Source organism: Schistocerca cancellata, chromosome 1 (genome assembly GCF_023864275.1).
Source record: "Schistocerca cancellata isolate TAMUIC-IGC-003103 chromosome 1, iqSchCanc2.1, whole genome shotgun sequence".
Classification (NCBI taxonomy): domain Eukaryota; kingdom Metazoa; phylum Arthropoda; class Insecta; order Orthoptera; family Acrididae; genus Schistocerca; species Schistocerca cancellata.
Window position 1 is genome coordinate 259988160 of NC_064626.1, and position 288358 is coordinate 260276517.

Here is a 288358-nt window from a genome sequence, read left to right on the forward strand (position 1 = left end):
CTTAACAACAGAACATACATCACTATACATATGGCCAAACGCTAGCAATTACAGTACTTTTTTAATAATTACACCTATTCAAGAATTTCTCCGTGGTATAGAAGGAGTTGCGAATGAGAAACACCTGTAGTCTACATTTAGAAAACTTCTACTGTCTGTCAGACATTTTATTTACATGGATAGATTTTCAAAGAGTTTTATAGCTGCATGTTTCACCGCTTTCTGTGCCAAAATTAGATTAATTACAGGGCAATTGGGACAATTTTTCCTTCCACTGTTGCACTTATGAATATCTCTATTACCCTGTACCTTGGAGGGATTTTCAACAACAAATTTTGTAAGTGAAAAAATGCATTGCGAGGCTATGCTTAATATTCCCAGATGCTTAAGGAGGTACCTGCAGCATGCACCTATGTGGAATCAACACATAATTCTAATTACGTTCTTTTGTGTCGTTAATACTGTTATCTAAGCGAAGAAGTACCCCAGGATACTTTTCCACAAGGCAATAATTAAATGAAAATAAACAAAATATGTTAACTTATTGGCTTTTATACCCTCGAAGATGTCAATAATTCGTATGGCCTAAGTAGTTGTACGTAAAAGTTTAGCAGGTCTATTATGCGATTTCTCCACCTTCACTCTTCATCAATATGCACACCTAACAAAGTAATTTTTTAAGGTGTTTATTTTTCTTGTTGGTATAGTAAGTTAATATTTCTGAGAGTACAATATTAAATGAACTACATTTTATCAAAGTTTAAAACTAGCCCATTTGTGCATAAGCATTCAGTTACTTTTACAACCATCATTTACTATCTTGTCTGTTGGTGCTTCTTTTCTCAGCTTCACATCAATGCTCATGTCATCTGCAAACAGGAGCAAATAAATTATGAGATCATTAACATAAAGCAAGAACAGTAGAAGCAGAGTAATCGAATCCTGTGGGACTCCCTTTAAAATGTCTCTCCATGCAAATGATGTGGCGTACCTCTTTGTATTGCTCGAATGACCTAGGGTAACTGTCTGCATTCCGTTTCTTAAATAACTAAATCAGACGTTTGATGAACTATGTAGTTTAAAAACATTTATCTTTTTAATATACGATTGTGATACACATGATGAAATGCCTTTGGTAAGTCACAGAAGACCCCAACTGGTGATGCTTTGTCATTCAAAGAATTTGTTATGTGCTCAGTATATGTACAGACAGCTGACTGAGTAGACTGGCCCTTTTTAATTCCAAACTGTGATTGGCAAAGTATCCTACTACTATACAAACAGTCTTCTCAAAAATTTTAGAAAATGGTATAAGAAATGACATCTGTCACACCATCCTTCTTAAAGAGAGGCCTAGCAGTGGCAGATTTTAATCCTTCTGGGAAAACACTCTGAATTAATGATGTATTACAAAAATCAATAAGAACATTTCATTTAATAGCGCCAACACTTTTCAGTACCTCCTTTGAGATATTATCCATCCCATATAAACGTTTATTTTTTTAGTGTCATGATGATATACTTTATTTCAGATGGCAACATGAGGGTAATTTTTAAGTCATTAAATGTCCTCTGTATTGCTCCTTCAGTATACTGTTTTGCTTTCTCTTCTGGACTATGCGCAAAAATTTTCTCACCTATTTTTAAAAAGTAGTTATCGAAAATATCTGCTACACATGAACTGTATTTAACAATGCTGCCATTCTCTTTAAAAGAAGTATAGTCACCTTCTAAAGTTTCACGTTCCCTATCTCACTTTCAACACTATAACATATTTATTTTTTGCCTGATTTGTCAGTTTTAGACAATATTTGCGCACTCTTGGTTTTTTGTACAACTTTTTTCAGTAGCCTTTATTCCTTGTGAAAGTACTTCGATACCTGTAGTATTCCAAGATTTCTGTAATGAACTGTCATTATTACATTTCATTATCTTTTTAAGTGAACTACTTTCAAAAGTGGTTACGATCTTAGCATAAGCCCTATTGTAAAATTGACATATTTTAGCTTCTCAAAAATTTTCAGTACTTTTGTCCTTAATCAGCCTCATTGTATTCTTAGAGAGATTTTGAACTCTATATAAAGCTAAGTTATATAATATGACTATTGAGTGCATCGTGATCTGACAATACGTTTGCTACCGAGTGGGCATATTTCTCTTTGTGTTCTGCTTGTTGAATAAGTACACTCTCTGGAAGGATACTACCTTCTTGAGCTTCTCCGGTATGATGAATTCTGCCTGATAACAAATTATAAGTGGCTAAAAGCACCTTTAGGGCACTTTTACTGATAAAGTCTTTGGTTTAATTTTAGTAGATATTGCTTGAAAATTGTTCCTGGTGAGAGGTTGGGTGGATGTCAGATAAACTCAAGAAAATTTCACCATTGAATATTTTTGTGGAGGAATTTGAAATGGAAAGAAATTGAATTTAGTACTTTTTCTGGATTAGGGATCTTGATAATAACTCAAGATATCTTTTTTTCAAATGTTGTGTGAACAGATGGTGTTTTTTCTTAAGTTAATTTGTAAACGAATGACTGTTTCATTTTACTAGTGTTACTCGTTTTCCTTGAGACTTCAGAGATGTAGTTCACGAACCAAACAGTTGTCTCAGAGTTATCAAAATTCCTACCATTCTATTTTATATTGTTTTCTCAGTATGCTTGTAAGTTTTAGGTGAACAAATCATTACCAGTAGCTACACCAAATATTTATTCAAACAAACCAGTTTATAAGCCTCGCATCTTCATATCATGGCACTCATTATTTTATAACCAAAGAAATTGCTTGCAGTATGAATTTTCACTCTGGAGCTGAGTGTCCACTGATTTGTAACTCCCATAGCAGAGTAAATCTGTAGTGCATTTGCCCACCAAAGGCACTGGTTCAATGTCCACCGACTAAGCTGTCCAAGCACGACTCATTGCCCTTCCTCACAGTCCCACTTTCGCCAGTATGTTTCTCCTATTTTTCAAAGTTCGAAAAGTACGAGGGAATTTCTTACGGAACTAGGGCTGTAAGGGTGGGTATTGATTATTGTCTGGACTGCTTAGGCGGTAGAGAATTTTCCCGCGAAAGGCAAATGTTCCGAGCACGAGTCCTGGTTCGGCATACAGATTTAAACTCCCAGTAGCTTTCAAAGATACTTTTATCTGAACTGTATGTGGCCCACGTGATTATGAACGGTATATGGCGCAAATAGCCATCTGTGATATCATATACCTACTGATATGAGTCCTCAAGACCAAATTCTGCAAATTCTTCAAATAAAGTGATAGTTGCCAAATGTTCCAGATATGGATTTTTAAGACTGTAAAGCTTATGATTCACTGATTGCTCCCACATGAATTATATTAACCTGTTAGTAATTATTACCTTTCTTTTACACAAGAGGACAAACATTCAGATACGATCATAAAGGAGAATTTCATAGTAGTCACTTTCATAAATAGGCCTGGCAGCTGTTCGGAAACGATCGCCACAGAATTCCCAGGCCACAGCAACTGGCTCTACGCTTTGGAGCGGAAATAACAAGTTGCCAAGACTTAAACTAGATCCGACTCAGCCTCGAACACGGAAGTCAGTCAGCTTCATTCGTAGTTACTAAGCATCCCAATTGATTAGGACACTAAGAAAAACGGGCAGGAGATTCAAAACAAATAAAACAGATCAAAGTTTAACAACGAGATATATTCTACTGGAAATCATACGCACGTAGTCGATGGAAGCCTTCACAGGCACAAAAGAAAAGCTGTTAACCAATAAGACTGAAACTACATCGTGACTATTAACTTTCTGAAGAGAGTTGAACCCACGAGACAGCGAACGTGGTGACAAGGCAGGATGGTAGCGATGATTCCTTACCACATAGCAAACGATGTCATCTCACGGAAACAGTAAGTGCCGAGTACAAACGTTGACGCCTGTACACAAGCAACGTTACTGTCTCAGACCCAATGTAATGAAGATGCGAACTGCTATCTGATTCAAGATGGTAAGTGCCATGTGCGTAGCACGTTCACACTGTAGTTTTCTTGCTGCTACCGTTGAAGAGAAGTTTCCAAACTGGGGCTGAGCGGCTGCGCTCAGAAGTTGTACGACCGCAGAATGACCTGGTTCTGCTGAACTGTCGACATCCAAAACAGCGTTAGTGCCAAACTGTGGGAGGGACTGTGGCCAACGGCTACCTTCTTGAACTTAGAAAACCGACAACATGTTCTCTTAATAGAGGTTCCACAGCCATCCTTGCGTCTAAACGTCAAAACGTGGTCGTCTTTCTACCATTGTACCTCCTGAAGAAGGAACAAGAAGAGGAAGGAGAGCCTTTTCAACCTTTTTTTTTTAATGTAATATTTGCCGACATCTTGACTAGGTCCTTTCAATGTGATCACATCTGAAATCAGACTGAATGATACTGTTCCTCAATATGTCAGGAATCCTTCTATACTGACGAAAAAACAGAAGACCAAAATAAAATAATGTCAAGTAACGATATTTCTGTAATACATTTGTATAGTAACATATTTAAATGATTAACATAGCAAGATCTTAAGTGCGAGCTAAGCCCTCACAAATGTGAAATGCTGGTGCATTAATAACCGGTGTAATCGCCAGAGTGTTGAATGCAAGCATGCAAACGTGCATCCTTTGTGTTGTACATGTGTCGGATGTCAGTTTGTGGGATGTAGCTCTATGTCTGTTACACTTGGTAGGTGAATATAGGACGGCTAATGCCGTTTGTGTGTGATCCTAGATTTGTGGGATGACGTCCTAAACGTGCTCGATTAGAGACAGATCTGGTGATCGAACAGGCCAGGGCAACATGTCGACACTCCATAGAGCGTGTTGTGATTCAACTTCGGTATGTGGGCTAGTATTATCCACCTGGAAAACATCCTCTGGAATGCTGTTCGTGAATGGTAGCTCAACAGGTTGAATCACCAGACTGACATACAATTTTGCAGTCAGGGTGCGTTGAATAATCACTAACGTTCTCCTGCTTTCATACAGAATCGCACCCCAAACCATACCTCCAGGTGTAGGTCCAATGTGTCTAGCACGCAGTTAGGATGATTGCGGGTCCTCAAACGGCCTCCTTCCATCCAACACACGGCCGTCACTGGCACCGGCGCAGAATCAGTTTTCGTCACAAAACACAAAAGAACTGTAACCTGTCCTCCTATGAGCTCTCGCTTGACACCACTGAAGTCGCAATTGGCGGTGGTTTAGAGTTAGCGGAATGCCCGCTGCAGTGGGTCTGGCTCGGAGCTGTCCTTGAAGTAATCGATTTGTAACAGTTCGTTGAATCACTGTGACCCAACTGCTGCTGAAATTGCTGCTGCAGATGCAGTACGATGCGCCAAAGCCACACGCCGGATATGATGGTCTCCCCTCTTGGTACTGCCACGTGGACGTCCTGAGCCCGTTCTTCTTGCGACCACCGTTACCAGAAACCATGTACAGAGGCCACATTCCTATTAAGTCTTTCTGCAATACCGCATCCAGCTCCTCGCAGGCCTTTTACACGACCTTGTTCAAACTCAGTGACGTGATGATAATGGCGTCTTTGTCGCCTTAAAGGGAATCTTGACTAGCAGCAACTGACCACGTCGAATCTCAACTGACGCTCACAATAGTTACAGCGTGTATTGAAACGAAATCTGATTTGCATCCTCACAGTCTCGCTACTAACACCCCTCTTATGCTACCGCCGCGACATTTGAACAGACGTCGTCTTTCAGATGTACAAACATGGCTAGCAAATTTAGTTTACGTCGCAAAACTCCTTCTTGGTATTACTACTTTCTTCCGTCATTGTGTTACAGTCTCTCTTCTCTCTGAATTTTTAATAAGGGATTAATTTGCATCTGAATTTTAGGGCACTTGAAAATTAAATTGATAACCTGCAACCTCAAAATACAGTTTGACAGAGGAAAAGAATCACAAGGAAGGGTGGGTCCACAATTCTTGGAGCATTTGTCCTTTGAATTATGACATTTATTTGCAGCTCACGTGATAGTACGAAATAAAATTCAGTAATCACCAAATATCTATGCACATAAGAGGCTGTTAAATGAAAATTGGTCTTTTTAAATTTTAACCATACACTGACACGACTAATCTTTCAGTTCTTGTTACCTCAGGGAATCAATGCCAGCAAAAAATAAAAAGAAGTCATAAAGAAACCTCTCTTAAGCAATAAATAAGTAAAGAATCACAATTATTAAGTGAAGAACTGGTAATTTTTAAAAAATACTCAAGCATAACATACCAGACAAATTTTTTTGTGTCCTTAGAACGGATACAGTGACAAATTACGCTACAGCAAAGAATAGTGAGTGATAGTTAAGAAAACAGAAATCTAAGGAGATGGCAATCGAACGGAAATTATCTTAACATTTTCCTCAGCACACCAGGTATGTACGGAAATGTTTGAACAGGCAAAGAAACTACCTCAGTATTTATTTACAATATCATTCACATATAGGTCCTTAGGTAGAATGCTAAGAAGTTAAAGCAAATTCATCAGAGCCTTAAGAAGAGAAGACAAAACTTAACGAAGCTGTCAAGATAAACAGTTCCACTATGGCAATAGTGGAGAAGCCTCAAACACAGGCAGGAGAAACGTGCAGGGCCACAACAGCAACAGGTCCTCAAGGCCGGCTGCCGCCGGTAAGTCGGGCTCGTGCTTCGTGAACCTAAGAGGCAATGCAAACAAACACCTCATGGGTGAGATCTGGGCTACAAAAATACAAATTACATGAACAACAATGGCCATCACCTTAAGAGATCATGGCTATAAGCCCAAAAAATCCATCATAAAGTAAGGTAGCAACTATTACATTCCAAAACCTGCCTAAACAGATCTTAAGTCACTAGCAAGGGAGTATAATAATTAACGTCTGTCCTAGCAAGTTATCTAACCTTCTCATTAAAATTGCAAGGCCAGATGTCTACTTAATTCAAACAGATAGATGATTAAGCCTATCGCTCCAAAGGAATGCTTAGTGACTAGGCATAACAAACAGTGTTTCCTTGTATGAGCCCTCAGGCTTGACAACCACCTAGAACTTAGTTTCAAAACACACATTAGTACATGGAATACCTTTCAAAATAATTAAAAGGTAAAAATTATAAGCTTTACAAAACGCAAAAAAATCTCAAACTCAGTGAACAGGAATTACGCCACACGGATCATGACCAAGTTAATAAAACTGAGAAAAGAACTTCACTAAACACTAAAGCTCAAACAGCGAATTGCTATACACACGAGGCGAAAGTTAAGTTTTACTAGTAAACCACCGAATTTGGAAGTGCTGCACGGCTCATGGCCTTGGTAATCCACAGCGCAGTCACTAATTTACACCCAAACTTTCCACCAATGACATAAATGCCAATGTACAACACAGTTGCGGCCAAGACTAATCACAATGAATTAGAATGTTCAGTGATCCACAAGGTACCAACAGCAGAGTCACAGATATGGGGGCGCGAGCAATACTGACCGCAAAATTTTCCAGCAGTGATCCTTGCATACGTGGAAACGATGAGGGCATAGCTGCTAGGTCCAGATCCGCACAGCATGGATACAAGGGGATGTGAAAATTCACTTTAGGGCGTAAGAGGGCACCGTCGATACAGCAGTGTGGCTGCCACTACCCGAAGGACTGACAAGTCGACCTCGGCACAAACAGAACTAACGGCCAGAAGAACCTTTGCGCTCGAAAACCCACGCGTGATACCCTTGCTCCGCGCCCCTCCTTCCAGTTCTCTCCTCACAACCCGCCGCCGGCCTATTTCAAACTCTCTGAACCAGCGATCATATACGAAAACTGCGAGTTAAATTCGCGCTGCCTATCGGGGCTCCAGTGAAAGAAGCCAGCGGGAAGACAGAGATAAAATGAAATGTAGCCGTCACGGCTCAAGCCCAACAATAAATTCGCCAGCACGTCGTTCATTAGGAATCATCCGTGCTATTAACTGATGATTAATTATTCGGAGAGTCTTATTTTGTTAGTAACCTCTCGTCAACGCGCATAAACGTATCCCGACACGTCGCGAGCCTGACTTCTGTCGTTGTGTCCACCTACAGACCGAAACTGTATGGTCTCAGTCAAGAAAGAAGCACTTTGCTTTGTTAATTTTAAATTAACAACAGCCTCAGTTGCAATGTTTACCTAGATTTACTTAGGTTTCAGTTGCAATAACCCAACCTTCTTCAGAATAAAAGGAACTACGATTCGTCCATAATGGACAACGTCAAAAACTAAAAACTATAATTAAGTAACACATTGTCATATTGCATTTCAGTTTTTGACGTTGTCCATTATGCACAAATCGTAGTTCCTTTTGTTCTGAAGAAGATTGGGTTATCCCAACTGCAACCTGGGTAAATCTAGGTAAACATTGCAACTGAGGCTGTTGTTAATTTAAAATATATATTTATACAGTTGCCGACAGGACCGTGAAATGTTGAAAATATTAAAACTTTGCTTTGTAATGTCAATTAATGTCATGACACGAGTTGATTCCGCTATCATTTTTTCTGTTTACTGAATCGTTATGCTTTACATTTTTCTCACGTCAAGTTAGCTGCTAACGAAAGATCCATGGAGAGCAGACTAACTGAAGTGGCTCTCAGCGAGATGGTTTGGACGGTTTGCTCGTCAAATGTCTGCCTTGTATCAGTCTGATGCCCCTCTCCTCCCCTTGCCAGCCAGTGCTGGCTATAAGAACTTCGTCCACTATACAAGTCTACTGCCTCAAGCTTTGGCAACGGCCTTGCAGTAGTGGATACACCGGTTCCCGTGAGATCAATGAAGCTAAGCGCTGTCGGGCGTGGTCGACAGTTGGATTGGTGACCATCCAGGCCGCCATGCGCTGTTGCCATTTTTCGGGTCTGCACTCAGCTTCGTGATGACAGTTGAGGAGCTACTCGACCGAACAGTAGCGGCTTCGGTCGATAATACCATTTTACGACCGCGAGAGCGGTGTGCTGACCCCACGCTCCTCCTATCTGCATCTCTCCACCGAGGATGACACGGCGGTCGGATGGTCCCGGTAGGCCACTCGTGGCCTGAAGATGGAGTACTGCCTCAAGCTTTAGCGCTACCACCACAAAGGGTGCACCTCGGCTCTGGTGTCTGTGAATATGGGTATTTCGAGTACGGCTTCCGTAACCTGGACGAGAGCACCTAAAGGTGCCTCGAAATTAAATTACCGTTTCAGAGCGTCAACTTCAAGAGTACTATAACATTTCCACAAAGTATTAATTTCTTATTTTTTAATGCTCTATCCAGAGAAATCTGTGTAGTTAAGCAGTACTATGACAATCTACTCGTATTCTGGGGGACGCAGTTTCAAACTCCTGTCCGGCAGCCATAGCTTTTTCATGTTTCCTTCATATCACTGAAACGAATGCTGGAGTAATGCCTTTCAGAATTACGATCTTTAGTGATCTTCTTGCTCACTGGAAACTATACCGTAATCTTTCCTGTTCTTCCTACTTTTGAACGTTTTATGGAAATTTAAATACGCCAAATGGTAAGCAGGCTGTTTAGGTTTTTATGTTGGTAACGCCACGTAGCGCTCTGTATGAAAATCACTGTGTGTGCTGCGTGCAATCTGTGGCTGGTTGGCATTGTTGGAATATTCGTTATTGTAGTGTTGGGCTGTTGGATGTGAGCAGCGCTTAGCGTTGTGCAGTTGGAGGTGAGCCGCCAGCGGTGGTGGATATGGGGAGAGAGGTGGCAGAATTTTGAGAGCGGACGATCTGGACGTGTGTCCATCAGAAAGACTAAATATGTAATACTGGATATCATGAACTGATATATAAATGATGACTTTTGAACATTATTAAGGTAAATACGTTGCGTTGTTCGTTCTCTATCAAATGGTCCAGTGAAACTGTCAGAAAAAAAGTCTGTACCTTGCAAAAGATGGGGTAGAAGATTTTATTTTTTTGACTCGTTCATATTGTTGGAAAGGTTAGAAAACGAAGTTTTGCCAACAAAATTACTCTTGGGAAAACTTTCTACAATCAAAAAACTTCGAAAATTTTTCAGTTTTTTCAAAATATCTCAGTTTCATTTGCTCCTATCGCTTTGACGTCTGTTTTCCTTTTTAAAGAGCACAAAATTCTCTACAAATTTGATTGTTACCATTTTTTTCTACTCCCAGTATCTAAGGCGCTACAGCACGTCAAAAAATGCCATTTTTTTCAAATTTGGAGCAAAGTGGCAAATTACCTCATTTTTGAACACTGTTATTTCAGATTCTATTTGTGTAGTATAAACATATTACTCATCATGTTATTCATTGGAATTTACTAACTCACTCTGCTGCAGGGCCAGGACAAACAGCATCATATTCAATAACTACGAATACATTCACGTCGCATTGCGTGAAGTTTATTTGTGTTACAATATTTAATACGATTGCATGCAGGTGCCGTACATTTCCTACAGTTGATTGACGTTAATGATCAGTTATAAGAAAAAGTAAGTAGGAATTGTTCTTTAGTGGACAAAAACATATTTATTCTTTGGCCTTCGTTCCAGTGGAAGATGTGAAGTCAGGTGGACCGAGTAAATTTTTTGTCATTGATGGAGGGTACCTTATCCACAAAGTGACTTGGACTCGAAATGTTTGCTTCAAGTCAATAGCCCAAAGCTATGTTTCTTACCTGCAACGTCATTCTGGATCTCAATTTGCTATTGCATTTAATGGGTATCCATGTGAGGGAGACAAATGTAGCACAAAGAGTGCTGAGAGGATTCGTAGGTCCAAAAAACATTCTTCGGTTGACGTTGTGGTTGAATCAGAGATGGTGAACCAAGTCCCTCAGGACAAGTTCTTGTACAACGAACGAAACAAGATGCGTTTGATCACACTTCTTAAAAAGGAATTTCTGGAGTGTAGCATTGAATTGCTCCAGGCACAAGAAGATGCTGACGTTATGATTGTAACATCTGCCATTTCAAGAACCAAAGATTTTGGAAGTGTTGTCATTGTAGGAGAAGATGGCTTCAAATGGCTCTGAGCACTATGGGACTTAACATCTATGGTCATCAGTCCCCTAGAACTTAGAACTACTTAAACCTAACTAACCTAAGGACAGCACACAACACCCAGCCATCACGAGGCAGAGAAAATCCCTGACCCCGCCGGGAATCAAACCCGGGAACCCGGGCGTTGGAAGCGAGAACGCTACCGCACGACCACGAGATGCGGGCATAGGAGAAGATGTTGACCTGCTTGTGCTCATAACCGGTTTGGAGCAAGGCATTGAAAACTTATTTTTCTTAAAGCCAGGAAGAAGAAATGCAGAAGACAAGTGGTTTTCCACTGCAGCTTACAAGTTTGACAGTGAATATATTCTGTTCACTTACGCCTTTAGCGGATGTGATACAACGTCCGCTTTTTTTCGTCAAGGAAAAATTAAGTGCTGCAGTATTGTTGCGAAAAATGAACACCTAACCTCAGCCCTTTGCACGTTCAATAAACCACATGCTACCCGTATAGAAATAATAACAGCAGGAGAACAGGTTACTATTGCATTATATAGTGGAGGTGTCAGCAGTTCCCACACACTAGTCCATTTGCCGTATCAGCTATTCGTCAAGTCTGCCACAAAAAGCAAACTGAATCTTGCACGGTTGCAACCCACACAAGATGCTGCACATCATTCGTTGCGGACTTACCAACAAGTCCAAAGTTGGATGGGAAACTGGAAACCTCCTGAGAAATGGGGCTGGAATCACAGTGACCACGGTCAAATACCCGTTACAATGAGCCAAGATCCAGCACCTGAAGCACTTCTTCATATTGTTTCATGCCCATGCAAGCTGAACTGTGGCGGAGCGTGCTCCTGCAGAAAAGCGGGTTTGAAATGTTCTTCAGTTTGTAAGAAATGTATTGGGGTCAACTTTGAAAACGTGTCAAAATTTTTATATGAAGACAGTGAAGAAGATGTTATGGAGGATGTTGAGGAAACCGCTGACGAAATCAACGAACATGCTGAGGCTGACTCACTGTTTAAAGAAGAGGTCAATCTGGGATCAACTCTATGTACAGACCCTGAATCCATAACTCAAGGTATTTCTGGTGACACTGAGGAACCTGGCCCATCAAAACGTTGGAAGTGATGCTCGTATCTGTCTCAAGTGCGCTAAAGTGCGATATTACAAGTATTGCACACCCAGAACTGTCAACATTTATTAGTAACTGACAATGATTTTAATTATAATAACGCTACTTATTTTTAATGTCAACTGCGTGGCTTTTATACACAAAAATACTTACCTACCTAATTAGGTTGCCTATTGCAGCTAATAATAGTTCAGTTTCCTGAGACAAATTGTTTTGTATGTGTGTGTGTGTGTGTGTGTGTGTGTGTGTGTGTGTGTGTGTGTGTGTGTGTATGAGTGTGTGTGTCTGTCTTAGTGAGGTTTTTTATACATTTATAGTTTTACAAATACCAGGGCAGAGGTGCCCCATAGTGAACTTGAGGTAGTGATGTAAGAATCACAATAGTTGGGTGCCCAGCAATACTCATGTTGCATACAGAGAAATTGAATACCTGAAAGTGAGGTGGTAAATTCCAACATATAACATGATGTATAATGTATTTACACTACACAAACAGAAACAGAAAAAATAGTGTTCAAAAATAAGGTATCTTGCCACTATGCTCAAAATTTTAAAAATTGGTATTTTTTTGGGCGCTGTAGCGCCTTAGATATTGGGAGGAGAAAAAAATGGCAAGAATCAAATTTGTAGAGAATTTTTTGCTCTTTAAAAAAGAAAATAGACGTTAAAGCGATAGGAGCAAATGAAACTGAGATATTTTGAAAAAACTGGAAAAAGGCCGAAATTTTCCAAGTTTTTTGACTGCAGAAAGTTTTCCCAAGCGAAATTTTGTTGGCAAAACTCGGTTTTCTAATCTTTCCAACCATATGAACGAGTTGAAAAAATAAACTCTTCTACCCCACCTTTTGCAAGGTATATCTACAATTTGACTGGACTAAAAATCTTTCATTTGCTAACTATGCCTATCAGTAGTTACTGCCTTCAGTAGTTAGAATCTTTCATTTAGCTGGCAATATTGGGGCTCGCTGTATTGCAGTAGTTCGAGTAACGAAGGGCCATTCTTTTGTAGGGATTATTGAAAGTCAGATTGCGTTGCGCTATATATATATATATTGTGTGTCAGTTTAGTGTTGATCAGAATAAGTAAAGAGAGCAATGTCTGAGTACGTTCAGTTTTGGTCAGCTGTTTGAAAACCAAATAACGTAAGAGGATTATCAGCACAGTAATTTATAATTTTCTTAGGGGTCTGTTACAAAATACCTTCTTCACTGTTACGCTGCGTCGTGAATGTCATTGCGTTTTAGACCGCATGTTATTTCTACGCTTTATTCATGATGTCTCATCGTACTCGAGCCACATTAGTTTGTTTTTCTTTTTTGTTTATGGTTGTGACGTATCATTGTTGAAAGAGAGGGTGTGACTCTGTATGAAGGAGCGTAAAATTATGATTCTTATTTATATGCGCAATGATAGAAATAAATCGCAGTATTAAGTCGACTCTCCTTAGAACTGACTGTCCACTTGTTTGCTACGTACCCACTACTAATTTCAGGAATGCGCGCTCCATTTGTAGTATTAGTTTAGAAGCCTGCTTCAGAAGCTTTAAGGGCTCTGTCGCTCCTGCGTAATTTAGCCATTTAACAAATTAAACCAGTTCCTGGAAACAGCAGCATCTCTGTCGAATGTGAAAGAGAAGGCAAGTTCGCTATTCACATTACTAAGTGGTGAATCCATACGACGCAAGCTGTAATACGAGTAATTTAGAGCCAACTGAAATGGAAGGGTGGAAGTCTTTTTTTTTTTTTAAGAATCCATACAAAATACAAATCGCTGACGAATAAATTTCGTTCAGCAGACATTTTTAGATATAGTTCGTTATGACGGCAACAAACTTCTTGGCGTGTGCTGCGGATTCATAGAAGCTGTTATTTCCAGTAATCGGAGAGAGTTGTGGCATTTTTGGAAGAGCCTGTCAGCTTGAAAAGTTAAAAATTCGTTCAGTTCGATATCTTCACTGGGGTAGTGGAAAATCGCAAAATGGGTTTTTTATCCCACAGGCATTTTTATTGACAAAAGCATTTATTTTTGAGAGTGGCGATTTCCTGGAACTTCTGCATTTGTACTGACAATTTCTTCGTTCTTCTTTTACAAGAAATGGTCACTGTACACCCACATCATTCAATGAAATGTATATAAAACAGGCACCTGAGGATACATGGTAATGCTACAGCGTTGGCAAATAGTTATCACTGTATAATAAAAACGCTAGCCAAAGGAAGACGTATAAGAAAAATCGGCAGCGAAAACACTTCTGTGCGTAATAAATGTACCGCATCTGCCGAAAATAAATGTTTCGCAACCTATGATACACTACAACCCAACGAATCATTTAATGTGCAACAGAGGATTGTATAGGTAAAAAAAAAACGCAGTGAAAATGCGAACACATTTCGCCTCATTATCTAAATGTATGAATGATTTCCTCGATCCGAGAATTCCGGTACTGAAATTTCATCGCTACACATGAGGGAAATAAATGTGTACTGGGTAAAGTTCAAAGAGCAAATCGCTGATTTCTTTCAAATCTCTTATTTCTTTGATGGTTTTGCACACATTTCAGTATCTGAAAAGAGTCCCAATTACTTTCCTTCGCATCCCGTTGGGTTGCAATTACGTCCGAGTGGACTTGCTTATTTGGTCAGGGAAAGAGCCCTCCTTTCCGTCTGTCTGTTAATATAGGCGTGTTCATTCGATACCAGTGTCTCGAACCAAGGAAATATGAAATCGTAGGGAGCTAGGAGGTGGTGAGCCAAGATGTGGGGCGCCGGCCGCGGTGGTCTCGCGGTTCTAGGCGCGCCGTCCGGAACCGCGCGACTGCTACGGTCGCAGGTTCGAATCCTGCCTCGGGCATGAATATGTGTGATGTCCTTAGGTTAGTTAGGTTTAAGTAGTTCTAAGTTCTAGGGGACTGATGACCACAGCTGTTAAGTCCCATAGTGCTCAGAGCCATTTGAACCATTTTGAAGATGTTGGGCACTAATAAAAACCATGTTATTTTTTAACAAATTAGTTTAAATATTGAAAAACTCAGAGTGTGGAAACAACTCTAACCTTTTCTTTTACAGTATAACACGTCCGCAATGGATGACAGGAAATAACAATTTTGACGAGAATAAATTTGAGCTCCAGCCCAAGACAAATTGTTAAACTCACAGTTAAATATCTTTACATATTTAAATAAGTTCTTCTGCCAATTAAACGCGTTAAACTCAATGATGTTGAATAAACTTGAAAACAAAAAATCTCCAGTGTTTAATAGTTGCTCTTCGTAGAACACAAAATACAAGCTTTAAAAAACTTAATTTACAGACGTACCACGCAAGCTCTACTTACAAAGTGAAGGTCCCAGTTGCATCGTGGTCGCAACGAACCACATCTCTCTTCTAGAACATACGCCACAACCTCCACATAACCACTTATAGCTTCAAGGCTCTTACAGTACAGTAAGTAGATAAATACCTGTAACACGTCAACAAGAACAGGTAACATACACCTAAAATAAAAGAACCCAGCCTAACTTCTACAGCGGAAAGCACTTAAAATTTGCAGTTAGTCCTTAAACTATTACACAACCGTCACAGCTGTATGAGCCACCAAACTTTGAAGTATTTTGCTTGAAACCATTTTCTAATGGCTCGGAAAATTTACAGGCCAGAGATAAAGTAATACTCATTAACTGTACCATAGGCGGCCGCTGTGGCCGAGCGGTTCTAGGCGCTTAAGTCTGGAACCGCGCTGCTGCAACGGTCGCAGGTTCGAATCCTACCTCGGGCATGGATGTGTTTGATGTCCTTAGGTTAGTTAGGTTTAAGTAGTTCTAAGTCTAGGGGACTGATGACCTCAGATGTTAAGTCCCATAGTGCTCAGAACCATTTGAACCATTTTGAACTGTACCATAGTAGCAACGGCGCTCACCCATCACTCTGGTCAAAATTACACAACAACTTTTGGTAGATGGCGACACTTCCTTATGTGCAAGGCTGTGGAATACGTATTACTTGATGTTACACTTTATTCTAAATAGATTGCGCTGCACTGTCAGTGAAATGTCAACAAACCGCAGCGCAACAGATAGCAAGCCAAGACATATAGACTGGTAGGCTCCCTACAACTAAGCGCATAACTTCTTCAAAGAAATTCCTGGAGAGTCAGCTGTTAGTAAACTGGTCCATTATCATAGTAAGAACCACTGCGTGACCGAGTGCAAGTTCAAAAACACGGCCAAGCTGCCGTGCCGTTCTCGCAACGGCTCCTCCCAAGGCACACCACTGTAGAGATGAATCCGTCTACTTTGCCCTTGGATGGTGAACCTTCCCGAAGAAATCAAACCTCCTCACGGCGGACAGAGCCCTGTTCCTTATTGGAGGCTATCATCTGCTCTCCACGCTGCAGCGCCCTCTCCTGCCGTCGGCTAAACACAGGTGAGCATTCTTGCCGAGAACACTACGCTCATTGCTTGCAGACCAAAGCACTACTGCTTGTTACAGCTCTAAGAGCACTGTCGTCAGAGATCTCTGTTAGCCCATGCACGTCTCTATATCCACCCATGTTTTGCCTGCCCCCTTGCGAAAATCACCTACGATACCACCAACCGACCAAGAACAAAGATCATTTTACTTGTGATCGAAAAATCGCGGGCAGCAACTCATTTCTGACCTCTTTAAAGAGAACATTGGCAGCGAGAGATTGGGGCGAGGGGAGGGGCGCTTTAGGACAAAATGTACAAGGCAACCGGCAGCCTCACACCATTCTGCTTCCCCGGAACTAACTTAAGCTGGCTCAGGTGAACTTTTATCTCCTAAATATTCGCGCGATCCTGAATCATATAACTCACCGGAGATGACTGCTTAATATCCTCTTAAGGCTGTAGAAAGCAGCGTAGCATTTTTCTAGTTATCTTCTTTGCCCCTTACTTTGAGTGTAGAAGACTTTTAAGTAAACCTCATCCCCTATTTTCAAGTTAACGGGACGGCTGCCCTTTTTGTACTAGTAGGTTAATCTCCGATGCGCCAAGCGAATGTTGTTTCTTGCGGCTTCCCAATTCCCCCAAATAATTTCGGGATTAGTATTTTCTGGTAAAGGATCATTTCTGGACCATAAATTGAATAATGGAGAGGTAACCAGAAATGTGGACATTAATTTGATGGATGTTATACCATGATTCTCAAGCACCACCGTATTAAGGGAAAAATTAATCCAATCGAGTATCTCAACCCACACGATTTGTGAGCTCCCATTACATATAATGTGGACTGATTTTAAATTCCTGTTTACCCTCCATCCTCCCTCCCTCCCAGAAAACGATTGCTGGGGATGGTACAGTACGTTGGTGACATCAGAAATTATTCTATTGAAGCAACTGCCTGAAACGAATGCTGGAGCACTGTCGCTAACAAGGATCTTCGGCGCCCCAATTATTGCAAATATCTTCCATAGATATTTGACAGTCATACCGAACGTTTTGCGCCTAGTCACAATCAGCCATACAAACCATGCGAAAGCGTCCATTATGAGACAGCAGTTACCTTGCTTAGAGCTGGTTAGGTAGCCTAAGTAATTTATGAACATTTAAGAATATACTCGCAAATTGCGATTACAATTCCGCATCAGCTATAACATATTTCAGAACGAATAAAAATCTGTGGACTTGAACTCTGATATCCCATTCGTTCGGGAGGTCTCCTTAACCACTAAGATTATGCGAGCACTCTAGCAGCAGCGACCTAAATCTCCATTTGTATCCACAAATATATGCAGTTCTCCCTGCCTACACACTGCTTCAGAACACCGTCGATCACACATTCGCAGCAATGTTCACTGCTACTACTGAAATGGCATGGAACTAAGTGGTAAAGTGGTAAGACGCTTGAGCTCTAATAAAAACCGTAATACTTAAAAACTGTTTATTTAAATGTTAAAAAAACTCAGAGTTTGGTAACAGCCATAACCTTTTCTTTTACAATACAACACGTTCACAGTGGACGATAGGGGGAAAGAATATTGATGATCAGAATTAATTTAATTATAAACAGTTCTAACCAAAAGCAGTTATCAAACTTCTATTAAAAAACATCGAAGTACTTAAATAAGTTCTTCTACCACTGAATCTTGTAACACTCAAAAACGATGCAAGAACTTGAAAACAAGAAATCTCCAATGTTTACAGGATTTTCTTTAAAGGAAACAAAATACAAAGCTTACAATTATAATTTCCAGAACCCGTGAACATATGGGCTCTGCTGTACAATGTGAAGGTCCCAGCTGCAACATTGTCGCAACAAACCACCTCTCTTTACTCGAGTGTAGGCGCACGACCAACCCGTGCGGTTTGAGGCGCTGTGTCACGGATTGCACGGCGCCTCCCGCCAGAGGTTCGAGTCCTCCCTCGGGCATGGGCGAGTGTGTTGTTCTTAGCATAGGTTAGTTTAAGTATTGGGTAAGTCTAGGGACCGATGACCTCAGCGGTCTGGTCCCTTAAGAATTCACACACACACACGTTAGAGTGTGCGTCATGGCAGCTGACACTTTCAGAGCTTTCACAGTACAACAAATAAGCTACCTGTAACACATTAAATATACACGTCCAGTCACATCTGTGAGACCACCGCCTCTGTTCGACGTGAACGTGCAATAACCATTCTGAGGCGGACGGTGACAGCACTATTAGTGGAGGGATGAAAAAAGAAAACAGTCGTTGTTGGTTAATGCAGCAATGGAGCGATTTATCTGACGTCCACAAGGGCATGATCATTGACTTTTGGGCCAACACTGTCTCCTCAACTACCGTTCAGCATACATTGCTGAGTATGATCCTCCGCAGCAGGTACCTGATTAATGCATTGATGCTTACTACTGTTCATGGCGACGGCGGTTACAATTTGCACGCCAATACCGCAAATGTACGTTCACTGAATGGCGACAGGAGGCCGGAGGAGGGAGCGTTATGATCTGAGAAATGTTTTCGTGGCATTCCCTGGTGATAATGTCATTTGGAGCCACCGCGGTTCAACACAAGTACGCATCTGTCTTTGGGGAACATGTGCTTCCCATGCAGCTTGTTTTTCCTCGACACGATGGCATCTACAAAAAGGGTAATGTAGCTTGTCGTACTGATCGCAGGGTATGTGTGTGCTTCGATAGCACCAAGTTGACTTAACTGTACTCCCTCTATCACCAAACCCACGGATTCCCAGACATATCTCAAAGAAGGGACTCCACACACATACGAATGTAATATTTCTGTAGGCTGGAATGCCAAACACGATTCCTTCAGTGTGGGTGTACATCAGGTTTCCTTTCTTCTTGCGAGAAACTTGGACGTGCTGGGACGATGGGTACATGGACAGGGACGCCGCAATTGCGTATTTGGTCAGTTGGGGAGCGTGTCAGGATGGCCGAGCGGCTAAGACAGTCGTTCTAGAAAAGCAGAGCATCCGAATTTGAGTCCCGGTCCACCACAAATTTTCAGCTCGCATAACTGATTAACTTCAGTGCCCAAATGCGATCGCCGTCGGGGAAATTTTCCTGGATATGAACACTGGAATCGGCCGGCCGTTGTGGCAAAGCGGTTCTAGGCGCTTCATTCTGGAACCCCGTCACCGCTACAGTCGCAGGTTTGAGTTCTGCCTCTGGCATGGATGTGTGTGATGTCCTTAGGTTAGTTAGGTTTAAGTAGTTCTAAGATGTAGACTGATGAGCTCAGATGTTAAGTCCCATAGTGCTCAGAGCCATCTGAACCATTTGAATACTGGAATCAGGAATGTCGAAAGTGAATTTCATGCACTTACCGGACAGGAATATTTGTGCAGGAGCCCGATGTGAGTGTGAAAGAACATATATCGTAGTGCAGCAAAGACCGATAAGATTATGTAGCTACAATTAGAGATAACATTTTCAAAGTTGTTTCTCGATTAGTTTGATCACGATCCAAATGCGAAGTTTCATGTGAATACGTAGCACCAGAAGCTTTCTTCGTCGGTGCCAGTCCGCCTCTGACATATCTGTTATATCGATCAGTGTGAGTAATTTTACTATCAAAGTAGAATAATCATTCACTTCTTCTACTGTGCTTTGACAGCTGTAACTTGTAACTAGTTACTATTATGATTCTTTCACTTATTCATACTTATTTCTTTGTGTTTTGTTTATAGTTACCACAAAGGTATTTAATTTATATTTCATTTGATATTTGGTACGATTTATATTTGATCTGATTTAGGCAGTAGACCAGGACGTGTTCGATCTTAGCGCTTGATATCTGTTGACGTTCTACTTTCAGTCGTCTTCAGGAAACAGAAATTCACCCCGTCTCCACTGTATAAACAGATGTGGAGAGACCAGTAAAGTAAAAAATACATTCCATGAAGCGTGTTCCGGCGAAAAAGAGACAAGCCTCATCAAATCACGGAGGAACTCAGATGTATTCTTACAATGCATGAGACGACAAAATATGTGGAGCCCCAATGCATCCTGACAAACGACGTCACGCAGAAATGTTTTGAGCAACCAAAAGAACTAATGGAAGCAGCTACACGTGCTATGTATTCAGTGTAGACAGCATTAAAAAGAAGTCCTATTTTCGTGTCGATCTTCATTAACAGAGCATACTGGTATGTACAGAATTTACTTCATCATTCACATTTCGTTCGTGACAGGCACCGTACACCACATTTCTAGAGGTGCGCTAAAGCCGCTTGTGTGCTGCCTTTGAGTTTATCGACTGAGTGAAACTTGTCGCATTGTGAGGATCCAATTCAAGATCAGCAAACAGTAAAGCACTTAGACGCTACAACAAATAGTTCCGCAGCCAATCCAATAGCTTGCTTACTTGTTTGTCGGTCCTCGTACATAAAAAAACCTGAAAGAGTATAACACCTACACTATGTGAGTGGAAGTAGTATTCCGTGACTAGCGACCTGGAAAAGATAGTAGAGGATCAATCAGTAAGAGGGCAGTCTGCATCGTTGCCAGTTATCCGAATACATGTTCATGAACCATCGGCATATCTCCTTTGACACGTGCCAATATCACACTTCTCCCTGTCCTTCCCACCCTTTCCCATCTTTCCAATCACCTCCCTCCCTACATTGTTCTTTGCCAGTTGAGTGGCGGAAAACACAGGAAGTGGAGGGGAAGTCCAAATAATGGTAGATACTCCAGATCTCCTGTGATATGTGTTAAGGTCAATTGTCTGGCTTAAAAGTGTCAGGAAGAACAAATTATGGTATAACTTTCCTGCCATTTATGTCAGATAAGCTTGATAATGGCCTTTAACCGAAACTAGTAGCGAATTGTGCAAAATGAATGACAGCTGAATGAATCACCATGAATTTTAACAAAAACAAGAAAGTTGGGTGGGTTGGGAGAGTGGGGTAAGTGAATTTTATCCCCCACCTCCATCCCCTATTGTCTCTTTCTCTCTCTCTCTCCCTCTCTCTCTCTCTCTCTCTCTCTCTCTCTCTCTCTCTCTTCACCAAATGTATGAGTCTCAAAACTTACGCTCTGTTCGCCTTAGTGGAAGGTTCGGTATCATGAAGTGCCATCAAAGATCAGCCACTACCCCCAGACAGAGTAACATGGCTGTCCATAAGTATTAATCCATTCCCTATCTCATTTTATGTATGTGTTCATACATTCACGAATAGTTACGATTTTTCCATTTTTTTCCAACAGCGTGGCAGTCCTCTGATGCAGATATGTTGCTGTAGGACATACACTTGCTCTCTGTATCATCGTTCATCGAACCGCGGCAGCTCGCAGATGGGTTACTATGATTTATCGAATCAGCCATTAGAGATTCTGGCGTCTGCATAGCATCCCACAGTAGAACTACCTGAAATATGGGTTCACGAGATGCAGTCATCCACGCGTTTTGAATCTGCCGAGCCATAGCTAAGTGGTTTCAGTCTACTGTTGTTCGCCATTACACATAGTTTAACTTCCAATGGATCGAAACGTGTAAATATAGCCACATAAGCAGATACAGACTGTTATGCAGTCATAGAGATCGAGAAAGTTCAACATGTTGTTAAAACGCATTAGACATTGAAACTTCCTGGCAGATTAAAACTGTGTGCCGGACCGAGACTCGAACTCGGGACCTTTGCCTTTCGCGGGCAAGTGCTCTACCATCTGAACTACCCAAGCACGACTCACGCCCTGTCCTCACAGCTTCATTCTGCCAGTACCTCGTCTCCTACCTTCCAAACTTGACAGAAGCTCTCCTGAAAACCTTTGCAGAATTAGCACACCTGAAAGAAGGGATATTGCGGAGACATGGCTTAACCACAGCCTGGGGTATGCTAGTTCTGCAAGGTTCGCCGGAGAGGTTCTATAAAGTTTGGAAGGTAGGAGACGAGGTACTGGCAGAGTGAAGCTGTGAGGACGGGGCGTGAGTAGTGCTTGGGTTGCTCAGATGGTAGGGCACTTGCCCGCGAAAGGCGAAGGTCCAGAGTCCGAGTCTCGGTCGGGCACACAGTTTTAATCTGCCAGGAGTTTCATATCAGCACACACCCCGCTGCAGAGTGAAAATCTCATTCTGGAAACATTCCCCAGGCTGTGGCTAAGCCATCTCTCTACAATATCCTTTCATTCAGAAGTGCTAGTTCTGCAAGGTTCGCAGGTTATTGTAATTTATCGCTGTTTTTTGGCCATTTGTCGAAAGTGATTTGGGGAAAATGAATACCAGTTTTCTTCCAGTACTCCAAACAGCCATTCTTCAACTACTTTTACACACAGACAACCTCTGTTTAACATTTTCAACAGAGCAATAATTAACAAATACACCCTTCCGTAGTGCGAATGCCCCTCTCCCAGATGTCCACTTAAGTTCTTATGCTTACATAAATGTAATTGTAAACCACTATAACAGTGGTTAACAACCTGGAGGTAATTAATTATCCCTGAGAGGTAAAATGTAATATTCTGAGGAATAAAAACGAAAGGGTTCGATTGTATTTCGATCATGACAGTAAATTATTTTTAAAAGATCAGCAGTATTATCACTATTTCGTAAGACAGTAATATTCACTACAAAAGTTACCAATGTCCGCTTAAAACATAAACATCTCACTGATCGCTACTTGTTGAACATTAATGGGGCAGTTAGTTCGTGCACAAAGCCTTGCACCGGCAACACTTTCGCAGTTATGGACGGCTATATTGGGAGCATGGCTCAGTATTTCCGCAGGGGACTTCCAACAACTTGTTGAGCCCATGCCTCGTCGAGTTGTCCCACTGTGCCGGGAGAATGGAGATACGACATGATATTAGGCGGTACTCCATGATTTTTGTCACCTCTATGTAATTACTTGGGTCATAACGTGACCCTTTCTTATTGACTTCTGTTATGTAGCATATTGTTCCTTTCAATATCACATCTCGTTTACTGTTGTTTCAGACAGCTTTCTTAGCGTGCGCAACAGAATCGGTGTTCCGAACCTCACCAACTGTGTCTATATTAACCAATATTTTGATGCCTTCTATCTTGCAGCTCCTCACAGTCTGCTATAGAACTTTTATATGTAGAGGTCATAAGTCCTTCTGTTCCATCCTCAACTGACATCTAAGTGAAAGTTCAGGTCGATATTTATGAAATATGTCCTTAAAATCGTCCATTGCATATTATTATGATGTAACTTGCCACTAGTTGGCACTTGCATTAGCTTGATTGTTCTCCACGCCTGAGCATTGCGAGCCCCAACCATCATTCATTCCACATATTCACATCTTTCTTTCCATACCTTGTTTTCCTTTTCAACTCTTCTCTTTTTACTCTCTATTTAAAATCCGATATGTATATCTACTTTGTTATTCACATTTATAAGCTTCTTTTTTAGTTTCAGTCATCTACTATCGCTACATCTCACGAAACTAGTTTCTTCTTTTCATTCTTTATTCATTGGTTCATCGATGGGCTTCTTTGTATGTTCTTATTTCTCTTCTACTGATTTCTCTCCACTTTACAATATCTTTGACAGTTGCTGTTGGTAAAGGACATTTCCCTCAGCGTATCCAAGCTACACCTCATGATCTCAGGCTAGCCAGCGTCCTCTTGTGTCTGCTCCTACTCCTGAACGTATAGAGGATGCAATTTTGCATTCCACCGGATGATGGTCAGTTGCACGATGTGCCCTCTTTTAACTCTGACAGCCAGAATTTTTAAATTGGCCTTTTGCCTCTACTTTGATAATCAACATCTCGCCTGTCGTATGGTTATACTATGTCAATTTATGCATATCTTTGTGAGCAAATAATATAGTATCCACTATCAATTCCTGTTTCTCTAACAAATCCACCAACCTATTCTCATTCCTGACATCCTCCCATCACATCCCGATAGCCTGAAAATTCCTCTCTTTCCCTGTTCTGTTATTAAAAGCTCCTGCCAATACCATTTCATGGCCACTTGTAACATCTTCTACAGTCTCTTCGTTTACTTTAATATTCTCTTTGAAATTCTGAAGGTAGCAGAGGTAAAATACAGGGCTATTTACAGCTCGTACAAAAATAGAACGCACTGAAAGAGTCGAAGGGCATCAAGGGGAAGCAGTGGTCGAGAAGGGAGGGAGACAGATTTGTATCCTATCCCCAATGTTACTCAATCTGTAAATTGAGCTGGTGGCAAAGGAAGATAAATTTGGAGTAGGGAGAAAAGTAAAAACTCTGAGATTTGCCAATGACATCGTAATTTTGTCACGGACAGTAAAGGACTTGGAAAAGTCGTGGAATAGAATGGAGAGCGTTTTCGAAGGAGGATATGAGATGAACATCAACAAAAACAAAACAAGTGTAATGGAATGTAGTGCACATATATGAGGGAAAATTAGTTGAGGAAACGAGACACTGAAATAAGTACGTGAGTTTTGCTATTTGGGTAGCAAAATAACTGATGATGGTCGAAGCAGATAACATACAAAATGTAGACTGACTATGGAAAAAAGTCATTTCAAAAGAAGAGAAATTTGTTAACATTGAATATAGATTTAAGTATGACGACGTCTTTCCTGTGGGTATTTGCCTGGCAGTGAAACATGGACGACAATCAGCTTTGACAAGAAGACAATAGAGGCTTTTGAAATGTGATGCCACAGGAGAATTCTGAATATTTAATGGGTAGAACGTATAACTAGCGAGGACGTACTGAACAGAATTCTGGGGGCAAGAAATTGGTGGCACACTTGACTGAAAGAAGGGATTGGCCGATAGGATACATTCTAAGACATCAAGGGTTCAGCAATTTAGTGCTGCAGGGAAGTGTGGTGGGGGGTAGAAATTGTAGAAGGAGACCAAGAGATGAGTATAGTGAGCAGATTCAGAAGGATGTAGGTTGCAGGATAGAGTAACTTGGAGAGCTGCATCAAACCAGTCTTCGGGCTGAAGACTACAATAAACAATTTCTCTGATTTATTTTTCTCGAAGGTGGTAGCCTCTAGTTGCAGATGCATATGTACCCGTGACCTAACCGGTACCATTCTAGTTGAGTAAAGACACACATTCCCACCCTGACAGTACCTGGTAGTAACAACAAATCCGACAATATCCGTAAGCCTACAGCTAAAACAACGAAATATAGGATGTTGAGTAAGGGAAACATCGATTGTCAGAATGTGGGTGGAAATGACTGAACAAAATCTCATCCTCTTCATTTACAGGCTCAGTAGCCAGACCTGTAATAATCGTAATGCTGTGTGAAATTCTGTAAGTATCTTTTTTTTTTTTTTTTTTTTTTTTTTTTTTTTTTTTTTTTTTTTGTCATCAGTCTACTGACTGGTTTGATGCGGCCCGCCACGAATTCCTTTCCTGTGCTAACCTCTTCATCTCAGAGTAGCACTTGCAACCTACGTCCTCAATTATTTGCTTGACGTATTCCAATCTCTGTCTTCCTCTACAGTTTTTGCCCTCTACAGCTCCCTCTAGTACCATGGAAGTCATTCCCTCATGTCTTAACACTGGACTCGCATTCGGAAGCACGACGGTTCAATCCCGCGTCCGGCCATCCTGATTTAGGTTTTCCGTGATTTCCCTAAATCACTCCAGGCAAATGCCGGGATGGTTCCTCTGAAAGGGCACGGCCGACTTCCTTCCCCATCCTTCCCTAATCCGATGAGACCGATGACCACGCTGTCTGGTCTCCTTCCCCAAACCAACCAACCAACGCCATGTCTTAGCAGATGTCCTATCATCATGTCCCTTCTCCTTATCAGTGTTTTCCACATTTTCCTTTCCTCTCCGATTCTGCGTAGAACCTCCTCATTCCTTACCTTATCAGTCCACCTAATTTTCAACATTCGTCTATAGCACCACATCTCAAATGCTTCGATTCTCTTCTGTTCCGGTTTTCCCACAGCCCATGTTTCACTACCATATAATGCTGTACTCCAGACGTACATCCTCAAAAATTTCTTCCTCAGATTAAGGCCGGTATTTGATATTAGTAGACTTCTCTTGGCCAGACATGCCTTTTTTGCCATAGCGAGTCTGCTTTTGATGTCCTCCTTGCTCCGTCCGTCATTGGTTATTTTACTGCCTAGGTAGCAGAATTCCTTAACTTCACTGACTTCGTGACCATCAATCCTGATCTTAAGTTTCTCGCTGTTCTCATTTCTACTACTTCTCATTACCTTCGTCTTTCTCCGATTTACTCTCAAACCATACTGTGTACTCATTAGACTGTTCATTCCGTTCAGCAGATCATTTAATTCTTCTTCACTTTCACTCAGGATAGCAATCTCATCAGCGAATCGTATCATTGATATCCTATGTATCTATGGCACATTAAAAGCGTGGGTGACCACAAGTAGCATTTGCAGAGAGGACAGAACCCCGTGCTGTTCAGCTGAGCACCTCTCAGACGAACTAACAATAAAAAGGTAATAGACTCTCTCCCTCAGATCCACCATGGTTCGGCATAAGAAATTGTAAAATTGCTTGCGCTTATAACGAATATCGAAATGTGGAAGGTCTACCCACGTGACGATAGGCTGGAGGAGAGCCGTGGATCTTTCCACACAGCAATTTCCACGAACAGCCGAGCGGACCCCTTAGTTTCGCGGTTTCTCAGAAGCTCCCTTGGGACCGCTTTCTAAAGAGCTGGGCTGCGAACAGCGAACGCGGCTCAGAACTTCTCTGAAAAGCGTATTATCCAAAGCAGGTAGCCGGCTAAGTCGCCTAACCAGACAACACTTGGCTCTCTGCGGCGTCGGACGGACAGGGAGAGAAACGGGCTGCAGTGGAATTTCCCTACGTTTGCCGGGAAATTTGCCAGGGCGGGGCTACGCAGCAACGCCACCAGTGTTTTTATCACGGAACTGCCGCCCTGCATTCCTCACCTCGCTCTGTAGCTGAATTCTAGAGAAAAACTTGTTGTCCAGCCTTCTGCACGGAAACCAACGCTATTCAACTCTCCCGCATCACACATTTTCCTTTGAGTGCTACTAATATAGGCTATTAGAGTGAATTCATTGTTTCTAAAAAATGACTGAGCTACACCTACATCAACCAAACACAGTGTATTCACATCACATACCTAGCCAGATTTCCAACCGTCTTTCGGGTGGCAGGAAGTAACACGTTCTCTTTAATGGAGAGAAGTAACGTGCTGAATGTTCCACCAAATTATAATCGGACTATAACTGTAAACGTTCTTCCATAACCACTTAACGGATAGTACACTGCGCAATTTCAGACTTTTTGCTAATGACATGTGCATGCGTGTCAAACATTGAGTACAAACTGTAAATTTGTGCTCTCTAGTAGCCAGGAACAGAGAGTGCGACTACTTCTTAACTTTGAGAAATATAAACCGCAACGTCGATTTTAGGTGAGGCAGGTTTCGGCCTGAGGGTTGTGCAGGCGGGGGTCTCAGCTTAACAGCTATTTTACTTGAGATCAACAGAACGAAAATACATTTTCGCCAACACAATATTTCTATAGTCTTTAAGTATGGCTCCACACAACGAATGCAAAAAGTCTTCCATTAGATAAAAGACGAAATCCTACCTTCGCCTCAGTATACATAACCGCGAAACGACATTACCATCTTGCAATGCCTAGCGCTAGGCCATAACCAATCATCACATCTGAGACAACTTCAGCAATAAAACATAAGATGGAAAAACAAATTTTAGACTAACACAACCTGACTAGATCTCCCTTGTCAGTAACACAGAGAAGTATTTCAGACATCAGTCTCGGAAAGGCATTTGCCAAGAGAGTTATATGATTCCCTGTAGAAACAAAATTTTTAATTCCCCAGTAATGCTCAGAAAATGATTGTGAAATGCTTCAAATGTATCTGATTATCAGACATACCATATTTTTACTACGAACTGACTTCACATGGTCGACCTTATGCTCATGACCAGACACTTCCTTCACAACTGACCACATGGTTACAATTTTATCCTGTGAATTAGGTATTCTATTTGTGTAACATATACTCTTTGCCTTCGTAATAACATTTTTAACCACCTTACAATACTGTTTGTAATGGGCTACTGTAGCTTGATTGCGACTGCTTCTGAAATTTTGATGTAATTCCTGCTTTGTTCTACATTATATCCTTATCCCACTAGTCAGCCACCCAGGCTGCCTTATACTGTTGGTATTCCGTTTAGAACGTTCTAATGGGGAGCAAGTCTCAAAGAGCATGACAAATCTGTTAAGGAAAACGTTGTATTTGTCATCTACGTTATTGACGCCATAAACACCATGCCACTCTTTTTCCTTAACGAGGTTTAAAAAATCTATTGCTGTTGGATTAGCTTTCCTGCGTAGTTCGTAATTATATGTGACATTTGTTTGAGTACTTAAGTCTTTTAGTGTTAAAATCTGTGCCTCATGGTCTGAAAGGCCATTCAACCTTTCACTAACAGAATGCCCATCTTGTAATGAAGAATGAAAAAAAAAAATTGTCTGTGTCTGTGCTACTGTTCCCCTGCACCCTATCTGGGAAAAACACAGTCTGCCTCAGATCATATGGACATCTACCAATATCCTTTTTCTTGCACAGTCATATACAAAATTAATACCGAACTCACCACATGTAACTAATTTTTGGTACTTCCTATAAAGTGAACCAAAAATCCTCTACAGCTTGAGGAGAAATGCTCTGAAGTAAGAGTTAGCTGACCTATAAACAACAATAATTAGAAGTTTAGTTTCACTAAATTCAACTGCCCTTGCATATCAGTCAAATATTTGTTCTGTGCAGTGCCATGATACGTCTATGGACTCAAATGGAATCCTATTTTTTACGTACATGGTCACTCCCCCACTCCGCAAGGATCTCCTTGAAAACCAACCAGCTAATCTGTATTCTGGCAAAGGAAGCTTCTGAATTGTCAAATAATTCAAATGGTGCTCCGATATACCAATAATTTCAGAGTCAACATCTATAAGCAGTCCACTAACTTTATCTCAAATACCTCCTATATTTTGATGAAAAATACTAATTCCTTCTCTACTTGGAAACCTGACGTCCTCTAAAGGTGATTCCTTAGTTATAGGGACTCAGCTCACTTCAGTCTAAAAAAGGTGCAGCTCTAACACCAACTACTACAGGAATTTTTCCGTGAGTGATCCCACCACCACCCACTACACTGTCACGTATAAGCTTTGCCTGCCTCCTCTTCCCATACCTATTGAGGTGGAGGCCATACCTAGTGAAACCCGATCAACCGATAGACTCAACTGACATGACTGCAATGTGAACCATGCCCTCCAGCCACATCTTAACACGCTTAACAGCCACATTAAGATGAAACCAATGATGACGCCGAAACAGCTGCACGAAATGCACATTAGTGCCACCAGTTTCAGTAGCTACCTTTATCAGGTCACCATCTACGTCATATTCCCCGCCCTGTCAAGACTATTCTCTGCTCCACCCACTGTAACAATCTGATCCTCCTTTGCACAATTCCTACATAAGTCCTCTTGCTGTCAGTCATCTGAGCCAATCCTGCACGAGGCTCCACAATGCTGGTGACCTGGTACTAATTCCTCAACACTTCCTGCAACTGCAACCCCTCTACCATGCGACTACCTAGCAGCAGAACCTTCTTTCTGTTAGACTTTCTGACTGACTTGGCCTACTAACTGTTGAGGACTGCTGCATGTTTCAAGTACAACTGTCTGAATATCTCCTCCTCCTAGCTCCCTTCTTGCCATCCGCCAGTTCCCATTCCCCAGCATCCTTCACCCTCCTCATCCTATCTATTTCCTCCTTTGCGTATTGTAACTGCACCTGAAGGGCACAGATCTTACCCTCCTGCTCCTCTATCAACTTATTTCTACTACAGTTTTTGCATTGTCAGGAGAGACTGTCGCTAGAATGCCCACTGGCTTTCCCACTGCATTCCCCCCAATAAAAATTCTTTGAACAAATCCCACACCGTAGTCCACTACTCACAAACTTACGACAGAGCCCACACTTCTCACTCACGGTAAAATTTTACAGTTAATGAAAAAAAATTAAACGTTTAAGTTACCTAAGTTCAATTACACTAGTAGAACTATTTACAGAACTAACAATAATAGTTAAGAAATTCTCTCTTTCACGTTTACGTGCATCAGTCTTTCCAGCAATGCCTGTCGAGACAGACTTATTTATCCAGAACAAAGGGGACCTATTTTTGTGTACAGGAATGACGTATCCTCTGCCGAACAACGATATGCTGATCATGATGGTAAATATGATGTACTACGTATTTGGCATAAGAGTAGGCGAAGCTACAAAAACTCTATTAAAACAGAATAAATTGATCCGCAAGGAGCTCTCATCAGGCAAAGAACAGTACAACAAAAAAGAGAACAAAAATCAACAAATGAAAATATGTCACTTGAAGTGAAAGAGGAGACACTAGGTTGGCAGTACACTCGTAAAAATAGAATATTTTGTAGTTCCCAATCGAAGATCACTAATCAAGATGTAGCAAAAGGAAATTAACAATGTTTTTGGATTTTAAAATAAAGGAGGTAGGAGCTCCTGTCTGCGTTTCAGTATTGAACTTTCGATACAAAAAGTTTGAAGGAAGTAGCACAGGAATTTTATGTAACATATAAATGATAGAGCCAGCAATCAGTCGTCCTTTGCAGGTTTCATATGAAAATCCAGATTTCGGCTAGTGCTAGGTGCATTCGTAACGGAAGGTAACCTGAATTTTATACAACGTCTGTCAGTATATTTCATGTTGCTCATAGCATATTCGAGGAACAACGAGACTCAGTGGCTGGATGCACTGTAAGACGCTTTAGAGGGTTATTAAGTAAGGGAGACATGATAATGCATTGGATAGTTGTTATACGAAATTAACGTGCCATAAAAGTACATTGGAAAACAAGGACATTCAAAATCTGCTTAGGAAATAATAATCAGGGCAACGGGGCAAGATGACTACTCCCTCAGTTTAAGTTCGCACCTCTAGTTTACACCACCATACGGATACTACAAACGCCTTACAACTAGCGAAGTACCAAAAAAATCGCATAATGAAACCGCTGTGGCCAGTTCTGTGTGCGTTAGATAACTTCCGCGTGCGTTACTGACGTATTATAATTTTAAACGCATTCAATGTAAGTTCTTGTAGAATAACTAGTAAGGCTATTCTTTGCTGTACGTGACTACCTTAAACAACATGCGTTTCACAGTCACTATTTATTCATTTCTTAAACTTGTTAATCCTGAACCAAATATCAAACATTTTCAATATAGCAGACTAAAGCAAACTGGCTGAGGCCCGTTTATGACCAAATCATCTTTTGTGTACTGCTTATTTCTAAGCATCTGCCGTCGTTAATTTAGTTAATGAGCTCAGTTAATGAGTTCAAATAATCTGAGATCGAGCTGTATGATACCGTGTTTAATGAGCACGATGTTGCTTCAGCTAAAGCCATAGATATTGTTACGGACCATACCAAAACTGCGAAAGGTCCTGTTTAGGCTTCAGCATCTGCAGAATAACCTACAGAAGCCGGAAAGTAATCTCTTGGTGAATATCAAGCTGAGCATAATTGAAATCAGCAGTTGCAAAATCCACTGCTCCCAATACAACAAAAATTTGTCGAAGTATATTCGATTTTAAACAACACTCTGAAGAAAGATGATGAGGGAAATAACAGAAAAATCACAATATGAAAAGTGAAACTGTTGTAATAAGCGCATCTATAAAACCGAAGCTGACTGATAAAGAAGCACACAAGGTGGAGCAAAAACATTTAAAACAAAAAAGAAAGTCTTCCAAAGAAAATTCTGTACAGTGCCTGCATGTGATGAGATCTAATGAGTTTCACGTTAACTATTTGGATAGAGTCTTACAGATGCCGCACAACGTGGAATGACCATGAAGGAGGAAAATTTCTCGTCTATTTTTGTTAATGAAAGACACTAATGTAGAGACATATTAATCTGCATCACAATGATTCTTTCATTAAACGCTACGCTATAAGAAAAACCTCAATGTCTATTTAAGGATTGTACTGTTATGTATTTCCTGAGAAGAAAAAAGGGTTCAAATTCTATTAGTTATGTTGAGCTGTATCTCCAATGTGGGTTAGAATGACGCTGCCGCACTACCTTTTGAAACTGACTTAATTATTGCAATACTATTAAAATAAAACTTTATACCACTAGGTACAATACAATTAAAAGCTATTCTATTAATTCAAACAAAGAAAAGCAAGTTATCTGCAAACAAGATGTTAAAAAATTATAAATCCTTAATCAAAGGACTGTGTATATCTATGTTGGTGCAAAGGAGAAGTAGGTCAGTAGTACATTACAGATAGGTCTCTTGCCTTTAGTTTTCCCTCACCTGCATTTCTTGGTGTTACCTGACATGTTATCAGTTTCGAAGCCAGATAACTTCATCTTCAAGTACATTTATAGGACGTGTGATCAGTTGTGCTGTCGCATACAAAACCTGTATCTCGAGCTCCATGTACTAAATATTCAGCCATTTGGAACGATAGGCTTACTCCAGGGGCGCTGAGGAACATTATCACTCCTCTATTAAGGAATGGCGCCGTGGTCTTTCGACAGTTCCTCAATCTACAGACAAAGTCACGGCTTACATTGGTTTTATGAACACAGAGAACCGAAAAAAATGTGTACATCATCTATTTCGCGTTGTTTGGTAGTGATACTGCTGGGAATTCAAGTTAGTTTCTGCTCTGTGTGCTGGCAAATGTCGACAACCACAGAAATAAATGAAGTACTCTATTTCGATAGGTGTTTCTCCGCCCTAATTTATAAAAGCCAACGCCAACACACCTCAAATTAGTACTATAGCCAACACATCAGCATTTCGGTGTCTTCACACTAACGGCTACTGTTTGAAGCCCCATAGTGACTAGAGAATTCCTGTGATAGCTTTCATCGGTGAATTCGTGATTTCACTGCGTCAATGACCAGTTTGCATTCTGACTAATTTAGTATTTTCTGTTTCTTGGTTCTGTATTTAACCTAAGGATCTAGTGTTCATATGAAGTGGTATCCAAAAGACTACGAAATTGGTGTTCTACATCTACATCTACATTTATACTCCGCAAGCCACCCAACGGTGTGTGGCGGAGGGCACTTTACGTGCCACTGACATTACCTCCCTTTCCTGTTCCAGTCGCGTATGGTTCGCCGGAAGAACGACTGTCTGAAAGCCTCCGTGCGCGCTCTAATCTCTCTAATTTTACATTCGTGATCTCCTCGGGAGGTATAAGTAGGGGGAAGCAATATATTCGATACCTCATCCATAAACGCACCCTCTCGAAACCTGGCGAGCAAGCTACACCGCGATGCAGAGCGCCTCTCTTGCAGACTCTGCCATTTGAGTTTGTTAAACATCTCCGTAACGCTATCACGGTTACCAAATAACCCTCTGACGAAACGCGCCGCTCTTCTTTGGATCTTCTCTATCTCCTCCGTCAACCCGATCTGGTACGGATCTCACACTGATGCGCAATACTCAAGTATAGGTCGAACGAGTGTTTTGTAAGCCACCTCCTTTGTTGATGGACTACATTTTCTAAGGACTCTCCCAATGAATCTCAACCTGGTACCCGCCTTACCAACAATTAATTTTGTATGATCATTCCACTTCAAATCGTTCGGCACGCATACTCCCAGATATTTTACAGAAGTAACTGCTACCAGTGTTTGTTCTGCTATCATATAATCATACAATAAAGGATCCTTCTTTCTATGTATTCGCAATACATTACATTTGTCTATGTTAAGGGTCAGTTGCCACTCCCTGCACTAAGTGCCTATCCGCTGCAGATCTTCCTGCATTTCGCTACAATTTTCTAATGCTGCAACTTCTCTGTATATTACAGCATCATCCGCGAAAAGCCGCATGGAACTTCCGACACTATCTACTAGGTCATTTATATATATTGTGAAAAGCAATGGTCCCATAACACTCCCCTGTGGCACGCCAGAGGTTACTTTAAAGTCTGTAGACGTCTCTCCATTGATAACAACATACTGTGTTCTGTTTGCTAAAAACTCTTCAATCCGGCCACACAGCTGGTCTGATATTCCGTAGGCTCTTACTTTGTTTATCAGACGACAGTGCGGAACTGTATCGAACGCCTTCCGGAAGTCAAGGAAAATAGCATCTACCTGGGAGCCTGTATCTAATATTTTCTGGGTCTCATGACAAATAAAGCGAGTTGCGTCTCACACGATCGCTGTTTCCGAAATCCATGTTGATTCCTACATAGTAGATTCTGGGTTTCCAAAAACGACATGATACTCGAGCAAAAAACATGTTCTAAAATTCTACAACAGATCGACGTCAGAGATATAGGTCTATAGTTTTACGCATCTGCTCGACGACCCTTCTTGAAGACTGGGACTACCTGTGCTCTTTTCCAATCATTTAGAACCTTCCGTTCCTCTAGAGACTTGCGGTACACGGCTGTTAGAAGGGGGGCAAGTTCTTTCGCGTACTCTGTGTAGAATCGAACTGGTATCCCGTCAGGTCCAGTGGACTTTCCTCTGTTGAGTGATTCCAGTTGCTTTTCTATTCGTTGGACACTTATTCTGATCTAAAAGCACACGGACAATGGCTATTTGACTCCCCATACATCTTTCTTGGATCTATCTATCAACTGGCTCCAAGCTGGTTAGTTACAGGTGAGCACGTTCCAGTTGCCCTGTTTTCTGCGAGTTTGTGATTTTGTGATGGCTAGCCGGCGAAACGGAATCCGACGTCTAAAATGAAACAGACAGAAAGAACAAAATGGTGAAGCAGGAACTGCTAGAGGAAAATGTAAGTCTATTATGGCATGTGCAACTAGAGGAAAGGTAGAAACCACCTACAGGGAAATAAAGGAGGCCATTGAAGAAAAGCGAAGCAGCTGTATAAATATGAAGTGCTCAGACGGAATATCAGTAGTAAGCAAAAAAGGGAAATTGAAAGTTGGAAGGAATATAAAGAGGAGCTACACAAGGGAAATGATAAGAGAAGATAAATGAAATTAGAGATATGATACAACAAGAAGAATTTGACAGAGAACTGAAAAACCCAGAAAAATAATAGGAAAAAATAATCATAAGGAAATAATAGTTAAAGATAATAGATAAAGAAAGAACAATATATTCTAATCTCAACAAAACTATCAATAAATGATTGCCTTTTGAAGAAAAACGTAAATTCGAGCACAATAAACTAATAGAGAATTAAAAATAGAAAATACAAACATTAGTTTTAATAATTTAAAAAATGGTCTTGTAAACCCGAAATAACGCTCCTGGAGCATACGGCATTCCCGCAGAACTATCGACATCTCTGCAAGAGGTAGCTATGACAAAACTATTCCACTTGGCGTACAAAATGTGTAAGACAGCATAATTTAAGAAGAATATAATAATCCGAATTCCAAAGAAAGCAGGTCCTGATAGATGTTAATGTTACCGAACTATCAGTTTAATAAGCCATCGCTGCAAAATACTCATACGAATTATTAGGAGGAGAGTAGAAAAACTGGTAGAAGCCGACCTTGTGGAATATCAGTTTGGTTTCCAGTGAATATAGGAACACGCGAGGCGATACTGGCCCTATAACTTATCTTGAAAGAGAGGTCAAAGAAGGGCAAACCTACGTTTAAACCATTCGTATGCTTACAGAAATCTTTCGACAACGTCGATTGGAACACATCCTTTCAAATTCCGAAGGCAGCAGAGGTAAAATACGAGGGGCGAAAGGTTTTATCTACCATTGACACAGAAACCAAAAGGCAGTTATAGAAGTCAAAGGGCAGGAAATGGAAGAATTGTTTGAGAAGTGACTGAGGAAGTATTGTAGCCTAGCCTGGATGTTATTCAGTATGTAAGTTGAGCAGACAGAAAAAGGAGTCAGAGAAAACTTTGGGATTTTGGTTATTAAAATAATTTACGTTGGCCGAAGTTGAGAGGATATATAATGTAGACTGGCAACGCCAACAAAAGCGTTTCTGAAGAAGAAAAATATGTTCACATCGAGTATAAATTTAAGTTTCAGACAGTGTTTAAAGGTATTTCTCTTGAAAGTAGCTTTGTAAGGAAGTGGAACATGGGCGACAAGAAGGGAATAGAGGTCTTTGAAATGTCGTGCTACAGAAGAACGCTAAAGATTAGATAGGCAAGGCCCGAAACTACTGAGGAAGTACTAAATACAACTGGGAAGAAAAGAAATTTGTGGCTTAACTTGATTAAAGGAAGGGACTGGTTGGTAGGAAACATTCTGAAATATTAAGGATTCATCAGTGGACGGAAGTGTGTGTGAAAGGGGGGAGGGAGGGCTAAAAATTGTAAAGGGACATTAAGAGACGAATGCAATAGGAAGGTTCAAATGATTACAGGTTGCAGTAGCTCTTCAAAAATAAAAAGGGTTGCGCAGTAGAATAACTCGGAGAGGTGTATCAGACCAGTCTTCGGACTGAATGCTGGGAAAACCACTGTATAAACGCACAAAACATTGCAACAAAATTTTGAAGACAATACTAGTCGTCAGAAACAGTTTTAATACAGGTATAAGCGTTTCAAAAACAGACGAACGTAACTGATGATGATGAAAATAAAAGACCTGATTCTACATTATCATAGGAAGACCATCTTTACAACCATTTGACAATTTTACTTGCTCACTACAGGTGTGATATGTATGACAATGTTGCTTCTCCAGTACACTCCACACTACATTCTTCGAAATGTGTATTTCATGGGCAGGGTGATAGCTGTTTATTGATAAATGTTCTCCCCTACAATCTGGCACTGTCACATAAAATGTCAGAAAGCGACCAGTTCTTCCTCGAATACTCTGACAAAGAATCTGTGGCTTGTACAACCACTGAGTGACTTTTCTTTTTTTCTCTAATGACTCAAAATTGGGATAGGAGGCGAGAAATCAAGTGACTCAGAGCCGACCCGCAGAGTGTTTTACCTACTAAAACCATTCCTGCAAGTTCGTACAACAAGAGTACTGATCCATCTTTGACAACATGTCATGAAGCATAGACAACAGTGAACTTCATCGTTGACACATCGCAGATGACTTGGTACTGTCTTTTTGGTTTTTTTCGAGAGTGCGTAAAACCAACTACACCTTGCTCAGCGATATCTAAGTCTTCGTCATTTTCGGCCATTTTCCGCTGGCTGCTCTGCTCTGTAAAAACATGGTCCTAAGCAAGTTGATTCAATGTAGTAAAGCGAACCACTTGTGGGAGTATATTGACCTAGCGTTCTACCACGGTATTCACCTGGTGTTGTCGTCCGCCTGCCGAGACGATTACCGAAACCAGAAGGCACCTCGGCATGCGACATGAGTAACTTTTGCAGCCACAACACCACAAAAGATATGCTCTGGGGTGTATAAATACTGGTCGTATGGCAGGGCTGGTCCTTGGTCGAATCCGTGAATCATCGAATAGTCAACTGTCGTCGTCATGGCCTCCGCCGCGAGTCGCCGCCGCTGTGCCGTCATTCTGACAGGAGTGCCTACCAAGCGGTCCAGCCGCCCGCTGATGGACTGAGGGACTAATTGAGGTCCTCTTGGCCGTGAGCCGCTGAGTGCCTTGCCGTCGCCAGCTACAGGCTGGACGGGTTCCGGCAACCGCGCTAGTAGTCGGGAGCATGAGCATCTGGCGCAGCGCCGCTGGGCAATGTCCACTACACAAGCTCACTCCCCACACAGGCTATGTTGAGCGTAGCATCTATTACCGTATTTAGAAAACACACGTCTCCACCGACTGTGTCCGCGAAATCGATACCTGACCACATCACAGAACGCTGACGCAGTGTGTCAATGTCAGGTTGCATCACCAGGCAAGGGCCCACACTTGTGATTGCACTTTGCTTGTTGGGACAATGAACTTTTCTTGTGTGCAGTCTGCAGCCACCTTACTCCTTCGATGGGATATTTGTAGCGCTCAGCATATCTGGCATCATGAAGTCACAATGGGGACAGGTCAAACGTCCCCGACGGTTGTTTATTAGGTCCTATACTCTTTTCATTGTGTGCAAATGATGCGACATCAGTATTGTCCCACTACAAATACCACATGGACGCTCATGACGTCCAGTTGTATCTAAGTGTTAAACCAACACACGTGAAGGCAGCTATCAAAAATCTCAGTACTGACATGTGTGCACGATCAAAATGGAGACAGGGTAGAGGGTTAAAGTTCAACCCATACCAACCTCAAGGAGTACTGGGTTATCATTCTACGTTCATTACCCTGAATTATCAGGGATCTCTTGACTTGAAAAAGAAATTTGTACAAACGCTTATCCTTCCAATTATTGTTTAAGCAAGGCCTGTCTCAGGAAAGATCACAAAGTCTGGAACTAGTTATGAATGCCTGTGTTCGCCATGTATTGAGGTGACGAAATTCATGGCATAGGGATACGCACATATACAGATAGCGGTAGCATCGTGTAGACAAGGTATAAAAGGGCAGTGCAGTGGTGGAGCTGTCGTTTGTACTTAGGTAACTCAGGTCGAAAGGTTTCTGCATGACGGGAATTAACAGACTTTGAAAGCGGAATGGTAGTACGATCTAGATGCATGGGACATTCTGTTCCAAAAACCGTTAGGGAATTCAGTATTCCCAGATCCACAGTGTCAAGAGTGTGCCGAGAATACAAGATTACAGGCGTTACCTCTCACCATGGACAACGCAGTGGCCAAAAAACTTCACTTAAAGACTGAGAGCAGTAGCGTTTCCGTCGAGTTTTCAGTGCTGACAGACAAGCCACATTGCGTGAAATAACTGTAGAAATCATTGTGAGAAGTTTTACAAATTTATCCGTAAGGACAGTGGGGAAAAATTTGGCGTTAGTAGCCTATGGCAGCGAGTGCCTTTGATAACAGCACGACGTCGCCTGCAGCGCCTGTCCTGGGCGACCGGATCGGTTGGATCCTAGACGATGAGAAGACCGTGGCCTGGTCAGGTGACATCCAATTTCATGATGAAGGTGTGACACAGCTCCCACGAAGTCATGGGCCCAAGTTGTCAACAAGACACTGTGGAAGCTGGTGGTGGCTCCATAACGGTGTGGGCTGTCCGTATGGATCTGAATGGATCCTCTGACCAAACTGAATCTGATCATAAAGTAGAAATGGTTATGTTCGACTATTTTGATACCATTTGCATCCGCTCATAGACTTCATGTTCGCAAACAACGGTGCAATTTTTGTGGATGACAACGCGTCGTATCATAGGGCCACATTTGCATTGGTTTGAAGAACATTCTGGACAGTTCGAGTGAATGATTTGACCAACCAGATCGCCTGACATGAACCCTATCGAACATTTAGGGACATAATTGGGAGGTCAGTTCGTGCACAAAATCCTGCACCCGCAACACATGCATATGCGCAATTATAATCTGCATGGAACTTTTAACGACTTGTTGAGTGCATGCCACGTCGAGTTGCTACACTACTCTGGGCAAAAAGATGTCCGACACGATACGAGAAGGCGTCCCATGACATTTGTCACCTGAATATATCGTGATGTACGACACTTTGGTCATGTTTCATCATCATTTCTACAGATATTGTAGGTGCGTCCAGACAGGCGCAGAGATTTCCATGCAATCTGTCTTCTCCTGCTTTATCAACGGACACTGTACCACACATCTCTCCTCCGCCTTAACGTTCTTGGCTGAACAACAGAACAGAAATAACCATTCCCATCAAAGCAAAATCCTTGCTATCGCACTTCATCGCGCAGCCACTTTCTCAGAGTCCTTCTCTGCAGCGGTGCTATATTAGAGAACTGAATAATATCTCCAGCTTCAGAAGACAATGATATACCTAGTAAAGCAATAAAAATGATTACCACTGTCCCCGTAGGCACTTGTTACTCTTCTTCATCCTTCTTTCCAACGATATCTTCCTCATTTTTCGCTGTTCTTCGCTGGTAAAATCTCCTCAAATTTCCTTACGCCAGAGCTCGCTATATCAGCAAACATCTATTTTCTACATCTATATTTTTTTGTATCTGCCCCTATCATTAGTGCTATTATTGCCATTATTATTATTATTATTATTATTATTATTTTATTATTATATTATTATCACTACTAGTCGCAGCAGCAGCAGCAGTACAGGTACTGCCATTATTAACTTTATTAGTACAGTCAGTATTATTTACATACATTATCACTAAAACACTCAAATCATCTTAGTACTGTTTTTTTACATTAAAACTGTTATTTCTTAGGTAACTACGATGTACAAGAGCTACTGTATATGTGAAACCTGTTCCGATGTAGGACAGGGCCCTAATCAGATATGGTTAAACAAATACGTAAAACCCGCCGAACACACAATGCCCATTTGTGAAAGCTGAACGCTATCCTGAAAAGTAGAATGACGGCTGTTCCACTCCTCCACAGTCGTCATTGCACTCCCAGTTTGAAACAGCTCCTTTGTTACAGGATACATCCAGTATCTGTCTATGGGTGATTGTGCGGCTAATGAAGTCATCTGTATTAGACTGACTCAGCTTCAATATAGCCGCCGCTGCATCGGCGACCTTAGTAGCGTTCAGAATGTGCAAGCTGATAAAAACTCATCGATGACTGATTTTCACTTTTCCTCCTATCAACTCTTCGACCAACAGGAACTCCACTCCACTTACGATTCCCAGCTCTTCAAAGAGAAATGGTCCCACTTTGTTCTTTGTTTTTAGACTTATTTGATCACACCCTCAGAAGCTGCAACATCTAAGTAGTGCGTCATATGATGGAGTATTATTATCGTACATTTCCACTTACTCATCGTGGAGTGTTGCAGCGTTGTCCCTCTTTAAATGCAAAAGTTACTGCACCATACTCCACTTTATCAACAGGCTACAGAATTTTGTGTTGGTTCCACTGTAAGTTCGCACTACGTCTCTATTTACATTTGGAGCAGGACTGAAATCATTTATCTGCAAACACATAAAATATTAATTAACTGACCTGATCTCCTAGAGCTCTATAAATACATGCCGTGCTTTATTTTTTGAAGCTGCTTCACTCCATGCTTCCAACATGCTAACATCTCACGATATTTTTGCGTAGGCTTCCGCGGCTAGAGTCAGTCGACATAAAAGTTTTCTGGGTATGATATCGCGTCATATTGTATAAATCTACTGCTGGAGAAAAACCAACGTTTCGGCCAAGGTTGCAGCGGCCCTCTTCTGGGTCTACAGGTGCGTTCTAGTTATGCTTATATTTTGTTATTACTCTTCACTACGTATGCCATTACGTCATAATTTTAAAAAGATAGTTCATTTCATCGGTCACTTAGGGAAGAAGGAGAGGGAACTTTATTTTAATAGGTTACTACGGTGGAGGGAGAGCGCAACCTCTGTTGTTACTCGCTCCTGTATTATGTGCCGTGATGGAGGTCACCGGTGAATATGATGTTGGCTCCTGTTTACCAAGTGATGGACGTCGGCCAACCTATTACAATGAAGTTCTCTCTCCTTATTTCTTAAGTGGCCAATGAAGTGAACTACATTTTTAAATTTATGAGTTAATGGCATACTCAGTGAACAGTAATAACAAAATATAAGAGATACTGCATAGCTATAACGCACCAGTAGACCCAGAAGAAGCCGCTGCAACCGTGGCCGAAACGTTGGTTTTCCCCAGCAGTAGTTTTATGTAATATAACGCGGTACCATGCCCAGAAAATTTTATGTCGATATCACGATATGTGAAACGTCCCCTTAGAACAAATTTACACGACTGTGCTTAAACTGACACAATATTTTTAGCGCAACGCAATCTGACTTTCAATAATCCCTACAAAACAATGGCCCTGACTAACTTTAACCTATACCTTCCACAAATCACTTACCTCACAAAAATCTTCGTTACTCGAACTACTGCAATACAGCGAGCGCCACTACTGCCAGCTAAATAAAGGATTCAAACTACAGAAGGCACTAACTACTGATAGGGATAGTTAGCAAATGAAAGATATTAATAGAGAACAAACAATGTATTTACCTTAATAGTCATAATATATATAGCAGTTCATGACAAATTACAAAACTCCGCCATCTCTCTCCCCACATCCACCACTGCTGGCGGCTCACCTCCAACTGCGCAACGCTACGCGCTGTTCACATCCAGCTGCCGCTGCCTAACACTACAATGGCAGACAACAATGCAAACGAGCCACAGACTGCACACAGCACAGCCAGTGATTTTCATATAGAGCGCTACGTAACGTTGCCAATAAGAAAACATAAACAGCCTACTTACATAAAGAAAACATAAACAGCCTACTTACATAGCCCCCATGCTCCCCACAAAAAATTTTACAAGTTGGTTTGGGCAGTGGCCAATACAAATTTGAAAAAATTTTTCATAATTACAATAACAAAGATATCAAATGCACACACTTATTGATACAATGTTGGTCAAAGGCTAAAATTTTCTCACAGTCCATAAAGACAGTCCTTATCATTTATCACAGTAATATTACAGTGTTTTTTTTCTCAAAGTCTGAGTAGTAAAAGAGAATGCACACAGAAGTAGTGGATTTCCATGCAGTCTTGAAGAAGTAGTGTTGTCCTTCCAACTGAAAGACAGTGCTGACTCTTGACATGCAGACAGGTAATGGGCCACAACAGAGCAAACCCACAGCAGAGTCAGTCTAAGTTTTGAAGAATATTGGTAGGTAGGTCATCAAAGAGTAGACCCACTGTAGTCCCGGTAGAGATTACGGTATTGGTGGGCCACCAGAGGTGCAGACCCACTGCAGTCCTTGTACAAATAATGATATTGGTGAGTCATCACAGGTGCAGACCCACTGTAGTCCTTGTAGAGACGGCCAGCAGCCATCTGTTGCGACTGTGCAGGTGCACAATCACCATTGAAGAGTCTTGCAGATAATATAGCAAGTCCATAACCACCACTTGTGCACTCACAAAGTTTTTAGAATTGTCCTTAGAACCAGCAATGCTGTTATCCAGTCCCTTGCTGAATTATTAACACACATGTAAACACTAAGAGTCCCTACTTCTCACATATTGTCCATATACTATGACCAACAGAAACGTGTGCAGTGAAATGTAACGTACAAGTTACTTAATTAGATGAACTGGTGTCAATTACAATTTTATAACATAAAAATACAATAACAAAGGTACAAAATACATCATTAAAGAACATAACAATACAGATAACGTTTGTAGTAATAGGGGCTTTACAAAAGAATAGAAATAAACATATACATCAGTGTTACAGGAATTATGACATAAGTAGATACATAAACGATCAGAATAACTTTTGAAACATCAACTTTACACATGAGCATTAAAACAAAACAGAATAAATAACGTCTAAACATCTTTACAAAGAAAATACCATATTATTAATGCAAAGTGTATTTGAGGATAACAGTATTCCCCATCATAGTGAATGTAGCTGAGTATTAGAAAAATTCTACAACGTAAGTCTTATCAGATAAACATATAAAGACAGGAAGAACATAAATACACACGGGTACCCAAACACATAGTGGGATAACACAAAAGGAAAGGACAGGGTTCATTTTCAGTGTAACATTTGGTACTGCAGTCCAACCCAAAACTTCATTCCATATTTCGTTCGTCTTATTTCAACCTTTGCTTCCACCAAAAAAATCCTATCTAAGCATGCTTTCTGTATTTATATGTTCACATATTTCTTACCTCATTATTTATTTTCCATTATCTTACCTCATCATTAATTTCCAAGAAAATCCTACCTATACCTGCTTTCTGTACTTCTTTCGTATAAATTCTCAATGCATTTCTTCCAATTCATTGTAACTCATTCTCTTATATAGACTACCCCTCTTAAGCTAACTTAAATCTACTGAGCTCAGATGCTAAACTAAGGGACGGGGCAATGCAGCAGCACAAAACAATTAACGCAAACAGCAATGACAAAAAAAATGCAAATTGGCAAAGCAATTGCAATATTACAACTAATATAAGGCACTGCGCAGCAAACAAGAAAAATAAATTAGTAGTAAACTGGCTTAACAGCGTAATACAAAGTCAAATTCAGTAACATTATGCTTGGCAAACAGCAGCAGCAAATGAAAAACATTACACTAAAGGCAACAATGCAGACAAGGGAAATGTATATTCACATCTTAATGTCTATGTAATTAAAGTGGTGCACCACAAATTATTCTAAAAAAAATTACCAAGTACTTGAAAAGAAAATTGTAGATGCAGTTACTGTTATTAGTCCCTTCTTATTGTTCCTTCCATTCCAAGAGCTCCTTTTTCGAAGAATGTGGATCAGAAAATAATTATTTAATAAATCTGTTGACAGAAAGTGTTCACATTAGCAGATGCATTTAAGTTTATTTTATAAAACCAATGCTGCAACACAGCTGGAAAACAGGTATCAAATGAAATAAGCAATTACGCAAACCAAAGCATAAAAAACATCATTCAATAGCTATGTGGCATTTCGTAAGTCAGTAGCTCTCAACTCTCGTAGAAAGACACTTGTCATAATCAGGTGTGCCGATGTACGAATATTTCCCATCAATTCATAAGCATTTCAGTAATTAGCACAAAGTACGAGTAATCATATGTTTTCAAGTAACGAGCGTGTCGTATTAGCGATGCTTTCTACAAAGGAATGTCAATAGCGAGGTTAATGGCCTCTTTTTTTTCTCCACCTAATGGTTTTCTTTTGTCAGACGACTACCTCTCAGCTGGGCGCCCAAAACGCATTACACCAAGGTCACTTACCGTTCTTACTGCAATATTTACGACAGCAGTTTCTGCTACAGTGGCAGTCTCATATAAAAATATTTCACAGGTCGAGAATTTGCGTTGCAAATGTGTAGAAACAAAATCTTATGAATATAATAGTGTCCAAAAAATTTTCGCCGGCATTATGATACATTCACGCATATACACACACATTTCATAACTCTTAAAGTACGATTCATGGTTTCCAACATCCTTTTTCACAAGTCAAGAGTCCCTAACTTCTATTCATTATTCATATACATATAAACACGTAATCACATTCCTCATATATGGTAGCATCATCTTATTGACATAAACATACCTCAACAGCATAATACACATCGTCGTCGTAAAAATAACATCATAACACCTCAGTCAAATCTCAAAAAAGTCGTAGCTTTCTGCAATAATTTCAAACCATAAAAAATATTCTCTGCTCATTTCAATAGTGTCATCTGCCTCAAACGTACTTTAAAATCATGCTCCCTTACCAAATACATCATTCAAAGCTCTCATAGTATCACAATGGTTCCGAAAAAATATGAACAGTTCACACAGTACAGACAAAACACAATTTAATAAGTGTGAAGTTATCCAATGGTGTAATTACGTAAACATGTGTCACTGACGTAGTAAAAAAATTGATCAAGCAAATGCGGATGAGTTCTGAGGGGCTGTATGGGTTTGAAAGATACTGATTCTTATGCAACATGTCTTCAAAATATTTCATAAGACTGGAAAATTCAGATTGTTCGAAACGTTTCATCATTATGATGCTATGTTTTACTCGGTCTTGTGTAGCTTGAGACCAATATGCTGAGAGGAAGGCATGATAAAATTCTCCTTCACTGTGACAATCGTGAATGACCGATCACATTCTTACAGCTGGTTCATTCTCCAAGTAGCCACACATAAATTCTAATCTGTGCTCCAATGACCAGTTGGGAGGAAAACAATGAGAGAATTGATGGAGCCACGCTTGTGGATGAATGTCGTTGACAGAATTCTTAAACGTTTTGAATTTACGTGTAGTAATGAACAGCTTATAGTCAAAATCAACGTGTCGGCGAGTAGCATATCGGTCATTGTTACGTCGTGTCGGCGGTTCCATCTCAAAATTCGGTGTACCTTGCCAATTCCTTTCATAATTATCGAAATGCCCTGTGTTATTATTTTGTGGCTTTTCCGTATTTCTAAGTTCCTCTTCCCGTGTTGGAGCGCGAGTGTCCTCTGAAATACGTTATTCTTGTATTACCTGTGTCAGCTGATCTTGTACTTCCCGGATTTCTCTTTGGTGTTGCTTATTAATTTGATCCAGATTTTGTTTCAGTTTCCTAATTTGTTCGCACTCTTCTGTGTCATTAAAGACTACCGGTTTTGTGTCATTCAGATTATCATCTACCTTCTCAGATAAGTTAGTGACCTGATCCGAAAGTTCGGCTACTTTCTCTGATAATGAACTAATTTCTTCCATGTGTCTTTCTGAACCAATTTTCAGAGTATCTACTGTGTCCTTTAAGTTTTCCTGAGTTTTTGCAAGTTGCGTAACCGAATTGGTAGATGCAACTAAGTCCATTCTAGCTTGCAAGGTCTCATGATTTTCATGAACAATAGTTTGCAGTTCTTTTATGGCTGCTTTGTGATTCTGTAATGCATTTTCATGACGCGAAAAAATAGGTTGGAAATGCTCACAAATTTGTGTTTTTACGTCATTACAGACTTTTTGACATTTCGATTCAATGTTATGTAACTCAGTAGTTAAATCATCCCGTGTTTGTTCAAGCGTGGTGTCTAACTTTTGAAGCTTTTGCTGTGTTTGTCTCTGATTTTGTTCCATTGTGTGTAACTGTTGCTGTGTTTGTTTCTGGTGTTGTTCCATTGTGTCTAACTTTTGAAGATTTTGTTCCATTGTGTCTAACTGTTGCTGTGTTTGTTTCTGATTTTGTTCCATTTTTTGCATTAATTGCAATAATAATGTATTAGTGTCTGGAATCTGTTTCTCTATGCTTTTTGGCAGTGCGTTTTCACCGACAGCATTCACATTTTGACAAGCAGAAAATGTGTCTTGACTCATTTGAGAAAAGGGTGAGGACGCAAAACCTGAATCTACAGTATTTGCAAGATTGTGTCCTGTCATTTCGGATTCCTGAGGCGAGCTGTTGCCGACCGATCGATCGATAATGCTTCCCTGTTCACTAATTGTTTCACTGCCTACGCCATTGTTTGCCGCCCGCTCCATTTCCCTATGTACAATTACCAAATTACTACTTTGAACATTAGTTAATTCATTACTCGGTGGCGCTAACACACTGCTTTCGTCTTCACTGTCATTTCTCAGTTTTTTGGAGCCTAGTGTTACGTTTTTCACACGCCATTATTGTCACAATATTTCACACGACAACACAGAAAAACACAATTTGAAGAGCAAAAATAGGGGAACACATTAACATAGCACTGAAAATAATATCTAGATAATTGCAAGCGTAGCTGCGAAATACTTGGTGCAAATCTACATGCATGCCACAACTGTTTTACTGTACAACAATGGAAGGCTGCAACTACAAAGGAAATTCTCTCTATAATTACGCGCTAGCAATAAACAAAAGCTACACTAAATAAACAAACTACAAGAAAAAAATCAGAAGATTCCAATGAAGTATCCTAGGCTAAGGGTCGACATATGAAACGTCCACTTAGAACAATTTATACACGACTGTGCTTAAACTGACACACAATATTTTTAGCGCAACGCAATCTGACTTTCAATAATCCCTACAAAACAATGGCCCTGACTAACTTTAACCTATACCTTTCACAAATCACTTACCTCACAAAAATCTTCGTTACTCGAACTACTGCAATACAGCGAGCGCCACTACTGCCAGCTAAATAAAGGATTCAAACTACAGAAGGCACTAACTACTGATAGGGATAGTTAGCAAATGAAAGATATTAATAGAGAACAAACAATGTATTTACCTTAATAGTCATAATATATATAGCAGTTCATGACAAATTACAAAACTCCGCCATCTCTCTCCCCACATCCACCACTGCTGGCGGCTCACCTCCAACTGCGCAACGCTACGCGCTGTTCACATCCAGCTGCCGCTGCCTAACACTACAATGGCAGACAACAATGCAAACTAGCCACAGACTGCACACAGCACAGCCAGTGATTTTCATATAGAGCGCTACGTAACGTTGCTAATAAGAAAACATAAACAGCCTACTTACATAAAGAAAACATAAACAGCCTACTTACATATGTTCCATTTTAGTTGATGCTGAACTTCTTTTATCACCAGTAGTCGACGCCCTCTTACGTCGCGGTTATGTACGGATGCTGGACATAGCGGCATGGTCCTATGTTGCAGGATATCCCACTGCACGTGACGATGCTGACCTTCCTGCTGATGGCCACGGACCGCTACCGGCTGGTGCTGTACCCCTACAAACCACGCATCCCTGTCTGCATCTGCGCGCTGGGAACCTGGATGCTGGCCATCTGCATCGTGGTTCCATACCCCTTCTACATCACGTATCTCGATCTGGAGGTAAGTGACATGTATGTAAAAGGCGTCACAGGAAAGGAGCTACCTGCAGAACTACCTCACTCGCAACACACAGTAATGAGTTCTCCCTCTCTCTCTCTCTTTCTCTCTCTCTCTCTCTCTTTCCTAGCATTTATTCCCTGAATCGGAATCAGCTGTTCTTTTAACTTTGTGCCATTCCTGTTTCCCCATTCGGCATTTACCTTACGGAGGGAAGTTTTGTACACTGTCTCCCTATGCATCATAGAAACTTCGAAGCTTCTTTCAATATTGCAACTGTGCGCCAGACCAGAACTCGAGCTAGGGACCAGTGTCCTTTGCTCTACCAGCTGAACTATCCTAACACCTGAGCACAGTTCGCGACTCACCCCCATGGTATTTGTGTGCCAGTCCCATCCAGCCTTTGCTTCGAGGGCAGTTCGTCAATTTCGTTTCGATACTTCGGTCTGTAGAGCACTTCCCTGCCAATGGCAAAAGTCCCAGGCTCGATTCTCGCTCCAGAACACAGTTTTATTCTGCCAGGAAGTTTAAGATCAGCACACATTCCGCTCCAGACCATAAATTCATTCCGAGTATCGCGTCTTGTTCCTGTGTCGTGGACAGAGCTGTTTGTGCAGTAACTGCCAATATTTATTTTTGATGTAAGCAACTGTTTAACCGACATACTCATGATGCAATTAATATCCCCAGTGTTTTCAATAGATCTCAACTCAGGTACAGTTTCTGGTTGTTATGCTTATGCCCCTTTTCTACAGTTTGAAAACTGTGTTCATATTTCAGTATATATGTGAATAGCATATAATTAACTGATACTGCCTGTTAAACACTGATAACATGCAAGCGACACTCTGTTTGTAAGGTTGTTTGTGTGTACATCCGCTTTAACGGACAATCGGTATTCCTTCCTAGAAATTTTACATTTATTACACTGTCTGTAGAGCTACCATTTCTGTTTCATTTGTTAGTATCGTTTTCTCTCTTCAAACTGAAATTCATTGTATCTGTATTCTTTATGTTGTATGTGACTTTAATGCGTACTGACCAATTGTAAACTTCCCTGAGAGTTTGATTTGTTATCTCTGCAAGAAATTCTCTTGTTTTCTTCAGTGACTATAGTACTGTTTTCATCATTTCATCAGCAACGAGAATTTTCCCTGTGAGTAACAGTAGTGGGAAAGTGATTGATATATATTAGGAACAGTATTGCGCCCAAAATACCACCCCTAATGACTTCCTATATTTACTAAAATTTTAAACCCTTTTTTTCCCCTCATCAGTCTCCTGACTGATTTGATGCGGCCTGCCACGAATTCCTCCCCTGTGCTAATCTCTTCATATCAGGTCCGCAGCTCGTGGTCTCGTGGTCACGTTCTCGCTTTCCGAGCACGGAGTCCCGGGTTCGATTCCCGGCGGAGTCAGAGATTTTCACCTACCTCGAGACGACTGGGCGTTTGTGTTGTCCTCATCATTTCGTCATCATTCATGAAAGTGGCGAGTTTGGACTGAGCAAAGGTTGAGAATTTGTACGGGCGCTGATAACCGCGCAGTTGGGCTCCCCACAAACCAAACATCATCATCATCATCATCATCGTCATCTTGCACTTGCAACCTACGTCCTCAGTTATTTGCTGGATGTATTCCAATATCTGTATTCCTCTACAGTTTACGCCCTCTATAGCTCCATCTAGTAACATAGAAGTCATTCCCTCATGTCTTAATAGATGTCCTATCATCCTGTCCCTCCTCCTTATGTTTTCCACATCTTCCTTTCCTCTCCGATTCTGCACAGAACTTCTCATTCCTTACTTTACCAGTCCACCTAATTTTCAACATTCGTCTGTATCACAATACCTCAAATGATTTAATTCTCTTCTGTTCAGATTTTCCCAAAGTCGGTATTTCACTACCATACAATGCTGTACTCCAGATGTACGTTCTCAGAAATTTCTTCCTCAAATTAAGTCCGATATTTGATGTTAGTACACTTCTCTTGGCTATGAATGCCCTTTTTGCCATTGCTAGTCTGCTTTTGATATTGTCCTTGCTCCGTTCGTCATTGGTTATTTTACTGGCTAGCTAGCACAATTCCTTCATCTACTTCATTACCGTCAACCCTGATGTTAAGTTTCTCACTGTTCTCATTTCTACTACTTCTCATTACTTTCTTCTTTCTTCGATTTACTCTCAATCCATACTCTGTACTCATTAGACTGTTCATTCCCTTCAGCAGATCACTTAATTCTTCTTCACATTCACTCAGGATAGCAACGTCATCAGCAAATCGTATCATTGATATCCTTTCACCAATTCTAATTCCACTCCTGAACCTGCCTTTTATTTTCATCATTGCTTCCTCGATGTACAGATTGAACAGTAGGGACAAAAGTTTACATCCTTGTCTTACGCCCTTTTTAATACGAGCACTTCGTTTTTGGTCGTCCACTCTTATTATTCCCTCTTGGCTGTTGTACATATTGTATATGACCCGTCTCTCCCTATAGCTTACCCCTACTTTTTTCAGAATTTCTGACATCTTGCAACTTTTTACATTGTCGAACGCTTTTTCCACGTCGACAAATCCTATGAACGTATTTTGATTTTTCTTTAGTGTTGCTTCCATTATTAACTGCAACGTCAGAATTGCCTCTCTCGTGCCTTTACCTTTCCTAAAGCCAAATTGATCGTCCTCTAGCACATCCTCAATTTTCTTTTCCATTCTTCTGTATATTATTCTTGTAAGCAACTTGGATGCATGAGCTGTTAACCTGATTGTGCGATAATTCTCGCACTTGTCAGCTCTTGCCGTCTATGGAATTGTGGTATGTCGCCACACACACACACACATTCTACACACAACGTGAATAGTGGTCTTGTTGCCACTTTCCCCATTTATTATTCTAATACTTTGAAACGTCCCCTTAGAAAATGTATTGAATTACTGTGCTGGTAAACCCCTTACGTTATTTGATTTTCAAACAGCTGAGCAGAACTGAACGTACTCAGTCATTTCGCTCTTTACTTATTCTGATCAACACTAAACTGACACACAATATTTTTGGCGCAATGCAATCTGACTTTCAAAAATTCCCTACAAAAGAATGGCCCTGACTAACAATAACCTATACCTTTCATGAATCACTTACCTCACAAAAATCTTTGTTACTCAAACTACTGCAACACAGCGAGCACCACTACTGCCAGCTAAATAAAAGATTCTAACTACTGAAGGGACTAACTGCTGATAGGCTTAGTTAGCAAATAAAAGAATCTGACAAAGAACAAACAATGTATTTACCTTAATAGTGTTCAAAAGTCATTATATATATATATATATATATATATATATATATATATATATATATATATATATATATATATATATATATCAGTTCATGACATCCAGTCTTACAAATTTACTGTCTCTGATGGACAAACGTCCAGATCATCTGCTCTCAAAACTCCGCCATCTCTCTCCCCACATCCACCACTGCTGGCGGCTCACCTCCAACTGCGCAACGCTATGCGCTGTTCACATCCAACTGCCCAACACTACAATGGCGAATATTCCAACAATGCCAACCAGCCACAGACTGCACACAGCACAGCGAGTGGTTTTCATAGCTAGGTGAGGTTGCCAACATAAAAAACTAAACAGCCTACTTACATAGCCCCCATGTTCCCCACAAAAAAATTTTCAAATTGTTTTGGGCAGTGGCCAATACCAATTTGAAAATTTCTTTCATAGTTACAATAACAAACAAATCAAATGCACACACTTATTGATACAATGTTGGTCAAAAGCTAAAATTTTCTCACAGTCCATAAAGACAGTCCTGACATTCATCACGGTATTAATTACAATTTTATGCACAAAGTCTGAGCAGTAAAAGAAAATGCGCATGGAAGTAGTGGATTTCCACGCAGTCTTGAAGAAGTAGTGTTGTCCTTCCCACAGAAAGATAATGCTGACTCTTGACATGCAGACAGGTAATGGTCCACAAAAGAGCAAACCCACAGCAGAGTCAGTCTAAGTTGTAGAATATTGGTAGGTAAGTCACCGCAGAGCACACCCACTGTAGTCCATGTAGAGATTATGGTATTGTTGGGCCACCAGAGGTGCAGACCCACTGCAGTCCTTGTATAAATAATGATGTTGGTGGGCCATCAAAGGTGCAGAACTACTTCAGTCCTTCTAGAGACGGCCAGCAGCCATCTGTTGCGACTGTGCAGGTGCACAATCACCATCGAAGAGTCTTGCGGACAATATAGCAACTCCATAAATCACCACTTGTGCACTCACAAACTTTTTGGTGTGTCCGTAGAACCAGCAATGCTGTTAACCAGTCCCTTGCTGAATTATCAACACACGTGCAAATGCTAACACTCCTCTTTTTTCTCGCATATTCTGCATGTACTATGATGAACAAAAACGTCTGCAGTGAAATGTAACTTAGTTTGATGAACTGGTGTCAATTACAATTTTATAACATGAGAATACAATCACAAAGTTACAGAAAACATCATTAAAAACGTAATAATACAGATTAAATTTGTAGTAATATGGGCTGTACAAAAAAATAGAAATAAACATGTACATCAGTGTTACAGGAATTATGACATAAATAAATAAAATAATGAGAATAGTTTTCGAAACATTAATTTCACACATGAGCATTGAAACAGAACAGAATAAATAATGTCTAAACATCTTTACAAAGTAAATAACACATTATTAGAAAAATTCTACAACATAACTCTTATCAGATAAATACATAAAGACAGGAAGAACACAAATACACAAGGGTACACAAAAACATAGTGGAATAACACAAAAGGAAAGGACAGGGTTTGTTTTCAGTGTAACATTTGGTTCTTCAGTCCAACACAAAACTTCATTCCATAGATCTTTCCTCTTATTTCAACATTTGTTTCCACCAAAAAAATCCTATCCAAGCATGCTTTCTGTATTCTATTCAGATCCTCTGTCAAAATAGTTATTCTCCTCTGTACACTACTTTTTTGGCCAAACCATTTTCTTACAGCTTCTCAATGCATTTCTTCCAATTCATCACAGTTAGTTTCTTATATAGTCTACCCCCTCTTAAGGTAATTTAAATTTGCTGAGCTCAGATATATATACTAAGGGACGAGGCAATGCAGCAGCACAAAACAATTAACACAAACAACAATGACAAAAAAATGGAAATTGGAAAAGCAAGCAGCAGTATATCTAAATTAGCAAAGAAAATGCAACATTACAACTAATATGAGCCAATGTGCAGCAACAAGAAAAATAAATCAGTAGTAAAACTGGCTTAACAGAGTAATACAAATTGACATTCAGTAGCACTATGCCTGGCAAACAGCAGCAGCAAATGCAATAACTTATACCTAAATATGGCATAGCTCAAGCAGAAAAAATAGTACACTAAAGACAACACTGCAGATAAGGGAAACGTCTGTTCACATCTTAGTGTCTATGTCATTAAAGTGGTGTACCACAACAAGTTATTCTACCAAAAACATTACCAAGTAGTTGAAAAGAAAATTATGTATGCAGTTACTGTTATTAATCCCTTCTTAATGTTCTTTCTTTTCCAAGTGCTCCTTTTTTGTAGAATGTGGATCATAAAATTATTATTTAATAGATCTGTTGACAGAAAGTGTTCACATTAGCAAATGAATTTAATTTTATTTTATAAAACCAATGCTGCAACACACCTGGAAAACAGATATCAAATGAAATAAGCAACTATGTAAAGCAAACCATAAAAACATCATTCAGTAGCCATGTGGCAGCTCATGAATCAATAGAAATTCTCTCAACTCTCGTAGAAAGGCACTTGTCATAATCAGGTATGCAGATGTACAGATGTAAGAATATTTCCCATCAATTTATAAGCATTTCAGCAAGTAGCACAAAGTACGATATGTTTCCAAGTAATGAGCGTGTCGTATTTGAGATGCTTTCTACAAAGGAATGTCAACAGTGAGGTTAATGGTCTCTTTTTTCCTCCACCTAATGGCTTTTTCTCCAGGCAGGTGGCACAGCTGGGCGCCCACGACGCATTACGTGAAGGCCACTTAACTTTCTTACCGCAATATTTACGACAGCAGTGACAGTCTCATATAAAAAAAATTCACAGGTTGAGAATTTACGTTACAAATGTGTAGAAACAAAATCCTATAAATATAACAGTGTCCAAAAAATTTTCGCTGGCATTGTGATACATTCACGCATGTACACACATTTCATAACTCTTAAAGTACGATTCTTGGTTTCCAACATCCTTTTTCACAAATCAGAGTCGCTAACCACTACTCATTATTCCTTACTTTATTACACTTCTTCAATATTTCATCATAATAAATATGTAGCATAATCAAATTCCTCATATATCAATAGCTTATTGGCCATAAACATACCTCAACAGCATAATACACATCGTCGTTGTAATAATATCATAACACCTCAGTCAAATCTCAAAATCGTCGTAGCTTCCTCCAATAATTTCCAAACCAAAAAAATTTCTCTGCTCGTTTCAGTAGTGTCATCTACCTCAAACGTACATTAAAAATCATGATCCCATACCAAATACATCGTTCAAAGCTCTCATAGTATCATAATGCTTCCGAAAAAATATTAACAGTTCACAAAGTACAGACGAAATACAATTTCGTAAGTATGAAGTTATCCAACTGTGTAATTACGTAAACATCTGTCACTGACGTAGTAAAAAAAAATGTTTCTCTCTCTCAGTTAAATGATCAGATAGCTGTGTAATTTATGTGTTAGAGAAATATGGTATCGATGTGTAAAGTTGTATAAGCAAATACCATATTAGTTAGGGCTCCTAGCGCTCGCTACACTATTAGCTCACAAAGTAGGCGTGTACCCCCTGAGGATTAATGTAATTATACCCTCAGGTGTTACAGATTATAGCAATCGAATGAAATGTATCACGGAAAACCTTTGTAATTCAAAAACATTTAAAATAAATGTTTTAAGTACAAAATTAATCACTCAAATACGTGTCTAGCGCTAAATGTGCGTCTTGCTGTAAGATAATTCTGTGGAAGTGTCGTAATTATCGTCCTCCGAAAGCTAAGTTCTGCAGAAGTCAATGTACTTACCTCATCATAAACAAAAGTGAAATGCTATGCGTATAGATATCGTAGTTATTACGTACATTACCGTGATCAAGAAAGTACTATACTGTAACGTATTGTTGTGCTACGAAAAAGGCTGTCTCATTCTAGCTATACCACAAAAGTTACTACTAAAACATGTTTTACTTTCCAGAAGAATTCAAAAAAACTGTGTAGATATAAAACAGATACAGCACAAAAGGTACAATGTAAATTGTGTCACACATTAGTAGCGTCGTGATATAACCTTGTAGCTGTCAAAGAAACCAAATACTAAGTCATCTTTAATCTCACAGAAAGTACTTCAAATAAAGAATGTCTTTTCAAGTAAACCAAAATGTTGCACTAAAATCTCATTAGCAGTATGTGATCTAAGTATGTAAGCCTTATAGTCGTTACGTAATCGTGCAACTAACAAGCAAGAATGTACACACACAGTAACACTGTGTCCTCTATTCACTATAACAATGCATTTGTAATTACTTGTCTAAATAAGTTCCCTAGGTTCTAGACTGGATAGTTAACTTTAGAACATAGTCGCTTGTTAATAGTTTCTAAGTGTGGCAGAGAGTACTAGTAATGTGAAGTGAAAAATTTTATAGCAAAGACTAAATTAAAAACAGATTATCTCTCAATAAACGGTTTTACATGTGAAATGTAGTGCGATCCTTTACTCTTCCTAGTATGCAGAGTTTCAATTTCAACGCAATTATCATGTGGTATAAGTCGGATTCTGTAAGGTCCATTGTAAATCAGAAAGAATTTGTGACTCAAGTGTTTCTTCTTATGTGACAATGAATGAGCTTTAATGAGAACTTTCTGACCAATATATAATTTCTTTGCATTTGCTTTACCGTGTACTTTTTTCCTTTTGTCTGCTGCAGATTTTATATTTTTAATAGCCAAATCAATTATGTCTTTGTATCGAAGTTTACATGTATTCGGAAAGGGTACAATCTCTCTGATTCTGTTCGGTGGTTCTTCATTCTTCAGTACAAGAATAGATGGTAAAGCAGTGGAGTCATGAGGCATTTCATTCAGTACATTTTGAAATAAGTGTAAATATCTCTCCCAATACTGATGCTTTCTGTGAGAATAAAGTCTGCAAAGCTTATTGATTTCTTTCATAATCCATTCAGTCGGGTTACCGTGTGGTGAGTACAATGAAATAAAAATAGGTCTGATTTTATGATTCCGAAGCATGCGTGACCAAACAGCAGACCAGAATTGTGGTCCGTTATGTGAAATGACTTTACTAACGTGTCCAACTTCACGTAAGAAATTTTTAACAAAGGCGTTGGATACAGACCGTCCAGTGGCTTATATAACGGTGTGAAAGAAACAAATTTTGAAGTAAGTTCAACAGCGACTAGAACGTACGAAAATCCATCCAATGTTCTGACAAGGGGTCCCAAGAGATCAACAGCAGCAATTTTTTTTTAATTTAGAAGGAATGATTGGAAACAACGGAGAACGATGTCAGATGGTTGATGGTTTAGCTTTTTGACAAAGCTTAGAAATAGACAAGACTCTTCGAATTTTTTCCATATTGTTAAAATAACAAGTTGTCCGAAGAATATGATAACATTTTCTTGGACCAAAATGTGTGTAGCTGAAATGAATGTACCAAATGAGCTTATTAACAAAACCGTCAGGAATGCAAAGTACCCATAGCTTGTCATGAACATTGCAGCGCTTGAAGAGTATGTTGTTTCTAACCAGATAATAATGCCGAATCTGTGTGTGTGTCTTTTCATGCCATTTACTTTTGATGTCTTTCCAAATTTTCTGTTTATAGTCTTCCATAAATTAGGCGTGTTACTTAATTGTAAATGTGAAAAAGTAATATCTTATTTCAGACTGTCGCCTTCCATCTAGATAGATTAATTTACAGCCTCCTCAAGCAGAATATTAACAAAGTATGTTGCTAATACCACATAACTCGAAATTAATTTTTAAAAGTTAACAATATGTTATATAAAACCAGTTTGCTATAAATGGTTTTCCATACTAACATATATCTTCCATAAAATTTCGGGCGCGCAGCCGCATAACTTCCACTTCCTCTAATATATCGTGTATACCGTCCAGCCATCTTCAGAGTGAGCCGAGGTGACTGACGCTCCAGCACTTGCTCCGTCCTTGTAAACCAGCGGAGCGCTCAACTGCGCGTACAGCCACAGATATAAAAGGCGCCAAAGACGTTGACCGGCGGCAATGACGTACAACATGAGCATGAAATTGGATCTATGGCTGCACGATCGATCCACACGGTGATATCGATCTATCACTGCAAGCTGCACCGTTGCGGTGTCTTCCTGAGTTTATTAGTGAAAGTGCCGGATTCCATTATTTGTCCCAGCTGAAACCGCTGTCTCTATTAATTGAATTCGTCGCCAACGGAATTTCAGTTGCTTCTTTCAGCACCGAGGCCCAGAATAATGAAGACGAGGCTAAAATTTCGACGTTATTATACTCTGCTACCGCCAGTTTATTAGGTCGGAAGAGCTGGAAGTACCTACAGTGTTTTATGCATCTCTCATACACTGTGGGTGTTGTCTGTCCACATCGATATCACCATGTCCATCTACAGTGCACCCACACACCTAATTTCAGGCATATGTTGTACCGTTTTGCAACCATCAACGTCTCTGGTGCCTCGTGTATCTGTGGCCGCATGCGCAATGGCGCGGTCCACAGGTTTAAAAAGACGGTGCAAGAGTTGGAGCGTCAGTCACCTCGACTCACTCTGAAGACGGCTGGAAGGTATACAGCAGAAAGAAGACAATGTGAAATTTATACGACTGCAAGCCCGAAATTGCGCCGCGAAAATATGAAGATGCACAACATACATCTTGTTACATTCAATAGCTTCGAAGCTTCTGTGTCATGGCAGGATCCAGAGGACATGGTGAGTGAACGGATAAATGAATGGATGAAGAAAAGACTGAAAGAGAGAAAATCGTTTAATTATTTCACGTCATTCATAACAACTCATCAAAACAATATTTTAGCCAAGATCGTCACAACATATGGTTTAGTCACTTGACCATATATCAATATACTCTTTATCGACCAGTTTCATTCATCAAATGGATCATCATTAGATACATGTGTCACAATGAATTAGACACCAATACCTATACAGGAATCGATATATATACACTAGCTGAAAAAAATGATCCATCCAGAACACACAGTCGAATGTCAGTAACTCTGTATACATACATACCATCATAGCGCACGTAAATTATTAGATGTACTTTTGTCTTTGACATGTAATATAGCCACAAGAATCCATTAGTGTTGCTCTTGTTTAATATTGTTATCAGCCATGGTAAGAATGTATATCAGGTGTGCGAACAGTGCCAGATGTTGAGTGACCACTCATGTGAGAATGTCATCTGCACCTGACAGTTTGAAAGAGACCTCATTGTTGGTCTTCATTGGGCTGATTGGTCGAATCGTGCATTATCCAGAGTTTCTGGGAACATTTATGTAATATTAGTCTGATGTTAGATTGTTTGAGAATGCATACTGGACAAATAGAAAAATGTATAACAGTGCTGTACATCAAAAATGTCGTAACCACTTTACATCCTCATCTGCCATCCAGGAGCAAGTAATTCACTCCCATCGGTTGGACACAAGCAGCAGCTGCACTAGGAAATTACGTCTCACGTGGAGGCTGCCATTAGCACCGCAACACAAAAGGCTTTGTTTTGCGCTGCCGCTCCTGAATACCATGGAATGCTGATGAATGGCGTCGCACTGTGTTCAGCGATGAACTGCAGTACTGACCAATGTCGGTGAGTTTGGTGGCGACCTGGAAGTTGCTCCCATTCTTCCAGCGGTATTACTCTTGGCATCACAGTGTGGGCTCTGTCGATTATGACATCATGTCCGGCTGATAGTATTGAAGGATCTCTTTTGGCACAACGGTACCTCAAGGACATCCTAAACCCTCATGAGTTACCTCATGGCGCTTGTCCACTCATGGTGCTGTCTTTATGAACTGTTTGTGTGGTGTTGAAGTACTTCTATGGCCAGTAAAATCCTAAGATCTGTCCCCAGTACAACATGCATGAAACCAACTGGGACATCAACACCATACTAGTGCCAGAATCCTATACATCAAAAATCATTGTGCATAAAATGGATTTATGACAATCTTCCCAACTGAATCAGTGTGTGCTTCCAGGACAGAGGTGGTACAATGTCATATTGATGAGTGGTTTCATATGGTCAATCTCTGAATCACTGAAATAACGTAACTCCAGCTCTTTTCTTTCTCAGATAGTGTACATTGTGAAAACGAATATATATATATATATATATATATATATATATATATATATATATATATATATATATATATATGTGTGTGTGTGTGTGTGTGTGTGTGTGTGTGTGTGTGTGTGTGTGTGTGTGTGTGTGTGTGTGTATGTATGTATGTTCCACGCCTTCATAACCACACAATCGATTTCACCCAAACATGGTAAGCACATCAGTTTTGTCTAGAACGATGCACTGTAGGGTTAAGAACCACCTACCTACAATCGTGATGGTACTGGAGATGAAAATGGTTTGATATAGGGATGGACGGGAAGGAGGGGAAGAGATGGGCAAAGGGATGGGGACAGAGGAAGTGGACAACAATATGGGTGGTGATATGGACAGAGAGGTTAGGAGATGAGCAGAGAGATGGACAGAGAAAAGAGGTAAGAGAAAATGGTCAGAGAGTGGGGAAGTGATGGGCAGAGAAGAGGAGAAAATAGAAAAGGGGAGGGGGAGATGTAGGAGACAAGATGGATATCGATAATGGGAATATCCCTCGCACCATGACCCATTGACTTTGCCATTGGTGGGGAGGCCTGCATGCTCAGTGATACAGTTAGCCATACTGTAGGTGCAACCACAATGGATAAGTATCTGTTGAGACGCCAGACAAACATGTGGTTCCTGAAGAGGAGCAGCAGTCTTTTCAGTAGCTGCAAGAGCAACAGTCTGGATGACTAACTGATCTGGCCTTGTAACATCAATCAAAACGGCCTTGCTGTGCTGGTACTGCAAATGGCTGAAAGCTAGTGGAAACTACAGCTGTAATTATTTCCGACTGCACGCGGCTTTACTGCATGATGGCGTCCTGTTGGGTAAAATATTCTGGAGGTAAAATAGTACCCCATTCGTATCCCTGGGCGGGGCTACTCAGGAGGATCCCTGGGCGTTGACTACTCAGGAGGACGTTGTTATCAGGAGAAACAAAACTGGCTTTCTACAGATGAGTGCGTGGGATGTCAGATCCCTTAATCGGGCAGGTAGGTTAGAAAATTTAAAAAGGGAAATGGTTAGGTTAAAGTGAGATATCGTGACAAATGGTGAAGTTCGATGGCACCAGGAATGCGTCTCCTGGTTAGATGAATACAGGGTTATGAATACAAAATCAAATAGAGGTAATGCCGGAGTAGGTTTAATAATGAATAAAAAGAAGAAACGGGGATAGCGTAGTGAACCCAATATTGTAGCGAAGATAAACACGAAGCCCACGCCTACCACAGTAGTATAAGTTTATATGCCAAATAGCTCCGCAGATGATGAAGAGATAGAAGAAATGTATGATGCAATTAAAGAAATTATTCGTATAGTTAAGGGAGACGAAGATATGATAGTTATGGGGGACTGGAATTCGATAGTAGGAGAAGGCAGAGAACGAAAAGTAGTAGGTGAATATGAACTGGGGGTAAGGAATGAAAGATGAAGCCACCTGGTAGAATTATGCACAGAGCATAACTTTATCATAGCTAACATTTGGTTTAAGAATCACGAAATAAGGTTGTATACGTGGGAGAGGCGTGGAGGCACTGGTAGGTTTCAGACAGAGTATGTAATGGTAAGACAGAGATTTAGGAAACAGGTTTTAAATTCGAAGGCATTTCCAGGAGCGGGTGTTATCAACTGTAGATTAAAACTGGAGAAACTGCAAAAAGGGAGGGATTCAAGTAAATGAGAGCAAGAACCAGAGTTTGTAGAAAGTTTCAAAACGACCATTAGCGAACAGTCGACAAGAACAGCAGAAAGAAATACAGTAGAAGAAGAAATGGTAGCTTTGACAGATGAAATAATGAAAGCAGTATAGGATCAAGCAGGTAAAAAGACGATGGTTAGTAGAAATCCTTGAGTAACAGAAGAGATACTGAATTTAATTGATGAAAGAATAAAATATAAAAAATTCAGTAAATGAAACAGAAAAAAGGAATACAAACGTCTAAAAAATGAGATCGACAGGAAGTGCAAAATGGCTAAGCAAAGTTGGTTAGAGGACAAATTTAAGGATGTAGAAGCATATATCACGAGGGGTAAGATAGATACTACCTACAGGAAAATTAAAGAGACCTTTGGTGAAAAGAAAACCACCTCTATGAATATCAAGAGCTCAGATGGAAAACCAGTCCTAAACAAAGAAGAAAAAGCAGAAAGGTGGAAGGAGTACATAGAGGGTGTATAGAAGGATGATGTACTTCAGGGCAATATTATGAAAATGGTAGAGGACGTAGATGAAGATGAAGCGGGAGACACGATACTGCATGAAGAATTTGGCAGATCACTGAAAGACCTAAGTCGAAACGCGAAGTGATTTCAGCCGTTCCCCAAGGTATTGTTATAGGCCCTTTGCTGTTCCTTATCTATATAAACGATTTAGGAGACAATCTGAGCAGTCGTCTTCAGTTGTTTGCAGATGACGCTGTCGTTTATCAACTAATAAAGTCATCAGAAAATCAAAACAAACTGCAAAACGATTTAGAAAAAAATATGTGAATGGTGCGAAAGGTGGCAGTTGACCCTACATAACGAAAAGTGTGAGGTCATCCACATGAGTGCGAAAAGGAACTCGTTAAACTTTGGTTACACAATAAATCAGTCTAATCTAAAAGCCATAAATTCAAATAAATACCTAGGTATTACAATTACGAACAACTTAAATTGGAAATAACAAATAGAAAATGTTGTGGGGAAGGCTAACCAAAGGCTGCGTTTTATTGGCAGGACACTTAGAAAATGTAACAGTCGTAGTAAGGAGACTGCCTACACTACGCTTATCCGTCCTCTTTTAGAATACTGCTGAGCGGTGTGGCATCCTCACCAGATAGGACTGACAGAGGTTCATAACTTTCTCAACAGCATGGCGGCGAGCTGGTATGACATGGGCATACAAAAACTGCCACAGCGTCTACCAAAATGCATCGACAGAAATAGTGATTATGTCAAAAAATAGCTAAATGTTCAAGCTGTAAACTGATGTAAACCATTGTAGAAATAAACAGGTCTATGTACTTATAAAAAAATAGATCTTACTTTTGGAATTACCCTCATAAACGTCAAAAGCACTGCATATCTTCCTCTCAGCTTCGTTGTGAATTGCAGACTTAATAACTCAGAGCATATGACACAGTGGATGTCGGAAGTGCATTTGAGCAGTGTTGTGAGAGAATCAGATTTTCGTTGAACCCTGACGTTTTTTCCCCTCTGACTCGGGTAAGAGGATTATCGCCAGCCGCCAGCGGTGTTCTGTAGCAGCGTAAATCTCATCACCTCCAGCCCAGTGGAGGACCTCTGCCCTAGACGAACACGTCCGTGAGTGCGAGCGGCAGCGGCAGCTGCGAAATTAAATGGGCCCTCCACGGGATTCCGCCCCCAGCAAGCGTGAAATCAGCATCAAAGTGCAAAAGCTGTCGTCAGTGGCAAGACTTCAGAGATGCATGTCGGGGGCAGCACGACTTTAATTTGCACCAGACAACCGATGTAAAAGTTGTTTGTTAGGTAATTGATTTGACTACGTTTTCTCAGGAAACTAATCTGATAACATAACAAACTGAAATTTGATATTATGTTGCTTGCACCGCAAAACTTTGTTAATTTTTAATAATACAAATGGTAATTTTACTCACTGTGTCAAAAATTAATTTTAACTGCTTGCAATATTAAAAAACAAATGTAATAAATAAGATTTGACAAAAGAAAGTGTTAATTACCAAGTTCAGTAGTTGTATTAGCTTGAAACTAAGCCTTTGGTTATTCTTATCATTTAAACACTGACCTACAGAATTTTCCCTGACAAGGACAGCTCAAACTTAACCTATTCATTTGTTACCAACAATATGCAAGCCCCACGCAATCTGACTGCTATACAGTGACTTCCAATAAGTAACACAAAAGAATGGCCCTGCATTGCAAGAAATAATAACAATAGCCCATTCTTTTTCGTAAGTCACTCACCCCACACAAAATCTTCATAACACAAACTACAGCAATTACAGCAAGTAGCAATAACAGCCAGCTAAATAAAAGGAGTCTAACTACTATAGATTCTAACTTCTAGTAGGCATATGGTTAGCAACAGAAAGATTTTGTTGAAGAGTAAATAATGTATTTTGAAAATTTTACCTTGTTCATGTGACATCCAGTTCTAAAAATTATAAAGTTGTCAATTATTGCCCGCATCTCGTGGTCGTGCGGTAGCGTTCTCGCTTCCCACGCCCGGGTTCCCGGGTTCGATTCCCGGCGGGGTAGGGGATTTTCTCTGCCTCGTGATGGGTGGGTGTTGTGTGCTGTCCTTAGGTTAGTTAGGTTTAAGTAGTTCTAAGTTCTAGGGGACTTATGACCATAGCAGTTGAGTCCCATAGTGCTCAGAGCCATTTGAGCCATTTTTTGTCAATTATTCCACTGCCCAAACGTTACCAATCAAACATACACCTCGTTGCCTCTCACTTTACAATGCGTGTCCAACCAACAGAGAGACTCCACTATCCTCTGAAATAAGTAATTCTTGTATCACCTGTACCAACTGAACTTGTACTGTCAGTATTTCTCTTTTGTGTTGCGTATTAATTTGTTTCTGATATTTTTTAAATTTCCTAATTTCCTCGTACTCCTCCGTGTCAGCAAAGGCTACCGGTCTTGTATCATTCAAATCATCATTTACCTTCGGAGATAAATTTGTTAACTGACCCGAAAGTTCGGATACTTTTTCCGTTAATATTCTGATTTCCTCCGTGTGTTTTTCTGAGCCAAGTTTTACAGTGTCCATTTGTGTCGTAATCGTATCTACTGTGTCCTTTAAGTTTCCCTGATTTTTTACAAGTTGAGCAACCGCATCGGCAGACATAACAGAGTCAATTTTAGCGTGCAAGGTGTCGTGATTTTCGTGTACAATAATCTATAGTTCTTTTATTGCTGCTTCATAATTCTGTAATGTCTGTTCAAGTTGCGAGAAAATGTTCACAAATTTGTGTTTTTACGTCTTCAAAAATGTTTTGATATTTTGCTTCGATGTAGTGTATGTCAGTGGTTAAATCTTCACGTGTTTGTTCAAGTGTTTGTTTAATTTCGTCAATTAAGTCAAACTTTTGAAGTTGTGGTTGTGTTTGTTTGTCTGTTTGATTAAATTCTTTAATTAATTGCTGTAATAATGCATTAGTGATTGAAAGATGTTCCTTTGTGTTTTTCATCAGAGCGTTTGCACCGGCAATATTCGTATTTTGAAAAGCAGATAGTGTGACTTGAGCTAATTGAGAAAAATGTATTGATGCAAAACAATGACGGATCCAGGATTTTGTTTTGGGAGAGGCTTGATCCAAGTGAGCGTAGGTTTGCTCAAGGTAAACATTAATATACTAAAAATTGCAAATTTTATTTTGCTCATTTAACGCATAGCGAGTCTCCTCAGATGACGCTTTGCAAATTCTTCAGTGACTTCGACAGGTTGTAGGCTTCCCTGATATATCTCGCTGAATATACATGGCAGCCAAACCATTCAACCTGTCATCCGTCATTGTCGTACGAAAGTACGACTTTTATCAGTTTAAGCGAAGAGAAGCTACGTTCCAGACCAGATGTAGATACTGGTAATGTAGCGAGAGTTTGTAAAAGAATTTTTATATTATGGAAAAATTCATTTGTCTCTTGATGTGCCTCTTCTGCTGTTTTGGGGGGGGGGGGATGTTTCCTGTGTCTCCAGAGTTCCTCCCAAAGAGATATTTCTCCCGATAACGGGAGGGGATGAAGCAAGTCGCTGCTGTAAACACCTGCAGCTGCCACTAAAAAGTTCAGATTTTCTATTTTTACGATGGCACTTGGTAAAAGGGTGAACAGGTCGAGAATTGAAGAGTGCTGTGCTATCGAAAAGCGACTCCTCAACTGCCCCTACACAAAATCGATGAAAGGAATGAATACAATCAATCTGAAACAAAACACGACATTACATTATTCTGGAACTCGAAAGAACAGATAAGAAAGAAATGCTGCATCAAGCAAAAAGCGTGCGTATGTATTAAAGGTTTATTTTACCTGTAGTATTCCTTACCATCATGTGCTTCCAGCAAAGGTTGAAATCTAATGCAACAGCCTGAAGTTGCCGTGAAAGCGAAACGGTAATTTTAAAAACAGCGGCGGTTACCATCAAAGTTAAGACAAAGCCATATCATTGACTAGATGCCAGAAGACTTGCACTTTCCAATGACGGAGAAGTTATGTCCATTTCTTCAAGGAACTGTACGATAGAGTCAAAGAGCTCTTCGAATTGAAGGAGTCCACCATGCCTTTCAAGCCAGCGTGTATCACTAAGAATTTGTAACTTAACTCTTTTCACATCTGGGTGTTTTTCAAGAACAGCTCGCTTGATAAGTTCCAACCTTTTTTCTGACTCGCGCGTAAAATTGGTGACACGACTTACAACTCCCATCATATTGCATATACTAGGCAAACTGCAGGCCCTCACGATAGCTAGGTTCAGTTTATGTGTTGCAAGATCCATACAAGCCGCTAGCGGTTGGAGCTGCTTTTTTCGGGATTTTACGCCACTGAACTGTCCAGACATGCTGGCACCTCCGTCATAACCTACTTGTAGGCCGACTTGATTTAATTCTTGAACGATTTGATCGCTTAATGTAGCACCAGTCATGTCAGTTGCAGATAGAAAGCATATGAAGTCTTCGTGTATTGTGCTACATACCTGACACATGCACTGAGTTGTTCTGTACCAGTGGCATCAGTTGTTTCGTCACCAAATACAGCATAATACACTCCTGGAAATGGAAAAAAGAACACATTGACACCGGTGTGTCAGACCCACCATACTTGCTCCGGACACTGCGAGAGGGCTGTACAAGCAATGATCACACGCACGGCACAGCGGACACACCAGGAACCGCGGTGTTGGCCGTCGAATGGCGCTAGCTGCGCAGCATTTGTGCACCGCCGCCGTCAGTGTCAGCCAGTTTGCCGTGGCATACGGAGCTCCATCGCAGTCTTTAACACTGGTAGCATGCCGCGACAGCGTGGACGTGAACCGTATGTGCAGTTGACGGACTTTGAGCGAGGGCGTATAGTGGGCATGCGGGAGGCCGGGTGGACGTACCGCCGAATTGCTCAACACGTGGGGCGTGAGGTCTCCACAGTACATCGATGTTGTCGCCAGTGGTCGGCGGAAGGTGCACGTGCCCGTCGACCTGGGACCGGACCGCAGCGACGCACGGATGCACGCCAAGACCGTAGGATCCTACGCAGTGCCGTAGGGGACCGCATCGCCACTTCCCAGCAAATTAGGGACACTGTTGCTCCTGAGGTATCGGCGAGGACCATTCGCAACCGTCTCCATGAAGCTGGGCTACGGTCCCGCACACCGTTAGGCCGTCTTCCGCTCACGCCCCAACATCGTGCAGCCCGCCTCCAGTGGTGTCGCGACAGGCGTGAATGGAGGGACGAATGGAGACGTGTCGTCTTCAGCGATGAGAGTCGCTTCTGCCTTGGTGCCAATGATGGTCGTATGCGTGTTTGGCGCCGTGCAGGTGAGCGCCACAATCAGGACTGCATACGACCGAGGCACACAGGGCCAACACCCGGCATCATGGTGTGGGGAGCGATCTCCTACACTGGCCGTACACCACTGGTGATCGTCGAGGGGACACTGAATAGTGCACGGTACATCCAAACCGTCATCGAACCCATCGTTCTACCATTCCTGGACTGGCAAGGGAACTTGCTGTTCCAACAGGACAATGCACGTCCGCATGTATCCCGTGCCACCCAACGTGCTCTAGAAGGTGTAAGTCAACTATCCTGGCCAGCAAGATCTCCGGATCTGTCCCCCATTGAGCATGTTTGGGACTGGATGAAGCGTCGTCTCACACGGTCTGCACGTCCAGCACGAACGCTGGTCCAACTGAGGCGCCAGGTGGAAATGGCATGGCAAGCCGTTCCACAGGACTACATCCAGCATCTCTACGATCGTCTCCATGGGAGAATAGCAGCCTGCATTGCTGCGAAAGGTGGATATACACTGTACTAGTGTCGACATTGTGCATGCTCTGTTGCCTGTGTCTATGTGCCTGTGGTTCTGTCAGTGTGATCATGTGATGTATCTGACCCCAGGAATGTGTCAATAAAGTTTCCCCTTCCTGGGACAATGAATTCACGGTGTTCTTATTTCAATTTCCAGGAGTGTATTTTGCTTCTTTGACTTTGTCGAGTACCTTTTTTCTAATGACAGAATGGCAACTATCAATTGGCTGATTCTGAGTTATTTTGCTCAGATATGTAGCACTGTTTGGCGGTGTCTCTAAATGTTTTTGGAGAGACGAAACACCTGAGTCAATGTGAAAGTTTTAAGTTGCTCTAAATTTTCCTTGACTGATTTCATCACTCAGTGTACCATCACCTCGGTGGCCTCTTAAAGGTATGTTTTCTCGACCACATAATATGATCGTCTTTACTATATGAATCAGCAGCTCTCTGGTTGATTTAATCATTTCCAGTTTCTCAATTTCGATTAAATTATTTACAGCTTTTTCGGGGTTTTCATATGAACTTTTGAAATGTGTGGTTTTTAAAGCTGCCATTTTGTGATAATCTGTAGCAGAATGGTTTCTGAATATTTCTAGTGCTTTTTTTTATATTTGCAATGTGGGCGAGTGACTCAAGATCTTAGAGCCACAGAATGCTTGTCCTCAATATCTGGACGACAAAATAGTACGCAAGACAAACAGTATTCACCGTTCTGTTGTTGGCAATAGACTAGCCAAGCGTATTCCTTCAGCCAATCAGAACGGAACTTTCTTTTTTGTCCACACTCTGTCCACTCCGGGTATTCATAATTACGAGGTTGTTCTGAATACTTTTCCTGCCACATAAGAAATATCAAAAAGATTTTCAGCGCAAGTAGTCAATGTACTAGTCACTCCCAATGACACTGGTTCCGGTTCTGTAACAACAGCAAACAAAAACTACAACTTGTATGCGAATCAGAGAATCATACAGAAGCAAATCAACAAGTTACCAACAACTAAAATAACTCTTCGGAACTATATTACAGGATTATTTAAATTAAGTGTTCAAAATAAAACTCATGAATATGAAGCTTTTCTTTTAGTATGGGACAAACTTGAAATCAGCTAATCCCTGTAAAAGTTACATCCAGGGTAACCTACTCGAGCAAAATGTATGAAACAGCTGATTTTTCGCGATTTTGGAGTTGGTCCCACAGTAAAAGCTGTTCTTATTGATGAGTACTTTAATCAGTTAAAAGATTATTTGCCGATTTTAGATAGATAACGCTGTTTAAAGGTATAAAATTCACGGCAACACCGGCATGCGCGCAAAGAAAGCTAGTTTAAAAAGAATTCGAAACTGAACAAACCCGATGACTGATATTACATTACGTCATTTACGCTAGATATTACTTCACGCTGTCCCTTGTAGAGGAGGCAGAGAGGATCGAATGCTCAGAGCAATTTTGTTGCCAACAGTGAAATGAAATTTCCCGCTAAAAGACCTTATTCAAAACCACTATAAAACACTACATTTTTTATCGTTCCTTTCACAAAACCATTAGATTGTTATTTTTTAAGCACTAAGTATGTTGAGTAACCAAAAGTACGAGCAATTCAATTTATCCCTTTGTTTGAAGCTAGAACAATATTATGAAATGTGGCACAGCGAACTTACCTAAGAAAAAATGAAGAGGTTATCGACGTCTTTCTCGACAGAAGGTTAAACACCAGAGGCAAAGGTAGTAGCAGATAAAATATGTTCAGATGCTTTACATGTCGTTAACAGTTCCGATCAGGTCTCGTGAAATTGAATGAAACCGCAAACGGCTGTAAATTGATGGTATATTAAAACGATCGGTTTCGCTGCGTTAAAGCAACATCTTCAGGCGTAAGTGGTGTCACATTAATTAGCACTTGGAGACATCCCAACGTTCGTAGTCAGAGAAGCCAACCCCATGAAGAGGGGGAGTGCCCAACGAATAAAACTCGGCGAAACATTGGGGCGAATAGTGCAGGGTATGCGGCAACTGTAGTCTGTAGTAGTAAGGGTAAAACATTAGTGGACTCTCTGACTACGAACGTTGGGAGCATCTCCATGTGCTAATTTATGTGACACCACTTACACCCGAATACCAGTCGGGTCGATAAACCATCAGTTAACAGCTGTCTGCGGTTTCATTCAGTTTCGAGTCACAATGAATTTCAACAGCTGTGGCTGCCCATGTTAACAACGTGAGTCAGCACTTCTGTTGGCAGTTCATCATTGTGACAACATTGTTTCTTCCTTCAGATTCCTGCTCGGATCGAGAAATGCGAATTCATCATTTCGGATTTCATTTTATTTCTCGCTTTAGTTTTAATAATGTTTAACTGGCGAAAAAGTCTTTCCACTTCCGCACTCGACCATGGTAACATTAGTCGTGACAGCGCAAAAGTTGTCAATTCGTGAAATGTACTGACGTCATTTGCATCTCTGTGTTGAAGCACTTCACACCAGAAATTAATAGCGCCTGTTTCGGACCATTTGACTAGAGCTGAATTTTGTCATTGAAAATCAGTTTTTATTATTGTGTCAGGATCATTATTACACGATTCAAGGAGAGGGATCATGACATGGAGAGCTCTGGATACTGAAAGAAGTGAAATTCTCCTCAAAATTTCATTGTTGCGTGAAAGTCGTAACAACAACTGAATTATTAAATGGTGCACAAACTGGATGCATCTCAGACGTAGGACATGTTCTTGTTCTGTCAGAGTACAAACGAAAAAATTCAGCCTGTACATGAAGATATGTGACGCCTCGATATTCGTAACTGCCGACGTACGCAGTGGATGTGCTGAGGCTTTTTTTGTCTCTCTCCATCTCTCTCATCCACAATTACGTCGAACCGCCTCACAGGTGATGAGACAACTTCAGGCTCCATGGTTCCAAGCAGCAATACAGGGTGTACATAAAATCCGGGAACACTTTCAATTATTTATTGCACAAAAACCAAACATTCTGCAGATATCACACACACATATGTCTTTTTGAAGAGAAACCCTGAAAGTTTCTTTTCATCTATATCGAAACAGCGTAGTTTGGTAATTTGCCGGTAGTCAGCGTTAGTCGCAAACATGGAGAGTTCAGATGCGGAGCGAGCGTTCTGTGTGTCGGAGCTCGACAAAAACAAGTGTGCTGCAGCTGTTCAGCGGATGTTTAGAACCAAGTACGGTAAAAAGCCACCAACAAGGAGGGCAATTTAACACTGGAATAACAAATTTGTTACGACGGGTTGCTTGTGCCCGGCAAAGAGAAGAATACGTCCCAATGTGAGTGAAGTGAATGTGGAGCGCGTGTGAGAGACATTCATAATGAGTCCAAAGAAATCGGTGACAGTGTTGAAACTCCTGCGACAGAAGCTGTCTATGAAACCATTCAAATTGGAGCTAGTGCAGATGCTCAATGACAATGACAAAGACAAGCGTTTTGAATTTTGTTCGCAGTTGCAACAATTGAATGAGGATGGGGATGGCATAGTTGATCGCTTAATTTTTAGCGACGAAGCCACTTTTCACACCAAGGGGAAAGTGAACAGGCGTAATTGTCGAATCTGGGGTACAAAGCATCCACACGAATGCATTGAATTTGAGCGTGATTCCCCAAAAATCGAGCTGTTTTGCGCCATGGATCCTCAACCGAGAAACCTAGTGCAGATGGCCACGGCACTGGTTTCGGCATGGCTCCACGTCCCTGTCGCTTCCTTCCAGAACCTCACTGACTCTCTTCCTCGACATCTCGCAGCGGTCCACGCTGTAAAAGATGGGTATTCAGGCTGTGACATTAATGTGGACTGTGTATATCAGCATACTCTGAAAGGAATCTTATTGGTAGCAGTTCTTGATTCAAATTCTGGAATATTTATTTCGTCTCGTTTGGTTAAGGAATTTTGGAAAACTGTATTTAGTAACTCCTTTAGTGGCACTGTCATCGGTAACATTCCCTTCGCTACTGCGTAGTGAAGGTATTGTCACTCGCTACTGATCTGCTTCACATACTACCAGAACTTCTTTGGATTTTCTGCCAGATTTAGAGATAGAGTTTCATTGTGGACATTATTAAAAGCATCTCACATTGAATTTCGCGCTGTAAAACTGTACTATTCTTGTGGATTTTGTGTTCTTTAAAATTTCCCACGGTTTTTCGCTCTCTCTCCAACAGTGTTCTCACCTTTTTTTTCGTACCATGGGCGGTTAGTTTCGTCTATTATTGATTTATTTGGTGCAAATATTGTCGCAGAAGAAACTAAGTAGCACAGTCACCATGGTGTAGTGGTTATGATATTAAACTGTGGCATGGAAGGTCGTGAATTCAAAGCTCATCTAAACAGCATAATTTTAATTTCTATATTCGGTTCGAGTACATTCTAGAAGTATCCACAAATGTCAAGAATCATTGTACTGGAATGTTCTGTAACTGTATACATACAGTATGTGTTCTGGCCGGAGGCAGTTCTCTCCCTGTCCTTGTTTGTGCAAGTGCTGAATAAACCTTCGTTAAGTGAAGTTAGTGTTCGTCATTCATCTAATTACACCTTCTTCTACGTGACAATATCTCTATTAATGTCACTGCTATTTCTTTGGATCTAAGCCACACACACTTTCATAGGTAATTCGGAAGGGATGGAGGCTGTCTCTTAGGAAAGCGTCAAGCAAATTTGTATTTGCTTTTTTAAAGAAACATATTTTGCGTTTGGTTTTGGTGTTCTGATGTTCAGTCTTGCGACAACGACTTTGAGGTCACTAATTCCTTTATCCGTCATAACGCTCCCTATTTGCTAGCGGTTATTTGTTGCTAAGAGATCGAGTATGTTTTCGCAACCATTTACACTCCGAGTGGGCCCATCAACTAATTGTTCAAGGTAGTTTTCTGAGAAAACATTCAGTCATATTTTGTCCCTACCACCGATTTCAAACATGTAATCTCGCCAAGATATCGAGAGTAGATTGATGTCACCATCACGTATAATTGTATGAGTGGGATACCTACTTGAAGTCTTCTTTGAATTTTTCACCAGCTCTATCAACTGAGTCAAGATGTCGATAAGCGGAACCAATTATTAATTTATTCCGATTTTCCAGTATAAACTCTACCCACACTAATCCACAGGAAATAACTACTTCAATTTCGCTACAAGATATACCAGTTCTGAGAGCAACAAACACGGCAGTCTATTTAATGAACGAAATTGATGTTTAATCTTTAATTCTGAAAGTTACTGGAAATTGCTGTTCAAAGTTAAGTGGTACTTCAGCTCTCTGAATGACAATGACAATGAAAAATATTAACAAAGTTAATAACTTGAATTCAAAGCTGTTTCCAGTAATAGTTCGCGATGACTGAGCTTTGCTGGGCTGCATAAAGTCAGCCCTCACTTAACTGGTGCCGTCGGTGTGTCGTCATCATTCGTGTGTTGATCCATAATCCGAGCGCGTCGAGCGATTACCGTCGTCGTGCTAATCCTCTTGACCGTAGCCGCCTGTTCGTGGACGCAGCAGGAACGCGTAATGTTTGTAGAGTCCTCTCACTGAGCGTATTTGCAGCTGGCAACGTAGAGAAACAACGTCTCATTTAGTAAATACATGACGTACCCCGATGTCATAACGTTTGTTAGCCGTTTATAGCCACACTTTCGAATTTTCTGTTTCCCATTCGATGAAGACTAGGAACATTTCAGGCTACCATAGTCCACAATAACAAAGTGTATTGTAATTTGGCCGGCCGTAGTGGCCAATCGGTTCTAGGCGCTACAGTCTGGAACCGCACGACCGCTGCGGTCGCAGGTTCGAATCCTGCCTCGGGCATGGATATGTGTGATGTCCTTAGGTTAGTTAGGTTTAAGTAGTTCTAAGTTCTAGGCGACTGATGACCTCAGAAGTTGAGTCCCACAGTCCTCAGAGCCTTTTTTTGTATTGTAATTTGATTTTACAATCCGGCATATGTGCTAAAAGGACTATAATGTTCACAATAGTTACCGTACGCTCACAGTACACATGCGAAGATCGGCGTGTCGTACATTCTAGATCAATGTTCCGAATATCAGTTCTCGAGAAGGTACATTAACGCATTTCTAGCTCAATTTGACACTCCGCAGTACATTACTCATTCCGTGCAATTATTGCAGAATACTGCACACACATAGCATACACGCGGCTTGGCAATGTGCACATTCCAGTTCTAAGATTAATGTTGTAGATGTTATTTAGCCATTAAAAGCAATGTGACATGATTGGTTATTAGTTTCTTTGACCACCGAAATCAATATGCGTATCACAAATAAAACAGTTCTTTAATGTTGTCCAAGGACACAGCACTTCCGCAATCACGCGGCACGACCACCACTACTCGCTCTCCAGTTTCTTTGCTGGTATTTCCCTATCGGCGTATGGAAGGATTTCTACAGCTCAACACACTCCACTCCACCGAATATAAAGATTTACAATTTTACATGGAACTCCGACTTCATGTTTCATGTCCATGAACAATAATTTTAAACAACGTGTTAATAAACGTACAGACGCACAACAGCACAAAAAACTAGTTATTCCATGCTTAATAACTCCAGGACGTAAACAGAAAAAGTACACAAAGAAACAAAGTTACAAAATATAAACTGTAATAGGTCTTCCGTCAAACCAAAAACAGAAAGTACAGTATACACTGGATGTCCATAATTAAAGTTCCGGTTTCAAAATGCTGTAGAAGTGATAATGACGTAACATTTGAATACTGTATTGTTGGCGCGGGAGGAAATTTCATGGAACAAAAAAAATTTGACCTTTAGATGGTGCTGTAAGCGTCAGAAAATGCACATCAACGGAAGTGCGGTACACCTCTGATCCTCAATTTGCTTCCGAGACGGCCAACATGGCTTTATCCACGAAAGACGGCGCGCTATAGGTACATCTCTTTTACAAGATCGGTGACTGTGCGCCAGTACCCCTACAGAAGTTCGGAGTCTAAGAACAAGGACATTGGTCCAATGCCTGCTAACGGTCTGGATAAAAGATTTCAGAAGTAGAAAAATAGGTTCTCTTCAAGTACATTGTGGCAGGGAGAGGAAAACAGTGAATCCGAAGTCTGTGGAAGACGTGACCACAGGAATAGAGCGATGGTGTACAAACATGCAATGCATGGGGAACTGCCCGAACATTGGACATAGGTGCTAGCATAAGATCCTACGAAATATCATGCATTGCTATCCACACAAAATCAGCTATGTTCCGGAGCCGTTTCCTACTGAACTGCCAGCAAGACAAACGTTCGCTATGGAATTTCTTGTTCGCAAGCAAGTTGACAATGAATGGCCATGGAACATTCTGTGGACAGACGGAGCCCATTTTCATCTTGAAAGGCGTGTCAATGGGAATAATTGTAGAATAGGTGCAACGGAAAATCCATACCACATCAAACGGTACTACTTCATTTTGCAAAAGTGACTTTGTGGTGCAGGTTGACGCATTATTTAAAGTAGGGCCCTATTTTTATTAGGACACGAGTTCTGCGGGTATGTTACCTGCACCGTCACTGATAAACGCTATGAGAGCCTTTTGCGCACCAGCGTCATCCCAACCTTTCAACAATGTGGATTTTGGGGTAGGGTCATTGTTATGCAAGTTGGCATTTCTCAGCACATTGCACAACCAATGAAGCGGCTGCCGCAGAAGCATTTCATAACTGCTCAAATTTTCAGCCGACATTTCCTACATCTTGGGCGTCCATGCCTTCATCCATAGGCCTTCTATCTGTAGGGTTGTCTCAAAGATGTTGAGTTCAGTGTTCCAGTTATGAACGGTGTTGGATTGAATGCCTGCACTGCGGAACACATTCAGAATGTGACACCCCACGCCCCTAGACATTGAGATCTGTTGCGGAACACGCTATTTTTCGATTTCAACTTGTGGTGGACGGTTGACAGCACACCGAACGTGTTTAGCGCCAGTCTCACGACAGTTATAAACTGACCTTATTTTTCCCTTTAAACGGTTTTGGCCCAGGATAATTATAAACCGATGTAACTTTGCTTTTTATGAGGTTTCTTACGAGGAACATTCGTTGTGGTACGACCTTGTCTTCGTGGATGGCCTTAGCTAACTAACAGTTAGCTGAAGTTACGCAGTCATGCAAATTGAACAGTGTGGGTGGTTTGTGTACAACTCAATCTATATTCGTCGTATTGCGACAGTCGTCATTTGTAGCTGACCCTTTTTACGTTAAGACCCTTACAGCGTCATCTATTGGTAAAACTGAAGTTAAAAATTTTTCCTTGTTCCACAACGTCGCCCCCCCCCCCCCCCCCCCCCCCCCCGTGTCAATAACATGCTGGTCAAATCTGACATCATTCTGAGCAGTGATTCTCTTTCTACAGCGCCTTGAAACTGGAACTTTAATTTTGGACGCCCGAAATATATAAGGTGTCCAAAATTATATACAGCGTTAATCACCTAAAACTAAATGCTATTGATGTGCAGTTTTCAGAGAGTGGATCGGTAGTGAGGGGCTCGATTATTGGCGAATAAATAGGCTGTAATAGTGATTTTTAAAAAATGGAACCATGCCTATTGACATCAACAGGCCAAAAGCAGGGTAAATTAGAATGTCGGTGGTTTTTGTTGCAGAATTTTAGTGAGGGTCTTTTCGAGATACCGTATTTTGAAAATCTTCCACGCCGACACTTGTCTGTGCCATTCAACTTGCGTAGTTGCTAGCTACGATGCTTTTATATTTGCTTATAGTGGCATGATGCTCCTTGAGTGCACTTCGAATTGCTAGTCAGTTAGTGTGTGACAGTCCAAGCAGTAGGTCATGAGTAGACGATGCGGTTCACCAACGCAGAAAAAGCCGGCATGTTGATGGTGTATGGAGAGTAAAGGAAAAATGCAGTTCGTTCTTGTACGATGTATGCAGCAAGATATGCCAACAGACGTCAACCATCAAGGCAATTATTTATCACCCTTTTAAACCATTTGTTCTATTTAAAAAAGTGTATGTTTGCACAAAAATACACTTTCTAAATAGGATTACAGTCTGTCTATTAGCTAACAATAAGAGCCCCTCACCACCAACCCACTCTGTGAAAACCGCATATCAATAGTGTGGTGTCACCGCCAGACACCACACTTGCTAGGTGGTAGCTTTTAAATCGGCCGCGGTCCTCTAGTATACGACGGACCCGCGTGTCGCCACTGTCAGTAATTGCAGACCGAGCGCCACCACACGGCAGGTCTAGAGAGACGTACTAGACTCGCCCCAGTTGTACAGCCGACGTTGCTAGCCATGGTTCACTGAGAATTACGCTCTCATTTGCCGAGACGAAGTTAGCACAGCCTTCAGCTACATTTGCTACGACCTAGCAAGGCGCCGTATTCAAGTGATATTGAGATTCTATTAATGTATCATCAAGAGCGATGTTCTACAAATGTGGATTAAAGTTAAGTATTCCAGAAGCTACGTACTTTTCTTTATAGCATTCATTACGTATCCTGTTTCAGACCTCACGCCAGCCTGCGTGAGTTTAAGCGCGTGCCTTTCGGCTTCCTCGCATTGTGTCTAGGCTGTCTTGTCTAGACACAACAAATAGACTTTCCATTTCCGCCAAATTTGCGGAGCAAATTGTAGATTATTCGCCCTGCATATATACGTACTAGATGACAAACACGTCATATCCCGGGTATTTATTTTGCCAGTTTTGTATTGGCAACGAGAACAAAAGATTAACTGTGTCTGTAGTGAAATACCGAAAAAAATCATTTCTATCTATTCGTGAAAACACCTTTGAAACTATGAAACAGTCGTACAAACAAATATCCATTATGTGCAGATGGCTAAGTATGGTGTCCAAATTGAGACACGTGATACCAGACCGTTTCGGACGTTGGGCACAGCTGTTTGGCTGTCTACAACGAGATTTCGTAAACGTATCTATGGAGACGCCTCTAAGTAGGCCTATATACGGTTGTTTTCGCCTACAACCGTTAGCGCTTCGCAGTTCAAAGCTGCTGAAAGCGCTGCCAGATGTCAAGTATTTTCTTACGTTGACTCAACTGTAGCAGTGTCTTAGTAGTAAAGAAGCAGTTTATTAAAACTGCATATATGATGCGGTATTTTTTCACGTATCTCAGTGTTTATGACACCATATCTCTTGAACTATGTGTGTACGACGATATATTTGTGAAGGTACATTCAGTGGCATATGTGGATACTGTCAGCGAATAGAGGTAGTAGTAAAGAAGTAATAAATTTAAACGGGATGCACGATGCGGCAGTTTCTCGCCCGTCTCAGTGTTTATGACGTCAATCTCCTGTTCTATGTGGCATACAACGATATAATTTTGAAGGCACATTCGGCGGTGTATACGGATACTATCTGCAAAATTTGTTGCGACTGGAATTAGTAGAAAAGAAGTAATAAATTTAAATATCATGCACAATGCGGCAGTTTTGCACGCACTCCAGTGTTTATGATGTCATATCGCCTTTACTATGTGTGGCACCACGACAAACATTTGTAGGTGGATTTAGTGTCATATGTGGATACTGTGTGCAAAATATATTGCGAATACTGTTACTCGCACAGAAGTAATATATTTAAACGTCATGCTGCAGTTTTTCAAGCATGTCGTCGTTTATCACGTCAGATATCCTGAATTATGGTTCTTAACTCCAAATCCATTATTGCTGGGCAATAAGGGATATGTGAAGTCTGGTTGAAATCGGTCGAATAGTTTCGGAGGCTACATACACACACACACACACACACACACACACACACACACACACACACACACACTGACAGAAAAGAAAAAATAATTAATACAGAGTAATGAAATTTCGGGAATACGATTATCCAGGTAACATATTTAAGTGATTAATATTCCAAGATCATAAGTTAATGTAAGCATGAGATAATTCATTGCAAATGTGAAATGCTGGTTCATTAATAAACAGCGAATCGCCAGAATGTTTAACACAAGCATACTAACACATATGCCTGTGATGTGCAGGTGCCGCATGTCAGTTTGTGAGCTGGTGCTCTATGCCTGTAGCGCTTGGTCGGTCAATACAGGGACGGTTAATGATGTTTGTGAATGATGCTGGAGTTGTCCTCTAAAGATGTCCCATATATGCTTGATTAAAGACGGATCTAGAGATCGAACAGTCCAAGGCCAATGCAACATGTCGACACTCTGTGGAGCGGTATGTGGGCTATCGTTATCCTGTTGGAAAACACCCCCTGGAATGCTGTTCATGAATGACAGCAGAACAGATCTAATCGACAGGTTGACGTATAGATTTGCAGTCATAGTGCGTGGTATGACCACGAGGAGGCTCCTGCTGTTATACGCAGCCGGCCGGTGTGGCCGAGCGATTCTAGGCGCTACAGTCTGCAACCGCGCGGTCGCAGGTTCGAATCCTGCCTCTGGCATGGATGCGTGTGATGTCTTAGGTTAGTTAGGTTTAAGTAGTTCTAAGTTCTAGGGGACTGATGACCTCAGAAGTCACGTCCCATAGTGCTCAGAGCCATTTGAACCATTTTGAAGTTGGTACAACGCTACGACAATACTACTACTTTCTTTCAGCCGTTCGCAATACCAGCACTACGGTGGCTAATGATACAAGACCAAGTCAGCCAATGATTCAGACTTTAGCTACCGCAATTAGGAAAAAAACTGCTACCCTTTGTCTGGCGTTTCCACAAAAACCATTTCCTTATCGTTAAAACTGTAGTATCGCTAACTGTATCGTTAAAGCACCGTGCTGTGGCAATGTCCATGGTCCTTGGTTTACACGGAGATGATTTCACACGGCTTTAAGTCGGAAATGTCGTTTACGTCACTATGGCAGGAAACCCGGGAACGATAAAAGAAAGCAAACGCCTTCCGTTTATGAAGAATTGCATTACAGAACGGTCAAGCAAGTTGTCTAAACAAGAGACTGAAAGCGGAGTCTTCCGTAAGAGTAACTGTATTAATGGTATATAAAACACTATTCTAACACACTAATAAGTTATCCAAGATGATCACATTGTCAACCTAATACATCTTTAATACGTTTTGAGCAACGCTATATCAGAAAATGTACGACTAAATATAGACGTCGTCCACTGAGTGAATAATTGTAACCCATTGATGATAATGATACTTTGGCAGAATGGAAGCTCTGAGAACAACCATAGCGTTGTAAGCTTCAATTTTTCCAGCAGTTTTAGTTCCAGTGTAGGTCATATATTATTGAACGGATCTTATCTATACCTTACTTATGCATAGCAGCACGTACAATTACTACTGAAAGAAGAAGATGACTAATTTCTGCATTCCCGAAGAAGTGTCCTCTCTTTTAAAGTAAGTGTTTGATAAAGTAGTGCGACTGAAATCACGCTAAGACTCGAATCAGTTTCTCACAGTTTTATGGAAAGTGGGAAGATATCTCTCTTATGGGCTAGAAGTGACATGAAAAACAGTGCTAACCATCTATTTTGTTGTCACCATTCCCCCATGAGACAATGAATAACGGAACTTCACAGGTAACATTATAAGAAAATTCAATTGGTGGCAGCATAATTCTGTCATAGTGGAAGTTAAAAGGTACAACGAAGAACTACAACAACTAGGTCCTACTCTGTTAACTACATTCCCAGTTTCTTGCTACAGACAACGTCTCTGTCCTCACAGAATACATGTGAGTTTAACGATTTGATGCTTCATTACATGAATAACAATTATGACAGTTAAAAGCTTATCCAGTTAGTAGCTTATCCAGTAAGTAGCTTATCCAGTAAGTAGAGATTAAGTCAGTATCCGCCAGACAAAATATTTTTGTTCTTAGCGCAGGTGGTACCTGTTCGATGGCATATTAAAACAAATTTGTTCATCAGTCCCAGTAACCTTATTTCAAAAAAGGCACAGAGAAAATATCTTTCACAGTGATTGCAAGAAATAAACTTCGAAGCTTATGTTAGTTACGAGAATGTAGTCAACAGCATCATCACGCAAATTTGATATTGCTCAAGATGATTGCAAAAGAAATATAAACTTAGTTCGCCCCTGCCTTCGTCGTAAGCTTTTGATTTTATGAATTACAGAGTGCAGCAATCAGTCGCCCTTTTTTAGATTTTATTACGCATATCCAGATTTCGGCTAGTAGCTAACCATTCTCAGTGCACTATTTTCTATTCTCAATGCATGTAAGCCCCTGTTGTTCGGGCGTCAGTCACAGTTCTTTGAGTACTCAAGCCTTCTGGGCAGTAGTTAAGAGACCGACCCGCACATTGGATTGCAGGCACCGGCGATGCTGATATTTTGCAGACGAGTCTCCGAAGCAGGTTTACGACACAGATCGCAGGCTAGAAGGCATGGCCTAGCGGTCACTGTATATAAACGTGAAGTAATCAGAGCAGTACAGAGCACCGTCGTGCTGTGAAGAACCCATATATTGCAGTTAGAACAGCGCACGTGTGTAGAAGCCGAAGAGGGCTGAGGAAAGTTGACGTTGTAATTATCAAAGAGCACTCCTCTTGCCCTATCCAGAGGAACTACGTCAGAGGCGTAGGGAAAAGACGTATAAAGAAGTGATCCTGGAGGCTCAAAGAGGGAGTCGTGTCGCCATAGTATACGCGTCTAGAAGCGGAGAGAATGACGATTGTTTAAGCTGCAGGCCGACCACGACGACCTTTTGGCGACGAAAATCGTCGGCCAACCGGCCCGCTGACTCTAGCTCCAACCTCTGCTGCACGGACATGTCTTTGTTGTGGCGGGGCGCGTCGCACCTTACAGCTACATCGGCGCGAGGAGCGAGAGGGCTTCGTGCCTGCGCTCTCTGTGTGGCATCTTCCGACGGACTGCAAGCTGCCGTCCGCGGAAGCAGGGCTGGGGAGCGAACTCGGGACATCCCGGGTGCCGAGCTGCCTGCGGGCACTGAACGAGCTGACGGCCGGAGCTGCTGAGGCTCACTGCAACGACGGTTGTCGGCTGCTTTCCTTCGGCGCTCTACGTGGGGTACACGGGTCGCGCTTGAGGGAGCAGTGAGCCGCTTTCCGCTCGACGGGCAGAGTTAACGCACGCGGCGGCCACTTACCCGTGGCACGACGATCGCTACGTCCGCAAGACTGGGCAACCTGTCGCCAACCCTGCAGATTCCAGCATTCGCATTGGTGCTAAGGCACACACGCTGCGCGGCGCCATCGCCGAGTTCAGCATAAGGCCCGCAGCGTATCCTCGATGTAATGAAGTCAGTGACACACTTGAGTGTGTTCCTCTGCATGCATCGGTGTGAGTCACCCTTCTCTCCCAAATCACACCTCCCGTTCGTACAGACATATTACGACCCCTGAGCTCAGCGGTTTGTGGCACTACACTGACAAGAACCAGAAATACCAATACCAAAAGATAATTAACGTACAGTACTAAAACTTAGCGAATACATCTGTCTGGGTAACACATTTAAGTGATTAACATTTGAGAATCACAAGTTAATGTTAAGCCCGAGAAATGCCACTGCAGATGTAAAATGATGGTACATTAATAACGGGTGTTACCGCCAGAATGGTGATTGCAATCACCAAATAGTACATGCATTGTGTTGTACAAGTGCCGGACGTCAGTGTGGGATGGAGTAGTGCCTGTTGCACTTTGTCTGTCAGTACAGGATCAGTTAATGCTGTTTGCGATTGATACAGTAGATGTCCGATGATATCCCGTATGTGCTCGACTGGAGATTGATCTGGTAGTCACCCAGGCCAAGTCAAAATCTTGGCAATCTGTAAGGCGTGTTGAGTAACAACAGCGGAATGTGGGCGAGTTACCTTGTTGGGAAACACCGCCTGTTATGCTGTTCATGAATGGCGGCTCAACAGATCGAATCACCAGGCTGACGTATAGATTTGCAGTCAGGGTGCGCGGGATAACGACGAGAGTGCTCCGACTGTCGTACGGAAACCACCCCAGACCAAGTGTAGGTCTAGTGTGTCTTGCACACAGGCGGGTTGGTCGCAGGCCCTCAACTGGCCTAACAAACGCGCGGTTATCACTGGCACCGGGGCAGAACTAACTTGGGGCAGAACTAACTTGCGTCAGAAAATACAACAGACCACCGCCCTGCCCACCAATCAGTTCTCGTCTAAAACCACTGAAGTCGCATATGGCGGTGGTTTGGGTAAGGCGATTACACGCTACAGGGTGTCTGGATTTGGCCTGTCCTTGAGTTGCAACACTTCGTTCTATCTCTGTGGTGCCAGTTGCTGCTCAAATTGCTGCGGCGGCACAGCCATATGCTGAACACGATGCCACGTTGCCGTCCCGAGCCCGGTCTCTGTGCGACCGTACATTTTCGTGAGCATTGCTGCCCAGTACAGTCGTACCTAGCCACCAGCAAGGTTGAACCACCTGAGGATGTCGGACAGTTGCTCCGACGAAATATTTTGACATTTGCACAATGTGATCCGGCGGCAATTCCGTGAAGACTATTTACTACTTAAATGTGATTTCAAGTGGATGCATTTAAAAAGAAAAACGCACGGTAGAAGGAACAAATTTTGTAAAAAAAACACAGACCAGTTCCCCACGCTCTCAGTCGCTAGAGAAATCGCCGTGTTTGAAGAATTCATTGTGCCATTAAAGAATTACAAGGATAGTTTTTAACATTTTTGAGGCCACTGCCAACCTCTCGTCCGTTTTCGAACTTGTATCGAGACCGTTTGCAGTTTCAATTGAAAGCACCCTGTGTATATGCAGTTGTAACTGTCTGAGCTGCAGTGCAATCGCCGGCCGGCGTGGCCAAGCTGTTCTAGGCGCTTCAGTCCGGAACCGCGCGACCGCTACAGTCGCAGGTTTGAATCCTGCCTCGGGCATGGATGTGTGTGATGTCCTTAGGTTAGTTAGATTTAAGTAGTTCTAAGTCTAGGGGACTGATCACCGCAGATGTTAAGTCCCATAGTACTCAGAGGCATTTGAACCATTTTTTTTTTTTTTGCAGTGCAATCCCCGTTTTAAAGATAAATCATTTTTAAATTAAAACTGTCCAGGACATCTACATCGTTTTTCCCAGGGAAATTTTCCATGTTGCAACGTATTTCGGTCATATTACATGTGTGAAAGGTTATTTTTCGATTATGAAATTAAATAATTCGCCATTACATTGGAACCTGAGTGCGAAAATCTGTAAAACTGCCTCATGCTGTCTGTATGCCGACAGTCTGTACCAGATAAAAATTATATCTTCATTGAGCCCAAAATAATTAAGTGATACCGAAAATTTGTTCCATTTGTGGTCTGTGCTGTTGAGCAATATGAAACCAAGTCATATGCAGTACGATTGTGTTGCCATTTAAATACGGCGCGTTCGCCGTTTACGCCTCTCCTCCCTCTTGGATTGGATTGGATTGTTTGGGGGGAAGAGACCAAACAGTAAGGTCTTTGGTCTCATCGGATTAGGGAAGAACGGGGAAGGAAGTCGGCCGTGCTCTTTCAAAGGAACCATCCCGCCATTTGCCTGGAGCGATTTAGGAAAATCACGGAAAACCTAAATCAGGATGGCCGGAGGCGGGATTGAACCGTCGTCCTCCCGAATGCGAGTCTAGTGTGCTAACCACTGCCCTCCCTCTTGCCTCTCAGAAAGCGTGACATTGCTGTGGGGAAGCGTCGTGTCCCACTGAACACCATGGCACGACGGCCAAGACACGGCTCATGAGCCAAATTCTTGGCCACCCCTGATTTATCGCGTTAACTCATTTATAAATCAATCAGATGTCTGGTGCTGTTTCATACATGAACGTTCTATTCTTTGACGAATAAGTGATTTACTAGTTTGGCGTAAAACACTATCACCTCTGGTCTACCTACCTAGTAATTTATACATCACATACGTGAATCGTTAATGCTGGTGTGCACTCTCTTCCAAGTTCCACAACGGCATCATTCAACAGGATAACGTTGCCTGGGTACAGAGAGCGCTCGACTGTTGCCGTATGTCGCACGTTCACCTGATCTTTTATTCAATGACAATATCTTGTCACGGTTTACCAAGAGATTAGGACGCCACCACTCTTCAGGCACTGGGATTGACGAATTCTGGCAAAGAGTTTATTCAAAATAGAATGACGCATTTATCATGTGAGCTCAATTCCGACTGATGCCCTGTCGGGTTAGAGCCATTGTTGGCGCCAGATATGGCAGATCTGTGAACTACATTTCACATCCTGTCACCCTGCAGTCACTAACAAATGTAATCGTGAATTCCTCCTACATATTGTTTACGCACAGTAAGTAAAAATTCTTTATCGTTATTACGAGGGCATGTCAAAAACTATGTACACTTTTCATTCTACCGTTTATTAACATGAAGCTAGGGGTATGCGATGCACGTCATTTTTCTACGTAATCTCCCTCCTTCTCAATGCACTTGGCCCAACGGTCAACGAGCTTATGTATGCCTTCCAAATAAAAGGTTTTCGGTTGGACGTGAAGCCATTTTCGCACCGCATTTCGCTCGTCCACGTCTGAGGCAAATCGGCGACCATGCAAAACACCCTTGAACGGCCCAAACAAGTGAAAGTCAGCTGGAAAAAGGTCTGGGCTGTAGGTTATAATACAATTTCATCTTGTTGATGGTTTCAATAGTGTGAAGGTCCGTGTGTGGCCGTGCATTGTCATGCAACAACAGCTCCTTCTTCGACAGCAAATCTCGGCGTTTGGTGCGAATTGCTGGCTTCAGCTTCTTTTCCAACAATTCGCTGTACGCCGCACTGTTGATAGTCGCTCCCTTTTCAATGAACTCTGCCAGTATGAACTGCTGTGAGTCCCAAAACACGGTTAACATAACCTTTCCTGCGGATGGCCCCTCTTGAATTTCTTCCTCGTCGGCGATCCAGGGTGTATGCACTGCATACTCTGGCGCCTTGACTCAGGCTCGTAGTGATGCACCAATGTTTCATCTCCGGTGACAGTTCTGCACAAAGATGCATCACCTTCGTCGTTGAAGCGAGTGAGTAGGCGTTGACAGACGCTAACACAGGTGAGTTTGTGGCCGTCGGTAAGTTTTCTTGATACGCACCGTGCACAGACCTTATTGAAACCGAGCTCGTCGTGGATGATGTGATGGGTGGAGTCGTGGCTGATGTGCAAAGCGGATGCTACCTCATCGACAGTGATTCGCCTATTCGCCAGAACCATCTCTCGAGCTTGCTGAATGTTGTCATCTTCAGCAGAGGTTGATGGCCATCCCGCTCCCTCTTCATGCGTTACTTTTGTTAGACCACTATTAAACAACTCTGAAGCACAGTCTTACGTGATAGTGCACTTCTCCCACATTGCGGTGATAGTCTGCGATGAATGTCTGCCCCTTTGATACACTCCGACCAGAGAAATCGGATCACCGTCCGTTGTTCCTCTTTGGTGCACACTTCTAATGGAACTGCAATGCTATATCTGCAACAGAAGGAAGAACAATGGCGGAAATAAGATCAAACTGTCACAGCTTTATCACAACAGTATAACAATTACATGTGCGAGGACAGAAGATAACGTGCCCAATGTAATAAACATTAAGGCAAGAGTATAGATAATTTTTGACTTGCCCTCGTAGTGTTATTTGCAAAGACGAAAGACGAATGCGCTTTTTTTTTTTTTTTTTTTTTTGCAGTACGTCTGGAGGCGACAAATTTGCACTCGATACAGCACGCTACGAAGAGTGTCTTTATTTTTAGAGGCAATCTGAATAAACACACTGACACGAACAATTAGGCGCTAGCAGGCTGTTTTGTTGCACGCACTCCGGGTATTGGCTCCACTCTACTGCCATCGGCTGTTGAATCGGCGCCATTGTCCGTCTCGCTTCGTATAAAAATAGTTACATTTTCCTGGGAGCCGACCGCTGCTGGTGTTTCACTAATACGGTTTATCCAGTGGACGTGCGACGACAGGGCGAGCTAATGGCGTAGTAATTCAGCCGCTACACACGACAGAGCCGTACAAACGAGCTACATCGCGCAAATGTAAATGAGGTGCTCCGTTACAGTGTCCGGACGGGTGACAAACGTGGCGGACGTGGGTGTGTTAGATATGTAGTGCGAACACACAAAGGAGAGAGAGTCGTTAAAAGATTGTCGTGGGAGGTGAATAAATATACGACCATAGAAAAATAATATCGGTACTTCACATCCTTCTCACGCAATCAAATCTTCAACTGTATTGCTTCCACTCACTACACGGCATTTTTCCACTGCAATTTTGGTCTGAGAGTTGGACATGAAGCAGGTAGCGCAATTTTTTGTCGTTATTTTATTGTTGTAGGTAATACTTATACAAGCTTCACAAACAATCCACACAAAAACGCGGGCGCTCGGTGATGTTCAGCTGTACACTACGTCACACCGTTCTGTATTTTCTCTTTCTTCTCAGTCACATAACGTACTGTCCTTGCATATATATATTCTGCATGAAAAGTTAATTCTTCTGGATGATACGTGGAATTAACCGGTATTACGGAAAACGTGGAAGGGAGGACCCACCAATGTAACTTTCTTTTCACACATCTACATCTACATAGATACTCTGCAAATCACATTTAAGTGCCTGGCAGAGGGTTCATTGAACCACCTTCACAATTATCTATTATTCCAATCTCACGTAGTGCGCGGAAAGAACGAACACCTATATCTTTCCGTACGAGCTCTGATTTCCCTTATTTTGTCATGTGATCTTTTCTCCCTATGTAGGTCGGTGTCAACAAAATTGTTTTGGCCTTGGTAGGAGAAAGTTGTCGACTGGAATTTCATGAGAAGATTCCGTCGCGACGAAAAACGCCTTTTTTTAATGATGTCCAGCTCAATTTCTGTATCATTTCAGTGACACTCTCTCCCATATTTCGCGATAATACAAAACGAGCTGCCTTTCTTTGAAATTTTTCGATGTACTCCGTCAGTCCTGTCTGGTAAGGAGCCCACACCGCGCAGCAGTATTCTAAAACAGGACGGACAGGCCTACTGTAGGCAGTCACCTTAGTAGATCTGTTACATTTTCTAAGTGTCCTGCCAATAAAACGCAGTCTTTGGTTAGCCTTCTCCACAACATTTTCTATGTGTTTCTTCCAACTTACGTTGTTCGTAATTGTAATTCTTAGGTATTTAGTGGAATTTACGGCTTTTAGATTTGAGTGATTTATCGTGTAACCAAAGTTTAACGAATTACTTTTAGCACTCATGTGGATGACCTCATACTTTTCGTTATTTAAGGTCACCTGCCAATTTTCGCACAATTCAGATATCTTTCCTAAATCGCTTTGCAATTTGTTTTTATCTTCAGATGACACAAACTGTTTATTTAACAATACATAATCATTAATTTGTTTCCTTTGAAATTAAAAAATTTGTGAAATGAATAAGCCTTTACAAGAGAAATCAAAACAAAAACAACATAACAATAATTACCTGCAGCCTGCCTGTTATCAGGTGAAACAGTGGTTTTTACTACTGCACTGAACACAGTCTCTGTTATTAAATGCCCTTCTGCAACGTATGAAAACACATAAGCAATATTGATGACAAGATTGTTTCAACTACTCAAAAAATGACGTAATTTTTTTTTATTTGGAAACTGTTTGTCGAAAGGTTCAGGGTTAAGATGGGCACCTATCCTTAAACGTTGAACAAATTAGGAAACAATTATGACAGGGTTAAGATGGGCACCTATGCTTAAACGTTGAACAAATTAGGAAACAATTATGACAATGACAAGGCTTGCTTCAAAGCGAGCAACCTTTTCATTTCAATCAGCAACAAAGTGGGACTGGGTCCCAACCTGACCCTTTGGCAATCTTATTCTGACTAAATCCCTGGTGACAATTGGCTGTTAATATGTCAAATGTTACATTGCTTCTCAGTTATGAAAGCCGCTCTGAAGAAACGTTTTAAAACATTACGTATGAGCACTTATTACAAGAGAACTCACATGGCGGAACCACAAGATCCAGTTAAAAATGCACCAATAATGACCCAGTCTTCCAAAGACAGGAACGTACAACTTAGTACAGCAGTTAGTTCAGATTATCTCAAATACAATTACAATCAAGGAATTGAACTGGTTAACATCTAAATCTAACCACAATACCACTGTTTGTTTAACGGCAACCTGTGCTTTGGTACAATTATTCCGACTGTGTTCCGACCAGGAGCTGATTCATTAAAGCATTAATGATCGGGTATGAACTAGAAAGGAGAGGCAATATAATATCAGAACAAACTTTCAAACGACTTCCAGTGTCTAGCACAATACTACGGTCTATATTTACGACCAAAGAGCCGACCGAGTAGAACTCTGAGGGTCGGGTACAAATCAGAAAATAATAAAGAAAGGCAATATAGTAACGGGGCAAAGTTTTAAATGGCAGAAAGTGTCTTCGTACAACACTACTGCCTATATTTACGACCAAAAAATGGTTCAAATGGCTCTAAACATTATGAGACTTAACATCTGAGGTCATCAGTCCCCTAGACTTAGAACTACCTAAACCTAACTAACTTAATGACATCACAAACATCCATTCCCGAGGCAGGATTCGTACTTGAAACCGTAGCAGCAGCGCAGTTCCAGACTGAAGCGCCTAGAACCGCTCGGGCACACGGGCCGGCTTTACGACCAAAGAGCCGACCGAGGAAAGCTCTGAGGGTCGGGTACAGCATCATCATCATCATCATTTAAGACTGATTATGCCTTTCAGCGTTCAGTCTGGAGCATAGTCCCCCTTATAAAATTCCTCCATGATCCCCTATTCAGTGTTAAGATTGGTGCCTCTTCTGATGTTAAGCCTATTACTTCAAAACCATTCTTAACCGAATCCAGGTACCTTCTCCTTGGTCTGACCCGACTCCTCCTACCCTCTACTGCTGAACTCATGAGACGCTTGGGTAACCTTGCTTCTCTCATACGTGTAACATGACCCCACCATCTTAGCCTGTTCGCCCTGACTGCTACATCTATAGAGTTCATTCCCAGTTTTTCTTTGATTTCCTCATTGTGGACACCCTTCTGCCATTGTTCCCATCTACTAGTACCTGCAATCATCCTAGCTACTTTCATATCCGTAACCTCAGCCTTATTGATAAGGTAACCTGAATCCATCCAGCTTTCGCTCCCATACAACAAAGTTGGTCGAAAGATTCAACGGTGCACAGATAACTTAGTGCACAGATAACTTCTTGCAGAAGAGAGTAGATCGTAGCTGAGCACTCACTGCATTAGCTTTGCTACACCTAGCTTTCAGTTCTTTCATTATGTTGCCATCCTGTGAGAATATGCATCCTAAGTACTTGAAACCGCCCACCTGTTCTAACTTTGTTCCTCCTATTTGGCACTCAATCCATTTATATCTCTTTCCCACTGACATTACTTTCGTTTTGGAGATGCTAATCTTCATACCATAGTCCTTACATTTCTGATCTAGCTCTGAAATATTACTTTGCAAACTTTCAATCGAATCTGCCATCACAACTAAGTCATCCGCATATGCAAGACTGCTTATTTTGTGTTCACATATCTTAATCTCACCCAGCCAGTCTATTGTTTTCAACATATGATCCGTAAATAATATGAACAACGGTGGAGACAGGTTGCAGCCTTGTCTTACCCCTGAAACTACTCTGAACCATGAACTCAATTTACCTTCATCTCTAACTGCTGCCTGACTATCTATGTAAAGGGCTTTAATTGCTTGCAAAAGTTTGCCTTCTATTCCATAATCTCGTAGAACAGACAATAACTTCCTCCTAGGAACCCGGTCATATACCTTTTCTAGATCTATAAAGCGTAGATACAATTCCTTGTTCCACTCATAACACTTCTCCATTATTTGCCTTAAGCTAAAGATCTGGTCCTGACAACCTCTAAGAGGCCTAAACCCACACTGATTTTCATCAAATTGGTCCTCAACTAATATTCGCACTTTCCTTTCGACAATACCTGAGAAGATTTTACCCACAACGCTGATTAAAGAGATACCTCTGTAGTTGTTAAAATCTTTTCTGTTTCCATTTTTAAAGATTGGTGTGATTACCGCTTTTGTCCAGTCTGATGGAACCTGTCCCGACTCCCAGGCCATTTCAGTTATCCTGTGTAGCCATTTAAGACCTGACATTCCACTGTATTTGATGAGTTACGACTTAATTTCATCCACCCCAGCTGCTTTATTGCACTGCAATCTATTGACCATTTTCACCACTTCCTCAAATGTGATCCTATTTCCATCATCGTTCCTACCCCATTGTACATCGAAATCTGAAACATTACTGATCGTATTTTCACCTACATTGAGCAACTCTTCAAAATATTCCCTCTATCTGCCCAAGGAATCCACAGGATTCACCAGCAGTTTTCCTGACCTATCCAAAATACTTGTCATTTCCTTCTTACCTCCCTTTCGAAGATTGCTAATGGTTTTCCAGCAGCTTGACCCAAAGTCTCCAACCTGTTTCCAAAGTCTTTCAAAGATTTCTTCTTGGATGCTGCAATTATCTGTTTGGCTTTGTTTCTTTCTTCAACATAACTTTCTCTGTCTACCTGAGTTCTAGTATGTAGCCATTTTTATACGCCTTCTTTTTCCTTTTACAGGCTGCCTTGACTGTGTCATTCCACCAAGCTGTTTGCTTCATCCTACCTTTACACACTACTGTTCCAAGACATTCTTTAGCCACTTCTAGTACTGTGTCCCTGTACCTTGTCCATTCCTTATCCAATGACTGTAATTGGCTACATTCAACTAACTGGTACATTTCTGAGATCATTGTTATGTACTTTTGCCTGATTTCCTTATCCTGAAGTTTCTCCACTCTTATCCTCCTACATATGGACCTGACCTCCTGCACTTCCGGCCTCACAGTACCAATTTCGCTGCAGATTAAATAATGATCAGTGTCATCAAAGAATCCCCTGTATACACGTGTGTCCCTCACAGCCTTCCTGAATTCCTGATCTGTTATTATATAGTCAATGACAGATCTGGTTCCCCTGCCTTCCCAAGTATACTGGTGAATGTTCTTATGTTTAAAAAAGAAGTTTGTGATTACTAAGCCCATAGTGGCACAGAAATCCAAGAGTTGTTTCCCCCTTCATGTTGGCCTCCATATCCTCTCCAAATTTACCCATAACCTTTTCATACCCTTCTGTTCGATTTCCAATCCTGGCGTTGAAATCACCCATGAGCAGAACACTGTCCTTGTCCTTTACTCTAACAACTACATCACTGAGTGCCTCATAAAAACTATCCATCTTATCTTGATCTGTCCCTTCACAATGCGAATATACTGACACAATCCTAATTTTCTTGCTAGACACTGTCAAATCTATCCACATCAGTCGTTCGTTTACATACCTTATTGCAACTGCGCTGGGTTCCATTTCTTTCCTGATGTAAAGCCCTACACCCCATTGTGCTATTCCTGCTTTGACTCCTGACAGGTAGACCTTGTATTCTCCCACTTCCTCTTCTTTCTCACCCCTTACCCGAATGTCACTAACAGCTAAAACGTCCAGCCTCATCTTACTTGCAGCCTCTGCCAGCTCTACCTTCTTCCCAGAGTAGCCCCCATTGATATTAATAGCTCCCCGTCTCATTACCATTTGTTTGCCAAGTCGTATCTTAGGAGTCCCCGGTTTGTCAGAGGTGGGACTCCGTCGGGTACTAATCAGAAAATAATTAGGACGTTGGGTAGAAAATGACACCAATTACCATGGGTATTGCTGAATGCTACTCCCCTTTATCAGCAAGCAGCTCCAGGATCCACGGTGCGTCGCGACGATTGTTGAATGGTGCCGATGACAGCCAGGTAGAAGTGGGCAGCCGGGCCACGAGCGGTTGTCCGACACAAATGTTGCTTGTAGTCGACGCTAAACCCGCTGAAGTACTCCGGTATCCTTCCACTGCGCAGGCCCTCCTTGCGTAGCACGTGGCTTCGGGTGTTCGGACCTTGTGACCGCCTATTGTCGCGACGCTAACGCCAATCCCCAAACTTGGTGTCTCTTTTCTCGGGCCAGCGAACCCTTATATACACCGGCAAGCAAAGAGCTTGTGAGGACACAACTCAAAGATAGCAACTCTTCCTCACAGATATTGGCAACGGGGCCGCAAGAGGGATAGTCGATACTACCCTTCAGTTAGTGGCGTCAGACAGAACAGTCTACTAACTTAATGGCGCCACGGCTCAGTGGGTTACAGAGTGAAAGCCATTTGTAGCAGTGCAGTGCGGCAGACAAAATTCTCCAAATAATATAAGTTTGAACAGATCGCTCAGTGAATCAAACTTCCCTAGTGCGGCTAAGTCAACCCAAAGCAAATTTCAAACCTATAAAGCATTCCTGTGATATTTCTGATAAGTCGTTACTTCATCAAAATTTATCATTGTGTATTCTTCCAATCCATATGGCGAAACGCGTCGTTGAAAAATAAAAAAAAATAAAATTGCAACCAAGACTGTTTTTAACCAATACTCATTGTGTATTTCACAAAAGCCCAACATTCACAATGTTGTTCAAAAGCGCTTCTGACTTTAAATCGGATTCAGGTTCAAATGGTTCAAATGGCTCTGAGCGCTATGAGACCTAACATCTGAGGTCATCAGTCCCCTAGAACTTAGAACTACTTAAACCTAACTAACCTAAGGACATCACACACACCCATGCCCGAGGCAGGATTCGAACCTGCGACCGTAGCGGTCGCGCGGTTCCAGACTGAAGCGCTTAGAATCACCCGGCCACACTGGCCGGCGGATTCAGCATAAAATTAATATTAAGGACAGGCTGATACAACTTGAACTTGTGACTTGATGTGACGGTGATGGTGATGATCATGAGAATGACGATGAAAGCTTTTTACATCGCACTCTCTTCACAGACTAGATGACATGTCAAGTTACTGACTGTCATTCGGCATTTAGGTTTCGTGGCTACTAATATACCGGGTGATTAAAAAGTCAGTATAAATTTGAAAACTTAATAAACCACGGAATAATGTAGATAGAGAAGTAAAAATTGACACACATGCTTGGAATGACATGGGGTTTTATTAGAACAAAAAAAACACCCCATATTACTAGACGCGTGAAAGACCTCTTGCGCACGTCATTTGATGATGATCGTGTGCTCAGCTGCCACTTTCGTCATGCTTGGCCTCCTAGGTTCCCAGACCTCAGTCCGTGCGATTATTGGCTTTGAAGTTACCTGAAGTCGCAAGTGTATCGTGATCGACCGACATCTCTAGGGATGCTGAAAGACAACATCCGTCGTCAATGCCTCACCATAACTGCGGACATGCTTTGCAGTGCTGTTCACAACATTATTCCTCGACTACAGCTATTGTTGAAGAATGATGATGGACATATTGAGCATTTCCTGTAAAGAACATCGTCTTTGCTTTGTCTTACTTTGTTATGCTAGTTATTGCTATTCTGATCAGATGAAGCGCCATCTGTCGGACATTTTTTCATCGTTTGTATTCTTTTTGTTCTAATAAAACCCCATGTCATTCCAAGAATGTGTGTCAATTTGTACCTCCCTATCTACATTATTCCGTGATTTATTCAGTTTTCAAATTTATACTGACGTTTTGATCACCCAGTATATCCAAATAGCATTCGTCGTGTCTTAAAGATAAATACTCGTATTCTGTGTCATCTACCCTTCTGAAATCAGATATTGGGTTATTGGGTTGCAAGGCGTTCCCAAGAGCAGATATAGACCCATACCACAATTTAGCAATGATGAGGAGTACAATGAAGTTTGATAGAACCAGTGTGAAAAGAAGTGAGATACTGAATTCCTGGTGAATTATAAGACGCATCTTAAGTATGTGAGTAATGCGATAAGGAACACCAAAGTAGATAGTCCAGTTGCAGAAGAATGGACATCTCTAAAAAGGGCAGTCACAGAAGTTGGACACACAAACCCAGGTACAAGGAAGATAACTGCGAAGAGACCCTGGGTCACAGAAGAAATAATTCAATTGATCTACTAAAGAAGGAAGTACAGAAATGTTCAGAGATAAACAGAAATGCAACATTATAAATCGCTTAGGAATGAAATAAAGAGGAAGTGCACACCAGCGAAGGAAAAAAAATGTGAACAGATCAAAAAAGAATTGATACGGACTGACTCAGCATATAGACAATTCACAGCAACCTTCCGCTTAGTAGGATGAATCTGAAATTAGGTGTCAAATTTGGCACAGCGATTAACGATGATGGGTAGTTGATGACTGGATGTCGCGGTCTACTGTAATTCTCATCGGACTTTCCGACCTCATCGAACAGTCCGTTAATTCCAATGTCAATTTTCAAATCAGTTATTGCAGTTTGTTCAAAATGGTTCAAATGGCTCTGAGCACTATGGGACTCAACTGCTGTGGTCATAAGTCCCCTAAAACTTAGAACTACTTAAACCTAACTAACCTAAGGACAGCACACAACACCCAGCCATCACGAGGCAGAGAAAATCCCTGACCCCGCCGGGAATCGAACCCGGGAACCCGGGCGTGGGAAGCGAGAACGCTACCGCATGACCACGGGATGCGGGCTATTGCAGTTTGTCATGAAGTTTTGCCAAAATAGATTTTCATGCTTCTATAAGCTTCCCAAGATTCCCAGTTCGTTTTGCTCAACGCTTCTGTTCTTCCGTGTGTTCATTAGGTTCAATCATAAACTTACGATTAATTTGTCGCTTCGTCTATAATTCTTTCTTTAAATCAGAACTCCTGCAGCTCGTTATCTCTTTTTTAAACACCTTTCCAGTTCCAAAATACATTATTACCCAATTATTTTCTTACCAATTTGTTCTAATCTATGCTTGAACTTGTCAGCATCAAGATCAGCAATTCATATTCTTCCCCTGTCGTCTTCGTGACCAGTAAAATTTTACATCTCACCAGGATAGTTCTGGTTCCAGAAGATCCTGCTATCTGCTCGTGGGATAAATCGGCACTTGAGCCTATAATTCGTGGAAACTACGAGTACACACACACACACACAAACACACACACACACACACGTGTACCACAAAGGAGAAGCGCTCTAATTCTTATTTCCTAATTTTTTAACAGGTACTATTTGTTCTTTCGTGTTATTTCCGGTTCTGTTGCTGATTATTGTTGCTGTGGACTGAATTCTTTCTTTTTAATTAGCAGTAATAGACTGTACTCCTGAGAGACTCTTTATGCACAAAAACTAGTTTTAAATCGTCCGCGATAATTTCTAATTGCAAGGTGCTGAGAAGGAAACCCATAGCTAAGCCATGTGACTCGTTTTGAAGGATGGCATGAAACTGATAATAGTTCTGTTTTATACACGATTAAGGAGTAAAGATGATTTTGTGTAATGGAACGGGATTTTCGTTAGATCTGAGCAAAATATCAATTATTTGTGTCTCTAGTAATTAACAGTGACTCATAAATAATGAGACCACTGGGGGTACTGAAAGGTATTACTCATATGACTTAGTGGGGGACTATGAAGTCTAGGGGTCGTAGGGTAATATGAGCTGCTGACTGTTAGCTTCTCTTTGAACGAGTCCGCGGCGTATTTTATACAAGTGGTGCATACAGCTCATACATATTTCAAAAAAGGCATATTTCAAAACTACCAAGAATTTCTGTTAAATAAATCCTTACCAATACTGGATTTGATCATCTGATTGTCTTCGGTATCATACAGTTGCATCATACAGTTATTTATAATAGCTTGCAGAGCAACTTTCTTACTAGGGCGTCAAATAAAATAAAAGTACCTAGTCAAAAGTAAAATGCATTCATCTCGACTATATACTGACTTTTATAATTTACGGGAGTGAATCAAGATGGCTTTCATTTTAGTTTAAGCCAAGAAAAGAATGTTCCAAGCACGCTGTCATAAATAATTTGTAGTACCTGAAGACGATCGGATGGTCGAAACCTGTAGTTAACAAAGATATTTATGAGCAGCTCTTGGCAGTTCTGAAATATGACTTTTTCATATTTTACAGTGCTTTTCACTTGTTAGTTGTAGACTGTTGTTGGATTTAGTTATTGAAATTGAGAGCTGGTTAACTTTACTAACGTAATAAATTTTGTTCAGCATCATTACGCCGTTTGATTAATTAACTTTTGCAGCTATCACCTCATTAGAAACTAGTATCTTCTTTAAACAGCATAGAACGTATCCTCCATGGCAAGAGTTCAAGTCCTGGATACTATACTAAAACGCCTCAGTTGCTGAACCAAACAAATACTTCATGCAGCAACGTTAATGTAATCTCAAAAAGGTGTTACACAGACACCGAAAACTGCTGCCATTAAAAATTATGTTACACAAAATATATCCACATACGTACATAAAGTCCTAACTTCGTAATTCAGAAAGCTTAACTCTATTTAAGTGCTCTTAGAAAGGTGCAACAGTAGCTGCTCGATAGGTGTTCATATTGTGGTATGTCCGTTTCTTGTGGTAATATCTCTAGCGCTAAAAAATCTAATTGCAGTTATGATTAGATACTTACGGTGTCTGACTGTGGCAATGTTTTCAGTGTAAATGATTTTATTAGAGAGACTCCGGAATAAAAGTCCACAGAAATACATCGGGGGCTTGGAGGAGCTGTAGAAGCGGGCCTCCCCATTCACGTCCTGAGTTAAGGATCTCTGCGTGAAAGGCAGCATGCACAGATAGGAAGAAAAGTGGAGCAGCTCGAGACTGTATTAAAAACAACCGTATTTCCAATTACAGCTTCGTAGTCTTAAAATTTTCCTAAACTGATGGAACACTGTTTGCATCAAAGGCGTTTTGTTTTAAAATAATTGCACACAGTCGACGAAAGATTTTTCTTTTTTAATTCTGCGATTAGTTTTAACCTAGCGCTCATCAAGAATCAGAATAATTTTGAAAATTTTGGAAGATAATAAAACTAGTTGCAGAACAACAAAACAGAACTTTCAACAACTTGGAGAAAATGTCTTTGGAAACTAATATTTGAGTCTACACAAATTTTGCAGAAAATGGAGCTACGTAAATGTGTCCAGCTGCGTCACTGTCTGCGAATAAAATATCTGCTACACAGTGAGAGTAGGGGTCTTTTTTATTTTTTTTAGATCATCAGTCTTCTGACTGGATTGATGGGACCCGCCACGAATTCCTCTCCTGCGCCAACCACTTCATTTCAGAGTAACACTTGCACCCTACACCCTCAATTACTTGCTGGATGTATTCCAATATCTGTCTTCCTCTACAGTTTTCACCCTCTACAGATCCCTCTAGTACCATGGGAGATTTTCCCTGATGTCTTAACAGATTTCCTACCATCCTGTCTCCTCTTCTAGTCTGTGTTTTTCCCATTTATTCTTTTCTTCGCTCATACTGCGGTGAATCTCCTCATTTGTTATTATCCTATGTGATTTTCAACTTTCTTCTATAGCATCACATTTCAGACCCTTCGGTTTTCTTCAGTTCCCGTTGTCCAACTGTCCATGACTCACTTAAATATAGTGCTGTGCCCCAAACGTACATTTTCATAAATTTCTTCCTCAGATTAAGATCTCTGTTTGATACTATTAGACTTCTTGGCCAGAATTGCCCTCTTTGCCTGTGCTAATCGTTTTCTTTTATCCCCTTGCTTCATCTGTCGAGGGTTATTTTGCTTCCAAGGCAACAAAATTTGTTAACGTCGTGCAGTTTGTGAATACCATTGTCGGTCTTAAGTTTTTCTTCTCGTTTCTACGACTTCTCATTAGTTTTGCCTTTTTCTGGTTTATTCTCGGGCCACATTCTGTCCTCATTAGGCTGTTCATTCCCTTTGAAACATCCTGTAATTTTTCTTCATATTCACAGAGGGTAGTAATGTCACCAAAGAATTGGTGACATACGTTCCCCTGAGTTTTAATCCCATTCTTGAATTTTTCTTTTATTTCCGTCATTGCTTCTGGAATGTATAGATTGAACAGTAGTGGCGAAAGACTGTATTCCCGTCTTACAATCTTTTTAATCGGAGCACATCGTTCTTGGTCTTCGAAACTTGTTATTCCTTCTTGGTTGTAGTACATATTGTATATCACCCGTCTTTCTCGTTACTTTTTCTCGGAATTGTGAACATCTTATACCATTTGACATTTTCAAACGCTTTTTCTAGATCAAAAAAGCCTATCAGCGTCTCCATTTCTCTCTTATCCTGCTTCCATTATCAACCTCAGCACTGCCTCTCTGGTACCTTAATCCTTCCTAAAGCCAAACTGATCACCATGTAACTAATCTTCAATTTTTCTTCCTTTCTGTTGTGTGTTATTCTTGTCAGCAGCTTGGATGCATGAACTGGTACGCTGATTGTGCTATAACTTTCACACTTATCTGCCTTTCCTATCTTTGGAACTGTGTGGATGGTGTTTTCCTGAAAGTCTGATGGTGGGTCGCGAGTCTCATAGATTCTGCATACCAATTTATACACGTTTGGTCGCCATTTCCCCCAATGGCTTTAGAAATTCCGAGTCCAATCAATGAAGGAAAATTAATAGAAGAAACCGTACAGTCGCAATGCACAGTGGTAGGAGGGAGTGTCATGAATAACATACTAAAAATCGTCACTGGTGAAGTGAGAGCGTCGGGGTGGGGATGTGGGTGTGCATTTAATGTCACTTTTTTATGTTTTTCTTGAATAACTCGAAACCCGCGGGCTCAAGCGAAAATGTTTCCTATTGCAAAATAAAAATTGAATTTCCTACGTTAAAGGTCATATCGTCGGTGAAGAAACAATACCGCGTAAGTAGCAAAATAAAAATTTTACATGAGAGACAAAAAACTGTCTAAAATACCTAATACATTTCACAGTGGCGATAAATTTGCATCATACCACTACAAGGAAATAATGGATGAAATAAAAATGTGAAACAAAAAAATACGCTTTAGGAAGCTTAACTACGGCACATACGCGGAACTGTCTCAGTATTTAAGCCGTGATCTGTTATTTGCGCGGTAATTGTTTGTCAGTCTCCCGACACGACTAGACACATTTACGATGGTATTTGGTGCTGAGAAAGCTAGTAATAACACGTTTTGGAGCATTAATAATTTTTTGTTGAAAGATTTCATAGAAACATTTTAAATAAATATACTGTTTACATAGTTCCGATAATGCCTGCACATTTCTTCAAGAAAAATCCTAAACGTCACTGAAAGCAGCAACAGAGAATTACACTGCACTGATAGTCGTCACACAGTTTACCTCCGCCATAATTTTCATTCATAAGCAATGTTGTCATAATAACTACGACAATCTTTAGGGAGAACAGATTTAACTTGTTGTAAATGATCCCATTTGGATTTCTTAATTTTTAGTCTTTCCTTGTATAGTTTTGGGAAGCAAACATCACCTAGAGTTTTCCTTGGACGCCTCAGTAATTCTTGCCACACCTCGTTGAAAGAGCACTTGTAGTAAATAATACCATTTGAGCGGTACTGTAGCGCCCTCAGATCGGTAACTGTAGGCTCATTTTTTGCAACTCCTCCAGTCTACAAACTTTCCTCTCCACAGTTGATGAAAAAGAAATAATCTAGGTAATGGACTTCGTATGGCTGTGGCTTTTTTCTCGCTGCTTTAGATATCATAGCGTATTGACTAGGAAGTGTAACTTCACGTCCTTAAGCTTGCACTCAATGGAACTGTGAACTGAGACACAATCCATCTGAGTATGCCCTTCTCCAAAAGCTTTTGTTTAATCAGTACTCCAGTATCAATTGCTAATCTTAAAAGAACATTTGATAATATCACATTTCTGCTCTGATATGTGCAGCCGTCAGAATACAGAATGGCTTGAGCGGGATTTCCTTAATCGTTCTGGATAGGGAGTCCACGATGCATGAGGCAAAACATGATGCAACCAAATCACCTTGCGTTTCATCGAACCAGTAACATACTGCATCACGACTTTCTAAATTATACATTGTAAAGTTATGAACGGCCAACTTTGTTTTATAATAAACTGCACTTGCACTTAAAAATGGAGCTACTTTCACGGCCTGTGTTACCAAGCCTGTAACTACAACACAAGTCGCACTGGTCTTTCTTGGGGGAAAATAAGCTAATATTGCATTCTTCTAAAATAAAGTTAAAGGTAGCCCGATTCAATGGTGAAACCTTCTCCGCATGACATTTTTCCACATAGAGTCCGTACAGCTGTTGTTTGGATTGTAGAATAGGCTCAAGGTACAACTTCGAGGAGGATTTCGTACAGTAATGCGACAGAAGTTTCGGAAGAGAGTCCAGGAATTCTTTCATGAAGGTTCTCTCATCTTTCTTCTTCGTCTGTTTCATTCGAGCTCGTGACGATTCTGTATCAGGACTCAATACATGTGTGGAATTACCCATCCAATATCGGACAGTCCATTCTTTAATCCAAAGAGTATTGAGAAACATCTTTTTGCATACTTTACGTTTCCCCAGTTCATTTTTCAAATGATTAATGAGCGTCCCTTTTCTCCTGGATTTGCCAGTGTTCTTCCCTGGACATTTGGTTGGAATTACGTCCACAACGCTGATAACGTAAACCTTCCTCTGATCCGATGACATCGTTCCCCAAAATGCGTTAAATACTGCCTGCCTATCATCAGTAGAAAACTGATGACACTTCCTTTGACCGGATTTCTGGTACATCTTCGAAGTACATATTGGACCTAAATTTCGTGCCTCTCTTGGAGTATCATGAGTGATTTTACCAATCCGACTTCTTTTGTAACCAATATACGCCTGTCCAAGCATTCTCAGAATTTTATTGGCATTTTTCTTCCAATCTTCAGGGTGTGGTTTAGATTTTCTTTTCCTGTCACTGCTTACGTCACCATAAAATTCTTGGCCTTCACTGTCAGCATCATTATTGCTCCCGTGATCTTCCTATAATTTATACAGAGTGTTTGGCAAACAATGAGCACCATCACATAGCAATGAGTGTGAAGTACTGTCGTCTCTAGTGGAAATTGTGACTGTGGTTTCATTTTGAGCATTGTTGGATACAGCCATTGAAGTTTCTAGATGAAAAAATATTTAAAAATTAATTTAAGCAGACAAAGGTGAAGCTCGAATTTGTGTATTTATGAGAACGACGGCATCAGTAATAATATTAGCAATAATACCAAGAAAATTTACCTGCGTCATTAGATGTTGCAGGAACAGTAACCGAGAACCCCGTATACGAAATTAATTCTTCTTCAGTAAATGTAACTTCAGTGTTACGACGTTTCTCGCCTGTTCTTTGTTCTGCATGTACGGGAGATCCTACAAGAAAGTGGACAGTCTAGAAAGCTTTGGCAGAAATGAATAAAGCAAAGAACAAGTGAAGTGGGGGCGTTCTGATTTATATCACAATAAGATACTTGCGGTGCTACTAACATTCAAAGGTGAATAATAAAACAATTTTCTTACCGCTGTCAGTCACTCTCAGGTGAACGATTCTCCGCTTTCATAAGCTGATTTCAGCTGAGAAACAATTTCTTCTTCATTAAAAAGATCGTCATCTACATCGCTGTCCATTATCACGAATGAAGCTACAAGCAAGAAACCACTTTTGAGCACTGTTAAATACGTAATAAGACAATAACAATGGGCTGTGGCTTCACGCGCTTTTGTATTTACGTGGTATTGTTTACAGTTTCCATAGATTGTAGATACGCGGTATTTACTTCGGCATTATGGCGTTAAGAGCGAGTGCGCGTACGGCAACGACATCATCTGCCTGAAAAACGAAAAATCGGCAATTTGTCAGTTACGTGGTATTGTTTCTTCGTCGACGATATTAATTTTTGTTCTGGGACTAATAGTTTCGTGTTTCAGGAGACGGCAAAATTACGGATTAGAAAATGTTTTAATGGTACAAAATTAGTGAGTTCTATTGAATGTAGTTGGTTAAGGGTAAATATTAAATTTGAGTATGGCGTTTAAGTACAGTGGCCCCGTATTAATGGATTAATTATTTTCTGCGGTTGTAACATGATGGAGTTGGCGGCAGTGGATGCCATAAGCGCGAGAGAAGATGGTGGTCACGCACTTCCCTCGTTCATATGTCTGCGAACTTTATCTACCTCAGTACATCACAAGAAGCAGTGAATTGCATAGTGTTTCACGAAGTTATAGCGACCCTCTGCAGCGCGCCTTATGAATCACTCGCGACACAATGCGCAGACAATGCCGGGAGGGGGATGGGAGGTTGCTTATATCCATTAATGTGTGTTACCACTACATGAAACACAGATATAAGTCATTAATAACAGAAGAAACTCATATGAGCTGAATCTACACTCATATCTGCTCACTGTTCCACACTGCTAAAGGAAGAATTGACTCTTAAGTCATCCTGTGCGGCAGCTGTAGCGTTCTACATCCACGTCATATCCCGCAAGCCATCTAATAGTGGCAAGGGTCTTTTCTGTCACCAACCGAGCCCTCCAACCGTCCTCCACTCGCGAATAGCGCTTGGGAAGAATTATTGGCGGTAGGCCTCTGTATTGGCTCTAATTTATTGAACTTTCTCCTCGTGGTCATTAAGCGAGGCGTATAGGGGGGAAGTAATATGTTGCCCATCTCTCTCTGGAAAGAAAACTTCCTCCATCACGATCACTGCTCGCTTCTCATTTTGCAGACAGACTGTTCCTCCTCAGCGTTTCATGACCACTTCTCTTCTGTGATCAGACAAAATAACTTCATTGAGCTCGTGTTTATATTGTGGAATCACTTTCAGTTTATGACATAAATATTTATTAAGTGAGCTTCTATGTAAAATACATTACTATTACAATGACTGAGAACCGTATAATTTGAAAGTGTAATTTTGTCAGTGACTTTTGTAGTACTGATGCGAAAGGGACTGCATGGGTAAATGTGGAATCTTCCTGTTGTTTGTGCTTGACAGTGTATTGTAAAATTGTGTAATTGTATTGAATTAAAGAATGACCAGAAAGTTCTTGCACTTCTTTCACCGTTAATTGTGTTACTGGCAGACAGCCTCAATTTCTTGCATTCAGGAATTTCTGGTATTTGCAGAGTGGGCATCACTGACCGGAGTCACTCACCACGTATCCACAGTATATCTTCCAATATGGGTGTCAGTCTGTCTGATGGACTGCGATTGACCAAGGACCAGTCTGGAACAGTAATCTGCTGTAATGTACTACTTGACTTGTGTTAAAATATCTGAAGTTCCGTTACACCTAGTTTACCCCCTTCTGTTGCAGAGGGACACAATTTAAGCCCCTGGCCCGGTCCAGATATTGAGTGTGGGCTGATGCATTTGATACCACTCTTGCTGTGAAAAATACTCCAACCAGTGACTTTTCAGTATGGCAGACAGTTGACAGCTCCAGCTATTTAATTTTTTTACGTAATAGTCAGTTAATAATTGCAAATAAGTACACATTTAGGAAACTAAAAATAATCTCACTTGATAAACACAAGCTCAGTGAAATTATTTTGACTACTCAAATAAGAGAACTGGTCAGGAAACGCTGGGGAGATATGGTTTGTCTATAAAATGAAAAGCAAGCACTGCTCTTGATGGTCGGTAAAATTTTGTGAAACACCCTGTAGTTGCTTCTTAACGTCGTAGTAGAGTAGGTAGAGTGTGGAATCACCTGCTCGTCTTTCCATTTATAGAACTATGAAGGAGAGAAGTGCAGAACCACAATCTAGCGACCACCTTTCCTCACGCTTCTATCCTCCACCCTGTTACATTAACAGAATACAATTTACTCCCTAATACGGCTCTACTGCACTTAGAATGGTACACACTGCCAAGTTGTTTAGAGTACGGTGCAGAAGTTCAGCTCGTAACTTCTTACACATCCTCCATACAAACCCGATTTCCCCCCCCCCCCCCCCTGCGTTTTCCATATATTTGTGACCCTGAAGAAACACATTCAAGCCCATAGCTTTGCTTCGGACGAAGAGATGCACGTCTGGGTTAGTCATGGTCCCGTAGGCAACCTCACAGTTTTTTTCCATGAAGGCATTGACCGTCTTGTCTCACAAATGTATTAACACAGCAATTACTTTTGAAATAAAAGACTGTTTACTTACTTTTTCTCCTTCTTCCTCGTCCCATTTCACTGCCCCTTGTTCATGGCTTACTGCATTGACGAGTGACTAAACTTCCGTTTCAGATTTATGTGGAACGATCTGAAGACTGAATAAGCCCTTGAAACTAGATAAAGTTCTGGATAAATAAATCGTAAAATAATGTAGTAATTCGCTGCGATTTTTCTAAAAATCCAAAAATTTACTGACACATGTAGCACTGGGCGGCCATAAACTTCAATTTATAACGATTCTCATACTATGAGAGCATCAAACAATCCAGTATCTTCCATAGTAATTAAATGAACCACTTATTAAAAAATACCAACAAAGAAAAGAACATAGAGGCCTTAGTTACACACGTCAGAACATCCGACGCTTTGGAATCCGTGATTGGTTCCATAGAATAGCAACATCTATGGAGTAAGTTTTCAGATATTCAGTACAGAATTTTTGTCACAAACTTACTTCTCTTCTAAAATCATGTGACTTTCTGATAGGTATCTACGAAAGGAAACTATTTCTCTTTTCGCGTGGTTGGATTTGCATCGGTAGCAGCTACAATTACACACCTCTTCTGTTTCTAATTAGTAATGCGCAAACTTGGTGCAAATACGCGTATATTAAAGTTTCGGATGTAAACAAACAGCGTTATACCAAAAGTCATGTGACCTTTAGCGTTGATGTTTGCGACATGTGCAATACCCTATACTCATTTCCTAGATACTCATAATCTATGGTTGCTTCACCATTCTTTAATCTTGTTACTCCAAGAACTCGCCCAAAAGAAAGAACTGCTGCAGCTCACCCATAATGAAAACTGCCAAGTACACGCTGCGCTTAATTCAGGAAAAGGAATGCAGTTGACGTTACAACGACAACTCGGCTATAACGTCTTGATTTCTGTGGTAGGGCCGTATTCCTCTTAAGGAACATATTTCTCTTGCTTGGTTAATACGACTAATGTATATGCGCGTTCCTCGTATATAATGTCATTTTCAGCCTCAGTTAGCAGCAAGATTTTCCAAGAATCAATGTATTGTAGAAATAATCTGTTGTAGTATGACAACTTGGTATATTCTTCTCTCTGCCCTTCCGTCAACAATATGAGTTGTATAGACTCCTCACCTCATTGTTACCCTACCGAATTCATACTACAGTACTGGTGACAATCACGAAACCCGTCAACAATACATGTGACGTCAGTTTCCATAACAATTTGTTACAAAGTGCACGCAGTTAAGAACTACATGGCCTGTAACAGAAAAGTTTTAACGGTGGAAGAAAAAGTGAAAGTGATTAATGAAAACGATAATGGAGATAATAAGGTTGAATTGTGTCGTCAATTTGGCCTCGTAAATTGCACAGTCTAAATGATATGGAAGAACAAGGACAAAATTGTTGGTGCGTTTGAACAAAAGGGACATAAAATTAAGCAGTTACGAAAAGCTAGAGGGAGGGACCTGAACGAAGCGCTGCTTAAGCACTTTAAGGAACAGGGAAGCATCAATGCAACTATTAGTGGACCTCTCCTTACAGTGAAAGCAGAAGAATTTGCCAAGGAATTAAAGGATGAGAAATTTATATGCAGTAGTGACTGGATTGACAGATTCAAGCAACTTCATGGCATTACTTTTGGTAAAGTGAGCGTTGTAGCCAACAATGTGAATATTGAAACAATCCAACAATGTCTCAATATCGTGTGGATATCCAGATTCTGATATCTTTAATGCAGACGAGATTGGCATTTTCTTTAAATTGTCACCTTACAAAACTCAGAAATTCGAGGGCGAAAATTGTGTTGGCGGTAAGTTATCTGAAGAACGATTAACAGTTCTGGTTTGTGCTGACGCAAGTGCAACTGAAAAAAAAACTATTATCGTGATAGATAATCAAAAATTCCTTGGTGTTTTAAGCACGTAAAAATCTTCCAGTGCACTACAATGCTAGTAACAAGTCCTGGATGACCTCCGTACTCTCTGAAGCTGAAATAATACGTTGGGATCGCGAGCTTAGATGTCAGAAAAGGAAGATACTGGCTCTTGCTGACAGCTGTCCAGCACATCCCGCACTCTCTGGTCTGGAGAATATTAAGCTTGTTTCCCTTCCTGCAAATACAACAAGCTTATTGCAACCCATGTACCCTGGAGTAAATAGGAGTCTGAAATGGCACAATCCTAAGCTCGTATTAGTGAAAATCATGCAAAGCGTTGAGAAAAAGCAGGATTATTCCATTACACTAATGGATGCCATCAGACGCCTTACCGAAGCTTGGAGCCAGGTCACGGCCCAAACCATCAACGACACTCATTTATAACAAATAATTTTCATGGTCCTTTGAATGTTGTTATAGTCAGGTTCCACTGTAATATGTGGAGTAAATATGCTCTTTTAAGGCGAGAAGGTAATGTACTAGTTAGTGTATTTAGAGTTGTAAGCGACGTGTGGATACTGTAGGGTCTGCTAAATAAATTACTTATTTGTCCATTCACGTCTACAGGGAAATTCGCAATCATTAAACCGTTCTACGCAATGTCGTTAAAATTCCTAGCGTTCAGTTTAAGCATTTTACTTTCATAATTAATCACAAATCCAACTTGTTATATGCTGGGCATGTCGCGGTGAAAAGCAATAAAGATAAAATAAGAAGAAAACATATTACGAAATTTTTTGTTATAAGAAATTACCGGTGTTCCTTTGTTCTCTTTTTACGAGCTGTTACGGACATTAAATTACTGAGCTGATAGTTAACGTAGCATCTGCTACGCGGTTGTGTGTCGTCGCCTCGGTCGGCCGCCACGTTACGTGCCAACCAGTGATGCTCGTGTGTTTAGTGGTACAGTGTCGTGTGTGCATGGTAACAAGTGACGCAGCTTACGCGCCAGCCGCCAGGGGCGCTGTGTTTCCTAATAAGTTCTGACGTCTCTGTGTATTGTTTACTCCTTGTTGTGGATTTTTCTGTGTTTGGTATGTTATATGTTCTATGTGCCGTTCTTAATTATTGCATTCTGGATTAAGGTAGTAACCATTTACTGACTTCCTCTAAAAATTTGTACATTAAAGAACAGTTTACCCCAGAGTTTACGCCGGCCGGAGTGGCCGAGCGGTTCTAGTCGCTTCAGTCTGGAACCGCGCGACCGCTACGGTCGCAGGTTCGAATCCTGCCTCGGGCATGGATGTGTGTGATGTCCTTAGGTTAGTTAGGTTTAAGTAGTTCTAAGTTCTAGGGGACTGATGACCTTAGAAGTTAAGTCCTATAGTGCTCAGAGCCAGCCAGAGTTTACGTTCCCACCAATACATAATAAACAGCAATAATTTTTGAGCTTCCTGTTCACCCTTTTCGTTAAATACTGTTTCTGCAGTAAAGTATTTTGTTCCATTAAACCTCCAGTCTCTGTGTGTTCGCGTTTTGCAGAGGTCGGACAGCCAAAATTGATCTGTACCCGGCAAGTGGTGGTGCGGATGTCATATGAGTTGAAGATGGTTAAACAACCAACACTGAATTTAATTGTCAAGCAAAATGACCGACGCACTGTCTAGACTAGTGGCCGGTTTGCCTACGTTCTGGCAAATCCACGCAATTTTATGGCTCACACAAGGATCAGCGAGGTTTTGCTATGCCGGAATTACATGCGACTCGACGAAATTCGCCTTCGTCGTGAGTCAACTTCACCATCGCTACACCGCGGAAGTACAAGATGTGATTACCGCACCACGTGCGCTGCTGTCGCAAGGTGGTGTCTGGAACGGAAGAGAACGTTATCGCCACAGATCCAGAAGCCGGTAGTCAACCAGTGTTGAATCGTCGAGCATGGAACAACCTATGTGCTGGTACCACCATGGGTTCGGTGAACAAGCGCGAAAATATACAGCACCGTGTTCATAATCAAATGCCAGCGGCAATCGGTAGTAAGCGCAAACAAGTGTCCCAGAAACTTAGGGCGCCTGTTCATTAGCGACCAGAAGGTCAAGTCAACAGAATCTGATAGACACCAGCTAGGATTTAAGCATCCTACTGAGAGCTTAAGTTCACAGCTACAGACTGTTGACGACATTCTGTTTATCCACCACTAATAACGCATTGCACACGTGGTATATTGGTAGTTGATTAGTAATCGAAACGTCATCGGTCCCGGGGGAGAACCCCGCCACTGCTTACATTTTGAATAAGAATCCTCTGCAATGGCGTCCGAAGACTTCCGGCGTAAGAAGTCACCCTCGTACTGCCAACGGCCTTGGCAAAGAGGGCGAGGAGCAGACAAGATTCAGGGCACTCTCTTGCCCTTGGGGTGGAAAACTGCCCATAAAGGCAGAAGAATCAGTAATGGTCAACGGCATGAGGTTGTAGAAGGCAATGGAAGCCATTAAAGATACGTAATATGTATCCACGGGGAATGTGACCCGTAACTGGAAAAGCGTCCTGACGACCCGTCCATTATCGAAAGATGCCGTAAAAGTACTGCACTCGAGTCTCTGGGAGGGAACTGCCAAGGAGGAGGTGACGATGAGAAAAAGATTGAATGACCAGCAAAACGATAATGTTCTACAAAACGGGACGTGAAATGTTGAACGTGGTGGGAAAGCTAGAAAATCTGAAAAGGGGAATACTAAGACTCAATCTAGATGTGGTGGTGGATGGAGGGTCAGTAAAGTGAAATGGAAAGAAGACAAGGATTTCTGGTCAGATGAGTATAGGGTAGCATCAACAGCAGCGAGAACGGAATAACGGGAATAGGATTTGTTACAAATAGGAAGTTAGGGCTGAAAGTGAGTTACTGTGAATAGTACGGTGATAGTGTTGTTCTCATCAGAATTGGCAGCAAACCAGCATCGACAATGATAGTTCAGGTATACATGCCGACGTCGTAAGCCAAAGACGAAGAGATAAAGAAAGTACATGAAGATAATCAGTGGATAATTTACGTAAACGGGGATAAAACGCTAATAGTCATTGGGTATTGGAATGCTGTTTAAGGAGAAGGAGTAGAAGAAAGGGTTACAGGAGAATGTGGGCTTTCTGTTAGGAATGAGAGGAGAGAAAGGCTGACTGAATTCTGCAATGAAATTCAGATGGTAATAGCGAATACTTTGTTCAAGAATCACAAGAGAACGAGATATATTTGAAAACGGTCGGGGGATATGGGAAGACTTCAGATAGATTACATCCTGGTCAGGCACAGATTCCGAAATAAGATACTGGAATGTAAGGCGTACCTAGGAGCAGATATAGACTAAGATCACAATTTAGTAGTGACGGAGAGTAAGCTGAAGTTTAAGAGACTAATCAGGAAAAATCAATGCGCACAAAAGTGGTATACGGAAGTACTAAGGAATGAAGACATGTTTGAAGTTCTGTAAGACTGTGGTGAGGAATAGCTGAGTAGGAAGTTGAGTTGAAAAGGAATGGACATCTCTAAGAAGGACAATCACAGAACTTGAATAGAAAAACATAGGTACAAAGAAGGTAACAGAGAAGAAACCATGGGTAACAGAAGAAATACTTCAGCTTATTGATGAAAGAAGTAAAACTAAAAATGTTCAGAGGAAGTAAGGAATACAGAAAACATCTCGCTTAGGAATGAAATAAATAGGAAGTACAGAGAAGTTAAGGCAAAATGGCTGCATGATGTGAAGAAATTGGAAAAAAAATGATTGTTGGAAGGACTAACTCAGCTTATAGAAAAGTCAAAACAACCTTCGATGACATTAAAAGCAAGGACGGTAACATTACGTGTGCAGAGGGAATTCCACTGTTAAATGCAGAGGAGAAAGCGGATAGTTGGAAAGAGTACATTGAAGGCCTCTGTGAGGGGAAAGTCTTGTCCAATGTGATAGAACAAGAAACAGGAGTCCATGTAGAAGAGAAAGGTGGCCCAGAATTAGAAACGTATTTTAAAAGAGCATTGAAAGACTTTAAATCAAATAAAGCAGAAGGGATCGATAACTTTCCATCAGAATTTCTAAAATGATTGGGGAAATGACAATAAAGCGATTATTCACGTTGGTGTGAAGGATGTATTAGTCTACCGATATACGACCAGACTTTCGGAAAAACATCATCTGCACATTTCTGAAGACTGCAAGAGCTGACAAGCGCGAGAATTATCGTACACTCAGCCTAACTAACAGCTCATGCATCCAAGTTGCTGACAAGAATAATACATAGAGGAATGGAAAAGGAAATTGAGGATTTGTTAGATGACGATCAGTTTGGCTTTAGGAAAGGTAAAGGCACTAGAGAGGCAGTTCTAACGTTACAGTTGATAATGGGAGCAAGACTAAAGGAAAATCAAGAGACGTTTATAGGAGTTGTCTACCTGGAAAAAGCGATTGGCAATGTGAGATAGCGCAAGATGTTAGAAATTCTTAGGAAAATAGGGATAAGGTTTAGGAAGAGACGGGTATTATACAATATGTACAAGAGCCAGCAGGGAATAGTAAGATAGAAAACCAAGGATTAAAAAGGGTGTAAGACAGCGATGTAATCTTACGCTCATACTTTTCAATCTCTACATCAATGATGGAAATAAAAGGAAGGTTCAAGAATGGAATTAAAATTCGAGGTGAAAGGATATCGATGATGACATTGCTATCCACAGTGAAAGTGAAGAAGCACTACACAATCAGCTGAATGGAATGAACGATCTACTGCGTACGGAATATGAACTGAGAGTAAATGGAATAAAGAAGAAAGTAATTAGTAGCAGTAATGAGAACGGGGTGAAACTTTACATTAGGATCGATGATCAAAGAGTACGATGAAATTAGCGAATTCTGCTACCTATTTAGTAAAATAATCTAAGGTGGACAAAGCAAGGAGGGCATCAACGCAGAGTAGCACAAGCAAAATGGGCATTCCTGTCCGAGAGAGGTCCTAGTATCAAACACAGACCTTAATTTGAGGAAGAAATTTCTGAGAATGTACGTTTGGAACACAACACTGTATGGTAGTGAAACATGGACTGTGGGAAAACCTGGACGTGAGAGAGTCAAAGCATTTGAGATGTGCTACAGACTAACGTTGAAAATTAGGTGGACTGAAAAGGTAAGGAATCACCAAGTTCTCTGCAGACTTGGAATATTTGGAAAATACTGACAAGAAGAAGGGATGGGATGATACGACATCGGTTACGACATTAGGGAATAACTTCCATTGTACCAGAGTGAGCTGTATAGGGTAAAAACTGTATAGGAAGACAGATATTGGAGTACATTCAGCAAATAATTGAAGTCGTAGAGTGCAAAGTGCTACTCTGAGATGAAGAGGTTAGCATCGAGTTCAATTTATGGTCGTGCTGTCCTTTCACTTGGGACTTCATCATCGCTGACATTATGGAGCCAATTACAGGAGCTGACGTCTTGGCATATTACCATCTCTTATCAGATATAGCCAACTTATGGTTGGTCGACAGTGTTACTGGACTGATGGCACCACACTCTCACTGTGATACATCAGGCATGTGATGAGGAGTACACTTCGCTGCTATGACAATTTGTGACTTTGAGCAAGCCTCCAGAAACATCTAACCATCTGTTACGCAGTCGGCGAATCATACTGAAATTACAGATGATCCTCCGATATCTTGTAGACCCAAGCGTTTGGCACCTGATCGTTTGGTTAACGCTAAATCGTAATCTGATGCGATGTTTCAAGATCGAAAAATCCGGCCATCACGTAGCCCATAGCCATCCACACTGCACACCATCCCAAAGCAAGAAGGAGCTTGGTGCCCATGCAGTGATTATCACGCATTCAACTCTGGAACTGTACTCGTTTGCTATCCCATGCCTTGGTTACATGACTACAGTTACACGCTGCACTGCGAAACAGTACTCAGCATTTTAAACTATGCCAAGGCATACACCTATATACTTATGGCTGAAGAAGACGTTTCCAAGACAGGGATAATTACCCCGATAATAATTTGATTTCTTGAAAGCAGATGACAATTTTGTTGCGAAACGCTGTCCAAATTTGGCAAAGATTTATCGATCCATTCTGTGAGGACTGCCGTTTTGCTTTGTCATCCTTAGATAATATACCTCTGTTTTCAGCCACCAGGGGCAACACTGCCAGTATCTTCTAGAGATATTTAAACGTCTAGTGCGTTGAATACGTCTAAGAGCATATTTAGGCAACCTGAGACAACATTCTAGGCCACTAAATGTCAACTGCAGCCTCCATAGTGCTAACTGAGGAGGGTGAAACATTTCTACAGACATCACGACTTACCACAATCAAAGAGTTAACTGTTGAATGCAGCACATACTGGCTCAAAGGACTCCAGTGCAGTGTAATGAAGCAATGTACTCCACTTTTGAGGCTACAAAACACAATATGGAAAACGCAGTACTCCTCACGCACTCTAAGCTTGATGCACCTTTTGCATTAGAAGTGGATGTTAGTCAAACTGCTGTCGTCATAGTAGTGCAACAGTGTACAGTGCTTGTTGTGCAAATTGTCGCTGTCGCAACAGAAGTGGAGATCATACGATGACAAGCTCCTAGCCATGTATGGAGTGGTTAAATACTTCCGGCTACAGACATGAGAAAGGAGATTCAATGTCAACACAGACCACAAAGCAGCTAATCTACATTGGAACTGAATAGCATCAATTGCTCACTCTGCTAGTACAACCATCTGGAATTTATAAGCCAATTTTGCTCAAACTCAAAGCAGATTTCCAGCACTGACAATTTGGTGGCTGACTTTCGTGCATTAGCAGTGTGTCACGACCAGTAAACCTTTCAGAACTGGCCAGAGTGCAGTAGAATGTCCCAGAGCTCCAGACTTTCAGCGGCAACATTTCAGCGTTAAAGTTGAGTCTGCCCAATGTTCTTGGTGAAGAGGCTCAATTACATCGTGACGTTTCACAGGAAAAACCACGATCATTCCTATAGACTGCATTTCACCGGCAAGTCTTTGTCAGTTTCCACAATCTGTTCTTCCTGAAGCCCACTGAGATTTCGCCATGTGTCGCAACGTGTCATCTGGCCTCAGAGGACACGGACATACCTCCAATGTCAGAGCCATAAAGTATTCCTTCATGTGCAGATGCCAGTCGGCGATCTCCCAGATGCAACCTCTCGTTTTTCACATGTGCACCTTGACGTCTTACGACCTCGTCCTCCATTGAATGGCCAGAGACATTTGCACATAATAATCGTTCATTTTATGTGCTGGTCAGAGACAACATTAGTGGGCAATATCGTCACAGGAACATTAAACTCTGCTTTTGCATTTTTGCTAGCTAGGTTTTGCTGGCCGCTACACATAATTACCAATCGCAGCCGGCACTTCGAATCGTATTTGTTCCGCCAGCTCGCAAAGTTCTGTGGATGTGTACATCGCAAGAGTACCAGCTACAAACCAGTAAGGGAATGACTGAAAGATGTCATCGTTCCATAACGACAGCTCCATGGAACGTCCTTTACTTCCACCCTTCCAATAGTATTCCTTGATCTACGAACTGCCTAAAAACAGCACTTGGACTTCTCGCCTGCAGAATATGTCTATGGTGATTCGCTGCGTCTTCCCAGCTAATTTCCTGAGACCACCTCCCTAAAATCTGCAACACAAGGTCAACTATAGTTCCTTTGGCAATTAGGGAACGACAACACTCGGATACGATCCCCCACAAACCAGGTTTGGTGCGCTGACCATTTACTTGCCATACGACTGAGAAAGCTGCTCGCACATGATGCTCCTAACGGACAGTTTCAAGCTACTGCTGCAGCCATCGTACACTGGTCCATACCATGTCCTACGAAGAAGCACAGACATTGGATACTGGAGTAAGTGGAAAGCCCAGACCCATCAACTGTGTCAAGCCTGCATATATTTTCCAGGAAAAGCTATCATCCACAGCACCAAGACCTCAGCATCCTCCAGTACCAGAGGCACAATCACCATCGCAGGGGCCACAACCGACCGACACTAAACCAACGACTAGCGAGCATAATCCGTTCCGGCCACCTCGCGCATTTTCCTACTATCTATCTATGATGAGGCTCCATTTCCAACACGGGGGCAGGTGTAGAATGTGCTGCGTGGTTGCGTGTAATCATCGCGTTCGACATCAACCAGTGTGTTTAATGGTGCAGTGAGCGACAACAACCAAATCGTATCTGTCAAGCAGCTTCTGTAACAGCCACCGGAGGAGATGTGTTTTGTAATAAGTTTTTACGTGTCTGTGTGTTGTTTATTCCTTTCTGTGAATTTTTATGTTTTGTGTGGACTATGTTTATGTTCCATTCTAGATTCTGTCACATGGGCTTAGAGTAGTAATTGCTTACTGACTTGCTCTCAGATGTTTTCACATTCAAGAGCGATTTACCCCAGAATTTATGTTCCAATCAGTAGCTGATGGACAGTAATAACTGCTGTGCTCCTTGTACACCCTGCTCATTAATACTAAATATCCGCTCTCAGTGTGCGTTGCAAAGATTGGTCAGCTCAAATTGAGCTGTACTCAACAGTTACTATCATATTTGCACATGTGTGTCTCGGTATGTATCGAGAAAAAAAACGATGTATTATAAATAAATAGAAAATTATATCTTGAAAAAGCGTTCGTTAATGCAAAATCTAGTAAGATTTTTGCCATCGTCAAGGCAATAGCGATGAAGACTGGAGAAAGACACATACATCAGAATGTCGATAAAAAGAAAATGACACAAATAAAAGTGAAAAATCAAATATGTTGTGGTTCCATTAAAATCGGCTTTAGTATAGTTTAGTGAATCATCACTAATCTATAGTAAATGTGCCGCAAAACCGATGTAAATGAGAGAAAGTTTTAAAATTTCTCAGTATCTAAAAGCTAACCTTATGGATCACATATCACCATTTAGCAGAACAATATGCGCAAGAAATTTGTAATATAATGTAGAGGCTTTTTAACGCAGATGAAAATGAAATATTTTATCAGGACAAGTGATATTTTGACTATAGAAGGGGTAGCTGATGGATGCAACATCAGATAACGGTTAAGAACATAATACATAAAGCAAACTGTTGAGGGCATTGGGCAAAGGAAGAATCATATAGTACAGGTTGGAAAAAAAATCAAACTAGTTGAATAAACGTATAATTCCATCTTTCGCCCAAAATTGCTTAATTTAAATTAAGTACATTGTCATTTGAGATTTCGGTATTATTAAAAAGGATGTTGTACACAGTGCACGCAATTTTTTTAGATAGAACAGGATATTATTATACATAGAAGCATTTATTATTAATTTATTAGTCTTCGTAAAATAGCGCCAGGAAAAAAAGATAAGAGACAGTATAATGTAACATAGTAAAACAATTACTTTTAAATGAATGATAATGCACAATATGAACGTCCTGTGTCAAGAAACTCATGACTGCAGTTGCAGTACAAATACGCTACGATAAAACAAGGTACGAATTTACAGAACCTACTAGCATCCTCCCCTCACGGTGTATGGGGGTTGAGAAGTTTAGGAGAGCATTTCAAGATTTTTTCTTGTTCTTGTAATGCGAGACAGCAGAAAATGTAATGAAACTGATCCCTTACAAGTACTGTAATTAAATTACTGACAACTTGGAGTTGTGAAATCCTGAAAAGGCACTAAGGAAAATATCGTTTACACATTATATAGAGCAAAATCAGTTGTACGTTAACCTTTAACGAGAGTACATAAAATCTCGCTTACCTCAAAAAGAGACTATGTTTTACACCACTTGTCCAGCCTAAGTTGCCAGGTTCTCCACTGTATCTCACAACTAACTGTAAGCTTTAAACATGCCTACAACAGCTCCTTACACTGTTAGTAGATAATCTGTGTTGTATTCTAACTGCAGTGGAATTACGCACGGTTTTTGTGTACATACGAGGTGAGGTAGCAACCTATGTAACGGTCTGAGTAACTACACACCTGTTCTCATTTGGTTCAGCATATTCAACTGAAGGGTGTCTCCCTGCTGATTTTTGATCTATGACTCTACCTGTCATAAACAACTTATTTCCTATAAATCAGGCTATTACAGTCTCAGGGTATTGTAATTTTTTCTCATCTATTAAATTACCAGATCATAAATTTGAAATAACAGACAGGCATCTATTGTTACAATTACTATAGTCAGCTTTGCTATTCTAACACCAGCGAAAGTGGTGTGAGCAGTGGTGCTCGTTTGCTAATTTCCGAATATCGTCGGCACAGTTCCCGGTTATCAATTGATCTTTCAGTTGGAGTGTCTTTGCAGCAAATGTGACATCCATAACACTCTCGAGTCACTTCTGCTTCGTATCAGGATACCACAATTTACTCACAGGAGTAACTTTTCACTCAATTCAACAGTTGAAAGACGTGTTTGTGTAGTAAAAAACAAAAATTACTCCCATAAATACCGATAATTAAATTATGAAATGTTCAAGCTATGCAAATTGTATGAATTTCATGCCCTAGGAAAACAATTTGGAAATGCCGTTTGTCTGAGTGACATCATTCCTCAGACAATCAATTTACTTTTGATGTAAAACTCCACATTGTATTGTTCTTGTTCCTTTTTACTGTAACTTATGTTTACCTGAACACAAAGAGGGAGAAAGTTGCTTGGTGTTTAACTCGATAAAGTGACATTGTTGGATACCGATCTGATAATCTAAACTTGTCTTTCGAGTCCGATGACCTCGTTGTCTATGGGCCATTAAATCTTATGCTTCCATCTTTCTGTTACTAAAAAATATGCCTCAAATAGTTATTTAATGCATTTACTACATCACATTGTGTTGAAATTCATATGACATATTTTCAACTATTCGTCAAAAATTATTACTTAATTGTGCTATTTACTGGAATGTTAGCAGAGCGCATTACATGAAACATTTAGACTCTTCCTTTTATTATATTTTTGTTTCGTATTTTGTTGGCCCATATTTCAAATGTTTCTGGGATTTCTGCTTTTGATTTCCGATGTTCCACTTTTCCATACTCTGCTGCTCTCCTGACTAATACTTTCAGGATTTTCTTCCTCATTTTCATATCAATATCTGATACCAATCGAGCTCTATTATTACAGGTCCAACACATGTGATACCGGTTCTGATTTATCTTCCTACCACAGTTGTGTAAGGACGCTCTGTGAATGTTTTTAGGAATTTGGTGTTGAACCTAAGCCCCGCAAGATAGAAAGACACCCTCTCATGCATGCAGAATTTAGAAGAGTGCAGCAGTACGGACAGTGATGTTATTAGACAATGATCTCCATGTTCGCTCCACTACACTCTCTGTAAAGCAAACAGAAATTAGTGCACGGGTTCAAGCATAACTATATGTTAGCAAAAATGAAAATCTGAGATTTTCGTTATTATTGTTTGTTTTTACTCTAAGAATGACTTCTTGTCGTAGCAATGTTAGCAAAATTACATACAGGATGGTACAAAATTGATACTGGGTGTTCACAACTGTGAAGCAAAATTCCCATTATAAGGTTCTTTAATGGTAAGATGGTTGATGACCGTGTCTGGAGGTTGATAAAAATACAAACAAATTAAATACAATTGAGGCCAGAGACATCGATCAAGGTAAAATGGAAAATGAAAATACCAAAAATAAGAATGGAGGTCGGTAAACAGCAATCAGAAAGAAGTAGACAATTAAAAAAGTTATAACTCTACAGTGGCTGATCAATCCTTTTTGTTAAATCAGACATCTCATGTCTCTGCTTCAATTAAGCCTAACATTCGTGAATATGTTCAACTATAGATCATGGCTGAATGTAAGAAAATTGGGAGAAATGGAGACGACTGCAGTTCTTAGTGTCAATTGAATATCACTTACTGGCATGGCACGAGCTTGTATGATTATCTTGTGTGGGTGGTGGTAATGGCAGCCCTCAGCGCGTTCTGTGAATCTGAGAATCTATTCTAAATTTCTCTCAACTGTTAAACACCAGTCTGATACTTTTCCTACGTCTTCAGTGAAGCCAATGATCCTATTTACTCCCTAGCTAAGTTAATTGGCTTCGTACACGCTATTTAGCTGGAATACTGCGTACATCGTTGCCCTCAAATCACTTGCAAGTGTTAACTGTCACTGCTCAGTGCAGTTCTTCATACTAGGGGAATTCGCAGTTTAACTCACGAGTTCATTCTAGCCTGTGAACAAGTATTCACATAATTATTCTCGCAATCGTCTCAGTGTGGCGTAAGTCGCCTTGCTCAAACACTCGACGGTTTTCAGCAAGAAAAGAGCGAATTACTCTGTCAGCAATTTGCCTATATCAAAACTGGCGGCCATGTGTTTTCTTTCTGGCCAATCAGGGCGTTCATACTGGTTATATCTCCGCCCAATAGAGTTTTTGTAGTCTGTCACAGGAGTCATTTCTTTCATAGGGCAAAGTTTAACTTCTGCTACGTAATACTGAGATAAACAGCTTTATATTTCGTGCAAGTTTTAATGCAGGTGGCTACAGTGAGTCACCAATGTCTTGAGTTGGTTTACTCCAGATGTTTATCTGCGATCTCTGGCCATGTTCCTGTAGAAAGACTTCCTGGAAAGTCATCATTAAAAGCAGGGACAAGGAATGCTTTTGCCAGTGGCCTACACAGTGGCTGCGGTGTCTCATTGTGTCTGCTAGGTATCCCATGACAAGGGTTCTAGCTGCATGGGATGGCGTGCCGTCGTAAAATTCTCCTTTCCCTCAGAACTGTGTCTCGTAGCTCGTGTTGGAGAAATTACTTGCATGCATTACTAGTGTTAGTGTCAGTGGTTTATATTCACAAAATGTGGTTTGTTTATTCGCTTCACTCTGCCTATCAATAAAATTCGTACATTCTCACGTAACTATGTCAAGTGATATATCGAGTTAACCGGAATTGTTTCGGGAATTCAACGTAAGGTGTGTTATTTGTTTGACACCTTACAAAGGAAGCATTTTTTGACTGAGGCAACCTAGTTAAAAATCAACGTTGCTTTCACTATACTGTGTAATATTGCTACATACATTCCTTCACTTCTACGAGCATGCTCTTCCCTATTTTGATGTGAAGTGAGTTGTTATTCTCCTTTCTACTATTCATCACCTTGGGTGTCTTTGCTTTTTGTATCCTGAAGAGATATTCTGTGGTAGGCATGCTTTCCACTCCAACAGGTTGGAATATGTGTGTGTGTTGTTGAAAGCAGGAACTCCCATAAATAGTGATAATTAAGTCCTGAATTATTCAAGCTATGCAAAATGTATGAATTTCATGCACTAGGAAAACAATTTGGAAACGCTGATTGACAGAAACAGCCAATGCACAGGTGGTTTCATAATAATGTGCAACTAACAAACATGGGAATGCACAGCTAGTAATTTGATTAGACAGTGGAGAGTAATTTGCAAAAGTGGTGAACCAAAAGGAATAGCGTTAGCTTTCTGCTTATAGTATCCCATTGAGGAAAGAGAGATTTGATATTCAAAAGCTATTATATCATCTGAATGAGTATCTACATCCCGAGTATCATTCTTATGTTACACCTCAGTAGTGCACAGTGTCTTGCAAACATCAGTCAGCAAAACATCACACGCTGACAGACCCTTATCAGCACCTGAAACCTAACAGCATGCAGAGAATAACTACTTATTGCTAATATTACTTCAAGGCATGCAGAGAAGGACTACTTATTACTAATATTTCTACATGTCATTTCAAACAGATGATTGTTTATCCATCAAAGGACATGTGAATCGTGTAGTTAGCTCACATACATAACCAAACGGCTGGCATGTGATGTGGCCCAAATATCAAGATTGTAATAACAAAGAATGACTAGACGCTTTGAAATAAACCTGAAATAATTAGAGCAGTGAAGAATTATGTTATCTCAGCACACAAATAAAATATTACAAATCAACTTAGCCACTCACCATGTAAGTAGAACATTCTGATTCACAAAAACCAAACAGAACATCGCGTTCGCCATTCACAAATTTTTAAAATCAGAAAATCGCTTTATATTTCAAGAGAGGTAGCAACTGGGAGTTAACAACAGGATGAAGAGAAAGATAGTTTACTGTGCCATAACCATCTGCCACTCAACTATGTGCAACCTATGAACATCCATTTTACTGTGCATAAGAACACATCCACGTCCCTATTTGCAGAAAAATCACAGACAAGCAATGTTAGTCTAATCTAGATGTAGACATAGAATCAATACAGTAACTGTGCAAAGAGGCTGCTACAGTGCTCACATCGATTAATCGAAATTGATTGTAGAAGACTTCCATAAAACAGGACAAAGACAGTTATTGTGACCTGATCAGACAAAATGTAAAGAGAAGTAAAGGAGTGGCAACTGAACAAGCAATTCAAGTCTCCCTTACATCTGACTAGGGGGACTTTGTTGTTCTGTGGTCTGTTGCCTTTGCAATTTTATTCCTCTTATTATGAAGTACAATACTTCCTGCATGAACAAAAGTTTTCAAACACCCCACTCACACCACTACATGTGACATCAGGTTATGCATCCTCAGTTATATAAGTGTAGGTGTAGTACGTCGAAATCAGGGACAGCTGAGTGACTCCGAATGGGGCACGAAAATACCCACAGATCCGATCATTCCATCGAACACGTTAAATGTGGCTTTTGTTGACGTTGTTCTCAAAAAACAGAAGCAAAAAATAGATAGACCTATATAACATATTTCCATAACAGGTCCCAGATGTGCACTTAGGTATCATCAGATATGAGTTTCAATAGTAGTATGAAATTTTCGCTGAAGATTAACAGATAAAATTACTGTGTTGGGGTTATAATATTTCGTCACTTTCTGGTGCCAATAAGAATAATCGCAAGAAAAAATATGGAAAATCATTTACAGTGGTACAAACAACGCTACAAAGTTTCAGATTGTGTGAAGAAGTGGTTCGTTCCTTATGAATATCTGGATCTGAAGGAGAGACTTCATGAAACCACATCTGCATTCAAAACTTGAAGACACAGGCATAACGGACGTAAAACATGGACATGCAGTGAATTGCGGTAATTTAGGGGAATGTGCTAGACTATATACGGACATAGATACACAGTTGCTTGTGAATGTGAATATTGTAGAGAAATTCCGGAGTGCACTCTGGACATGCCTCTACAACCCTCCAACCTCCATCCCCATCCCCCGCCTCCCCCCTCCTCTGTCTGTGGGACATAGTGTCAGCGGCTTCTGTAGGACACAGTGATAATAGGGACACAAGTCAGCATCGAACTTTTGCTGATAGTGACATGCTGCGCTTTTTTGAATGTAGGATTCGAGGGGGAGTGGGGCGGTTGCCAGTGCTTACGCAGTTTTGCCAAGACTATTAACACACGAATAAGTGAAAAGAAGAACAGGGCATCTGACAGTTGGAGACACATCCTCTACTTGGATGTAAACAACTTGTAAGGGCATGCCATGCACAGCTCTCTGGCAATGGCTGTCCAATAAGGAACTAGCCATATTACTTAAGTTCCAAGGTATTGCTGCAGATTCCTGTGAAGGATACATCTTGGAGATAGAACTATCATATCCTACCACTCTACATGACGCGCACAGTGAATTGCCGTTATGTCCAGAGCTACTTGTCTGTGCAGTGGTTCAATCCACTAGCTTATGAGGATGCTACAGATAAAAAGAGATACATCGTGCACCCACTATATGTTCCTTCTTTGTGTCTCAGAAACAATTCAGAACAGTACTTTTTTACTTCGGAGGATCATTTTTTATTATCACTTTCCCTCCTGCCACAACCATACGAACTTATCACTGCTCTGAATATCGTGACACAATTCTGCTGCTGCGTATCTCAGCGACATATAATGGCTTATAGAGACACCAAAACAGTATTCCAGAAATTAAGCTTCTGGTATTTAGTCACTGAGTGTGGGAAGGTATCATAAATTGTAAAAGTGTAATATATCTGTCCCTCTTTGCTTCCATCATAGGTGGAACTTAATTCGTTAACAGTTAATAAGTATATTAAAAAAAAGCGATTCTGAGTAAAGATTTATCGAACAATAGATTATATGCGACTTCCTACTTATTCCGATTTTCTTAGTTGAGTTTTCTTCTTCTTCACGGAGAAAGAGCCAACAAACACGCTTCCTGAACTCCGTTACCCTCGATCAGACGAAAAACAGATCACAGGCACCATTCTAGTACTGAGAGAAAGGATTCGTAAATGGTAAGGGACCGCATATGAAATAACTGATACAAGGATTATAGAACGGTAAAAAGGTAAACAGATAAAAAGTCACATTTTGTGTACCGTAAAATTATATGATTCATATTTTAAAATTTATGACCTGAGGTAATCTTATGACCCTACGACTAGGTACAGAAATTTTACAGTGCAGCATCTTACTAAGTAGCAAATAAAAAAATGTACTAAAGAAAGACAAGGAAACAAAAGAAGTAAGAACGAGATCCAACTAGCATTAGAAACGGCGTTGCCAAATAAGCAATTCACGGAATTCCATAAACCCGAAGGCGCGAGTCCACCATCACTGCAACGGAAATGGTCTCGCCACCACTCTGTAGTGTCCCCGAAATCTCTTATAGCACTTCAGCCCATAAACATTATCCATTCATTCACATTTAAATTTAAAGGGCTTCATAGTGTTCTTGTAACAACTGACAAAAGCAGGGACGAAGAGCAAGTACTAAGCATTTTCACCAAGCATTGTATACCTGCAAATCTAACACGAAAATTTAACAGGCTACCTTTGTGAATATGGGCAGAAAGATGGCTGACTCCTAAGACACCTCAGGCGATAACTGTCACTCATGAATCCATAAGAGTGTTTTCGAGTGCCCTAGAGTATGAACAGAGTTGTCATTTGTACTTACACGGTCCGCATTAATATTTGGGTAGCGATTATCAGCAATTGAGTGTCCATTGGATGCGGGACTCGTGTGCGGTCAGGGTAAGCAAACAGCGACGCTGTTGTTGCAGGTGCTGCGCGACCAGCTACGGGGTATCGGCGTGTGCATGGTGAACCTGCCGGAGAGCATGGAGGACTACATGCGCGGCCTCTTCGTCCTCACGTGAGTACATGCCGGCTCCTATGGCTTCACAATATAACGTAATTCGTGGCTACCAACAGGACAATTAAACTGAACAGTAGATGAGCGGAGTAACGCTATCCCTTACTTAAGTGGCCACATACGTAGTATGAAGAATTCGAATGCTTACTCTTACATTGTACGAACTGTCTCATAGTTCAGATAATGTTTTGTGTATGAGAGAAAGTGCAACATACTCGCAGATAAGTAGTACTTACAATGGCATTCTCAGTGTGCGCTCTTTCCTTTGTTTCGATGTAACATATAAAAAGATTTGTTCTGGGCTCTTGCTAAAGACGAACTCTGGAACACTATTGTTACTGTCTCTATCGTAGTTTACTGATGTTTGTTTGAAACATCAATTTTGTTACCATTTACATAAACACATCTTCAAATAAACACCGTATAAAACTTGCCCACATCATACAAAGATCACAGTCTGAGAGCAACATGTCCCAACCTCTAAAAATGGTAATCCCGCTCTGACGCACATACACTGTACAGATCAAGGTTCGAGAACGTTTAAGATCAGGAAATAGTCCAAGTCAGCATCAACATAACTTTTATAGTAGAAATTATTTCTCAATTTTAGTTTATACAGGGTGAGCCACTAACTATCGCCACTTAGAATAACTCCCAAAGTATGATAGTAGCTGAAAACTTCGTGTGACAAATGTTGCATGGGACAATAGAGGCCATAATATGACGCTGGTTTTTTGTTGCTAGATTGGGTCGCTTCAGAAAATTTTTGGAAGTTCCTATAGGATCAAAATGCTAAGGTCATCGGTACCTAGGCTTACACACTACTTCATCTAACTTAAACTAACTTACGCTATGGACAACACATACACACACACACATGCCCATGGGAGGACTCGAACCTCCGATGGGGGGAGCCTTGCGAACTGTGGCAAGGCGCCTAACACCACGCGGCGTCACTTTAGAAATATGAAATTCAACTTTGTTTTTTTAAATGGGATGCTACAGTTTGGTACTTATTTTCTGGTAGTGGCTATCGAGACGAATCCAATGATGTATAATAGTAAGGTCTTTGAAGGTCAACGAAGGTCAAAAAGGTGGCATGAACGTCCATTTACAGAAGGTGTTCGAAGTGATGACCTTCGGTATCAAGGCAGTGCTGCAATCTTCTTATCATGGATTAAGTGGTATCCCCATCTAGCAACAGAAAACCAACGTTATATTATGGCCCCCGTTGTCCCATGAAACTTTTGTCCCACAAACTTTCCAATTTCTGTCACACTATCGGAGTTATTCTTGGTGGTAATAGTTAGTGACTCACCCTGCATGTTGGTCCTGAAAATAATCATTCAAGTGAAAACTTGTAGGCTAAATAATTACTAAGAAGGTTGTTAAGTTCTGACAATATGAAAAGCAGAACCTTCCTGTAATTTTATAAAATCGATTTCATTATCAGTACTAGAATTAGAAAAATTATAAATGAAGACTAAAATTGTGCTTCGGTAAGAACTGAAAACTAAAAATACTGTCTCTAATGTAAACTTACTTTCAGATTACATACTTTTAAAATTATGACTATTAAAATTCTCCACATAAGATCGATACTGTGAAATATGTAGGTATAAGTAATAACAACATATTGACAAAAAATAGTTTTTTGGCAATCAGCCAGAAAAATCTCCAGTTGAGAACTATATAATTCAAATAAAGAAATTAACGCAAGTTTGACCAATATTTATACGGAATCATACATTTCAGTTGACATGCGAAAGTTTTGAGAAGGCTAGATTCTTTACAACTTTACTTGTTTGAGCATAAAGATCATCTTTTGCAGCCACACAAAAACGACATATTTCGTAGGCACATATTTTCTATGAGATCTTAGAAAAATAACATTCTTCCTCTAAAAGTATCTTCAGCTTATATAACGCTCAACGCTTAGCACTATCTGTAATCAGTGAAATGAAATTTTATTTTTTGTCAAGTGATTCATAATTAACACATATCATATCAAACATTTTAGTATAATCTCTAAAATCTTATAATAAATTTGTGTGGTGTATAACTGGAGGAACGTGAAAACTGCAACATTCTTCTGAGGGAGACCATAGCTGCAGATATTTGTAAGTACATGTGAAATTTAACTCTGAACATATCATACATAGTATGTGAGTAGCTCGTAAAAGCTTATATACATTGTACCAGTGTAGATAATATGAATGTGTTCATTATGAAAGAAGTGCAACTTATAAAAAAATTAGTGTTATTCTGCTCTAAAGTGGTTCAAGTGAAATTAGCAGCTGCAGGGAATCCTAGTAAATTAAGACAGAACAGTGTATTATTCAAATAACAACATGACAAAACAACCCTTTATTATTTTAGACTATTTTCAATATTTCATTTCGTTATTTAAAATTACTCATAAGCTTAATTTAATTCCTCATACAACAAATAATGTTCACAGTTGGTTTAAAATTTAGAGTTAAGTTACTTTTTAAACACCAACACATTTTATGAGAACTGGCCCTAGTCAAAGTAGTATCCATATGCCAGTCTCAATTCCACGAATATTTCATTTAGCAAATTATTCTGAGAACTACAATTAAGTAGAGTCTGAATCATAATATAACAGGATTTTCACCAAAAGAAAACCTCTGAATAGATGCAATTTACATTATCAGCCAATCAATCAATCAAAACATACCAAGAGACTTCCATTTTGTAGCCTAATTTTACTTAACTGAACTACCAAACTACACCTTACATGATTATTTTTTACAGTGTGATTTTACTCTTATCTTGTTTTGTTTCCTTTTGAGTAATAAAGCAGGGTTAATACACTCTCCTTTCATATGATAATACTTTCACTTACACATAGCTCCCTAGCACATGACGATTTCTCGATAATATTGCCCTGCTATTGCGTATTTAAATTTTTACATCCTACCTCAGTGGTTTTTTTATTACTGCTTGTAATTCACTGTTTATTTCTAATCAAGAATTCCTCTGTTGTACTGAAGGAAGTGTTACAAAGACATTAACTTTGGTGTACATCGTATAACACTCTTGCTGTTTGTCAAACATTTTAATTCACTAGGCAGATTCTAAAAGTGTTTACAGCTGACTATTTCACATCTGTGACAAATTACATACACAATAAGCTAGCTGAGATCACTTTTTCTGCTAGTTTGGTATTTGTCAATTTCTCCCTGACCTTAAATTCAATTACATGTTGGCAACAAATTCCATCATTGAATAACTGTATCGTTGGGCTGTGGCTAATAATCCCAACTGTTTAAATAAATGATTACAGGATGGTCCCACTGATAATTGTGATTACTTCCTTTAGTTCAGAGAATATGTTTTCCTAACTGACGCGTTACCCAACAATATTATTCCACATGAAACCCATTAAGGACATTGGAATATGTGTTAAGTCAGTGATTTCTGCCTCCCTAAGTTCGGAAATTATTCTTATGGTTAAAATAGCTGAACCCAGTTGTTAAAGCAGGTATGCTATAAGGTTGTCCGTCAACATGCATAAAATAACTTTGAATTTTCTGCCTTAATAATTAATTCTTCTTGGTGTAGATCATTGATTATAGGTGTAGTAGTTTCGAAAGCATAAAACTGGTTTTTTTTCTTTTTCAAAGTTTATAGCTGTCTCATTTGTGTGAAGCCAGTTAAAATATAACTAGCAGAAAATAATTTATGACATCCTTTGTCTGTCATTTGTACACAGTTCAGAAACAATAACGTATCATCTGCAAAACTAATTAAAACAATATGTTAGATAATTAACATGGAGGAAGCAAAGCAGTGGATGTATGATCGAATCATATAGGGCAGCCACTGTAATTTTTTCATATGCAAATGATGTAATGTACCTCCGTGAATCATTTAAACAGCCTAATCTAACAAGCTGCTTTCTATTTCTCAAACAGCAACTAAGACATGAGTTTAATATTCTCTCCATCTTCAGCAACTGTAGTTCTATATATCTAAATAATCATCAATCAGATGCATAAAAGAAACTTAATTTCTTAACCGGTTAAGAAATCAAATTTTCTTTATACAGCTAAGACATGACTGTGTCCAACCAGCGATACAATAAAGACGAAACTTTTCTAAAGAATACGACGACACGACCGATCACATTCCTTCGATAACTCGCAGAAAATAATAAATAATGATACCAGAATGAAAAATGCTCCTATCATAGCGAATATGTCCTGGGCAAAGTTAGGAATGTAGAAGAAGGGGACTGGCTTTTTGACTTACCTGATATCTCCAAGACAATTCAGTCAAAATTTCTTGACATATTAATACTTCTTACTTGTTAGTATTAGTACCCATGTCATGTACTTAAACGCATCGTGTCAATTAAAGTAACATGTCTGAAAAGGTTAAATCAGGTGATCGAACGGGATACTCCTCTTTCGAACGGGATACTCCTCTTCGCCCAATCCCTTTAGAAGGAAATCTGCGGTTGAAAACTTTCCTCGCATCAAGCTGAAAACTAGGTGCGCCCCATTCTGTAGAAAGTAATAACCTTCATTGTCAAACATTTCTTTAAAATCTGGATTTATGTGTAACATTTCTATGTAGGAGTCACCTAAGGCAGTCTCTTCAAAGAAATGCCACCCGATTCGCTCTAGAAGGCATATCACTTATCTACTCCTGGTAGATTAACATACATTTCCGCAGTTCGTTAGCCCAATACACACAGTTATGGCGGTCAACTGTTCCATTAAGTTCATAAGTCGCTTCATACGATCAATGAATTAGAGCCTTTTCATCTTCTTTGTACACATTGATGAGCCACTCAAATAATTCAATTCGCCCATCACGATCATCCTCGACCAGGGCATAGAGAAATGTCAGAAGGCTTTCATCCTTGAGAGCGCAGAAGTCTGTGGACGCTGGATTTACTGCCTCCTGTCTCACGAGAGCATTGCTTACCAGACTTCTTTGGGGACTGTGCGTATGTCTCAATCACTAAATTAATACTTTCACTGTCTGCTGAATGTCTCTTTCCTCCACTTCCTCCCCTCTTCATACCATGCATCGTTCCAAAGACATCAGGCATGTCTCGAATTCTTGTAATTATCGTTAACCGCTGGGATGGCAGAGTCCTACACAAAATTCTCCAATCTCGTAGAGCCTCAAATTCTCTGTTTTCCATTCGCTTACGTTCTTCAAACGATAGCGCTATTTTATTTTCATTCTTGCAACAAATGGAAGCTTTCTGAATTATTACCCACGAAAATTGAAAAAGTTGGAAGTAAATCAGTCAAACGTATTATGAAATAATTGATCTCAACGTAAGAAATAAAAAATTTTTGAGAAACATTTAATAGGCTTTGAATAGTGCTCGGAATCATGTACAGCAAATCAGCTGCCGACTGAGAATACGCATAGTCCTTCCTCATATTTGAAGGATTCTCTACTGAAAAGTTTTAGAGACTGAAAATTCAACCTTTTCTGCAAAACTAGACTTTACGCTGGTCAGTTTGATACCTAATTTTTCCTTTTTCCGTTCTTGTATGAGAACTTGGACTAAAACCCATTGCATAATTTCTAGAGAGCCTTGTTCTAGCTGCGCTCATATATTTGAACAGGAAAATTATCTATATCTGCTTTCATTAAAGAGAGCTTTAATTTCAAATAGTGTATACATTATTTTAGGACAAGCTGTAGATGAACAGCAAGCGAGGAATACGATAGCTCTGCTGTATACTCTTTCTAATCCGAGCATTTCATTACTGCCTCGTGTACATATTTTAAACTAGTTGAGTACTCGACACTGCCCAAGTATGTGCGACTACTTATTTCAATTCTGTTACTCCCTCTCCTCCTTCATCCTCTCTCCTCCGTTACCCTCTCTGTGTATCTCCCTCTCACCCATTCTCTCTGTCCATCTCCTCCTTCCCCACTCTCTGTGCATCTCCTCCTTCCCCTATTTGTCCATCTCCTTCTCCTCTCTATCTATCTCCTCCTCTTTTACTTTCTGTGTTCATCTCCTCTTCCCCTCTCCCTGTCCATCTCCTTCTCTCCCCTTTCTCTGTTCGTCTCTGTTCATCTCCTGCCCTCTCTCTATATATATATATATCCTTCACCCCTCCCCTTGTCCACATACTCCTCTGTCCTTTCTCCACCCAGCTCCTCCTATCTCCCTTCTCTGTCCATTTCTGTCTCTTCCCTTCCTCTATCCACTTCTCCCTGGCCTCCCTTTGTCCATTTCCTTCTCCATCCTACATGTGTCCATCTCCTCCTTCTCCTCCCCTCTCTGTCCATCTCCTCCTTTCCCTTTGCTGACCACATCATCATTCGTGCCGCAGTAGGAGGTTTTTGGCTCTTAGCCCACAGTATTTCTTCGTATATAGTAAGTAATATATGTACCTAGTTTGTTTGAAATAGATCCAGGGGCTATGAGGAGTATTTTTACCCTTGGCTTAGCCCATACATGCATACATCACATACATTTAACATATTTACACACATACTTCACCTACATCTGTTGCGAATTTCACCCTATGATTTCGTCTTCAGTCATCTCGATGTTTATGAGGTCGTATCTCCCGAAATATGTGTGAATACTGTCTGTGATATGTGTTCCGAATAGAGTTAGTAGCAAAGAAGTAATAAATTTAAACCTCATGCGCATTTCGGTAATTTTTTCACGCATCACAGTGTTTATGATGTCATACCTTCTGAACTTTGGGTCGTACAATGACATAATTTTGCAGGTACAAGTGAATGCTGTCTGCAAAATACACTCCAGGAAATTGAAATAAGAACACCGTGAATTCATTGTCCCAGGAAGGGGAAACTTTATTGACACATTCCTGGGGTCAGATACATCACATGATCACACTGACAGAATCACAGGCACATAGACACAGGCAACAGAGCATGCACAATGTCGGCACTAGTACAGTGTATATCCACCTTTCGCAGCAATGCAGGCTGCTATTCTCCCATGGAGACGATCGTAGAGATGCTGGATGTAGTCCTGTGGAACGGCTTGCCATGCCATTTCCACCTGGCGCCTCAGTTGGCCCAGCGTTCGTGCTGGACGTGCAAACCGCGTGAGACGACGCTTCATCCAGTCCCAAACATGCTCAATGGGGGACAGATCCGGAGATCTTGCTGGCCAGGATAGTTGACTTACACCTTCTAGAGCACGTTGGGTGGTACGGGATACATGCGGGCGTGCATTGTCCTGTTGGAACAGCAAGTTCCCTTGCCGGTCTAGGAATGGTAGAACGATGGGTTCGATGACGGTTTGGATGTACCGTGCACTATTCAGTGTCCCCTCGACGATCACCAGTGGTGTATGGCCAGTGTAGGAGATCGCTCCCCACACCATGATGCCAGGTGTTGGCCCTGTGTGCCTCGGTCGTATGCAGTCCTGATTGTGGCGCTCACCTGCACGGCGCCAAACACGCATACGACCATCATTGGTACCAAGGCAGAAGCGACTCTCATCGCTGAAGACGACACGTCTCCATTCGTCCCTCCATTCACGCCTGTCGCGACACCACTGGAGGCGGGCTGCACGATGTTGGGGCGTGAGCGGAAGACGGCCTAACGGTGTGCGGGACCGTAGCCCAGCTTCATGGAGACGGTTGCGAATGGTCCTCGCCGATACCCCAGGAGCAACAGTGTCCCTAATTTGCTGGGAAGTGGCGGTGAGGTCCCCTACGGCACTGCGTAGGATCCTACGGTCTTGGCGTGCATCCGTGCGTCACTGCGGTCCGGTCCCAGGTCGACGGGCACGTGCACCTTCCGCCGACCACTGGCGACAACATCGATGTACTGTGGAGACCTCACGCCCCACGTGTTGAGCAATTCGGCGGTACGTCCACCCGGCCTCCCGCATGCCTACTATACGCCCTCGCTCAAAGTCCGTCAACTGCACATACGGTTCACGTCCACGCTGTCGCGTCATGCTACCAGTGTTAAAGACCGCGATGGAGCTCCGTATGCCACGGCAAACTGGCTGACACTGACGGCGGCGGTGCACAAATGCTGCGCAGCTAGCGCCATTCGACGGCCAACACCGCGGTTCCTGGTGTGTCCGCTGTGCCGTGCGTGTGATCATTGCTTGTACAGCCCTCTCGCAGTGTTCGGAGCAAGTATGGTGGGTCTGACACACCGGTGTCAATGTGTTTTTTTTTCCATTTCCAGGAGTGTATATTGCCAATACCGTTAGTAGTAGAGCAATAACAAATTAAAACGTCATGCTTGATGCGAGAGTTTCACTTCATGGACAGTGAAAACGTAGTAAGCGATGAACTTGTTTCGCTTCGTCATTTTGTGGGGGTTCTCAACGAGAAAAAGTTTCGTAAGGGTTTGAAGTTATGTGTAAAGTTTGCAAGTCACTAACTACTCTCATTCTCAACTATTGGATGAATAATGTCTCGGTGTTCGCGAGTCGTTGGCTACACTTGTTTTTCACCCCCACGCGTTTGATAGGAAGGTGGTTCTTACCCTCACACCGATTCTTCTTGGTAGTAAGTGACAGGTGTATCAGTTTTGAATGAAATCGGTCAAGTGGTTTCGGAGATATAGGACATATACACATACTTTTATGATATATATGGATATCTTTTTTGTGTTTGATTTCATTTTTATTAAATGAATCCTATACGTTGCCCCAGGCTACGCTCAAGTTACCTGAGGAAACTCCTTGAAAACTAGACTGGTAGTTTTGGAGGTTAGCGTGTACAAACAAACAGGCAGCCACGACGGTTTGAGATAAAATCTCGTAGCAAGGTATCTCCTTTTTTTCGTATTCTGATTTGGATTACATAAAGCCTATCGTTGCCCAAAGCTACGTTCGAGTTACGTGTGAAAATACCATGAAAATTAGTTTAGTAGTTTTGCAGATTAGTGTGCTCAAATAGACAAACACGACCGGTTTGCTGGTTTATTATTAGTATAGATTACCTCTCTGTAGTTCGCACCTATTTTCCTGTGAATTTCCGACATCTTACATCATTTTACCTTGCCTAATGCTTTCACTAGATCGACAAATGTAATCGGGTAAGCCTTACTTCCGTTATCAGTCACACGGTCAGAACTGCCTCACTGGTGCCTTTACCTTTCCGAAATCCAAAATGAGTATTGATCACAGGTCTTCTAAAGCTCTGTTAAACTCTAATAATGGATCACGTATGTCTTCCATACAGTCCCATTTCTTCTTTATCAAACAGTTACTCTCCACGCAGTGGTCCTCAGTCTACTCTTTCGACCTATCTGCTTTCTCCTCTGTCTTTAGTAGTGGCATTTCTCTCACACTCTTTATTGCTGACACCTTTGCTGGGAATTTTATCGAAGGATGTTTGACTTTTCTATATGATGAAACAATCCTTCCGAGAAACATTTCTTTTCCGATTTCTTCACTTTTTTTCCTAGAGCATGTTTACCTAGGCTTTCCTGCACCTCGTTAACATTTCATTCTTAAATGTCTTATATCGCTATATTCTTTTATTTTTCTGATAATTTTCGCACTTATCTCTTTCGTGGATCAGTTCAGATATTGCTTATGTTACACAAGGTTTCTTCACAGCTATCTTTCATGCACTTATATTTGTCCACATTCTGCGAGAGCCCTTTTTAAAAATGTCCTTTCCTCTTATCTCAGTATCTACAGCCGTAGAGAACTTCAAATTTAGAGAACTTCAAATGCACCTAATTAATCCTCAGTGCTTTAGTATCCCTCGCCTTTCCACAATGATATAGGTAGGAAAGCTGTATAAATATGGAATTGAGTTTAGCTGAAATTTTTACAAAGGAGCCAGCTGTGCTCAGAAAGGGCAGACTAAATACAGCTGTCAGAAATAGTTTACCTTGTGGTGAAATCAAAATGGTTAATTCTTCTGAGTTAGTATCGACAGAGACTCTACTTTACAAAAGGAATAATTTAAAAATTATTGAGGCCTCCTGACTCATATGATACAGTTGCTGATCAGTTCAAAAAAAAACACGAGTCTCATTTCACATAGGTACCCCACTCATACTGTTAAAGTTGGTGGTGATTTCAATCTACTGTCGATACATTGGCGAGAATACATGTTTAAAGTCGGAGATAGGCACAAACGCCGTTCGAAATCGTTCCGAATGCGTTCTCAGAAAATTATTTTAACCATTGAATACACGGTCACACTCAAAGTTTAAATGGTTGCGAAAACATACTTGACCTCTTAGCAACAAAAAATCCCGAGTAAATAGGGAACACCATGACAGATACAGGAATTAGTGATCACGAGATTGTCGTAGCGAGACTGAATACCGTAACATTAAAACCCGACAAAAATAAACGCAGCCGCGCGGAGTGACCGCACAGTTAAAGGCGCCTTGTCACGGATTGCGCGGCTCCCCCCACCGGGGTTCGTGTCCTACCTCGGGCATGGGTGTGTGTGTCGTTCTTAGCATACGTTAGTTTAAGTTAGTTTAAGTAGTGTGTAAGATGACCTCAGCCGTTTGGCCCCTTAGGAATTAAAAATAATAAGTAAATAAAAAATAAACGCAAAATACATTTATTTCAAAAAGCACCTAAAAATTCGCTTGAGGCTTTCCTAAGAGTGAGTCTCAACTCCTTCAGATCTGATTATGTAAGCGGAGACCCGACGTGGCTTAAATTCAAATTAACATGAAATGTTACTGATCCACCGTGGTAAACAAACAGGTCACAACATTGTTCCAGAAGCAACGAAAAAAAGAATGTCAAATTTAAAAGAACGCAAATCCCTCAGGAACACCGAAGTTAAAAGAATGCACACCCTCAAGATTGGCAAAGATTTACAGAAACCCCGATGTCAGATGCTTGTAACACTTTCCAAGACGGAACAGTCTCGAAATCTGACACAAAATCCAAAGATACACAATCAGTACCTTCGTTGCGGGATAACAATGGTGATGTTAACAATGACAGTGCCACTACATCAGAGTTGCTAAAAACGGTTTTCTGATATTCCTTCACCAAAGAACACGAAGTAAATCCTCCAGAATTTGACCTAAGACCAACTGCCAACGTGAATAACTTAGAAGTAGGTATCCTCGGTGTAGCAGTTTCTTATGTCTAAGCTTGCTACAGTTTTACACGCCGTGCTTCCCTTTCTGCGAAAGAGTCTATTATCTCATCAAAAAAAAGTTCGTCAAACATTTTGCCAACTACTTAACCTGTATTACTAAACATTGGCCTGAAGGCGTTCAAAGAAACGAAACCTGTCATAAAACAGAATTCATTATAAATTACCTTCAGTTTCAACATTTTCAGTGTTCTATTACGTCCACAACGAACAAGAATTATTTACTACTGTTAATACGAGAATGAATTGAAAAACATAGAACAGCAATGACACAGGCAATCAGGTCATTCGAGTTTTTGAAATTTAGTGTTTTAATATTAACAAGCATTATTAGCAAGCATTTTTAAATATTTGTGCCAAAATACTTTTGATGACTGATCACGTAGGCATGGATTGTTTCTATAACACTAAATAAATTAAGCTATCATTTCTTAGCTCATTTTAAAAATATTAAAAGTCTAAATCGATTGGACTTAAGATACATCGGTTTTATTATACAGAAGCCGAACAGAAAAATGCGAACCATCACTGGTCTGTGCCGCGAGCTGCAAACCCGAGGCGAAACGAGCATCGGCTGAAAGATCCGAAAATACGTCCCGGGTGGAGAAAAACACGAGCGAATGAATCTTTCTCTCTCTGACGAATTTCTTTCGCGGGCCGGATTCAAGCCAATCGCGGGCCGGAGCCAGACCGTGGCTCTCCGATTGCCAATCCGTGATATAAAGCCTAACGAGGGGTTGTTCAACGTGAATTGCTACCGTAGCAGTGAAAACCTCTCTACTGCATTTCGTCCCTTTGTGACTGATCGTAGAGCTGCAATAGATGATGAAGAAGACGGCACGGACAGTTACCTGCAATGTAAGACATACTAAATGGGTGGCATTAGTAGCTACCAACAAGATGCAGAAGGATAATGTCAAACGGAATTCAGTAATACTGTGCTCTAGGCCAAGTATAGCTGATAATCTTACACAAAATAGTACGCTCAAAAGGTTTACCTATTGTGCTTAGTGTCTGGGATGCATAACGGTACACACAAGTATTTAAAACAGTGAAAATACAATGAATGCTTGTCTATATGCACCGTGCTACAGAGAAACAAATGAAAATACTTGTTATGAAAGTCTGCACTAACAAAATCAGCATCATCCTGCGCCCTTGCACGTGTAGAGATAAGTTATGTAACAAGACAGAGCTGCAGCTGTGTATAGTGCAAACACGGCTAAACTCGATTTTGTTGTCACTGAATGCTACAGGTCTATAAGTACAGCGGATGTGATCACTCGTTCGACAAATCGATGTTCTACGTACACGCGCTGCTAACAGCACCCGTAGTTTCCATGATTGCTTATTTCATTTTAGCGTGTTTAATGACGCAGCCGTCAAAAGCATTTTAACACGCTGACGCTGTTTGCTTTTGAGCGACGCGCGCAGCCCTATTAATAGGTCGGCACTGAATTACAGGACAGGGAATGACACAGGGCGCTTAATCTGCTACCTTAAACATGTAGACCAGGAGCACCATTCTCGTAAAACTATATCTCACTCTTTATGTTCGAGCCTTTTCACAGGCCAATCAGTTCAGACGACGGCATGTAATGATACAATGGAAAGGCGCAAGGATACAGACAGAATATTAAAATTTTTGTGTACAATACTCGCATACAATCAAGCAGTTGATTGCGCTACACTACAGGATGCTTGAAAGTGTGAACAGTTACGCATTCTCGGAAACACAAGCAAGTACGAAACAAGGGAACTGCAACACAATATGTATATTCCATAAGAGACATGGACGATAAAAGAGTCTTATATATATCTGAAATACCACATCAACAACAGACTGACATTCAAAGAGTGATTATTTATATACAGATGCTGTTATTGCTGACGTAAAAACTGACATTTCCTTCAGCTACTACAACTGAAATAGTGTTTCTTGTTGTGATCTTCACTCAGATGATTAGTGTACCCTGTGCAAGTCTCTTCATCTTACTAATAGAATCCATTTTCATTTAAAGTTAAAGCAATTACAGCTGCTTGCTGTAGACAATCTTTGGTGTAAAAGGCGAGACGGCCAGTGTTGTACAAAGTAAACGTCGAACCTAAAAGGGTGTCATGTGACGTCCGCCCCGATCAAATGCAACGAAAGATGAAGAATAACATGCCTAGTAACAGATCCGAACCCCAGTTCGGTACAAGTTTTCAACTTTCCCCATTGTTTTCAATGAACGTCCGCTCGCAGCCAATGTCTGTAATTCCTTTCTGTCTTACTGTGTGGCGCTTCAGGAAGTGTCCTATCAACTTATTCTTCTTGCAGTCAAGTTGTTTCATAAAATTCTTCTCTCCCAGACTCGCTGTAGCACTTCGTCATTAATTTTCCGACCGACCCTCCAAATCTTCAGCATCACAAAATTTTAACAGGTTCTATTCTTTTCGTGTTGTTCTACTTTTCGTCCACATTTCATTTCCCTATGAGGCTACAAACGCTTGAAGAAAAGACTTTCTAACAAAATATTTACGTTTTTCATCATCAGCTATTTTGCTGACCAGATAACAAAACTCGTCTGTTAGTTTTTTGTACCCTATTTGTTAATCTGTTTCTCTCAGCATCACCTGATTTAATCCTAGTGCACTTTACTTTTGTATCTTTTTCGTATTATAATCTGTTTTCAAGAAATCATCCATTCTGTTCAACTGAGTTTCGAAATCATTTCTAGTCCAAGACGTAAAGTTTACTTCGTTTTCCAAATTACTCAACTGTTCGCTTTACTGCTTGCTCAATGCTTGATTAACATGGATAATGAGGTAGAACCGTGTCTCATTCAATCCTCAGGTACTGGCTCTCTTTCATGTCCTTCGACCCTTAGAACAGATGCCTGGACTGTGTGAAAATTGTAGGTAAACTTATCCCGGATAATTTTAAAATTCCGAATAGTGTACAAAATTTTCAGAAACTTTTTAAATTCTACAAATGCTTTAAATGGAGGTTTGTTTATCTTCCCAACAGTGTGCAAAATCGTAAAAACGTTCTCAAAATCTACAAATGAGTTAAATAAAGAATCGTATATTTTCAAGCTGTCTTCTATCTTAGGGTCAGTATACCTCACACGTTACTACATTTCTCTAGAACCCACATTGCTCTTGCTCTAGACCTGTTTCAGCAAGTCGTTTCATTATTCTGTAGATAACTTGCGTTAGCATGTTGCAACTATGGCTTACTAAGCTGATAGGTCATTAATACTCATCAGTCTCAGCATCTGTTTTTGGTATTTGGAATATTGTATATTTCTTGAAGTTCAAGAGTATTCCGCCAGTCTCGTACATCACGCGTACCAGGTACGATAATTTTGTCATGGTTGGTACATCTACGGCTCTTAATAATTCGAACAGAATGCCGTCTACTCCTTTCGGTTCAGGACTCTGTTAAATTGTTCTCACGGTATCGTGTGTCCCACTTCTCATTCGTATACTTCATTCCTTTTCCACAAAATTATCTTTGAGTTTTTTTGTTTATATAGATCTTCCCTATATTCTTTCCACGTTTCAGTAGCAGTAGGTTGCCATCTGAGCTCCTGACGTTCCTACGTTTTAAGATTTCATTAACTTTCCTGCTAGGGCATCTATTTTTTCCGTAACCATTCAGCTTTCTATTTCTCTTGAAACATCCCTGCTTTGCCAGATATCTGTCAATCACATTTTGTAGATGACTATATTCCCTTTAATCTGCTCGATTTTCTGTGTGTATGTTTTCTCCTTTCAAAATTTGTACTTAGTATGTTAATGTTAACTGTAATGTGTTAACGTTAACTCAAAGAACTGTTTGCACAGTTGTTTCTCTGCTGTTTTCACTAATGTATTTGTTTCACTTATTTCGGTTGGTGTTTGACTAATGCTCTGTTTCAGATGCTCAACAACCTGTTCATTTTAATCCAGGTATGAGGTTCTTCATTTCCTCTCTTTTGCTTCATGCTAAATTTCGTAATTAATATATGTTCAAATTCCACGTCTGCTTCTAGAAAAGTGTTGGGGCTCATAATCTACTTTCCAAATTCCCTTCCTAATACACTAGGCAAAGACTGTCTTTTTTATCCAATCACACAGTGGAAACGTCATGGCACTTCAGTGAAATAGGGTGTTGAACAATAGCTTTAACAACTAATTTGATAGCTACTTGTGTAAGTAGGGAACAAGGGTTGCTTCGCCTACAGCTACAAGAACTCTTACGAATGGATCATTTTGACAGATAGCAGAGAGTGGAAGATAGTTTTCATACCGGTGAAGGCATACAGGGTACGGTACTACCGAACAGAAAGAAAAACAGTTAGTAAAACAAACACGAGGACAAGGGCAATGGTTAAATCCGACCTTTAGGTTTTATATCACAGTTTAAACTAAAGGTCAGTAAAAATAAGAGAACGGAAAAAACATCATCGAGATGCAGCACAGCAGACACTCGCTCCAGCAGTGATATTCGAGAACTAAATGTTCCAGAAAGTTAGCAACTAGGGAACAGCCATCGTGGATACTATGCTAACTGCTGCCGCTCTGAAGAAGAAAATATACATAAGATTTTTATAGTTACGATTGATAATCTAACAAACTGGGTTTTTGTTTGCTTGTAAAAATTGATTCAGAAATTCAAGTTCAAAAAAAAGCTGCTGCTTCCCATGTAGTACAAAATACGACGTATATTTGAATTTTTGGTATCTCCGAAGTTTTTATAATTCTAGAACCTACAATTCATTTGATTTTATTGTAATGACACCAAGATTACTTGAAAAATGATTTCACAGAGAGTCATTTTATAAGTAGGAAATGTACAAAAAATTGTTTTACTGACCCTGTTCTTATCTTTCCCCTTTTCGTGGCGCACGTTGGTTGTTGGCAAGTAAGTCGGGGAGCAAAACCGTAGATGTAGAAAAAAGAAAGAAAAAAAACAGGAGATACTGAGAAACGTAGCATACAACAAAATATTTTGTAATATGTTCTTTTAGCTGATTTTTGGAAACAAAGTGTGAATATTCACAAAAGCACATCATAAAAATTATGCTTCCTTAACAACAGTGATCAATCGTAGCTGTAATTCACTCATCTAGACTAAATCAAGTCGAGGACGAAAGTTTTCATGTTTGCTGTGATTGTTCAAAGCTATATTTCAAATTCCAGTGGTCAATACCCCGCTCTTCAGACTACCAAGGCAACATAAGACACCTTTTAAGAAAGTTATTGCTGTCAAATTCTACGCCGTATCTGCTACGTGCGAATTAAGTTTGTAAATTCGCCGCTAGATATCGCTCGCAGCGAGAGGTACTCACGTCTGATTCTCGTTACGGTCGCTAGATGGCAGGCAAGCACAGCTGGCGAATACACTGGTTTCCCTCCGTACACCAGATCGCAGCACAGTACACGACTACACTGATGTAGTTGGACGTACCATTGTGATGAAACTTTGCGTAATGTATGGAACTACTTCTTATTTCCCTACGATGAATTAAAATCAAGAAAGCCTGATAACGCATATATAAGTTAAGATAAATTTAGTGCTTCCTTTAAGCAAGAAACACGAATAGTGGGGTGACATAAGATCTAAAGACGAAAATGCTTTTTTATCCAAGTAGGCCTCATCTCAATATTACTAACTTGAAGTAATTCGAAGAAAAAGTACAAGTTTCAAATATACATTCTAGATATGCACGGTACGTTGTGTAGAACTATACGATGAAATTACGGACGGGAAAATTCAAGACAACCATAGCGCAAAAACTATACAAGAGATTTACAAAAGGAAATTTAAAAAATTGAGTAAAAGGAATGAATAATTAGCCAACATTTGAGCCAGAAATTTAGCTACATCTTCTCTGCAACTATCCTACTTTTTAAAAAAAAACTGCACGGTGGAAAAGTAACAAACTAATTACGTAATGAGGGAACGCCGAGAAGCCCAGTTGCCTTTGCCACAGTCCTGGCAGTAAAGACACTAATCCTTACTCGAGCTTGTAATTATTTCGAAAACACATTCCGTGGAAATATTTGCATTCAGAAACGTCTTGGCAACGACTGAGGCAAAAATTACCTGGCTTTAGGGTTTCTTGTTGCAAGAGTTCATGTCCTATATTATAGAAGAATAGGAGTTTTTCGAACAGTACGACATTTTCTCAACGTATAACCCTAACAGCTAAAACTTCTTACAGCCATTAAAGACCTTTAATTCTGACTACATGTGCTACCTATCTGTGAGAAAAGTACTGGTTGAGGAAACTGTCCCGAATTCAACACTACTTTCGAGTTTCAAAAGCTCCTTATAGGACGCTGCTGCGCATTCGTCCAACGACCTGTAAGCCTATTTTCTTTTATCGTGGCACGTGAAATGCACTTCTGGGGAAATCACGTGCACGAGAAAAATTACAGTCGTTGCTAAACTTTTTAATCTTCCCCATTATTGGATGACTCAGTTATTCTACACTTTGGAACATACCACTTCCGATAAAACCGTGCCTAATGCGCTCTGGTGTTCAAAACAGCATCCGTGTTGACTTGGCGTTTACACTACTGGCCATTAAAATCACTACACCAAGATGAAATGCAGATGATAAACGAGTATTCATTGGACAAATATATTATACTGGAACTGACATGTGATTACATTTTCACGCAATTTTGGTGCATAGATCCTGAGAAATCAGTACCCAGAACAACCACCTCTGGCCGTAATAACGGCCTTGATACGCCTGGGCATTGAGTCAAACAGAGCTTGGATGGCGTATACAAGTACAGCTGCCCATGCAGCTTCAACACGATACCACAGTTCATCAAGAGCAGTGACTGGCGTATTGTGATGAGCCAGTTGCTCGGCCACCATTGACCAGACGTTTTCAATTGGTGAGAGATCTGGAGAATGTGCTGGCCAGGGCAGCAGTCGAGCATTTTCTGTATCCAGAAAGGCCCGCATAGGACCTGCATCATGCGGTCGTGCATTATCCTGCTGAAATGTAGGGTTTCGCAGGGATCGAATGAAGGTTAGAGCTACGGGCCGTAACACATCTGAACGAACAAGTGGTGACCGAGACGTGTAACCAATGGCGCCCCATACCATCATGCCGGGTGATATGCCAGTCTGGCGATGACGAATACACGCTTCCAATGTGCGTTCACCGCGATGTCACCAAACACGGATGCGACCATCATGATGCTGTAAACAGAACCAGGATTCAGCCGAAAAAATGACGTTTTGCCATTCGTGCACCCAGGTTCGTCGTTGAGTACACCATCGCAGGCGCTCTTGTCTGTGATGCAACGTCTACATCTACATCTACATCTACATTTATACTCCGCAAGCCACCCAACGGTGTGTGGCGGAGGGCACTTTACGTGCCACTGTCATTACCTCCCTTTCCTGTTCCAGTCGCGTATGGTTCGCGGGAAGAACGACTGTCTGAAAGCCTCCGTGCGCACTCTAATCTCTCTAATTTTACATTCGTGATCTCCTCAGGAGGTATAAGTAGGGGGAAGCAATATATTCGATACCTCATCCAGAAACGCACCCTCTCGAAACCTGGCGAGCAAGCTACACCGCGATGCAGAGCGCCTCTCTTGCAGAGTCTGCCACTTGAGTTTGTTAAACATCTCCGCAACGCTATCACGGTTACCAAATAACCCTGTGACGAAACGCGCCGCTCTTCTTTGGATCTTCTCTATCTCCTCCGTCAACCCGATCTGGTACGGATCCCACACTGATGCGCAATAATCAAGTATAGGTCGAACGAGTGTTTTGTAAGCCACCTCCTTTGTTGATGGACTACATTTTCTAAGGACTCTCCCAATGAATCTCAACCTGGTACCCGCCTTACCAACAATTAATTTTATATGATCATTCCACTTCAAATCGTTCCGCACGCATACTCCCAGATATTTTACAGAAGTAACTGCTACCAGTGTTTGTTCTGCTATCATATAATCATACAACAAAGGATCCCTCTTTCTATGTATTTGCAATACATTACATTTGTTTATGTTAAGGGTCAGTTGCCACTCCCTGCACCAAATGCCTATCCGCTGCAGATCTTCCTGCATTTCGCTACAATTTTCTAATGCTGCAACTTCTCTGTATATTACAGCATCATCCGCGAAAAGCCGCATGGAACTTCCGACACTATCTACTAGGTCATTTATATATATTGTGAAAAGCAATGGTCCCATAACACTCCCCTGTGGCACGCCAGAGGTTACTTTAACGTCTGTAGACGTCTCTCCATTGATAACAACATGCTGTGTTCTGTTTGCTAAAAACTCTTCAATCCAGCCACACAGCTGGTCTGATATTCCGTAGGCTCTTACTTTGTTTATCAGGCGACAGTGCGGAACTGTATCGAACGCCTTCCGGAAGACAAGGAAAATAGCATCTACCTGGGAGCCTGTATCTAATATTTTCTGGGTCTCATGAACAAATAAAGCGAGTTGGGTCTCACACGATCGCTGTTTCCGGAATCCATGTTGATTCCTACATAGTAGATTCTGGGTTTCCAAAAACGACATGATACTCGAGCAAAAAACATGTTCTAAAATTCTACAACAGATCGACGTCAGAGATATAGGTCTATAGTTTTGCGCATCTGCTCGATGACCCTTCTTGAAGACTGGGACTACCTGTGCTCTTTTCCAATCATTTGGAACCTTCCGTTCCCCTAGAGACTTGCGGTACACGGCTGTTAGAAGGGGGGCAAGTTCTTTCGCGTACTCTGCGTAGAATCGAATTGGTATCCCATCAGGTCCAGTGGACTTTCCTCTGTTGAGTGATTCCAGTTGCTTTTCTATTCCTTGGACACTTATTTCGATGTCAGCCATTTTTTCGTTTGTGCAAGGATTTAGAGAAGGAACTGCAGTGCGGTCTTCCTCTGTGAAACAGCTTTGGAAAAAGGTGTTTAGTATTTCAGCTTTACGCGTGTCATCCTCTGTTTCAATGCCTTCATCATCCTGGAGTGTCTGGATATGTTGTTTCGATCCACTTACTGATTTAACGTAAGACCAGAACTTCCTAGGATTTTCTGTCAAGTCGGTACATAGAATTTTACTTTCGAATTCACTGAACGCTTCATGCATAGCCCTCCTTACGCTAACTTTGACATAGTTTAGCTTCTGTTTGTCTGAGAGGTTTTGGCTGCGCTTAAACTTTGAGTGAAGCTCTCTTTGCTTTCGCAGTAGTTTCCTAACTTTGTTGTTGTACCACGGTGGGTTTTTCCCGTCCCTCACAGTTTTACTCGGCACGTACCTGTCTAAAACGCATTTTACGATTGCCTTGAACTTTTTCCATAAACACTCAACATTGTCAGTGTCGGAACAGAAATTTTCGTTTTGATCTGTTAGGTAGCCTGAAATCTGCCTTCTATTACTCTTGCTAAACAGATAAACCTTCCTCCCTTTTTTTATATTCCTATTAACTTCCATATTCATGGATGCTGCAACGGCCTTATGATCACTGATTCCCTGTTCTGCGCTTACAGAGTCGAAAAGTTCGGGTCTGTTTGTTATCAGTAGGTCCAAGATGTTATCTCCACGAGTCGGTTCTCTGTTTAATTGCTCGAGGTAATTTTCGGATAGTGCACTCAGTATAATGTCACTCGATGCTCTGGCCCTACCACCCGTCCTAAACATCTGAGTGTCCCAGTCTTTATCTGGTAAATTGAAGTCTCCACCTAAGACTATAACATGCTGAGAAAATTTATGTGAAATGTATTCCAAATTTTCTCTCAGTTGTTCTGCCACTAATGCTGCTGAGTCAGGAGGTCGGTAAAAGGAGCCAATTATTAACCTAGCTCGGTTGTTGAGTGTAACCTCCACCCATAATAATTCACAGGAACTATCCACTTCTACTTCACTACAGGATAAACTGCTACTAACAGCGACGAACACTCCACCACCGGTTGCATGCAATCTATCCTTTCTAAACACCGTCTGTACCTTTGTAAAAATTTCGGCAGAATTTATCTCTGGCTTCAGCCAGCTTTCTGTACCTATAACGATTTCAGCTTCGGTGCTTTCTATCAGCGCTTGAAGTTCCGGTACTTTACCAACGCAGCTTTGACAGTTTACAATTACAATACCGATTGCTGCTTGGTCCCCACATGTCCTGACTTTGCCCCGCACCCGTTGAGGCTGTTGCCCTTTCTCTACTTGCCCAAGGCCATCTAACCTAAAAAAACCGCCCAGCCCACGCCACACAACCCCTGCTACCCGTGTAGCCGCTTGTTGCGTGTAGTGGACTCCTGACCTATCCAGCGGAACCCGAAACCCCACCACCCTATGGCGCAAGTCGAGGAATCAGCAGCCCACACGGTCGCAGAACCGTCTCAGCCTCTGATTCAGACCCTCCACTCGGCTCTGTACCAAATGTCCGCAGTCAGTCCTGTCGACGATGCTGCAGATGGTGAGCTCTGCTTTCATCCCGCTAGCGAGACTGGCAGTCTTCACCAAATCAGATAGCCGCCGGAAGCCAGAGAGGATTTCCTCCAATCCATAGCGACACACATCATTGGTGCCGACATGAGCGACCACCTGCAGATGGGTGCACCCTGTACCCTTCATGGCATCCGGAAGGACCCTTTCCACATCAGGAATGACTCCCCCCGGTATGCACACGGAGTGCACATTGGTTTTCTTCCCCTCTCTTGCTGCCATATCCCTAAGGGGCCCCATTACGCGCCTGACGTTGGAGCTCCCAACTACCAGTAAGCCCACCCTCTGCGACTGCCCGGATCTTGCAGACTGAGGGGCAACCTCTGGAACAGGACAAGCAGCCATGTCAGGCCGAAGATCAGTATCAGCCTGAGACAGAGCCTGAAACCGGTTCGTCAGACAAACTGGAGAGGCCTTCCGTTCAGCCCTCCGGAATGTCTTTCGCCCCCTGCCACACCTTGAGACGACCTCCCACTCTACCACAGGTGAGGGATCAGCCTCAATGCGGGCAGTATCCCGGGCAACCACAGTCGTAGTCCGATCGGGGGATGCGTGGGACGAGCTGGCCGTCTCCGACAAACCACAATCCGGACCCCCACAGTGATGCCCATTGGCAACAGCCTCAAGCTGTGTGACCGAAGCCAACACTGCCTGAAGCTGGGAGCGAAGGGATGCCAACTCAGCCTGCATCCGAACACAGCAGTTGCAGTCCCTATCCATGCTAAAAACTGTTGTGCAAAGAACGTCTGAACTAATCTACAGAGAGCGCAAACAAATCGACACAAAATTTAAACGGTTATTAAAATACAAGATTGCCTAGTAAATGCAGTAATGCTGCTACTTGCGCACTTCTGACACACTGCTCGGCGGCGGAAGGAGACTACGCGATTTTACACTATTCGGGTACTAAAACGCGATGCTACAACTCTCAAATACTATAATACGCCCGAAATTTATGAATTAAACAATGCAAGTACCAAAAACACGCAAAGAAATTAAGAATTAAACTATGTAACAAATGAGTGAGCTAGGAGTATACGACTTGCTGCTGCAGCTGCTTATCCAACGGCGGCAGGGAGCACACTGACTCTGACCAACCGACACTGGCCGTTCAAAACAAAAACAGAAGACAAACGACTACGCGAATTTACACTATTCAGGTACTAAAACGCGATGCGACAACTCTCAAATACTATAATACGCCCGAAATTTGTGAATTAAACAATGCGAGTACCAAAAACACGCAAAGAAATTAAGAATTAAACTATGTAACAAATGAGGAGTATACGACTTGCTGCTGCAGCTGCTTATCCAACGGCGGCAGGGAGCACACGTCAAGGGTAACCGCAGCCATGGTCTCCGAGCTGACAGTCCATGCTGCTGCAAACGTCGTCGAACTGTTCGTGCAGATGGTTGTAGTCTTGCAAAGGTCCCCATCTGTTGACTCAGGGATCGAGACGTGGCTGCACGATCCGTTACAGCCATGCGGATAAGATGCCTGTCATCTCGACTGCTACTGATACGAGGCCGTTGGCATCTAGCAAGGCGTTCCGTATTACCCTCCTGAACCCACCGATTCCATGTTCTGCTAACAGTCATTGAATCTCGACCAACGGGAGCAGCAATCGCAATAGGCTACAATCCGACCATTATCCAAGTCGGAAACGTGATGGTACGCATTTCTCCTCCTTACACGAGGCGTCACAACAACGCTTCACCAGGCAACGCCGGTCAACTGCTGTTTGTGTATGAGAAATCGGCTGGAAACTTTCCTCATGTCAGCAAGTTGTAGGTGTCGCCAACGGCGCCAACCTTGTGTGAATAATCTGAAAAGCTAATCATTTGCATATCACAGCATCTTCTTCCTGCTGGTTAAATTTCGCGTCTGTAGCACGTCATCTTCGTGGTGTAGCAATTTTAATGGCCAGTAGAGTAGTTGTACCTAATAAGCATTCCCCTAAGTTGTTGAGATCAGATCGTAATCAGCGTGTTTCCTTTACTAATAAAAGTGCTGTATTTGAAAAAGAGTTGTTTGGTAGACATAGGATAGTTATGCCCCGAAGCTGATGCGTTCAATCCTTCAGTTACTCGTAATTATATCAGGACTGATTTTCACATGTTTACAGTTTTGTTCTTTCTTTGTCCACCACTTCTTTTTAACCGGTTTATTTTCGTTCCCTAGATTTTTGCTTTCTACAAGATGCCTTTCCAGTGCATATTTTCCATTGTTAATGTATAAGAAACACGTTGACCATTTTTATTTCCCATTTGGCGTCTCCACGTATCGTTGTCGTTTGTCTTCTGATAGTTCATCACAACTACAGATACGTCTGAATTACTGATCAGCCAGAACATTATGACCACCTACTTAACAGCCGGTATGTCCGTCTTTGAACGTATAACAGCAGCGATGCGTTGTAGCATGGAAGCAATAAGGCTTTGATAGGTCGCTGGAGGGAGTTCACACCACATCTTCACACAAAAGTCACCTAATTCCATTAAATTCCGGGGGTGTGAGGGGGTGGGGGTGGGGGGCGATGCGCTCTGATGCCATGTTAAATCACATCCCAGATGCGTTCGATCGGGTTCAGATCTGGTGAGTTGCGAGGTCAGCACATCAACTTAAACTCGCCACTGTGTTCCTCAAACCACTCAAAACACTCCTGGCCTTGTGACGCGGTGCATATCTTCTTGAAAAATGCCTCTACCATTGGGAAACTTGATCGTCATGAAAGGATGTACATGATCTGCAACCAGTAGACGATACTCTTGGCTGTCATGATGCCTTCCGCGGGCTCCACTGGACCCACTAGATGCCCACGTGAATGTTCCACAGACCATAAAGGAGCCGCCGTTCCGCAGTACACGTATCATAGAGCTGTTCCCCTGGAGGACGACGGCGCCCTCCCACTGGCATGACGAATAAGGTATCAAGATTCATCAGACCACGCAACGCTCTTCCACTGCTTGCCGACGTCACAGGGTCAAGATTGGCACATGCATGGGTCGTCGGCTGCATAGGCCCATCGTTAGGGGTGTTCGGTGCACTGTGCGTTCAAACATACTTGTACTCTGCCCAGCATTAAAGTCTGCTGTTAGTTCCGCCACAGTTCCCCGCCTGTCCTGTTTTACCAGTCCGGCATCTGTAATGAGGGGTGGCCGCCCAACCCCACAACCCCAAGACGTCTGGACGTGGTTTCACCTTGGTTTCGCAAAGTGTTGAAGACACTCACTACAGCACTCCTCGAACAACCGCAAGTCGTGCCGTTACCAAAATGCTCATGGTGAGCCTCCAAGCCATTACAATCTGCCCTTGTTCAATCTCTGATAGATCGCGCATCTTCCCCATTCCACAAGTGGACAACATGCTCACTGATACTACATGCACTGTACGTGTGTCTATCTGCTATCACCTGGACGGGTTTATATCGACAGTGGGTCGGTGGTCATAACGTTCTGGCTAATCAGTGTACAGTGTTTTAAGCCACCATGAATTTCTATAAATACTTACCGGTAAGGGATAGTCCTTTAAAAAAAAAAGAAAAGAACCTTGTTTATAAAACAGTGAGTTTCTTTCGGTCTTGTTAAGTTTACCTTCTAGTTTAAAATCACAATGAAACCATCAGTCGCAAAAAAATATCAATTACTAGTAAGACGAGAGAGCAGTGGTCAGTTGAACTAGAATAAATTCTTGCATTTAGGCTCCACAGTACAATATTTGTTAAAGGACATACTTGTTTTCCACCTCACCTCTCTTTATTCAAATGGTTCAAATGACTCTGAGCACTATGGGACTTAACATCTGGGGTCATCACTCCCCTAGAACTTAGAACTACGTAAACCTAACTTAAGAACATCACACACATCCATGCCCGAGGCAGGATTCGAACCTGCCGTAGTGGTCACATGGTTCCAGACTGAAGCTCCTAGAACCGCTCGGCCACAACAGCCGGCGGCATACAGTCTCTAACTGCGATGTGAACGGGACATAGATCTGTGCCACCCTGTTGAGACGGCTCCAGTTCTTCTCGTCTAGGGGTCTGATTCTTGAAGCCAAAAATCTCATATCAGGTCCTGACGGTTGATTTGAACTAAATAAATCTGAAGATTGATGTTGCAGCATTTTTTTACGTAAATATATTTTCTCTCAGTTTAGTATATCATGCAGTATTTTGATTTTTCACATTAACAAAGCCGAAATTACAATATTCGCACAAAATTACATAAATACGTCCGATCGCATCAGAGGTATGCTTACGACTCCTGCAATTTTCGGAAATAACAATAATATTTTCCAAAGGATTTACAATTTTTCTTATCAAATGAATTTCTACTAGTTCCCGTTACATTATTATTTTCAATTATTACTTCATAAATGAATCCAGAAATAAACATATTAAACAGTACAGGATTTCGTAATTAATAATAGAAATTTTAAGTGTGCAAATAATTCGTAATTTCAAATGCTTCTAAAAAAATTTTAACTGTACATTCAGAACTAGTGCTTATCGATTATAAGATCGAAATTGAAATATTTTATAAAGTAATTCCTTTTCACAAATTTTAGCTTGAGATATAAGATACTGTGTGCAAAATTACATGAAAGTTTTCAGCAAAAGCAACTGACATAATATTGACCTGTCCAAAATTCAAAAATAATACTGGTATCGACAACTGTTATTGAGGAAAAGTAATGCTAGAGGAGGATGTCCCGTTGCACAGAGCTCAAAACCAGGCGCCGTACGTCTCCCAAGAAAGTGTTTGGATAACTCCGATACTCACCTTCCAGCATAGAAACGACAAATATTGTTCAGCTTCCTACGCATATGGCCGCAGAGAGCGTGCAGACAAAATTACGGAAACAACATCCCGCACAGGAGCATACAGGCCCGCGCTCGGTCGGCGAATAAAAGAGGAACCTACAGTACTTTGAAGTATGATTCTGTACACTTTACAATGATTCGCAGGGTGTAGATGAAGACGTAAAGGTCTTATAAACCATACAGAAAATTAAATGGCATGGAATACAGATTTTTCTAAAAGAATAGAATATACTGTGCATGCAAGAGAGAGGAAAAACTCACTAAGTAAGACTAGGATTTCGATAACCAAGCAAATACATTTATTTAGTAGTTTATAGTTTTACTTGTCTATCAAAACTTTACCATTTCTTTGAAATTATATATTCCTTCTTGTTTTGTCTTGCTCTATAAGTATTAGGTATTATTTTACGTTCCTGACATTAACAGTTTTTTGCATAGTCAGGTTTTTATGTTTTAGTTGTGAAGGTAAGTAGATTGTCTTACTAATTAAATAAAGATTCTCAGAAGAAATAGTTTGGTTTTGTGGTTGTTATGTGCAATGATACAGGGTCAAGTACAGTAGGTGTTTAGTCTATGGATAAATTGAGAAAAAATTATGAAGAATATACTCGCTTCACCAAATTATTAAGCTGAAACAGACTTTTTTTTAGTATTTCTAACTTATTTCACTTTTTGGCTCAAATGTGAGTAGAGGGGCCAGGGTAAAAGTATAATGCTTTCTGTGTGTGTGTGTGTGTGTGTGTGTGTGTGTGTGTGTGCGTGCGTGAGGGGAAGGGAGCTGGGGTGGCTGTAAAGCTATGTGTGGGTGACGTTTTGTTGATTTGGAAATGGGGTATGGTTGATGCAGGCTTGCAGGAGGATGGGGGAGGATATTTCATGTACTTTGCTCGGGACCCACATGACTGGGATTGCCAACAAAATTCCTTTTTATTTACAACTCAATTACATGGAACCCATTGAAGCAGGAGTAGTTGGTACACCATATTTTTCGGAAGATGTCACCTTTTTTCCCCTTCAATGTATTTATAAAACTCCATGCAAATCAGCTTGTAGTTAAACTGGCACTGTAAGATTGATTCCACTGCGCTAACAGATGTCGTTACTTCAGCACTTGAGCCAAGTTCATAAGAGTATTTTGCAAAATCGGGACGAAATTGGGTCTTGTTGGGACAAGAAGGTCCATAACGGTAATGCTCCTATCATAACGGCACGAATGTTAATCCTACCCATGACTGTACTTATGCCCCCGGGCGTAAGGGCAGTGACTGTAAAAAGATCCTAACCTACATCAATAGGAGACGAGCGTCACGCTTTGGCAACGACAGTCACTTTCAAATGAGAAAGGAACTGCTGCTGTTAAAGACGTAGACCCATCTCAATCAATTCCCGAGCGAACTCAACTATCTCGCGAAGGGCATGGCTAACGGCAGCACATGAAGCTGCATGTTTTCAACGAGCAAAATAACACGGAAACAGAACAACAGCTGTCTGGAGGCGTTTAGTTCGTTCCAGCAAGTTGCGGTTTTGTCCCTTTTCAAATGATTCCGATCTTAAGTTCACCGACTGCCCAACAAGCGTTTAACCCACATTGTAGTTGGTGTCGGAGGAGGTCCTGGGGATGTTTTTCATACCATGGCTTGAGTCCATTCAGCCATGGTACCTTGAACACGAACCAAGCTGTACATTTCAACTTTCTCGGTGACCAAATCTGACCCTTACTTCTACATCTTCATGACGAGTATGCTGTGGGCATTACCGTCTTCCAAGGTCACAATAGCAGTGTTCACAGAGCTGCATGCTTACACTCCTCGTTCGAACAATCAGGCATCCGATAGGTATTACTACAGTCTTGTCTTGTACATGTTTACTTGAATTATCGTGTGTTATCCACTTTCCACAATCATTTCAGATATTCTGAGGTATTATTATGCACTCCTTCTTTGATCAAGAATAGTTACAACTCTGACTCTAATAATGGATCCCTCATGTCCTTCAAAATCGGCAGCAATTTCTATTTCTAACACTTTATCATATCTTTTCTACCTGTCGCGCAACCCTTCAATGTACCCTGTCTCCTCTGTGTCTAACAGTGAGACCTTACTATAAGGTACGATAAAAAGTATCCCATGACACTCAGTTTACAGTGATTCAAGGAGTATAGATGTAGACGCAAACTGTTGCATGAAAACACTTGTACGTCTAACGGGGAACTCATGTTGCATGTGTATATGTAATGATAGACTTGTGTCCAACACACTAAAGTAGAATTGTCTGCTGAGACCATTCCAGTACAAATGGTTCAAGTGGTTCTGAGCACTATGGGACTTAACATCTGAGGTCATCAGTCCCCTAGAGCTTAGAACTACTTAAACCTAACTAACCTAAGGACATCACACACATCCATGCCCGAGTCAGGATTCGAACCTGCGACCGTAACAGTCGCGCGGTTCCGGACTGAAGCGCCTAGAACCACGCGACCAACGCGGCCGGCCATTCCAATACAGTCAATGTCAATGTTTGTGTCGACGTTACGAACTGAGAAAAAAAGTGGAGACGAAACCATTGGGGAATCGTCCCAGCAACCATTGAAACCCACTGTCGTAAGTGACTTGGACAAAGGGAAGTCTTTTATAGCTTGGCGCCTGGGAACAAGTATCTCGGAAGATGTGAAGATGATCCGTTGTTAACGTGTTACTATAGTAAACATATGATGGGGGACCCAAAAGAATCCGGACTCCGAGGGCGCAGGGTTCTCACGCTAGATGGTGTAAGTAGAGACCTTCATGAAACAGCTGTGCAGACGGCGTCAGTGTAGAGCTGAATGTGCAAGTGTGGTATTGTGTTTCTCTGACTGTTGGCGGGCTACCTCTGCGAAGTCGTTATGGCAACTTAAAAAGAACAAATAGTGTGTGTGAGATTTGTTTCCTGCTTAAAAAAACTGCAACGGAGACACACCAAATGTTTCAGGAAGCTTTCCAGGAGGACGCTATGAGCCGCAAATAGGTTTTCGAGTGGTTTGGGCGCTTTAAACGTGGTGAGATGTGTGTTGAAGACCAAGCTCGTTCTGGGCGCCCTTCAACATCGCGAAATGAGGAGAACATTGAAAAGGTCCGCCAAAAGATCAACGAGGATCGTCGCAAAACTATCGACCAAATTTGAGCAGAGACAGGAATCAGTTGGAGCTCGTGCCAGCGGATTTTGAGTGAGGATTTGCACATGAGACGTGTTGCTGCTAAATTTGTTCCGCACCTTCTCACAAAGGAGCAAAAAAGCATCCGCATGAATGTGTGTCAGGACTTGAAAACAGAGATTGCATGTGATCCAAACTTCTTGAACAAAGTCATTACAGGGGATGAGAGTTGGTGTTATGGGTATGACCCAGAAACCAAGCAAGCGTCAAGCCAGTGGTGGACTCCCAACTCTCCCAGACCAAAAAATGCAAGGCAAGTGAGGTCAAATGTGAAGACGATGATCATTGTCTTTTTTGATATTCGTGGAATTGTGCATCAGGAATTCGTACCCCCTGGTCAGACTGTTAACCAGCACTTTTACTTGGATGTTAAAAGGCGCCTGCGAGGTGATGTGAGGAGGAAACGCCCGGAACTTTGGCGATCAGTGTAGAGCTAAATGTGCTAGTATGGTATTGTGTTTCTCTGACTGTTGGCGGGTTACTGCAAAGTCGTTATGGCAACTTTAAAAAGAACAAAGAGTGTGTCTGAAATTTTGTTTCCTGATCGGAAACTCGCCAAATGTTTCAGGAAGATGCATCACGACAACGCTCCAGCACACACGGCCTTACGAGTGACCCACTATTTGGCATCTCAGAGGTGGTCTGTCGTTCCCCACGCTCCGTATTCGCTGGGCCTAGCCCCATGCGACTTTTTCCTATCTCCACGAATGAAAAAAACGCTAAAAGGGGAGCGTTATGACGATGTGGAGACGGTAAAAACAGCTTCGCAAAGGGCACTGGACAATATCAAACTTGAAGAGTTCCAAACATGCTTACAACAGTGGGAAAAGAGACTTGACAAGTGAATCCCATGTAAGTGAGAGTATTTTGAAGGTGACTGAAGTAATTTTATAAAAAGGTTCATCAATAAATTTTTTATGACAACAATCCGGTTCCTTTTGGGCCCCGCTCGTACATGGAAAGAGTTTTAAGAAAGGGTGAAACCAAGTGTAGGTGACATGGTGTTGGACGTCTACGCATCATCACAGGATGTAGAGGTCGGAGGCTTTTCTCCTCCGTAAAGCGCGACAGGCGCCGATTTGTGGTAGGTCTGCCGACATACAGCAATCCTGTATGCGCAAGTATTTGCAGCAGCCTGATTATCGCAGCAGGCGACCCCCATGTATTCCCATGTTGACGCAATGACTTCGTCAATTACCACTGCAGTGGCACGGAGTTATCGAGACTGGACCATAGACCAATGGAAACGTGTCACATTGTCTAGTGAATCACGTTTCTTGTCACAGCAGGTCGATGGTCGTGTCCGGACATGTCGTCATTCAGGCCAATGGCTCCTCGAAACATCCACTGCGCCACGGACGGAGGTCCAAGGGGTCATTATTATGCTATGGGTGATACTCGCCTGGGCTTCCATGCAACTTGTCATGCTAATTCAAGGTACGATGACAGCTGTGGTGTAGATGGACACTATTGTGGGACATTTGCGTTGCTTCGTACTTCATGTTTTTCTCGACGACGATAGAATCTTCCAGTGCTGTGCTACATTTTTTCGATGAGCATGATAGAGAACTCACATTGATGTCCTAGCCACAAAGTCGCCTCACTTGAGTCCAAAGTTACTAGGGTTACCAGATCTCAGAGAGCCGCCCATCGTGCCCAGGGAACTCACCAGGTATACGGACAAATGACTTTAATCTTTGGCCTACACTGTGACTTTACCCTTTAATAATTTTAAATAACTTTGTTCGAAAGTTCATTTCTTATTGCAACAAAACGCTACGTTTTTATTGTTATTCTGATAATTTTCACTGCAACATCTATAATATTCGGCAGCCACATTATTAAAGAAACACTGGCTAGTTGCAGCCAGGTGTCAGCTGGCAATGTCTGCTTTTTATGTTCATTCATTTTGAGTTATCAGTTTACCGTCAATTGTTGGAACGCTCGGATCGCGCATAAGTAGACGGGAAATGGAAATGAAGTCCCATGCTTCTTGACAAAGCGCAGGGGAACAATGCGGGAGACCTGCACCGCCGTACTAGGCAAGGCCCTAATGGAGGTGGTTTGCCGTTGCCTTCCTCCAACCTGTCCCAGTCATCTCGTGACATGCGAAAATCCCTGAACCCGCCGGGAATCGAACACGGGACCCCGTACTCGGGGAGCGAGAACGCTACCGCGAGACCACGAGCGGCGGACATCATTAGACTAGCTTTCATAATTCAGAATAGTGAATAATAACAACGAAATGAAGACACGATATCTAAGTTCGTTTCGTGAAAAACGGTTGCAGGACGAAAATTATAAAGAGTGGTTCTAAAATTTGTCAGCGATGAGTGTATGTCTGAGTGCATTATATCGGAGCTCAGTGCATTCGAAAGTTGGTGCTTTGTGTGGTGGGCGCTTCCGTAACCAAGGTAGTCGAAGTGTTTGATGTGTCAAGAGGCACCATTTCGAAGAGTTACGCCGCATACAGGGGAAGCAGAAAGACATTATCCACTAAGTCAACAAGCGGACGGAATTGAATGCTGAGTGATCTTGAGGGACAGACATTGAACAGGATCATGAAGAAAAATAGGACGGACACAGCTCGAAAAGTCGCTTGAGAATTGTATTACTAAAACAAGACGGAGAGAGTTCCATGAGATGGGAATTGCAGGACGATCTGGAATCCCAAGACCACTCATTAGTGATGGAAATTCCAGTACCATAAAAATTTGGTGCCGAAGCCATAAAACCTGGACTGCAGAGCAATAGAAGAATGTCATTAGGTCGGGTGAGTATTGTCTCACATTGTTTCCAATTTCTGAGCGAGTTAACGTCCAGTGAAACATGCGGGGGGGGGGGGGGGGGGGAGTAGGGAAGGAGAGAGAGAGATCATTGGAGATGATTTGGACAATCACATCATGGTATTTCACAGGTGACATGGTTACTTTGCATGGTCGCAATACTGCTAAGGAATATGTGACCATTTTGGCTCACACGTTCCATCTCATAGTACAGTGTTTGTTCTCCAAAGAGGATGCGGTGGTTCAAGGCGACGGGGCCCCTGTCCACACAACTCGCAGGACTAGTTTTGCGAGCATGACGATCAGTCTCACCGGCCGCCAGTCATCTGATCTCGACATTTCTGAGCCTTTGTGGTCTATTTTAGAGAGAAGAATGCTTGATCTCTGTCCACCTCCACACTATCTGAAGTTGCCACTATTTTGCAGCAATGATGGTATAAAAATTACGTAAATTGAAGGAGGAGGGGGCAGAAATGAAACGAAAGGGGAGGAACTATTGATATCAGCTGCATCAGGACTTTGTGTAGCATCAGCGACAACGAGCAAAAATGTCTGCCAAGTCAGGATTTGAATCTGGTATTTCCTGCTTACCAGGTAGTTATGTTACCCACTGTGCCACCCGGACACAGTGTATCGCAACTGTGCTATCTCGAAATGCCTATCAGCATATTCCCACATAGTGCAACATATCTGCAATCCATGTCCAGCATGTCCTCCATGCTCGCTACTTGGTGACTCCCGCAGCTGATATCAATAGTCCCTTCTCTTTCCTTTCCTTTCTCCCCCACACTTCCTCCTCATCAGAATTGTCCGAAAGAACAGACGCCATGCTTTCATACAAATGATGGTATAAGATATCCTTGAAAACCCTACCGAACCAGTATTTATCCACTCTCAGGCAGCTGGATGCTGTTTTGCATGCAAGCTGTTTTTCTAGACTGTGTTCTGTTTTTGGTGTTTCCATACTTTTGTCCGACCCCTATGTTCCTGATATCAACCGAGCAATAAGTCGCACTGGTAAGGCACTGGACTCGCATCCGTGATAACGATGGTTCAAATTCCCGTCTACTCATCACTTTCCGTGATTACGCCCCAAATCGCTTGAGCTAAATACCGGAGTGGCTGTTTTGAAAAAGATATGTTCGAAGCGCCTTCCCTAGGAAGCCGTATGCAGCTGCAACTTTCATACCCTCACACTGGAAGCCCTTAGATGTTGTACTAATTCCTTCTAGTGTCTTATATTGAATCTGAAAAGGGTAATATTATGTTATCGCGACTTATTGTTATACTTCGTTATATTCCTTAATCTACCAATTATTTCTTATTGCATAAGAACGTCAGTGTGTCTATATATGTGTACATGGATCCTTAGCTGCCTGCCCCCCGTGCGTTGGTTTGGCTTCACCTTCGAAACATGGAACAAGTTTTTAAATCCCGTGAAAAAATTTGTCATTTGTTTCGAAATACAGGCGCCTTCCTGATTAGCCTCTTACAGTTAGACGATCAAATGACGTTATGGCCAATAGGCCCGACGCTCTCAGAGGGTCGTCATTGTTTCATGCTATGCTTTATTTCAGTGGCATGTAATTTGTAGTAATGAGTATGATTTGTAGATGATCTCTTACGTCTTTGTGTTATCCCCTGCTCTAGCACAACAAGTATTAATCGTTCACTCTCAGAATTCTATCAGAGCAGTAGCTGACGGGAGTAGCTGTTTCGATACAAATCGGAAGACTGTGTATGACTTCGACTTGATATTCAATTTTATGTGGTCGCTACTAATTTACCATAAAACATCTAGTGCGCACAGTGTCTTCCTTGAATATATCAATGATTTAAACCATATCAAACCAACTATATATGATATTTTTATGATTTTAAGTCCACATGTCATATCTGCTTTGGTTTACGAGTATTTTGACGCGCTGAACTCTGAATCAGCCTGGTCTGCTAGCTGAAGATACTAAATCATTCGCATTTCTTTACGTGAGAGTGATTTCCAAAAACAATATTGATAATTTTAACACGGATTAAGATTTCATTTGACTGTAATTATATCGAACTAGGAATTTCTGGAAATAAGCGGAAAACAAAAGTTCTAGTAAACGAGCGTAAAGTCAATAGCAATTGACCGTTTTGGAAAACAACTTTTTTAACAGAGTCAAAAAACGATATCAAGACTAAAAGTAAATCGAAAGTTTTAGTTATTGGTATCCATCTGCAAGGACTTTAAAGAATCTAGCCAAAATTAAAGGGAGGCACGGTTACAGAGAGATGTAAGTATGAAAAAGAGCTATATTTCATGACGTATGCCGATTTCTGTGCTTGATGACGTTACAAAAGCCATTAACATTACTTTTCCGGTATTATATAAGAATAAAGTTCCATAACTAGCTCATTCCATTATAGTTAAACAGGATTCTTCCGAAATGTGACACGGAAGTTTTAGCCGCATACAGTCTCAAACTGCGATGTGAATAGGAACATAGATCTGTGCGACCCTGCAAAAACAATTTTGTCGCGGGTAAAACTGTTTCGAAAATTAAAAGGATAATTTGCTTAGTATCAGAGAGGCTTCTTCTGCACGAAGCGCTGCTGTAGTTCCAACAATTTTTCTGACTTGGTTCTCATGGTAAGATCATATCGTGTCAGAGTCAGCATATGTCTTGAACGGTTTACCCATTCGTTGTTTAAGCTATATATATATATATATATATATATATATATATGGCTTAAACAAGGTACATGATATATATATATCATGTACCTTGAGTTTCGAGTTAGGATATCAAATTAAGTTGTGAATGTACTCGTATCGTATAACTAATTCGTACAGCGGCAGAGAATATTTTAATCCATGGTCCAGTAATGGATGCAAATAAAACTATGCGCAGATTACTTCGTTAAAAATCTCACTTTGAATGCGAGTGGATCAAAGAAAATGCGTGTTAAAGTAGGAAATGGATCATATTCGATTACATCATTTGTTACATGCTTTTGGACTCTGAAATCGCTGTAAAATTTCTAAGGATGTCTTTATGACACAAACGGAAGCAAAAAAATAAATAAATGAAAATGAATTAAGACAAAGGAAGATCAGAACTAAACTAAAGGTCATGGGAGACGAAACCAGATTTCTGATTCGAGGAAAGACAATATGGGTATGCGCTTTTGAAAGTAACTTCTCCGTTATTCTGTTTCAGTGATTTAGGGAACCCACAAAAAATTTATACGTGGATGGAAGAGCGAGAATTTAAACCTGTGTCGTCCCGAACATTAGTCCAGTGTCTTCAGTGCTGTGCTCCTCTTGTGTAGAAGGTGTTCCGGAATGAGTAAGCGTATGGACTACATTAATTCTGAAAAAAAAATGTAGCCTGTGGTACTGTATCTCGAGCATCGCATATTACATTACTTCGAAAGCCGCTTTCTATTGCACGCAGCTGAACACTAGCACGCCAGCCTGAACAGTTGTGCAATCTCGCCTTCTTACACCGAGTTTCCACTTCAGTGAAGTCACAAAATGCAATCATACCTTTCTTCGGCAAGGAATCTAGCTCATCCAACCAGCTATCGTGTAATCTTCAATGGAACTTGCTTTCTGAGCCAACGGACAATAAAGCAATTGGTTACGTGAAGCTTCAAAAATAATTCCTAAAACCGTATGGGCTTTAAGACCAAGGAGTGTTTAAAGTCTGAAAATATTTGCTCTTACGCTTAACAAAATGAGCCACGCAGCCATTACCTACTTAAAAAACTATTCCTCCTTATTATCAGCTCGTGCACAAGAGTTTTTTTATGAATTAAATATTTTATTCTATCTAATAAATTAACTTTTGTAGTGTACAAACACAACAGCTCACGGGAATTTTTGTAACTATAAAACATGTAGGTAAGGCCAAGCGATACGTTACACTGCAAAACATATCCTCTGGTGAAAAAGCAGTGTGAAAGTATTTCTATGAACACCCCTCTTTCTGATTACTGGGCGATGAAGAATCAGCATTTCCAAAGTCTCTAACAGTTAGATGGGAGACTTCTCGAACATAATGGACCCTGCACCACCAGTATTGGTGAGAACCCCAGGGTACTGACGGTGTCTCAGATGGAGTCATAGGTCTTCACTGGATTACCCAAGTTAACTGCTCTCACGCTTAACAAAATGAGCCACGAAGTCAGTGCCTACTGCAACATCCATCCCTTCTTATTATGGTTTCATGAATAACAGTTTCTTGGGAAACAGTTTACAACAAAAGAAATCGTCTTTCTTGAGTTCTAAATCCGAGCATGGGTTGGCAGTAATCTGCCTACAGATCTCTAGCGAAAGCGTCTTTCTGCTTTCTTCTTCGTTTTGAGTAGGAGTTAAAGCCGAAATCTTTTATAATTGATCTAAATATTTCAGATATGATCTTCCTCTACTTATTCTTTCACTGGCACATCGCTCTTCTGTTGTTTTTAGGAATCTCGCATATCTCTGTAGGCAATCAGTAATCCATTGTTTTCTTTTTACAACAGTGTGCCATAATTTACCCTCCCCCTCTCTTTTAATCAGTTAGTCATTTGTGATCAGTGTATTTGATTTTTAAGATACTTTTTAACACAACATCTCAAAGTAATGCAATCTTTCTCTTTCTTTGGTCGACAGAGTATAGATCTCACAGCCATTGGTCACCTCTCTCCAAATATATGTTTTCCTGATTTCCTGATTTGTAAGATCTTTTTGAAGTACATACCTTATATTACGAACGACAACACACACGACACTGGTCTCATATTTTACAATATTTATTATTCCCTTTTACAAACCGATTTCAGCTGTTACGCCATCGTTATATACGAAGATAAACACGTGTGGATGTGAAAGTTGTGTAAGAACAAAGATTTTAAAATAGTCGAAATAGTGCTTCTACAGAGCATATCAGTTCGTTTCCAAAGATAGCAACTGCTAATTTTTGATTTTGGACTACAACGAGAGAATTAATTTTATTGATAATGTGATGAAAAACTATTAAACTTAGATAAAATATGTGACACATTAAAACAGAACTATATAACAAATTTCAATAATTGTTCTGAGAGAGGTCGAGAACAGGGTAGAGAACAACCCCAAATCTCAAGACCTCAATAAATGGAATATGATTTCTTTTCTAAGTCCCTCTGAAAGTTGCCAGGGACCTTAAATTCAGAAACCTTAAAACATGATTTTAAGGGCACAATACTAATAGTCTCATGTTTTGATCAATTATAAATGGTATATACAAGGTAACATGCCGGGAATGCTCCATGTTCTACCTAGGACAAATAGGCCGAAATTTCAACACCACGTACACAGAGGACATTAAAGCCTACATACACAACAGACACACTACATCAGCCATAGCAACACACATACATAATACAGGACACCGATTTGGAAAAATAGAGCAAAATGTCATAAGTACTCCACCGACTAAATAAACGACAGAAAATAGATTTGCTAGAAGAACTGGAGACATATTCACATTACAGAAAAGATGAAGGTAAAATATTAAACGAAAACTTGGAAGTGAATCAGTGAATTGCTTCAGATGTTTCGGTAGTATACTTAAATAAAAATAGTCACACACAGAGACAAGCACAATTGTAAAGGCGATATAAGTAAATTATGATCCAAAGCGTTAAGATAAATAGCCTCTGTACAAAAACAGATCATATTCTGTGGAAGACCTATAATTTTATTTCTGTTGACTATTTTGTAGAAACATCTTCGTAATTGTTTTGTTTATGTACGAAATTTTCGATGTTTAAATTGTAAAGAAAGTAGTATGTGATGTTTAGTGCGTATGAGGCTCTGCACAAATGAACCATAAGAAAACTGTTAAGTACAAATTCTTCTAAATTTCGCCACTAACTTCACAAAAAGATCGATAACCAACTAAAAATTGCGTGTTTCTTATGTACTGCAGTAAAGTCAACGAAATGAAGCAGACTCTCACACATCGACAACATCACATAGAAATGGCACAATACACACAAAAAACGCACTTGACAATGGGAACCATTTCCCGAAACGCGTCGTGTGAAAAGTGAATAAATAAAATCGTGACTGGTAGCAGAAGAATTAATTTTAAACAAACCTATTATACTAATAATTATTTTTTGGCCATTACTAAACTTAACTCTTCAGCTATGGAATAGGGTGGAATATACAAAATCTTTTATAGTTATGGCAAATCCTATATAGGTCAACCTACCATGGCAATATGCATCTGCTTGAAGAAACATCACAAAGTTGGGAACATAGAAAAGGAGACTCTACTTCCGCAGACCACCTGCTTAAAGAAGGCCATATTCACGAGAAGCCCTACATCACATCCATCAAGGGAGGAAGGTTAATTATCTTTAAATAATGGAAATTCATAAACGTATGACCATTTGCCCACACTTAGCACTGAATAATCAGAAACAGCCCCCTTACTCGCCACTTATAACTTGAGATACTACTCATGATCCCAGCCAGACCGTTTGGTAAACAACCTTCTCCTCACATGCCATATTTTTCCCTTGTTTCAACTACTATAGCTTCATTTGCTCTTAGTTTGTATAATCACAGCTGCTTCACTTAATTTCTCAATCTCACTTCTGTATCTTATCTGTTTTTTATACTGGACCTGTCAAAGACAAGATTAATTTGTTCATCCACTCAATTTGAACATTTCACCAAAGTTTATTGTTCAATTTATTTTCTTCTAAAAAAATTGTGTTGCATATTGCATCAAAGTTCAGTAGCTTTTGCATCGCATTTTTATTGAATTAATTTTTTTTTTAGTTCTAAATCTTACATTAACAGTTGTCATATTTGGAACCGAACTGAGATGCTCTGTAAATGAAGTCCTTGATGCTACAACAATTTCACAGCCATACATATTTATCTTTTTACATAATTATGGGGTAACAGCCAAAAATGGGTTTACCAAAGAGAATAATATTGTAGAATATTACACCAGTGTCATGTGTGTTTGCACTCATAGTGAATAAAACGACGGAACAGTGAACCAATGTAATTAAAATATTATTGTAATTATTGTTATTATTATTGAAGGCACTGTTTACTTGTCCCGTTCTACTTCTCACATCTTTGTTTCGTACATCTCGAGTGATCTTGCTCCCTACGTAAGTAAATTAGTAAACTTGTCACAGTAGCTTGTTACTTGCATGTACTCTGTATTTAGCTTCTTCCCACCTTTTGACAAAAAATGTCTCCTTTGTTTTACATTCGTTTTTATTCTTTTCCCATAGCCCGATTTTATTTTTGCTTTGTTTACATGGCTTCAAGGCTTCATTTACAATTAAAACAGCTACTACATGTTGTCAATATGTCTCAGCTAAGTTAGTTTAAGTTAGATTAAGTAGTGTGTAAGATTCGGGATCGATGACCACAGCAGTTTGGTCAAACAGGAACTTACTACAAATTTTTTCTACACGTATCTCTAACAGTTCTGCGATATATATATATATATATATATATATATATATATATATATATATATATATATATATACTCCTGGAAATGGAAATAAGAACACATTGACACCGGTGTGTCAGGCCCACCATACTTGCTAGGGACACTGCGAGAGGGCTGTACAAGCAATGATCACACGCACGGCACAGCGGACACACCAGGAACCGCGGTGTTGGCCGTCGAATGGCGCTAGCTGCGCAGCATTTGTGCACCGCCGCCGTCAGTGTCAGCCAGTTTGCCGTGGCATACGGAGCTCCATCGCAGTCTTTAACACTGGTAGCATGCCGCGACAACGTGGACGTGAACCGTATGTGCAGTTGACGGACTTTGAGCGAGGGCGTATAGTGGGCATGCGGGAGGCCGGGTGGACGTACCGCCGAATTGCTCAACACGTGGGGCGTGAGGTCTCCACAGTACATCGATGTTGTCGCCAGTGGTCGGCGGAAGGTGCACGTGCCCGTCGACCTGGGACCGGACCGCAGCGACGCACGGATGCACGCCAAGACCGTAGGATCCTACGCAGTGCCGTAGGGGACCGCACCGCCACTTCCCAGCAAATTAGGGACACTGTTGCTCCTGGGGTATCGGCGAGAACCATTCGCAACCGTCTCCATGAAGCTGGGCTACGGTCCCGCACACCGTTAGGCCGTCTTCCGCTCACGCCCCAACATCGTGCAGCCCGTCTCCAGTGGTGTCGCGACAGGCGTGAATGGAGGGACGAATGGAGACGTGTCGTCTTCAGCGATGAGAGTCGCTTCTGCCTTGGTGCCAATGATGGTCGTATGCGTGTTTGGCGCCGTGCAGGTGAGCGCCACAATCAGGACTGCATACGACCGAGGCACACAGGGCCAACACCCGGCATCATGGTGTGGGGAGCGATCTCCTACACTGGCCGTACACCACTGGTGATCGTCGAGGGGACACTGAATAGTGCACGGTACATCCAAACCGTCATCGAACCCATCGTTCTACCAATCCTAGACCGGCAAGGGAACTTGCTGTTCCAACAGGACAATGCACGTCCGCATGTATCCCGTGCCACCCAACGTGCTCTAGAAGGTGTAAGTCAACTACCCTGGCCAGCAAGATCTCCGGATCTGTCCCCCATTGAGCATGTTTGGGACTGGATGAAGCGTCGTCTCACGCGGTCTGCACGTCCAGCACGAACGCTGGTCCAACTGAGGCGCCAGGTGGAAATGGCATGGCAAGCCGTTCCACAGGACTACATCCAGCATCTCTACGATCGTCTCCATGGGAGAATAGCAGCCTGCATTGCTGCGAAAGGTGGATATACACTGTACTAGTGCCGACATTGTGCATGCTCTGTTGCCTGTGTCTATGTGCCTGTGGTTCTGTCAGTGTGATCATGTGATGTATCTGACCCCAGGAATGTGTCAATAAAGTTTCCCCTTCCTGGGACAATGAATTCACGGTGTTCTTATTTCAATTTCCAGGAGTGTATATATATATATATATATATATATATATATATATATATATATATATATATATATATAACTGTTAAATACTAATAAGAGTGCCAATAATGAAGCACAGCCTTTATCGAGTCCTTTCTGAAGCTGGTTCTTCTTCCGTTGAGCGCCACCATTAACACGTATGCCGTTTTTGTAAAGTTTCGGTATCAGTTGATCTCTATACTTTATTCCTGCTTTCTTCATGTTTTCACCAAATCCTTTCTGTATATTTAAGAAAAGTTATGCATTCGTTCCTCTATAATTTAGGTTTTTCTCCGGAAGTCATTATTTACCTTCTGCGAATGTGGCCTCAACTTTCTTTGTATGCTGCTATTTTTGATACGTGTGCAATTAAGCTAAGCGTTCGTAAGTTTCACATTATAAAGTATTCGTCGAATAAACTGAAACAACTATTTAATATTCTGCTAATAAAGCACCTGGATTTGTTCAAATAAATTATTAGTTTCAATGATTGCTTTTTATTGTCAGTGTTAGGTTCTTTAGCGCATAGGTTTCACAGAAGTAATTAGTTTATAGAAAATTTTGTATTGTGGTCATCCTCAGCTGTTGAATTGAACCATGATGAATAAGACCGCTTCAGATGTGTGATAAATCTTTATTTGCGACCCAACTACGTAGTTGCACGGCGTTAAAACCATATCTTCGGGGATACAGATTTATTTCATTATTTACTCCAAAAGATGACCCAGCATTCTTTGTTAGTTGTTTAACCGTAAAGATGTCAGTACTCCAGTTTACAATAGACCAGAATGCACGAAACATCATCCAAATAAAGTAAAAGTAAGGCGTGACATGAGGTCCGACCTACTGGATGAACTAGGTGGTCAGTAGTGATGGGAAGAACCGACAGGTTAAAAACGACATTCTGAATAAACGTTTTTCTCGATATTTGTTTGATCTCGGTTGTAACATGTGTTCTTTATCTTTTACTAACAACCAGAAATCTCACTAAGCCATAGCAGCTGTGCTTAAACATTTCATTTTTAAGTAAACCTTTTTTTAAAGAATATTAGAAATTTTTATTCATAAAAGTTGTATTGGTTTGAAATATTACATCATTATAGAAAATGAGAAAAGCGATCTGTGCCATTTTAATAACAACGCAGACAGAAACAAAACCATGGCACAAGAATTGGTACAGCATTGCTCAGACAACGTCTCTGTCGCCGTGTGTCGTGGCTTAAGGTACATGCATTTGTCTCCCATTTCTATGAAATGATAAAGGAGGAAGGAAATTGGTTGCAGCAATAAATTAAAAACGTAACAATTAGTTCACAATACACAATAAAAAGAGAAAGTAGCTGATGTGCTGCATGTGTTTACATATTATGCCTTTATCTGCTTGTAGCCCTTGAAAAAGGACAAATTACCATGAGAAACATAGTTCTTGAATCACAGTTTTTACCCTTTAGCACTGACCATTCGTAATGCCCAAATAATGGCTTGATTGCCTATTGCAGCATGAGTTTTGAGCAGAGTTTCAGAAAATAAGAGTCAATAGGAGATGCTACCGATGTTATGTAGTATTCAACCACTTATCACTTTTCTAGAAAATCAGAGTACGATGGACGGACTAAGTTTTCTTTTATTTCCCTACTTCATGTAATATTGTATTTTATGTACCTTGAAACCTGGAGGGTCAAAATTTTTCAGTCTTTTTACGAGTTCCACGTTCATCAGAGGAAATAACAGCAATGAAAAACCGAAAATCTGCGTCAAATTTTGGAAAAGAAATGGGAATACAATAAACCAGTTCATAATCTTTTCATAGATTTTACAAAAGCATATGATTCAGTATTGCAATCAAAGTTGTACAGAATTCTTTTGGAACTTGTAATACCAAAGAAGTACGTTAGGCTTATAGGAGCGAGTTTGAAAAACACAAAAGGTAGAGTACGCGTGGGGAAATTGGAGTCAGAAGAATTTATAATAAAGAACCGACTTAAGCAGGGAGATACTCTCCGCTACTTTTTAATTTAGTCCTAGAATATATTGTACGAATGGCAGCAGATAATTCAGAGGGTGTGGAGTTAAACGGAAATATTAAGATATTAGGGTATGCAGATGATCTAAACAGCATTAGCGATAGGAAAGAATCGGTAACAGCAAATGCGAATGCGTTAATCAAGGCTAGTGAAGTTGTAGGTCTAAAGATAAGTGAAGACAAAACTAAATACCTGGTTACTACTAGAACGCCAACAGCAGTAGACCAGGAAATGTTAAGAGTTGGAGACATGCAGTTTGAAAAAGTGAACACATTTAAGTATCTAGGCGAGGACATCACTTCGAGAAACGAGATTGAATCCGAACTGAAGAAGAGATTACGGGCGGGAAATGAGTGCTACTTCTCACTGAATAGATTACTTTCATCACGGATATTGTCTAGAAATTTAAAGATTAGAATATACAAAACTATTATTGTACCAGTTATGCTGTATGGGTGTGAGACTTGGTCTCTCACTGTGCAAAATGAAAAGCCGTTTCGAGTATTTGAAAACAAAATTTTGAGGAAAATTTTCGGAGCAAAAAGTAATGACATTGGCGGAGAGTGGCGAAAACTGCATAACGAAGAGGTTCACGAACTCTATTCAAGCCCTGACATAATCAGTATTATTAAATCACGTAGGCTGCGATGGGCGGGTCGCGTAGCTCCAATGGATGAGGGCAGGGCAACACGCAGAGTACTGGTAGGGCACCTCCAGGGAAAACGTCCTGTGGGGAGACCGAGGCGTAGATGGGAGGACAATGTGAAGGCCGATTTGAGGAGCCTAGGTATTGAAGGTGAATGGAAGGAAATAGCCCAAGACAGGGACAGATGGCGAAAATACGTTGCTGCGGTAATGGGCTCTCGAGTCCGGTATGACCAGTGAGTGTGTGAGTCTTCTGTTATGCTCCACAAGGTTTTTCATCCGATTCTGTCATGCTTTTTGTCCTTGCCAAAAAATAAAGCATAAAATTACAATGAAAATATTTATACTTAAGAGTTCTTATTAATTACAGTTGTTGGAATTTTGGAAGGTAGTCATAAGTAAACGACGCGGTGTGTCTGGAAAGGGAAACTGCTCTTGGCGGGCACAGTATTTTGTTGTCACGCAGTTTCAGGAAGGAGTACGATTGCTGAACGCGGCGCGCCCCTGTTGCAGGTACGTGCTGCCGCTGCTGTGCATGATGTACCTGTTCGTGCGCGCGCGTGTCGAGATGAACCTGCGCGGCCCGCCGCTCGCCGCCATCTTGTACCGCGCTCGCAACCACGACCGCCCCGAGTCGCCGAGCGTCGTCTTCAGGTGCGTACCCTGCTGCTGCTCCTGCCCCTCTCACCTCCTCGCTCGAACGAAACTAACCAGGCCACAAGACTCTGGCCCGCTAAAGCGAGGTTCCAGTACAACTTAATACGCTTTCTCTTCATATGCCATTATAATTTACCTTGGAAACTTCCTGGCAGATTTAAACTCTGTTTCTCGGTCCGGCACACAGTTTTAAACTGCCAGGAAGTTTCATATCGGCGCACACCCTGCTACAGAGTGAAAATTTCATTCCTGAAACAAGTTACCTTGTTTCTAATGTACAGTAGCAACCACCCGCAATTTGGTTTTCGTATATTTTATTCAATAACCAGCGTTAGCGGTCTCGGATTCATGCAAATCATCGTCAGATGGCGTGCATTCTTTTATTAAAATACACTACTGACCATTAAAATTGCTACACCAAGAAGAAATGCAGATGATAAACGGGTATTCATTGGACAAATATATTATACTAGAACTGACATGTGATTACATTTTCACGAAATTTGGGTGCATAGATGCCGAGAAATCAGTACCCAGAACAACCACCTCAGGCCGTAATAGCGGCATTGATACGCCTGGGCATTGACTCAAACAGAGTTTGGATGGCGTGTACAGGTACAGCTGCCCATGCAACTTCAACACGATACCACAGTTCATCAAGAGTAGTGACTGGCGTCTTGTGACAAGCCAGTTGCTCGGCCACCACTGACCAGACGTTTTTAATTGGTGAGAGATCTGGAGAATGTGCTGGCCAGGGCAGCAGTCGATCATTTTCTGTGTCCAGAAAGGCCCGTACAGGGCCTGCAACATGCGATCGTGCATTATTCTGTTGAAATATAGGGTTTCGCAGGGATCGAATGAGGGGTAGAGCCACGGATCGTAACACATCTGAAGTGTTAGGTCCGCTGTGTAAAGTGCCGTCAATGCGAACAAGAGGTGACAGAGACGTGTAACCAATGGCACCCCATACCATCACGCCGGGTGATACACCAGTATGGCGATGACGAATACACGCTTCCAGTGTGCGTTCACCGCGATGTCGCCAAACACGGATGCGACCATCATGATGCTGTAAACAGAACCTGGATTCATCCGAAAAAATGACGTTTTGCCATTCGTGCACCCAGGTTCGTAGTTGAGTACACCATCGCAGGCGCTCCTGTCGTTGATGTAGCGTCAAGGGTAACCGCAGCCATGGTCTCCGAGCTGATAGTCCATGCTGCTGCAAACGTCGTCAAACTGTTCGTGCAGACGGTTGTTGTCTTGCAAACGTCCCCATCTGTTGACTCAGGGATCGAGACGTGGCTGCAGGATCCGTTACAGCCACGCGAATAAGATGCCTGTCATCTCGACTGCTAGTGATATGAGGCCGTTGGGATCCAGCACGGCGTTCCGCATTACTCTCCTGAACCCACCGATTCCATATTCTGCTAACAGTCATTGGATTTCGACCAACGCTAGCAGCAATGTCGCGTTACAATAAACCGCAATCGCGATAGGCTAGAAACCGACCGTTATCAAAGTCGGAAACGTGATGGTACGCATTTCTCCTCCTTACACGAGGCATCCCAACAACGTTTCACCAGGCAACGCCGGTCAACTGCTGTTCGTGTATGAGAAATCGGCTGGAAACTTTCCTCATGTCAGCTCGTTGTAGGTGACGCCACCGGCGCCAACCTTGTGTGAATGCTCTGAAAAGCTAATCATTTGCATATTATAGCATCTTCTTCCTGTTGGTTAAATTTCGCGTCTGTAGCACGTCATCTTCGTGGTGTAGCAATTTTAATGGCCAGTAGTGTATTTAGTATTTGGATTTATTGGAGAGTTGCCCTAGTATAACCAGAAATCCACAGCTTCATAAGAATGACAATAGTATTCGTGCTAGATGCGCCACTTAAACGAAATAATCACCTAGTAAATTGTTTTCGTCACTTATCTCTGATGAATAACATTGCTTTCGATGTTGTCACATATAATCACAGTTGTCTTCATTACTGTTAACGATGGTAGGTCGTAAAGAAAAATTACATGGATGCATCAAGTGTTTTTACTGGTTTATCTTAAAGGAAAACAAATACAGAGTAGTACAGCTTCTATGAGTATCAAAGTTGCAGTGATATACGGATACAGCATTTCAAGACAAGAATGAATGAATTATTGCTAGTTTAGATTCAAACCGATATTTCAGAATAAATATGGGGCGTTCGAGAGAGAGAGAGAGACAGAGAGAGAGAAATAGAATTTCTGGATTTACCCGTGGTCTAGGGGTAGCGTCTTTGATTCATAATCAAAACGTCTTCGGTCCCGGGTTCGATCCCCGCCAGTGCCCAAATTTTGATAAATAATCAGCATTGGCGGCCGAAGACTTCCGGCATAAGAAGTCAGCCTCATTCTGCCAACGGCATTGTCAAAGAGGGCGGAGGGGCGGATAGAGGTTCAGGGCACGCTCTTGTCCTAGGGGTGGGAAATTGCCTTTGAAGGCGGAAGAATCAGCAATGATCAACGACATGAGGATGCAGAAGGCAATGGAAACCACTGCATTAAAGACACGTAACGTGTATCCACAGGACATGTGGCCTGTATTTGAAGAAGTGTCATGACGATCTCTCCATTGGCAAAAGATTCCGGAACAGTCCCCCATTCGGATCTCCGGGAGAGGACTGCCAAGGGGGAGGTTACCATGAGAAAAAGATTGAATAATCAACGAAAGGATAACGTTCTACGAGTCGGGGCGTGGAATGTCAGAAGCTTGTACGTGGTAGGGAAACTAGAAAATCTGAAAAGGGAAATGCAAAGGCTCAATCTAGATATAGTAGGCGTCAGTGAAGTGAAGTGGAAGGAAGACAAGGATTTCTGGTCAGATGAGTATCGGGTAATATCAACAGCAGCAGAAAATGGTATAACAGGTGTAGGATTCGTTATGAATAGGAAGGTAGGGCAGAGGGTGTGTTACTGTGAACAGTTCAGTGATCGGGTTGTTCTAATCAGAATCGACAGCAGACCAACACCGACAACGATAGTTCAGGTATACATGCCGACGTCGCAAGCTGAAAATGAACAGATAGAGAAAGTGTATGTATGAGGATATTGAAAGGGTAATGCAGTATGTAAAGGGGGACGAAAATCTAATAGTCATGGGCGACTGGAGTGCAGTTGTAGGGGAAGGAGTAGAAGAAAAGGTTACAGGAGAATATGGGCTTGGGACAAGGAATGAAAGAGGAGAAAGACTAATTGAGTTCTGTAACAAGATTCAGCTAGTAATAGCGAATACCCTGTTCAAGAATCACAAGAGGAGGAGGTATACTTGGAAAAGGCCGGGAGATACGGGAAGATTTCAATTAGATTACATCATGGTCAGACAGAGATTCCGAAATCAGATACTGAATTGCAAGGCGTACCCAGGAGCGAATATAGACTCAGATCACAATATAGTAGTGATGAAGAGTAGGCTGAAGTTCAGGAAGAATCAATACGCAAAGAAGTGGGATACGGAAGAACTAAGGAATGACGAGATATGTTTGAAGTTCTCTAACGCTATAGATACAGCAATAAGGAATAGCGCAGTAGGCAGTACAGTTGAAGAGGAATGGACATCTCTAAAAAGGGCCATCACAGAAGTTGGGAAGGAAAACATATGTACAAAGAAGGTAGCTGCGAAGAAACCATGGGTAACAGAAGAAATACTTCAGTTGACTGATGAAAGGAGGAAGTACAAATATGTTCCGGGAAAACCAGGAATACAGAAATACAAGTCGCTGAGGAATGAAATAAATAGCAAGTGCAGGGAAGCTAAGACGAAATGGCTGCAGCAAAAATGTGAAGACATCGTAAAAGATATGATTGTCGGAAGGACAGACTCAGCATACAGGAAAGTCAAAACAACCTTTGGTGACATTAAAAGCAACGGTGGTAACATTAAGAGTGCAACGGGAATTCCACTGTTAAATGCAGAGGAGAGAGCAGATAGATGGAAAGAATACATTGAAAGCCTCTATGAGGGTGAAGATTTGTCTGATGTGATAGAAGAAGAAACAGGGGTCGATTTAGAAGAGATAGGGGATCCAGTATTAGAATCGGAATTTAAAAGAGCTTTGGAGGACTTACGGTCAAATAAGGCAGAAGGGATAGATAACATTCCATCAGAATTTCTAAAATCATTGGGGAAAATGGCAACAAAACGACTATTCACGTTGGTGTGTAGAATATATGAGTCTGGCGATATACCATCTGACTTTCGGAAAAGCATCATCCACACAATTCCGAAGACGGCAAGAGCTGACAAGTGTCAGAATTATCGCATAATCAGCTTAACAGCTCATGCATCGAAGCTGCTTACAAGAATAATATACAGAAGAATGGAAAAGAAAATTGAGAATGCGCTAGGTGACGATCAGTTTGGCTTTAGGAAAAGTAAAGGGACGAGAGAGGCAATTCCGACGTTACGGCTAATAATGGAAGCAAGGCTAAAGAAAATCAAGACACATTCATAGGATTTGTCGACCTGGAAAAACCGTTCGACAATATAAAATGGTGCAAGCTGTTCGAGATTCTGAAACAAGTAGGGGTAAGCCATAGGGAGAGACGGGTCATATACAATATGTACAACAACCAAGAGGGAATAATAAGAGTGGACGATCAAGAACGAAGTGCTCGTATTAAAAAGGGTGTAAGACAAGGCTGTAGCCTTTCGCCCCTACTCTGCAATCTGTACATCGAGGAAGCAATGATGGAAATAAAAGATAGGTTCAGGAGTGGAATTAAAATACAAGGTGAAAGGATATCAATGATACGATTCGCTGATGACATTGCTATCCTGAGTGAAAGTGAAGCAAAATTAAATGATCTGCTGAACGGAATGAACAGTCTAATGAGTACACAGTATGGTTTGAGAGTAAATCGGAGAAAGACGAAGGTAATGAGAAGTAGTCGAAATGAGAACAGCGAGAAACTTAACATCAGGATTGATGGTCACGAAGTCAATGAAGTTAAGGAATTCTGCTACCTAGGCAGTAAAATAACCAATGACGGACGGAGCAAGGAGGACATCAAAAGCAGACTCGCTATGGCAAAAAAGGCATTTCTGGCCAAGAGAAGTCTACTAATATCTAACATCGGCTTTAATTTGAGGAAGAAATTTCTGAGGATGTACGTCTGGATTACAGCATTGTATGGTAGTGAAACATGGACTGTGGGAAAACCGGAACACAAGATAATCGAAGCATTTGAGATGTGGTGCTATAGACGAATGTTGAAAATTAGGTGGACTGATAAGGTAAGGAACGAGGAGGTTCTACGCAGAATCGGAGAGGAAAGGAATATGTGGAAAACACTGATAAGGAGAAGGGACAGGATGATAGGACATCTGCTAAGACATGAGGGAATGACTTCCATGGTACTAGAGGGAGCTGTAGAGGGCAAAAACTGTAAAGGAAGACAGAGATTGGAATACGTCAAGCAAATAATTGAGGACGTAGGTTGCAAGTGCTACTCTGAGTTGAAGAGGTTAGCACAGGAAAGGAATTCGTGGCGCGCCGCATCAAACCAGTCAGTAGATTGATGAGAAAAAAAAATTAATTTACAAAACAGCGTACAATTTAATGTCATTTAGTAAAGCACGTAAAAATACAAATCCTATCATCAGTCCACACAACTTATTTTTATATATTCACCGCAACAAAATTTATTATTTCCAACCAATACATACGTAATGTTATAAAACTTACCCCTACAGAAAATGTAAACAATATTATAATAAAAATCTTGTACATGGCTGCACGTTCAGAGACCGTGAATAGTTACAAGTGAAAGAAAATCAGCCCTCGGTCACTATTTTTAACAAATTAACCTGGTTTCGACACTGCTAGGAGTGTCTTCCTCAGAATTTAAAACAAAGAATGGTCTATATTCTATAACATATAGAAAATCCGAATAATAAGACACTCCACCATAAGGTGAAAAAAAGATTTGGAACCACTGCTTACTTGGGGGGGGGGGGGGCGTATTGTAGACTCATTAACTTTAGTTTTAAATCACATACTTCACAGTGCCGGGCCAAACAGTAAAAATAGCGTAATCGCGCATGGGAGCGCCCAGTCTTCGGCTTTTCTCAGCAGTGGAAGCGGGAAATCTAACATTACGGCATTCGGAAGGCGACAATGAGTACGTTGCATTATGTAAATGTGTTAATCATTAAAACGTACTTGACATCTTTACAGCAATGTGTAGAAACGTGATAGACATATATAAAGTAAAGGCACTTTGTAAATGAACACATAAATGTTAAAAAACATATGTGGCCGTGCGGTTCTAGGCGCTTCAGTCTGGAACCACGTGACCGCTACGGTCGCAGGTTCGAATCCTGCCTCAGGCATGGATGTGTGTGATGTCCTTAGGTTAGTTAGGTTTCAGTAGTTCTAAGTTCTAGGGGACTGATGACCTAAGAAGTTAAGTCCCATAGTGCTCAGAGCCATTTGAACCATAAATGTCAAAAGTAACATAAAACAAGTCGCAAAAACATCACTAAGTGAGCTAGATTAACAGAAACCTTAATTCAAGTGAATCCTTGGGAGTACCCTGGATGCCCCATTGTTTCGCTGAACGGCCTATCATTTGATGCAAGACTACACCAACAAACGAATTTTAAGGGAGCTTTATTAACCGTGTGTAACCTCCCCCTCACTTACCGACCTTAATGACAGAGAAAAATTAAACCGCGCGTACCTAATGGAAATTTGGGAAAAGCAATCGTCACCGAAGTTAATTTGTCGGTAAAGAGGGAGGAAAGGGTTACATCTAAATGAAAGGAAAAATGCAAATGAAACTGGTGGAAATTAATTTTGAAAAGGGGTAAAGTTAATAAATAAAGTAAATGTGCGGCCGTTACGTTAACAATCAACTAGCGGTAATTAGATATTTGAGATTTGGGGGAAATTACGGTCGCCAGTCCTAAGGACAATTACTATAGTAACTGAAAAAGAAAGGTTATTACACATATAATTAGCACTAGAAGTGTGGCAACTGAAGGTTGACACATGTAGTGTGAAAACTGAAAGTTTGTCAGAAATAATAAATTTCGCTACACTCTGACTTAATTTAGCAAAAGAATTAATAAAACAGGAAAATCGAAAGTTAATTTAGTGACTGAAGTTAATAGTGAGCTTTCTTTCTGAAGCACATCGAAATTCAGTAAAACACGGTTAGTCTTGGACTACCTCAACAATCATTTCAAAAGCTACTTGAATCTACGCAATTTAGAAATAAGAGATTTAACTTTGAACTTGAATTAAATGATTCTGAACAATAGTAAAATTTAGTACGTACCAAGCTGAGCTGCAGTCACAGGTAAGCTAAAATACGGTAACAAAACTCGCACTCTTAATTTGTGCTTGTGTTATCTAAATATTGTGGCCAGCTATGAATACTTTAACTGAACTTTGAAATTAAAGCATTGAAATCGAATTATAGTACTTTAATGCTGGCGTTTGAATTTCAACGACACTCGGGTTCATTCCGGAAAAGGAAGGGACCCTGCTTGGTAATGCAATTGGGACAATGAGCAACAAATGTTCACGCTAAGTTGCTGTAATTATAGTTACGAAAATGGTAGTTTGAAAAGCTGAGGTCTGCCATACAGTTCTAAAACTTTACGTGCTTCCAGTCTTCCTTGTTGGTTGATTGAAGGTTTGAAGCCGTCGATCGAGGAGGTGGCGACAGTCACTCATTATCGGCCGTCGCTGTTGCAGAAGCTGGATGTTGGCGCGCCTTCTTCTCGACACGGTCACCAGGCGAAACGGGCTCTTGATGTGCGCCAGCTAATGTTTCCCGTCCGCGACACCATGTCAGAAACTATCATCGCAAGTCGAGCGCAATTACATGCTGCCAAACCACGAAAGCGCGGCAACTCGCGGGAGCTTCACACAACACACCTGCTCCACTCGCTACTCCAGCCAGACTCTCTCTCTCTGCCCGCGCTCCACGCGACAGAGTTAACACTACCAAAGATCCTGCACACTTCTATTCTTCACACGACCTATCGATGTAATCGTTCGATAGCAGTTTTCCCTAGGCAAGACCCAGCGTAAAAATACAAATAATATTTACGAAACAAACCAATTATACATCGACATAAATGCATAAATATATATATACAAATAGTAAAACAATTACAATATACGAAGACACAGAAATGTTATATATTCAGGTAACAAAAATAAGGAAAACAAATTTATAGTACAATAGATGGAAATAGGAGGATATGCATTTCCGGCGTTACACGTGTAAACCAAACAATCTCTAATGACAGTAAAGTTCGTTACAATTCACAACAGATCATAGTGCAACAGAACATGGAAATAAAATTCTTGTATGAATTTATAATATGTCCGTTATTTCATGTCAGAGTCATGGAGGAGACAAGCGATTTTAAAAGTTTAATGAAGATAAAAAACTGTACAAAAAATATTTTAAAAGTCCATATCGCAAATATACAGCACACGGTGATCACTAGTTTCAGCTGAATATTCAGCCATCTTCAAAATAATTCGAGTGCCGCGTCCAAAATAATTTGAGTACCGTGTCTTACCGCAAGATTAGACAAAGACACATTGTCATCAACACAGCAATAGCTATGTAACGGCTCGATGATCTAATCACTGAAATAACAGAACATACTCTCTCAACTCATTTCCTCTTTCTTTATTGAGTACTGTGGTTCATGGTGTGGGTTCCTGTAGTCATGTCCTAGTTCATGAACCACGGGCAACTTATGAATGGTCAAGTAAGTGGTCCCGACAGTCGGGATACCAGTTACTTTGGAATAAGGCTGGGCATCTCGGACATATTCTGAGTCGTGGTCACCTTTGTGCTCATACGGCAAAGACTACCAAATCCACCGGTTAGTCCCTCAGCCGTTAGGGGTAAAACCCAATGGGACTCGGGGCAAGTAAGGCTAGAAACCTGCTTCCCTGGTACTTTAAATATGATGCTGGCAACAATCAGAGCAAAATGCCTCGGACCTTTGGAGGTGACGGAGTCCCACCTCTAACTGACAAACCAGGGACTCCTAAGATACGACTTGGCAAACAAATGGTAATGAGATGGGGAGCTATTAATATCAATGGGGGCTACTCTGGGAAGAAGGTAGAGCTGGCAGAGGCTGCAAGTAAGATGGACGTTTTAGCTGTTAGTGACATTCGGGTAAGGGGTGAGAAAGAAGAGGAAGTGGGAGAATACATGGTCTACCTGTCAGGAGTCAAAGCAGGAATATCACAATGGGGTGTACGGCTTTACATCAGGAAAGAAATGGAACCCAGCGTAGTTGCAATAAGGTATGTAAACGAACGACTGATATGGATAGATTTGACAGTGTCTAGCAAGAAAATTAGGATTGTGTCAGTGTATTCGCATTGTGAAGTGACAGATCAAGATAAGATGGATAGTTTTTATGAGGCACTCAGTGATGTAGTTGTTAGAGTAAAGGACAAGGACAGTGTTCTGCTCATGGGTGATTTTAACGCCAGGATTGGAAATCGAACAGAAGGGTATGAAAAGGTTATGGGTAAATTTGGAGAGGATATGGAGGCCAACAGGAACGGGAAACAACTCTTGGATTTCTGTGCCAGTATGGGCTTAGTAATCACAAACTCCTTTTTTAAACATAAGAACATTCACCGGTATACTTGGGAAGGCAGGGGAACCAGATCTGTCATTGACTATATAATAACAGATCAGGAATTCAGGAAGGCTGTGAGGGACACAAGTGTATTCAGGGGATTCTTTGATGACACTGATCATTATTTAATCTGCAGTGAAATTGGGATTGTGAGGCCGAAAGTGCAGGAGGTCAGGTCCATATGTAGGAGGATAAGAGTGGAGAAACTTCAGGATAAGGGAACCAGGCACAAGTACATAACAGCGATCTCAGAAAGGTACCAGTTAGTTGAATGTAGTCAATTACAGTCATTGGAAAAGGAATGGACAAGGTACAGGAACGTACTAGAAGTGGCTTGGAACAGTAGTGTGTAAAAGTAGGAAGAAGCAAACAGCTTGGTGGAATGATACAGTCAAGGCAGCCTGTAAAAGGAAAAAGAAGGTGTATCAAAAATGGTTACATACCAGAACCCAGGTAGACAGAGAAAGTTATGTTGAAGAAAGAAACAAAGCCAAACAGATAATTGCAGCATCCAAGAAGAAATCGTGGGAAGACTTTAGAAACAGGTTGTAGACTATGGGTCAAGCTGCTGGAAAACCATTCTGGAGTGTAATTAGCAGTCTTCGAAAGGGAGGTAAGAAGGAAATGATTAGTATTTTGGACAGGTCAGGAAAACTGCTGGTGAACCCTGTGGATGCCTTGGGCAGGTGGAGGAAATATTTTGAAGGGTTGCTCAATGTAGGTGAAAATGCGATCAGTAATGTTTCAGATTTCGAGGTAGAATGGGATAGGAATGATGATGGAAATAGGATCACATTTGAGGAAGTGGAAAAAATGGTCAATAGATTGCAGTGCAATAAAGTGGCTGGGGTGGATGAAATTAAGTCGGAAGTCATCAAATACAGTGGAATGTCAGGTCTTAAATGGCTACATAGGATAATTGAAATGGCCTGGGAGTCGGGACAGGTTCCATCAGACTGGACAAAAGCAGTAATCACACCAATCTTTAAACATGGAAACAGAAAAGATTGTAACAACTACAGAGGTATCTCTTTAATCAGCGTTGTGGGTAAAATCTTCTCAGGTATTGTTGAAAGGAAAGTGCGAGTATTAGTTGAGGACCAATTGGAATGAAGATCAGTGTGGGTTTAGGCCTCTTAGAGGTTGTCAGGACCAGATCTTTAGCTTACGGCAAATAATGGAGAAGTGTTATGAGTGGAACAGGAATTGAATCTATGCTTTATAGATCTAGAAAAGGCATATGACCGGGTTCCTAGGAGGAAGTTATTGTCTGTTCTACAAGATTATGGAATAGGAGGCAAACTTTTGCAAGCAATTAAAGGTCTTTACATGGATACTCAGGCAGCAGTTAGAGTTGACGGTAAATTGAGTTCATGATTCAGAGTAGTTTCAGGGGTAAGACAAGGCTGCAACCTGTCTCCAATGTTGTTCATATTATTTATGGATCATATGTTGAAAACAATAGACTGGCTGGGTGAGATTAAGATATGTGAACACAAAATAAGCAGTCTTGCATATGCGGATGACTTAGTTGTGATGGCAGATTCGAGTGAAAGTTTGCAAAGTAATATTTCAGAGCTAGATCAGAAATGTAAGGACTATGGTATGACGATTAGCATCTCCAAAACGAAAGTAATGTCAGTGGGAAAGAAATATAAACGGATTGAGTGCCAAATAGGAGGAACAAAGTTAGAACAGGTGGACGGTTTCAAGTACTTAGGATGCATATTCTCACAGGATGGCAACATAGTGAAAGAACTGGAAGCGAGGTGTAGCAAAGCTAATGCAGTGAGCGCTCAGCTACGATCTACTCTCTTCTGCAAGAAGGAAGTCAGTACCAAGACTAAGTTATCTGTGCACCGTTCAATCTTTCGACCAACTTTTTTGTATGGGAGCGAAAGCTGGGTGGATTCAGGTTACCTTATCAACAAGGTTGAGGTTACGGATATGAAAGTAGCTAGGATGATTGCAGGTACTAGTAGATGGGAACAATGGCAGGAGGGTGTCCACAATGAGGAAATCAAAGAAAAACTGGGAATGAACTCTATAGATGTAGCAGTCAGGGCGAACAGGCTTATATGGTGGGGTCATGTTACACGCATGGGAGAAGCAAGGTTACCCAAGAGACTCATGGATTCAGCAGTAGAGGGTAGGAGGAGTCGGGGCAGACCAAGGAGAAGGTACCTGGATTCGGTTAAGAATGATTTTGAAGTAATAGGTTTAACATCAGAAGAGGCACCAATGTTATCACTGAATACGGGATCATGGAGGAACTGTATAAGGGGGGCTATGCTCCAGACTGAACGCTGAAAGGCATAATCAGTCTTAAATTATGATGATGATGATGATAATGATTTATTGAGTACTTCACTTTCTTTGTCAGGCAGTGTATATGTAGGGAGCAGGGTACGTTCAGACTCGCTTTTCACCCCATCTACAACTGCGTTGTCACAGTCCAGCACAATGGGCCCTTTGTTCGACTTAAGTAACCGAATCGGCCGTTTGGTTTAACGTACTTATCCAAAAAAACTGCTTACTCATTCTCTTATGTTTATGCAGGTTTATTTTATGACTAGACACTTGTAACATAACGTTAATTACCCAAAATAGCCACCTTCCCCACTCCTCTAGATCTATTGGATCACGTATAAATGTCAGGTCAGGCTGAATTATCTTAATTACTATAATCTATGACCCAAAAAACGTCATGGTCACCCAGAATAAGTGCGTAGGATTACTATAATTTGATGATGTAATGATTGCCCATACGCTTTGGTATTCACATTCCAGTGTATGACTTCATTCCATTGCTATCTATAGTTCTGGGGTAATTCGTTACAGTTTCAGGCCAATCTGCTACAATTTGTGATCGATTTTCTTCCTGTATCCTAAATACCCACTTCCAACTACTTTTTATGATCATCATCAAAATGAAGACTTAGATTATTGTTCATTGTCATGAAACTTCTACTCACCCCTCCCCCCACCTCTTGAACCACGGCCCTGCGAAGTAGCCGCATGGTCTCAGGCGCCAGTCACAGTCCGTGCGGCTCCCCCCGTCGGTGGTTCGATTACTCCCTAGAGCATGAGTATTTGTGTTGACCATAGCGTAAGTTAGTTTTAGATTAAATAGTGTGTAGGCTTAGGGACTGATGGCCTCAGCAGTTTGGTCCCGTAAGGCCTTACCACAAATTAAATTACCTTGTCGTTGGTGGGGAGGCTTGGGTCCCTCACCGATACAGACAGATTTCCGTACGCCAGATAAACGAGTTGTTCCTGAAGAAAGGCAGCAGCCTTTTCAATAGTTGCAGGCGCAGCAGCCTGGAAGGTTGACTGATCTGACCCTGTAACATCAACCAAAACTCCCTTGCTATGGTGGTACTGCGGACGGCTGGAAGCAAGGGGAAACTACGGCCGCAATTTTTTCCCGAGTGCATCAGCTGCACCGTAAGGTTAAATAATGAAGACGTTCTCTTGGGTAAAATATTCCGAACATGAAATAGTCCTCTGTTCGGAACTCCAGGCGTGTACTACTCAGCAGGATGTCGTCATCAGGAGAAAGAGGGATCGGAACGTGGATTGTCAGATCCCTTAATCGCGCAAGTAGGTTCCAAAATTTAAAGAAGGGAATGGGTACGTTAGTTAGATATAGTGGTAATTAGTGAATTTCGGTGACAGGAAGAACTTCTGGTCAGATAAACACAGGGTTTTAAATACAGAATCAAATAGGGATAATACAAGCGTAGGTTTAATAATGAATAAGAAAATAAGAATACGTGTAAGCTACAATGAACAGCATAGTGAACCCGTTATTGTAGCTAAAATAGACATGAAATTCACGTCTACCACAGTAGCAAAAGTTTATATGCCAACTAGCTCCGCAGATGATGAAGAAATGGAAGAAATGTGTGATGAGTTAAAAGAAATTATTGAGATAGTTAAGAGAGGCGAAAATTTAATACTGAAGGGGGACTGGAATTCGATAATTGGAAAAGGAAGAGAAGAGAAAATAGTAGATGGATATGAACTGGGAGAATGGAACAAAATATGAAGCCACTTACTAGAATTTTACACAGAGCATAAATTAATCATCGTTAACATTTGGTTTAAGAATCATGAAAGAAGTCTGTATACATGGAAGAGACTGGAGACAGCGGAAGGTTTCAGACTGCTTGTATGGTGGTAAGACAGAGATTTCGGAATCATATTTTAAATTATAGGTCATTTCCAGGGTCAGATGCAGACTATGATCACGATTCATTGGTTATGAATTACAGAACTGTAGAAATTAAAGTCGGGTAACTAAGGAGACGAGACCTGCATAAACTGAAAGAACCAAGGTTGTAGAGAGTTTCAGATGGAGCATTAGAGAAAGATTGACAAGAACTGGGGAAAGGAATACGGTAAAAGAAAAATGGGCAGCTTTGAGAGCTGAAATATCGAAGGCAGCAGAGAATGAAATAGGTTAGAAGCCGAGGCTGAGTAGAAATCCTTGGATAACGTAAGAAATACTGAATGTAATTGATGAAAGGAGGAAAGATAAAAATTCAGTAAATGGAGCAGGCGAAAGGGAATACAGACGTCTAAAAATGAGATTGACAGGAAGGGCAAAATGGCTCAGCAAGAATGGCTAGAGGACAAATGTACGGATTTAGAAGCACATATGCCACTAGGGGAAAGATAGATATAGCCTACAGGAGAATTAAAGAGGGCTTCGGAGAATGGAGAACCACCTGTATGAATATCAAGACATCAGATGGAAACCAGTCCTAAGCAAGGAAGGGAAAGTTGAAAGGTGGAAGTAGTACCAAGAGAGTCTATACAGGGGAGAGTACAGAAATGGAAAAGGACGTAGATGAAGATTAGATGGAAGATATGATACTGGGAGGAGAATTTGACAGGGCACTAAAAACCTAAGTCGAAAGAAGGCTCCAGGAGTAGACGACATTCCCCTAGAATTACTCAAAGTCTTGGTGAGTAAGATGTCTGTAACAGGCGAAATATCCTCAGACTTCCAATTCCAAAGAAAGCAGGAGTCAACAGGTGTGAATGTTATCGAATTATTAATTTAAGAAGCCTTGGTTGCAATATACTAACACGAATTCTTTACAGAAGAATGGAAAAACTGGTAGAAGCCAACCGCGGGGAACATCAGCTTGGATTCCGGAGAAATGTAGACACACGCCACGCAGTACAGACCCTGAAATAAGAAGCTAGTTTTAGGAAAGGAAAACCTACGATTATAGTACTTGTATACTTAGGAAAAGCCTTTGACAATGTTGACTGTAATACTCTATTCGAAATTCTGAGGGTAGCAGGGGTAAACTATAGGGAGCGAAGAACCTTTACAGAAACCAGGCGTTGGTCATAAGAGTCGAGGGGAATAAAAGGGAAACAGTGATTGAGGAGAGAATGAGACAGGTTTGTAGTCTATCCCCGACGTTATTCAATCTGTACGTTGAGCAAGCAGTAAAGGAAACAAATGGAAAATTTGGAGTAAAAATTGCCAATGACATTGCCGTTCTCTCAGACACAGGAAAGGACAAAAGTTTTGGAAGAGCAGCTGAACGTGAGGGACCGGGTCTTGAAAGGAAGATATAGGATGAACATCAACAAAAGCAGAACAATGATAATGAAATCTTGTAGAATTAAATCAGGTTATACTGTGGAAACTACATTAGGAAAAGTAAGACTTACAGAAGTAGATGAGTTTTGCTATTTGGGCAGCAAAATAACTGACGACGGCCGAAGCAGAGAGGATATAAAATGTAAACTGGTAATGGCATGAAAATTGTTTCTGAAGAAGAGAAATTTGTGTACATCAAGTATAGATTTAAGTGTTAAGAAGTCTTTTGTACGGAGTGTAGCCTTATATGGAAGCGAAACATGGGCCATTAACAGATTAGAGAAAATGGAATAGAAGCTTTTGAAATGTGGTGCTACAGAAGAATTTTGAAGATTAGATGGGTAGATCACGTAACTAATGAGGAAACACTGAATAGAACTGAGGTGCAAAGAAATTTGTGGGACAACCTGACTAGAAGAAGGGATTAGTTGGCAAGACAAAAGCTGAGACATCAACGACTAACTAATTTAGTACTAGAGGGAACTGTGGGAGATAAAAATCGTAGAGGGGAACCAAGACTTGAATACAGTAAGCAGGTTCAGAAGGATATAGGTGGCAGTAGTTACTCAAATATGAAGAGGCTTACACAGCATACAGTAGCACGGAGCGCTGCATCAAATCAGTCTTTCGACTGAAGACCACAAGAACTAGACTTTTATTAGTGTTTATAAATTTCCACAGCGCATTATTTAAATAAATAAACTCTTGCTGTGTATAAATTACAGTGACTGCCCCTGGTTTCAAGTTTAACATTACCATCAAACATTACTTAAACAAATACACCCTTGCTGCTATTACACCGCCTAAGAGGAATCACCATGACATTACTGTGGACTTGTAAAAAAATCCACTTACCCCAAGTTTACAACTGCATAGTTCACTATTCCTCAGACACTCATCACTGCTGTATGTTGTAGTAGAACTGGAATGGGAGAGGTATGCATTTTATTATAAAAACCATGCAGAAAGGTCTCTTCGGTGGCCCACTATCATTCACACAATGTACAAGACGACTTCACTATTGGATGACTGCCAAAACTGTAATGTAACAATTTCAGAAAGAGAAGTGTTGATGACAATAAGCAATTCGCATTTCAGAACTATGAGAAATTTACATAAGCTTTATGTAACGAGGGCAATAGTTTTAATGGAAAGAATATAGGGAAAAGCAATCTAATTGTTCTCCACACTCAAGATGAAATAAGCCTTGATGCTGCGCCTTTAATTATACATTTCTTAGTAGAATATCCACAGACTGGCATTACTGCCGACAACAGTGTCTCGTCGCAAGGTGATAACACAAAATACAGAGCTACTTTAAGGGTATGGAACGACTATGCAAATTAAGTGTTTCTTGTGCCACAGTATTCTCTAAGGATCCGGTCTCAGTGCAGCAGTATCCCTAAAAACTACGTGTTGTGGGGAGAATTATTATTATTATTCTTTATTGTGCCCTAGGAAGTCACTTTCACAGAGTTCGATCCTATTGTATCTGACTGCGATTTACCTTTTTTATTGGACTACGCTTTTATCAAATGCCTTGGACTTGTATGTACTTTGCCGATTAAGGTTAATAGGTTTCCGCTGATAACTGCATTAAAGAGTCAGCAGCTGAATGGAGGTAGAAAATTTATTATAACGGGAAGTTGTGGAATCGAGTTATACACACTTATACGCCATTGGTACACGAACGTAGAAAAATAGTTTTAGTAACTCAAGATCCTTATGGGACTACTGATGCAACATATTATCATCTCGTGGTCGCAAGAAGGAGTAAACTTGGGAAAGAAATCGAATACCTCTGGTAAATGAAGCCACGCGGATTATGTGTTGTGGCAGTCCCAAAAGACATTTGCTGCGATCTTCGTCGTATTAATGTAAGTGTGGATTAAAACATGCATTTAACAGAAACCACCATCTCCTAATCGGAATTTCGTAGGCAGCTCTTGCAAAGCATGCACAGGGAGGTGAACGACTATATAGTCTATTTTACGAACTTAGGAAAAGAATCTAACGAATTAGCTGAGATTAAACTAAACCAAATGCGTGTTTCAAGAGTATTGCCTCTGAATGAATGTAACTAACTGATCTCATCAAAGGGCGTCGCTAGGTAGCTCTTACCATCTGAAGAAACGACGCCGCATCTCAAGTCTTCTTCGCCACTCATAGCTATCTTCATTGTAAAAGTACCATATAAGGTTAGAAAGAGAACAAAGATAACGTGCAACAGTGACAGTACATGTTTGAGTGATCAACTTTCTGGTGCCGCAGCGTTGGACCATTTGAATTCCTTCTGAAAATCCTCTGTTATTAGGCTATCTACGGCCCCAATAAATAAATTCGTTATCTTCTCACTATTTTAGCCTGAGTGGTGTCAAAACACCTAGCAAGGACACAGATTTGATTGTCTCCGCTCATGTTTGTCTCCAACGATCGCAACAAGTGTATCGACGCTATTGTCAGAGAATAACCAGGTGCGTCTAGTCTGCTGCGGCCTCGGCTCATTGACACAAGCGGATCAAATACGTGAAGCGAGTTAGACCACCTAAACAAGCAGAATACTTTGCTTTTTTCTGTGGGCCTCCTCGTATTGCGGACTCAGCCCTTGCGTAGTTCCTGCCTATAGAAAACATACGCAAGTGCGCGGAGAGCAGTCTTAATTGACAGATGGACTCCCCTTATAGGAAAGCCCGGCACAGCTGTGGCCGGAAGCCATAGGGCTAAAAGCACATCGAGAATACTTGCTTTTATACTTAGTCATAAAAAGTACTCACGATTTGTTTACTCAATAAGAAAAATGAAACCACTATAGAAAATGTGGTAAAGGAGGTATTATGCACCGACCTCCTGCAACTGCTCTTGCTGACTGTCGTTGCCAAGCTTATTCACTACATTCCGCACCCTCAAGGAGATCAAGCGTATCGACTGTTTAGATTTCACTCTTATGTTCTCGTTATATCCACCCTTTCCTCCATATCATCCATACGTTTAACTTTGAAACTACCTGTCGACATTCTAATTGTAGATTACATATACACAAAGTATAAATGCCAAAGGACAAGCAAGAGCAACACGAGGACAATCACATGACTATCTTAACACGTAATTATTGCAAAAACTGAACTATCCTTTACGATAATAGACACCGTTACATAATACTAATACTACAAATGACCAGTGTATTATCCGAAAACAAGTGTCATAAACCACTTAAATAAATACATTTCCAAATAGAAACTGTTCTTTACAAAAAGTCTTCTTGCACAATATTAATATACAAATAACCAGTGTATTATCTCCAAATAAATGTCATAAACAATACAAGAATAAATTTCAAAACAGAAATTTTTTTACAAGAAGTGAGATCCTTATACAATACTAATAATAAATATGACCAGTGTATCGTAAGTGTTGCAAATAATACTAAATCTCACGTCTAAGCTAAATCATGATTATTGCAAAAATAGAAAGATGAGTTTCACAAAACTGACCCGGAATGGCTTCTATAATGAAGTGCTGTAAGTAATTATTCTCTAAACGATCGTTCATTAATTCCTGTGGGGTTACACTTCATTCATATTAATTCTTATTTTGGTTCGTTCTGTAAAATAAATCGCCGTCAGCTTACTTCTAGACTTACAAGTGTACAGCTTTGATTATGTTCGAGCTGAAATGGTCGAATTAATTCACCTTAGAACATACCAATATAATCATTTCTTCCTCCCTTACACATAAATAAACTACCTCCCGCACTCTCTGTTCTGAGGAAACCTCCATGGGCAACACACACTCACGCTTTTCTCTCTTTCGGTGTGAGGAAAACTTCCATGTTAAAAGATTCTAAACCTTTTTAGGAGGCAAAATAAAAACACACAAAAAGAAAAACCGCTTGCGCTATTTAGCGCGAATCCAGACGCTACAAATTTTTCAGACCTACACATAAATCCCAAGAACACAGCTAACTATAATATATTCATGCACATTATTTGCCTAGCTTCAACCAAGAACCACAAGATGGCACACTGCCTGACAATCGTTCATATACGGGAATCCAACAACCCCCTCATTCTTTTCAATAATCCATATCTCATTACACAAAATTATGCCTATCAACCTCTGCTTTAGAGGGAAATCACACCTACACAAATATTCACTTCAAGTAAGCTCATTATTCACAGAACACATTTAAAAGAGCATCATAGCCTGATAAAGAAACATTATTTGCAAAATCAAAACCTCCTTTGAACCACGTTCTTCAGATCTGATGCTCAATAATTTCTCTTCCTACAATACCTGCCATGACAACCCAATTATTCTACTTTCATTTATTGCCTTTAATTTAGACTTTCATCCACTCTTATATAGTAATCCCACTCAAAACTCGCACCACAATCGTGATGATAGCCACGGATCCACACTCACGCGTATATGGCACAATAAAAGAAAAGACAGCACCACAAAAAACTGAAAATGGAAATTAAGTTACTACCAGCCAGAAACATCGGTTTGCCACATCCGTAATATACAAAGAAAGTATATTCTCCAACTAGTATACAACCCACAATTATCAGCAAAAAAAAAAAAGTTACCATCGGAACAAAGAAAAGAAAAGAACAAATATACAGAGATCATGGCCATGTCAAATCTAAAAAGACTGACACAAAACATAAAATCAATACATGCGACTCTCGATCAGAGACAAAACATGAATCATTCACTCACAAGAACACACTCCCCTCTCCCCCCAAACTGCCGATCAAACCTTCTTTCAGAGCGATTAACTCGCAAACCTTCACATTATCAGTCTATTCCCGTGATATTCACACAATATCTGTTTCCTAATTGAAACAATAATAAAACAATGCACACAAATAAAACTCTTACGGAAAAATTGTCCACGTCAATCCCTTACATGGAAGGCATTATTCGTTCCTTATCATTTCAAACATACAGTCACGGAAATTCCATTACACATAAAGTTACTAGACAAACGTAATGCCGGCAAGTTTGGCCGAGCGGTTCTAGGCGCTTCAGTCTGGAACCGCGCGACCGATACGGTCACAGGTTCGAATCCTGCCTCGGGCATGGATGTGTGTGATGTCCTTAGGTTAATGAGGTTTAAGTAGTTCTGAGTTCTAGGGGACTGATGACCTCAGATGTTAAGTTCTATAGTGCTCAGAGCCATTTGAACCATCTGAACAAACTTAATGAAACTGACTCAAGGGAATACATTAAATACCTAAAAAAACATCTACACGATTAGTAATAAGACGAAAAATCATCAGAAAACCCTTATGTATCTAGAACTGTGTGCCAACCACAATGAAAGTAATTAATATTAAATATAAATTACGGACTAAAGAATACAGGTAGCTGCCTTGTTCCCTGCATATACAACAACAAAAATTTCACTCTTACTTCTCAATATTCCTTCTTGCAACACGTTTCTATAATGACATGGGTATTTTTTCGTTATTTACAAGTCTCTGGTCAGTTCCTAGAACGTCCTGCTTCGGCCACGATGAGCACGTTATTCTGCAGGCCAGCTGTCCACAATTCAGCAATTTCTACTGGATTGGCATGACTCGGCGACCTGTCATTCCTATCAAAGTTACGCCGATTACCGTGATTACTTCTTGGAGACCAATGTCCTCGCCTGCGATTGTGATTCCATCTGCCATTGTTTCGAACTGATTGTTGATAAGTCGGCCAACCTCTCCGTTTCTGTGACAAGTGTTTCCAAAGCTCTTCAATATGTCAAGGCTGTTGTGCCCACCCAGAAGAAACCATATGTTTACGTATGTAATAACTCCAACAAGATGAGTTTCCTTACGTTTCCTAGATGTCATTACGTTGGGCGACACCGCACATAAATTCACTACAATAGTTTTAATGAATTGTAGAAATGTTAATAAGAGCACTGCATAATATAGAATGCATTCTAATAAGTAAGTGATAATATTTACAGGTGTCTATTATTGCTTCAGACTCAATACACATTTGGGAGGCGCATGTTTGGGAGGTTTTACAACACATTCTGATCTGCCCCTAGATCACTGATTTAGTACTGCCGCAGTTTCACACAGTCACTGTAATAAATGCCTCCAATGGTTCATCTAATAACAGATATTCGATTTCTTCCCTGATCTCTGTTCAACAGTGTTTATAATGCCAACATACCTAATCTCTGTTGTAACGAACCACACACAGATACGTGATATGACAATAACGTACTTCTAATATACAGAAATTTATTTCCTTCTACACACTTTTAGTATATTGCAACTCTCACGCTTTGTTTTGCCTTTGCCGGCCGCGGTGGCAGAGCGGTTCTAGGCACGGCAGTCTGAAACCGCGCTACTACTACGGTCGCAGATTCGAATCCTGCCTCGGGCATGGATGTGTGTGATGTCCTTAGGTTAGTTAGGTGTAAGTAGTTCTAAGTATAAGGGACTGATGACCTCAGATGTTAAGTCCCATAGTGCTTAGAGCTATCTGAACATTTTTTTGTTGTGCCTTTAATCTGATCAACATTGATGTCCGACTTCCTTCCATAAAGGAATCGTCCATGTTCTCATCTCCTTGAAGTTTAGCACCGTTCCATTTCACAAGCAAGGCTTTTGGAATATACTGGTGAGTTGAGAAATGTGTTCTCACACAATTACTGTCTTCATAATTTATTGATTTCGTTAAGTGCAAGAACTTATACAATTTCTTAGCAATTGTTGAATTAATTAGAAACACACATTATGCTATCCATCACTTCGTTGAATGATTAAACCCACAACTGAAAAACATAAGAGCTCTCGTTACAAATATACAAACTGCAATAGTTTTCAGTGTTTTACACTCTCATGTTCTCATGTACAATAAAAACAATGATGGCTATTGTGACGGAGAGTCTGCACTTCTGTCGTCATAGTGATTGAGTCATAGGTCATCGTAAATTGGAGTGGACACAGGTGTGAGAGTCTGACAACACATCCGACACATATGTGATAGTCTGACAAGACATCCGACATCAACGCACTTGATCGAGATCAGACTGAGAGTGTCTGACGCATGATATACTCCATTTGACATGTCAAGGCCGAGTGAGGTGGCGTAATGGTCAAGGCACTAATTTCATATTGGGGAGGATGGCTTTTCAAATCCCCGTTTGCTAGCGATATGTGGACTTTCCGTGGATTTCCTAAATCGTGATCGTTCCTTAGTAAAGGAGACAGCTGATATTCTATTGAATTTTTTCCAAGCAGAATTTGTGCTCCGCCTGCGCTGACTTGGTGGATGGTGGGTCGTTAAAACAAAATCTGCCCTGCTTTCCTTCCTTCTGTCCGAGCTTATCTAGGTACTGATCATTCTACTTGTCATTGCGTCGAGAATGTATCTATATTTGGAAGAAATTCCGCCATCAGAATCAAGTGCTGTGGGCAACACGTTACAACAAGGGCTGACGCTGCCTCGGATCGTAACAATACACAACACCCGAGGAGCAACCACACTATAACCACCTCTATGTTATGAGGTAAAGAAGTCGCCGCCTTACACGTAAATCACTGCCAATCAAACATCACTGTACATCGAGAAAACAGACTACGCATTTACCAAACCACCACTAGTCTAAGGGGGCCCAAACAGTTTCTCTCTCTGCTGCCACAGTAGACGTAGTTGAATCTGCCACGTAAGATACGGATCTGATTAATCTTGTGTTTAATTCTGAAATTACCTTTGTCGCTGTGTGTTGTCAATCGCTTATAACTCTTCTTGTGACGTCAGTTATGAAGGACCCATGATCTATCTAGGTGTTTTCCTCGCATCTTTTCCCCTTTCGCTGCTGTAGATCAAGTAACGCATACTTTCAGTGGCAAGCTCCCACACTTGCTCCTGCTACAAAGCTTCGCGCAGTTAGCCTACAGTGTCTCAGTTTCGTTGTGTGACAGTCATATGACACAGACATTTTATGTAATTTTTTGCCATGCTCTATATCTCTCCAATGTACGTCAATGTCAAATAATAACTAAAAGTAAAGGTACAAGCAGAAACATAACGTAATAAAGACTAAGTAAATCAATAGACCTTATTACGAACAAATAACAACTTCTTAGAAGCTTGTTTGGCCCGGTTGTTCTGCTGTTTTCCCAACTCACTTACAACTGCCAGAATGGTTCTCTCGAAAAGGATACTGTCGATTTCCTTCCGAATCCGAACTTGTGATCCGTCTGTAATGACCTCACCGTCAACGAGACTTCGACCTTAACTTTTTTTTTCTTTCCTCTTGTTTCATATTTGTTTTTAATGTTCTCGCACTTGGTTCCTGTAAAATTTCAACTACAGTCGGCGTAAATATTCTGTCAGTCTTGCTTCGCCCTCTCTTTATTTGCTCTTTTGACGTCTTTCCCTTATTCATCTGTACGCAGTCTCCCACAAATTGTAAAAGAGATTAAGAGTCAGAGGTTTTGCAGTTTCGAAGTAGCCGCAGGTGCAATATATGGCGTTTATGGTTCAGGATGGAACTTTGATGAAATTTGTACAGGTCCGAGTTGTATTATTAATTTTTGTGTAAACACTCTTTCAAATTACTAAAGAAAGATGTATGTAATCATGGGTACACGCGAAACGCGCACACGCGCACAAATAAACTTTCCTACTGCGCTTAACTATGGTAGGGACTTTTTCTTATACTTTTCTTCATTAGTATTGCCCTGAAGAAAATAAAGACATTAAAGTTTGTCTCGCCAACGACGAGGTGTTTAGAGATGGAGCACAAATCATTTGATTCGAGGGAAGGCGGTAAGTTAAAAAGAAAATCGGCTGACTCTTTTTCGAAGGAATTCTGCATGCGAGTCCACGTTCTTACCACCACTGTGCCTCGTTCGACTGCCTTGCTTCACACTTGCACCATACTACTTGGTCTCTGTCCGCCACGATAGCTGAGTGGGAGCCGGCACGGTAGCTCACCGTGTTCGGTCAGACAGCTGGTTGGCCTCTGTAATAAAAAACTGAGTGGAAGGATCAACAAGCGAACTTGACCGGATCTCATGTGACGTTCTCAATGATCAAACACAACGATCAACAACGAACAAAATGCAAAAAAAAAAAAAAAAAAATGTATGTGGTCAGCGTGACGGATTGTCGTCCTGCGGGTCCGGGTTCTATTCCCGGCTGGATCGGGAATTTTCTCCGCTCAGGGACTGGGTGTTGTGCTGTCTTCATCATCATTTCATCCCCATCCGGCGCGCACGTCGCCCAACGTGGCGTCGAATGTAACAAAACCTACACCAAGTCGGCCGGACTTGCCCCGCAAGGGGCCTCCCGGCCAATGACGCCAAACGCTCATTTCCATTTTTGCCTGGCCCCTATCCACTACATTCACCTTCATCCACAAATCCATCTTCCCATCACTCGGGCTCCTCACTAATGTAGCTCCTTGCGATGCCTAACGTCTGCATTCGGTGTTAATCATAACTAATCATGTTTCTCGCATTAGTTCAGTCAGCCGTCAACTGTACGCCTCTCGTTGCTACATTATTTCATTTATAAACTGCAGTAGATTTTGGCTGCTGCGGAAATGGCGACCACAATAAACTTGCTATTTCATTTATTTTTGTTCATTATTGGATCGGTACATGTCAGGAGAAGTCATTGAGTTTCATGAGCTACTAAATTCTTCGATGCAGTAGTGCATGGAATAGACGTAGGGAGTACATTGTAACACGTAACAGATAATCTAAAGAAAGAAAAGTATAGGGCGGTTCCTCTGATTTGTGTAAACCAAGCGTTGCGCTCGACACCATACGGAACCGAGAAAACGTGTAATGATAGCTGCTTATTACAACGGCTCGAAATGGATGTTCTTACGAATCAGCACTAATCTAGTCAACTGAATGAAAACTGTTACGGAAGGAAACGCTGAAATAACAAAATGTGATAAATCTTTAACAAAAATGTTATCACATGAGCTTTTAAATTAATTACTGTTCACATGTACAAACTGGGAACAGCCACTGCTTTTAGCTTCAGATGACAATGAAGTTATTTTGTTCTGTAAATAACGGTTTTTTCTTTGCAGTAAATTTAATTTACTCCTCCATTTTTCTTTTCTGGGACCGTGAACTGATAAATAAACTTCACTTCCAACGGAGACAGCTTTTACTGAACATTGTACAGGTGTTTCATTGTTGGCATCAGTGATAGAATTTTCATTCATGTTTTCAACCTGAGAAAGTAACGTATAGATATCGCTTTAAATGAAGCCAGCAGGCTGATTAAAATTTAATACACGCAGATATTTTCAATCATGCCCAGAGCTTTCAGTTCACTCTAAAATATTACGTAACTTGAATCATATTCATTTAATAAATTACAATTGATAAGTGCCGTAAAGAAACTTTTCTCAAATATTGTCCTAAGTATGGGATGTGTTCAACTTTTCTATTGTGTAACTGTTGGTGTAGAATGTCTTTTCATCACTATTTTCTTTCAGCAATAAGTACTAAAATAAATCGCAACCACAGTTTATTTCCACGAACTGTTGACAACCGAAAAGGAGACCGCGTCTACTGTTCGTCACAGACTTCCTCCAAATGTATGGCATACACAGTGACTGGCTAGAAATGAGACTGACAGAAGGGGGTGCTCCATACGGCCTAGCGTTTAGAAAATAATAGTATTTTTGGTGCGGATCGAGAGAGCTATTAGTCATTTACCTAAGTTAGCGTAGTCTCTGGCCAGCGCTTAGCGTGGCGGAAAGAATGTAGGACGGAAATCAAACAGCCGCAGCGTAGAGACGGTTTGCGGAAACAATTTTATCTTTATTTTATGTTTTTTGTTTTCGTTTTTACGTTACTACATTGAAAATAGACTGAACTAATCATCGATATATCGTATTTATCAATACTTGCATAAAAGGCATGAAAAGGAAAGGTGAAGGCAAAATATAGGAATGTCGTCATTATTTAATCAAAATCTGTAAGCTTATAAAACTCTACTAAAAAAAAATTTTACTGATATGTTGAAGCCCTAACTACAAGACAGTAAACTTCTTCTGTTAACTGACTCGTCGGGAGGAAAAACAAATCCATAATTAGACGAGATCTTTCAAGATTAAAAAGGACTGTCATAGTGCAGTGGTAAAATTGATTCCCCGAAATGTACTCCGTTAGTGCAAACACGCGATGTCTGTCTTCATGCCCGGCCGGAGTGGCCGAGCGGTTCTAGACGTTTCATTCTGGAACCGCGCGACCGCTACGATCACAGGTTCGAATCCTGCCTCGGGCAGGATGTATGTGATGTCCGTAGGGTGGTTAGGTTTAAGTAGTTCTCAGTTCTAGGGGACTGGTGACCTCAGAAGTTAAGCCCCATAGTGCTCAGAGCCATTTTTTTTTTTTTTTGTCTTCATCGCCAGGTAAAGAAATTGATCAGAAAACTTCAAAGCTGCTCTTATCTCATCGAGAGAAAAAAGGAAATCACATCCCGAGTAGAGTGCATCATAGTACATTCTACCGTCCATGATTCGCTGTGTTCACCAACGTTTGGTGACATGATGCGTTGCGTGTGGTCTGCTGCCAAGCGATGAGAGAGAACATTTTTATTAACATAAGCCATGTTTGTTTTTCTATATATACTTTAAAACAATCGTGCAATTTTAATGAAACGTTTATAACGTGAGCAGCAGGCCAAGAAAATTACGGCTTTCGCTGTTTTTACGATAAATATCAGCCCAATAAGCTTAGTCATCAACTGTAATACAATGAAAACATCTAATTTTATATAAAAAGCTCTCATGTTCAGCTTACAATCGCTGCCTATAAAGTCATATGCAATCACAAATTTTTGTTTGCCTTTGCTTTTCATGCCTTTTATAAAATCATTAACAAATACAAAATATTAAATATTATTGCTATTTATTCTGCAATGTAAGTAACGTAAAAATAGAAAATATGAGATAAAATAGCTTTTTTCATAGGCAGACTCGAACTCGCGGTACCCCTCACTACTTATGAACTGTGCTACCCTAAATGGCATGCCTAGCCACCTGGAGCCACCATGTGTGCGACTTTCATTTCTCACCAAGCCCCGCGTATAGCATAAACATGGACGTAGTTGGTGATGAGTAGGCGCGGTGCGTGGTCCCCTTGTGCCTGTCCGTCCATTTTGTTCGTACTGTGGTAAGATTTACGATATGTTAGCTGCATTTAGTATACAGCAATGTATCACCTTAAATGAACCAAAGGCAGAGAAGCCAGAGACCACATTTTTCACTGCAAACCCTTCAAAGTTTATGCTACCCAGTACGTGTAAGTTAAGTATCACAGCAACAATTTCCCATATCGAAAAACAGACACTTCATCAACAAGCTGTGGTATGACACTATAAGTCATGAAAGAAATTAATTTTATGTATCAATGATTTCCCTCAGGCACGAACCAGAGGACATATATACGGGAGTGGAGAGGGTACACAAATGCGAAGCAAGTCGTTTTTAAGTTTTTTTTAGGAGAAGTAGAACCTGTGTCGAAAAACTTACTCCAGCAGGTGATGCAGCTTTGTTTCATTTACATTCAGTATTTTTCATTGTTTAATATATTTTTATTGTTTCCAGTAAGAAAATCGTAAAACCTACTGCTTATTATTTGTCCTCAAACTTTTACAGCACATCAAACAACTGATTACTTGTAGGTAAACGCAGTAGCTAAAATACACAGTTTATAAAACAAACTAAAACTATACGTTCACCTTTAGCTTCGAAAACAGTTGTTCACTTGGTTTCAATATGCCACACTTCGCTCTTGCACGTTAAATTTTGATGTATGGATTTCACCCGAGTTTCTACATCTACATCTACTCTCCGCAAACCACTGTAAATTGTATGGAAGAGGGTACGCCTCATTGTACCAGTTACTAGGGTTTCTTCCCGTTCCATTTAAGTTTGGAGCACGGGAAGAACGATTGTTTGAATGTCTCTGGGTGTGTTGTGTAATCATTCTAATCTTATCCTCAGAATCCCTATATGAGCGACATGTAGAGGGTTGTAGTATATTCCTAGAGTCATCATTTAAAGCTGTTTATTGAAACTTTGTCAGTAGACTTTCTTAGGATAGTTTAGGTCTGTCTTCAAGAGCCTGCCAGTTCAGTTTCTTCAGTACCTCTGTGACACTTTCCCACGGACCGAAACAACTTGTGACTATCCGTACAGCCCTTCTTTGTATACGTTCAACATGTCCCGTTAGTCCTTTTCGGCTTGGGTCCCACACACTTAAACGGTATTGTAGAACTGGTGGCACCAGTGATTTGTAAGCAATCTCCTTTGTAGACTGACAGCACGTCCCCCGTATTCTACCAATAAGCTGAAGGCTACCACCTGCTTAATCCACGACTGAGCCTATGTGATCATTCCATTTTATGTCCCTACAAATTTTGAAATCTAGGTATTGGTGTCAACTGGCCGATTCTTACAATGACTCACTGATATTATAATCATCGGATACTAGGTTTTCTCGTTTTACAAAGTGCACAGTTTTACATTTACGAACATTTAAAGCAAGTTGCCAATCTTTGCACCACTTTGAAATATTATCAAGATCCGACCAAATATTTATGCAGCTTCTTTCAGACAGTACTTCATTATAGATAACTACATCATCTCCAAAAGGAGCGAGATTAATATTAATATTTATATGAATATGGTATCCGTTCTTTCGGACATGTCTGTTCTTTCAGACATGTCCGAAAGAACATATATCACTGGTGATCTTGCACCTCTCGAAGAGTGAAATTACAATTAATCCAGTCCTTTAGCTGCTGACAGCCGTGATAAATATCAACGGGGACAGCCCGACTGGAGCTCGAACCCGGGATTTCCTGCTTACATGGTAGACGCTCTATCCATCTGAGCCACCAAGGACACAGAGCATAGTGCGGCTGCAGGGTCTTATCTCTGGCACGCTCCCTGTGAGAACCACATTCCTAACTTACTGTCCATACACTACATTTGTAGTGTCTCTGCCCACTATACACATTACTCGCGACAGTCAATCTACCAATTCCCGTACCTGTTCCTTCAAACATGTCCCCATTGATATTTATCAACGCCTGTCAGCAGCTAAAGGTATCGATTCATTGTAATTTCATACTATTAATATTGTCTGCAAGGTCATTAATATACAACGTAACCAGCAAGGGTCCCAAAATACTTCCCTGAGTAATCTGTATTCTGTGGTCGTAAATAGTTTGTTTGTGCTGTCAGTGCTGAACATCCATAAATGCTGACACACTGTGCGGGAACGTCATCTCAGTTCTCCACGAGAAAGTGAATGTTATCTCAAGGGTCATGTTCAGTCATCAGGAAGATTTTAAGACTAAGATTTTAAAACGTGATCTTGTATTAAGAAAATAAAGCGTAGTCCAAAGACTTCGCGCATAATAAGTTGTATATCAAAGAAACGTGAAATTTATCATATTCATTCCGGATGGTAACATGACTTTTTCGTGACAGAAAGAAACGGCAAATTTATTTGTTTATTATGTCAAGTTACTATTACATTTGTGAAAAAAGACAAAGGCTGAATGCCGAGTTTCTTTTACACTGTAACTGGGAAAAGAAAAACTCACGAAACTTACAAAACAATTAAGTTTTCGCCGAAATTTGTTCACAGAACCAGTAGACAACAGTGTTGCTACCACTCTTCCTTCTTATCGTGTTTCGAATGTATTGACAAAAATGTAGAAAGCCTTTGAAGACAGTGAATTCGTAGAAGAAGCCTTTCGAGAAGCTGCTGATGAGTTGTCCAGAATTTCAAAAACGATTCCTAAATAGTGGTGGGATTCGAATCCCTTCGATTTCCAGCAATATTGGTCAAAAGAATAGTTGAAATAATGTCCAATGATGTTTTTCTCTCAGTTGAGAACAGACTTGGATGAGTATTGTTGTTTTTCAATGCAAGTAGATGAGTCTAACGATGCAATAGGCACTGCTCAGTTGCCAGTTTTATTAAGGATTATTTTTGGTAACTTTACTGCCGAAGAAAAACTTTTGAAAGTAATTTTATTGAAAAGCTGTACAGGAGTAGAGGATTTTTTTTCTTTTTTCACCGCAAAGCAACTCATCATATCTGAGAAAATAGCGATCCGCAAGCTTTAAGCATTACTGCACATGGAGCTTCAGCCTTAAGGGATTGTAAAACTTGTTCACTGCTGAAGAGATAAAAGAGTTCCACAGTTTTTAACATATCACTGCATTTTACAACAGCAGAATCTGTGTAGAGAGCTTTTAAATTTGAATGAAAATGTGAAACCTATTGTGAAGATAGTCAAAAAATTTAGACTTTTAAAAAATTTTAGACTTTTCAAAAATTTGGCAGATGAAATGGAATTGCAATATGGAGATTTACGTTGGCTCAAAAATTTTTAAACATACATTTGTATGCAGTATTATATATCTCATTGCCTACCCCTGGACTACAGGGTAAGAAATTGGATATGCACCTGTAACATAGGGCAAGGTGCTTGGTAGATGGATTTTTAAGGGGAGGTAAACTGATGCAAATTCCTCAGTGCCCAAGGCTCAGGTCGGTCTCATAAGAGCTCAAATCATCCAGGGTGCAAATTTTGGCACATAGCAGACTGCTATTGTAACATAAATTTTGTATCATATCATAAATTTTGTATCATATCATAGCACCAGCATAACCATTCTAGCACTTTCTTTCCACTTCAGTTCTTCAGTTTTATGAGTCATGCAGACCAATTTGCATACAGTTCTATTTCTGCTTAATTTCGAATGCAATATATTTTATTTAGAAATAATACACTAAAACTAACACACAATTCAATTGGTGTTTAATCTTTCATATGCCATATTTTCTTTAGATATCCTGCTCTAAAACCATGTTGTATGGAACTGAAAATGCGATTTCTCCTTGAAAATTCTACCAAAAATATTTCCCCAACACATGCACATGGCAACAACTGCGACACATTGTTATAATTCAGTAGGTTTGCCGCCACCATTCAAAGACAAGGCACTTCAGATTCCATCACAATAAGATTTTGCATAAAAAACGAGTGTACAGAAAATATTATGTATTTAACAGTGTTTATATAGTTGTCCTGGAAGAACAGGAAAAGTGAAAAAATTGACTTGCTAAAGATTCATTGACCAAGCTGAGAGGTAATGTTTTTCTTTTTTTCATCTGTACAATAGCCAACCTACGTGGGAACTCTCATGTTACTTGATGTGATTATTTCTTCGTCAAAGAGGCTTGGTCTTCAGCGATTCAGCTCAGAAAATAAGAGATCCAAACAATGGAAACTTCCTCAGGATATTAGAGCTCTTAAGCACTCTGATCCATTTCTTGTAAAACACATTAGCGAGGCCAGAGCCTACCAAGAACCTGGAAGGCAGTTACAAGTGCACAATCCTTCAAGTTATGCTCAGAATAAATTTATTTCTTGTTGTGCCATCATTTCATAGGTGCCAGCTTGGAACAGAGAGAAAATGAGAAGTAATATTCAGTTACTATTGATGCAATTCCTGATTCAAATCACACAACATTTATCCTGTGTTAGTATTACTTCAAGAAGATAATTGATAAATTTGAAATAGATAAATCATTTTTGGAATTTGTAGACTGTAATCAGGAAAAAGAGTTGCTATTGTATATTTAATTCGATCAACACTTGTAAAACACTCTTTTCTTATTAATGAATGCCGTAGACACGGTTTTGATAATGGGAGCAAAATCAGAGAATCTTACAAAGAAACTCAAATACTAGTGGACTACAGAAGCAATTGCCACAAGCTCAAATACTATGATTGATCTTGAGATAGGACACGCTGAGAGCTTATTAAATGAATAAACATATCTTTTTGATTATTGGGATGCCATTCTCACTGATCGAAAATTGTTTGTTGCCAGTGTAATTAATATCAATCCTGAATACCCAGAGGTGGGTTCCAAGAAGAATGATGAAATCAAGAATGATGTGACAGGTGTGAATTTAGAAAATTTATTCGAAATAAGTGTAATTTATGCCACTATTGGCAGTCTAGTGTGTAACTTAAAAATGCAGAATGAAATACTTAAGATTTTAGGTTAAACATTTGGGTTATGGAAATACTCAAAGATGACTGTCAATCACATCACTGAGGTATGCAAATTATTTATCAATGAATAACATAATGACGTCATGACAGAGTTAGGAGATGAAATTAAATATTTGAAAACAAATCATACTTCAACCTTAAAATACATGACTTTAGAACCATTGGAATTCTTGAATAAGACGCACAAGCTTAAAATTTTGAGCTTTTTTTCGCAGCTTTGCGCATATTTTATGTTCTTCCAGTGATTGTAGAGTTGTCTCGAATCAACTATGCATAAAAAATGTCTCGCAGATTAGGGAACCTTGGCAACTGAATGTAATTTGGCAATGCAACTAGACTCTGATATTCTGATTCAAAAATTTCCTCAGTAAAAGGTTTGCAAAGCGACACTGGCAATGTTATAGTCAAGCAGGTGATATCACTCTACCCTTTGCACAACTCGTTGGAGTTCACATGTGAATGCACTTATGTCTGTTTACTGAAATGTGTGGGCACGCCAAGGAACAAGTGGAGTCAGAACACTACTATCATAATGTTAATGGCATCAGCTACTTCGTGAATGTAAAAATCAGTATAATACTTAGTATTTTGTAAAGTCAGGTGAAAGAAAAATAAAGCAATTTAAAAAATAAAATGAAATGGAGCATACATACATTTTACAATAATTCATTATTGATTAGCATCTGAAGTCAAACTTGTAAGTCATACCAGTTTTCTCCCTTCCCTTGTATCTATGGCTGAGCTATCTTCAAGTTCCATACTTGTGGTGGTCTTGGACCCCTGGTAACAGTCTTCTACTTTTGAAACTAATTTATCTGAGTTCTTTCAGCTTCCTACTTCATGAAAACATTATGGCGCTCGTATTCTTTCTTGACATATTTAACCTTTGCACACTCATTCACGATTCATATTCATCTGACTAGTGTGTTAGTTCTTTCAAACCACACAATGCGAAACTGGAGACATGATTGCCGTCTATTTTTTTTTTTTTACTGCCTTCCAAATAATTTTGAGTGTGACAGAACATGATAAGATATGTATCATAATAGCTATTACTAGTTTTAAAAAATAATAGAGGGCATGAAATTAAATATTTTTCTCAATAAAGCAATATCCAGTTATGCGTCATTTTGAGCTTCCACTGCAGTGAAGGATGTTGCATATTGTAATAAAAGTGCTAGAAAGACTTCATTGCAAAACGAGTGTGGAATTTAGAGCATCATCTTAGCAACAGCACATCACACAGGTGTGCTACTAATCGATTTCTTTTTATGGAATTATTATAATTAAATGGAAAGAAAATTAGAAACATATTTATAAATGTTATTTGAGTTTGTAGTTACGGCAGTCTACTCTAATTCTGATTGAAATTCTGAGGAAATCAGAAATGTGAATACAGAAAATGAGCTTGGAAAGAAATTACATACTGGAGGCAGAAAATTAAGCTGCAGACACTGTTTTACTGATAAGTACTGGTAACGTTTACATTTTTCTCCTCTACGATATCAGAAAATTAAGACTAGTTACTTTGATACACCTGTTCATAAACTTCCTTCAGGGGCATCCACTTTCTAAATACAATGCAATGACAAGTCACAGTTTGTATCACTTCCTCGAATGTTCACATGTTCTATAATACAACAAGCAACTGAAGTTAGTGCTGTCAGTGATGGCTCAGTGATATACGTGTGTATGCTACAGCACACTCTGATTCAACCTAATGTGACAGTATTAAATGTTAATTCGTTCGAATTCCGGCGGCAGTACCTCGTGCAACCTACATTACCATAGTATAAACCAGCGGAAAAAAAAATGCTCCTGCCTTAGCACAAAAAGGTGAATATGTTCCCCTTGAGTAGACTCTGGCAGAATAGTGCGGAACCAGCTGCCTCAATCTTTATTCCACCTTCTTCGTCAAAAATTTTGCCTTGGCGAACATATTTGTGTTATTTTAACAAATAACATTCTACATTCTTTTACACAGACTCTCTTTGTAGTGAATCAATCATACTCAGCATCTTCTTCTCAATACCACCATATATGTCTTTCTCACGCTGTCTCGTTTTTCTGCCACTGATTTACAGTATATCCCCTACCACTGTCCCTCCTCTCACTTCCTGTCTCCTTTTGTCTATTTGCCACTGTCACTGTCTTCACCATTTCTCAGTATTTCAGAAATTCTGGTGGGGTAGGGATCCAACTTAATTTCCGCTATACACGTGTATTTAAAATTTAGGTCCAAAATGTACCCTCCTTAATACTCACGTTCGCCGATCTGGGAGGGTCCATACCCCACCAAGCCAGTGAATGATGCCCACTCATCTCTGCTTTTCATTGCCACTGTCTCCTCTCTCTTTTCTTCTCACTGCCTTTACCTCCATGCATTTTTCTCTGTTTCTCTTTTACTACTATTGTCTCTCACAGACCATAAGTACCTCCTTTCTCTTTGGTTCCCACTGCCATTGTCTTCATCAATCTATCTTTCCCTTTCACTGACACTTTGTCTCTCCCACCATCACTGTCTCCTCTCTCTTCAATTGTCAGTATCTCTCTGCTACTCTCTTTCAGCACAAAATAAGGGAAAATGATCACATACCAAATTTTTTGGTGAGGAAGGCGGACCGAGGATTACGACAGCTGGTTCCCTATTTTTCTGTCAGAATCTTTTCAGGAGGTACATGTTCGCCTTTTTGTGCTCTGACAGCAGCATTTTTCGACAGATTTCCTTCTTTTTCCTGCTACAGGAGCGTATGCAGCTTATATAAAACGAATCCTATAGGTCGCTAAAGTTTTGAAAGTTTATTTGTATACTTTGACACATTTATGTATCTGGACACACAAAGACGCCAAATAACTAGGCATGACATAAGGTTAACACAAAATTGTTTGCTTCATTGTTTTTCTCAATTCAGTGAAAGCGCCCAGCTTATGATTTGTATCGTAAAAGAGTAAAAATGTTAGTAGAAATATTTTACAGAATTTCCAGTTTTACCTAATCTTTGACACTCGATTTACGTTCTTTTCAGGCATGTTAAGACCCTTTTTAGCCTTTTTTTATTACTGCAGTATCACTTTGGCCATATTTGTGTAGGCATAATGTGTAAATTACAGATACCTCTGTTCATAAAATTTTATTGGTGACAAAATGATAAATAAAAACGTGGATTGGTCACTTTGAACCTAGTAATGGCACTAGAACCCTTGTCATGTGCTCACTGCGTCAGTTAAAACTGCATTTACGCCTCAGACCTGATATTGTGTGCACGGTTTATAGCATCAGTACGACAACTTTAAACTTCGGATCTTGGTAAAGGATACTGATATCGAAAAAAGATTCGTAAGTTCATCGAAAATATCATCTTAAGAACATATGGTAAAATTTTCGACGATATGTCATCAATATAAATTACGGAAGTGACCATCCCCGCAATTGGTACACCTGAAAAACAGGTTTTTTCGGATATACCTACATAACGGATACAGGGAAAATGAGGATCACAGATGTATGTCTGAGTAATGTACAGTAACAACATGAACTTTTTGTTATTTCGTTATTTAGATTCTTGTCAACCATGACGCAAAAATATCTAAAAACCGGTTTTTGCGGTTTCCCGCATTAAGTTTAGTAACTTTCAACCTCTGGTTATCGAAAACTGTTTAGAAGTTCCCGGTAATGTCATCTTAAGAACAACTATCAGCCATCTGTAGAACTTATAGAATTTTCCATCCCCACCACTGGCATTTTTCGTACTCAAAGATCGTGGTTTTTCGGGGTTTCTCAGGAACCGCCGTTGAACGAATGGTGCTTTTATAAGCAACCTAAGGCCTTCCCTAGACCACATGTAATGCAAAAGAATCAACCGATTTACTCACTTTGTCTGGCCTGGAGAAAGAATGTAGTGTTTGAATTTTGACTCTCTGATAAAGGACATTTGCAGTAAGCCCCCTCTTCGTCAGGTACACAAATAGTCGGTGGGTCAAGGGTTTTCTTGACTCTTTATCTCTGTTGTGAATAGAATCCTGGATATGGCCGCTGAAAAATAATTTTCGCTTGCGGCTTTTTATAGGTGCTTGCGAAGATCTGTTTAGCATTTTAATAAGAAATTATATTTATTCTGTACTTCACTCCAATGAGAATTTTGTGTCTCCAATATTCCACTGATTGCGTTATGTTTAAATCATGTCAGACGTTCTTTAAAATAACAATAAAATTGGGTTGCAATGTTTGACATGGGGCCCAATCATACGTTCTTCCCGTGCCCAGTCCTGGCTCTCAGAGGCCCTGCACACCATTTCATCATGCCTGTCCAATGATTTCCGTTCCGAGAGTTTACACAGGTTAAGTAACTCCGCCATTAAACTGAGGTCCGTTAATACCGTCCTACCGAATACAGTTGCTGCATTTTAAGACCGAGGAAAGTTAAACAGAAATTCTGATTAGATGATCTAGCAAGTGACACATGAGCCAGATGCTAACAGCAGTCTAGAATGCCTAAATGCTAGAAAATCACATTATTCTTTGACTGTTTTGTGTACTGTGACTATATATCTGATAAGTTATTGTTACTGAGAACTGTAAGCAGGTACATAATAAAATATTGGTTTATTTTCATTATCTAATTTTCAGCCATTTCATGTTCATCTTCATATGAGCGTGCAGAGATTTGCATAATTACCTTTAGAGTGTGGGACAAACCTTTACTGAAGCGTCTCACCTGGAAGTTGTTGTACATTCTATCGAAAAATGAACTTTCTTCTGTGGTAACATGGATGGCATTGGTGGTAATGGTAATCCCGGATGTCAATGGGACTCCACCAACTCATGCCATTCAAGCATCGCTATTGCTGATGCATAGTGCCCGCATCTCGTGGTCGTGCGGTAGCGTTCTCGCTTCCCTCGCCCGGGTTCGATTCCCGGCGGGGTCAGGGATTTTCTCTGCCTTGTGATGGCTGGGTGTTGTGTGCTGTCCTTAGGTTAGTTAGGTTTAAGTAGTTCTGAGTTCTAGGAGACTGATGACCATAGATGTTAAGTCCCATAGTGCTCAGAGCCATTTGAACCATTTGATGCATAGTGGCCAGAGTTACGTACTGAAGCATCCAACTGATACTTCATTCACTACCGATATCAGACATGTACTCTTTTTATGAGCCAAGCATCCAACTGATACTTCATTCACTACCAATATCAGACATGTACTCTTTTTATGAGCCTTATAATAATGACGAAGAGACAAAGTGGAACATGACACAAACGTATCTTTGTAGTAAATGAACGCCACACAGTTTGCAAACAAACTGATGTTTGTCGCTTCGTTGAGCACAAGAAAATGTGATACCAACATGTCCAGCTCATGGCTGTCATTTGGTTCTCCAAGTACTTTTATCTTTGTTCTCTATTTTCTTATGAAATGCTTAAGTTAAATTACAAGAGGTGTGCTAAAAGTCTAATACAAACGTGGAAACTGACCAACTATCTAAATAAAACGATAAACGGTATAGCGAGACACAGAAGTATGCGTAACTGACAATAAATATATCAGTTCATCAAACTGTTCATTACCAGAAACCAATGACGACCTCTATCAGAATATGATGTGTACGATAACGAAAAACAATACAGCAATCTCAGAGAACAGTGATCCATTATTCACGTCATAAAGAATGGGATTCTTTTACGCTAATAAAATTAGGGTTGTATTATTGATACTGTCAACAATGTTGTCTTGCATAATGTATTATAATTATTGTTAATTTTCGACCTATTTTTCTCAGTAGATAACATACAAAAAATAAAATATTTCTTATCCGCCAGCAATGTAACACCAATGTATTTTTTTCCTTCTGAAGAGGATGTTGTTCTGCAAAATTCCGTCAGGAGCGCTGGAGAAAAGGATAATATTAAGAATAATTAGCCAACCTTCACATCGAATCACTTCAAATGTGGACGAATGAGGGAAATCTTGAAAAAAAAAATATTAACTCAGTTTGTACTTCACACGAGTGTACGCAGGAATGGAGAAATTATGTTAGCACGACACATGAAAAGTGACACGCTTTAAAATTAAACCTCAATGACTTTAGTTCAGTCGTCAATTCAATCGGCTAGTGACTTTAGTCTAACTGTGCAGAACTTAAGGAGAAATATACGAATCCGTTTCCATGATGTAATATTACTTTCCTTAAATGAGAAGACAAGTAAAATATGCATTGTGGGAAAAAATAACTAAAGAAAATTTGAGATTTCAGTCGTAGCTGTAATGTGCTTGAGAACCGGAAGACACATTCTGTGAAACAACGTCATTTTATGAGATGAAGAATAGGTGGGTTAGGAACAAAATATATTGCGCAATTGCGCGACACATTATTTTTCCAAAACGTTAATGTTATTGTGCTTCGTTAATGGAAGGCACATGAGATACCAGAAGCTGTCATTGACCAGTAGGTTGGCAATCAATCTCGGACTATGACCCTCTCTGTAAGGACGTCCTGCTACGTAGTTAGCTGACGCATTTCCCACTATGGCGGTACTGCGCAGTACTGTTCCGCCAAGGCCAGCCCAGGAAAGTTCGCTGCGCAGTGGTGCCGCCTAGTGACGACCTCTACAACTCCGAACGGCGAAGTAGCAGGCTAGCAGCGCCATATTGTGGGGTCAGACACCTTCAAAGGTGTCATATGTGTCATACGAAAGCGGGAGAGTCCTGAGTCAGCATCATAAAACAAGTGTATTCCACAGTAATTCGGCGCCACACATATTTTTCCACTAGCGATTGCGCACGCTTCATTATCTCAGACAGAGCTGATAACAAGGACAACGACTCGGAATACTGCACGCCAGTAAACAGAGCGTAGCTTACTGCGCATTTCGAAAGAATGCTTTGATAGCACATCATGTGCAACCGATAACGATTTGCTACAACACTATTGAATTTCAACCTTGGCTCCGTAGCAGAATTCCTTCCAGCTAACTTACTGCGTAGTTAGCCGATCTAATAAAGACAGTCGCATGTGTCCATAATATTTCTTACACAAAATCCGTCGTAAAGTAACCATAGAATTACGTTGTTCCTTGCTGCTGTGGCGTCCGAAGACTGGATTGATGCCGTTCTTTCCTGTGCGACGATGTACATCTCCAACTACCGCAACCTAAATCCTTCTGAATCTGCTTACTGTTGTCATCTCTTAGTCTCACTCTGTTCCTCGGAAATTAAAAAAAAAGTAATCACCAAGAGAGTTGGCGTAACTATGAGATTCTCTACATCTACATGATTACTCTGCAATTCACATTTAAGTGCTTGGCAGAGGGTTCATCGAACCACAATCTCCCTACCATTCCACTCCCGAACAGCGCGCGGGAAAAACGAACACGTAAAACTTTCTGTTCGAGCTCTCTCTTATTTTATTTTGATGACCATTCCTACCTATGTAGGTTGGGCTCAACAAAATATTTTCGCATTCGGAAGAGAAAGTTGGTGATTGAAATTTCGTAAATAGATCTCGCCGCGACGAAAAACGTCCTTGCTTTAATGACTTCCATCCCAACTCGCGTATCATATCTGCCACACTCTCTCCCCTATTACGTGACAATACAAAACGAGCTGCCCTTTTTTTGCACCCTTTCGATGTCCTCCGTCAATCGCACCTTGTAAGGATCCCACACCGCGCAGCAATATTCTAACAGAGGACGAACGAGTGTAGTGTAAGCTGTCTCTTTAGTGGACTTGTTGCATCTTCTAAGTGTCCTGCCAATGAAACGCAACCTTTGGATCGCCATCCCCACAATATTATCTATGTAGTCTTTCCAGCTGAAGTTGTTCGTAATTTTTACACCCAGTTACGTAGTTGAATTGACAGCCTTGAGAATTGTACTATTTATCCAGTAATCGAATTCCAACGGATTTCTTTTGGAACTCATGTGGATCACCTCACACTTTTCGTTATTTAGCGTCAACTGCCACCTGCCACACCATACAGCAATCTTTTCTAAATCGCTTTGCAACTGATACTGGTCTTCGGATGACCTTACTAGACGGTAAATTACAGCATCAGCTGCGAACAACCTAGGAACTGCTCAGATTGTCATCCAGGTCATTTATATAGATCAGGAACAGCAGAGGACCCAGGACGCTTCCCTGGAGAATACCTGATATCACTTCAGTTTCACTCTATGATTTGCCGCCCGTCTATTACTACGAACTGTGACCTTCCTGAGAGGAAATCACGAATCCAGTCGCGCAACTGAGACGATACCCCATAGGCCCGCAGCTTGATTTGAAGTCGTTTGTGAGGAACGGTGTCAAAAGCTTTCCGGAAATCTAGAAATACGGAATCAACCTGAGATCCCCTGTCGATAGCGGCCATTACTTCGTGCGAAAAAAGAGTTAGCTGCGTTGCACAAGAACGATGTTTTCTGAAACCATGCTGATTACGTATCAATAGATCGTTCCCTTCGAGGTGATTCATAATGTTTGAATACAGTATGTGCTCCAAAACCCTACTGCAAACCAACGTCAATGATACAGGTCTGTAGTTCGATGGATTACTCCTACTACCCTTCTTAAACACAGCTGCGACCTGCGCAATTTTCTCGACTTGTATTTAGAGGATACAGTTACACTGTTACAGGGTTAGTCCTGTGTGGCTTTTCTGATTTCAGTGTTTCCGAAGAAGCATTTCGAGCGAATGCCGTAGCAAGTACTCCTCAGAGACAAGCTATTGTGCACTGTATGGTTTCTAACAGCAGAGCTAATGCTTCGTCTTCTATAATCACAATGTATTTATCAAGAAAAATAACGAAAGTTACACGTTGTCTCTTGCGGGTGCTGGACGTTGCACGTAAACATAGAACACCAGTTGTTATGCAATGATTTTATCTGAGATCAGCTTCACATACCTCACCAGCATCTATAATACATAAAGACGATTGACGGCCAATACGTTATACTTTTGTCACTGCCTGTACTTCCCAAGCAACAGTAATTTCGCAGCCCGCGAACGCTACATATTCCTCAGGTGAAAAACGATTCGCCTGCAGTTGTGACTCGTCTCTGAAGATTCGTATCTTCCCCTTTACTCTGAAACCTTTTTGTAGCACGAGTAATACAGTTCAATAACTAGCTGTCTCAACTCTGATTATACTCTTCGTTCGTTACACTTTGCATAAAATCCTAGGAGCGTCACTCATAGATACGAAGGTGCATAGTTGCGAATTATTTAAAAGAAATACGAAGTGTGTAAAACCTTTAGACACAGAATTATGAACATTTCAAATTCATTATAGTCAACTTCAAGTTTTGTAAATTAATAAAAATTAACTTCTACAAGTATGCAGCTGCGCCACCTACAGTTATCCTTAATAAACGTTTTTCGAAAAGTGTTCTGGAAAATATCTATAAGCTAAAACAACGTCCTCAGAGCACTATAATAGTCGTCCGTCTTAGACAAGGAAAATTGTACTGAGCAATGTAGTACTGTGATTGGGGAAAATTTTCTTTCTAAGGGAAAATATGTTTACCGGCTCCTTAGTGAATGGAATGTACTGAATTTATCTACTATAAGCATTTTTAAAGGCTGACCATCAGCAAATTAATGGCTTTAGCTATTTCCCGGCCTGCCGCTGTGACAGATCAGTTCTAGGCGCTTTAGTCTGGAACAGTGCTGCCCCGGGCATGGGTGTTTGTGCTGTCCTTAGGTTAGTTAGGTTTAAGCAGTTCTAAGTCTAGGTGACTGATGACCTCAGATGTCCCATAGGACTTGGAGCCATTTGAACCATTTTTGAGCTATTTCCCTTGCCCCTTGCTTTATCGAATCTCTCTCTCTCTCTCTCTCTCTCTCTCTCTCTCTCTCAGTGTGTGTGTGTGTGTGTGTGTGTGTGTGCGCGTGACCTAGAGAGAGGTAACCAGAACTAGTCCTTTTTTTGGGAAGTGTAGAAATGAGAAACGCCATATTGATACTACTAATTCAGCCGTAGTGTTTTTTTGTTGTTTAGCGGCATGTCGTCAGATTCGTATATATATTCCTGTTTTCTTATTTGCATAATGGGAAATGATATCACGCCATAGACTCTTCGTTCACCTCGTGTCTCCGTAGGTGAAAACAGTTGTAGATGACGACGGTAACATTTTCTTTCGCTTTTTCGGAATTGTTCCTTGACAGAACTGTCTATGAGCACACTTCACGGCGTTTCAGTTGTTTCCAAAATTTCATGTACCGGCCTGTGGATGGACATGCAGAGCGAAACTGAACGTATCACGAGCCAAGTCCCGGAACTTTGCTTCAAGTTTCAATATATCGTACATAGTTGCCACGTATCATTCTTGGCGAATGCGAAATAGTTGAGGCATAGCTCATCTGTTTCGCTTAATATGACCACGAAAAATACAGCTAAGGGGCTTATGTCTCTTTGTTTACGTGTCTAAAGCACCTCTGGTTCAAATGGCTCTGAGCACAATGCGACTTAACTTCTGAGGTCATCAGTCGCCTAGAACTTAGAACTAATTAAACCTAACTAACCTAAGGGCATCACACACATCCATGCCCGAGGCAGGATTCGAACCTGCGACCGTAGCGGTCACGCGGTTCCAGACTGAAGCGCCTAGAACCGCACGGCCACACTGGCCGGCCTAAAGCGCCTCTGTCACCAAACATACTACTTATGTGTGGTGGTGGCAGTACTGTACGTAAACATAAAACAACGTGTTGTTGCTGCACAGAATCTTGATATTAATGTTAAAGAAACGCTTGTACACCTGAGCTCAGTCAGGGGTTGCGATTTACGTATAACGCTTCGTTCGTCACTCGATAGAAGTATGGTACTCCATTCTCTGGATTAAAAATCAACAAAAGGTATGCGTCGTCAACGCCCATTTCAGGGCACTTCATAGAAATATAATTTCTAGTAGAATGCCGTCGCCCTGACTGCGGGAGAAAACATCATCTGAAGAGATCATTCGGTGCGAATGAGCTCATCAGGTAAGTCAAAAGCCTGTCATGTCAATCATCAGACTCAAGCCATATAAGCAACCTATCTTCATAGGGTTGCATATCTAGCTGGAACCTTGAGATGGGGGTGCAGAAATGATGTAAACAATTTATTTAATATAATTACTTTTTATTTAGAACACAATTACATGGAACTTGTTGCGACAGAAGTAGTTCGTACACCGTATTTTTCGAGAGATTTCACATTTTTCAGCAAGTATTTTATGTAATCATCCGAAATGTGAAACTTTCTCTTTCCGTACTTAGGCATTTTCAGGAACTATGATAAGTTTATTAGACGGTAAGCAGCCGACAATAACACTTAAAGTCATCGAAATACACTTCACTTTATACTTCACGCCCTATATACCTGCAGTAAGCACTTCAAACATTACTAACTTGCATTCGTTGTTCATATTACGTTTACAAAGAATCGTCTTTATCAGATCTCTCTTCAAACGGGAACTGCCTGATTCTTCCGTGTGCTGCTGCGTTAATTAGTACCAGCCCCGCACTACTGTAGAAGTCTGGTATTTTCTCGAATAATAGTGCTAGTTCTAGAAGGTACTTGCATCGTCGGTACAGGATATGCAACGTGCAACGCCATCTATGAGACGAGCTTGTCAACATATACTTTCTGACATGAATAAAACTAATTGAGGCTAAATTTACATGTTGAGCTAACAGATAGCGTTACTTCAGTATTTGAGCCAAGCTCGTAACAGTATTTTGCAAAATCAGGACTGAAGTAGGTCTTGTCGGGATGTCAGGTCAAGAAAATTGTTGTGTTTCTCCACCATATATTTCTGTTTTAAATAGAGGGAGATGATTTTCATAGTTTTTTTATTTACTTTATTCACTGGGTCTTTCCTGCTAGAATATGAGCTTAAATTATGCTTCGAATGATGCTAGTTAGCGTCTGTTGTTAGCAGCAAAGTCACAACTGCCTTTTTTGTTACTTTTAGTGGCAGCATTTAAGGACTAAAAAAAGCATAAACTTTTTGTTACTGATAACTGGGTTCTTGTTTTCTCACTGAGTTCGGTAAGTACTGGATTCAAGCTGATCTGGAATGAATGCGTATCGGTGCTGTTCTTCTGTTTCATATAAACCAACTGAACATGAGTAAAACAGAACATCTCAAGGGGTTATATTATTCTATGTACTTGTATATTAATACAGCTTGTAAAAGTCTTAAAAAAATACATTTTTCTCTATGATTTAAGGTTTCAGAAAAACCACTGCATTAAAGAAAAATCTTGTTCCGCCACATGCCAGGATAAATAACGAACTGATTCGATTTCTGTGCCCACTGTTTCACAAACTTGCGTGATTAAATGTGGCATAAATGTTTGCAATAGCTGTTACTTTTGAAGTGAACGTTGAACTAGCAGTTTTTTTGTTTCAGGGAAGAGCCACAGGGACTGTACGAAGCGCAACTGGATTTGGAAGACGAGAAACGCGTTCACGCGAACTTCGTTTCAATGGTCGTCACCTACGCGCTGCTGCTGTTGCCGCTGATGACTCTCCGGTAAGAGCAGTGAGAATACTTCTGGAGCAGCGGTTCCCAGCTTGTTACGCTGTGTGGACTGTCTCGTGTGTAAAAAAAACCTTAGAGGACCAGTAACTAAATATGCAAGTACAAAATACAAACACACACAAATAGACGCATATATACATGATTAAGATATACATTATGTAACATGTGCACATGTATCAGTAGACCTCATTAGTAAAAACACTATATGAGATGGACAGAAAAATTTTACATTTTTTTTTCCTAAAGAAAAGATTTTTCTTGTATTCACTTAGGTGTCACAAGTTTATTGAAACTCAAAATCAAGTGGTCAACATTCAAGAGAACTCAATGGGATTTTTGACTCTGTTCCTCCCGCATAAGAGTATCAATATTAACTTTAACCCCAAACCGCTATCTACATTGAATCCATTCCTGGACTTATTTTTCAAAAAAAGTAAAGTTGAAAGGACTCACCCATATTGGTATGTTGTCGAAACGCCCATCAAGCGTCTCAGTGGAATTTTGGCAATTGCTAGATACTCTTGCCAAACGCTTATCCAGAAAGAAAACAAAGGTGCTATTTTAAAAATAGATTTTACAGTCGGGTCACATGATGCTCCAGTTAATCAGGCTTCTTCACTCGACGACATTTTCAATTTCTTTAAACAAATTTTTTCAAAGGGATTTTTGATCCATTGGGTTCCTCCCTCAATTTTTGGAAACCAGTTCCTAAAAGAAACATGAAAGGCTTTTATATTGCTCTAGTAACTCTAGTTAATGGATTTCTCAATTATATCAATGAAGAATAAAAGATGTAGTCAGAACATAAGACTGAAATAAACAATTTTTAATCATCGGAATGTTCGACAAATCAACCATTTTAGATAAAGTTACTGTTTAAAACAAATGTGTTTGCAGTTAGATGCATTAAAAATATTGCATAAAATATACAGTTTTAAACAACCTGAGGCAGGATGCCAAGGATTTGAGGTTATCTTTTGTGGTTTTTGCTGATCTCTTCTCTGCTGTTAGCGAAGATAAGAAACTCGGGTACTTGGTACGATCTGTTTCGAAGATGTTTTTCTTGATTTGATAGAAATCGAAAGACTTTTCGACACATAGAGGATGTTTAGTTGATAGATGCCTTTCAAGTTTAGATAGTTTTCATACATTCTTTGGATGGTGTTTGGAAACAAATCCCACACTTCTTCGGCCCAAGAATACACAAACTCGTCTTAAAAAGTCGGGGTAATATATACGAAAGTATGTTTTAGTCCTATTTGCTATTTTGCTGCTACTTGGGCTCGATAGTGGCTAACTAAGAATCTCACTATTTACAGAATCTGATGTGGAAGTTCCTTCACCACTTCACTGCTGTGTCTTACGGCCAGACCCCGTCCGAAACCAAGCATCGATATTGACGTGAAGTAGCAGTAAGAGCAGACGCAACCCTACATACGTGTCACTCATTGTCTTAGGTTTCATATTTTTAACTAATTACTTTATTTGTCACGAAATCTCTGTGTCATCGTTAGACGCATTTTGACACAATGGAAAACCACCAACGCTCCATTCTGATCGCATGCTAAGGATGCCTTATTTGTTAGAGATGATTTGTAATTTATCCGTTGGAGCTAGGCATTTTCAAGGAAACTAAAAGACCATAGTATTTACAAGTCGCTACAACCACAGTCATTGCAATCAACCATACTGTTTCCATTGGGTCTCTGCAGTTTCCAAATCTCTTTAGATCCGCTTCTGCGTACGGAATATGACAACGTTAATAGTTGCTCTGTTGCAGTTTTGTACAAAATTGTCGAAGACAGTGAACGATACACACAGCCGTCGGTTGTCAGCTATAACAACGCATAAGTGCTCTGTATGCAGACTGACTTTTCGATATATTCTGAAATTTCATTCTTGGAAATTGCAGGCAATATTCAGTAGCAATTTTATCTTTTCTCTCCCTCTTTCTCTATTTCGCAACGACTTATCTATGAAGATTAACGTACAGGCTCAAAAGCTAGTATCTCGATATCAGCTCTACAAACCTGTACAAATTCACATTCTATTAGTAACCAAATATGAAAACGACCTAACAAATAATAACTCGTCATTATATCCATGGAGACTGAGTGAGGTAGTGTATTGGCGAACACCCTCAACTCGCTTTAGAGAGACCCAGTTTCAGTTCTCGGGCCAGCCATCCAGATAACAGTTTTCTGATCAGATCACTGCATGTAAATGCCGGGATCGTTCCTTAAAAGGGAATAAGAAATCTAAAGGAAGCTCTGTCACTAATAATCTTAGCTGTGGACGGAACGTAAAACACCTGTCTTCCTTCCTTCTTGTTGTATATGGATATTAAATGACGAAATTCAAGCGAATCGTTGCGAACAGCTGCGTCCGAGAAATTACCAACTCAAGAAACTACGATCGCATTGTGACATGTTATGTGATTACGCCATGAGCAGCCAGCCAAGGCCATGCGCCAGCCCTATAGCATTGTCTTTAGGAGTGTACACTTCCAGCCGCCTTGTGGCACACGATATTGGTAATTTTCAACTTTAAAACAAAAAGTGGCAGTCCGTCTTATCAGTATCTTTTGACGGATACAGGGTAGGTATCGACAATGGGCCATTCCTTTGTGAATGGTGTAGGATAAAGACAGTGCATTTCAACTCTTATTTCATTCTGTACTCGCTGACGTCAACTGACAAAACGAAGCCTCTGAAGCTCCCGACAATTTTTTTCTAGTATTCGACTGTTGTACAGAGCCCACGCCCCAGTGCCGAGTAGGTCGCGGCCCATGGTAAAAGCCGTCGGCACACGGACCGTGCATCTGAACGTTGAGCGTTGAGCGTGCCGAGTTTCTGACGTCATAGCGTGGAATAGCACGCTCGCGAGTCTTTCCGAACGTGAAGAGCAATATCTGGCATGTCAGATATTCTGAGCGTGAGTATGAGCGTTGACCAATGAGATGGCACAACGTCACCTACGTCACAAGCACGCCGTCTCTCTTCAGTACAGAGTTGTGAGGCGCCATATTGGCATTCATTTCAAGTGTATACGTATATATGCCGTCTCTGAGCACCAGCAAATTGAGAATCACTGGAAAACCCTTTGATAATTGTGTGATTCGTTCCAATAAAATAATGAGAAACATCATATTCGTGGCAAAAGAATTATTGTAACTTGCGTATTATGACAGTAGGCTATTTGAAGGCAGCGACACACTGAAGAGCCACACAAAACGCATTGTTCTTGGTACAATTTGTTATAATTAAATTTCAGTTAGTATCATATCTACGATTAAAGTTTTCAGCATGTGGTAAGGTACTATAATTAGATCATTAAAGGCAGATGTTGGTTTAGCGTAATGAGTAGCATCATTGTCCGTATATGTGTTATTTTGTTGGGGCGGTGGTTCGCGTCTTGACACAGCCAAATTTTTTTCCTGACATTCGCGTTTTTATTAGGTTCTGAAACTTTATTATTAGTTTAATATAAGTATATACTATAATATTTGATGTTATGTAAATACAAGTTCACCTTTTTTTGAGGGGTGACTTTGTTCGATTGGATTAATCTAAAGGACAGCTTGCGCTAGTTGTCTTACGATATTTTGTTCCTTTTTCTTTTACGCTTCGTAATTCACATGTTGCAAAGATTCTGCTACTGGGTAGGAACAGTGATCAAGTAAGACTGACCTTGGGATTTTGCTAAAATGTGGGAATGATGTAACAATGTTTATCTTATGCGGAGAAGTATTCCAGGTTCGTAACGCAGTGTTTGTAACGGAACTTTTATAAGCCTGTGTCTCTACTGATTGGACATGGTACTTTCCTTTTCGTGGACGATGGAGGAAAAGTGCGTTTTAATAGAGCTAACGTGGGAATTTCACGCTCGCCCGTTGACTAGAGAGTGTGATTTACGAAGTAGAAACATCCCTCAACTGCCGCTGGAGTGCGTTGCGATCGCGTATACCACGTTGGGGCCCACGTACCGTATGCACAAGTCGCATCGTTCCTGAGCGTTCAGCAACTTGGCACGCTCAACGTTAACGTTCGACAGCACGGTCCGTGTGCCGACGGCTTAAGGGAACTACTGTTCTAGAGATTTCCTGGAGTTGCGCCACGTTTCATGACCTCAGTTCGGCGATCGCTGTCACTTCCGGGAAACGATTGTACAGCGCACTTCTGCCGGCTTCTGGAGTGTCTTTATACTAGCTTGTCACCGAACGGTCCCGCTATTCTGTAATGTCTTCGAGAGTGGGTCCTCAGCATCCTGCCCAATTGATTGTACGACGCGGATACTGTAATGGTTAGCAAGCGTAACGGCAATAACTGTTGACCTCACGTTTTTTTTCACGACCTTAAAGTGCATGCCTGCTTCAAAATACGAATAGGTCACGTTACTTCGGAAGAAAGAAAGCTGTTTCCTACAGAACATGTTAGTGGAAGAGAAATCTATTTCGAAGCATTGCGTCTCGTAGAAACAAAAATATAGGGTTGGTTTGCTAAGGAATAATTCTTGCTGCAGTCAGCCACGGTTTTCTTTTATTTGTTTGTTTCACGACGTTTCCCGGGAGGTAATTCCCATTCTCAAATTCGTTCTCCGTGCATTTATAAGTGATGTTTTCAATGTGTGAGTTGCTGCATTATTTTATTTCGTTTACTGTAAAATGTAAGCAGGTGCAACTTAGAAAAAAATTTGGGAAGTGACGTAGTAAATTTCTTCAGGTGCTTCGATACTCTTCTTATATAAGCAAATAAAATTATGATACATGGAAATATGTACGCTTGTAGTAAATAGGCTTTAAGCAAATAACGACGCCGATTACATACATAAAATATTTTCTGCACTAAAGAATAGGATACATTCTCACAGCCGCGGATCGATGATATTTCCGAACCGGGGCAAAAATTTGATAGCGGCACCCCACTCTTCCTCCCCCTCTCCCCCCCCCCCCCCCCTACTTCCCGCTCGAGCGTTTGAGACAGGACGTCAAAAATTGTAAAAATCGATTTTTCTAAAATATGTTCATTTTGTAGCGCACATCTTTCGGAAGAATTTGATGTATAAAACATATATGTGTGTTCGAGGAAATCTAAGACAAGTTATTTGGTCTTAAGGGCAGTGCCATGCGTCTTCACGCAGCGTTCTTCTACCGCTCGTCGCTGTATTTCGCTCTGTGGAATTCAAATGAGTAAATTTTGTAAAGGAGCCATCAAACCTATATTCAGGCCAGTGGATATTAAAATGTCGTGTGCTACCCGCCTTTTGGGATTATTTGCGACCGGGAGAATAAGAACTCTTCAGAGAATTTGCACTCTTTATTGCCTATTAACTAATAACTCCCTTTTTTGTAGAATAAAATTAAATATGGAAACATAAAACCAGTAAAGACAAGAGACAAGCAAGATAGTGCACATTTCTTCAATCCTTAGATTCCAGCATTTTTTTCTCTCTAATCTTGCTACAGCTTTACATGGTGTGCTTTCCTTTCCGCGAAAGAATCAACTACATCAAAGCTCGTCAAATGTTTTGCTACGTGAAAAATCAAAAGTCCTTTCTGTTTTGTCATTGTCTGATATATAAAACGAAATAGGCCTTTCTAATATTGCAGCGGTTGTAACACACGCTAAACAAGCGAGACTATTTTGGCACAAATTTTTATTTACCTCACTTACATAAATAACACGACAGGATATAATTCACGAAGTACCAGTATCAAATGCCTATTAGGCCAATTATAAGCAAAATGTTTTATGTTAGGAAATGGTTTCACATTTCACTCATATGCTCGAGATTCTCATGCATGACATCGAAAAGCAGCAGTACGAAATTTTTACATAAATTTGGAACCGTCATATTCTTCTATATAATTTGTATTATGTCCCTGTTCCTTCTCCTTCCTCGTTCTAACAAACAATCTGGTCATTACTATTTCTGTAAATACTCCTGTCATTGACAAAATGTATTCTCCGGTTATCTTCACTAATCCCGTCAGAATCACAATTTTAGTTATCCCGTGTCCGTTCTCCTGTTACGCAATATTATGCGTTTGTACAACGCGCTGTCCCAAGAATAAAACCTACGTGGCTGCTAACACGACAGGGAGACATTCTGTTTAATTCTGTTTGTTTTGATAGTGCTATTTGACTTGAATGAGACTAATTTCATATGCAAGTGCCACGTTCTGTATGATTTATGTGCTTCGCATTTCATGAAGGCAACTAACGGTTTTCTGCACAGTTGTCCCGTATATGGATAAACACACCCTGTTCGCCATATTTCGGATGATAACTGAACAGGCTTTTTCAGCTGCTAGATACCGACACAGTCGGTAAAGATCTATGTAATTCTTTCGTTTATGTAAAATGTTTTCTATGTTTAAAAGTGTACAAGAAGTTGTATGTGATGTGTAGTGCGTGTGAAACTCTGCACAAATGGACCATAAGTCAGCGAAATTAAGCAGACTCTCACACATCGACAACATCACATAGAAATGGCACAACAAACACGAAAAAAACGGACTTGAAAATGGGAAACATTTCCCGAAACGCGTCGTGCGAAAAATAAAATACAGAAAATCGTGACTGGTAGCAGATGAGTTACTTATAATCAGACCTACTCTTGGTGATAATATGCATGTTATCCACGAAATAATATTTCCGTAAATACCGCCACCTCGTCAAACCTACAATGGTTTGAATGCTAAAACCTGAGAAAGTATGTATTTCAACATAGTAAACCGCAGCTTGTTGCTGTTTATGTCTGTATATTATCTATGTATCGACAATTGCTTTTATGGAATGTCACGTAATGCAGTCTGGTCATGCAGCACACTCCATTTTTTGAATAATGGATCGAAACAAATAGATTGTTTGCAGCTTAGCAACTTACCGTGGCTTTGCACTGCATCTAATCCCAATAGATTTTTCTATCAAATCGAACTTCGTAGGCTAGACATGTCTCCCGCTCAAGAACAAAGTATAGGTGATCTGCAATATCCCTCTTATTCTAAACGATGATCCACTACGCTTACTTCTACTCAGTGTTGTGTTGTAGTCGAGGCAGATCGTCCCCCTGTATCATTTTCTGTGCAGTAAGCTTTGCCACCGTGTTTGTTTTTTTCATGTATGAGAAAACGTCCGCAGTGAAGCTGCAGGCGCCCCCTCGAGAAAGGTCACCGCTTTGTGCGCAGTTCCGTGCGCCAGCTGGCAACCCGCTTTGAGCCCCTCACGGCCGCTTGGTTCAAGCCGGCAACAGCGCGTCCTGGATAAGCAAGGCTGCACGCGGCCTACGTCACGTAGCGGATGCCTGAGTCACGTACGAAGGTTCTAGGCTGCGCGCTGAGACGATAAGTCTAGCGGCTGGGCCTGCGAACGGCGATTACCAATCCAAACAAATTTTCCACGCACCGCTCTTTCATGACCTACAAGCGTGACGCAATAGGCAATGGGTTATTGTTTGTCTGACCTAGTAGCGTGACCAGGTTTAAAAATGCTAACTATAAAATAAATTTATCGTTCATTGAAATCTGGCTTAATTTCACGTTTTACGCAGTGCAGCAGTATTTTGGTATTCGTAAATAATTTTTTTCTAGCGTCTTACGGTGATGAGAGTTTTGGTATTTCTGGATCAATAAATCAGTCCTTCAGTCGTACTAACATTTTATTTATTACGAAGAACGTGTTTCGAAACCAGTGACCTCATAAGCAAGTCGCACTGCTGGAAATCTACTTGCTTGGACTTTAATACAAATGATGAATTGCGTGCTGTCTGACTCAGAAGCACAATATGCTCATTTTCTGTGTAGACACAAAAACCTTCACAGTTTTGCTTGCGTTTCGTCTGTGAATCTGCTGACACAGTAAAGAAAGAAAGCGATCCAATATGACAGATTTATGTTTAACGTCCCGTCGACATTGAGGTCATTAGAGCAATGTGGTAGACACTGACAGAATTTGACGTAGTTGTGAGGAATATAATACAAATACGCTACTAAAGAAGCTGGTGTGGAAGTGAGAGAACAACGTGTGTCTTTCTGTTTTTCTTCCTGATCGGGTCAAGCAAACGTAATACCAAGATATTATTTCACGAACAAGAAAAAGAGGACCTTCTCATTTTATGTAAAAAGAATAAAACGGATATTCATCTTTGTTATTACTTATTTTGTGAGCGAGTTGTTACGCGATGAATTAAGTGAATTGCGGTAGGTAAAGACAGAACATCTGGGAACTTTCCAAAATGATTACCCTGTGGTATGGTGACAGTGCAGTACACTTTCAGCCGTCTGTACATACTTATTGTGACCACTTGCTTTTGGTGTATCGAAACTGTGTCAGCCATTGTGATACATGGAAAGCACAGCATTTCTGAGCACTTCTAGTGGCAGGGTTGAGCGAGGAAGTGCAGAGGCTAAAACAATGGACTCGTATTCGGGAGGACAGTGACTATATTCGGGAGGACAGTGGCTACATTGAGTCTTGTTCGGACGGCCCGATATATGTTTTCCGTCGTTTCCCTCGGCCTAGAAGACTCCGTAGGGAATGTCGCAGCCAATTTTCTTTCCACGTCCGTGTCTCAATCCGACCTATCGCGTATCTCGTTACCTCGTCGTCGAAAGGCTGTTCTCAATGCTGTACTCGATAGGAAAAAGGGAGTAACTTTAATTTCTGATTCACGTGACGTTAAATCTCGTAAGTCATGGAACGGAGTAGCTGAGCCACTGTCCCCATATTAAGCTGTGTTTGGTATTACAAATATATTAAAAAATGATCTTAAGCCGAAACTGTGGAAGCTGGATTTACGTCCCTTTGCTTCTCAGATACAGATATGGACACTGGCACAGATGGCTCCGATAATTTTCTAAACTTCAAATTGCTAGAGCGTTACTAACATTGAAGATATGGATTCTATGCATATTAAAATTATAGGATTCATTTATGGATACGTCGTCTTAGTAGACAGATTTGGCAACTGTTAATGGCTATTCAAAATTATTGAAGACTCCAAAGCCAATAAAACAAATAAAATGAAAAGAAATGCTCTGAAGGTGAGCCAGCAAAACGATGCACAGTTTAAGAATGCTTCTCCTCTCATGGGCCAAAGTGGTCGAAATTGTTTGTTTCGTAATTGGATTTATTGTATCTAACTTCCGTGGACGTGTAAATGAAACACTTATGTTTGATTTGAGCATACACGCGATATTTGGTCAGGGCAGAAGGTTCACAGGTTGGCTCAGAGATAATGTTGATATCATTCAATACTGTTGTCATTCCGTAGATTTTCTCAGCGTCTTATATGTTTATGCTCTTCACGGGTATGCCGCCGGATATGATCGTCTTCACTACACGATATTTCGGCGATCCATCTGGCCGCCACCATCATTCAATATACTTACGAAGTTGGTTAATTATAGCTGTGCACCATTCTTCTGGGTATTTTTCTGTTGCCAAAATTTTTTGTAAATCAGTATTTCAGGATGTCTGAGTTGTTTTACCAGCATACTTCCACATTTTCACAAACAATTGATTTTCCCCACTTGCGTTGCAATTTCTCATTTCTTTAAGTGCAATTTCCGTTTCTTGTGCAGTAGATGCGTTTATATTTTCTGGTCTGGTTAGTGCTTGTGCCTGTTGTTAAAAGTTTCTCAGGTTCATCACAGTTCAAGAGCTTGTTAAATGCTTCTCTAATGATTTCTGCATTTTTCTTGTTATTATGGGCTATTCTTCCGTCTTTCTTTCTCAGAAATAATGTGGGAGAATTGTAATGACGTGACAGTTTATCAAAGACTTTAAGATACTCTCTGGAGTTGCTTTTGTAATAGTAGTATTTTTCAATGGAATTCAGTAGATCTTTTGGATATTACCGCTTTGTTTCTCTGACAGTTTGAGAGAATTTTTTTCTGATGATTTTGAGGTCAGTTCCATTTTCTTCTATATTGTGAGTTTGAAATTTTTTCCAAGCTCGATGTCTTTCATCATGAATTTCATCACATTCTGTAGTCCACCAAACATGTTTTTTATGTTGATTTACTGTGGCCGATTCTTCAGAACGTTGTTTTAAAATTGGTATCATTTCCTCAAGATTGCTACTGTATTTTGTGTTTTTTTCTGATATTTATAATATTTGATTAATTTATATGGGTCATACTTCCTTTTATCCCCAATTGTTCTCTGTCTCATTTTCCTTAATGGTATGAACTTCATTTTGATTTTGAAGCTGTGTTTGTTCCTCTCAGTAATTTAACATTTCAAATTTAATTATGAAAGAATTTGTCCATGGAGGCATGGGACAGCTGCCACTCTCCTCTTGTCCAGTCAGAATGTTTCCATGTCACAAGTTTGCTTGGTTTTCTTTTAAAATATGTAGTTTATGTAGTGTTAGAGATGAGCCCATGTGTTGTGCTAGTTTCAAAGAGTCTTTGTCTGTTTCTGCTAGTCTGTTTATGTGAAGCCCTTTTTCCAGTTATATCTCTATACTTCTTTTCGTTTCCCATTTATGCATTAAATTCTCCTATTAATATCTTCATGTTGTTTTAAATGACTTGATTTACTGTCTGATCCAAAAGATGCCAGAATTTTTTAAATTCTACCGTAGTTCTCGTTAGAAAATTTTTCTCATTGGTAGGGGCATGGGCATTTATGATATACATCTTGTTTATGGCTTTCAGTGTTAAAGCTGCGATTCATGGAGAAATAGCTTTAAAATCAGTTACTGAATCTATCACTTTCAAATTTACAACAAATCCTGTTCCAAATTGTGGGCACTCTTTCATAACTCTTTGTCCTGGTCTTTCGTTCTAATTCTATAAACTTGAAATTCAAATGGACGTTCTGTTGTATTTCTCATTCCGTGGAGTTCTGGTATTACGATGTTTTGTCTGTCCATTTCATTTGTCTAGTTTTTGGGCTTTCCAAGCTTCAGTAGAGAGTTTGTTATGTGTTTCAGTATAGTTTTCGCGTTTATGTTTTATTTTAGTATTATATGCTTGATGAGAGATGGTTGATTTCAAATGCTACGATTCATTTGAGTATACCAGTTGGCTACCCACCAAATCCGGTGTAGCTTTCTCATACCCCACTGGGTTAGATGGTGGAAATTTTTCTCTAAAATGCATTTTCATCTTTGACTCTCAGAGGCTATAACCCTCGAGTGGAGCAAACTCTGTGTTACAACTATCGTTGTTATCCACAGAGGATATTAATCAGCCGCCACTAACATGTGGAACAGACGTTGTTGGGGTACTGCCACTGACATATGGAGTCGTCATGCCCTTGGTACCAGTTTTGGTCAACCCCCTGAGTGTTTTATTTCCCCGGTACCCTCCATATCTGCCACCTGGGAAGGCGTTCGATGGGAGAGTAGCAACTCCCCCGAGTTCTTATTAATTATTAGACCTAGTCTTGCATTACGCTTATGTGATTCGTATTTATAGTTCTGTACTTGCCTATCGTTCCTGCAACTGCACGTGACGAATTCACATTACATCCAATGACAACTTCTCCATTTCCGTTTACAAACAAGTTATCTAGCCTACTTGCCCCATTAAGGAATCTAACATTCCACAGTCCAAACTGTAGGATGCCGTGGGACATTTTACCTCCGAAATATTTATCAAGGAGGATGGCGTCATTATTGATCCACGCATTAGAGCAAAATGTCCTGGAGGGGGGTGGGGTGGGGGGGTGGCTTTAGTTTTTTTTTTTTTTTTGCCTTAGCCGTTCGCTTTATCAGCACAGTGAGGCCAAGTCGGCAGTGCTACAAGGCCAAATCAGTTTTGAAACTGGGGCGCGTCCTCCAGGGGAGACGTGGGGACGTATAAAATGGGATGCGGTCGGGGCAAGTGGAACCAACGCACGTTACTAAAAAACTAGCTAACACAGATCTGTTAATACTTAAGCGGGACTGTCTGCTGGGTATCCAGTATTTCCTGTGTACTTTAAAGTTCATTTTCGTCTTTGGTCATCACCCTGAATGTAAGCACAGTATCTGACTGTAGCCAATGCGAGCGCTGGAAATCGTAGCGTACGAGTACAGTAGTGCGAAAACTAGACCGATCCCCGCACATTGGCCCGATTTGGAACAATTCGAGGCAAGTGTTTTCTGTGTAGGATTTCTCACAGCTTCAAGATATAGTAATTGTTGCCAGTAGTTGCTTTGTTTCTATGCAGCGTTGTCGCTCGAGTCTTAATCGGACTGCGTTGTTTAGTCAATATCAGTCAAGCGGTTCAGTCGTGTGTGCGTTTGATGTGATGATGAATTATCGATTTGTAAGGCCACTTTTTTTCTGTAATGCGTCATGAGCTTGTCGAAGACACGTAAATACATCGACGATTACATGAATTGTGTTATTTTGCTATGAAGTCATGAGCAATGTTGCCATTAGACACTGTCGTCTCGAACGGCACCGAGCGAGGTGGCGCAGTGGTTAGCGCACTGGACTCGCATTCGGGAGGACGACGGTTCAATCCCGCGTCCGGCCATCCTGATTTAGGTTTTCTGTGATTTCCCTAGATCGCTCCAGGCAAATGCCGGGATGATTCCTTTGAAAGGGCACGGCCGACTTCCTTCCCTAATCCGAGCTTGTGCTCCGTCTCTAATGACCTCGTTGTCGACGGGACGTTAAACACCACTATCCTCCTCCTCCTCTTCGAACGACATTTGTGGATTAAACATAGTGCTAAGAAAGATTAGCCGATGGAGTTTTCTGCTGAAAGTTGTGCGAGCTTGAATCGTATGAAATTGGATAGTACTGGACCCACTGCTTAGTCTTCTGAAAAAGCTATCCTCGCTTCTAACGAGTAATCACTACTCATCGCAACGGCTAAAAAATATCATGTTTTGGAAGAAATAAAGCACTTGTCAAAGTTTGTTTGTTGAAAGCAGCTGATATTGTTCTTGGATCAACAAGTAAAACAAAAACCTCCCAGATACCGCTTTCTGACAACACTGTGAAACGTCGGATTGATGATATGGCGGAAGACACAACAAATCAGGTAGTGCAGGCCCTGGAAGATTAAGAATTTTTCGCGACAGTTAGATGAGAGTACAGATGTTGCAAATTGTTGTCAACTGTTAATTTTCTTTCGATTCATACAAAACGAAAAATTAAAAAACCAGGTGTTAATTTCTGTACAGCTGACAACTGCTTCAAAAGCAAATCATATAATGACAGTGGTATCTGAATTTCTTTGCAAATAGGAACTGCTGTGGCAAAAGCTGATAGACGTATGCACACAGGACGTCCCGCCAATGCTTGAATCTCTGTCAGGATGATTGGAGAAGAGAATTCCTGTGTTACATCAATTCAGTGTGGTATACACCGTCAAGCATTGGCAGCTAACACACTTCCAAACGAAGTCATCGACTTGAAAATTGAGTCATGTTAAAAAGAGTGCGTTAAATACTGGTCTTTTTTATGGCCCAATCTGAAGATTTGGGAACAGAACATAGAAAAATTGCTATTTCCTACGGAAGTACGCTGGCTCTTTAAAGGAAACATGCGAGTTAGTTCGTATGAATTTAGAGAAGAAGTGATTCAGTTTTTGGAAATTCAAAACCAAACTGTAGGGTGTGTGGGACTGCGAAAGCCGAGTGTTCAAGTTGTGTTGGCTTATCTGTGGGATATATTCGATTCATTGAACTCACTGAGCTTGAAATTGCAAGGTGGAGATTCGAACATAGTTTGTCATCGGCATATCATTGCAGCGTACACTGATAAGTTGCCACTTTGTAAATGTAAAATTGTAGCCTGCAGTTATTCCTCTCTTCCCAAATTATTTGGAATCCTGGAAGAAGTACTCTTTATGGAGGTCTGTAATCAAGCTGATAATGCGAATAAAATATCAAATCATTTGCAGCATCTGAGGAATTCAAACGCTACGTACCTAGCTCGCATGATAATAATATTGACAGACTGGCATCAGATTTTTTTCACGTTGTCGTAGATGCGCAGTTGGAAACACTGCAAGAACAAGCTTTGCAAATTAAAAACGATTCTACAGTCAAATATGACTTTGATAACATGGATAAGTCATTATTTTGGGTAAAACTCTGAAAGTTTAACTTAGCATAGCAAAGCAAGAACTGCAGCTGTACTTACCATTTCAGACGCTAAGTTTGTGCAAAATGGCATTTTTCAGCAGTTGTAGCAATGAAAGAGAAGTACAGAAGCAAACTCAATATTGATTAACGTTGTGCACTTTCTTCTGTTCAACCAAGAAACGAAAATCTTTGAAAAAATATCCAAGCTCATGCATAACATTGATTTATTTGTTTTTTATTAGCACATGTGTATGGAAATCGTGTATGTGTGCAGTAAAATATTTATATTATGAAGTTCATGAACTTTTTTTGTTGCACTTGTTACTCTTCACCGCGAGAATAGTTAAGACAGGCCGTAGTTCGGTCGTCCAATATCGCCTCCATTGCGAAGCACTTTGTGCGACCCGTCTTCTGTGTCAGACTGCTCGCAGCCTCACTGATCTGTCAGCAATCGCCATTTTTCGTCTATTCATTGTGATGTATTCCAACAGACTTAATTATTTGCACAATATTTCCTACTGATAAGTGCCATATTTGAAACTGGCCATCTCTGTAATGAGTAAAGCCATGTACCAGTACGACGTTTACAACTGTAGAAAGCTTGAGATTTCTTCTACTAGCACCTTGAGTCGTTGGCTAGTCTGTTTGCAAAGTTTATCAGACACCGACATGCGATACTCAGTGTTTCGCATGGGTGGAAGATTAGGATTACCGTGTTGTTGACAACTAGGGTCTTGGAGATGGATCCAATGCTCGGATTGGCGAAGGAAACTGACCGTGCCCTTTTCAAAGAAACTATTTTGGTTATCAATTTTAATCGATCCAGGAAGCTCGGAAAGACTGCATCATATTGTCCGGAAGACGAATTTAACCTAGAATCTTCCAAATGCGAGCCCCAAATGGTTAAGGATCTAGTGTAGTTCAATTTAGAATTTTCGTGAGTTATCGCGAGCGTAAAAATAAACGATTTGAACATTAATCGAAACAAGCTGTAATTTGATACTATATTTCTGAAATCACCGCAAGTGGTAGGAATCATCTGAGACTACTGAAAAGCGTGAATGAACACTAGGGATGGGAGAGTTCATAAATTGTAGTTTAGACGTACGGATCTAGCTTTTGCGAGTTTTTTTTTTTTTTGCTATAAAAGCTTCTCGGGTTTTCAACTGTCATCTCGCACCTCGCACCTCGCACGGTGTTCGCCACATTTAGGGAAACATAACTTTTCTTTACGAAAATGTAACGAGGGTGATTCTAAGGAGAAATTAAAATAAAATGGAAGAAAATATTGGGGAGGACCAGTCCAGGTACAGAAACGTAAAGCAGTAAAAGATGTTACAGGTTGTGTGAGGATAATTGGAGAAAGAACTACAGAAGTGAAAAAAAAATCAAATAGCTCTGAGCACTATGGGACTTAACTGCTGAGGTCATCAGTCCCCTAGAACTTAGAACTACTGAAACCTAACTAACCTAAGGACATCACACACATCCATGCACGAGGCAGGATTCGAACGTGCGACGTAGCGGTCGCGCGGTTCCAGACTGTAGCGCCTAGAACTACTCGACCACACCGGCCGGCAAGTGAACAAATAGGTGTTTTGTCCACTAAGAGAAGACATTCGATACAGCCAACTAGAGTACCTGTATACTGCTAGGAATTTTAAAAGATGTTGCTGTAGACTGGAAAGTTGAAACGCTAATAAAGGAAATTTGCACAAAGCAAAAAGTAACAGAGTAGGGAGTGAGGTGATTGAAGAGAAGAGCATTGGAAGGGATGAAAGGCAAGGATGTTCACTGTAGCCTAAGCTGTTCAACATACTTCGAGAAATAGGTACGGACGTAAAAGACGCGAGAGACGTAATTGGACGATAAATGATAGAGCCTAAAAAATAATCGCATGATCAAATAGTACTGGCGGAATCAGAAGACGAGTTACAACACATATTGAATACTATTACAAGAAGGAGTGAACAATATGGAATGAAGATATGTATAGGAAAGACAAAAGTGATGAGAAGAAGCAAAGAGTAAGTTCAAAATGTTCAAATGTGTGTGAAATCCTATGGGACTTAACTGGTAAGGTCATCAGTCCCTAAGCTTACACACTACTTAACCTAAATTATCCTAAGGACAAACACACACACCCATGCCCGAGGGAGGACTCGAACCCTCGCTGGGATCAGCCGCACAGTCCATGACTAATCCCGCGCGGCTGAGGAAGTTCCCGTTAACATATTCATAGGTGGAAACAAAGGTAGCACCTCGGAAGTTAATAACATGAAACGGAAGCTGCATAAAAGAAATACGGAGGTGGCTATCTACGGAAAAGTGAGCATCCGAGAATGTGGAACAGTCAGTGATAGCTTGATTTCCAGTGGAGCTGGGAAAGGATTTGCTAAATGTTATGTCTGGAGTGGCGTGCTATAGAGCAGATATTTAGAAAGTCTTGAAATGTGGTTATGAAGAAGAATACTTAACGTGAAGTGATCGACAGATTTAAGAATGAAAAAAGTGATGCAGAAAATAAGGGAAGGAGGAAGATTATTGAAAGTGATCGAGGTGGAATCGAGAGCCTTAAGTTGGAGCATGTGGTACGACGTACACTACAGAAGAAGAACAACTTTTCTTCCAGCCTTCCGCTAAAGAGCCAGTGCGAGATGACTGGCTTGCTCATACAAGCCTCAGTGGCGACGATAGTCTAAATGGCCCGGGCCCCGCTGCTGCAAAACATACTAACACGGCCGCCGGACGGTCCTGTTTACGTGGGCGGCTGCCGCCGGCTGCTGACGCACTGCTCGGCTATTTTCGAGCGGCCGTTTCCTGCCTTTTGAGTGCCCATAGGCGAACCTTATTTAAGGAATCGAGCCAGAACTCTCGGTATATTGTCAGAAGATAGGAGGAGAGATATTATGTTCCGTGAAATTTAGCGGTATTTAGTTGTCTGCGTCGAAAATACTCAGACGAGGCATACTGACTTAGAGATACATACTGGTCGTGCTGCAATTTTTTTGTTATGTATTTCAGCTTGATGCCGTACAAGTTGTATCATTACCGAAGAGGGCAATGTAATGTTGAGAGCTCCTCTCGGGATCTGTAATCCTGGTGGCTTCAAAGACAGTAAATTCTTTCAGGACACACTGCATGGCTTTTGCAAGTGGAATTCTACGGTTGCAGCAGGAATAGACTTTATTAGGAAGATAAGGCACATGTTTGAAGACGTATGAGGTGTGGTACTGACGTTCTGTGACCTCAGCAAGGCATTCGACAGCGTTTCCCACAAAATATTGCTTAGTAAATTAAAGTGTTATGATACTGGAGCTGTTGCGCTGGCTCTCATTAATCTTATCCTGAAAACTGAAAGTAGATAGTATCGGTTCATGGTGCAATCTTCCAAGAGCAAAACCTGGAGCATGGCGTATTCTAGCCGGCCGGAGAGGCCGTGCGGTTCTAGGCGCTACAGTCTGGAACCGAGCGACCGCTACGGTCGCAGTTTCGAATACTGCCTCGGGCATGGATGTGTGTGACGTCCTTGGTTAGTTAGGTTTAATTAGTTCTAAGTTCTAGGTGACTGATGACCTCAGAAGTTAAGTCGCGTAAGCTCAGAGCCATTTGAACCATTTGGCGTATTCTAGGGGTCCGTCATAGGACCTCTCCTGTTCCTTATTTACGTCAGCGATCTGGGTTGTACCGGCCACAAGTTACAGTTTGCTGATGACACCACTCTTTTTGCGAAATGAAAAACTGCTGCACAAGCTCTGCAAGCAACAAATGTGCTCTTTGAAAACATCACAGAATGCTTCATCGACAAGAAATTGTAAATGAATGAAGAAAAAACACAGTATCTGATACGCAGCCGTAGCAACGTTACATACCACGATAATCTGGAGCCTGTCAAACTGTTGTGATTCGAGATTGACAGCAAACTATCAATGAATGAGCACACAATGTATGTGTGCTCCAAGTTCTCCCGTGGAATATATTTTCTGAGGAGAGTAGGAGGTGCATTAACAGACCTATACTTTATAACAGTGTATGATGCAGTACTTCATTGCAACATAAATTATGGCCTACTGTTAAGGGGACATTCTGAAGTTTACAAGGATGTATTAATGATACAAAAGAAAGCAGTCGGAATCATTGCATCAGCTAAAAGACTGGAGCACTGCAAGCCTGTATTCACATGAATAGGAATAATGACAATCTTCAGCCAGTATGTGTTTTTGTACCTCATCACTGTATAAGTAAACAAAGGGTTTTCAAGCATGAGGCAAGATACACATAATAACGACGCCCACAACGAGGGGAGCATTGATACCCCAAGCTGTGGAATATCTGGAACACAAGATAGTTTTCCAATGGTTGCTTTAAAAATGTTCAACTCATTGCCACGAGAAGTTCAGTACCTGCGTGAATATTCCTTCTAGTCGTGACTAGTAAACGACGCAGATGTTGTTGAAGAGTTACTGTGTAACATATTCAAATGACCTGACGAGGACGCGATAGTAAGTCGAAAAAAAAAAGAAAGGCAGAAATGTAGTCAGTTGAAGAATTGATCGTGACTGTGATAACAAAGGAAAGGAAATAGGTGATTATTTCAGTTATTGAATCACCAATCTTCCACCTGGTCTGACCGGCCCGCCACAAATTCCTTTCCAGCACAAACCTCTTAGAGTAGCACCTGCACATTAGGTCCTCAGTTATTTGTCGGATGTATCCCAGTGTTCCACTCTCTGCCTTCCCCTATAGTTCTTACTCTCTACAGCTCCCTCCCCATAAATTAAGGCTTCTGTTTGATACCAGTAGACTTCTATAGGCCAGAAGTACCTTATTTTCCTGTGTTAGTCTGGTTTTATGTTCGTTTTGCTTCGTCCGTCGTGGGTTATTTTGCTTCCATGGTTGCAGGATTTCTTAACCTTGTCTACTTCGTGATGACCAATTTTGATATTAAGTTTCTCGCTATTCTCATTTCTGCTACTTATTACTTTTGTCCCTTTCCAGTTTACTGTCAGTTCGTATTCTGTACTCATTAGAATGTTCATTCCATTCAACATATCCTTTAATTTTCTTCACTTTGGCTGATGATGGCCATCTCATCAGCGAATCTCATCACTGATACCCTTTCACCCGAAATTTCAATGCCAGTCTTTAACCTTTAATTTCCGTTATTGCCTCATCGATGTACGAATTAAAAAGCAGGGATAAAAGACTACATCCCTGTCTTACACCCTTTTTGATCTGAGCACTTTGTTCTTTGTCATCCAGTCCAGTCCCTCGACAAATCCCATGGGCGGATCTTAATTCTCTTCAGACTTGTTTCCATTATAAAGCACATGGTCAAAACTGCATCTCTGCTGCTTTTACTATCCCAAAACCGAACTGATCGACATCTAACAGATTCTCAGCTTTCTTTTTCATTCTTCTGTGAATTATCGTTGTCAGCAGCTTGGATATATGAGCTATTGAGCTATTGTGCGATGGCTCCGGCATTTATCTGCCATTGCTGTCTTCGGAATTGTGTCGAAGATTTTTTACCGAAAGTTTGATGTTAAGTCGCCAGGCACATAGATTCTACACATCAGCTTGCATAATCGTTTGGTTAGCACTTCCCCAATGACTCAAGAAATTCCTTCTCTCTTACTTGATCTTAAATCTTCAAGAGGTATTTTCCCTCTAACGCTAGCACACCTGTGACTTCCATATCGACTCCAACTTCTTCTATCACGTCATCAGACAAATTTCCCGACCCCGTCATAGAGGTCATAGGGGCCTCCGCTGTACTAATTTCACCTATACATTATTTCCTCTGTGTTTAACAGCGTGATTCCCATTGCAGTCTTAATGTTACCACCCCTGCTTTTAATTTCACCGAAGCTTGCTTCGACTGTTCTATACGCTGTAACTCCACCCGACGATTATTTCTTTTTCGATGTCTTCACATCTTTTCTGTTTATTTTATTACTGTCGGCTTGATGTCGCTGTATGCCCACCTTTCTCTGAACATTTTTGTACTTCCTTCTTTCGTCGATCTATTAAAATATTTATTTTGTTACCTAAGGTAACTTCGCACTTACCTTTGATATACCTTTGCCTGTCTGTCCATCTTTGATTGTCTTCGTTAAAGATGCCCACGACTCTTCAGCTGAACTACTTCGTGTAATATTCCTTATAGCAGTATCCACAACCTTAGCGAATTTTAAACCGTCTCATCACTTCTTAGTACTTTAGTACCCCACTTCCTTCCAGAATGATTCTTCTGGACGATATTCTAACAGTTGAGCCCACTCTTCATCATTACTAAGTTATGATCTGAGTTTATATACGCCCCTGGGTACGTCTTACAATCCAATATCTGATTTCAGAATCTCCATTTGACAATGATGTAATGCAGCAGGAATCTTACCTTGTTCCGCGTCTTTTTCGACTATACCTCCTCCTCTTTTGAGTTTTGAACAAAGTATTCGCTATTACTATCTGAAATATATTGCAGAACTCAATAAGCACTCTTGTATCTTCCTCAGAAAGCAGTAAACCACACTTAAAACGAATGGGCGTCCGTGGTACATGTTGAAAGTATTTGCCAGCAAACTAAAATCGAGGAAATATACTCTAGCTTTTTATCCTTGGAGTACTGTTGCGTACCATCTGTTGAACACTAAAGACAAAATCACAGCTTTAGAATAAAATGGAATTTGTAGGATTTCCTACACCTTTGTGCCAATTTATATGTAGGCCAAGCTGACTGGGTCACAACTATTAACCTAGCTGAGCATGGAAGGAGTTGGAGACTGAAAAAGAAAGATTCCATCTTTGCTGAAAACGCTCTAAATGAATGTAATTCTGATGGTATTAAATGTGATGTTCTACTCAGAGGAAGTAAAAGCAGAAAACTGACATAACTCGAAATTCTGGCTGTTAATAAACACCAAAAAAGAATCCTGATCTGATCCTTACTGACAAAACAGTTTCATTATTCATTCTTACTAATGTGGCCGTGCTCACTTAATATATTCCTCACCATTACATAAAATGTTTGTTACAAGTGTTGACCGCCAACATTCCATAGACTCCTTTCTCCTCTTTGCGGCCCCACCACTTTTTTTTTTTTTTTTTTTTGGCCTGTTCAACATATTCACCAGTTTGGCCATATAACAAAGTAAGCTGTGAATAAACTTGTTGTAGCTGGGATTCACAGTCACAAAGAATTTTTTGAAGGACATCATCTTCAGCTTACTTTACGTTGACATGGCTTAAAGCCATAATATATAATATGAGCACTTGATAATTACCTAAGGCCGAAATCGCAATAGTGTAATAAAAACTTATAACAGTCATTGGCTTGAAGATGATGTCCTTAAAAAAAAGTAAGCTGTGCTATTACCCCCTCACACAGTGTTTTTGGCTTATATATTCCTCTACTTTTAATCTAAGCGTGTAAATTAACATTAGATTTATTTGTTCAGAGCTTCTTTGTGAATTATATTACACGTGGGATTGTATCGACATATAGTCGTTAAACGTCACATATATTTGGAAAACAATCTTTGTAGAGTTATAACCTCTCACTGATGTTGTGTAGACTGTCTGCTTGGTATTGAAATATCTGACGAAAGCATAGAAACCCCAAATCCGGATCATAACGAACTATTAAATAAATATTATTGTGGAACATCAATGCTGTGTATTCAAGTTTTTAAGTAATGCTACATGTTAAGTTAGTTTTACTATTTGTGTTGGAGTGCAGTTCCTAGTGAATGCATGATAGGCACACATATCTGGGTCACTAAAGACGCAAACTTTCAACTTGTTACAGACTAGTCAATCAGATGGTGGCTGAGACGTACGACAATGGTGCCACGTATGACGTCATATACACCATCTTCGTGTGGTTTGCATTCTTGCACACTTTCACCACACCTTTCTACTTCTATGTCTGGAACGATGGTCCGTAAGTATCATCATATAGTATTACTTGCAAATTAATGAGCTGTTCATTTTTAAATATTGCCCATGACTTGATGCAAACGGCGTACCGAACAAGGACCAGGCGAGAACAGGTGACCCCTCCCGCCAAAGAGGGGAAAGAAAACCTTCGCAGACCCATCCAGCGTCCTGTCTTACCAAACAGACAGACGTATGAGTCTGAAGAAAGACAATGTGATGTATTCTGATTAGTAGCAAGGGTACCCACAGCTATTAGGAAATCTCAAAACTGTTTCGTCTTTCATCGCGAAACCAAGCTTGAGTTGTTCCCCTCCATAGCACCGATACTGGGTACCGTCCTGTTTAATACAGTAGATATCCAGACAATCATTATAGAACAAACGACCTGACTTATACATTACTATTCCTGACCATATTAACCAACTGATTAAACACAGTGGTTTCCATTTCGCGACCGATCGTTCCTCTCTTTCCGAATATCCCTCGCACATTCTTCCGGCGGGAAAGATGCAATGCAGCCGCGATCTGGGCTGCGTTGGATATAAACCAGATATAATAAGTCAACTGTCCGAGATATAACTGCAATTCCGTCACATTCCGCGGGGTGGAGAGTCTCGGATCGCCAGAAAATCTGATTGAACAGAACGAACATCCTGTATATTAAGAACATGGCCTAAGAACTGAATTTCAGTCTGAAAAAAGACACATTTGACCTGGCGACACTTCAAATCTGCAGCTGAAAGTACTTTACCTCTCTCGTAATTTGACAGAATGGAACTTTTACAGTAAGATGTTCTAAGTAGCGGTGGAATGTGGAAGGTGCGGAAGTGCTGCCAAAGGGTAAGCGCAAAAAATTGAACGATTCTAAATTTGTGTTTACCACCAACACTTTCTGAGGCTCCTCATCTAGAGAAATTTCCAAAACACATCTCATAAGTCAATTTTTGAAAAACAGCGGCCTGCACCAAGACTGTCCATTACTTCCTCAGAGCTAGGCAACGGATAAGTATCAATTTTTTTTTTTTTTGGATTCACAGTGGATTTAAAGTCAACACAAAGAAGAAGTCTTCCAGAAGACTTTAGTAAGATTACTAAAGGAGAAGCCCATTGAATAGCCTGGATAGGAGGAATAACTCCATTGTCTTGCCATTCTTTAAGTTCACTTGAAACTTTGCCTCTAAGTCCATGAGGGCAGGACGCACCTGAATAAACTTAGGTTGCTCATTGTCCTTCATTGAAATTTGCGGCACAATATTATTTGCTCTGCCAAGTCCTTTAGAAAAAAAATTAGGAAACTCCTTAAGCAATTGAGTAACACTGTCTTTTGGGATGAAAGTATAAACAGAAAGTACATTGTCCTGAACAGAAAGACCAAACAAATCCAAAGAATATAACCCAAAAATATTTTCACAGTCTCACGAACGCAAAATTGTAAATGGCACTTTTCTGGTATGAGACTGGAATGCGGCAGGCGAACTACATGTGCCAAGCACTGGAAAGTTGTGTGCAACATCTTGTCAACTGTGACGAGTCCAACTGCTCATAAGTGACATGACTAAGCAATGTAACGAAAGTGCCAGTTTCTGACTGAAGTCACACACAGTGTCCGGCAATGACTAAGTTCGCAAATAGTTTGTCTGACAGCACTTGGTCGGGGTGAACATATCCTGAATTTTTTTTCAATTGAATAAAGTTTACCAACAGCCGTACACTTTAAGATATTTTATTTTATTTTGAAAGAAACCAGTTTCAGTAATTCATTTTACCATCTTCAGGCTCCATACGCTTGTTTCGAATCAACGAACTTATTGGATAGCGCCATAAAAGCGGATATCAAGAACCCCAATTGTTGTGCAGCTGATTCGTACGAAAGCGTGACACATTTGCTGTCACGCTTTCGTATGCATCAGCTGCACAACGATTGGGATTGCTTCTTTTATCGATTATCTGAAGTATTTCTTCTGTCATCCATGATTTCTTAGCAGTTACCTTCTTTGTATTTTTCTTTACAACTCCGGTGATTGCCCGTTTTAGAAATGTCCATTCCTCTTCAACTGTACTGCCTACTGAGCTATTGATTATTTCTGTATCTATAGCTGTAGAGAACGTCAGGGGTATCTCGTCATTTGTTAGTATTTCGGCATCCCACTTCTTTGCACATTGATTCTTCCTGACTAATCTCTTACACTTCAGCCTACTCTTCATCACTACTAAATTGTGATATGAGTGTATATCTGCTCCTGGATACACTTTACAATACAGTATATGATTTCGGAAACTCTGTATGACTTTGATGTAATCTAACTGAAACCTTCTCGTATCATCCGGCCTTTCCCATGTATACCTCCGGATCTTATGATTCTTGAACAAGGTATTCGCTGTTACTACCTGAAATTTATTCCAGAACTCAAATAGTCTTACTCCTCTATCATTCCTTGTCTCATTCAGAGTAAGAGAACGCCTTGTAGTATCGCTCCCTGAATTTTTTCCGTAACAGACTTCCAGTTGAGCGTCACCATTTTGAGTGGACAACGATCAGTGATAATACCGTGAGACATATGCCCGTCCACTGCAGTAGCCCATGGAACAACCGCGTCATCAAAATCTTGCAAAGTAAGAAGCCTGCATTTACCTTCATTAAGTAGTGCACCTGAACGACAATAATCATTGGTTACAGCCTTCAGTCGAGGTATCACCGCAGGATTGCGGATTAGAACAATCAAGTTATCCGCATACGCACGAACATCTGTAGTCCCTCCGGAAAGCGTCGAACCTTTCAGCTGGGATGCTAGAATTCGAAGTAGGGGCTCCAGAGACAACACACACAAAATCATTGACAATCGCGCTTCCTTGAGATAGCACCCGACGGATATTTATCGGGGGGCGTCAGTTGGTCATTAACAACCACCGAAGGTGAAATAACCGTAAACAGATTTAAGAGCATTCGCCGTGTGTCAACAGTAAATCCAACTGCCTCCAGAATCCGAAGCATGAAGTCGTGGTTAACACGATCAAATGCCTTGTCAAAGTCTAGGAAAGCAATGGCACAAGTAATGGACGTTGCAGCAGCAACCGAAACCACGTCACGACACTCGATTATATCGGTAAGAATACAGGGTGTTTCAAAATGAACATACCGGTTTTAAGGCGCTGTAGCATTTGTTACGTTCAACTTACAATTATAAATAATACACCAAATGAAAGAGCAACACAAACAGTATTGTTTGTATACCTGTGCCCAATGGGAAGAGTATGGAATGACAAAGAGTGACTGAAAAACGTATTGAAAGAGTTCACGTCTTTCACGTTTAGCCCCAAGAAATATCCTCGCGGAAAGTTTATGGGCATTTCTTTCTCTGTGAATCAACTGTAACTGGTGTTTCTTATCTTGAAGTGCCACAGATATGGCCCGTGCCTCAATGCTGGGAGCAAGATGGTGCGCCGCCCCACTGGCATAACTCAGTACGCGGCTGGTTAAACGGAGTTGTATCCGACCGGTGGATTGGGCGCGAGGGGCCGGTTGACACAGTGTTTTATGCATGACCTCCACGTTCACACACGATCTGACGCGATCATATGTATGTGCCTCCGATACCAGCTGATATATCCGACTTAAGAAACAATGTTATTGCAACAGTTACTCCTGACAATTGCTCAAGGTTTCGGAACAACTCACCTATCGACTCGATGTGTTGTCGGTGTTCTCACTGAATAATTGTAAGAAAAACTGTGTGTGTTTCTCTTTCATTTGATGTATTGTTTATAACTGTAAGGTGAATGTAATATGTGCTACAAAGCCTTAAAACCAGTATATTCATTTTGAAACACCCTGTGGTACGACCAGATACGCAGGTTTAATGTATTGGGACAATCGTCTCCATTAGAGACGACATCCTACGACTCCTATTATCTGCATTCAGCACATTCTTATATTCAAAATTTAATAAAAATAACTGGGCGAAAGCTATTAGGGGCATCCGGTCCAGGGCGTTTCATGATTAAAACAATTTTCCCACTTTGAACGAGGTCGGCATAACTCTACCTCGTAACACCTCATTCAAGAAGTCAGTTTATAGTACTTAAAACACTTGATAATGGCACTTTGAAGCCGAAATCATGATCGTGTAAGTGTAAATGTAACACTGTATATAAACAACAGTCTAATGGCGGTACTGACTTTAAAGAGACAAGGATTTATGGTCAGATGAGTATAGCAACAGAGAATGGCATAACGGGAGAAGGATTCGTTGCGAATAGGAAGGTAGAACTGAGAATGAATTACTGCGAACAGTTCAGAGATAGGGTTGTCTTCATCAGAATCGTTAGCAAACCAACACCGACAACGATAGTTCAGGTATACGTGCCGACATCGGAAGCCGGACACAGAGACAGAGAAAGTGTATTGAACCGGTAATTCAGACGCAAAGGGAATGAAAATCTAACAGTCAAGGTGGACTGGAATGAGACTGTATTGGATGGTGCAGGGTTAAGGGAGATTATGGACTTGGTACTGGGAACGAGAAAGGAAAAAGAGTAACTGAGTTCTGGAAAAAATTTCAGCAAGTATTAGCAAGTACTGTGTTCAAGAATCACAAGAGGTGGAGGTACACTTGGAAAAGGTTGGGTGATATGGGAAGATTTTAGTTAGATTGCATCATGATCAGACGGAGATTCCGAAATCAGATACTGGAGTGTATGGCGTTCCCACGAGCGCATTATAGACATAGATTACAATTTAGCAGTGATGTAGAGTAGGCTGAAGTTTAAGAGATTAGTCAGGAGGAATTAATGCGCAAGGAAGTGGGATGAGGAAATACTAAGGAATGAAGAGACACGTTCGAAGTTCCCTCAGGCTATAAATACTGCAATAATGAAAAGTTCAGTAGGCAGTTCAGTTGAAGAGGAATGGACATCTCTAAAAAGAGAAATCATAGAAGCTGGAAAGAAAAACATAGGTACAAAGAAGGGGACTGCGAAGAAACCATGGCTAACAGAAGAAATACTTCAGCTGATATATAAAAGAAGAAAATACAAAAATGTTCAGGAAAATTCAGGAATACTGAAATACAAGTCACTTAGGAATGAAGTACGAGTAAATAGGAAGCGCGGGGATGCTAAGACGAAATGGTTGCATGAAACATGTGAAGAAATCGAAAAAGAAACGATTGTCGTAAGGACTGATTTAGCATATAGAAAAGTCAAAACAGTCTTCGGTGAAATTAAAAGCAAGGGTGGTAACATTAACAGTGCAATGGGAATTCTACTGTTAAATGCAGAGGAGAGAACGGGCAAGCGGAAAGAGTACATTGAAAGCCCCTGTTAGGAGGAAGATTTTTTATGATGTGATAGAAGAAGAAACAGGAGGAGATATAGAAGAGATAGGGGCTCCAGTACTAGAATTATAATTTAAAGGAGCTTTGGAAGACTTAAGATCGAATAAGGGAGCAGGTATGGATGACATCCCATCAGAACTTCTAAAATCAATGGTGGAAGTGGTAACAAAACAGCTATACACGTTGGTGTGCAGAAGTTGTAAGCCTGGTGATATACCATCTCACTTTCGGAAAAATATCATCCACTACATTCCGAAGAATACAAGAACTGACAAGTATGAAAATGATCGCACAATCAGTTAAACAGCTCATGCAGCCAAGTTGCCGACAAGAATAACATACAAAACAACGGAAAAATAAATTGAGGCTGTGTTAGATGACGATTAGTTTGGTTTTAGGAAAGGTAAAGGCACCACCGAAGCAATTCTGACGTTGCGGTTGATAATGGAAGCAAGACTAAATAAAAATCAAGACACCTCCACAGGGTTTGACGACCTGGAAAAAGCGTTCGACAAGGTCTAATAATGATGTTCGAAATTCTGAGGAAAACAGGGGTGAGCTACAAGGATCGATGGGTAATATACAACATGTACAACAGCCAAGGAGGTATAATAAGAACTGATGCATAAGAACGAAGTGCTCGGTTTAAAAGGAATGTAAGACAGAGATGTAGTCTTTCGCCCCTCCTGTTCAATCTATACATCGAAGAAGCAATGATGGAAATAAAAAAAAGGTTCAAGACTAGAATTAAAATTGAAAGTGAAAGGATATCAATGATACGATTCATTGATGATATTGCCGTCTTTGTGTAAGTGAAGAAATATTAGAGGATCCGATAAATGGAATGAACAGATTAATTAGGACAGAATTTGGATTTTGAGTAAATCGAAGTAAAACGAAAGTAATGAGAAGTAGCAGAAATAAGAACAGCAAGAACCTAACGTTAGGATTGATGATCAATTATGTAGATGAAGGAATTCTTCTACCTTGGGAGCAAAATAACCAATGACAGGCAGAGCAAAGAGGATTCAAAAGCGGAGAAGTACTGCAAAAAAGGCATTTCTGGCAAAGAAAAGTCTACTGGTATCAAACGTAATCGTTAATTTGAGGAAGAAATTTATGAGAATGTACATTTGGAACACGGCATTGTATGGTAATGAAACATGGATTGTGGGAAAACCGGAAAAGAAGAGAATGGAAACATTTGAGATGTGGTGCTACAGACGAATGTTTAAAATTAGATGGGCTGATAAGGTAAGAATCGGAGAGGAAAGGAATATATGGAAAACACTGACAAGAAGAAGGGACAGGATGATAGGACATCTGTTAAGAGGCCAGGGTGAACTTCCATGGTACTGGAGGGATCTGTAGAGCATAAAAACTGTAGAGGAAGACAGAGACTGGAATACATCCAGCGAATAATTGAGGACGTAGGCTGCAAGTGCTACTGTGAGTTGAAAGATTGCACGGGAGAGGAATTCGTGTCAGGCCGCATCAAACCAGTCAGAAGACTTATGACTAAAAAGAAATGAACCATAACGATGATTATACCGGAACATACGTACACCTCCTCGTTCAAAGCACATCAACGGCCACGACTGTCTTTCTTGAGATCTCCAAAAATATGGAAATCATGTTGGGAGAGATCGGCACCGTGTAGAAGATGTGTAAGGGTTTCCAAGTGAAACTTCTGCAGCGTAGTCGAGCTACCTGCTAATACGAGGGCTGTCCAGAAAGTAAGTTACGATCGGTCGCGAAATGGAAACGACTATGAAAATCCGATAAAGCTTTGCAAAGATGTGTTGGGCAGTGTCTCTAGTATGACTCTAGGTAGAATTATGTCGCTCTTTTCATTCCTGAGCTTTTAGTGAGCACGTAAAGATGTTATAATTTTCCCCTGAAGCTATGCAACCAACATTACATAACTGTAGTGCGGTTTCTTCTTCAAGACAATTCTCAGCCTCATTCTTCAGGGGCAATGAAGATGCTCCTGCATCGTTTCAATTGGAAATGTTTGGTTACCCTCAATACAGCCCGTAATTGTCTCCCACTGAGTTTCATCTCTGCTCAAACGACCCGCTGGCTATGAAGACAACATTTTGGCACAGACAACGAGCTTTAGGCCAGCGTAGAGAATTGGCGGAAAGCACTGGCGGCTGCCTTCTATGATGAGGTTATTGGAAAGTTGGTACAACGCTACGACGAATGTCTGAGTCAGAACGGCGACTACGTAGAGAAGTAGCTGAAAGGTGTAGCTAACTGTTACAAATGAAACATTTCTGATTTACACTGTGATTTTCATTTCGCGATCAATCGTAACTTACTTTCTGGACAGTCCTCGTAATATACCCGCCCACATGTTGCCGAGGTTGTTTCAACTACACTATAGAAGTTTCGATGGAAACTGTTACACATCCTCCATGCAGTCCCGATCTCTCCTCTTGCGATTTCCCTATTTTTAGAGCCCTGAAGGAAGACGTTTGTGACCGTCGATTTTCTTCGGGCAAAGAGGTGCACACCTGGCAACTGTAAACACTTTTTCATTGAGCGCTGACCCTCTTGTTTCACATTTGAATAAATGTGTTAACAGTTATGGCGACTACTTTTGAAATAACTAACAGTTCACTTTTTTTCCATCTGTCTCGTTTTCATGTGCCTGCTCCTTATACACCGTGCAACACCATTAAAGGATCACTATTTCGAAACCCAATAATTGTCTCCCTCTGCGACGCAAAAGTTTGAAATTCCACAACAAGATGCCTTCAAGCTTCCTCTGTAATGATAGAAAAGAGTGATGGCCTGCGACGTCACCCTCTGGATCGATTCGAACATCAAGGAAAAACTTCTGGGATTGTAGAAGTGTCAAAGGTTGTCAGAAATGTCGTTCTATTGCTCATAGCAATTCGAACACTTGTTTTCGACAGCGAAATGTATGGAAATCAATGCTCCATGGAAAGTCCAGAGCTCAGATATTCATACGACGTATAAGATTGTTAATGATATCATATTGGCACCAAATTTCACCACAATTCTACCCAACACCACCATGGATCGCATGATGGGAAGATGATCACACACCTTATTATACTCCTTTTGACGCCTCTGCAGTGGAGGTCAGAACTGTAACACCCAGCGTTGAGATCACACGGTTTTCATATGAATGGCCAAGGGAAACATTTCAGATATGCCACCGCTCAGAATCGACACAAAAATGCCCAGGGAGTGGCATAAAGGGCGCCAATGAAACGACGCCTTTCCATGGAGCATTGATTTCCATACATTTCGCTGTCGAAAACAAGTGTTCGCATTGCTATGAGCAATAGAACGACATTTCTGACAACCTTTGACACTTCTACAATCCCAGAAGTTTCAACCCATCGGTAGGACATTATGAGCCTACATTTCCACTGAACATAATCGCGCTTCTTTGGAGTGCAAGTTGGAACCACAAGGGACTGTTCTGAACCATTCGACGAAATCTGCATGTGAACCAGAGCAGCAAAGTGTGCTTATGCATTTTCAGCTCTCGTGGTTTACGTCTACTGTGACGTTATATGAGGGGGGGGGGTGTACGACATTGACATAAGCATGAATAATACGGCAATGGCTCCCTCACTCTCTGTAACACCTGTCTATATTTGTAGAAAATTTTAAACATGTTGTTTTACAAAGAAAAGCTGCAATGCAGCCCTAGGTGCCTGCGGACAGGCAACCACTTGACACCCATCCAATGTCAGTTCCGTGCCTGCAGGCGCCTAGAGTTTTCTCTGTACGGCACGTTTTTAAAATTATCTATAAATGTATTAATGTGATCAGGTGCCAGGTGCCACTGAGGGTGCTGCCAAAATCCGGGGAACGGGAGGGGGGGTGGGGAGCATTCTGGGAGGTTGGAGGGACCGTTTGCTATGTTATTCACAGATGTGTCAATGTCGCACTCCACTCTGGTCACGCCACGTAGGGGGTGGAACAGGAGGTCTTAAAATGCATAAACACTGTTTTCAACTTTCATCGAATGGTTTTCAACGGTCCCTAGTTACTCCACCCTGTATACCAAAGCAAAAATTGAACTCGCACTGCACTCCAGAGTGGTGTGATTACGTTGAACGGGGATGCAGCCCCACAATGTCCTCACAGAAGTGTTGAAACGTCGGGGGGAGTCAGCAGTGTCGGAGAATGTCAAAAACGTCGTCCTGTTGCTCATCTCAGTAGCAAAGGTCGTTTTCGACCTAAGATGTGTGGGAGTGAACGCCTCAAGGCAAGGGATGGCTTCCTTGTTATGCCACCCCGCGAGGCCTTTTCGTGCCGATTCTGTGCGGCGGCCTAAGGCGCTGCAGTCATGGACTGTGCAGCTGGTCCCGGCGGAGGTTCGAGTCCTCCCTCCGGCATGGGTGTGTGTGTTTGTCCTTAGGATAATTAAGGTTAAGTAGTGTGTAAGCTTAGGGACTGATGACCTTAGCAGTTAAGTCTCATAAGATTTCACACACATTTGAACATTTTCTGTGCGGCGGTGTGTCTGAAATGTTTTCTGGGCCGCCCGTAAGAAATCGGCTTTATTTCAAAGCTTAGTGTAGCGGTTGTAACCTCCGTCACAGAGGCTCAAAAAAAGGGATTAAGTGTGGGAAAAAGAGACTGTGATGACCTTCCAATTTTGTAAGATGTCCACGGTAGCGCTGGGCAGAATTGTGGTGAAATTTGGTGCCAATGGGTCTTCATTTCCTCACCTTATACTTCACATGAACTTCTGAACGCCTGCCTTATTTTTCCACGTGTCGACACCTTGCTGTTCGAAGCGACGTCGAGCTCGATAATGACGTCGGAGTGCGTCACACTTTTGCACCGTTAAGCCGTCGGCACAGGGGACGAGTCAGCTAACGTTGACGTGGCGCTCTACGTGTTTCGTGACGTCACTTCCTGGTATTTTGCATTGAGAAGCCATCGCCTCACGTGTCACATAATATAAGATGCACGATATGTCAGCGACGTGTCACGTAAAGTAGAACCGGTAGGAAGCAAGAACGCTCCGTACGTCACAGGCAGAAAGTTCGAGGTCCCCAGAAAGCAAGAAGCCATATTGTCTTGTTCAGCAGAAGCCCATATTTTATGGGTTTTGTGTTATACCTTACCGACCAAGAATATGTGCTGTTTCTAAGGACTAACACATTGAAAGTATCGAGAACGAATGGTTATTGGTACGATTTGTTGTAATAAAGCTACGGGAAACGTCATATTGGTGCTTAAAGAAATTTTCGTATTTAGTTATTATCGCGTTATAGCTCACGTGCTGTTTTAAGGCAACGGCACATTAAAGATTCGTGCTAGGATTTTTTATAGTTATAGGTAAATTAGAAATATATCAGTGATTAAATCCTATAAAATTCTATGAGATAAAATCCAAAGTTTCTTACAACGAACCTACAACCTAGCGTAGTGTGAAGAGGTGCCAGTTACAATGAACAGATTATAGTCGGGTATATGGTCTCAAGTCCTGTTGCACGTTTTTTTTTTTTTTCTTCATCTTCATGTTTACCAGAAGATTGTGGGACTCTGTTACAAAATTAATAGACATAATTTCTGCAGTAATTACTATTATGCAAATGTAAGTGCGTTCTCTGTCAGGAGTGAATTTGTCCGATTTGGTGAACTTCTATAAGCTGATAACTTCACTGACCTGGACGTCTATCTTTCATTTTTGTCTTATTCCATGTTCACGAATGTTTAAGTTTTCACTTATGAATACCACAGACAGAACGACATGACTGGTATATGGGCAAGGGAGGAGCTAATGCAGGAATTTAGGCTCGTCCGTATCAGTGAAGTAACTGTATTTTTTGCTAGCCAAATAAAGCCAACTCCGATGGAGAGTACTGAGAGCGCAAAATCACTTAATTAGCTGGTCCCGTGTGCCGACAGCGCCTTGTTTCATGACGTCGGAGGTACCGTCTGCGGGCACGTCAACATCAGCTGCCTCGCCCCATGTGCCGATGGTTTTACAGATGAAAGTTGTAGGAATCTTGTAGCGAAATTTCAAACTTCTGCGTCACATTGGGAGGTAATTACAGTATTTCGGAAAAGAGATCCTTTAATTGTGTTGCGATGAAAGAAGAAATAGTTCCGAGATTAAATGGCAGTTAGTGTGGGTACCCTTGCAACCAGTCAATATCCGTTACATGTCCTGGATTTCTTCAACCAGCCAGGTTAGCCGAGAGCGCTAATGCGCTGCTTCCTGGACTCTGGTAAGCGCGCCGGCACCGGATCGAATCCGCCCGGCGGATTAACGACGTCGGCTGGTGTGTCGGCCAGCCTGGATGTGGTTTTTAGGCGGTTTTCCACATCCCGCTAGGTGAATACCGGGCTGGTCCCCACGTTCCGCCTCAGTTACACGACTCGCAGACATCTGACCACTTTCGCACTATTCCGTGGATTACACTAGACGCAGAGAGCTGGGGTACACTAATTCTGTCCCGGGTGGTACAGGGTGGCAGCAGGAAGGCCACCCCTTATAATTAATCTTGCCAAATCCGTTACTAACCGTGCCGACCCTGTGGGACAAGGCACCAGCAAAAGAAAGAAAGTTCTGGATTTCTTCAAGCTGATACCAAAGTGATATACATTAATTCCTTTGACGGGACAATCTGCGAGTTACCTCTGTCGAGATCGGATGGAGTTTTGCTTCTCAAGTCTGCCTTTCAGTGAGAGCACTCTTGGTAAGCGTATCACTTAGCATTTGAACAGAGTAGTTTTTAGAATGAGATTTTCACTCTGCTGCGGAGTGTGTGCTGACATGAAACTTCCTGGCAGATTAAAACTGTGTGCCGGACCGAGACTCAAACTCGGGACCTTTGCCTTTCGCGGGCAAGAGCTCTACCAACTGAGCTACCCAAGCACGACTCACGCCCCGTCCTCACAGCTTTACTTCTGCCAGTACCTCGTCTCCTACTTTCCAAACTTTACAGAAGCTCTCCTGCGAACCTTGCAGAACTAGCACTCCTGAAAGAAAGGATATAGCAGAGACACGGCTTAGCCACAGCCTGGGGGATGTTTCCAGAATGAGATTTTCACTCTGCAGCGGAGTGTGCGCTGATATGAAACTTCCTGGCTGCAAGGTTCGCAGGAGAGCTTCTGTAAAGTTTGGAAAGTAGGAGACGAGGTACTGGCAGAAGTAAAGCTGTGAGGACGGGGCGAGAGTCGTGCTTGGGTAGCTCAGTTGGTAGAGCTCTTGCCCGCGAAAGGCAAAGGTCCCGAGTTCGAGTCTCGGTCCGGCACACAGTTTTAATCTGCCAGTAAGTTTCAGAGTAGTTTTTCGTAGGAAATCCCGAGCACTCTCGGCGCGGGTTAACGATGTGGTTCGCTAACGTAATAAATCATCGAAAACAAACTGTAGGCAGAAGTCATTCCTTTTCCTCTGATATAAGACTGCCTATCAGCAAGTGCTTCTGTACGGTGCGCAAGTGTGTGCGTGGCGTTTGCGCAGGGTGACGAAGGAGCAGCTGAAGATGTTCCTGTGCCCGGGCAGCCGGCGGCGGCTGCGGCGGCGCAGCGAGCGCGCTCTGGAGGCGGTGGTGGCGCAGCAGCAGCGCGCGCTGCCGCGCCGCCCCCAGTCGCTGCCCCTCGAGCTGCCCATCCCGCCGCTGGGGCCCGCGCTGCCCCCGTCCGCCGACGACTCACCCGTGGCTTGTGCGGCCGCCGCCGCCGCCGCCGACGCAGACAGCGACACCGTGGCGGCCGCCTGATGCCAGCTCTCCGACCCGCTCATCCAGTAATGGGCGAGGTCGGCCGGCTGCTCGCCGACAGCAGCCTTCGAGGGCACTGGGCGCTCCCTGCTTTGCGTTACGCCCACTGCTAAACTTAAGAGCCCGCTGGGGTATTGAGAAAAGGAAGCACTACTAGGACCTACTTTTGCTGAACAGGAACCATTTTGGTCTCGGAATCGTACCGTCTTGCGTATTGTTACGAAAAATGTCCAATTTCATTCGTCCCGCCTGCTGAAGGCAGGGTCCCACTAGGTCACTAAGTTAGTGGAGTGGCGAGTGATTAAAACAGTTGGCACGACCGCTGGCGGACTGTACTACTCCAACCAGCAGTACACCAAACGAAACCTTGCATTGTCAGCTCTCCTTGTGTTGCCACATCTGCTGTGCAAAGCAGTCTGCCTGCCAGATCTCGAGAGGGACATCCTTCCAGGACGCGAAAATTTCTTCTATCGCAACTCCAGTCCTATTCTACGCCGGCCTCTGTGGCCGAGCGGTTCTAGGCTCTTCAGTCCGGAACCTCGCTACTGCTACAGTCGCAGGTTCGAATCCTGCTTTGGGCACGGATGTGTGTGATGTCCGTTGGTTAGTGAGGTTTAAATAGTTCTAGGTCTAGGGGACTGATGACCTTAGATGTTAAGGCCCATAGTGCTTAGAGCCATTTGAAGCTAATTCTACTTATGATCATATTTCTGACGTGTTCAGAGACACTGTAGAGTTATGTGCTTTGTGAATTGCGAAATTAGTGCGAGATTTTTGTATAAGATAGAGAGTTCAAACTTCGTGCTTGTTACAAGCTATGTACTGAAAAAATTTGCAACAACAAAAAATTGCCATTTTCCTAAGATTGCACGTAGTAAATGTAAGGAAATACGTAATTTGGTAAGTTCCACTACAGAGATAGGTATTTTTGCAATCGAGAAAAAAATCACTTACTTCAATAGTTTCCGAAATATGACAAAACCTATTTTGAAACTTTTCGTAGATAAGAAAATGTTACCGGCTAAAAAAAAAAAAAAAAAAAAAAAAAGAACAACATCACTCTGGCCATAAGTAAAATCAAGACCAGATTTTTCAGTTGCCTAGACACACTACAGGCGTGTGTTCCTTATTTACATCTCAGGCTTTTTATGTGACTTTTGTAGGAGGTAAAGATTCTACTTTCTCTCGCGGGAGAGGCTAGGGCGCTACGGCGGTTGCCTACAGACAACGTATTGGTGACACCGCCGCAACGTGTGACCTTCAACGTCAACTGCCAAGTAGTTTAACTCAAACTATAGTAGGTCATTGGGGAGGGGTGTGGAGTGGGGCGGTTCGCCTTCCCGTATGATTCCGTTGGTGGTCAACTTTCGACTGCCTTGGTAATTTTGTAAATTTGCGGTAAGGCTCTATGGGACCAAACTGTTGTGGTCATCGGTCCCTAGGCTTACACACTAATTAAACTCACTTACAGTAACTAAGGACAACACACACACTCATGCCCGAGGCAGGACTCGATTCTCCGATGGGGACCGCCTTCGCGTGTGCTCTGTAGCAGAGCTCTTCCTGGAAAGACATTAAACGTATGAAGGAGAGAAGATGGTTACGAAACTAAATTGGTCGAGGAGATTTGCTTGGAGTATGCAATGAGACATTTTCACGTCTCATCACGTCTCATAAGCACTCCTTTCCTATGTAACTAGTGCCACACGTGACGGTTGTATCATCACATGTAGGCGACACGTGATGCTCAGATGACAGAAGACAGAGCGACAGGAAAACGACCTGCTAAAGTACTCTAATAAACGGAGCTCACACCTCTTCTCTTGGTGTGGGGCAAAGTTGCTTGACCGGCTACTATCCAACTTCCTAGACCGTGGCCAGTAACCTGAATCACTCGCCGCTCGACGAAATTACTGTTCCAATGGGAAGCAGCCTCAAGAGTTCAGCTGCACTACTCTGATGTACTTTCACTATATGTGCTGTCTGGTGCAGCAAATATATGCTCAAATCATTCGATTACCTATGTTCTCTGGTAAAACTGTGGTGTTTCTGAGAAACTCCTTACTCTTTACGAATCGATAAGCTAGTTCCGTAAGGGAGATTCGTAGATTGATAGAATTACTTTCCTTTTGGATGAGGGGCACTAGTGACGAATCCTCCTGCTAGGTGCCGCTGCTAATCACTGTTTTGAATCAGTTGATCAAAGGTCATCTGTGCAGCAATGTCAAGTTGACGCTTGTTTCCAAGACACTGTTTCACATGTTCTACGAGTTTCCATCGCCCTTTCTATTACATCTACGCTAAGGAAATGAGACTGCCAACATTGCTAACGAACTAATTGTCATTACGTATTATTGATCCACTTTATTTCGACCTCAAGTTTTTATAATTTACGTACATCCTGCGCAAACCACCGTAAGTGGTCAAGTTAAAACTAAAGAAATTTGGGCTCACACAGCGGCTTACCAGCAATCATTCTTCCCACGAACCATTTATGACTGGAATGGGAGCAGGAGGAACTGACAATAGCACAGAAAGTATCCTTCGTCACACAACGTAAGGTGGCTTTCTGAGTACAGATGTAGGTGTACTATATGTAGAAATTGTGTTTTCTGGATTTTCACTGACCACTGACTACCTAAAACCACACGACGCCCTTATTTATCATTATAGGCACCATGTAGAACCTTCTCGATTCCTAACACAAGCATACTGTTGCCGTAACTGTCTTCCCACAGTGATCAACTAAGAGCTTGGAATTTACCCCATCCGACCTATTCTTCACGTGGAAGGCTAAATTCCCTCCTTCAAAATCTGATACGACTGTCATCATCCACCAAACCGACTGATCACCTCATCCTAACAACTCCATACATCTTATCCCCATATTGCAATATACTATCTGTTTTGTCAAAACTGTCTTCCAAAATACCCGTTCCTTCCATCGCCCTCCTGTTGTTCATCATTTCACGCTGGTTGTACATTCCAAATTTCACCTAAAGGTCACCGCCCCATACTCCCAGAAGTACTCACATTTCATATTATACCGTATAGATAATCTTGTCTCATTTCAAGCCTGCCATGTGCATCTTAGCTGATCTTTCATCATGTTCCATTACCCTAACCTTACAAATCCTCTTCTCCAACTTCCTATGTTAGTCGACCCCCAACTTCTCCCCTCCCCTGTGCACATTTGCTATCCATGTCTCACTTCCTCTACTTTTTGATCCAATCGCAAAAACTGTATCTACCTGCAGCTGTTTACCGTGCCTCCAAATGTATCGAGGTGACCTACAGAAGGACGATCATCATCATCAATGCCACAGTGGTCTTGTACAAAATAGCCATCGACACATATAAATCATCTGTTTTGAGTTGTACCATCTATATGTTTCTCATCCTTTAATTTGTCTCGTAGTGCACTCTAAGACACAAAACGATGCACCACGAAGGAATTATCCGAATGGGAAGGAAATCGGTAAATGTGATGTATATATACAGACAAACAGATGCTTACAATTTTAGAAAAAATTTGATGATTTGTTCAAAAGAAAGAGCTTCACAAATCGAGGAAGTCAATAAGCTGTTCATCCAGCCTTGGCATTATACAAGCATTTTTTCGGATAGCTAATGGTTTATAGAGTTACTGGTTGTCCTCCTGAGGGATATTGTGTCAAAATTCTGTCCAATAGGCGCATTAAATTGTGAAACCCCTAGGTAATGGAGGGTCCTCTCATAATGCTTCAAATGTTCTAAGCTGGGGAGAGCATTGGCGACCATTCTGGCCAAGGTAGGGTTTGACAGACATGAAAACAACCAGTAGAAACTTTCACCTTGCTGAAATACAAGCCCAGGATGGCTTCACATGAAGGGCAACAAAACGGTGCGTAGGATATCGTCGACGAACCTCTGTACTGTAAGGATGCCGCGAATGACAACCAAAGGGGTCCTGCTATGAAAAGAAATGGTACTCCGGATCATCATTCCAGGTTGTCAGTCTGTATGGTGGACGACAGTCTAGTTGGTATCCCACCTCAGTCCACGGCGTCTCCAGATACGTCTTCGGCCTGGAATGACACTGACTGGGATAGATTTCAGTGATGAATTCCGCTTGGAACTAAGCTTCGAAGACCAGCGAAGACGTGTCTGGAGCCGCCGACCCGGACAGTCAGGGGATACCAACCAGGATAGCGTTCACCATAGGACACAACAGCTAGGAGAGATTGTCTGAGGTGCCATTTATTTTCCTAGAGGACCTCTTTGGTTGTCACCCACCGCACCCTTACACTACAGTAGTACGTCGACGATATTCTACACCCTGTTTTGTTGCCCTTCATGGCAAGTCATCCTCGGATTATATTTCAACAAGATAACGCACTGCGGTGAGGATTTCTACTGGTTGTCTTTGTTCATGTCAAGCCGTAACTTGGCCATCAAGGTCGCCAGATCTCTTCCCAATTGATAACATATGGATCATTATGGGCAGGGTCCTCCAATCCGCTCGGGAGTTTGGCAGTCTAATGCGCCAGTTGGACCCAATATGGTACAATACCCCTCAGGAGGACATCCAACAACCCTGTCAATCAGTGCCAAGCTGAATAACTGCTTGCATAAGCGCCAGAGTGGGACCAATGTATTATTTACTTGCTCAATTGGTGAAGCTTCCACCCCTAATTCCTTCGTGGTACCTCATTTTTTTTCTGAGTGTAATTTAACAAGCTGTACAGCTACTTTTTGCTTCCGGTGTGTCTTCCCTTCAGAAAATGAAATGACAGTAAAGAAAAAAGACTTTAGCTGTGTGGCAGAAGGTACCACTGGTACCTTTGTAATTTCCCCCCATTCCCTGTTCTATTCATGAAGGGTGCACGGGGTGAACGACTGCTAGTAAGTTCTCATATTCATTATAATTTTTGTAGTTTCGTTATTGCTTGAAAGGTACGCACTTAGTGTCCTAACACTGTTCAAGATTTCATCCAAATTAGTCAACTTTTAGGATGAACAATTTACTACAGATGTGCTCTCGCCATACAGTGGATTCAAAAATGGCGGAACACCTGCACATTATCGAGGGAACCAATATTCATAAATCTCTCGAATGTTAGAGGAAGCAAATATAGACCTATGTGGACTCAAATAACTTCTGCTTTGAAGGCAACTACCTCAAAGCGAATGTATGTAGTAAGTGCATAAATTTGTAACATAAGTCAAGATTCTTTTGTTTCAGACTTCGTGCACTACATTTACTTGTGATGAGCAAGGACAAGACTGTATAAGACTAATTATCGACTGCCTCTGAACTGATTGATTCGGATTAAAACTCAAGCGTTAGGACACAACTGAGGTTCGACAATCAGTCATGTATTTTAATAGTTTCTTAGTAACGCGAGTGGCCTCGTTTCCGTGTTAACAATGCTTTGTAACCCGAAAATCCATGCCTTTTAGATTCTTTCTCATTCGACAAAACAAAATATCGCAGGGAGCTGAATCCAGTGAGGAGGCCGTGTGCAAAACCGTTGTCGTTTTGTTTTCGACCATTATTGTCAGACTTTCTCGAGGTGCAGAATCAAACCCGTTGATCACTAAACTACAGGCCGTATTTTTTTGCCCCAAGCAATCGCTTTAGCCCTGAAGATGGTAATACCAGAGTATTTTGGAGAACAAATTCGCGTTGGATTTATATCTTCATGTCGAAAGGCACTAACAGTAGGTTCACTCTTATTCTGATTTCTTTAGTGACAAAGCAGTCTTCCATGGGCTCGATTTTCCTTTCACGTAGCACCAATTCTGCTCGCCTATGATTTTCGTCGGCGTTTGTTTCATGTCCATAGCTGTAAAATCACAGACCACGTGGAACAATATTTACGAAACAAGCAGTCGGATGTAACTGTCTCTACCGAAAGGATGTTAGTTGCTCAAGTGTTTGTAGGCTGCCTGTAGTGGAAGTACCAGGCAGTATTACCCGTCACTGCCATCACTTTGCTCGTACAAAAGGAATTCTGGTTACTTTTGGACCCCGTTTCGTATATTCTTTCCCAACTCCAATCTGCTTTGCTCCAGTATGCGTCTTCGCTTCGTTCAGAAAAAAATGGACATCACGTCTACATGATGCCATATTACCTACCAGCACAGTAACTCTCCTCCTCATGAACCTGGAAAACTCGATAGTGTGACAACACATGGGAATCGCAGCATATTTTTAACAATCATAATTTAAATGATAAGCTAGCCCATGTGAAAGAGAGATAGTTTTATGTTCTTTAAAGAGACATCACGAACGCCACCTGCCTCTCAAAACTACCATCGCATCTTGTAAAGTTAAAAAAGGGAAATTATAGTTGCAGTTAGAACTAAATAGGAACTAGAAGACATATCCTGTTTACGAGCTCTGCTACCACAACATGAACTTTTTGCAACTCCGTTTTTGACAGCTAGACGTGTTGCGGCGAAAAATGTGCGGTTTGATTCCTGTTGTCCAATAACATAGCCTCTGAAATAGTGGTTGTACCAACCACGCTCTCTGATGCTGTAAAAACACCGAAAATATTTGTTTCCATTTGTCCACTGGCAACACTATGGAACTATCATAAACTTCTGTGTTTTTCACAAAATTCAGTCTACTGTATAAAGATTAAGTAGTCTGCAGTCCGTTCAAAACAGGCTAGTACCACAATACGCTTTATGTTACAATCAACTATTACCGTAATGCGACTCGTAGTTACTCTCAAAAATTTGGTAATGTGATATACTTCTCTTATAGGGAGTATTTACATTTCTCAGCAAGCAGTAACTATTGTATCGTAATAAATTAGAAGCGTATTCACATCTGAAAAGTGATAATTTTGCGTCATTACTGACTCCATGTACGAATAAATCGATCATAAAACAATCCCCCACGAAGCCTAACTAGGAAAAAGGAAACAGTTGATTAAACATTCTGAATCTTAATTATTTTGCGGATATGCAATTATTTTTGGAGTTTCAGTTTCAGATTTTTTCTTGCAGAAAGAAACTGTCTAGCCAAAATGAGTGTGAATGAAGCTCAGTAGCTACTGCCTTTGCAGGTATTTGTGAAAACAACCACAAAATTACTTGCAGTGCGCTCAGTGGCTCTGTAGAGTTCAACCGTTTACTAGGTCCCATAATGATATGGAGTTCATAAAAAAATTTATACTATCTTCTGTCTCAAAAATCAACTGTAACCTTACACAGAAATCTATTTTCGGTGTAATTAATTAAGAAATGAAGAGAAAAAAATAGTTTAGTGCAAGATGCATCGAACATATCGACGGTGCAGTGCTAAAGGTGTCAATTATCTGCCTGTTTATTTTGCTAATTGGGCACTAGCTCTTATCACATAATTAGAACTTTATTCATAATCTTCAGAACTATGCATGAACTCTCCACAGAGCTGTTACCGTGCAACGAAGTGAGCGGTAGCCTATTTTGCGTATCATAGTCGTAGTAACTACGGTTACAACATCCATCGGCGGTCGAAATCGCTACAGTTCTTCATAGTCAGACATTTCCTGTAAGAAGCGCACAAATCAAAGCTATAGGCTTTAGAACAGTGGTTTAAAGGGGTATTTCAATATCGCAGAATCGTTGATTCTAAACAGTTAGAATCGGAACTGCTGTCGAAGAATCATTTTTTCTTGTCTAGACGTTCCTTTCTACGCACAACTGTCTATAAGATTCTCGAATTTATTTGAAAGTAAAATAAAAAGTACGATTAGCTTCGTTCTTAGTAATTCAGTGGTCATGAGATAACCTGACCACTTTTTAAAGACGACATCAATAACGTACTAGTCATATAAAATGTAGAAGTTATTAACTGGCTTAAGTAATTTAGTTTTTAGAGTAATGCTCAAGTTTTTGAATCACTTGGTGGCGGCAGTCTTTCTCAGATGGTAGTAAACAATAAAAATGCAGTAATTCTTCTTACACAAATAATAAATTACATCAAACTGACACAAGAATTTAGAAAAAAGTTTGAATGTTTTTCTTTTCCATAGCAAAGCTCACAAGATAAGAAGCTGCAGCGGCTATGGATGTTGTTGTGTTTGTGGAGATTGTGAAGGCTGGCTTCAGACTGCAGACTGCCATTCTGGATTATTTACATGTTGACAGGTACCGTGGAAATTCCCTGAAATGTACAGACCATGCCCAAATCTGAGGAACAAAAGCACAAATCTTTTAGTTCGAGTGATCCAGGGAAAATAAGGAACCTGGTGAATATATATACCCGTCCTGTTCTTTAACATTATCTTTCACAATTTATTCCACAAAGTTTATTACAGAAACCTTAAAATTTGTGAAAAGTCCATTAACTTTTCCTGCACATGTGGAGTCTGTGGAGAGGCAGAAGAAACGTAACATCCTTCGTCGAACAACAAATACCGACAACACTTCCTACAAAATAGTTTACCACTTGAAAACTAGATAAAGTTCGATAAGGGCCCAAAGCACAAAACATAATTTTGTGGTTCAGTGCTGCTTTATTGTTACCTAGGAATGATAAAATAATTTGCTGTTATGTCATGTATGTAGCAGTAATAATCGATGGTGTATCAGCAGTTTATCTGAACCTCTAGCCCACATATGTAATTAATGAAATTGATGATAATGAGGACCATGAAGGGTTGGAATAGGTAGTAATTCTGTGTGTGGCAAATTTGATATCTGTTCTTTACATTGTGATTCTAGTTTCACATTGATTACAAACTTTGTAACTGTCAAAAGGCACTATTGTCACTAGCCTACATATTCAAGGTTATGAGGTAATATTAATAATAAACAAAATTTTAAATTTTAGTTAATCTTTCATAACATTAAGTAGGTATATTATTTTTTTGTAGGAAATATAGGGTGATGATACTTTGTGAAACACAGTTCAGACATATGTAACTGGTGTTGTCTATAAATTTGATTTTCATAAACATCTATTTTTCTCAGACCTTTATTTCATACTTCGGGTACTTATGGTCCTCAGTGCCTCAGTTCAAGAATGCCTGCAAAGTAATCTATATTATTTACATTCAGCTACATTATGAACTCTAAAGATACATGATTTCATTTCTGTTCAGTTTTAATTTGGTCAGCGAAACAGTGACTTCTTTCAGACAAGCATTTCATATCATATCTTTGAGGTTCAATATAAAAATATTCAATGTAAAATAATAGTCTGTATAAAGATGATAATATCACCAAAGCAGAACTGTATACTGAAACTACCTGTCAGTGTAAAAAAATTCAGATGGGTAACCCAAAGCTTACTGCAAATATACATTCAAGATGTTGCTAACTTTAGTTGTAAGAGGAAAAGAATTAACATGAAGCAGTAATGTGTGACATCAAAGATGAAACAGCACAAGACCTCTCCTATGTTTGGGAGAAATTTATGTACTTATTCCTCAGCAAAGCTATCCTGCAGCTTCTGTGGTGATCCTTACCTGAGACATATATGTTTCTGAGATTTTTCCATAGAAAATGAATCACTCATCAATTACTGATATCTTCTATTGATATATCTTGAGGAAATATTGGCATGGATAGTAACAGAAATGACTCTTTTTAGGTAATGTTTGCTAGCATTCTAGTAAATTTAACTGACTTTGAGAGAAGTGTATAATGAAATTTGAGACTGTGATATCTGTTACTTGAAAGATAGCAGTGTGTGTAAGGTAAGAAAAACAGTAAACTGGTTGACTTGCCAGAGTCTATCAGTCAATGATTACTTGTGAATATACTTTACCAAAGATGAGGACCAGATAGCACAAAAAATGTAAATAAGTCCTGTCACTCTCTAGTGTGAATTCTGTTATGTCTATAGTACATATTGTATGTGTTACAATAATTTTTCCTCTATGTGAATATTTTTAAAATATTAGTGTATTACAAAAAGTAGATTATTATTTATGATACAAGCAAATAACCATTATGTGATGTTGTAGTAAGAATTAGTGATGTAGATATGTAAAGCTTTTTATACTTGAGCATTCTCTCTGTTATAACATATTGAAAGGCTGGTAGATTTTGATGATGCAGAGGATATAAGGGTAATATAATGATAAATCAAAATATTATTGAAAATAAATAAAATATTTTTGAATGGTTTAAAGTGAAGAGATATAAAGTGTGGATGCAAAGAACAAAATATTTTCTGATTCTGGAAAACAATTAATTAGGAGACAGGTTGGTCCATGTCTATAAAAATGTATGAAACTAATTAGCATTTGCTACTGACTATACTGGATTTATGTGCCCTCTACCTGTTGCCTTCATGTGTTCTCTCATCCACTTCCTCATATTGTTAGATCCAATGATGATGAAAAATCTATGACAGTGAATGTACTACAGATAAATGCATATTCTGTCCTTTAATGTCATGTGGTTATAATAAGCAGCATAATCAATTTGTAAATTCATAGTATCTGCCTATGAAACATATATGGAACATTAGATTTTTAATGATTTTGATGTATATTTAATCTCAGAACTTAATATCTGGAGTTTCTCCATTAAAATGTACCGCCATTTGTGAAAAAACTTTTCGTAAGTGTTAATATGTATGTTTGGTGTTTAAAAATGTTATACCAAGAAAAAATAGAGAAATAATGAATTGATATTCACCTACTACAAAATGTCATTTTGATTGATGTGTATTCTAGGTGTTGTATATGATATTCAGTGTCAGCATGTGTTATTTAATAAATAAAGTATATATATAATGGTACTGAATATTTCAGTTTACATTAACCTTTGAGGTCACAGTAGATGTGCAGTACTTCACTGATATGAACAATGAACAACTGATTGTCATATTTTAAGCATTCCAGTGTAATATTAGGAGTGCAGAAAATTACTCCAGCTAACATGTTCCTAAATTATTAAATATCTTTGAAATGTTTGGGCATTTTCAACTCTAAAATTCTATCAGAGACTCATCTACAAGCTGTAAGAACTTGTATGGCATCAAACAACTGATATCGCCTTACTGCATTTCACTTTGGATGTACTCAGTCATATCTCTGAGACTTACACAGCTCTTTCTGAACCTACTATAAATGTAAAATACACTCCTGGAAATGGAAAAAAGAACACATTGACACCGGTGTGTCAGACCCACCATACTTGCTCTGGACACTGCGAGAGGGCTGTACAAGCAATGATCACACGCACGGCACAGCGGACACACCAGGAACCGCGGTGTTGGCCGTCGAATGGCGCTAGCTGCGCAGCATTTGTGCACCGCCGCCGTCAGTGTCAGCCAGTTTGCCGTGGCATACGGAGCTCCATCGCAGTCTTTAACACTGGTAGCATGCCGCGACAGCGTGGACGTGAATCGTATGTGCAGTTGACGGACTTTGAGCGAGGGCGTATAGTGGGCATGCGGGAGACCGGGTGGACGTACCGCCGAATTGCTCAACACGTGGGGTGTGAGGTCTCCACAGTACATCGATGTTGTCGCCAGTGGTCGGCGGAAGGTGCACGTGCCTGTCGACCTGGGACCGGACCGCAGCGACGCACGGATGCACGCCAAGACCGTAGGATCCTACGCAGTGCCGTAGGGGACCGCACCGCCACTTCCCAGCAAATTAGGGACACTGTTGCTCCTGGGGTATCGGCGAGGACCATTCGCAACCGTCTCCATGAAGCTGCGCTACGGTCCCGCACACCGTTAGGCCGTCTTCCGCTCACGCCCCAACATCGTGCAGCCCGCCTCCAGTGGTGTCGCGACAGGCGTGAATGGAGGGACGAATGGAGACGTGTCGTCTTCAGCGATGAGAGTCGCTTCTGCCTTGGTGCAAATGATGGTCGTATGCGTGTTTGGCGCCGTGCAGGTGAGCGCCACAATCAGGACTGCATACGACCGAGGCACACAGGGCCAACACCCGGCATCATGGTGTGGGGAGCGATCTCCTACACTGGCCGTACACCACTGGTGATCGTCGAGGGGACACTGAATAGTGCACGGTACATCCAAACCGTCATCGAACCCATCGTTCTACCATTCCTAGACCGGCAAGGGAACTTGCTGTTCCAACAGGACAATGCACGTCCGCATGTATCCCGTGCCACCCAACGTGCTCTAGAAGGTGTAAGTCAACTACCCTGGCCAGCAAGATCTCCGGATCTGTCCCCCATTGAGCATGTTTGGGACTGGATGAAGCGTCGTCTCACGCGGTCTGCACGTCCAGCACGAACGCTGGTCCAACTGAGGCGCCAGGTGGAAATGGCAGGGCAAGCCGTTCCACAGGACTACATCCAGCATCTCTACGATCGTCTCCATGGGAGAATAGCAGCCTGCATTGCTGCGAAAGGTGGATATACACTGTACTAGTGCCGACATTGTGCATGCTCTGTTGCCTGTGTCTATGTGCCTGTGGTTCTGTCAGTGTGATCATGTGATGTATCTGACCCCAGGAATGTGTCAATAAAGTTTCCCCTTCCTGGGACAATGAATTCACGGTGTTCTTATTTCAATTTCCAGGAGTGTACATTATTTTCAGCCTTTGGTTTTGTCATTTCGTACTTGGTATCACACACAGTACTGGTAGCTGTAATACATGAGAAGCACATCTGCATGCACTCCATAAAGATATTGAAATTCTTAAACTTATTTTACAATGTACTTATCCACAGTTGCAATATATGACCAATAATAAAAGTCACTTGAAATAACAAAACACACAAAAACGTTTCATATGTTTAATTTGCTTTTATGGTCTTTGTTCAGAACAGTTTCTTTATATTTGGGTGCAATCTGATAGCAAATTGAGACATTCAAAAGAAAAAGTTTTTCATTGGTCATCACATCTCCAAAATATGGGTTATATCATTATTAGAAAACTCCACAAGCTATGAAAGTTCTTCCCTGATGATGCCACATACTTTTTCAGGTACTTTTGCTAATTAATTTGTAACTTTATTACTTGTCACATTACCATATCTTCTCTGATGTTGTCAAAATAGTGTAGTATTGAGATTCCAATAAGTAACCTTTCTTGATGATGTTCTGTGCATACTTGATACATTTTCCAGTTTTCTGCAGTTTGCAGTGCATGTCCAATGTGGTGAAGTCTCCTAGTTCCACTTTTAGATACGATGTCTGATTCTCCAGACAGATTGTATACTTCTTTCTTTGGTAATATCTTGTGATCTGCTGTGCTATTTACCTTTAATCCCTCGAGATATATTCTCGAAAATTTTCATTTCAAAATTCTTAATTTTGCTTCTTATGATTTTGTTAGTGACCATGTCTCACTGTCATATTCAGAATATATATGACAAGAGTTTTGTATATGTCAGTCTATGAACTTCTTGAAATACGTTTGCTTTTTTAACCATAATGAAAATAATTCTGTTGGCTTTCTATATTCTGTTGTTTACTTCTTCTTTGACATTGATGTCTGTAGTCAACAGAGAAAGCATGATTAACAACAACATTAACTATAAACAGGCCTCTATTTATACTGTACAAAAATACCTGTTATTTTTGGACAAATTACACTATAGTTATCTAATTATTGGGCAAGAAATAACAGATAAACAACAGTTAGACCTATTTAACATACCCAGTTCACATCTATTCATACAGCTCTGAAGTGTATTTTTTGCACTTTTGCCAATTCTCACCAATTCTCAGTCATGCTGCTCACAACATGGGTCTTGTCCATGTGTGATGACATAATACTGCCCATTTTGGCTGTTACTGCTAGGTGAAAATTTCCACTAGCTAGCCCATCTCGCAGTCCTTTAGTGCATGTCACCACACTATCCTTACTGGGTAGTAGCAGTACACTGCCTCCTCCAGGAGGACAGATATTGCACAGTACCAGTTCGCCACTGTAACTACTTCCACCCTTGATCCATGAAATGTATCCACACCCCTAAAACTACACTACAATGGCAATTTTAAATCCTATACATTTATAATATTAAATTTTATTGTTGTTCCCCATCTTCCATAAGCTCTACAACTTCTTTCTACAAATCTACTAGCACTATAATATTCCTCATACACTCACTATGGGTACTGTCACCTAAGAATCCCTCCTTGTGTTTCTTAATCTTAAAACATGTTTCAAAGAACACTTGACCTGCTTATTATCTAAAATACTATAAAATATTTCGCTGGTAGGCCTCTTGCCATACTTGTGCACAAATAACTTTTAACTCTGCATTCCACACTTCTAAACCAATAATGGCACTCTTTCTTTCTTAATAAATTATCCTCAATATATCAAGTTTTCAAAACATAGCCTGACATCATTAAATTCTTACACTTGGCGTTTCTCCTATCTATCCAGTGGTTTTTATCCTTTGCCTTGTATAACAAATCCAACTCGTGAAAGCCGTACACTGGCAACTGCTTTCTGCCACTGAAGGTTAACTTTAGCATGATGTTCAGTCAGAATGTTTATTGCCAGGTTCACGTTGCACCCTTTGCCTACTTCAACCCATTGCATATGTCAGACTCTGTCTGTGCTGTAATAGCTCACAGCACATGTCGGTTGCTTGCCCTGCAAGGCTGTGACCCACTATTTGCACTCATGCTACATTCTAAACCTCTGGCATACACTTTTTAACAGATTCAGCGTTCTTGATCACCTACTTTATGAACTCATCTCCTCTTCCTTTTCTTCCATTCACACTGCTTCCAAGGAGCTACATGTGCCTGTACCATTTCTGCCACTAGTGACTCTATTGTTACAGCCCACACCACACTCATTTCTTCTTTCTTAGACTCCACAACTGTACTTTACATAGGGTCTGGTACATCTACATTACTCACCTTAACCTCAACAATGACATTGCTCTGCACATCACCTGAATTCTCAGGAATTTTTATTACTACACCCACTACACTTTTTTCCATCCTGTCACTCAAATGATTGTCCATCCTCCTATGATGTTCTGCCCTACTCTTCACAGGATCGACAGGTTTAACGACATTAACGATAGTCGGTCGATCTGCAGGAACAGAGAAACTATCCACAAGCAAGGTCCCCTCTCTTTCAGCTTCCTCCTTCTTCCTTCTTTCTGCTTCATCTTTTTCCACTTTTTTCATTCTCTGCAAAATCAACATATTCCTCACATCCTGAGGCCAATTATAGGTCAGCTAGTTATCGTACTCTCTCCGCAACTTCTCTTTATACACTTGAGATTTGCAGTAAACTATTTCTGACTCATCTCCATCAAGAGCTTCTAATCTCTTAATCAACTTTGTATTGTCCTCTCACATCTTATATTCTTCGTCTCTTAATGTTTTCAATACCTCCTCTGTAGTAACGCCTTCCAGAATCGAAAACCCTGCTTCCTGTGGTACTGACCACAACATGATTACCGCTCATCAATTACGCTAACATAAACAAAAAGAAACACCCGAACATGGCACTATCCCAACACTTCTCTTTACTTTTCATGGTTAAATACCGAACCCTGATTGGTATAGTATATACCAGCACATGGCCAGAAAAGTTGATGTGTGCATAATTAAAAATGCTATTTCATGGCTTTATGCTCGTCGCTCAGTGACCGATGTCGAGGCATACCTCTTCGAACTACGCTGCAACCATCATGTAACAAGCGATGTCACGAATGGACAGGTGAAAACCCATGGACCATCATAGGATGGCACTATGAGAAGAGCTCATGACCAGGTAATTACACGTGAAAGTAAGGAACAAATTTGGAACTGGTGTTGACAGGTGTAACATAAGCTTGGATCCCCTCCGAGACCAGGCGAAAATAGAGAAACACTGACAGCTATGAACACGGACTTTCTTTCTCGATGCCTCTGCAGTACCCCAGGAAAGAGTCTCATATGTACCAACATAAGTGCATTGGGCGTGGGGAAAAACTACTTAAAACCTTTAATTTTCGTAAGGAATATCTATTAATTTCGTAAATTCTTACTTTTTTAATATGGCCCTTCCTCTACCGTTGGTGAGACTTGATGAAATGTCGTTGAATCCCACCCTCCCTCTCATGTAAGGATCACCCTATAATTTTTAAATAATTAAATTTATTTGATAAGTCCATGTTCTTTGTTCACACCACTAAAAATACGTATTATGTTCCTCGGAATGTTAATTTTATGAAACAAAATATTACCATTATAATAAGGAGATTCTCTGAATATTCTGTGTCATTTGGCCGATTTCAAAGACAATTAATTTAATTAAGCTCATAATATTGCGTCTTGTACATAGCTATCATTTGGAATTTTAATTTCACTGCAAATATGTACTAATAAGATTTAGAAAGTGCGTTTAACAGCATTTTAACGCGTGATTTAAAACGCTGTTTTAAACATGCCATCTCTAAGTAGTATTCGGAGGGACAGACAAATGGACAAAAAGGCTCCATGACAATAGCTTTAATTGTTTTGACGAATTCCTGAAAAACTGACCTTTTAATAATATTTACATACATTAAATGCGACTGAATCTTTACTTACTTTGCAGATGAAAGACAAGATAGCCTGTATGTTCCTTTGAACCGTATGATTACATAGGTTTTTGATCTCTTGATTTATACAAACACTAAGAGGATTCCTGTCAGTGAACTTCAGCTTGGCTTGTTTCTGCAGATGATTAACATTTTGCTGGGACATTTCTTCCAACTTGTGAGCATGCTGTTTAGCTAACGCTTTGTAAAAGCATTGAGAAAAATTCATTTTGAAGACGATAACATCGGTTTTATATTCACGCATTGCAGAATATCACGACTACTTCTCTGACTGACTTGCAGTGATTTCGACCGGAGCGTCAGGGAACTACTCGATTGACATCAAGCACTTGCCCCAAATAGGGGAATCCCGGGTGTGCACACTGTAAAGCATTGATTTTAGAGGGGTCATAAAAGTTGGTGGGCACTATAATATTGTTTATTCTTGGGATTAATTTTATAAAACAAAATGTTATCTGATATAACAATAAGATATATCCTCTGAATTAACTAGCCGACATGAGAGATTTCCATTGACCGTGCCCCCTCCACTTAAATGAGATTTGGTGAGATTTTGCCACACTCCTCCCCTTCCATTTTGATACCATATAATTAGCAGACGTCCCCTTGTCATTTGTTACCCTTTGCATCATATGTCAAGATTTAGACAATTCCTTCAGTGCGGTCAGTCGATTATGTAACACAGCTGTAGTTTACGACTTTGTATAATCGAGTTCTCATTTCTTTGATCATAGTTATTCCAGATATTTAAAAGAGCTTGCTAGAATTTCAGGAAAATAATTTGACACAAAAGTGTAGCATGTAGCCCTGATGAAAGGACCCAGTTTTATAGTTCCCGTTTGTGGCGTGTCTGGACTTAAAGCCTGTCCTATCGTCACGGAAACACCAGATTTCCTTAGGGACGCTTGAGTCTATACGTTGGACAGTCATGGGTACAATATTACAGAGAGCCCCTGGTGCAGCAGAGTGAGCAGCTGACGCCGACGCCCACGAGATGAAGTAGGACGTTTTAAGCAGGGCCACGCCTGCTCTCTTAATTAGATCGGACTGCTGGTCAGCTTCCACTAAGAGTAAAATTGCTCTGGGACAACATACGTTCCCAGGGCTGCGCCTGTGCGCCGAACAGAAACACTCCGACAGCTGCCGCCGCTGAGAAAGGGAGGAGGGCAGCTACGACAGCTCATTTCCCGTTAAAATTAGGCGATACAAAGTTGGCGAAATGCTATCTCTGGTAAATCCCATGCCCCATGCGAAGCATTACACAGTAGTGACATGGTAGCAGGACAGTACCCAGACTGGGTGCAGAAGACACGTCGTGATATACTGCAGTATCTCAAAAGCTATCTTTATTTGACATTTCTTAGTTTTCATCATCATCGTGGAGTTTTGGAAGTATTAACAATCTCTCTTAGGTTTGGCGTCTAATTGAACACCGTCAACTACATCAAGATTCCATCATTGCAACACCTAGTAAACTAGGTATCTCCAATATATTTTTAAATGCTAATGATAAAATCGTAATTGCTGCAGATTCAGCTCAAGAACAGTATAATAAGAGAAATCAGTGTACTGCTGAGAACCAGTAATCCTTTCACAGTGAGGAGGCTCACCTTCTATCACAATAAAACTCAACATACTCAGTTTCTCACCCGCAATTTTAATCCCTTGCGATAATGGCATAATAAGTGATGCAGAGGAATCCAGTTTCAGGGATTCAAGATAGATGGGAAGCACTCGTGAATGACACATACTTGAACGAAGCCACCTGCAAGATCAAAATGTGGTCAAATTTGAGTCCTTCTTAAGTAGTTAACGCTGATTTACTTTGCTTGTTATCACACCTTGACGTCATGTAGGGTAATATTTTGGGGCACAGCGACTAAAATCCATAAGAAGTAATAATCAGCTGTTAGGCCAACCAGACACTCGCGTACAACATGGTCATGCATGCCACAATGTAAATGCCTGTGCATGAGTGAATCAAACTTGAGAAAGGGTTTGTCACTCCTGTAAACTGAAGGCACCGGTGCCGAACCTACACCTACCCTATGCTGCTCATCAGCAAAAGTGAGGGCCTCAATAGAATCTACTCGTTCTTGCAAGTCATCAAATTTGGTGAGACAGCAAGCAAACATAAAACATGGCACATGCTGTCTAAGATGTTGAATATGCTATCAAACTCGGTAACAGACGCATCACATATGGCTGTACATATTCACTCCGTGTATTGACTCATCATCTCCGTCGATGCCTGGACCTGCTAATAGTACTTCCACTCAAGCTCATTGTGCATATGCGCTCACAACTTTCTGCCTATAATAAGAGCACTAAGCTATCCTATAGAATACTGACGTCTCAATGTTTCCGAAACCAAAGTACCAAATGTCCCTCAAGCTAAAGGATTAAGCAAGGACTGGAGCATGTGATGTGATATGCGTAATGCAACTGCATGAGACTCAAACCACACAAGCAGCCACAAGATATGCTGCATTTGATTTAAACTGTCAACAGACAATTCTGGCACACTGTTCAGTAGCCATATAATCGGGTTGGGTACTTTAGCGAAGTGATCAGAGGGAAAAATACCTAGATTTCAGGCCTTGCAGTGCTTGTCATCGGAGAGTTGATTACAGCTTAAAATTTCCTGCCTTGAGCCTACACCCACACTCTCTAAATTCAGGGGTGCCGACTTAACCTGCAAGTCCCCTGCCTGATCACTCAACTACTTAACCCTCAGTCTCTCATCACCGTTAAGCTCAGCACAACTCAATTATACAAGTAAGTTCCTAAATATGCCAGATGTGCTTGAATCCTACCAACGTGCCTAGTTGTGGAATAGCTATCCTCCAGAAAGGAGAGATATCATTGAACCTCTTTCAGTGAAGCTGAAACGATGTAAAGAGAGGCACGGGATTTCAATTCATATTGTAATAACTCCTTACTCAGATTCGAAATTCTAGGACACCACCTACACTCCATGATAAGTAATGGCGCCCTGAAAACAATGACCATGTGTGAGTACAATACCTTGAAAAAGAGAAACATTTTACAATACTTACAAGAAATAACAAATGACATCAAAGGGTAGACAACTCTAATCCCACTCGCCGAACAGAACATAACTACACTCTGTGTAAGCCAACTGATACATCTCAACATGAGTTGGGATGATTTTAAGGAAAAACATGTAGAAGGTGGATCCACATAATTCGTCATTTGTTGTTTCATGGAATACAGTTTATTGCCTAATAACAGTATTATAATTACAATTTTAAAAACCTTGTTAAAAGAATAACAGCGCTCACAATAATTTAAAGAACTTGAAGGGGCTCAGTTCATTAAAACAAACTTTAACAATTTATGTCATTAAGAACAAAACTTGAAACCAGGAATATACAGTCCCCAAACACAAGTAAGAAGTCACACGAACTAGGTGTGGCTGCAAGTGGGTTCAACAGTCTCAGTTTTAAGAAAAATGAATTGCAAATGACTGCCGCTAAATGTGCTAACAATTTCCAAGCATGGATAAAATTTTAAACTAATGGATAATGCCCATCCAATATACAGAAAGGATAACAAGTCATGCAACTGTGGCTGTTGGAGAGCCCTTAACAATGCACCAGCCTTAAAAAAATCCCATAAGCAATAAAATACACACTCTTCTCAGAATACAAGCAAAGCTGGGAAGTCATACAGATTAAATGTGATTCCCAACTGGTGCACACCAGCAGGAACATTGAGAATGAAGCTTAAATAAATATATAATTGACCAAAATGCAATATAGGCTGGGAGGACACGCAATCTGGATGTGGCTTCTAGCTAGAACACACCAGCAGAAACATTGAGAATGAAGCTTAAATAAATATATAATTGCCCAAAATGCAAGATTATCTGCGAGGTCATGAAATTTGAATCTGACTTCCAGCTGGTACACATAAGCAGAAACATTGACGATGGCCATTAAATAAACACAAAATCCTCCAAGTACAAATAATTGGCACATTACCTCAATAGACATGCAGTAGAATGTTGTTAACGAACTATACAGCATATGTTATGTAAGGTAGTCAGGAGCAGTGGCAAGGGGGAGGAGGGAGCTATGGGGCTATAGCGCCCCCCCCCCCCAGAGGAGTACCATATTACACTGGATAAAATGACTTCAGAATACAGCGAAAATATTACTTCAACAGATTCAATTATTTTTTATAACTATGTAGCAATATAGGTTGCAATGCATTTCAAACACATTTTAAGAAAAGAATAAGAGCGGGAAATAACTTACTGTCTAAACCAATTAATATCATTTAACCTACACTACTGGCCATTAAAATTGCTACACCACGAAGATGACCTGTTACAGACGCGAAATTTAACCGGCAGGAAGAAGATGCTGTGATATGCAAATGATTAGCTTTTCAGAGCATTCACACAAGGTTGGCGCCCGTGGCGACACCTACAACGTGCTGACATGATGAAAATTTCCAACCGATTTCTCATACACAAACAGCAGTTGACCGGCGTTGCCTGGTGAAACTTTGTTGTGATGCCTCGTGTAAGGAGGAGAAATGCGTACCATCACGTTTCCGACTTTAATAAAGGTCGGAATGTAGCTTATCGAGATTGCGGTTTATCGTATCGCGACATTGCTGCTCGCGTTGGTCGATATCCAATGACCGTTAGCAGAATATGGAATCGGTGGGTTCAGGAGGGTAGTACGTAACGCCGTGCCGGATCCCAACGGCCTCGTATCACTAGCAGTAGAGCTGACAGCCATCTTATCCGCATGGTTGTAGCGGATAGTGCAGCCACGTCTCGATCCCTGGATCAACAGATGGGGACGTTTGCAAGACAACAATCATCTTCACGAACAGTTCGACGACGTTTGCAGCAGCACGGACTGTGAGCTCGGAGACCAAGGCTGCAGTTACCCTTGACGCTGCATCACAGACAGGAGCGCCTGCGATGGTGTTCTCAACGACCAACCTGGGTGCACGAATGGCAGAACGTCATTTTTTCGGATGAATCCAGGTTCTGTTAACAGCATCATGATGGTCACATCCGTATTTGGCGACATCATGGTGAACGCACGTTGGAAGCGTGTATTCGTCATCGCTATACAGGCGTATCAGCCGGCGTGATGGTATGGGGTGCCATTGGTTACACGTCTCGGTCACCTCTTGTTCGCATTGACGGCACTTTGAACAGTGGACGTTACATTTCAGATGTGTTACGACCTGGGGCCTTACCCTTCATTCGATCCCTGCGAAACCCTATACTTCAACAGGATAATGCACGACCGCATGTTGCAGGTCCTGTACGGGCCTTTCTGGATACAGAAAATGTTCGACTGCTGCCCTGGCCAGCACATTCTCCAATTCTCACCAACTGAAAACGTCTGGTCAATGGCGGCCAAGCAACTGGCTCGTCACAATATGCCAACCACTACTCTTGATGAACTGTGGTATCGTGTTGAAGCTGCATGGGCAGCTGTACCTGTACACGCCATCCAAGCTCTGTTTGACTCAATGCCCAGGTACATCAAGGCCGTTATTACGGCCAGAGGTGGTTGTTCTGGGTACTGATTTCTCAGGATCTATGCCCCCAAACTGCGTGAAAATGTAATCACATGTCAGTTCTAGTATAATATATTTGTCCAATGAATACCCGTTTATCATTTGCATTTCTTCTTGGTGTAGCAATTTTAATGGCCAGTAGTGTAAAATGGGCGTCTTATTATTCATTAATATACAATGGATGTCTATTACTGTACGAGTACCATTTACAATAATCAAGAAAGCTAAGTATGCCGGGTATGCCTACCAACATTTAACTGTTGACTCCAGACAAAAACTGGGAAATCGCCGGACATCTGGGTCAAAACGTATTATTTTCGCGGGACACTCATTCTGTAGACACGTTTTTACCCTGAACACTAAGACAGTTACCAAAAAACTACTTTAAGCAACACCAAATTTTACCAGTTTGTCGGTAGAGGACCCCAACTCTCCTTTTGCTAAGCGATATTCCATTCCCCCAAACCCCCCACACTCCTCCATTAGCCCCTCCCCCTCCTTGACCGACTTCTAGAATCGCCCCGGAAGGTATTTGTTAGTACACACCGCATACTAGTGTTTGGAGAAGAGCACAGAGAAGCACATTGGAAGTAGTGATTGTTACGGTTGAAAGCACCTAAACGGTCTTGCGTAGAGTCAAACAAGCGATCTATTCCGCAGCTGTATACGAGTGTTTCAGTAACCGCAACTGGTAAAGCAACGCTCTTTAGTTAAAGATACTTTATGAAAATTTATAAGACGTTTGCCGATAGCTTTGCTGCCACATATGGGCTTGTGATCCGATATGTATAAATTTATTACTCTACATTTGACAGCCATCCACGTTAAACATTCTAGTCCAACCGCGTTACCGCTGTCGACGAAAAATGACTGTATCCCTGGTTCCCAGTGCTTCCATGTCTACTTTTTCTCGTATTCCTCTTGCTGTCGCGTACTCTTTCCCATGTCCAAGAATCCTCCTGCACCAAGTAGAAGACATGCAGGTACTTTCTCATTCTCCCTCAATTTCCCTCGCATTTTGGCGTATTTTCCCTCAATTTATATGGTTTTTCCGTCATTTTTCGTAATTTTTTCGATTTTCTGTTACTTCTTCCCCTGAAATCATGACATCACTTTTCACCATGAGCCGTAAAATTGCTTGTAAATGTAGTACAGCTGTCAACACATAGCGCAAATGTACTATTTTTCTGGTCGGGTGGTACAGTATAGCACAATATTCGCATACATCCAACCTCCAAGCACATATTCTGCAGTGCGTTTGCTGTGGTTTCTGTAAGTCTGTGACTGTGCGTGCGCGGCGGATGTCTCCAGTGACCAGTCTTCCCGGTGGCGGAAAAAGAAAGAAAGAAAGAAAAAAAAAACAACACAAACTCCTTTTAAGCGATATGACTGAAGAAAGTATTCATCACAAGGGAGCAGAGAAGTCACCTTCCAAATAATTTTCCTAACGTTTTCACTATGAAGATACATTTTTGGTTTCAAGAGGAGCACTCAAGATTGAATCTGCAGTTAGCTCAAGTTGCCATACTGCTTTTCAACTTGCAAAGGTTTGTGCAGTTACGTTGACGTTGTGGAAACTCGGCTACAGTTAGAACTTCTGCACCTACTGTGTGACGTTTGAGTGATTAGTTTCATAGCAAAATTAGTCGCGGGAACTTCTGTTTCCTCGATGTAATTTTTCACGACTTCACAAGTCTGAAGCTACGATTATGTCGATGTTTAGATCTACGAGTACATGCTGCTATTTTTCACAATGAAGAGAACCAAATCCACCCACAGAAGCTTACTGACAGACTCCAACTTAAGAGCTTTTCATCGAATTAGCATTAATCGAAAAGTGGTACCAGACATTGGTCCTTTAGTGAAAAGCATAAGTAATATTCATTGGCATTCTGTGTTTTTATGTTTAACGTTTAAATAAAAAAGTAACCAAATATATATTTGTCAGTTTAAATTTCGTCCTAAAACGCCAGTCATCGTAAGGCTGCAACAGTCACAAGAAATTCTATGTTTTTTATTTAGCTGCCCCTCGTCCCTTGCAACATCACACTAGTAAAATAGATATAGAATTTCATTGTCAGTTCTCATTAATACAACACTTTTAAAAGTAAATTGGCCACTAAACGCGTTGATGAGCCACTCTGAAGCGATTCGTGGTTGCTTACTGCTGTGGTGTGAGCGCGAGCCAGCGCACAAACAGCCTATTAGCGCGCACTTATTAGTGCTCAAATGGTTCAAATGGCTCTGAGCACTATGGGACTTAACATCTGAGGTCATCAGTCCCCTCGAACTTAGAACTACGTAAACCTAAGTAACCTAAAGACATCACACACATCCATGCCCGAGGCAGGATTCGAAGCTGCGACCGTTGCAGCAGCGCGGTTCCGGATTGAAGCGCCTAGAACCGCTCGGCCACCATGGGCACTGCACTTATTAGTACACCAGTACCCGTGATAAGCCAGTTAGCTCGGCAAACGCCATAGTCCCTGTGCAGGTGTCATGCCGTTTAAGCGTTCCAACCCTGTCGACGACAACACAGGGTACAGCTGCAGTTATTATTGGCAAATATACGCAGCACTGGGGTACTTTGATCTGCCTTGTGTTTTCCTGTTAGTGCCTTGTTCCATCGTGCTAGAGCAATTGAGATCGCGACATTTGATTACCAGTTCACATAATTTATTCCGATAGACTTGTAATAAGACAGGCATCATTAGAATTCTGTGTAGTACATCTGGGTAGGAAAATGGTTCAAATGGCTCTGAGCACTATGGGACTTAACATCTGAGGTCATCAGTCCCCTAGAACTTAGAACTACTTAAACCTAACTAACCTAAGGTCATATCGCACATCCATGCCCGAGGCAGGATTCGAACCTGCGACCGTAGCAGTCGCGCGGTTCCGGACTGAAGCGCCTAGAACCGCTCGGCCACCAAGGCCGGCTGGGTAGGAAGAGTGCCAGCTGCCACAGAAGCTATTTCCAAGTGTAGATGTTAACTGTTCTCTTCTCACTACTTAGGGAAAAGTTTTAATGAGAATCTAATTAATTTTTCGTGTCACTTTTCTGCTGACCTGAACAAAAATTTAATAATTATTCCGGTACTCACAGCATTTGTGTGTGCAGAGTATCAGATCCTTGGCTCCCATCAATCATTGATTTTGGAGGATTATAAAAAAAAAAAAGATTTACGTAATCCTAGTCACACCCAAGTTAGTTGTGTAGCAGGGTGAACATAGTAATGTCAGATAAGGCGTTGTACAATTAAATATGCACTCCATTTGGATTATTTTTTTGAATTTCGAGTCTAAATTTTAATAGCAAATTGTAACTTTCTTGTGACAACTTCGTGGTCAGGTCTCATAACTGGCGACTCTGCTCCTGAAACGCCCTCTCCAAGTCTACTGATAATTATTATTAATACGGATTTTTAAATTTTTTCCCCGTGCACCAATCCCGTTCGGTTTCGCTCAGAAAATTTTGGCTGATGGTCGAATCGCAGTATTAATATGTGTGCGCATATTTTATAATATTTATGTGTTTTTTTTTCTCTATCCATTACCTTCGGTATTAATGGTTTCGTGGCTTCTGTGCCGCGACTGTGATTGTTTTTATTGCACAGCAGCATTGTAACAGCGTCGTAATTTCACTATCTATTTTATACTTTGAGTATTGTTAGGTGTATACGAATTTAATGTGAACATTTGGATAGTAGTACAACAGTTCACACTGTACGTTTCAATCACGTCAGGTATGCTATCCTTTCCTGAATGTTAACGAGGGGTTAGGCGCGATTATTAAGAGCTAATTATTGTGTCTCCTACAATGGAGAGGGTTGACGGCAGAAATGAGGATTTCTTGGACGATGACATAGAGTTCCCAACGACAAATTAACGGGCGTACCTAACAAACGCAGCCAAACCGAAAACTGTTAGTAATCGTGTGACGATTAATGATGAAATGTCAAGTCTACGCAAGAATACCTCGCACTTAGACGAATAATTAGTTAGCAACAGCAAATGCACGTTCCAAAGGAACAGCCGACAGTTTGACGACTGTCAACGTAGAGAACTCGTAGAATACGCCCGACACTCATCTCGAGCAGTTTTCAGGTCAAATAGTGCCGTTAGTAGGCGCCAGATCAATAGCGCACCGAAAACCCGGGTACGTTCTCCCGTCACTGATAGGACCTGTTAAGATTCCGCGAGATTCCATACTCGCCTTTCTGATGGCAGCAAGAAAGGAGCTGTAAAAGAGCGATCAGAAACTATGAATGTATTACGTAAGTAAATAACAGACGCTTTGAACCAACACCCCCAAAACCTTGCATCTCAGGATTCGGTAGTGGGAGAAAAGGTGCTGGAAGTTCAATAGACCACGACTGCCGCAAAAAGAGAATCACGTCTGGCGCGATCAGAAGCGGCAGTCGCGAAAAAGACGGCTGTGGTCGCAAGTAACCGCACTAAATACCAACTAGGACCGCAACCAAAGTGGCGCAAGCAATAGCCAGAGGTCTGAGAGTGGGGCAACAAGCTACTGAACAACACACGAGTCAGCTCTCAAAAATAGACGAACAACTTCTAACAGTGCAACAGAACACGCAGAACATCGCGAAAATAGACGAGCAAACATAGCTAAATTCACAAATACTGACGCGCAGCTTGCGGTCCTTGAGCAAACAACTATCACTCATATGCTAGGTTTAAATAAGCGCGAGCAAAGGAGCACCAATATACGTCGTGGACAGAACACGCTAGCGCTAGCGTTCTCGCACGTTGCGTCGAGTGCGCCCACGCCGGAACCCTACAGGTAAACACGAGGCCAGACCTTTAAATTTCATTAGGACTAGAGCACCAGATAGCAGTCTAAATACGCACGTCAGATTGACGGAATTCACAGCGGACAATCAATGATGTACTCAGGCGAGGGAGTCGATTCATTTTTCGAGTACAAACTCTGAGTGTACTGAAATATCGACATTCAAGGAGGGAAGCTCACTTCACCCTAGCGTGTGGTACGGGCAGTTTGCCTTAGCAGTCCCTTCCTCGTGGCCACTGAGTGCCAAATTAGAGTTTTTCTATTTACATGTTGACGGCGCACTATTTACGAGGAATTTAAAGATGCGTCGATGGCAACGTACTGGTCCCGTGAGACGTAAACCAAAATAGAACATAAAATAATGATGTGTTCGGGCTAGAGGGATCTGCTTATAAAAGCTCACTTAAAATTTTCGGTGCACTGATGCGCAAGAACCAATATCTGGATACACCTTACTCGAAACTCCCCTACCCGTTCTAACAAGCTTTAATTAGGCTGTGCAGTGAGATGTCGAAACATTCAAGAAGCTAATGAGAGAGGCAGAGTTAATCCTGGAGAGATGCGAAATTCAGGACAACATAAATCAAACGATGGAAATAATTTCCAGTCGCGCGGAGATAACGGACTGCGCGAACATCAGAACAGGGTAACGGCCAAAGAAACGAAACAACTAACAAGACTACCGAGACATCATAGTAACAACAGATTTAATAGCGACTGGCGTGACCGATGGAACGACCGGCAGTCGAGCAATGGTAATAACGGCCAGCGGTACATTGACAGCAATGGCGAAGAGGTTGAATTGCTCGGTCCCAAACCTATGTGGTGGTTCGCAGAACGTCGAGGACATACGAAGTCATCTCGTTACGTAAGCAATAACAGACGTACAAGTACCGGGATTTATGACATTGAATACGTTGTACTGTTCCATAAGGGGCATGTTGATGACTCGTTTTGGAGGGTGTACATATGAAATCACCTTACTGACAAGGTCGTAGTTGGGGGACAAACTATGCTCTGGGGCGTTTCGTTAGTGTAGGTTGCAAATAGTTCAGGCGAAAGAATATATTCAGGGCAAACTCGATTGATTTATGGTCCCCTCCCACTCCCCTCAACCTATTGTTCTGCTAAGTGGTTTATAACCCCAAAGGGTTGATTTACAACCCCATGGGGATAAGCCATACTTCTCAGATACTCTCCATCCCTCCCCATTCCCCACCATTTCCCCCACCACTCTCCCCTCCTCCTCGCCGAAGAAGCACACTTTTGATATCAAATTCATTGACTAAATAAATAAATCGATAAAATAATTACCCCAGCCCCTCTGGGAAATCACCCAGCTCTCTCCCCACATCCCTCACTCCCCTTCACCTCCCATCATCTGGAAATTGGCTGGAGAGGAAGGATCTCATGATATGATATTGAAGTGAATATCAATTACATAACAGAGTACACATTGTTTATTCGTAAAATTTAATTTTCAGGTATTCAATTTATTTATTTGATGGGAAAGGTCACATCCAGCAACTACACGTCCTAATTATGTAATTTAAATGGTGCAGATTGCAGGTGTGGTCTTGTGGGAAAATTTTCGTGTGTGTACTCACCTAGACACGCACAGATCGACTGAGCTAGTGCAGAATGCCACCACCAGAGGAAGTCATACCGCAACCCCTCGCCTCCTCATTCCCCACCACTCCCAGAAAAAATTGGCAGGAAAAAGACTCAGTTCATACTGGAGAGGAAGTGTCAATAACATATTGACACACCAGAACAGATATCGCTTCATCTCGAAGGCGCCAGTCAGGAGAGACCCGCACATGTATTGGCCATGCCGGTAGCTGCACGCCCATCCCTTGACATCCATGTACCGGCCCTAGCGGACGATCAGGGACCAGACAGAGTGTCACCGAGCAGTCAACTGATCAATTTACTTGGGGGGAATAATCGTCCAGCATTAACACCTGTCATATTGAAACTTTTCATACAACACACACATCCACTTCTGTCACCACTCACCTGGTACACAGGTCACTCCGCTAGCCCCACTGCCGCAGACAAGAGCAGGCAGGTCGACGTATTCTTTGTATCTAACAGTACGTCACAAGCCAAGGTAATCTAAGACTTCTGCTCGCTGAAGCCTTGTGGCCACTAATGCGTCTGGCGCAGCGCACTGCGAGACAATCAGCTATGGCTTGTTCGTATACAGTAGCTCTAAGTGATTCCATCCTGACATAGACTCCCCCCCCCCCCCCCCTCCCCTGGTTAAAAGACCATTTCACGCAATTCGAGGCAGGGATTTTGTTGACCATACACCACGAATTTCACACATGAAATGTGGATTTCTTCCTTTTATATGAATTATTTTCGAAGACAGAAGAAATAGGGGTGTACACGCGTTTTCACGTCGCTAAAGCATCTTTACTTGTTGTGAAAATCCTGTAACGGTATGGCATAGGCCTTATTTCCTCTAAGAAGTGTCTCATTAGGTGAAAAAAAAATCTGTTATAGTCGGGTTTATAATGTCTCTTACGTCCTGCATCACAGGACTAGAATATTAAACTCAGTTTTGGCTCATGACAGAGTGTTAAGATCTACTCCATTACACAATGCCTCCTCTCTTTCGAACCCCCTTAAGTTAACCAAACGCTTCACCACATACCAAGTCTCTTAAGGTAACAGTTCAGAGAAGTTATGAATTGGATTAATACTACGTATCCGTTTATAAATTGGGTAATATAGCTGATGTTATTACGACGATCATCTCTCCATTTGTAGGTTGGAGAGAGAAATTTCGTTGGAAAAAAAACCCAATGAAAACACGCCTCATTACCAATCCACCTCCTGAATCATATCCATAGATCCATGGTATCCTAGTCCTCACTCCCCCCTGGCAGGTGGTACATCACTGATATAAGTTTCATAGGCTAATTAATTAAATAGATCATGAGAGACTTTACATTTCACGTCAGGACCACGAAGACAAGATAACAGAAAGTTGCGCTCGTAAGGAGACACTTGGGCAGCCTTTTTCCCTCGCTCTGTTTGCGAGTGGAATAGGAAAGGAAATGACTAATAGTGGTTCAGGGTACCCACCACCACACACCGTACGATGACTTGAGAAGTAAGTATATAGGTGTAAATTTAATCTACCTATTTTGTCCATTCACTGACAGGCACACAAAACTCACGGTAGAACGTTGTCTCTTATTTATCGAGGAAACAAAACACTCACGTACTGCTACTGATTGTCTCTTGGTAAAAATCTTCATATTAACTCCTAATTTTCTCATTGCAGTCACTTCGCAAGACGAAAGTGAGAGCATGTAATATGTTTGTCCACAACGCTTAGAAGACGCAGGATAGACCAAACCTCTCAACTCCACTTTTGTCAGAGTATCGCTTTCCTACCAAATCTCACCAATATTCCAGTCTTCGATACATGTCATTTGAATCTACAGCATTTCCACGAATAAGAGATACCCTGTGCCAAGTTACAGACCGCTGCTGATTCTCTCTAAATCCCACCATCTTTCGACCACGGTTTTCTGTTAGAAGAGCTATCAACGACAAAAATAGCATGCTAATGTATACGATGAAATTCACAGCCATGCAGAGTATATGTGAACTACAAAGAAATGCAGAAGCATAACATCTACAATTCATCGACATCGAATGAGGGTCTAGAAACATCACTCTGTACACTCCTAATCTCGTTTATTGTGTTCCTATGATTACCACGCTACAAACAGGACGCAGTAATGGTCTCGGAGTCTTCACTGACAGCACAACGTCTCTTTCTGCCTTCTCGTTATTTCTGTGACATCAAACGGTGTAACACTATGAAACATAAACACCACGTCTCTCTCTTCCGATATATCGGGAAACAAATACCGTCTGTGTGTTGACATCTATCAAACATTGTGATCCCATTACATATACATGTACTGGTCAATTTGAGCAGGTGGGCAGTGAATGAAGTCGCTACCAGGGACCTGTACGAGGTGCATTCAAGTTCTAAGGATTCCGATTTTTTTTTCTCCGGACTGGAAAGAGATAGAAACATGCGCATTGTTTTAAAATGAGGCCGCGTTCATTGTCAATACGTCCCAGAGATGGCAGCACCGTACAGCAGATGGAATTTTACCGCCAGCGACGAGAATGAGAACTGTTTTACATACTTAAAATGGCGACGTTTTCTTTACTTGAACAGCGCGCAATCATTCGTTTTCTGAATTTGCATGGTGTGAAACCAATTGAAATTCATCGACAGTTGGAGACATGTGGTGATGGAGTTCTGGATGTGTCGAAAGTGCGTTCATGGGTGCGACAGTTTAATAAAGAACATCGTGTGACAACAAACCAAAACAACCTCGGGCTCGCTCAAGCCGGTCTGACGACATGATCGAGAAAGTGGAGAGAATTGTTTTGGGAGATCGCTAAATGACTGTTGAACAGATAACCTCCAGAGTTGGCATTTCTGTGGGTTCTGTGCACACAATCCTGCATGACGACCTGAAAATGCGAAAATTGTCATCCAGGTGGGTGCCACGAATGCTGACGGATGACCACATGGCTGCCCATGTGGCATGTTGCCGAGCAATGTTGACGCGCAACGACAGCATGAATGGGACTTTCTTTTCGTCGGTTGTGACAATGGATGAGACGTGGATGCCATTTTTCAATCCAGAAACAAAGCGCCAGTCACCTCAATGGAAGCACGCAGATTCATCGCCACCAAAAAAATCTCGGGTAACCGCCAGTGCTGAAAAAATGATGGTGTCCATGTTCTGGGACAGCGAGGGCGTAATCCTTACCCATTGCGTTCCAAAGGGCACTACGGTAACAGGTGCATCCTACGAAAATGTTTTGAAGAACAAATTCCTTCCTGCACTGCAACAAAAACGTCTGGGAAGGGCTGCGCGTGTGCTGTTTCACCAAGACAACGCACCCGCACAGCAAGCTAACGTTACGCAACAGTTTCTTCGTGATAACAACTTTGAAGTGATTCCTCATGCTCCCTACTCACCTGGCCTGGCTCCTAGTGACTTTTGGCTTTTTCCAAAAATGAAAGACACTCTCTGTGGCCGCACATTCACCAGCCGTGCTGCTGTTGCCTCAGCGATTTTCCAGTGGTCAAAACAGACTCCTAAAGAAGCCTTCGCCGCTGCCATGGAATCATGCCGTCAGCGTTGTGAAAAATGTGTACGTCTGCAGAGCGATTACGTCGAGAAGTAACGCCAGTTTCATCGATTTCGGGTGAGTAGTTAATTAGAAAAAAAATCGGAGGCCTTAGAACTTGAATGCACCTCGTACTGTAGGAGGACCATATCCCACAGACTATCAGTCACAAGAGAGGGCTCTTCTGTTGTAGCTTCATAAGCAGTTTTATACACAATTTTTTGCTGTTACACATTGAAGCACTGTGTGGCTACAGCTGTGTATATAGCCATACATTTCGTTCTTCTACTGTGACTTTGGGGTCTGTGCTAAACCAACATTAACACAATTCGAACCATTGGCTCTCATGGGAAGCTGGACATCGCAAGGTGTAAACTATGCTGCTCCCATGACGGACAACATGACTGAAATTAGACAGAGGTGAAGTTTCTTATTGACAAAAATGTGGAAGGCGTCGCAACATATGGAAACTGGAAGAGTTTCGGCATTGTGGAGCATTTATCTCACCTTCCACAGTGACAAGGTAGTAGATGTCTCGATGTTCCATTTCGAAAAGACCAAGAGGATTTATTCCTCATATTGCTGCCATGTATGCAATCACAGTTTGGGTTCTGGCCATCCCTGGAACTTGCTGCTCCCACCAAGACTCTCTCCACCTCAAACAAGTGGTGTCAGTCAATCGTTATGTGGTAAACAACAGCATACCAATGGACAGATGGGATGGAAAAGACACCATCGATATGGGACTATGTACTGTAATAAACACCACAGTTGATAGTGAGATCAATTTTACCAATTTTTCCGTAATTTCAACACCAACAAATGACACGGCAGTATGCTTCCAAACTTCTGTATCATCGCTTAACCACCCTTCGCTACTTTGTGAGTACCAATACTAGACTGATAATGTAGACAGATGATTGTGCAGTATGTCCATTCATGGTTAATTCTTGGACATATACACCAAAGTACACTGGACAGCACCCTGCACCGAGGCAGGTATGTTACCTGAATATTTCTAGCACTTTGACCGTAGAGCAAAATTTACAGTTACTATTGGCCATCTTTCCCTATGTGGATGGGAGTCACAGAGTATTTTCGCGTTCATAACATAAAGTAGGAGACTGAGAAATCCCCCTGCATTGTCTTTGACCAAGCCTCCCCTTAATAGCGAGGCTGATTTAATTTGCAAATAACCAGGAGGGTACTGTGCTCGCTTTATCCCACGTTTTGTGAAGGAACAGAGTGAACTGAGTCCAAAACTGCTGCTCAGTGAAGATTATTCTGCACCAGTCTTACGGCACCCATCCAAGTGCACAAGATCTCGCCAAATGCTTGCATATTGAGGTGGTCAGCACCCCTTATTGGTGTATAGTATATACGATAGTGTTGTGGTGATATAAAAGATGGATAACAAGAAACATGTAGTTTACACATGATGAAGTTCCACATGGGTGGAGTTTGAAGCATTTTACGTATATCAACTGTGCTATCAAACGTGAAGTACTGTTCTGTCACATGGTTCTGCACTTTAACATGATGTAATGTTAGATCTGGTTTACGAAATATCAGTCATGTGGAGTGCAATGCTTAATGCTCTACTGCAGGACATATATGTCTAACATCTGACATACATCCACCCTGGAGGTATGTATCCCACTCACTATAGTGACAAACTTTAAGATAATCAAACTATTTCCTTCTGTGCTACAGAAAAGTGTAGATTCTTTATGGTACATGTAAATATAGCTTTCTGGAGAGTGCTCACATTCGATTGCGGCCCAGATATTATGCTATGCTCGCATCAGTCCTATGTAATGGAAAATGCATCTTATGAGGAAAAAGACAAATGCATAGCAGCGTTGCTTGACATGTAAAATTACACACATGCTACACTAACTCCGTAAACAGAACAACTGTTACGCAAATGTACACACATAGGGTTTGCAGTATCTCACAAACCTTTGTCAGTGACTTAGAAAATGAATTTGAAAACATTTTACGTAAATGACTTGTGCAACAAGTCTGAAGTATTGGTGTACATAGCAAGAAGGTATTGGAAAGAGAGAAATGGCTGGCCGGAGTGGCCGAGCAGTTCTAGGCGCTACAGTCTGGAACCGCGCGACCGCTACGGTCGCAGGTTCGAATCCTGCCTCGGGCATGGATGTGTGTGATGTCCTTAGGTTAGGTTTAAGTAGTTCTAAATCTAGGGGACTGATGACCTCAGAAGTTAAGTCCCATAGTGCTCAGAGCCATTTGAAAGAGAGAAATGATCATGGAACATAAACACACATCAAGGGCTACACGGTTCTGCACTTAAGCACGCTTAATGAAAGAGCTTTGCAGTTTCTGACCTATAGCTATGCGGAAGGCAACGCTGTAAATATTGCAACATAAGCAATATATTTCTGTCGTATGACTTACATTCTCTGTGCAGGTTTGTCTCTTATAAATTATGGTGACAAATTGTAAGGTCATAAAATAACTACCTTGCACACAAAAAAACATCGATTATTTGTGACACAAACACTACACTTTTGCACACACAGGTCATGGTCCGATGATAGATAATATGGGATAATATGGCCGTTTCGCCTTGACACCATGTCTCTGTAGTGCCTCCTCTTTCCACTGTTAAGGAGAGTATAAGTAGCGCCAGTACACTCTCCTCCAGATCGTGTATTTTTGAATTTTGGTCAGTACCCATTTCATGGTATTTTTTCTCTAATCTTATATATTAGTCAGTTGCCATAACTTTGCTACGTTTTCACGATTTTACATATTTCATCTTATTTCCCCCAATCACTTCAACGTTTTACGATTTTACCCAGCTTTCCTCAAATTTTACCCATTGTACATCATTTCTCACATTTTTTTTTTTTTACAATTTTCCATATGTGTATGGTCATACTGCTGACAAACCCATGTGTTGTTTGATTTTCTATTAGAATATTTGCGCGTTTTGCACATTAACCTACCAAAAAATCCTAAGACTTCCCCTCTTCCTGATGATCCACATTCATGCATTTTTGGTAGGGCAGTCATAAAAATAAAAGTAGCTGATACTTCGGACCTATAGGAAGCTCAAAGAATGCTGCAGATGACGGATGTCTTGGAATCTCAAAGTCTGGAAACAATTCCATGTACTGCTCCAACCCATCGGAGAGCCGAGCGGTCTAAGATGCTGCAGTCATGGACTGTGCGGCTGATCCTGGTGGAGGTTCGAGTCCTCCCTCGGGCATGGGTGTGTGTGTGTTTGTCCTTAGGATAATTTAGGTTAAGTAGTGTGTAAGCTTAGGGACTGATGACCTTAGCAGTTAAGTCCCGTAAGATTTCACACACATTTGAACATTTTTGGAGAGCCTGTCTGTTGACTCATGTAGTGCTTCACTTGATGGACACAGTTCTACATGTTCATTTGATTTCAACTCTATCGTGTGCAGAGTTGACGTTTGTACAGAGGTAATTTCTATTGCTGCTCACATTTTTTTCCCTTAAGTATATGCTGTTATTGCTTACCAGATGGGCTTCAATATTTCTGTTTATACCTTCCAACTCTGATACGTACCTATATGTATCTATAACACTGTCGTCGGCATCAACTGTTCGTGGCAATTCACTGCAGCTAATAGATTCCTTGACTTCATTATTATTGCTCCTCCATTCGTTCGACAACTCCTGGTCTTCAAAACATGCTGTCAACTATATGATGCTAGTCGTTTAGCACATCACTGGTACTGTCTGTTCCTGTTTCATCATCCCTGTTATCGGTTTACGTCTGCTGACTGATAGTGGTCTGTCTGTTGTTACTGGCTGTGTTAGTGTTTCTCCTACTGGTGAGCGCCAGTTTCCTCATAGATGGGACTTAGTTTCCCACATGCGGCCTATGACTTAGTTTTCCCACATGCGACCTATTTTGTTCATTAGACTCAAAATCCGACAGAGTAGCATTCAGCTCTCTGTCTTGTCTCAATGGCACGTTATTTGCATTTCTGTCTTTGTCATAATAACAACTGCAAAAATGCGGTGGCTGTCTACCTCCTCTTCCTCTCCCAAGACCTTGACTACGACAATTACGTCGTGTATTCTGAAGCTCCATACTTCTAACATTCACCTTACCACTATCATCATTTCGGTTGTTTATATGATTGTTAGAAAACCTATTATTATTTTGCACCTGCTCCTCGACAGCAGCTACTCTTTCCACTCGCTACAGATACTCAATGAACCTATCCACATTATCTCTAAGTGCGAAAAGTATTCTTTTCTGCCAGTACGAAGGCATTTTACCTTCTAGTACCATGATTATCGTTTTCGGATTCTCATTTACTGCCAGATGTGGCACCGTGAAACCCACTTTCTGGAGAACTCTTTTACTGATCCACGACCTGGAGTACACTTTTTAGCACTCCAAAACTCTCTCGAAATCTCGTTTTGTTTTCTATGTGAGCAGTAACCATTAAGAAATGCAGTTTTAAATTCAGGGAAAGCTTTGAATTTAATCATTACGTCAGCTGACCACCACAAAGTATCTCCTGACAAATGACTTCTTATGAAAGGAATTTTTTCTTGGTCTGACCATGCATCTGGTAAAACACCCTCAAAATCATTCCAGAACTCTAACTGGTGAATTTGTTTGTCTGGATCAAAACGTAAAAATTGAGTTGGCTTTAGTTACTGAAGTTTAGTTGGCTTTAGTTACTGAAAAAGTTTTAGCTCGACTGCCTTTAAACTTTCCCAGCTAGAATTTTTAGAATGGAACTGACAGTAGAACATGGCCTCTTAACTGCCTCTTTAAGATTCCTTTCAATGATTCTTATTTACACTAAAGTCTTGAAACTTGGTACAGCTGTATTATTTCATCAATGTTCTCGATTGCTGTAATTAGAACTCTCTATAACTATTTCAAATGATACTTAATCTATTAATAATAAGGACGTTCTTCGTTCCAAATTTGGATTTTAGTAAATAACTTGAAAACTAATAAAGGTAGCTTAATGGAGTCACATAGTTAATGTTGTTATAAGAAACTGAGGCTAAATACGAATTTTCGTCTTTCTGAATGTAATAATTAGCGCCTTAAAATTCTCTGATAACCACCGATTTTGACCAAAACGTTGCCCCGATCAAGTTGAGACTTGTAACTTTTGATTGTGACATACATTGCACATTCTGAACATTTTTTTTAGCTTTCTAGGCTCATTATGTAGCGCTACGTTTTTTTCTTAAAATAATATGTTCAGCAAAACATATTTATTAGATGGCGCTGAGACTTCACAGTGTTAACATTAAGATACTGAAGCATACACCGAGAAAGTTTGGAATAATTACTTTAACTTTTTAATTTCGTTCTTAGACTATGGCGCAGTACTTTGTATGTTACACATAGGCGCGTTATGATGACTTGGCGCTAGTGGTGATGAGCTGGAGTAAGTCCCAGCACCCTCGGTCACTCTGTATCTCTCACAATGATACATCGCTTGTTTTGCTACACCAGGACACCATTCTCATTGCCTCCCCACCGCTGCAGATTGCCTGGAAGGTGCCAACATAAATACCTCACCCTTTTTGATACACGTCTCATTCGCTGAGAGCTGACTGCCCAGTGTGTAGTCTCAGTGCTGGTCTCAGTTACAGCTATCCTTAAGAGGGGAGGCTATGAGAGTTGATCCTTGGCACACCTAGTTGACTTCGATCACGTATGGAGCCATAAGTCCTGCTGGAAGGACTCTGCCTTTGACAGCTGCAGTGCTAACTTCTGAAGCAATGGTGACAGGGTGCAGAGACTACCATCGCCCTGTAGGCCCACTAGAGGCTTGACCTACTTGACGAGGACACTATCCATCATCTGCCTTCGAGAGGGAGGGCCCCTGCTGCTCCTCATCCCATTCCTGTGGCAGACATCGGTGCTGTCAGCTCCTGTTCCCTAAACGGGGACTGGTGGCTGACCCCAGCATGAAAGCAAGTATTCCAAGTGGATCTGGGTGCGCGTCTTCTGAGAGCAAATCTTCACTGTCAGTAAGAGTGCTTTGGAGGTTTACACATAGAGCTGGAGGCCAACGACGTCCATGGGTCGACAGCCAACCAGTTACGTAACCGCCGCCACCTGATGCCTTCCTGTACCAGTAGAACTACAAGTCGAACGCATGCCAGCCTCCCCCTGCTGACGAGCCAGCCGCTCTGCTGGCCTACTGTGGGTGCGGTACCTTAGGAGACAATCCTGTATTACTGCTTGATAAATGCATTATTGTCAATGATGTTCTCTTGGCGCTCTGGAATGTAGCTGGAGCCTCACCACCACACCCTGCCTGGCTCTCCCCTAACGACTGTAGAGGTATGGGACTGGACTCTTATAGTATGCTCACATGGTTCCGCTTATTTGTGAAACGTAATTCACACAACATGTAAATAAACTAATACGAAACCACATAAATGTTTATCTGTGGCACTCCAGAATCGCTGAAACAAGAAACTAGTAACAGGAAAAATAGTAGTGACCACTTCTGTCAGCACTGACAATCGATGGGGAAAAAGCTTAGCCATTACAAACTCCACCAGTTTTTATTTGTCTCCTAAGTGTCTACAGAATAATATACAGAGCAACTCATGAGGAAAGGTGTATGCTATAAGTGGTAATAGTATTAGTGATTCATATTCAACTGGGCTTCCGATGTAGAATATATTTAATGTATATTGCTACTTATTTTATGCATTATTCGAAGATTGTCATCGTTTACAATGTATCACAGTAGTGTAGAGGAAGTTGATACAGGAACTTGTGGTCTATTACGTCGGGAAACTGCCTCAAACTAGCCTACAAAAATTACCTAAGTTACAGCACTTTCCATCGCGCTATATTTTCAATATTCTCGCGCTTCCTTCGCGCTAACCTTTAGTCCTAGAGAGAAAATGAATAAGGTATTTTTTGTGGGAAATTTAATGTAGTTTAATTTTGTACAGCGACGTGTTTTTTCTGGAGAGTGTGGTTATCGTGTTATTAAAAAAGCCTACTAAAGCGATATTAAATGTGTTCTATTTCGGATATTCAGAATACGGCCTTGTCCACAAGAAGCGGTTTGTTCAGAAGCACTAATACTGTTACCCTTCGAAGCACGTGTTTAGGTCCTCTCTTGACAACAATTTCTTTTCTTTTTTCACAAACACTGTCTTACAACACTTTTGCTGTTTTCAATA

General features: G+C 41.0%; 1 protein-coding gene across 1 annotated transcript; it reads left to right on the plus strand.

The window, feature by feature from the left end:
• The first annotated feature begins 48762 nt into the window (after window positions 1-48762).
• Window positions 48763-236068, plus strand: LOC126168752 (G-protein coupled receptor 83-like). Its single transcript, XM_049920587.1, has 5 exons — window positions 48763-48951; window positions 124448-124539; window positions 169024-169164; window positions 213951-214073; window positions 235930-236068. Exons 1-5 carry the CDS (start codon window positions 48763-48765, stop codon window positions 236066-236068), a joined length of 684 nt encoding a protein of 227 aa, XP_049776544.1.
• Window positions 236069-288358: the final 52290 nt, after the last annotated feature.

Excerpts from the sequence above, each read along its gene's own strand:
- LOC126168752 (XM_049920587.1), top strand. The coding sequence starts at position 48,763 with ATGTTGCAGGATATCCCACTGCACGTGACGATGCTGACCTTCCTGCTG. Across the intron at positions 48,952-124,447 it reads TCACGTATCTCGATCTGGAG|GTGCTGCGCGACCAGCTACG; the intron begins GTAAGTGACATG and ends CTGTTGTTGCAG. Across the intron at positions 124,540-169,023 it reads CGCGGCCTCTTCGTCCTCAC|GTACGTGCTGCCGCTGCTGT; the intron begins GTGAGTACATGC and ends CCCCTGTTGCAG.